The sequence below is a fragment of the Homo sapiens genome, chromosome 3 (assembly GCF_000001405.40).
Source record: "Homo sapiens chromosome 3, GRCh38.p14 Primary Assembly".
Lineage (NCBI taxonomy): Eukaryota > Metazoa > Chordata > Mammalia > Primates > Hominidae > Homo > Homo sapiens.
This window is the reverse complement of record NC_000003.12, coordinates 179,395,167-179,641,569: the sequence shown is the minus strand read 5'-3', so window position 1 is coordinate 179,641,569 and position 246,403 is coordinate 179,395,167. Positions and strand designations below refer to the sequence as shown.

Sequence of the window (246,403 nt, the reverse complement as noted above, 5' to 3'; positions counted from 1 at the left end):
CAAAGTGGGAGCAGGCATCTTACATGCAAAAGTGGGAGCAAGAAACAAGGTGGGGCTGGGCACGGCGGCTCATGCCTGCAATCCCAGCACTTTGGGAGGCCTAGGTGGGTGGATCACCTGAGATCAGGAGTTCGAGAACAGCCTGGCCAACATAGTGAAACCCCATTTCTACTAAAAATACAAAATTAGCCAGGCATGGTGGTGCATACCTGTAATCCCAGGTACTTGGGAGACTGAGCCAGGAGAATCGCTTGAACCCAGGAGGCGGAGGTTGCAGTGAGGCAAGATCGCGCCACTGCACTCCAGCCTGGGCAACAAGAGTGAAAACCCCATCTCAAAAAAAAAAAAAAAAAAAAAAAAAAGGAAGGGAAAGGAAGGGAAAGGAAAGGAGAAGGTGCTACACGGTTTTGAATGTCCAAATCTCACAAGAACGAATTCACTATCATGAGATCATGAGGACAGTACCAAGGAGGATGGTGCTAAGCCATTCATGAGAAATCTGCCCCCTCGGATCCAATCACCTCCCACCAGGCCCCACCTCCGATGCTGAGGATTACATATCAATACGAGGTTTGGGTGGTGAAACACATCCAAACCATATTAGTGACATAAATGAATAAATAAGATAAGACAGTATGGAATCAAGGCCCATGTGGTATATTACAGTGTTTATTCAAACTTACTTATTTCTGCCTGTCCCTTCTCAGGCTTACCTATGGGCCAAGTATTTTATCCACATCAGTATCATCAAAGGTTACTCTTCCAATCTGGATTCTTGGAAACAGAAGACACATGATACCAGCAGAGCCCAGGAGATCGAAAGCTAATTCTCAGCCCTTAAGACCAAGAAACAATTGTTCATTATTGAAGCCACTGAGATGTTGGGAGTGTTTGTTACCACAGCAGAAGCTGACTAATCCAGACTAAAATGGCATTCAGGTTTTCTGCTAAACTTCATTCCTTTTTCTGTTATTTCCCTGACAAAAAGCAGTATCTTTTAAACTATATTTAGACTGTCCCTGTTCTTTTTCTATTTTTGAAGAATATGAACAAAAAAGTTTTTGTAAACTGAACATTAGTTCACTCAAATATAACTAAATGACTCTCAAAATGTTCCACCACAGTAGTTTTAAAAACAGAAACAATAAGGCTGGGCGCGGTGGCAACGCCTGTAATCCCAGCACTTCGGGGGGTCGAGGCAGATGGATCACAAGGTCAGTAGTTCAAGACCAGCCTGGCCAACATGGTGAAACCCCATCTCTACTAAAACTACAAAAATTAGCTGGGCACAGTGGCAGGTGCCTGTAATCCCAGCTACTCGGGAGGCTGAGGCAGGAGAATCACTTGAACCCAGGTAGCAGACGTTGCAGTGAGTCGAGATTGTGCCACTGCACTCCAGCCTGGGCGACAGAGTGAGACTCCGTCTCAAAAAAAAACAGAAACAATATGAAAAAATCAAGTCATAACAAAAGTTACAATGAATAAATCATACCAATCATCCAAGATTTTTGTATTCAGAATTACCACTGTTAATAATCCATGAACAGCCAGGTATGGTTGTGTGCCTCTGTAGTCCCGGCTGCTTGGGAGGCTGAGGTGGGAGAATCTCTTGAGTCCAGTAGTTCTTGACTGTAGTGTGCTATGGTCACGCTACTGGACCATGGCATACTACACTCCAGCCTGAGCAACATATCAAGACCCCATCTCTAAAAAATAAAAATAAAAAATAAAAGTGAATACTACATGAACTTGATCCCGGATACAGTGTCTCTCTATGTGTATCTATGGATAGAAAGGTAGATGGATGGTTGGATGGCTAAAAAGAAATGGCAGCATGCAATACTTGAAGCCAGATTGATTTTTCTACCTTATAAACGATGTGATTTTTCTGCTTAGAAATTTTCCCCCTCATCCCCATTTTTAAGCTCTAAAATGCAATCATTTAACCAAGATATGTCTTAGTGTCTATTGTTTCAATATTTCTGGCTGGGTGCGGTGGCTCACGCCTGTAATCCCAGCACTTTGGGAGGCCAAGGTGGGCGGATCACGAGGTCAGGAGATCGAGACCATCATGGCTAACACGGTGAAACCCCGTCTCTACTAAAATACAAAAAATTAGCCGGGCATGTTGGCACGCGCCTGTAGTCCCAGCTACTCGGGAGGCTGAGGCAGGAGAATCGCTTGAACCCCTGAGGTGGAGGTTGCAGTGAGCCGAGATCACACCACCGCACTCCAGCCTGGATGACAGAGCGACACCCCGTCTCAAAAAAGAAAAAAGAAAGCCTGAGGCGCATGGGCCTGTTTAAAATTGGAGACAGTGTGGAATACAGCAAACCTATACTACTGAACATGTTGACTGCTGTCTCTATCTTCTTCAGTTCCATCACCTAAAAGGTGTTGGACAAAGGCTGTGTCTCCAACTGCAGAGTGCTTTAAAAAAAAGGTTTTGGGGGGCTGGGCACGGTGGCTCATGCTTGTAATCCTAGCACTTTGGGAGGCCAAGGTGGTCAGATCACTTGAGGTCAGGAGTTCAAGACCAGCCTGGCCAACATGGTGAAACCCCATCTCTACTAAAATACAAAAATTAGCTGGGCATGGTGGTGCATGCCTATAATCCCAGCTACTCAGGAGGCTGAGGCAGGAGAATCGCTTGAACCTGGGAGGTGGAGGTTGCAGTGAACCAATATCGTGCCACTGCACTCCAACCTGGGCAATAGAGCGAGACTCCGTCTCAAAAAAAAAAGGTTTTCTTGAGTCAGGATCTTGCTGTGTCACCAGGCTGGATGTCAATGGTGCAATCACAGCCCACTGCAGCCTCAGTCTTCCGAGCTCAAGCATTCCTCCCTTCTCAGCCTCCCAGGTAGCAGCTACCATGGCTGGCTAATTTTTTTTTTTTTTTTTTTGAGGTGCGGTCTCGAAATGTTGCCCAGGCTGGTCTCAAACTCCTGGGCTCAAGTGATCCTCCCGCCTTGACATTCTTGCTTGCTGTAGGGAATCCATGATGCTATGATTATCGTGTTTAAAGAAATCAAAGACAACTTCAAAATACCTAAAAGGGGCTGGGCTCAGTGGCTCATGCCTGTAATCCCAGCACTTTGGGAGGCCGAAGCGGGCAGATCACTTGAGGCCAGGAATTCGAGACCAGCCTGGCCAACATGGTGAAACCCCATCTCTACTAAAATACAAAAATGAGTTGGGCGTGGTGGTGCACACCTATAATCCCAGCTACTCAGGAGGCTGAAGTAGGGGAAACACTTGAACCTGGGAGGCGGAGGTTGCAGTGAACCAACATCATGCCATTGCACTCCAGTCTGGGCGACAGAGCGAGACTTTGTCTCAAAAAAAAAAAAGGAACTGAAGGCTACTTTCTGAATAATTTCGTATTGTTGGCATTAATTACCTTTTATTACAATTTAATGAGTACATCAAGCAATTTCATAAACAGAGTCAAATTGCCAAGATCTGGAATACTGAGCAAAGGTATAAGGTCTGTGCTGAATGGGAAATGCTTTTTGAGAATGGTATTGCTCAAAAGACTTTGAGGGTGTTGAAAGAAACTGTCATAAAATCCTACCGTCCGTCTGACAAGACAGGAAGTCTTTAAGACTTTAGGACTGGCCGGGCACAGTGGCTCACGCCTGTAATCCCAGCACTTTGAAAGGCCAAGGCAGGTGGATCACCTGAGGTCAGGAGTTTGAGACCAGCCTGGCCATCATGATGAAACCCCATCTCTACTGAAAATACAAAAAATTAGCCGGGCGTGGTGGCGCATGCCTGTAATCCCAGCTACTCGGGAGGCTGAGGCAGGAGAATTGCTTGAACCTAGGAGGCGGAGGTTGCAGTGAGCTGAGATGGCACCATTGCACTCCAGCCTGGGCAACTCCGTCACAAAAAAACAAACAAACAAACAACAACAACAACAAAAAACGACTTTAGGGCCTGAGAAAATCTAAGAAAATTGATGCCCTCTCATGCTGTCCAATGGGAGTGTGTATTGTTACAATGTTCCAGGAGGGCAACCTTGAAACATGTATCAACAGCCTAAAAACAGTCTTTGACTAAATGTTTTTCTTCTAGCAATTTATACTAAGGAACCAATAAGGATGCATACAAATATGTAGCTATGAGATTAGAAATAAAATAAATATCAGAAAAGGGGTGGAGGGGTGATTGTTAAAGAAATTATGTACTTCCAAAGGAAAGGAAGAAAGCACTGGGCACTTAGGGGACAGAGGTACCAAGTGAGAGTCACTTTACAACATGCCAAGGCCTAATTCTGTCACTTCTTTCCTAAGACTAATCAGCTTTTTATTTATTTTCTATTCATTTTAAAAATATGGGCTGGGCGCAGTGGCTCATGCCTGTAATCCCAACACTTTGGGAGGCTGAGGCAGGTGGATCACTTGAGCCCAGGAGTTTGAGACCAGCCTGGCCAACATGGTGAAACCCTGTCTCCACTAAAAATACAAAAAATTAGACGGGCATGGTGGCACTTGAGTAGCTCACCAGCTACTCAAGAGGCTAAGGCAGGAGAATCGCTTGAACCCAGGAGGCGGAGGTTGCAGTGAGCCGAGATCGTACCACTGCACTCCAGCCTGGGCAACAGAGCAAAAACTCTGTCTCAATAAATAAATAATAAATCATAAAAATATGGTATAACCTGTATTAGATGTAACTTTAGGGTACTTACTTTATTTAAACTTTCTGAGCATCAGTTTTCTTATTTAAGTGAGGATAGTGATATCTACACTGAAGCCTATTCTAAAGAAATAAATGGCCAGGCGTGGTGGCTCATGCCTGTAATCTCAGCACTTTGGGAGGCTGAGGCCGGCGTATCACGAGGTCAGGAGATCAAGACCATCCTGGCCAACATGTGAAACCCCATCTCTATCAAAAATACAAAAATCAGCTGGGCGTGGCAGTGCATGCCTGTAATCCCAGTTACTCGGGAGGCTGAGGCAGGAGAATCGCTTGAACCAGGGAGTCGGAGGTTACAGTGAGCTGAAATCGTGCCACTGCAATCCAGCCTGGCAACAGAGCAAGATTCTGTCTCAAAAATAAATAAATAAATAAATAAATAAGATAAAATATACAAAGTGTTTAGTTCATGTTTGCTGCATATTGGACTCAATAAACAATAGCTAGTTTTTATTTTTATTTTTTGAGGCAAGATTACGGCTCACTGCAACCTTAACCTCCTGGGCCCAAGGGGTCCTCCCACCTCAGCCTCTCAGGTAGCTGGAACTAAGTGTGAGCCACCACCCTGGGCTAAGTTTTCGGTTTGTATTTTTTATAGAGATAGGGTTTTGCCATGTTGCCCAGGCTGGTCTCAAAGACCTGGGCTCAATCAATTCACCCGCCTCAGCCTCCCAAAGTGCTGGGATTACAAGCATGAGCCACTGCGCCCAGCCTGATAGCTAGTTTTAATTTATTTAAAAAGCAATGTAGGCCGGGCACGCTGGCTCACGTCTGTAATCCCAGCACTTTGGGAGGCCAAGGGGGGTGGATCATGAGGTCAAGAGATCAAGACCATCCTGGCCAACATGGTGAAACCCCGTCTCTACTAAAAATACAAAAATTAGCTGGGCACGGTGGCGTGTGCCCGTAGTCCCAGCTACTCGGTAGGCTGAGGCAGGAGAATCGCTTGAACCTGGGAGGCGGAGCTTGCAGTGAGCCAAGATCCCGCCACTGCACTCCAGCCTGGCAACAGAGTGAGACTCCGTCTCAAAAAAAAAAAAAAAAAGCTATGTAAAAAGCAATAAAATAACATCACAGGATGTTGGATGTTTGAGGAAAAAAGAATTCCTCCTCCCTCAGGCAACCATTTTATCTTTTTGTTTCACTTTTAGGTTTTTTTCATGTTTGCAATTATGGTATACATATATTTATTTTTAATTATTAATGTATTTTTTAATGTTAAATAAGAATGTAATTTCAAACTTACAAAAAGTTGCAAAATAAAAATAGGACAATGGATACCTCCATGTCCTTTACCCAGATTATCTATAAACCTTTTACTTCATCTGCTTTTACTTGCATTCTGGGTGTGCGTGTGTGTGTGTGTGTGTGACTATATATTGTATATGCACCGTGTGTGTGTATAGTATTGGCCCGCCAGGGCTGCCCTAACAAAGTACCACAGACTGAATGGCTTAAACAGCAAAACTTATTTTCTCACAATTCTGGAGGCCAGAAGTCTAAGACCAAGGTGTCAAAAGGGTTGTTTTTTTCTGAGGCCTCTTTCCTTGGCTTGTAAATGCCTATCTTCTCCTTCTGTCTTCACAGGGTCTGTCCTCTTTGTGTGTCTGTTACCTCTTCATAAAAGGGGACCAGTCATAGTGGGTTGGATTAGGACCACCCTAATGATGTCATTTTAACCTAACTAACTCTTTAAAGATTCTACCTCCAAATACAGTCACATTCTAAGGTACTAGGGGTTAGAACTTCAACATATGATTTTTGAGGGGGACACGATTCAGCCCATAACACATTTATACATATGTATGCATGTGTGTGTATTTTTTAATATATATATGCATTAACACACCCATATATATGTATATAATATTTCTGAACCATTTTGAGGGTATCACATACATCATGACCCTTTAGCCCGAAATATATTTCAGTGTCTATTTTCTGAGAATAAGGATGTAAGGATATGCTTTTTTTTTTTTTTTTTTAGATGGAGTTTCACTCTTGTTGCCCAGGCTGGAGTGCAATGGCTTGATCTCAGCTCACTGCAACCTCTGCCTTCCAGGTTCAAGTGATTCTCCTGCCTCAGCCTCCCGAGTAGCTAGGATTATAGGCATATGACACCATGCCTGGCTAATTTTTGTATTTTTAGTAGAGATGGGGTTTCACCATGTTGGCCAGGCTGGTCTCGAACTCCGGACCTCAGGTGATCCCCCCATCTCGGCCTCCCAAATTGCTGGGATTAAAGGCGTGAGCCACCGCGCCAGGCCAGGATATTCTCTTATATAACCACAGTACACTATCAACTCCTACATTCACTCTGATATAATACTTTTATCTAACCCATCTTCCATACTCCACTTTTTGTCAGTTGATCTAATAATATCCTGTATAACATGTCTCTCACTCTACTACAAGATTCAGTGTAGTGTCAGGTGTTGCATTTACTTGCATGTCTTTTTATCCTCTTTTTATTTGGAAGATTTCCGCAGCCTTTCTTTGTCTTTCCTGATATTCACTTTTTTGTTTGTTTGTTTTTGAGATGGAGTCTCACTCTGTCACCCAGGCTGGAGTGCAGTGGCACGATCTCGGCTCACTGCAACCTCCGACTCCCTGGTTTAAGCGATTCTCCTACCTCAGCCTCCCAAATAGCTGGGACTACAGGTGCTCACCACCATGCCAGACTAATTTTTGTATTTTCAGTAGAGACTGAGTTTCACTATATTGGCCAGGCTGGTCTCGAACTCCTAACCTTGTGACCCCCCACCCCGTCGCCTCGGCCTCCCAAAGTGCTGAGATTACAGGTGTGAGCCACCGTGCCTGGCCTTCACTTTTTTTTTAAGAGGCAAGGTCTCGCTTTGTTACCCAGGCTGGAGTGCAGTGGCATGATTATAGCTCACTGAAGCCTCAAACTCCTGAAGTCAAGTGATCCTCCCCCTCAGCCTCCAGAGTAGCTAGTGATACAGAAGCTAAAAAGAAATTATTTAGGCAGATAGTGAAGGTAAGCGAGTTCTCAGCACGGCTTTCCTTTTAACAAAAAGCAGCCCCCAAATCATTTCTTTTCTAACAAAGAACAGCCTGTAAAATTGAGCTGCACACATGGATAAGCAAGCTGGAAGCAAGCTGGAAGTTTACACGGGTGAATGCCGGTAGCTGTGCCAATAGAAAAGGGCTACCTGGAAGTCAGGATGTTCCACATGGAGGCTCCGTCTTCCCTTTGCTTTGTCACCACATGTACAGTAAAGGAACAGTCAGCATGGCACCAGCCAGGTGGAGAATCCATATGCATAATAAAAGGTTATGGTGGGGTGGCCAGCTTCTTTGCGCTATGTAAATGGCACACCTGATCTGAGCAATCTTTTGGGCCCTATGTAAATCAGACACCACCTCCTCAAGCTAGTCTATAAAACCCTGTGCATTTCAACACAGACCCAGAAGATGTGCTCTTGGGAGCCCCTCTCTCTGCAGGAGAGCGCTTTTCTCTTTCTTTCACCTATTAAACCTCCACTCTTAACCTCATTCCTTGTGTGTCTGCATCCTTGATTTCCTTGGTGTGAGGCAACCTCAGACATTATCCCAGATGAACAACAACGCTTCACTAGGACCACAGGTGATAGTTTTTAAAATTCTTTTTGTAGGGATGGGGTCTTGCTCACTATGTTACCTAAGCTTGTCTTGAACTCCTGGCCTCAAGCAATCCTTCCACCTTTGCCTCCAAACTGCTGTCCTGGGATTACAGGCATGAGCCACCACACCTGGATTATATTCTTTTTTTTTTTTTTTTTTGACATGGAGTTTTGCTTTTCTTGCCCAGGCTGGAGTGCAATTGCACAATCTCAGCTCACTGCAACCTCCGCTTCCTGGGTTCAAGCGATTCTCCTGCCTCAGCCTCCCGACTAGCTGGAATTACAGTCATGTGCCACCACGCCTGGCTAATTTTGTATTTTTAGTAGAGACGGGGTTTCTCCATGTTGGTCAGGCTGGTCTCGAACTCCCTAACTCAGGTGATCTGTCCGCCTCGGTCTCCAAAGTGCTGGGATTATAGGTGTGAGCCCACGCCCAGCCTATATTCACATTTTTAATGAACACAGTCCACTCACTGTTTTCAAAATAAAGTGTTTATTTTTTGTTTGTTTGTTCAATGTTTCTTTGTGATTGGATTTAGTCTGAAGTCTGTTCAACTTACACCATGTCTTTTTATAATGCCGGGCTCCTGTAGAATTGCAGAAAAGAAAAAAGATTATTTAAAGATAACCCAAAACCTGGCTGGGCGCAGTGGCTCACGCCTGTAATCCCAGCACTTTGGGAGGTGGGCGGATCACCTGAGGTCAGGAGTTGGAAACCGGTCTGGACAACATGGCGAAACCCCATCTCTACTAAAAATACAAAAATTAAATGGGCCTGGTGGTACACGCTTGCAATCCCAGCTACTCCAGAGGCTGAGGCACGAAGATCACTTGAACCTGGGATGTGGAGGTTGCAGTAAGCCAAGATCATGCCACTGCACTCTGGTCTGGGTGACAGAGACTCTGTCTAAAAAATAAAAATAAAAAAGAATAAAGATAACCCCAAACCATGTTAATCCCATATATCATCCACTCAACAGATCTTTACTCAGTGTCTACTGTGTTCCAGAGGGTACGAAACGAGCTGGGGATAATAAGATGAATAAGCATGGCACCTTTTCTAAAGGAGCTGTCAGGTCAGTAAGACCTGATGATTTGTATACAGCCTAATACAATAGAAAATGTCATAACAATTTTTTAAAATGCCATCCTATGGAAGAATTCAGGATGGCACGCGTTCACCTTTGACTTCATAAAGGAGGTAGCTTCTGAGCTAAGACTTGAAGAATGAGAATATGATCAGTCATTCAAATGGCAGATGTGACAATGTGGCTTATTCTGGGAAGAGCAAGTTGCTTAGTAAGTTTATGGGCCAGAGTGATGTGAGAACTTGTAGGGGGTAAGATTAGACAGTGTTCAGCTGGGCGTGGTGGCTCACACCTGTAATCCCGTGCTTTGGGAGGCTGAGGCAGGTGGATCACCGGAGGTCAGGAGTTCAAGACCAGCCTGGCCAACATGACAAAACCCCATTTCTACTAAAAATACAAAAATTAGCCAGGCACGGTGGTGGGCACCTGTAGTCCCAGCTACTCAGGAGGCTGAGGCAGGAGAATCACTTGAACCCAGAAGGCAGAGGTTACGGTGAGCCGAGATCACGCCACGGCACTCCAGCCTGGGTGACAGAATGAGACTCCCATCTCAAAAAAAAAAAAAAAAAAGAAAGAAAGAAAAAAAGATTAGACAGTGTTTCAGGCCACTACCTGAAGGCTATTAAAGATCAGAGGGTGTGATTAGATTTAAAAATTAGAAAGATCACTTTGGGTAAGTATGGTGAAAGGTTTGCAGTAAGGGGAAACTGGAAGGAAGGATACCAATATAATTTAGTTGAGTAACAGGGATCTATACCAGATGAGCAAGGATATAAAGAGCTAATTAGAAGCAGAATGGAATGAGAGTCCGCTCTTTGAAGACAACTTCAAATCCTTCCAGCTTCCATGCTCAATTTTGCATAATACACCAGTTCTTCAATCTAAACGTCACACTTCCCCACTTCACTTCCTCCCCTAAGAAGATTATTTCCTGGTTCATTGTGTCAGACACTCTCCTTAATGCCATAGGTTTCCTTTCCCCATGGTCCTTCCATTGCTCCTGTCCAAGCAACCTTCATCCTCCAACATCTACCTTCCCTGCACATGCACTCAGGCTACTAAGTGCTGCCAAAAGAGGCCACCAACTTCACAGGTAGTGCCACAATGAATAAATGGTTGCCAATCTCAAATGGGCTCTCGATGATGCTTAGTCAAAAGACCACTTTCCCCATGTTATCTCACTCTCCTATTCTCTGCAACTACTTTCTTTTCTCAGTTTTCTCAAAATCCCACTTCCCCTTACCCTCTCAGCAGATGACCTTTCCTCTTGCACCAGCAAAAAAGAGAAATTATCAGGTAAGAACTATGCCAGCCTCCTACCACCAAACCTACTGCCTAATCTTTCCCTTCACCTCCCTAGGATCTCCTTTCCTCCTGCCTTCCCAGATATCTCAGCCCATCAAGTACTCCTTTTTTTAATCTCTATCTTCAACCTCTCCCTCTCTACTACCCTTTCTGCTCAGCATTTAATATATGGAAGCCTCTCCCCACAAATTGTCCATTGACTAGCTCCTCCATGTGCTGTTAAATTTACCTACCTCTTTTCTCCTCTGCACTGCCAAATGTCTTGAAGTTGCCTCCCTTCCATCACTCCCCGTCTTCCTCGGCCTAAACTGGCTTCTGTTCCACTCAACCATAGCATCTGTTTCCATTGAGGTCACGAATGGCCCCCGGGTTGCTAAATCAACTCTTTTAATCTTTTAGTCCTTACTTTTCCCTCTCAAAACACTTTCTTCTCTTAGCTTCTGTGACACCACCTTCTCATTTTCTTTTGCCATGAATATTACTGTCTCCCAGGACTCTGTCCTAGGTCCTTTTATCTCCCTACACTATATGGGAGAGAAGGTCTGCAGGGATCTGGAGCACCTCAAAATCAAGTCCAAAACTGAACTCGTCTTCTGTATCAAAACTGTTTCTCCTATCGATCCTCCCCATTTCAGCAAACAGCAGCAATACCCCATTGGTTAATCCAGAAATAGGATTTATGCTTCACTCCTTATTTCCATTTCCCAAAACACTCAGTTGATTCACCAAGTCTTGTTAATTCTATCACCTCAATATCATTCAATTTCTTACATTTGTTTTCATCCATCCCCATTGCTACTGGCCTCACCTTGTGATCACCATCTCTCACTTGGATGATCAGAACAACTTTCCAACTGGTTTTCCCTGCATTTATGTCAGTTTTTCTCAATCATTTTTTCCACTATCACCCCCTATGGAGCATGTTAGATTTTTTTCCCCAAATTGTTCCTTCCCCTACCATAAAATTTTAATACCACAAATGTACTATATATCTGCTCATGTATGTATAGCTATGCTTTGTACATAAAAAAGTAAGATCTTTTTATCCCCCAAGAACCAATTTTTGTCCCCTTTAAGGATAATATTGATTCCATTGAGAATGAATAATTTACACTCACTATCTTTAATTTGTTCTCCGCCATGTAGCCAGCGTGATCTTTAAAAAACAAATCCAATCATGTCATTTCCCCATTTAAAACACTTCAATGACATCTCATGGTCCTTAGGATGAGATCCAAATCTTCACCGAGAGCTGAAATAGTGCAAATAATCTCATCCGCACTCTCACCTCACTCACTTATGCCCTATATTTCAGGCTTCTCCAAACGGTTTTCATTTCAATTTTCTCTTGCCTCTTATTTTCTCTACTTGGAATATGGTATTCTTCCCCTCCCTCCACGCATCCTCGGGTTACAGCTCACAGTCATTCCAGTAACCCTTGGGCTACCTTGGGACCCCATAGCTTACTCCAAGTGCTTACTCCAAGTGCCTTTTTCTTTCCCTTGACCAATATTGAACACGTTTAACTATTTGAACTTTTAAAAAGTTAGCATAAGAATCAATATAAACACATATATTAGCTTTAATTGACACTTTTTTTTCCCAAGAAACACTTTACAACTTAAAAAAGAAAAAAAAGGTCAATCCCATTTTATTTTACTTTTTTTTTTTTTTTTTTTTTGAGACAGTCTCGCTCTGTCACTCAGGCTGCAGTTCAGTGGCATGATCTTGGCTTACTGCAACTTCTGCCTCCCAAGTTGAAGCGATTCTTTTGCCTCAGCCTCCTGAGTAGCTGGAATTACAGGTGTATGCTACTAGGTTCGGCTAATTTTTTGTATTTTTAGTAGAGACAGGGTTTCACCATGTTGGCCAGGCTGGCATTGAACTCCTGACCTCAAGCAATCCTCCTGCCTCATCCTCCCAAAGTACTGGGATTACAGGCGTGAGCCACGCACTCCACCACAAAAGCTGATCCCATTTTTTATACGTGATCCCAGCTGTGTTAAATAAAGCCTAGAGGAAACTTCTGAAATGTCTTTATGAACGTTAGGATTATCAGTATTTATTGTATATTTTCCATATTTTTTATTCTAAGCTTTTCTTACATTTATAATAGTAGAAAGGAGAAAATAAAGTAAAAACTACAACTGTCAAAAAACATCCTGTAGGTTATTTTTTTAAGGTGAATATATCAAAGCATATAAATCTAGGATCATTTACTATCACCATGTACGAGAGCTATCTGCTTCAATTCTCTTTATCCCTCTTCTACAAACTGGTTTGCATAAGCAGGGGCTTTAGAGAAAATATGCCCTTCTCCCAAATCCTTTGGCAGAATTATGAGGTGGTAATTAGATTGCATAGGGAAATCTAAAAACAAAACAAACTAACAACAACATAAACCTAGGAATGAATTTATCCAAAGAAGTGAAAGATCTCTACAAGGAACACTATACAACACTAATTAAAGAAATTGAAGAGGGCACCAAAAAATGGAAAGGTAGATATCCCATACTCGTGGATTGGAATAATCAACATTGTTAAAATGTCTGTACTACCCAAAGGAATCTACAGATTCAATACAATCCTTATCACAATACCAGTGACATTCTTCACAAAAATAGAAAAAAAAATTCTAAGATGTATATGGAACTACAAAAGATCCCACATAGCTGCCAGTGTCTTCAACAAATTGTGCTGGGAAAACCGGATATCCATATGCAGAAGAATGAAACTAGATCCCCATCTTTCACTATATATAAAAATCAACTCGAAATGGATTAAAGATTAAATGTAAGACCTGAAACTATAAAACTATTAAAAGAAAACATTGGGGAAATGATAGAGGACATCGGTCTGGGCAAAGATTTTTTTGGGTAAGATCTCAAAAGCACAGGCAACAAAAACATAGAAAGACAGATGGGATTATGTTGAGCTACAAAAGCTTCTGTAGAGCAAAGGAAGCAATTAAAAAAGTGAAGAGACAACCTACAGAGTAGGAGAAAATATCTGCAAACTATCCATATGACAGAGTTTGGATATTCGTCCCCCCAACTCTCATGTTGAAATGTGATTCCCAGTGTTGGACGTGGGGCCTGGTGGGAGGTGATTGGATCATAATGGCAAATTTCTCACGAATCGTTTAGCATCATCCTGTTGATGCTGTCCTCACAATGTTGCAGGATTTTTAAGGAATCAGAGAGACCGATGGGGTTCAGGAGAATATTTATTATTTAGGTGCTCCGGCCCAGTCAGATTAACATCCAAAGGACTGAGCCCTGAACAAAGAGTTAAGTTAGCTTTTAAGCATTTCGTGGGGCAGGGGGAGATCTGTGCAGGGGGAAGCATATTACAGAAGCAAGAAACAAAGACAGTTATTCAGTCAAGACATGCATTACATCATTTCTTACTTTTCAAGGAAAAACATGTTTTGCGACTTGAGTTTATCTGTCTAGTGACCTTGCAGCTGCACAGCTAGGGAAACAGGGTCTTCACAATGCCTGGGAAGGGAGGAGAGCTAACACTCACTAGCCACCAGAAAAACAGGCAGTGAATTTTTAAAGGACTCCAGCTCTTTCTCTTTCTCAGGGGGAATTGGGTTTTCTTACGTACAACTGAGTTTCTGCTTACACACTCTTTGATTTCTTTTAATTCCTTTTCTAACAACAATGAGTTCCTGAGAGATCTGGTTGTTTAAAACAGTGTGTGGCATCTCCTCCACCTCTCTCTCTTGCTCTCTTGCCATGTGATGTGCCTGCTCCTGCTTTGCTTTCTGCTATGAGTGAAAGTTCCTTGAGGCCTCCCCAGAAGCCAAGCAATGCTGGTGCCATGCTTCCTGTACAGTCTGCAGAACTATGAGCCATTTACACCTTTTTTCTTTATAAATTACCCAGACTCAGGATTTTCTTTATAGCAACACAAGAATGGCCTAACACACCATCTAACAAGGGATTCATAACCAGAATATATAAGGAACTCAAACAATTCAATAGCAAAAAACCCATAACCTGATTAAAAAATGGACAGGCTGGGCGCAGTGGCTCACACCTGTAATCCCAGCACTTTGGGAGACCAAGGTGGGTGGATCACAAGGTCAGAAGTTCAAGATCACCCTGGCCAACATGGTGACACCCCCTCTCTACTAAAAATACAAAAAAATTAGCTGGGTGTGGTGGTGCACACCTGTAATCCCAGCTACTCAGGAGGCTGAGGCAGGAGAATTGCTTGAACCTGGGAGGCGGAGGTTGCACTGAGTCGAGATCGCACCACTGCACTCCAGCCTGGGTGACACAGCAAGACTCCATCTCAAAAAAATAAAATGGACAAAAAGGCCAGGCACGCCTAAAGTACCTGCACTTTGAGAGGCCAAGGTGAGCGGATCACTTGAGCACAGGAGTTCAAGACCAGCCTGGGCAACATGGTGAAACCCAGTCGCTACAAAAAATACAAAAAAATTAGCTGAGCATGGTGGCACTCGCCTTTGGTCCTAGCTATTTGGGTCATCCTGAGGTGGAATGATCACTTGAGCCCAGGATGTGGAAGCCCAGATCACCTCCAGACTGGGTGACCCCAATTCAAAAAAAAAAAAAATTTAAAAAAAGGGCCAGAGATCTGTATAGACATTTCTCAAAGGAAGACATATGAATGGCCATTAGATATGTGAAAAAATGCTCAACCATAATTAGGGAAATGTAAACCAATACCACATTAAGATATCTCACCCCAGTTAAAATGTTCATTTGAAAAAAAAGAAAAAATAACAAATGCTTGTGAGGATGTGGAGAAAGGGGAACGCTCATCCACCATTGGTAGGAATGTACAGTAGTACAACCACTATGAAGAACACCATGAAGGTTCCTCAAGAAACTACACATAGAATTATCATACAATCCAGCAATCCCTTTGCAACCTGTGTCCATCAACAGATAAATGGATATAGAAAATGTGGTATGTATGGACAATATTATGAAAAAGAATGGGATTCTGTCATTTGTAGCAACATGGATGGAACTGGAGGTCATTAATGTAAGTGAAATAAGCCAAGCCTAGAAAGACAAATATTGAATGTTCTCACTCATATGTGGGAGATTAAAAAATGGGTCTCATGGAGGCAGAGTAGAAAGGTGGTTACAAGGCTGGGAAGGGAAGGGGAGAGTAGGAAATTCAGAAAAGTTAGTTAATGGTTACAAGAATACATTTAGATACAAGGAATAAGTTCTAGTATTTGATAGTACAGTAGGTAAATTATAGTTAACAATAACATATAATAATATACTTATATATACTTCTAACTTGCTATATCTTATTTTGAAATATATAACTATATTTTGAAATATATGTATATTCAAATACCCTGATTTGACCATTATACTTTGCATACATGTATCAAAATAGCACATTACAAGTACATTATCAATAAAAATAATAAAGTTATTTGTTGAATGAATGGCCTGTGGCTTTTCAATTCACTTGTGTGTTTAGGCAGCAAAAAATTATTTCTCCATTTGGCCTTAAGTGGAGACCCACTGGCCTGAATCTTAGGAAGCCTGGGTTCATTTTTATTTTTATGAAGAATGTAAAACATACTTCTAAGATGAGATGCATTGATAAGCTGTTACAGGTTTGAAAATCCTGAATGTTTATGGTAAAAAGCCATTTTGGAAGTTGAAGTGTAAATGTTTTAAATGTTTATTTTTGTAAATACTGAGTTTGTGTTTAACATCTGAGCCTCAGGTACTAAATACTACCTCTTGTCATTTTGAAAATAATGTTGGGTGCAGTGGCTCAGGCCTGTAATCAGCACTTTGGGAAGTGGAGACAGGCCAATCACCTGAGGTCAGAAGTTCAAGACCAGCCTGGCCAACACAGCGAAACAGTCTTTACTGAAAAATACAAAAATTAGCCGGGTGTGGTGGTGGGTGCCTGTAATCCCAGCTACTTGGGAGGCTGAGACAAGAATTGCTTGAACCCGGGAGGCGGAGGTTGCAGCCGAGATCACGGCACTGCACTCTAGCCTGGGTGACAGTGCAAGATTTCGTCAAAAAAAAAAAAAAAAAAAAAGAAAAGAAAATAATGTTAAAAAATGCAGTTATTTAATATAGTGTCTAGCAGACAATAAATGCTTAATAAATGAGTCATTTTTAGCTTTTACTCACATTTTATAATCTCTGCAGGAATCACATTACCTAGTGCAACTACTTCCCCAAAAAAGGACTCTAAGGGATCCCAGAGATTGCATCTAGGAAAAGAGCGTGTGTGTGTGTGTGTGTGTGTGTGTGTGTGTACGTGTCTGTGTGTCTGTGTGTAGTTTAAAAAAGAACAATACATGGCAAAAAAAAAAACCATGAAAGCATTATAAACTTTAAAATTTGTTTACTGAGAATCTGTTTATTAAGGAGTTAACATTTTAGAGTTGGTTCAATACTTTATGGAACTTAAAATCCTGAGTTGCCCCTCAATAATACAGACATCTACAGTACAGGCATTTGTACAAAATACTATAATTACTGGTGCTTAACATTATTAGACTTCTATAACTTCCATTTGTCAGGTAAATAAAACACTAACCTTTCAAAGTTGCTACAATTTTAGGAGTTCACAAATTCCTATTTCTCCAGTTTTTATTAGTACATTTTAAACCTTCTTTGGGGACTGGAAGCCAAACTCCTCAAACAAAAGCCTCAATCTGAACCAACACTGAGAGACAGTAATGTCAGAGGCTCTTTTGTTTTTCACGGAGAGCAAAAATACAGAATATATTTATTAATTTATTTTCCAATAAAGAGAATATACTTTGTATTTGGAGAAAAAAATGCTTAATTGTCAGGAGTTGCTTTCGGAGAATGATCAATAAGTTCCTTGTCAATTGTCTCATAGTAATACCAGGGTCCATCTCCTCTCACATGCATCAATTTTCGCACTTCCAGCTCCTTTACCCTGTAACAAATGGAACAGCAATATTGAGATTCCAGCACTTCCAATTATAAATTTAATGAGCCATTTCCATAAAGGACAATCACTGGAGTCTGCTTTTATGTAAAGTATAATGCTCCTCCACAGACCCTTATGTAGGCATACATCTGGTATATATCTATAACCAAAATTTGGGACTTATTTTTGACTTTTATTATGTTGCTTATATAGATAGCTATCAAACAGTTTTTTTGTTGTTTTTGTTTTTTTGAGACGGAGTCTTGCACGGTTGCCCAGGTCAGAGTGCTATGGCGCAGTCTCAGCTCACTGCAACTTCTACCTCCCAGGCTCAAGTGATCCTCCTGCCTCAGCCTCCCAAGTAGCTGGGACTACAGGGGCCCACCACCATGCCCAGCTAATTTTTGTATTTTTAGTGGAGACAGGGTTTTATCATGTTGGCCAGGCTGGTCTCTAACTCCTGACCTCGTCGTGATCTGCCTGCCTTGGCCTCCCAAAGTGCTGGGATTACAGGCGTGAGCCACCGCACCCGGCCTACCAAACAGTTTTTAACACCAAAACATTACTCAAATTGATAGCGAATTCTCTCCTTCAGTGTGCCTGCACAGATCACTTTCATCTGAATTGTTACAGTGCTTTTCCTATCTTCTCACCTTTTAGATGCTAGGAGAGTCATTTACAGAATGTCTACTACTATGGCCATATGCTGTGCCAGGTGTTAGGAATTAACAAATGAATAAGCTTTTTTGGAGTTTCACATCTTGTGTCTGCCTATCACCATTAGGACAGAAAACTTTTCGAGAGTAGAACTGGTTTTTTATTCACCAGCATTATACCAGGCCCGGTCAACATCAGATACTCAGTCAATATTTATACAAACATAAATAGAAAGCAAGAAAAATCAAGATTAAGAAAAATATTCTCCAACTCTAACATCTACTTACTTGTCCTTGTCCTTCTTCACAAATTGAATAATCTCTTATTTTATACAGGTGCTTTCCCTCTTCCATATCTAAGTCTTTGCACAAACAATCACACATTCCTGAAGTAGTCCCTTCTCCATCAAACCTTTTACTTTCTGTTTTTATAGAATACATAGTTTTTCATAGGACTAAAAATTTATCACAGTTAAATAAGTCACTTTATGAACCTCAACCAGCTCACTTACCCTATGGGAGATTATATGCCTTTGTGAGGTTATGTTTATTGATCTTTTTTGAAGGATTAAATAACGTTCTCTTTCTTGTCTACTCTTTAGAGTATAACTATCCAAACCGTAATTAAAATATTTATCAACATGAGACTAACTGGTTAAATTATGATTCATCCACATAATGGACTACTATGTACCTACTAAAAAGAATAAGGAGAATCTGTATGTAGTAACATGGGAGGAGATGCTACATATACTGTTATGTTTTTAAAAAGCAAGGTATAAAATAAGCATGTGTAGCACCTTCCTATTTCATTAAAAAATAGTAAGCTGGGAGCAGTGGCACGTCTGTAGTCCTAGCTACTCAGGAGCTGAGGTGGGAAGGTTGCTTGAGCTCAGGAGTTCAAGTCCAGCCTGGGCAACAGAGCAAGTCCCCATGTCAAATAAAAAAAAAACAAAAACAAAACAAAAGACAAAAACAGGCTGGGCAAGCTGACTCATGCCTGTAATCCCAGCACTATGGGAGGCCAAGGCAGGAAGACTGCTTGAGCCCAGGAGTTCGAGATCAGCCTGGCCAACAGAGCAAGATCCCATCTCTACCAAAACAAACAAACAAACAAAAAAACCCCCCTAAACAATTAGTTGGGCATGGTGGCCAGCACCTGTGGTCCCAGCTACTCAGGAGGCTGAGGCTGGAGGACTGCTTAAGCCCAGGAGGTCGGGGCTGCAGTGAGCCATGACTGCAACACTGCACTCCAGCTGAGGCAACAGAACGAGATCCTGTCTCAAAAAAAGAAAAGGAAGACATGGTGAATATTAAAAAAAATAATTTTGGAATTACATATTTACTGATTTAATTATCATCAGAGATCTCTGTATGACACAAAATCCCAAAAGCTAAAGACTGTCAAACCTGACAATAATTATAAATGAGTAAATACATAGAAAGTAATTAAAACACTGATATTAAATGTACTCAAAAATTTATTAGCGGCCAGGTATGGTGGCTCACGTATGTAATCCCAGCACTTTGGGAGGCTGAGGCAGGCAGATCACTTGAGGCCAGGAGTTCAAGACCAGCCTGGCAAAACCCGGTCTCTACTAAAAATACAAAAATTTGCGGGGTGTGGTGGCGGGCGCCTGTAATCCCAGCTACTCGGGAGGCTGAGGCAGAATCGCTTGAACCCGGAAAGCAGAGGTTGCAGTGTGCCGAGACCACGCCACTGTACTCCAGCCTGGGAGACAGAGCAAAACTGTCTCAAAAAAAAAAAAAAAAGAAAAAGAAAATATTATTAGTTACTATTACAGATTTGTTACCTGAAAATGTAAAAACACTTCTGTGTTGCAAAAATTTCTACACTGCCAAAAGACAATATATAGAGAAAGAAATACACATAGCCAGGTGCAGTGGCTCACGCCTGTAATCTCAGCATTTTGGGAGGCCCAGAGGGTGGATCGCTTGAACCCAGGTGTTTGAGAGCAGCCTAGGCAACACGGTGAAACTATGTCTTTACAAAAAATACAAAAATTAACTGGGCATGGTGTCATGCACCTGTAATCTTGGCTACTAGGGAGGCTTGGGTGGGAGGACAGCTTGAACCCAGGAGACCAAGGCTGCAGTGAGTCAAGATCATGCCACTGTACTCCAGCCTGGGCAACAGAGCAAGACTTTGTCTCGGGCGGGGGGAAGAAAGAAAAGAAATACACACAATTAATAGATATTAAAAAAACTACTCAACTTTACAAAGAAATATAAAATTGAAATGATGAGGTAACATTTTTCAATTACCCTATCAACAAAAATGTTTCACTTTGATAAATTCCATTACAGAGAAACATGGAAAACTGAAACATGGAAACTGATGAAGAAACAACTGGTGCAACTTTTTGGAGAAGAGTTTGGCAATATCTACCCAAAGTTTAAAAGCATGTGCTATTTGGCTTATTAATGCCACTTCCAGAAATTTATTTTCCAGATATGTTACATAAATATGCAAACAATATGGGGGAAAATTAAACACAGCAGTATGTACAATAGCAAAAAACTTGGAAAGAACCCAAGTACCAGCAATAGGGGACTGGTTAAAAAAACACAGGCACTCCAAGTCAATCCTAAGCCAAAAGAACAAAGCTGGAGGCATCACGCTACCTGACTTCAAACTATACTACAAGGCTACAGTAACCAAAACAGCATGGTACTGGTACCAAAACAGAGATATAGACTAATGGAACAGAACAGAGCCCTCAGAAATAATGCCGCATATCTACAACTATCTGATCTTTGACAAACTTGACGAAAACAAGAAATGGGGAAAGGATTCCCTATTTAATAAATGGTGCTGGGAAACTGGCTAGCCATATGTAGAAAGCTGAAACTGGATCCCTTCCTTACACCTTATACAAAAATTAATTCAAGATGGATTAAAGACCTAAATGTTAGACCTAAAACCATAAAAACCCCAGAAGAAAACCTAGGCAATACCATTCAGGATATAGGCATGGGCAAGGACTTCATGTCTAAAACACCAAAGGCAATGGCAACAAAAGCCAAAATTGACAAATGGGATCTAATTAAACTAAAGAGCTCTGCACAGCAAAAGAAACTACCATCAGAGTGAACAGGCAACCTACAGAATGGGAAAAAATTTTTGCAATATACTCATGTGACAAAGGGCTAATATCCAGAATCTACAATGAACTCAAACAAATTTACAAGAAAAAAACAAACAACCCCATCAAAAAGTGGGCAAAGGATATGAACAGACACTTCTCAAAAGAAGACATTTATGCAGCCAAAAGACACATGAAAAAATATTCATATCACTGGCCATCAGAGAAATGCAAATCAAAACCACAATGAGATACCATCTCACACCAGTTAGAATGGTGATCATTAAAAAGTCAGGAAACAACAGGTGCTGGAGAGGATGTGGAGAAATAGGAACACTTTTACACTGTTGGTGGGACTGTAAACTAGTTCAATCATTGTGGAAGTCAGTGTGGCGATTCCTCAGGGATCTAGAACTAGAAATACCATTTGACCCAGCAATCCCATTACTGGGTATATACCCAAAGGATTATAAATCATGCTGCTATAAAGACACATGCACACATATGTTTACTGTGGCACTATTCACAATAGCAAAGACTTGGACAAGCCAAATGTCCAACAGTGATAGACTGGATTAAGAAAATGTGGCACATACACACCATGGAATACTATGCAGCCATAAAAAATGATGAGTTCATGTCCTTTGTAGGGACATGGATGAAGCTGGAAACCATCATTCTTAGCAAACTATCGCAAGGACAAAAAACCAAACACTGCATGTTCTCAGTCATAGGTGGGAATTGAACAATGAGAACACATGGACACAGGAAGGGGAACATCACACACTGGGGCCTGTTGTGGGGTGGGTGGAGGGGGGAGGGATAGCATTAGGAGATATACCTAATGTTAAATAATGAGTTAATGGGTGCAGCACACCAACACGGCACATGTATACATAACTAACCTGCATGTTGTGCACATGTACCCTAAAACTTAAAGTATAATTAAAAAAAAAAAAAAAAAAACAGGCACTCAGCACCATAAGAGAGGGGAAAAAATATATGTGTCTAGCTTTTTAATATGTATATAAAATATAATGTATAAGAAAGAAAATCCACATAGCTTTCCATAACAGCATATATCCCTTTCTTTTTAATGGCCACATTATATATTTCACTGGATGGATATACCCATCCATCTGCTTCCCAGCTGGGGCAACAGAGCAAGACTTCCACTCTAAAAAAAAATTCAAAAATTTAAAAAAGAACTCTTTAATCTGACACATATCTCCTAATAGTCTCCTTGTCACCAGTTTATAGTTTTCACTCCAAACAAGCTAATTCTATCTTTATCCATTTTTTTTTTCCTTTGGAGACGGAGTCTCACACTGCCACCCAGGCTGCAGTGCAGTGGCATGGTCTTGGCTCACTGCAACCTCTGCCTCCTAGGTTGAAGTGATTCTTCTGCCTCAGCCTCTTGAGTAGCTGGGATTACAGGCACGTACCACCACGCCCGGCTAATTTCTGTAGCCTCCCAAAGTGCTGGGATTACAGGTGTGAGCCACTGCATCTGGACGTATCTTTATCCTTTTACATAAAGTATCCTATAGTGCTGAAATATTCATAGTTTTATTAATTTTTTCTGGTGGTTTGCTACCTTAGGAAGATTTTCTTTCCCACCTACCCCCTCGTTTTTCCTACCGTAATTCAGCCTTTTCAGCTTCAATCTGAAGGACGGCCATTGTTCTTTCATATATCTTTTCAGGACTATCATAGAAATTACGGGCAATCCATCTTGATATGGGATGCTACAAGAGAAAATTCGTTTAATATTAGTCCATTTCTGAATAATACTTTGCTTTTCTAGTTGACTATTCTTTAAAATGATCATTTCAGTTAGATAAACCAGTAACATCTACTATGTAACTAATATACCTATATATAAAATAATTTTAACAGATGAGGTGGATACTATTTTTGTCCGCATTTTAAAGATAAGTGAATTGCACAAAGTTACGTAGCTAATAAATGGCAGCACCTGGACTCAAACCAGGTCTGTCTGACTCCAAAGCTGTGTACTCTTTTCCATTACACTATGCTGAGTATCTTAGGTGGCAGATTCAGAAGACAAACCCAGGTTTTGGTAATTCAAAAATGGAGCTCTTTGCACCAGTTAGCATAAACAAACTAAGTGTAAGGTCTGCCTTAAGATTTAATGGTTTAAGATTTGTATTTAAAATATAATTCATTCAGATAATAAAACATGATGGGATATACTCCATTCAAGGCTCACAATAACACTTGTTAAAACAAGTAACAAAATTAATTTTGGATTTTGGTAGCAGTGGCAGTATGGTATAATGACCAACAGTTCAGGCTCTGGAGTCAAAGTTGCCCGGGTTGAAATAGTGACCCCATCTAGACAGGTCACTTAACTCTTTTAGCCTCACTTTCTTCATCTACAAAGAGGGAATAATAATAGTACATTTTACATGGGATGAAATAATAAATATTTGTAAAACACTCAGCACAGTACCTGTTACATAGTAGGTGCTCAATAAATGACAGCTAGCATTAACATTGGTGAAGTCTCTCCTAAGGCATTGAACTTAGGATAAATTATGTTACTCTGTTAGGCTGAGAACACACTGCAATCATTCTTTAAAAAATTGTAAAGCTTAAAATGATTTTTTTAAAAATGAAGTACCAAAATTCGTTGTTTATAAAAAGTATGCAAAAAAATGTATCTGCTTGATATAAAAAATGAAATATAAAACTCTATCATGGCTGGTCACAGTGGCTCACACATTTAATCCCAGGACTTTGGGAGGCTGAGGTGGGTGGATCACTTGAGGCCAGGAGTTCCAGAAAAGCCTGGCCAACATGGTGAAATCCTGTCTCTACTAAAAATACAAAAATTAGCCAGGAGTGGCAGCACACACCTGTGATCCCAGCGACGTGGGAGACTGAGGCATGAGAATCGCTTGAATGCGGGAGGCAGAAGTTGCAGTGAGCTGAAATCGCGCCACTGCACTCCAGCCTGGGCAACAGAGCGAGATGCTGTCTCAAAAAAAACAAAACAAAAAACCTGACTATATCATAATTGCTGAATTAAGACATTAACTAGTGCGTTGACAAGGCATGTAACAGTATGTAATTGTCAATGTCCTATACAAACCTTATAATATTCCCAGTGTTCTGGGACATAGCCTTCTGGAATTTCTGCTAGTTCAGCTTGACCTAATAAGAAAAAATGGTTATGTTTAACTTTAGCATGAGGAGTTTATAAAATTAATTATTCACCATTAAAGTAAGAAACCAACTTCTTGTGGTTTTAAAGGATTCTTTAAAAAATTTGTACCAATGAAGATATGTAGTATTTTTAATTCACTTTAATCTGGTTGAAAATCAATTCATTTGTTAGACATTTTTAGACATCTCTCTGTGTAAGGCATTATTTATAGGTATTCCATGAGTTTCTCATTTTGTTTTTCTATACTGTAACAAGATATAATAAAAGACATATTATTCCTTCTGGTCTTCCCTATACCTATGATACAAAACATTTTAGGATTCAAGGTGTTAGAAGTACTTTGAACAAAATTTCCCACGAAAATCTAATGTTTACTGTCATTGACACTTTCAGTCTTTGTAAGAGGATTATAGTTTTTTTTTGGGGGGGGGACAGAGTCTCACTCTGTTGCCCGGGCTGGAGTGCGATGGCGCCATCTCAGCTCACTGCAACCTCCACCTCCTGGGTTCAAGCCATTCTCCTGCCTCAGCCTCCCGAGTAGCTGGGATTACAGGCGCCTGCCACCACGCCCAGCTAGTTTTTTGTATTTTTAGTAGAGACGGGGTTTCACTATGTCAGCCAGGCTGGTCTCGAACCCCTGACCTCATGATCTGCCCGCCTCGGCCTCCCAAAGTGCTGGGATTACAGGCGTGAGCCACTGTGCCTGGCCGAGGATTATAGTTTTATATGTTCTAGGATGGATTAAAAAATTCTTAGTTCAGATTGAGATTTGGTTATTTTAAGATAAACTGCCATGCTTATGCTTAATTATTTAAAGAGCTTTTCATTACAATATCCATAATTTCTTTTTTATATTAATGTACATATGTTTAAAAATTTTTCCAATCTGGTGGTGCTGGCAGGGGATGGAAGTGACTTACCAATGAATACATTCACCAGAGTTATGAAAATTGCTACTGGAATCCCAGTCAATGCAATGTAGAATCTCTAAGATAAAAAAAAAAGTGTTTCTCATGACCATTTCGTAACTCTCCCCACACACAAATCATCCTCATGATATGATTTCCTCATATTTCTTATAAAATAAACTTGCCAAATTGGGCATACAGTACCAAATTATTGATTTCTGTGATTTTACTTTTTGGTAAAGCAATGCCATGAAAGAAAATAATATGTTAAGAACAAAAGTCTAAAAGCATCAGGGTGATTTCTACCACTAAATAGGATTTGAGCTGGTCATAACAAGAAAAGTAAGGGCTCAACCAAGGAGATGAAAAAGGTCATTAAACACAACGGAAGGGCAAGAGAAAGTTTTAAGGTCAGTACTCAAATGATGATTCAGAGCTTTATCTACCGTGGCAGATGGTCCAGACAATCTCCCATTTTCTAAGCCTCTACTTTGTTCGTATAGAGCCTTGAGACAGAAATATAGTCAGCATTCTAAATAAGCAATGTAATTATATTATTGCTAAATTAAGATTGCACTATAGATCCCTGTTACTCTCTGAAATAAATGTTCCTGAACAACATATAAATATAAAATCATATCCCAAAATAATGTAGCTCCTTTATTTAAGCAAGTCTTTCAACAAGTTCTTTGGTAATTTAAAGAATATTTTAGTTATAGGAACACAGATTCTATTTCGAAACGCCATAATCTTCAGAAGAAAGGAATGGTTCAAGTTTTACCTCCATTTAGTGTAAATCCTTTTGTGAAGAAGGAAAGCTTCACTAATTTAAAGAGAAATTCAATAACAAATCAGACTTTACAGTCTCAGTATCTTCTACAGAAAGAAATATAAATTTACAAAATAAAATATTTCATAAAATGAAAGATGTTTTCTAAAGAGGCAAAAATTTTTTCCCTGTTACATGCAAAGACTTTAATTCAACAAAAAATTTAAACTTACCAATAACTTCAAAAAACGCCTGTCATAGAATCTAGAAGGTCTGATGACAAATAGTCTTTTCCCATGGTCTCCACTGTGTCGAACAGGAGCTGGGAATATTGAATTACCCTGTTTTATACAAGGTTCATATGGGTATACTGTTATATTCTGAGTTAAAATCAGATTATAAAAAAATACAAGGATCCTTTTGTAGCTCATAAGCAGGATGACTGGGTTTTCACACTCAGGTGTGAGATGTGCCTCCCTCAAACCTTGTTATGAGGTAGGCACATTACCCATCTGACATGAAACAAAAAGAAAATATACATTCTTAGATGTTTAATATGAGTTAAGATTTTAAAATGTCTTATTTGAGTAATAAGGCCAGGTCAGATAGGGTATCTTTAAACAAAGATGGATCTACTGTTCTAAAGCATAACTTTCCTCATTTTAATTCAAAGTTAAAGTATCTAAATAATCATTTTAATTTGTTTCAATAGCAGGCAGGGAGGTTAGGTACTTAATGAGCTGCTCATCTGTGTCTCCTCTGCAACAAATATTTGCTAATGCTGCAAAAGAAATACATTTAATTTAAATTATTCCATTATGCCATTTCACATGACACATTATCTGTATTATATGTATTATTATGCTGCAAAATAGATGGAAAGGACCAGCCGTATTTACTCAACAAATCACCAGCAGGAATTAGAACTTGTTATCAAACTACACACTCTAAAATATCTTGATAAAATCACGTGGTAAACCATTGCTGATTAAGAATATCCTCTTCAAGTCTCCCCCTGACAGAATTTAATCAAGCCTTGCTGGAAGTAAACTGAGGCAAAATTTCACTTCTGGATCCTCTTTTTATATTCTTCCTCTTGAAGGTCTGCAAGGATCACTAGAGGCATTCCAAGCCCTTTCCACTGGGAACAGGAAAGGATCTAGCTGTTACTTAGAAACTGAAGGTTCCTATCTTTTCACTGTGTAACTACTCTCAAGGATATTTTGCATGTGAGTCACTGTAGAATAAAAAACTTTAATTTCCCATTAAAGGAATTTCAGTCATAATAGATGTCAGAAAGATCTGAATCTTTTGTTCATGTTTAATGTCTGGAATGCTGTCCCCTCTCCTGAAATCTATGTTAGGCCCAGATAACATCTTATCTTCCAAGATGCCAACATTTTTCCCAACCACACGAGATCTTTCCTACTGTTGAATTACTGTACGTTATTGTGACATGTATATTTGTGTTTACTGCTGCCACTTTTAAGTATAAATATCTTGAAAGCAGGAACTATCTTCTTAATTTTGGTAACATCTGCAGCAGCTTGCAGTGAGTTTGGGAGGTTGATTCACAAGAGAATTAGAAACTGGCATGAATTTACTACATATAATTCATACTACTAAGGCTTTTTAAATAACAAGATTAAGAGAATTTGACAAAGTAAGTATGGACTTCAGCAAATCATCTGAAACATACATAATTTTTTTTGTGGACTAGATGAAGAAAACGGGTTGGATGACAGTACAAAGTACTCATTAATTCAATACATATTTAATTGCATACTATGTGCAGATCCTATGCTAGAACTATATACGGTCTAAGAGGGATATAGATCTTGCTGGGAGAAATACACACTACACAAGTAATTACAAATCTGTAAGGGTAACAAGGGAAAGAAATAGGATACAGTGGCCCAGAAGAAAAGTTCCTATTTAGACAAGATGGGGGGGTTGGGAAGAGGGGACATTATAAGCTGAGAGAAAGAGGAAGTTAGAGAAATTTGTAATGGGTACTTGATTGACTGTAAGCAAAAGGTACTGATTAATTACTGCAGTAACCTGGCAAAGAGATCTCTCAAAAGCCCTGCAGCATCAAGGTTTTTATGAATGGCTTAGATGAGGTGGATACAGCATTCCTGACTTGTCGAGTCTTAGAAACACAAAGCTACTGCTACAAGAGTGGCCATGGGGTCCCAAAAGAGTCTTTACACACATTACAAAAGGCTAAATCTAAAAGGATTCAACATAATAAGGTAAGTGGAAGTTCCGCCTGGAACTCCCAGAAATTTAGTTGCTCACAAAAAAGCCAAAGGCCAATTCAGTCTTAATCTGATACACTAGAAGCACAGGGTCAAAACAGGATGATCTTCCCTGTCGCTTATCCCCTGACTACACCTGCAGAAATGTGTCCATTCAAGAGCATACTCTTTTAGAGGGACAATCTATTTTCAGCTTAGTATTAGTTTGGTGCAAAAGTAACTGCAGTTTTTGCAACTGAAAGTAATTGCGGTTTTTGGCTGAGCGCGGCGGCTCACGCCTGTAATCCCAGCACTTTGGGAGGCCGAGGCGGGCGGCTCACGAGATCAGGAGATTGAGACCAACCTGGCTAACACGGTGAAACCCCGTCTCTACTAAAAATACAAAAAAATAGCCGGGTGTGGTGGCAGGCGCCTGTAGTCCCAGCTACTCGGGAGGCCGCAGGAGAATGGCGTAAGTAAACCCAGGAGGCGGAGCTTGCAGTGAGCCTAGATCGCGCCACTGCACTCCAACCTGGGCGAGAGTGAGACTCTGTCTCAAAAAAAAAAAAAAAAAAAAGGTTTAATGCACTTAGTAATGTGAACTGCTTGCTCTTTCTTTACACATATTACCCAATTATTAAACAATTAGTCATGTCATTAAAGGTCCTAGATAACTTATTAATATTGTTTCAAAGTATATTTCATAGCATGTAACTTTTTTTTTTTTTTTCCAGAGACAAGGTTTTTTGCTATGTTACTCAAGCTGGTCTCAAACTCCTGGGATCGAGAGATCCTCCCACCTTCAGCTTGCGGAGTAACTGGGATTACATCACGCACCACCACAACCAACTTGCCTTTAACTCTTTTTAAATGTTTTGAGCCTTCAGGATTGTTGATGTAGTAGGGCCATCTGCTTAAATCTAAAAATATTAGTGTGTAACCAGGAATGGTGGTGCATGCTTGTACTCCCAGCTACTCGGGAGGCTGAGGCGGGAGGATCACTTGAGCCCAGGAGTTTGAGGTCAGCCTGAGCAACATAGCTAGACCCTTCCCCCTCAAAAAAAAATTAAATTATTAGGGTGAATATTGCTTACAATGAGGTGACTACCAGGATTTCTGGAACCCTGAACCTCCTGACACCAAAAATAAGCATCTTTCACTGCTCTCTAAAGCCTGAAATTTCTCCATTAAGTATTTATTAATTTCATAGGCCCAAGGCTTCAATGACTAATTTTTAAAAATGCACGTAGCCTCAGAAAAGTTATTAAGCCTTTGATGATTGCGATTTTTATAAGAATTGAATAAGATAATGTGGGAATGTGGGAACTTTTTGTGTGTCAAAGACAACAACTGGGCCGGGCACAGTGGCTCACACCTGTAATCCCAGCACTTTGGGAGGCTGAGGCGGGCGGATCACCTGAGGTCAGGAGTTCGAGACCAGCCTGGCCAACATGGTGAAACCCTGTCTCTACTAAAAATACAAAAAATTAGCCAGGCCTGTGATCCCAGCTACTCGGGAGGCTGAGGCAAGAGAATCGCTTGAATCCAGGAGGCGGAGACTGTGGTGAACCAAGATCGCGCCACTACACTCCAGCCTGGGTGACAGAGCGAGACTCCGTCTCAAGAAAAAAAAAAAAAAGACAACAACTGAAAATTGGTCATTTTCTTTCCCTCATTCCCAGTAAAGGGCACCACCATCTCAATTACCTTGGATAAAAATCTCAATCATCTTCCTTGCATCTATCCTTCATTCATCATTTGCCAAGGCCTCTTGATTCTAAGAGTTAAATTCTCCATTTCATTCCATGCCTTCTTTACTTTACTGACCTAGGTAATCAACATCCCCTATAAGCCATCCAATATTCAGAAGCATCTTCCTATAACACACTCCTGATATTGCTCTTCTGCTACAACACTCTGTTGCCTACAAAATCAAATGAAGATACGTTGGCTTTGTAGTCAGTCCCTCCCCTCCCCCAATTTGGTCCCAACTTTCCTTTATTTGCCTTTTCTCCCAACGCCTACCTACCCCAAGAGTCACATATCCAATAAAAAAAACTCAACCTTTACTTTTCTGCCAGTTCCACCTATTAAAACTATCCCTATACTTCAGTTAAAATGCCCCATCTATTCCATGTCTGGATTAACTCCACAGCACTCTGTTTATACATCCATATTAATACTCTTCACATTTTTAAAAACCATAATTTATGCATATCAGTCTTCAATTATAAATTAAATTTACCTGCAGCTGAGGGGAGAACTTAGCTCATTTCTGGAATTACACCATCTTTGATGTTTAATAAATAATTTAATTAAACAGAATAGCTTTATCTGCTAATTTTCTGAGAAAGGTTTACAGAGGGTGATGAAGAACATGACAGCACTAGATCTTTAGGAAGGATGAGGCTATAGGAATTTGTAGAAGGCTAATGCCAGGACTTCAAAGGCACAGGCAAAAAAAGAAAAACTAGACAAACTGGACTTCATGAAAATTTTAAAATTTTGTGTCTGAAAGGACGCTATCAGCAGAGTAAAAAGGCAACCCACAGAATGGGAGAAAATATATGTAAATCATATATCTGATAAGGGATTGATTTCAGAACACACAGAAAACTCAACAACAACAACAACAAACCAAACAATCCAATTTAAAAATAGGCTGGGCATGGTGGCTCATTCCTGTAATCCCAGCACTTTGGGAGGCTGAGGTGGGGAATTTCTTGAGCCCAGGAGTTTGAAACTAGCCTGGTCAACATAGCAAGATCTCATCTCTACAAAAAACTTAAAAAATTAGCCGGGTGTGGTGGTGTGCACCCGTCATCCCAGCTACTCAGGAGGCTGAGGCGAGAGGATCACCTGAGTCTAGGAGGTTGAGGCTACAGTGAGCTATGATTGCGCCACTGCACTTCAGCCTGGGTGACAGAGCAAGATCCTGTCAAAAATAAATAAACAAATAAATAAAATAGGCAAATAGCCTGGCAGAGTGGCATGTACCTGTAGTCCCAGCTACTTGAGAGGCTGAAGCAGGATTGCTTGAGTCCAGGCGTTCAAGTTCAGCATGGGCAACATTAGGGAGACCTCATACTCAAGTTAAAAAATAATAATATAATAAATAATAAGCAAAGGATTTGAACAGACATTTCTCTAAAGAAGATATATACACAAATGGTCAAGAAGCACACAAAAAGATGCTCAACAAAACTAATTAGAGAAATGCAAATCAAAACTACAATGATATCATCACATACCCATCAGAATAGCTACAATCAAAAAACCAGAAAATAACAAGTGTCAGTGACAATATGGAGGAAGTGGAATCTTTGTACACTGTTGGTAAACAAAGGAATGTAAAATGGTATTGTTGCTATGGAAAATAGCATGAGGGTTCCTCAAAAAATTAAAAACAGAATTACCATATTGTGGAATCCTAGTAAGATACATAAGCAACAAGGAAGGGGCCCCAGGTGGAGGAAAGCAATTCTGCTGAGACACGGCTAATCACAGGCAACCCACAGGCACAACATCCTGTTCCCAAATACCTCGTTCAACACATAGCCCCAGTAGAGTGACCTTATCTGCACATCTTCTCTGCTCATAGCCCCTTCAGTATGACCCTATAAAACTTCCCTCCAGTCCCTGACTCTGCAGATAGCCCCTTCTCTGCTGTGCTGCCCATTGTTCTCTTGCAACTCTATCTTCGTATTTTCTCTAATAAATCTGTCCTCTGTATCTATGACTGTCTTGGTAAATTCTTTCACCACCCACAATGCCAGTCCCAGCCAGTAACACCCATGACACACATGACCCAGCAATTACACTTCTGCAGATATACCCATAAGAATTGAAAGCAGGGTCTCAGAAGAGGTATTTGTATATCCATGTTCACAGAAACATTATTCACAACACAAGTCATACTCAATGTCACTGATGAGTTCTTGGAAACTGTGACTTTAAGTGAAACCACATACAGCAGGTCCTTAAACAACATCACTTCCTTCTTTATTATAGGTTCTGACGGTCGCAGTTTCAAGAGCCAATGATGTTAAGTGAAGCTTTACAGTAATTAAAATCTGCAAGTGCTTCGGTGTAGTGGCTCACAGCTGTAATCCCAACACTTTAAGAGGCCAAGACAGGTGGATCACTTGAGGACAGGAGTTCGAAAGAATTCTTAACAGAACCCATTTAGGATTAAACAAGTTTTTGTGGGTCTGAAGAAACTCCCCAGGCCTCCACAAACAAGTTGACTGGAGGTCTGAAGGAACTTCCCAAACCTCCGTGATTTAGCAGGAGATAAGATAAGGGTAATCACCCCAGCACCTGGATCCATTTAAATTAAGTAAATTTACTAAGGCTCCAGAGGAAGGTCCTCAGGACTCAGACCTTAATTATAGATTTTAAAAAGTTAGTCACTTTTGTCTTTAGATAAGTGCACACTTACATGTAGACATATAGCTTAAAAGGTCTACAAGCTCTGGAAAACTGTAATTTTAAGTTGGTCTGGCGATAATTTCCAGGACTTCTCCCTGTAACCAGTTACAGGAATAAAAACTCTCTTCTGGCAGGGCGCGGTGGCTCATGTCTATAATCCCAGCACTTTGGGAGGCCAAGGCGGGCGGATCACCTGAGGCCGGGAGTTCAAGACCAGCCTGGCCAACATGGTGAAAACCCATCTCTACTAAAAATACAAAAAATTAGCCGGGCATGGAGGTGTGCACCTGTAATCCCAGCTACTCAGGAGGCTGAGGCAGGAGAATCGCCTGAACCCAGGAGGCAGAGATGGCTGTGTGAGCCAAGATCGCGCCACTGCACTCCAGCCTGGGCAACAGAGTGAGACTCTGTTTCAAAAAAAAACAAAACAAAACAAAAAAAAAACTCTCTTCCTCCCCAGTTCATCTGCATCTCATTATTGGATGGCAAGAAATAGCAGCCTGACCTTCAGTTTGATATGAGAACACGGGAAGCCAGGGGTTGCAGTGAGTCAAGATGGTGCCACTGCACTCTAGCCTGGAAGACAGAGCAAGACTCTGTCTCAAAAACAAAACAAACAAACAAACAAACAAAACCTAGATGCAACCCAATTGACAGATGATGGATAAGCAAAATGGGGTAAATACATACAATGGACAACGGACAATTCAGCTTTAAAAAGGAAGGAAATTCTGACATATGCTACGACATAAATATGCCTTGGGGATATTATGCTAAGTGACAGACAAATATTATATGATTCTACTTACATGAGAAATAGAGTAGTCAAAATCATAAAGACAGCAGAATGGTGGTTACCAGGGGCTACGTGGAAGGGGAATGGAGAGTTATTGTTTAACGGATACAGAGTTTTAGTTTTACCATATGAAAAAAGTTCTGGAGTTGGATGATGGTGATGGTTGCATAGCATTAGGAATGTATTTAATACCACTGAACGGTGCACTTAAAAATGGTTAAAATAGTAAATGTTATGTGTACTTTACCACAATTTTTTTAAAGGCTACTGCTGCCAGGCACTGTTGATTTTTTCCACTCACTCTTCACAACTACCTTTTGAGGCAGGTTAAAATTCTCATCTTTTTTAAAGAGGAGGAAATGCAGGTTATGAGCAATTAGGTGTCTTCCACTTTAGCTTCCAAGATGTGATGATCACAGACATGGCTTCTGAATTCTAGAGCCAGAATTTGAAGATAGGCAGTCTATCTCCAGAAAAAACAAAACAAGACAGGCTCTCTACTACATTAGAGCTTACATTCTTGTAGGGACAGATATAAACAACCATGTAAGAGATTAAAAGCTTTCATATCACAGTGACAGATGCAAAATACCTTTGAAAGCAGGTACACAGCTGAAAACACAGTAACCTTTAGTAAACATAGCTATTAGAACCTTCCCTGCTCTGATTGGAAAGGGCGCAGAACACGGTAATGATCCTTTGAGAACCCCAAGAAAGGGCAATAATGTGGAAAGAGAAACTGGGGGTGAAATTTTGCTGCAGTTTATCTCCAGCTGGATTTGATTGAATACTACCAGAGCGAGTATTTGAAGGATTTGTATTTGGCTATATGAGAATATCTGTAATCAGAAATGGCTTATAAAGGGATTTTCATCAAGGAATGTAGTTTTGTAACAAGTTCAAATTCCTGCTGGAAATTTGTTAAATACCACTGGTTCTTTGCATCATGTTTCCAGCAAATCCCTATGTATATTGCCTCATCCTGTGGAGTGGCATAATTCAAATTAAACTGGGAGAATAGGGGTAAAAAGAGAACAAGATATTTTGAGGCTGGAGACAACTTTCTGACTTTAAGTGTTTCACTTCCTCTTTACCTGCTTCTATTGCACAGGGCAAATAGCTTACAGTATATATCTAATGAAGAGGATTAAATAAATTAATACTTTAAACCCTTAAAATGATGCTTGAGGTCAGGTGGGGTGGCTCACGCCTGTGATCTCAGCACTCTGGGAGGCCAAGGCAGGTGGATCACGAGGTCAGGAGTTCGAGACCAGCCTAGCCAACATGATGAAACCCCATCTCTACTAAAAACACATAAAATTAGCCGGGCATGGAGGCGTGCAACTGTAATCCCAGCTACTCAAGAGGCTGAGGCAGGAGAATCGCCTGAACGCAGGAGGCAGAGGTTGCAGTGACCCAAGATCACGCCATTGCACTCCAGCCTGGGCAACAGAGCAAGACTCCGTCTTGAAAAAAATAAAAATAAAAAAGGATGCTTGACACGTAACAGGTGCTCAGTAAATGTTGGCTATTATTTAGTGACACATTATTTAATAATTGAGTCAGTTTCCTCATCTGTAAAATGAAAATAACATTGTAATTTCTTTGCAGAGTCTCTGAGATAATAAAGTACACTGAATATCAAGCATTTGATCTTTGCTATGATTATTCACACCGCCATGATGCAACTCACTGTCTCCAAGGAGGTCCAAATAGCCCTATTAAGACTGTATTGGTCAGGTGCAGTGGCTTACGCCTATAATCCCAGCACTTTGGGAGGCTGAGGTGGGCGGATCATTTGAGGTGAGGAGTTCGAGACCAGCCTGGCCAACATGGTGAAACCCCATCTCTACTAAATATACAAAAATTAGCCAGGCGTGGTGGTGTGCACCTGTAGCCTCAGCTACTGGGGAGGCTGAGGCGGGAGAATCGCTTGAACCCGGGGGGTGGAGATTGCAGTGAGCCAAGATGGTGCCACTGCACTCCAGCCTGGGTGACAGAGTGAGACTGTCTCAAAAGAAAAAAAAAAAAAGACTGTATTATGACTTTCCTGAGACCTAGGCACTTTTGCCTTCAAGGGCCCCTTCGTCTAAGTTATTAAAAATAATATTTTATGACTGCATTGGTATAAAACGAACATAATACAGGCTGGATTCGTTATCATATTCATAAACATTATGGTTTTTTTAAAAAAGAAATTTAAATTAAAAGACTTTCGTAGACCCCTAAAACTATCATGGGTTCAGGCAGGAGAATCGCTTGAACCCAGGAGGCGGAGGTTGCAGTGAGCCAAGATCGCGCCACTGCACTCCAGCCTGGGCAACAGAGTGAGACTCTGTCTCAAAAAACAAACAAACAAAACAAAACAAAACAAAAACCTCTCTTCCTCCCCAGTTCATCTGCATCTCATTATTGGGCGGCACGGTACTTACTGTGCCTAAAGAATAAGTTGGCCCTGAGCCTCTTTACCTGTCTACATATTACCTGTCTTCATATTCCTTAGCATAGGTGGGCTTCTCGGCAAGATGACTTTGCATCTGTGGGACTAGAACCTAGCCTTTGGGCAGGTGGAACGCAACAATAAGCTTGTGCCCTAGAGATACAGATCTCAGCTCTATACCTTTCTAGACTCAGCTTCATCCGCAAATTAGCATTAATTGGGATGGTGAATAACAACGTTTTAGAAATGCTAATAATGTAAACACGATCTATCTGGCTACTTCAGGAAAACCCCTCATATAGCTCGTGCTCCGTCTCTCCTGTCAAGCCCCAAGCCCACAACTTGTCCCGGCTCCCTCCGGATCCCACCAAGGTCACCCTGGAAGCGTCCTCCCTTTTCTCGCCCCGCACCCGCTTCACGCCCGTTCTCCCTAGGCCAGCACCCACCAGCAGCCTTCGGAAAGCCACGAGTGAGGAAGCCCCCAAATCCGAGGCGAGTGCCAAGGGGCCGGCCAGACAGAGCTGCCACCGCAGTAACCGAAACCCGCCGCAACAAACTCATGGCCGCCATGGCTACTACGGGCAGGAGGAAGAAGGGAGGCGGGTCACGGAAGCTGAGAGAGCCAATTTACCAATGAGGACAAAGGCAGGATGTGGCCATCTTAAGTGAGGGCAAGTTTTCTATTCTCCTCACCGCCGGCTTGAGACGCCGGAAGTGACGCTATCGTTGGCGGAAACGCGTTTTGCCAGTTATGCGAAAACATGGCTGCGGCCGGTTTGGCCCTTCTTTGTAGGAGAGTTTCATCCGCCCTGAAATCTTCCCGATCGTTAATAACTCCTCAGGTCCCTGCCTGCACAGGGTAAGTGATGTATAAAGTAGGTTTGCCCACCTCTCCAACTTTGGATCTTGTTTGGTTGCCGAGATGCCGAGATGCCGAGAACAACTCAAGAATGGAACGGCCGCCTGGATGGCAGAGCCGGAGCCCACTTTGGTGAGGAGTGAGTGACCTTGGAGAAGTCGCTCACCTCCGACATTTCTATTCCTTCCTCATTTTGTTGCTGCCTGCTGTGGACAAGACAGTATATGGGGTTTGTAGATGTCCAGCATTTGTTGAAGTAAATACATCTATAAGTACAGAAGCATCCTCTTGGGCTGGGTGAGGTGCGAAAAACTTTACCGAAGATGTTTTTGTTGTGATACTCAAGTCTGTGTCAAGTTTGGATGGATTAAAAAAGAAGAGATATTTGTATTTACAGGATGTGTTACAATGAAAGTAACTGGTAACTTAGTAACTTCTTTTATTTATTTATTTTTCTTGGTCCTGGATCCAGTGAAGTATCCATTTATTACATTGGTTGCCATGACTCTTTAGTCTCTATCCGGAACAATTTCTTTTTTTTTTTTTTCTTAATGTTGTTGACATTTTGATGAGATTAGCTTTTTAAGAATCTTATTCATTTGGATTTGTCTGATTGTTTCCTCATTATAAGATTTAGGCTAAATATTTTTGGTAGGGATACAACACTTGTGATAAACTTCATTATTTAGTTTCAAATCATCTCAGGTCGTTAACTATTTTTTAAAAACAGGATTTTTGAATTACTGCATAATAATTTATCATCCAGATGCACAGTAATTTTTAAACCATTCTTAGCTGCGTATTTACATAATTAAAAACTTGACATCCTATATAGTGCTTTAATAAACATCTTAATTTATAAATTCCCATCTATAATAATTTTTTCAGTTGAAACTTCTAGATGCAGAATTACTGAATTAAAGGAGGAAGTATTTGAGGCTCCTGATACATGTTGCAAAATTGTGAGGTTTTTTTGTTTTTGTTTTTTGAGACAGGGACTGACTCTGTCGCCCAGGCTGGAGTGCAATGGTGTGATCTCAGCTCACTGAAACCTCTGCCTCCCAGGCTCAAAGCGTCCTCCCACCTCAGCCTCCCGAGTAGTTGGGACTATAAGGCACGTGCTACTATGCCTGGCTAATTTTTGTATTTTTGTTAAAGATGAGGTTTTGCCATCTTGCCCAGGCTGGTCTTGAGCTCCTGGGCTCAAAGTGATCCTCCCACCTCGGCCTTCCAAATTTCTGGGATAACAGGTGTGAGCCACCGTGCCCAGCCCACATGTTGCAAAATTGACTGCTCTTTTTACCTGCGCTTGCACCCATTAGCAATGTAAGAAGGACCCAAAAATGTTACCTTAAAATATAATTGTGTAACTATGTTACCTCTGAAATTATAAGGTAGCAGCTTCTATAATGCAGTATTAACAATACTTTCTAAAGCATTTTCAAAATTTATTGTGGCCAAGCATGGTGGCTCATCCCTGTAATTCCAGCACTTTGGGAGGCCAAGGTGGGAGGATCACTTGAGCCCAGGAGTTCGAGACCAGCCTGGACAACATAGTGAGACCCAGTCTCTAAATAAGAAAAAAAAATTAATTCTTGTGCAGAAACCCTGAGTAGCTTTTTAAAATGTTATCGATGACAAAATGATTATGTTTATTATGATAATGTTTATTGCTTATAAAATCCAGATATTATAAAACTTTTACTTGTTTATGTGTGTTCAATTGCAGGTTTTTTCTTAGTTTGTTGCCTAAGAGTACACCAAATGTGACATCCTTTCACCAATATAGATTACTTCATACCACATTGTCAAGGAAAGGACTAGAAGAATTTTTTGATGACCCAAAAAACTGGGGGCAAGAAAAAGTAAAATCTGGTGAGATACTTGGATTTGTCAACATTAGATATATTTATGGAACCCCCCCCCCCGCCCCGCCCAACCATCGTTCTAGGATTATATATCCAGTTTAGGAATTATTTAGATGTTTCCTTTTTCAGTTTTCTTTGAGACTGTCTACTAGAGAAAATTAAAGGGACAATATAATAGTAGAGTTAATTGTTCCTTGGCAGATTGGCAAGATGGTTAGATAAGGAATAGGCTGAAATTATTAACTAAAGTAAGGTTTAGGGCTTATTTTAGATTTTATTTTTTAATGATAATTTAAAGTTTGTTTATTTATTTAGAGATGGAGTTTTGCTCTTGTTGCCCAGACTGGGGTGCAGTGGCACAATCTCAGCTCACCGCAGCCTCTGCCTCTCGGATTCCAGTGATTCTCCTGCCTCAGCCTCCTGAGTAGCTGGGATTACAGGCACGTGCCACCACGCCCGGCTAATTTTGTATTTTAAGTAGAGACAGGATTTCGCCATCTTGGTTAGGCTGGTCTTGAACTCCCAAACTCAGGTGATGCCCGCCGTCTTGGCCTCCCAAAGCGTTGGGAATACAGGTGTGAACCACCGCCCCAGTTAATTTATAATGACAAAGTATTTTGTCATTAGGGTGTGAAAATACGTTCTGTACTAATGCTAACATTTTTTGAATGCTATTGCCAGTCATGTTAATAGTATTTTCGTATGTTACCTAATTTATCTCTAATTACACATTGTTATATACTATAAAAAAGCTGTTATATATTTTACAGATAAAGAAACAGGTTTAGACAGGTTTAGAGAGCTTAAATAATTTGCCAAAGGGCACATGGCTAGAAATGTTATTTCATGTTATGTATTATTTTAATAGGAGCAGCATGGACCTGTCAGCAACTAAGGAACAAAAGTAATGAAGATTTACACAAACTTTGGTAAGTATACTAAGTACATTAACATCTAGACGTTTGAAGCCGTTATAGTGTAACAATGAGGTGAAAACAATCTATCTGATATAAGAAATTGAGTAAAGCGATTTCTTTTGTAGTACTATGGATGATAAATCTGATGTTTAAGATCATGAAAGATTTTATATGACAGAGGTTAGATTATGACAAATGTCACAATTCTCAAGTAGTTGGGAATTCAGAAATTTTACTGTAATTTACATTGGTCCTACTAACATGTTTATACTAGCAATTTCAGTTAATTAATAAAATGAAACAGAGAATAGTTGGTGGCTTTTGTTTTTTTCTTTGAGACAAGGTCTCGCTCTGTTGCCCAGGCTGGAGTGCAGTGGTACAGTAACGGCTTACTGCAGCCTTGACCTCCTGGGCTCAAGTGATCCCCCACCTCAGCCTCCTGAGTATCTGGGACCACAGGTATGCACCACCACACCCAGCTAATTTTTTTGCGTTTTATGGAGAGGGAGTCTCCCTATGTTACCCAGGCTGCTCTCACTGGGGCTCAAGTGATCCTCCTACCTCAGCCTCCCAACATCCTGGGATTACAGGCATGAGCCACTGTGCCCAGCCATTGGTTATATTTAAAATTCTCTCCTTTTTATTACATTTTCATGATCTGTAATCTTTAGTGTATTTGCTTTGGAAAGGTGTGTTGGAGGATGCATTTAATTGAGAATTTAGGTAGATTTTTCTGGCAGGCTCTGATGAATTAGGGTTGAGAGGATTTAAGACAGGGTTGCATTTTTAATGTACTATATGTAGCCCAAAGATATGTTTTGTTTGGACTGTAATTGTTTTTTAAATTGGGAAGTTTCACACAGAAAATATTATTTTTGTCGGCTCTTGAATAATGAGACCTGTGATTTGGCAACACCGGCCCTGCATTCCTACATGGCAACAACTTGGCTGGTGTGTGGAGCAACTGCCCCTTCTAGATGGAGCAGGGACACACCACTTCTCGGCCACCCTGTGGTTCTTTCACTATGTCTACTTCCTTCATAATTGTTATCTGCCTAGGGACTCTAGTAGACATTTGCTTTTTTTTATTTTATCTTTTTGAGACACAGTCTCACTCTGTCACCCAGGCTGCAATTCAGTGGCGTGATCTTGGCTCACTGCAACCTCCACCTCCCAGGTTCAAGCAATTCTCATGCCTCAGCCTCTCAAGTAGCTGGGATTATAGGCTCATGCTGCCATGCCCAGCTAAATTTTTGTATTTTTAGTAGAGATGGGGTTTCACCACATTGGCCAGGCTAGTCTTGAATTCCTGACCTCAAGTGATCCGCCTGCCTTGGCCTCGCAAAGTGCTGGGATTATAGGCATGAGCCACCGTGCCCAGCCAACATTTATGTTTGTTGATGTAAAGCATTGTTTATCTTTCATGACAAATTAAAGAATTGTGAAGTGTTTATGAAAACCACTGATACTATGTTTATTCATTATAGAAAAATAAGTTGTATTAAAGCACTATTAGTTACTGTGGGTTATCAGTGAAAGGATAGTTAAGGCTATTTCAACATTCATCATGGCTGCAACCAACTAAAGTTATGCCATTTCTCTTTTTTGTTTTTTTTTTTTTGAGACAAAGTCTCGCTTTGTCGCCCAGGCCGGAGTGCAATGGCACGATCTCAGCCCACTGCAACCTCCGCCTTCCATTCCAGGTTCTCCTGCCTCAGCCTCCTGAGTAGCTGGGATTACAGGCACGCACCACCATGCCCAGCTAATTTTTGTATTTTAGTAGAGACGGGGTTTCACCATGTTGGCCAGGCTGGTCTCGAACTCCTGACCTCAAGTGATCCACCTGCCTCGGCCTCTGAAAGTGCTGGGATTACAGGTGTGAGCCACTGCACTTGGCCCCAACTCGTATTCCCAAATAGATGTATTCAGAAAATCTGCCTTCACTTTAGCTCTGCTGCTTCAGTACCTTTGATTATGTTTGCTCTGCTCTCCCTTCTATCATAAATTCCATCTCTATGACTCTTTCCCTGGTCATCTTAGCTAGAAGAGATGTTTCTCATCTCCCCCACTTAATTCTTCTGGTACTTATTGCCTGTCCCACTTATTATCCCACATCACATTACAGTTTCAGAAGCAGCGTGGTGGAGTTAAAATAGAATGGATTTTATACACAGAGATCAGGGATTTGAATCTTGAATTACCTGTATGACCCAGAATACCTTACTTCTCTCAGCCTTAGCTTCTTCGTTAAGTAAGTGGAAATAATACCAACCTCAGAAGGTGGTTGTGAAAACTAGATGAAATAAGTGTATATAAAATGTTTAACACATTGTCTGGCATATAATAGGTACTCAGTAAATGTTATTTATCTTCCATCTGCCTTCTCTACTCTCCACTCAGAATGTAAGGACTATGTTTTATGCCTCTTTGTAGCTCTCTTAGCACTTAATACATGTGGCAAATGGAAGGTTTATTGAACACATGGATAAGCAAAGATAGTTTATGTATAATGGATTATTCTTTGTAATCATATTCTATATATTGAGATTTCTAATATGTCTTTTTTTTTTTTTTGAAGCAAGATCTCACTTTATCCCCAGGCTGGAGTATAGTAGTGTGATCTTAGCCCACTATAGCCTCAAATTCCTAGGCTCAAGCAATCCTCCTGCCTTAGTCTCCCAAACAGCCGGGGCTACAGGTGTGTGCTGCCATGCCCGGCTAATTATATTTTTTATTTTTTGTAGTGATGTTTATTTTTTCTAGCTGTGTTGCCCAGGCTGGTATTGAACTCCCAAGGTCAAGCGATCCTCCTACCTCAGCCTCCCAAAGTGCTGGGATTACAGGTGTGAGCCACAGCACCTCGCCTCTAAGTGACTTTCAAGTACAGATAATTAATTTTGATGTCAGAAATCACAACTTTATTAACATAACCACAGAATAGCATCACAAGGTTTGTGTTCTTTTGTATAGGTATGTCTTACTGAAAGAAAGAAACATGCTTCTAACCCTAGAGCAGGAGGCCAAGCGGCAGAGATTGCCAATGCCAAGTCCAGAGCGGTTAGATAAGGTAAGGATTGGGAGAGGCTGGAGACTGGTATACATGATTACAGCTAAAAGGAGTGAGTATGTGGTTCCTGTATTTCTTGTCAAATAGATTTTTTTTTCTTATTCGTTTGATTTTTAGTAAATTTGAGTAGTGCAACCATCATAGCTCCTTTGGAAACATTTCCATCGCCCCTAAAAGAAATCTCATACTCACCTGCAGTCATTCCTCATTTCTACCTGCAACGTGTTTTTTGTTTTTTTTTTTTTGTTTGTGTGTGTGTGTGTGTGTGTGTGTGTGTCAGTGTGTCAGGTGGGTCTCACTCTGTCGCCCCCAGGCTGGAGTGCAGTGGTGTGATATCTTGGCTCACTGCAACCTCCACCTCCCAGGATCAAGCAATTCTCCTGCCTCAGCCTCCCAAGTTGCTGGGATTACAGGCACATACCACCATGCCAAGTTAATTTTTGTATCTTTGGTATAAATGTGGTTTCACCATGTTGGCCATGCTGGTCTCAAACTCTTAACCTCAAGTGACCTACTCACCTTGGCTTCCCAAACCTACCTGCAACTTCTAACATACATGTGGACAAATGTTTTTGAGTAGATACCTAGGAGTGAAATTGCTGGCTTATATGATAAATCTATATTTAGCATTTTAAGAAACCGCCAAACTGTATTCTAAAGTAGCTATACCACTTTACATTTGTAGTTCTGGTTTAACCATTTCCTTAGTAACTAGATCAGTTTTTTACTGCTTTTTAAAATAACTGTGGTAAAAATCACATAACATAAAATTTACTGTCTTGACCATTTTTAAGTGTAATAGTCAGTAGTGTTTAGTATATTTACAATATTGTGAGAAGTTGGTTACTTTTTTATTTTATTTTTTTGAGACGGAGTTTTGCTCTTGTTGTCCAGGCTGGAGTGCAATAGCACAGTCTCGGCTTGCTGCAACCTCCACCTCCCGGGTTCAAACGATTCTCCTGCCTCAGCCTCCCAAGTAGCTGAGACCACAGGCACACACCACCACTACTGGCTAATTTTTTGTATTTTTAATAGAGACGGGGTTTTACCATGTTGGCCAGGCTGGTCTTGAACTCCTGACCTCGTGATCTGCCCGCCTCAGCCTCCCAAAGTGCTGGGATTACAGGTGTGAGTCATCGTGCCTGGCCGAAGACTTAGGTTTTTATTTAGATGTATGTTTTTACTCGATGCTTTCAAGATCAACCCTTTATTGATTTTTTTCTGTGGCATAGTAAGTAGTGAGAACAGAACTCAGTTTTTATAATAGCATTAGTCCTGCTACCTAACCTTAGCTACTTTAGTTTCCTTTCCTCACACCAGTCGCAGCCATTTTTACCACACTGCCTTTAAGATGGAAGGACATAACGATCCCTGGAGAAAATCAAAGAAGGTATAAAATGAAACCTCATTGATTTACCCTAATTATGGAGAAGGTTATTCTGATGTAGTGAAAGTTGAGTTATATAACATTTTTTTCTTTTATCTTTATTTTGACATAATATTAGACTCACAGAAAAATTACAAGAATAGTAGAAGGAATTCTCATATACCCTCCAGATTGCTCTGTTTTACTGCATTTACCTTATCCTTCTATGCATCTATCAGTCCTCCATACACAGTATTTTTTCTCAAATGTTTGAGAGTAAGTTGTACACATGACATCCCTTTATCTATAAAAACTTCAGAAAAACCAGGATATTCCCTTATATAACCACTATGTAAATTTCAAAATCAGGAAATTAACATTGATACAGTTCTGTTAGCTGTAATCTACAGATCTTATTCAGAGTTTGTCAGTTATCCCAAGTGTCCTTTATGGCAAAAGAAAATTCTGCATCATGAATTTTCATGTGTCTCTTCAGTCTCCTTTAATCTGGAGACTCAGTCTTTGTGTTTCCTGACATTGAACTTTTTTAAAAGTATAGGGCCTGGGAGGTTGAGGCTGCAGTGAGCCACGATTGCACCACCAAACTCTAGGCTGGGTGACCGAGCAAGACCCTGTCTCAATAAATAAAAAATAAAAAGTGCATTGACAAGTAAGGATGCTTTATAAAGAACACGTTATTTGATGAAAAAGCTTTTGCTATAATGGTGCTGTTACAGAACTTTTGAACTTCAACCGTGGATTATCTGCTTTAAATATGTATTTCAGAGGTGAACTTCAGCCCAGTAGGTTATATGTACTGCACTTTCTCAATCAGTAGAACCCAAAATAATAAAAGTTTACTCCAGAGAAGCTGAAAGTGACCATAATTTTTTCAAACTTCATATACATCTGGTGTTTCCAGTGTTTTGTGACATACTACTAAGGAAACTTTATTAAGCAAAAATGTAAAAAAAATTCTCAATATAAGATAGAAACCGAAGATTTGGAACTGTTTAAGGAAGAGTAAAAGAGAAAAGAATTATAATTGGGATATAATTCTTATCACTGATGTGAGTTGATATCCAGTTGAAGCATATTACAGACAAATTTTACTTAGAGAATAATATAAAAATTAAGGGAGAAATTATATAATTCTGGCACAATAGTTAGCTATGATTGTAACTAAAGTATTAACTATCCATTTGAGATAAATGACCCTCACTATATGTGCTTCTCTTCAGAGTATTAGTATCTATTTATCACACAAATAAATGACATGTTAGTCCCCTTGTGTTTGAAATACAGAAACAAGGCAAATGTTGAAAGATTGATTATAATTTTGCAAGTGTATCTTTTTGTCTCTTTTAAAAACATGTGTTTCAAGGGCTACTCTGTAATGTTAATTCTTGGCTGTAAAGAGAAGTGTATACTCTTACCCTGGAACACAGTCCTATTTTATATTCTCTCAACTGACGCTCCTGGCACTGAGAAACTTATAGAAAAGAAGGCTCTTTGAGGTTGACTTGTTTTCAATAAGGTATATCTAAATAATACTTTTGATTTTCCTTCACATTTCTTGGCATGAACTTCTGAATGTTAATTCTGTGGACTTGGTAGCCATTTACTTTCTATCTTTGTGAGCTAACACTGGATTTCAGCTGGAAGCCTCAAGTCTTACCCTTGCTTAGGCAAACTCTTTAATGCAGTTAGTGAACAACCAGCTTTACTAAAAATTTCTAAAGATTAGAGAGTTTTATATAAAGCCCTTATCAATGTGGTCCCTTTACTCTCCTAAGTTTGCTTGTCTTCAAAATAGAATTTGTCTTAGTCATCATTTCTTTTTCAGGGATTTTGTAGAAAATAAAATAGTTAAGAGGAAGGCATGTGAATTCAGCTACTGTAAGGCATTTAGTGAAGTTGAGGATAGCAGAAGTGCTGAGTGTGAACTGAGCAGGTTATGGGCCAGGTGCAATGGCTCACGTCTGTAATCCCAGCACTTTGGGAGGCCAAGGCAAATAGATCACTTGAGCCCAAGGAGTTTGAGACCAGCCTGGGCTACATGGCAAAACCCTGTCTCTACCAAAAAAATACAAAAATTAGTCGGGTGTGGTGGTGCATGCCTGTAGTCCCAGCTACTTGGGAGGCTGAGGTGGGAGGATTGCTTGAGCCTGGGAGGCAGAGGTTGCAGTGAGCCAAGATCGTGCCACTGCACTCCAGCCTGGCTGACAGAGCTAGACCCTGTCTCAAAAAACAAAAACAAAACTGATTATGAAGTAATTTATCTAAATTTGTGGCTTTCATATCTTTTTCAGATCTCATAGCTACCTGGGGGATTATAATCTGTGCTTTTTTTGAGGATTCTTATGAGAAACAAATGTGCTTATGCAGTATTTGATATCTGTTGTGATGCTTAAGGGACATACACATAAAATGGCTCTCAGTATGTATTTAGGACTATGAAAAAGTTTGGCCCATCTCACATTACAATCCCCAACATATGAATATTTATATGTAAACAAATAGAAGGCCGGGTGCGGTTGCTCATGCCTGTAATCCCAGCACTTTGGGAGGCCAAGGTGGGCAGATCACCTGGGGCCAGGAGTTTGAGACCAGCCTGGCCAACATGGTGAAACCCCATCTCTAATAAAAATACAAAAAATTAGCCGGGTGTGGTGGCAGGTGCCTGTAATCCCAGCTGCTCAGGAGGCTGAGGCAGGAGAATTGCTTGAACCTGGAAGGTGGAGGTTGCAATGAGCCAAGATCACGCCACTGCGCTCTAGCCTGAGTGACAGAGCAAGACTCTGTCTAAAAAATATATATATGTATAAAACCCTGCCAATATATACATTATAAAACAATAGAAATCTTAAAGAGGTAAAAATAAATAGAAGTTTAATAGTATCATCTTGCATCTTGATAAATCTTTGGAGATTCATATCTGGATGGACTGCTATTCCTTTCCCTGTAGTAGCAACAGCTACCAAGCAGGCCACAATATCTGTGTCTGCATGTCAAGGACACAGTGATTAGTTGAGACCAGAACATGTCTTTTTTAATATAATGAAAATAGCAAATTATTATCACTTCTTATTAGCTCATTGAGTTTTGAAATAACATGAATCAAATTGGGTCTCCAAAAGGAATCTATGTAAGTGTATCTCACTCCAAACAAAACTAATGGAAATATATTTGTAGTTAAAACTGTAAGCTTTTTAAAAAATACAGAAAGTGGTAATCTAGACACCCATGTAGACATACTTGTGCCAAAAAGATTTTTAGGAAATACTTAACAGAGTGGTTCTTTGGCATAAATATTCATAAGTTTTCTGTAGCAGAAGTGTTTATACATTCTCTTTTTTGGGAATTTTGTAGTAGATGATTGTTGAAATTGTATCTTTCTATTCTCTTTTCAGGTAGTAGATTCCATGGATGCATTAGATAAAGTTGTCCAGGAAAGAGAAGATGCCCTAAGGCTTCTTCAGACTGGTCAAGAAAGAGCTAGACCTGGTGCTTGGAGAAGAGACATCTTTGGAAGAATCATCTGGTATGTAGTTAACACTGTGGCTCTTCTAAGATGAGAGTGGAAATCCATGCCTCATTCCCCTGCCCAATATCTTTTAAAAAAAAATTTGTACCATATGAGATAATATTAGAGATATGTCTAATAAAAGAAGAGGCCCCACACCCCTTTGGACTTTAATGAAGGAGGATATGAATGAAGGTAGCTTTATCTGGTAAAACCAGCCCAGACATCCCATTCCTATGATTCAGTTACCTATAAGTCTTTATTGTAGTGGTTCTTAGTCTTATATGAATCACAAGGCCTTTTGAGAATTTGATGAAAGTTAGGGATCGTTTCCTCAGAAAAATGTACATGTACACATATCACTTCAGAAGGTATAAAATCCATGAAGCTAACTTCAGGACACACACCTGCCCTCTTTGCACATTGAGAACCTGGAACTATTTTTTTTAAAGTCTCAGGGAATGTCACATGAACCAGTTTCAGTTTGCTCCCACTGCCATCAGGATAAGCCCTAGGGCAAATTATGAAGTAGTTTATTTTTTATACCTCCTTGTTTCTCCTACATTCAAATCCCAGAGTCTTGTCAGCCTTTGGGAAAGGATCTGGTAATCAGCCTTCATGCTGAGGTGTAAATAACTGAGAAGACCTGGTGTAAATAAACCTCCTTCGGTGGGGAGGCTGTTCAACCCAAAGGTAAATAAACCTCCCCTCAGAAAGAGGTTTATTTACCTTTGGGCTGAACAACCAAGATGAAATATCATTAGACTTTTAAACGTAGGCAGAATGGGGAAGGCATTTTGGTTAGAGACCTTCCCTGTACTCTTGACATTATACCACTTAACTCATAACTCATTCGGTAGGTTCTTTTAATGGGGTTTAAGTCCAACACAGAAAAGAGAAATTGCCAAAGCATCTCACTAAAAATGTTTATGTTTTATTTTCTACTAATTTTTATTTGGACTAACCCTTTTGAGGTAAATTAGGAAAGTGAAAATGTATTAAATGTTTTCTTTAAGGCAAATAACTTTTTGCTTTATTGGCAGGCACAAGTTCAAGCAGTGGGTTATACCTTGGCACCTAAATAAAAGATACAATAGGAAACGATTCTTTGCCTTGCCTTATGTGGACCATTTTCTCAGGTGAGCACAAGCACCTTTAATAAAACATATTATCTTTATACCAGATGACATATGGTCATATATCATACCAGATGACATAAAGAAAGCTTAAGCTGTCTTTAAATTTTAATTTCTGTTATTACATAAGTATTATAAAAAATAGGAAAGTCAGGCTGGGTGCGGTGGCTCACACCTGTAATCCCAGCACTTTGGGAGGCCGAGGTGGGTGGATCACGAGGTCAGGCGATCGAGACCATCCCGGCTAACATGGTGAAACCCCGTCTCTACTAAATATACAAAAAATTAGACGGACATGGTGGTGGGCACCTGTAGTCCCAGCTACTTGGGAGGCTGAGGCAGGAGAATGGCGTGAACCCGGGAGGCAGAGCTTGCAGTGAGCAGAGATCGCGCCACTGCACTCTAGCCTGGGTGACAGAGTGAGACTCCGTCTCAAAAACAAACAAACAAACAAAATAGGTAAAAAAGAAAATTGAAGTCATATATAAGCTCACCTTCAGAAATAGCCACAGTCAGCCAAGCGTGTTGGCTCATGCCTGTAATCCCAGCACTTTGGGAGGCCAAGGCAGGCAGATTACTTGAGGTCAGGAGTTTGAGAACAGCCCGGCCAAAGTGACAAAACCCCATCTCTACTAAAAATACAAAAATTAGCCGGCCATGGTAGCATGTGCCTGTAATCTCAACTACTTAGGAGGCTGAGGTACGAGAATTGATGGAACCTGGGAGGTGGAGGTTGCAGTGAGCTGAGATTGCACCACTGCACTCCAGCCTGGGCGACAGAGTGAGACTTCATCTCAAAAAACAGAAAAAAAAAAGAAATAGCCACTGTTAACATTGTAGTATGTATCCTTTCAAAAGTTTTATTGCCTTTCTATTCTTGTATCTATATGTAAATGGAAAAATTTCTACTGTTATGTTAAAATGAAGGTCCAAATAATTCAGTTGCATACAATGTGAGTTCATGTTATTGCAAGGCTGTTGAAAAGAAATGGCGCTAGGAAGAGAAGTCTGTTATATTATATCTAAACTCATGTTGTCCTGCAGAATGTTGATCTCCAAATATTTCCTTTAGCACATTTTTCCTGCATTAGGTTTATCATTGAACAGGGAGAACATAGGGCTTCTGTTATGATAGAGGAGTGCAGTGTTCCCATGAACCACTCACTGGTAACTATACAAACTTAAGATTTTTTTTTAAAGAGCTATTTTAAAACACTTGGGCCATATCCAAAAGGAGACAAAGCCAGAGGATATAGTTTAATCCCCAAAACTGCAATTAGAAGGGAAAAGTATTGCTAGTTTATGGTTTCCTGGGCCAAGGGTGCTATCCAACTCCCATTGCTGTGGCTCCAGAGAGAGACAGGGCAGAGGAACCGAAGGGCTCCTGGCTAAAGGTGCTAGAAATCAGAATTCAAGGCTGGGAAGGCAGCTGGAAAATTAAAGGGGAAATCATAGCAGCACGATAGCAGCACAAGAACCACAGCTTTTAACAACTCTTGAATAATACGTTCTACTTTTAGCAAGTTCCTCAGAAACCGATTTTCCCGCCCCGATTTTCATACCAAAACAAATTTTTAAAAACAATTTAAATAGGAATGGAATGTATCTTTAACCTTGGCTTTAAAGTGTTTAGTGTACTTTAGAATCACATTTAAAATTACTCATCTCCCTACTGAACCAGCTACCTCTCATTTTATCTGTAGTACATCCAGTCTACATTAGCCCTAAACCGTCAGTCATCTTTTTCATCACCATTGCTATATATTTAATCAGTCCTTGATTTAATTCTTGCTGCAGAATGTCTCCAGGATCTGTCTTTTCTTCTCCCATTGTCTTTGCCCTAGTGCAGTCTGTGTCTTCATCAAATTGAATTACCGAACTTCTTGACTCCAGTCCAATCAAGTATTGCTTCCTGGCTAATTTTCCTCAAGACTTTTTTTTTTTTTTTTTAATCACATCAGGCCTTTTCAGAAACATACAACAGCTTCTTGTCTACAGGACAAAATCTTAAACTCTTTTCCTCCCAGTATTCCTGCAAGTCTTAGCTACCTACCTTTCATCGAAGTCAGAACTCTTGCCTTGTTTCCTAAGTGTTCCTTGCTTATTTTCCACTGTTGCTTCTTCTGTTGCTACAGCTTTTAAATCTTTGCTATTCACATTTAAGACCTAGTTGAGATGCTAAGCAACTGAAGAAATCTGACCACTTTTTCTCTGAGATTGCTCCAAGCCCAGGGTTGTGCTGTTTGATCCTTTTGTCCCTTAGTCATACAGGGTGAAGTTATAAATCACTTTTTTTCTTTTTTTTTTTTGAGATGGAGTCTTGCTCTGTTGCCAGGCTAGAGTGCAGTGGTGCGATCTCGGCTCACTGCAACCTCCACCTCCCGGGTTCTAGCGATTCTCCTGCCTCAGCCTCCTGAGTAGCTGGGACTACAGGCATGTGCCACCACGCCTGGCTAATTTTTGTATTCTTAGCAGAGACAGGGTTTCACCATGTTGGCCAGGATGGTCTTGATCTCTTGACCTCGTGATCCTCTCACCTCGGCCTCCCTAAGTTGGGATTACAGGCGTGAGCCACTGCACCTGTCCATGACATAACTTTTAAAATAATGTATGAGAATGTATCAATCCAGTATCACTTTTACAGGTTTTATACATATTCTAATGATTTTGTTTTTGAAACTACCTTTTTAAGCCTCACCTTCAGAATGTAGCATCATCATCTTAATATTAAGAATAGCAAACCTTTATTCTTTCAGATGGGTCTTTGTTTTTGTAAATGGTCAAAATTTAGTTGGAGCAAAGACTGATGAATAGAATGGGTAATCTCATTTTGACTTTGTTCAGCCTTTATACTTTTTTTCCTATATATGTGCATATTTTTTACTTCATCCAGCTGTAATACGTGTTATCTCAATTTTCTATGACCTCTCCCATAGCACTGGCATATTGTATTGTCTTTTTTCCCCCCAAAACCTCATTTGTAATAACTTCAGCAGTACATCTTTATTGCTGTATTTTATATAAACTTATTTCTATTGACCAATATCCTGTAAGATATCAATTCAAATAGAGCTTGGTATGCAAGGATTTTTTTCATTTTCAATTTTTACAACTCCCAAGTTGACCCTACAGGTCAAGTAATTTATGTTGTAATTTATGCAGCAAATGTGTCATACCCTGGGATACTGATGTGTGGGAACAAACTCATTTAAAGAATAGTAAGTCTAGCCAGAGCCTAAGAATTTATTTTTGGCATCATGAGAGATATCCTGAGACTTATGGGAATTCCCTACTTTCAAATAGTACTCACTCTAGCTTATCATTTCCCCTATACACAGAATAACACTCTGCTAAGAGATGATGCTTAGTCATATGAGGATTGAACTTAAGGCCCAATTTGTTACAGGTTCATAATATCTGGACATTCTTTCTAGTCAGGAAATAGGGATAGTTGGTATAGGGTTTCAGATGCTCTTGACTTGTGTAGGTTTACAGTGATTACTATTCAAGTTTAATAATATATATAACACACCAAATACAGGGACTGGCATGTTTGAAGCTTTGATGTAATTGATTTATGCATATTTTGATAGTATTGAATAACAAGGAAATATTTTTGTATAAATTGCTGTTACGCTTTTTTTATTCTAGACTGGAACGTGAGAAACGAGCCCGCATCAAAGCACGGAAGGAAAATTTAGAGAGAAAGAAAGCAAAAATTCTTTTAAAAAAGTTTCCACATCTTGCTGAAGCCCAAAAGTCAAGTCTTGTCTAAGATGTCTGAACTATTAAATTTACCATTTTGTTTTTCTTGAATAGTCTGTGTACAGGAGTAAATATGTTAAGTGGTTTATAAAGAAATTCTGTTTTTAGTCAAGTGACTTTACTAATCAGTTGTTCTAAGTGTGAATATGGCATGCTAATTAGCTAATTTGGTAGAAGCTAATTTGCTTCTAAAAATCAGGTATAAAGTTCAGATGAGATTCCCACTTTATAAATTCTGACATTTAAGCAGGCTTTAAATGTCACCTGCTACCTTAGAGTGTGAAGGTGATGGTAACTGCCACAGCAAAGGCAATACCGTAGTTTTTGAATTTGAATAATAGTTTTACCTCTGTTGTTAATAGGCTATGAAGAGGATGTGGGTATTGCTGTTAATAAACGGAGGACTTTGATTCAAAATAATGAGAAATACATTTAGTCCTTAAAGTAGTAATCACAGTGCACAACAGTCCAAAATATATTTCTGGAATGGCTAATTTTTATTTAATTCTGTAAGCCTAAGGTAAAAAGCATAGGCAGTAACTTTTACTAGTCAATAAAAAGCAGTTCTACCAATCCACTGGTAATTAATACACTAAACAGAGTTGGAAAGCATTTTACTGAAAGCAAAATATTTAGAGAAAATAGACATTTATACAAAATTATAAAATGCTTGTAATAAGAATAAGTGCATTTCAAGGAAAGCACAAACTTAATTTATAGAGCCAGTTAAAGCTTTAAAAAATTTAAGTGGAAATTGAAATATGCAAAAATGTATAAACATTCTACAAAAGATGGTCATTCTTTTCCTGAGTATACTAAAGCTATGAAACGTAAGGTGACAAAAGGAAGGTAGAAGCTTGGGAACTCTTTCTCAAGGGCATTTTCTTTCTACACACTGCTTCCCTCCTTCTTCATATTCTTGCTTGGAAATCCACATCTGTTGAAAGGTACCCTGTAAAATGGAAAGAAATTTATATAATTATGCCTTACTTCTTACTAGAAATGGCTTAAAAAATTTTTTTTTTTTGAGAGAAGGTCTTGCTCTGTCAGCCAGGCTGGAGTGCAATGGCGTGATTGTAGCTTACAACCTCGAACTTCTTGGTTCAAGGGATGCTCCCACCTCAGCCTGGGACTCCAGGGGCATGCCACCTTGCCTAATTTTAATTGTTGTAGAGATGGGGTCTCACACTATGTTGCCCAGGCTGGTCTCATACTCCTGGGCACCTGTGATCCTCCTGCCTCAGCCTCCCAAAGTGCTGGAATTATAGGTGTGAGCCACTGCACCAGCGTTTTTTTTAATATCTTATTTTCGTAACTCCTAAACTTTGAATAATTCATTTAAGAGTCCCGTCCCCCAAAATAGTACTCGATTATTTCTGCCCTCCTCCAGAACCATCCAAACACACTATTTAGCCTTGCCTTTATGGTTAAAAAGAATACTAAGTCCTTCTGTATCTGTTACATTGTCAGGATTTAGAAAATATCTGGCAAGGAAGACTGAGGGTTTAGGTGTGATGGCTTGATGCCAACCTAAGGCAATAACAGAAACTGTCAGAAGGCTTGAATGAGTACTTAATGACATTTACTTTTGTTGCTCTGAGGTAAAGGGCATCCTCCCCCTTTATATACAGTATACATATATATGTATATAAACTGTATATATACAGTATATATGTATATACATAAGTAACTATATATACAGTATAGATATAAGTATATAAACTGTATATAAGGGGAGAAATGCTCTAAGTCCAGGATGCAGAAAAGTACAAGGACTTTTTGTCCTTATTCAAGGCAGATGGTAGTCCAAGCAACATCTTACACCCCGCACCATGACTTCACCATTTGCTCCAAGACCAATTCCTGACTTCCTAGACCTCACTGTAGATCTCACTGCAGACTGGGGAATGACCAGAACTTGAGAAGCAATGTTTTCATTTTAAATGCACTCCAGACAAGCCCTGACCAGTGCCAATGGGGGTATTATTAGAAAAGGCATGCATACATTAACATATTTCCACCTCTGTTTGAGAGGGGACATTGAAATTAGGCTGACAAATGTCCACTAATTAGGCAGAGGCATTTTGTTACATCAGAACACATAAAACTGGTTATTCCATTAGGTCTTCCACTCATTTGACAGTTATAAAATGCACAGACAAATGAAGCACTGGAATTATTTTTTGTATTTTTACTAAATTTAGTATAATTCAGTAAGAATATTTTTGCAAAGTAGCTCATCTACTAACCAAAGAGGCTAGAATGGAGCCGCCAATCCATGAGCTAAACCTCCGTTCCACTGTTGTATTATTTGCAATCAATTTCAACCGCATACTCTGAAATAGAAGAATATGCATTAGTACAATCAAATCTTGTGACTCAACTTAGAAAATTCTTTTTTTTTTTTTTTTTTTCAAATAGAGACAGGGTCTTCCTCGCCATATTGTCCAGGCTGGTCTTCACATTTGCACTCAAGCAATCGGCCCATCTCAGCCTCCCAAAGTGCTGGGATTACATGCATGAGCCACTTGCACCCAGCCAGGAAATTCAATTTTGACAGACTTCATAATGGCTCCCTGTGGTTCAAACACTGATTAAAATACGGTAATTTTGAAATAGCCAAGATAACAAGCATAGGTTAGACTAATGTACAGACTTTTAAAAGTACTTTGATTATGGCTTTTAACATGCGATTATATGATGAGAAAACATACAAACTTTAAAAAGCTGCATACTGAAGTATAGCATTCACAATTTCTATCCTAAAATAGCAAATCCACACCTAACACTATAAATCTGGTGCTGTGCTAAGTCTTTATTATTTCATTTCATCCAACACCAACCTAATTATCATCCCAATCTGTCTCCCTTTCTGTAGTCCTCCCCAACCTTCTAACTGCTTCCTTTCTAGGCTTTCATGCTATCCTAATCCCTCCTTAGTTCACCCCAACCCTTCTAAATAAAAACACAACCATCAGATATCAGGTTAGTTTTTTATTCATACTATTTCCTTCCAAATTAGTGCTTCTGTTCTGACTCTCATTTTCTCTTGATAACACAATTTTATTGCACAGTACTATCCCCTATATCTCACTTCCTATATGAAGAGGTTTTTTTCTTTCTCTTACCAAGGAATCTGCCTCTGGGGACAGTTCTCAAGTTGTTGACATCTTCCTATTATTCTATAAATGAACATATTTTTGGGGCTTTTCAAAGTGAAATAAGTATGTGTGCAGCAAGGGTGGGTAGAGTATGGGATATGGGTGGGTAGAAGGTACTGGGGATAGGGTAAACATGGGTTTTTGTAGGTAAGAAAGATTGGTAACTATTAAATAGAATTTTTTTCCTGTTCTTTCAGAGATTGTTATCACCTCCTAAAGGACAAGGATAGTTTCTAACTGGCCTTGACCACAGCTTGGGCCATGCTTATCTGTATTCATTATTCAGGGACTTTCTATGAAATCTAATCATTAGTATTATAGACCGGTGCAGTGGCTCACGCCTATAATCCCAGCACTTTGGGAGGCCGAGGCGGGTGGATCACCTGAGGTCGGGAGTTTGAGATCAGCCTGACCAGCACGGAGAAACTGCATCTCTACTAAAAATAAAAAATTAGCCGGGTGTGGTGGAACATGCCTGTAATCCCAGCTACTTGGGAAGCTGAGGTAGGAGAATCACTTGAACCCAGGAGGCGGAGGTTACAGTGAGCTGATATCGTGCCACTGCACTCCAGCCTAGGGGACAAGAGCAAGACTCCATCTCAAGTAAATAAATAAATAAATAAATCTCCAATCAATCAATCAATCTAATGATTAGTATTATAATTCAGGTATGCTCTAGATCTCCAAGAATTTAGAAAATACAAGGCAGATGTCAACTGTGTGCCTATATATTTAGATATCACTTTTAATAATAGAAATGTGGCACACGTAAAACATTATTTTATATGGGAAGCTAAAAGACTATTAAATATACAGATTTATAGATATTGTTAGGGCATATGTAACCACTAATAAGGTTTTTTAAATGTAATCTTCAGTGCAGAACACCTTACAAAAAAAGCACTTGAAGTTTTGTTGTTGTTGTTTTTTTTTCCTGAGCCAGAGTCTTGCTTTGTCACCCAGACTGGAATGCAGTGGCATGATCTCGGCTTACTGCAACCTCCGCCTCCTGGGTTCAAGCGATTCTGCTGTCTCAGCCTCCCAAGTAGCTGGGATTACAGGCACGTGCCACCGTGTCCGGCTAATTTTTGTTATTTTTTTTTTTTTTTGAGATGGAGTCTTGCTCTGTTGGAATGCAGTGGTGTGATCTCAGTTCACTGCAACCTCCACCTCCCGGGTTCAAGCAATTCTCCTGCCTCAGCCTCCCGAGTAGCTGGAATTAAGAGGCTCCCGCCACCAGGCCCAGCTAATTTTTGTATTCTTAGTAGAGATGGGGTTTCACCATGTTGGCCAGGCTGGTCTCCCTGACCTCATAATCCATCTGCCTCGGCCTCCCAAAGTGCTGGGATTATAGGCGTGAGCCACCACGCCCAGCTGATAGAAATTTTAAAGTTAAAAGATTATAACTGTCATTCTGTTACCGAAGTACTATATAAATTACCTTCTCAAACCGAGTTTTTCTATTCTTTTAAAAGTTATTATAATATACCCACTGATCTTTTTAAAACAAACATGAGCTCATCAGTCCACTGCTAGATTTTATCCTGTGAAGAAGGAGGTATTTTCCCCTAGAGATTCAGCATAGCTCCACTGACACCTTGAGGCTTCTAGCCTCAAGAACTATAAGACAACAAATTTCTGTTGTTTGAAGCCACTAACATGTACTTTGTTACGGCAGCTCTAGGAAACTAATCCATCTTTCTAGCCATATTGCTTTCCCCACTTACGTAAAGACTAGAAGCCAACTACTTTGAATTACTGGAACATACCTGTCTTCTCTTAGTATTTTTGTAAATGGTTTTATTCCCTCCATCTAGATATCCTTTCATAAATTAGCAATGAGTTGAACTATTCATTCAAACTATAGCTTCTTCAGGAGGCTATCCTCTGATACTCCTAGAGAGTTAAGTAGTGGCTTCTTGGTGTTCCCAACAGCACCTCGTTCATGACATACTGAATTGTTGAGCATGTTACAGTCATCATTTTCTGCATGTCTAACCATCCTAGTAGACTGAGCCCTTGGTGTGCAGGGACTAGTGCCTAGCAGACTATACATATTTAAATATTAATAAATGAGATTCAAATAATTTAAGAGAAACTAATAGATGTCAACTAGGAAAACGATTAAAGGATATTAACTTTAGTGATACTATACCAGGCACACACAAAATATCATGTATCTATTGAAAAATGGACGCTTATCTACAAAATTACACCATCAGTGAGGAAATATATGACTGAAGAATACCATTAAAGAACAAACAGAACTTACTGGAGGAGTTTTCTGAGACAGCTCTCTATTCAACCTGTCAGTAAAACTCTGTATTAGTGTGTTTCCTCCTGCCACTATTACACTGCCATAGAGACCCTAGGATAAAAATACAAGAAAAATCAATTAGTTCCATATGTTTCCAAAAGTTTTAAATACAACTACAAATATAACCATGTGCTCTACTACAATTTCCCTTTCGTTTTTTGGAAATGTTTTACTATTATATAGAACTAATAGCTTAATCCATCAATTCTCCATCCTGGCTGTACATTCAACTCATCTAAGGAGCTTTTAAAACACAAATTCCTAGGGGCAATTAAATAAAAATGTCTGGGGATGGGATCCAGGCAAGGTTACTTTTAGAGACGGGGTCTCGTTATATTGCCTACATTGGAATGCAGTGGCTATTCACGGGCACAGGCATAGCGTACCACAGCCTCAAACTCCTGGGTTCAAACAATCCTGCCTCAGGCTCCCAAGTAGCTGGGACTACATGCCACTGTACCTGGCAGGCATGGTTTTTAACTCCCAAGATTATTTTAATGTGTACAAAGTTTTAAGAACCACTAACTTAAAGGAATCATTCTAAAAATCATAATTTTTTTTTGGCAGATAGCTGCCAATATTTAATTAGAAGTACATTTTATAATGACTTTATCTTAGAATGCTCATCTGGAAATATTAATAGCAACCACCAGCCAAAAATTAAAATTACAAATATTTTGAAAAAGAATGCTTATCTGTAAGTTAGGATATTCAAAGAATGCTCATCTGGAAATATTAATTGCAACCACCAGCCAAAAATTAAAATTACAAATATTTTGAAAAAGAATGCTTATCTGTAAGTTAGGATATTCAAAATTAGACAATTATTTTATGATTATGACAGACAATGATAAACTCTGAACATATTCCTCGCCAAAATTATTGCTACTTTTCTCTTTTGCAGAGGTAAGCATCAGAAGCACATGGGAGCTTTTCCAAAACACATATGCTAAGCCCTTCCCAAATAAAAATAAATTACTACTTATAAGCAGTGTATTTACTTTGAATTTGCATGTATGCATCAGAAAGTTAAATGTCAAACTGTTTTAGTGGGTAAGTTCCTATTTTTAAAACATACTTCAAATGTCTAAATCATCTAAATTTTGAAGTAGAAAATGGAATGCAAAAGTATCTCATTAGTTAAAAGGAGAAACTTCACTAAAAACAGTTATCACTGTTGCAATAAATATACTTCAATTCAATTACCTTCCCCGAAAGGTGGAATTGTATTTGCGCTAAAAAAATCCCAAACTTATACTACTATTGTCCTAGAAACATCACATGCCTACTAGGTTACCAGGTGAAATAAAGGTAAAATAAAGTATGATTTTCATAGCCACTCAAAGCCTTTTTTGAATAACATAGTAGTTATTAGCACTATGCTTTAAGCAAATTAATTTACTCAAAATCTAGGCAGTATGTGGGTGATAAGCTGAATTGGGTTTAAATAAGATAAAGTAAGTCCTCATTTAATGTCATCAATATGACCTTGGAAACTGACTTTCAGCAAAATGTCATGTAACAAAACCAATTTTTTTCCTGAAACAATGTCCTTCAAGGACCTACTGTACATCGTTTCAGTTAAAGTTGCAGTCTCCAAGAACCTATCACTGATAATGAGTGAAGTATATAATATGGAGTTAGTATTTAAAACCTGACAAAGCACAAAAAATATGAAGAGCATTTAAAATAAACTTCATGTAAAAGTTACTCATATAATTTAAACCACGCCTTCCTGAAAAATAAAAGTAGAAGTTGTGCTATCTGTAAGAAAATCACCAACAATACATATTTTGGTTTGCCACATTTCAGGAAATCTCTAGCGCAGTCTACAATAACTTTCTGTGATGATGCAAATGTTCTATATCTGCGCTGTCTGATGCAGCCACTAGCCACATTTATAATGAGGCTACTACAACTGAAGAATTGAGTTTTATGTTTTTATCTATTTTAAATTTAAATTGCCACATGTGGCGGGTAGCTACAAAACTGGACACCATAGCTCTAGAGTTTCACATTTTTCCTTTTCTAGTACTTCATCTTTTTACATATACTGTTATAAAATGAACCTCAAAGTCAATGACACTGACAACCATTAGATCACTGTCAACCTAACAATGATTTGGGGACATTTCAGTCCCCTAAAAGATACCTTTAAACCGTAACAGGAGACTGGCACTTACTGGTCTGATGTCAATATCACACATCCCAACACTTGTGGTGACAACATGACTGACTCCTAACATTGTGTTTCCTGATAACCCCTACAACAAAAGAAAACAAGTAGTCACATGGAAGCTCTTCATACAGTAAAGCATATCCAAAACATTTTAGCCACAAAAGCTCTTTACCTATATAGGAAAAGCCAGGCTAATTATGAAATAAGCTTTTATACCTTTACATTGGAAGGGTCAAATAATCCTTCTGGAATCTTTAGCCGCTCTGCACCAAAATCACAATTGTAGCCATTGGGGAATTCATAATGAACAGTTGGCATCTGTGCAGCCACTCTGAAAACATATTAAACCGTATTACACAAAAGACAAAAAATAATTCTCTTCAAAATTATAAACTACTAGGGAATTATAAACTTGTAAAAAAAAAAAAGGGAGTGAGAATATTTTAAACATTATTCAATTAAGTATTTTTTAAACAAATCCTTTCCTCATTTATAAAGTATACATTTTAATAAGAAAACATACTGTTCATCATAAGTTGAATCTGACACTTGAAGTACCGAAGCTTGAAAATCCTGGATAACACACTGTGAGTAAAAGAAAAAAGTAACAAACAAGGTTGAGATTTATCTTTGTAATCTATACTTTTATAACATATTTTAAATACTTTTCTGAATGAAATTGGACCATGTTTCTAGATGGGTAAATCATTTCAAGAGTATAAATGTACCTAACAAGGATTCTGAGTATCAAGAAACCTAATTCTAATCATTTGCATTAGAAGTTAATTACACACATTTAAGTTACAACAGTTATGAAATGAGAGATAAATAACTGCAGGTGCAGGAACCCCTGCACCACAGTTCTGCATAACAAAACCAATTTCAGAACACCACTTTCTCCTTAAAAATAAGCTAGATTAGAAGCAAGATTTCATTACCTACATATACACATGTGCATGTACATCACATTTTATGCAACTTTTAATGACTGTACATAGTATAAAACAGTTTAATAAAATGTTGTGAACTAACACGACCTCTAGAAAAATCTTGTCTAATATCTAGGAAAAATGACTAATCATCCTAATTTTTCCTCGTATATTACATGTGCACACAGACAAAATCTTTATCTTTAGGTGCAAAAACTGTCAGAGCTGGATGCAGTGGCTCATACCTGTAATCTCAGCACTTTAAGAGGCCGAGACAGGAGGATCGCTTGAGGCCAGGAGTTCAAGACCAGCCTGGGCAACATAGCGAGACACTGTCTCTATAAAAATAAAAAATTAGCCAGGCATGGTGGCATGCACCTGTAGTCCTCCCTACTGAGGAGGCTGAGGCAGGGGGAGCCCAGGTGTTTGAGACTGCAGTGAACTACAACTGCACCACTGCACTCCAGCCTGGGTGACAGAGAGAGACCCTGTCTTTATTTATTTTTTGAGACAGAGTCTTGCTCTTGTCGTCCAGGCTGGAATGCAGTGGCACAATCTTGGCTCAATGCAACCTCCATCTCCCATGTTCAAGCAATTCTCCTGCCTCAGCCTCCCAAGTAGCTGGGATTACAGGTGCTCAGCACCAAACCCAGCTAATTTTTGTATTTTTAGTAGAGATGGGGTCTCACCATGTTGGCCAGGATAGTCTTGAACTCCTTGCCTCAAGTGATCCACTGCCTTGGCCTCCCAAAGTGCTGGCATTACAGGCATGAGCCACCGTGCCCAGCCAACCCTGTCTTTAAAATGTGTGTGTGTGTGTGTGTGTGTGTGTGTGTGTGTATATGATATAAATAAAATAATTTTTAAAAAACCTGTTAGATATGATCCCTCTCATAGTAAATTATGACTCATATAATTTTACTCTTAGTTTCTTTTGCTGGATACACATTAATTTCTATCAACAGAGTAAGCAAACAACCTACAGAATAGGAGAAAATATTTGCAAACTATGTATCTAACAAAGGTCTAATACCTAGCTTCTATAAGGAACAACAACAACAAAAAGCCTCATTAAAAAGTGGGCAAAGGACACTAATAGACACTTCAAAAGAAAACATACATGCGGCCAACAGCATATGAAAAAAAGCTCAATATCACTGACCATCAGATAAATGAAAATCAAAACCCCAATGATACACCATCTCACACCAGTCAGAATGGCTATTATTTATTATTAAAAAGTGAAAAAATAGGGCCGGGCACAGTGGCTCACGCCTGTAATCCCAGCACTTTGGGAGGCTGAGGCGGGTGGATCACAAGGTCAAGGGTTAGAGACCAGCCTGGCCAACTAAGAATACAAAAATTAGCCAGGTGTGGTGGCACACACCTGTAGTCCCAGCTACTCAGGAGGCTGAGGTAGGAGAATTGCTTGAACCCAGGAGATGGAGGTTGCAGTGAGCCGAGACTGCACCACTGCGCTCCAGCCTGGGTGACAAAGCAAGACTCTGTCTTGAAAAAATTAAATAAATAACAGATGCTGCTGACACGGCTGCAGAGAAAAGCGAACGTTTATTCACTTTTGGTGAGAATGTAAATTAGTTCAACCATTGTTGAAAGCCATGTGGCAATTCCTCAAAGAGCTAAAAACAGAACTACCATTTGTTTTTTTTTCTTTTTTGAGATGGGTTCTCACTCGTTACCCAGGCTAGAAGGCACTGGTACAATCACAGCTCACTGCAGCCTCGACCTCACAGGGCTCAGGTGATTCTCCCACCTCAGTCTCCCAAGTAGCTGGGACTAAAGGTGCACACCCCCACACTTAGCTAATTTTTCTTTTTCTTTGAAATGGAGTCTCACTCTGTCGCCCAGGCAGGAGCGCAGTGGCACCGTGTTGGCTCACTGCAACATCCATCTCCTGGGTTCAAGCAATTCTCCTGCCTCAGCCTCCCAAGTAGCTGGGATTACAGGCACCCACCACCACACCCAGCTAATTTTTTTATATTTTTAGAGACAGGGCTTCACCATGTTGGCCAGGCTGGTCTCCAACTCCTGACCTCAGGTGATCCACCCGCCTCGGCCTCCCCAAGTGCTGGGATTACAGGCGTGAGCCACTGCACCCGGCCCCACTTAGCTAATTTTTCTGTTTTTGTAGAGACAGGGTTTTGCCATGTTTCCCAGGCTGGTCTCTAACTCCTGAGCTCAAGGGATCCACCCACCTCAGCCTCTCAAATTACAGGCGTGAGCCACCATGCCTGGCCCAGAACTACCACTTGACCTGGCAATCTCATTACTGGGTATATACCCAAAGGAATATAAATCAGTTTATCATAAAGACACATGTATGTGTATGTACACTGCACCACTATTCACAATAGCAAAGACATGGAATCAACTTAAATGCCCGTCGGTGGAAGACTGGATTAAGAAAATGTGGTACATACAGACCACAGAATATTATGTAGTGAAAAAAAAAAAAAAAGAATGAGATCATGTCCTTTGAAGGAACAGGGATGGAGCTGGAGGCCATTATCCTCAGCAAACTAATGCAGGAACAGAAAACCAAATACAGCACGTTCTCACTTACAAGTGAGAGCTAGATGATGAGAACACATGGACACAAAGAAGGGAACAACAGACAGTTGGACCTCCCTGAGGGACGAGGGAATGGAGCAGAAAAAATAACTATTGGGTACTAGGCTTAGTACCTGGGGGACAATAATCTGTACAACAAACTTCCGTGACATGAGTTTACCCATTTAACAAACCTGCACATGTACCCCTGAACCTAAAGTAACAGTTTTTTTTTGTTTTTTTTTTAAGAAATTAAGGCGTATCTGTGGCATCAGGTTGTTTTACTAACCTCTTCCCCATCAGTAAGCCATATGTTCAGAGATGGGTTTTTAGTAAAGAGAATCTCTCATGGGTTCCTTGTTCTGAACAAAAACACATTTTTGATATTGCTGACTGATGCTGGGAAACAGAACATAACTGAGACATACTAGTAGGCCTCTACAAAACCTAAAACCATTTTCTCAGCCAAAAATGTTCAGAATAGCATAAAACCAAAATTCCTTCCAGGTCTCACCATAGTAATCCAAGTGAGTATGTAGTAATTTGTAGAGATTTGTTTGGCAAGTATGAAAAGCATGCCTCTCACAGAAAAGCTCTTTTGTTAGTAAAATATCATTAAAAATATAGAGTGTGACCCTGAGATCATGTTCTATTTAATCTTCAAAATGTATTTAGTAATAAAAAAAATAAAGAGCTTGAAAATATAAAGTGCCCATATTTTACTCAAGGATTTACAGCCTATATATAACTTTTTTTAATACTCATGCAAAAAGCCTGTAACATTTTTGTAAAGAGAATGAGGGTTACTTACATTACACATATAATTGTGCCAAGACCTCGTAACCTGAGGCAACTTCTCTTTTCTTTTCCAGTTTGCTGGAGATCCTTCACGAACAGCTTCCTGAGAGTACCAAGAGATGCTAGGTTAATGGAGTTCACTTCATAGGGGTGGGGGAGCTAGAAGTAAGTTCTACAAAGAAAATTCAATAATTACTTACTTTTGATGCAATCATATATGGAGGAACCAATTCAATATTCATTTCTTGGAAGAGTTCTCTGCACTGCATAGTAATAAAGTCTCCAGCAAGAGGGGATTTCACAATGCCTATGAAACAGATGAAACAAGGCTAAGAGGGCAGTAAGTCCAAACTTCCTTGAACGAATTTCCTCTGTGGGTGTATTTATGTGAATAACTTTTTCAGGTAGAATGAACTGAACTATCCTTCAACACATAAATAAAGCCATGCATCAGTTTTAAATATACATTATATACTAAAGATTTTTAACATACTTAAAAAAAATCTTATTCAGAAACTGATATGCTTTAATAGTGCTACTCATCATTTTATTTCATTATGTGCATCCTCATGGCATCTAAAATCATCTCAGTGTATCCTGGTTAAATACATTTACCTTGTTGAAGGACATAGCCATCGTGGACTGGAATTGCAGTGGTATGAGTGGCTCCACTGTCCAAAATCAGCCCAGTAGAACGACCATTAGCAAATCTAGTTTAAAACATTAAGGAAAAGAAAGTATCAAGGCCGCTAAAATAATGTTTATTGTAAAGGGCAGGCTCTTATAATGTTTCAGAAACTATTTCTTAAACATGTACCTTATAGTTAAAAATGTATTACAGTGAATCTAGGGATAAAAATTGGTATAAAATAATATTTCTGGCTTAAAAACAAATAGTAAGAGGCAGGAATTCCAGAATGGAGGTATCAGGCACTCAGGGAAACCTTTATCCTAGGAACAGCTACTATTAAGCTGGTCAAAATTAACACAATCACTAAAAGTCTCTGGAGACTGATCAAAGAGCTTACAACAAACTGAGATGCATTTATTTAACAAAATATACAGAAACTTGGTAAGAACAGTGGGAGGTTGTGATAATTGAGCTAGGGACTATAACCATTCTCACATAGCATTGAAAAAGAGCTGTTTCAGCAGTTTGGCAGCCATATGGCAGTTCCTATCTCCTCCAACTCAATGAGCGGGAAAACTATTCCAGGTGAATTCCACAGTTGGTAAATATTGGCAGATCCCATTTTCCACAGTTCTGTGCTGCAGATGGCCTATACTACCTGAATATACTAAACTGATGTTTAGGAGTAGGGACATTCACTCATTCATCAAATATTTACTGAGCATCTATTAGGTGTCTACTAAGTCTGGTGCTTAATAAGGAGGGAGGGAGGAAGGAGGGAGGCTGCTCACCTGGCACTAAAATTCCTTTAACACAGTAGACACACAATGGTGCACCAAAACTGCCTTTTCCCTGAAGGTTATCCTGTTTAGTGAAGTAGATGATGAATAAAGCTGTAAAAAGAAAAGCTCAGGATGTCCCAGGGAAGATGGTGATGTAAAAGGGAAACCTATTCCTGAGATATTCAATAGTAAAATCTGGGGAAGGGAATATGGGCAAGAGTAGGAGCATGTGGGAAGACCAAGAAGCAAGAGAACACAGCGAGGTCAGAGAACTGCAAGTACCTCAGCACGGTCTGAAAGTAAAATAAAGGAAGAAATGTAGAAGACGATTCTGGCTTAAAGCAGACTAGCACTTTAGAAAGATTATTAGAGGCTGGGCACGGTGGCTCATGCCTGTAATCCCAGCACTTTGGGAGACTGAGGCAAGCATATCGCTTGAGTCCAGGAGTTCGAGAGCAGCCTGGGCAACATGGCGAAACTCCATCTCTACCAAATAAATAAATAAATAAAAATAGAAAGATTATTAGAGCAACAGCGTAAAGAATGGGCAGACAAGAGGACGTGCTTCAGTAATCCTGGAAATAGCTTCCACCTAATGCTGTGGCAGTAGGACAGAGAGAAGCAAATAGCAGGGAAGAACAGGCAGGATTTGATGACTGACTAAATTTGAAGGAGAATGAATTTACAGCCAATTTCCAGTTTTCTATGATATTGGAAGGGAAGGAGATTTTAAAATGGCAATCTTTCAATTCACCTAAGCCAACTGGTTAAAACATTGCCTTCTATCCACATGCCCCTTCTTAAAAACAAAAACAAAAACGTCTTAACACTCAGAATTTGAGTGTTATTTTATTTCCCTCATACCTTCTGGTGTATCATCAGTTCTAACAAGAAATACTAAAAGATGAATAGCTAAAAAGCAAGAGAAAAGGGAAAAAAACAACTTCGGAACAAGCAATAATTGGCGTATGTCTTCTCCCAGAGTTATCATATTCATTAGTATCGTACATACTTCAAGAGGAAAGGTATTACTCTTTCAAGGATACGCTGTCAAAACTGCAGTTTTGCAAAGGAAGAAGGCAGGGATGTTGTAGTGTTCAAACATTAACTCTGTCAGTTTCTCTCTCTTTGCTCTAGTATTCCACTTGAGAAGAGGGGAAAAAGAAATGCAAGTTATTAAGAATTAAAAAGTTGATTTATCTCCAGATAAAATCTAGCACTATATTAACAAAGATATAAAACATTAAGAACAGAATAAAATACCATGGGAAATCATCTTTCATAATATCTCATAAAAATAAAAAAACCTCTATAATATTTATTTCTTTAGATGTAGATTAAATTTAATAAATCTATCAGAGAAGAATTAAAATTCTTTAATAATAAAATTGCTCCTGACTTTTCCACATATGAGGAAACCAGGATTCTTATAAACATATTATTAAATCTAAAGAGTAAATATGGTAATCCAAATCCTAAGTATGAATTTTAGACCACCAAATTCTCCCACTTATAGTTGGTATTCATAAAAGAATACTGTAAGTTAGTAACAATAAGATACTGATAATTTATGACCATTATGCTTGCTTTCTGGGACCTTTTTGTCTATGTACCAAATGTATTTCACAAGAGACTTTGGTCCAGAAATTTCCAGCCCTTGTTCAACATCTCAATTCTTTCTTGGAAACTTGAATAAAAGTAGATATACGCTGCCCTTGGGGCACAAGAAATGATTCATAATTCAAAATGGGAAGCAGTCCTAGGAAATAAAATGTTAAACAAATCCCTAGAAATACATAAATAACCACAAGAATCCATTAGGGTGTTTTGTTGTTCTCTGGATATTTTATTTATTGGAATAGTAAAATAAAAGTTATAATAGTGTTAAAAAATTAATCCTTTTCCCTAATTTTCAAATTCAAAATATGAATTTCTATGCCTCTTTAAAGAAAAATGTTCATCAAATGAGTAGAAAACTAAAGGAAAAAAAAAAGAAAAAAAAAAAACAACTAGAGAAACGTGAAAAAGAAAATCTTTATCTCACCGGTGCCTCTGACATGAGAACAGGATGGAGACTGGCTTCTGATTTGACATGCATTTTGTAGGTATGATCCAAAATAGCTTGGAAACTATCCCAGTCTTCAACTAGAATATAAGATTAGTAACTTGGAAATAATGCATAGTTGAAGATGAATATAGCATCTTTTGAGAAATTGTTTCTATGACTTAACAATTAATACTTTAGTATACAGAACCTACTGATTTTACAGATCAACTTCATACCACATTACTTTATATAGAGATTACCTTTGCCTTCTAGATATATAGAACTTCTTTTTGGTCCCTCCAGCCCCCAGACCTGTCCCAAATGTAATTAATCTAACAGACCTAAAATATGAAGTAAATGTTATTCAATTCAATAAATACTTATTAGAGGCCCAGAATGTGATCAGAATGATAATAGGAAGTACAGAAGAATTGTATGGCCTTCTGATGATACTACTGCTGGATTTATAAAAAAAAAAAAAAAAGAAAGAATTGTATGGTCTAGACCCGACACTCAAAAAAACTTACAATCTATTTGGAAAAAGACTAAAAGACATGTTAAAAATTCAAAGAAGAGCATCTGTCTTCAATTTGGCTTCCACCTAAACATTCCATTAAAACTACTGACATAAGTCACTAATGACCTTCTTTTTTCTTTTTTTTGAGATGGAGTCTCGTTCTGTCCCCCACACTGGAGTGCAATGGCACAATCTCAGCTCACTGCAACCTCCGCCTCCTGGGGTCAAGCAATTCTCCTCCCTCAGGCTCCCGAGTAGCTGGGATTACAGGTGCCCGCCACCGTACCCAACTAATTTTTGCATTTTTAGTAGAGACAGGGTTTCACCATGTTGGCCAGGCTGGTCTCGAACTCCTGACCTCAGGTGATCCACCCACCTCAGCCTCCAAAGTGCTGGGATTACAGGCGTGAGCCACCGCCCCCAGCCACTAATGACCTTCTACTAGGCAAATTCATGGATACTTAACATTTTTAATCTCATCTGACTTCTCTAAATTATGACAGTATTGCCTACACAAGAGTTTACAAACTTTTCTGTCACAGCCCAAAGAAAAAATGTCATTAATTATATATTTCCACAGGCCCACCTGGATTTTTTTAACTTCTTTCTTAGTGTAAAGCTTTCAATGTCACAGCAGAAAACACCGAGAATAACTGGAATTTTATGCTTCCAGAAACTTTTTCTTTTCTTGTTCTTCCCCTGCTTTTTTTCCTACATCCCTAATTGTTCCCTTTCTTTCTCCTTCAAGGGTACCTTTTATTCTCTATTGGTTAAAATATACAACAAGTTTTTGCTAGAACTCCATCTTCAATCCTCTTCTCATGTTCCAATTTTTTTCAGAGTAATAAAATGCAACTCCATGTCTTAAAATCTTTCTTATAACCTTTTATTCCCGTTTACTGAATTATCACCTGGATGTTCTAAGTACTTTGAACTCAGTGAACCCATTTACTTACTACACATGAAAGAGTTAACACTGCAAGCCTGAGAAAGGCCTGCTTGTAAGGCTGACTCTTAGCTGGTGTCTGGAAACATGACTGGCAAACAGTTCCCTATGTTCATATAAAACTTGTCCCTAAATGGTAAGGGTAGCTCGCTATACCTACACTGTTTATACAATGTGGTTTGTTCTGAACACTTGCTTTCCTTCTGAGAATCTAAAATTTTGTTACATGCCAGGTAGATGGTACCTACATAACCAGCCCTCTGTAAAATCCTTGGGTACTGAGCCTCAGAGTTCTCCTGGAAGGTAACACAGATCATAACTTGTTGCTGGAGGGATTAAGCACATCCTGTGTGACTCCACTGTGAGAAGACTCTCCAAAGCCTGTATCTGGACTTCATCATCCCCTGTCCCTTTTCCCTTTGTCGATTTTGTTTTGTATCTGAATCTTCAGTACAATAAATCTTAGCTGTGAATACAACCATATGCTGAGTCCTGTGAGTGAGTCTTGCTGGTGAATAATTGAACCTGAGAGTGATTTTGGCTATCCCTGATAAGCTTGTTTTTTTTTTTTGTTTTTTTTTTTGAGACAGAGTCTCACTCTGTCACCCAGGTTGGTGTGTAGTCATGAGATCTCAGCTGCAACCTCTGCATCCTGGGTTCAAGTGATTCTCATGCCTCAGCCTCCCAAGTAGCTGGAATTACAGGTGGTACGCATCACCACACCTGTCAAATTTTTGTATTTTTAGTAGAGATGGGGTTTCGCCATGTTGCCCAGGCTGGTCTCAAACTCCTAGACTCAAGCAATCCACCCACAGTCTCAGCCTCCCAAAGTGCTGGGATTATATAGGCGCGAGCCACCACGCATGGCCAACCATGCCTTTTAAAACCGTAACACTTGCTCCTTCCCTTTATATTCCTATCTCAATGCATGGTACTCTCTGTTCAGAGTTACCCCAACCAAAAATCTAGGAAACTTTCTCAACTTCTCTCTTGCTTTCACTCCCTCGATCATTTAGTACCATTTGTCTCCTGGTTACCCTGAAAGTCCCTTCAGAATCTCTACCAGCATTATATAATAGTTTAAACCTTTTTCATTTCTCATCTGGACTCTGACCATCACATCTGTTTAAATTCCTTTGGGGTTATCCTTCAGTCACTAGCTTAATACAACCCTGGGATGGTTTACAAGCCCTTTTATGACTGCTCCCTGCCTACCTTTCCTGCTACTGCTCTCTGCCTACCTTTCCTGCTACTGACCCTAATAAGCCCAATGCTGCAACCATACTTAATTGTATTACATTTTCAAGCACATAAGTTTCTTTCACAATTCCATCCCTTCACACATGCTGGTCCCTTTGCTTTACCCAGCTTTGTCAGCCAAGCTAATTCTTACTCATTGATCAAGATTCATCATGTTACCTCCTTTGTGAAAACCATCACTGACTCCCAACACTAGAGTCAAATACCTCTCCTCTCTAATCCCATTGCTCATTGCACATACCTATATTGTACCACTTATCCCACAGTGTACCATTATTTGTATATATACATCTATTTCCCCCAACTAACTGTAAGCTTTTAATGAAAAGGAACATTTCTTATGCATCTTTGTATTCTCAGTGTCTGGAAATCAGTTTGTGGAATAAAAAACAAAACAAAACAAAAAACCATGGTTGATGTTCAACTTATAGGAAGCTACTACTTTGTATCTAAAATATAACATGTACACTCCATAATCAATTCCATGGGGAAAACATCATACCCATCCCATTTTTTAGAGGTGAAATGGCCTCCATATTCTCCCTCGGAACACGCAGAGCATTAGTATCTATGTAGTAGGTGGGACCGCCTTGTTTGCCTTTATCGCCATCTATTTCCATTAATGTGCTTCCGTCATCTCTTTCTACCACCATACCAATAGCTGTAGGAAAATCCACCTGTAAGAGTCAGAAACATGACATACAAGTTTCACCTTTCATCAAGAAGGCATTTTTTCCCCAATTAATGTATTTTATTATATTTTGTTTTGAATCAGAATTTCTGCATAAATTTAATTTACATGAATGGCTTTACATATCCAATTAACTCTAACATTACACTTACCTTGGGGCAGTCCTCACCAGCATAACCAGCTCTCACAGTATAGGATCCAATGTCAAAAACAAGGGCTCCAACTTCATCTGAAAAGATTAAAGATAATTAGCATTAACAGCTTGCAAAAGTATCATATGAAAATCACAGCTCACTGCAGCCTCAACCTCCTAGGCTCAAGCAATCCTCCCGCCTCAGTCTTCCAAATAGCTGGGACTACAATGAATTTCTTAAATTTTTTGTAGACATAAGGTCTCACTATGTTGCCCAGGCTGGACTCAAACTCCAGGGCTCAAGCAATCCTCTGCCTCAGCATCCCAAAGTGCTGCAGGCATGAGCCACTGCACTCAGCCCAATTATATTCATATTATTACTCACTTGAACCTAGTTTCAAATACACCTTAAAGAATCATTTAATTAAAATATAACAAGGCATACACCGTATTTAAGTAGAGGTTCAATCAGTTAAGAAATGGTACACTAAAACTGGGTAATTTCAGTTTACTTATTAAAGGGAATTATTTGCAAAGATATAGGTGAAATACAGGACAACCAGAAGGGACAGTACAGTACCCCAGTACTATAATGATAACTAATAATAATGGATCCATTGCCATTCTTCAAACTGAAGAAACAAGAAGAAATAACTGTTATCAGAATCTGGAGAGAAAGTTGTATGGGGAGGGCTACCTGACAGGAGCTGTGACTTTTAGTAGAGGGGATGCAGTTAGCCATGGATTACCCTGAGGTGAATGAACCAGGCTAATAAATATACCAGCAACCTCCCTCCACCATCAACTAGGGTGATTCTATAATTTATTGTCCAAAGTGGGACAACCACTATGGGCAATTTAGTCATATCTATTAAAGTTGAAATTGTGCATACATAGAATTACACTTACTTATTCTGGAGACACTCTCTCATACAGGTTGCAAGGAGACATGCAAAAGAATGTTCAACAGCTACAAGAACTGAGCAATTTATTAACCTCTCTGCTTCAGTTTCCTAATATGTAAAATGTACATAATAGCTCTTATCTCACAGGATACTCTAATGATTAAACATGTTAAGTGCTTTCATGTATATGAAGTCTTAGAAAATACACATGCTAAGTGTAAGCTGCTATTATAATTGACACACTGCTTGCCATAGGAAAAGGCAGAAATAATCTAATGGTCTCTCAGCAGGGAAATAGATAAGCAATAATATATTCACACAATGGAATCCTGTACAGCAGTTCAAATGAACACTTTAGATCTACATATGTCAGCATCAATAAATCTAAAAGAATGCTTAGTTTTAAAAGCTAGTTATCAAAAAACCATATGTATACACATACATATATACACATATACACACACACACACGTCTCAAAAAAAAAAAAGAAAATATGCATGGGGTCTGGGAATGTTACATACCAACTTCAGTTCAGTGGTTACATGAACTGAAGAAGGGAGAGAGAGGAAATCTGTATCAATAACATTTTTATTCTTAAAATATCTGAGGTATTAATATGGCAAAATATGACATCTATTTAATCTCACTGGTGAATGCAGTATTGTATTACATACAAACTTACAGGTGATTACAGTAATATCACATACAAACTTACATATTTTTAATATGTTTAAAATATTTCAAAAACTTAAAATTTTTAAAATCAAACCCATTACTTTGCAAGTATCAGTTAAGAGACAGTAGCTTTGCAGAATGATCTCTTTTTTTTTTTTTTTTTTTGACACGGAGTCTTGCTGTATTGCTGCCCAGGCTGGAGTGCAGTGGCGTGATCTCGGCTCACTGCAACCTCTACCTCCCAGGTTCAACAGATTTTCCTGCCTCAGCCTCCTGAGCAGCTGGGACTACAGACGCGCACCACCATGCCCAGCTAATTTTTGTATTTTTAGTAGAGATGGGGTTTCACCATATTGGCCAGGCTGGTCTCAAACTCCTGACCTCGTGATCCACCCGCCTTGGCCTCTCAAAGTGCTGGGATTATAGGTGTTAGCCACCGCGCCCAGCCTCTCATTTTTATTCAAATAAAACAGAGACATATTTTAATTTCTAATATAAAAGAAAGTTTACGTATTTGTTACATTTCTCAAGATAATTAACCCTTCCCTGTGAAATTCTCTGGTCCAAATTATTTTGTCAGAAACTAGGGGGTCCTTAAAAGGAGAACACTGTATTTGTTTTCACCACAGCACCTAAACTTGAGTACAAATCGTAAGTATAGCAATGAATATGAGTTGGTAAAATTTAATACTTTTATTAACCAGAATGCTGGGTAAAGAGATATCCTAATTAAATGAATTAATTGTATAGTTAACCAAAAATTTCAACTTCTGTTCCTCAAGGATTTATCTTTTGCCCTGCGCCAGGAGCCCTTAACCTGTTCTGTGTTATGGACCCTTATGACAGTGTTGTGGACTGAATTGTGTCGCCCTAAAATTCATATGTCAAAATCCTAACCCCTAGTACCTCAGAATGTGACTGTACTTGAAACCAGAGTCTTTATTCTTTATTTATTTATTTATTTTTATGTTTTGAGACAGAGTTTCACTCCTGTCGCCCAGGCTGGGGTGCAATGGCACAATCTCAGCTCATTGCAACCTCCACCTCCGGGGTTCAAGTGATTCTTCTGCCTCAGCCTCCTGAGTAGCTGGGATTACATCTGCTGGCCACCAAGCCCGGCTAGGTTTTATATTTTTAGTAGACATGGGGTTTCACCATGTTGGCCAGGCTGGTCTCAAACTCCACACCTCAGGTGATCCACTCGCCTTGCCCTCCCAAAGTGCTAGGATTATAGACGTGAGCTACCATGCCCGGTGAAACCAGAATCTTTGAAGAAGTAATTAAGTTAAAATGAAATCATTAGATTGGGTCCTAATCCAGTATGAGTGATGTTTTTAAGAGAAAATTCAGGCAGGGCGCGCGGTGGCTCACACCTGTAAGCCCAACACTTTGGGAGGCAGAGGCGGGCAGATTACGAGGTCAGGAGATCAAGACCATCCTGGCCAACATGGTGAAACCCCAACTCTACCCAAAATACAAAAAATTAGCCGGGCGTGGCCGTATGCACCTGTAGTCCTAGCTACTCTGGAGGCCGAGGCAGGAGAATTGCTTGAACCCGGCAGGCGGAGGCTGCAACGAGCTGAGATCGTGCTACTGCACTCCAGCCTGGGTGACAGAGCAAGTCTCAGTCTCAAAAACAACAACAACAACAACAACAACAAAAAGAGAAAATTCAGACTTGGACTTGTACAGAGGGACGGCCATGTGAAGACAGAGGAGGAGATGGCCATCTACACACAGAGACAGACCTCAGAAGAAACCAACTCTGCTGACACTTAGATCTACCTCTATCCTCTAGAATTGTGAGAAAACTAATTTCTGTTGTTTAAGCCACACAGACTGTGGTACTTTATTATGGCAGCCCTACAAACTAATACAGTTTAGGAAATTATGAATCCCTTCTTAGAATGTTTTTAAATGTTTATAAAAGAAGCCAATTATAATAAAATATAGTTCTACCATGGAAACTTTGGGAAGGCCACAAACCCTATGTTAGGAGCTCCTTCCCTAATTTACCCTTTCCTGGGTAATATATTCTACTCCTATAGCTTCAACTTCTACCTAAATACTGATAATTCCAATTTCAAATCTCTCTCTCTCTCAAGCTCTAACCAGTGTCTACATCCATATCCTGAACTTTTCACTGTACATCAACATAATTGCATCTGATGCCTCATGGGTATCTCAAATTCAACACATCTGAAGCACTGCTGATCTCAGCATTGCCTAACACATTGCTGACCACCAGTCCACACTGGCAAAAATCTGAGAGTTTTTGTGAACACCTCCATCTTTCAAGTTCTGCCAAATATTTCTGCTAAGTATTTCTCAAATCCCCTCCTTTTTAATACCATTGCCACTGCCTTCAATCGAGCTCTTATCTCAACCGGGAAACTACAATTCCCTACAGATATTGTGCCTCCACCTCTTTGCCTCTTCAATCCACCCTTCCAACTGCTGCACTATGATCTTTCAATACTGTAACTGTCATTATTTTGGTACATAAATCCTTCAAAAAAAATTAGGGGGTGAATCATTCCGTGGTTTCTCATCACTGTATTTGATAAAATTTAAATCACTCTAGCCAGTTGAAATTCAAGGTGTAGCAAAATCTGGTAGCAGTCTCACTTCCTGCCTCATACACTAACTTACTGGGTAATATGTCATCTCCTGAACGCACCACATACTCTCACTCAGCTAACCTTTGCATATGCTGTCCCTTTCCACTCCTCCTCCATCATCCCCATTACCTCTATTGTAAAGTCCCTTGACTCCACCACACGGAATCAATAACTTTATTCTCTGAGCTACCTTTGCACTATATATATGTATATATAGGACATATATAACATATAATATATAATATATACAACATATATGTAATATATATAACATATATAACACACATATATATATGTTTGTTTTTGTTTTTTTTAGGATAGAGTCTCGCTCTGTCACCCAGGCTGGAGTGCAGTTCCAGGTTCGAGCGATTCTTGTGCCTCGGCCTCCCCAGCAGCTGGGACTCCAGGCATGCACCACCACGCCTGGCTAATTTTTGTATTTTTAGTAGAGACAGGGTTTTGTCATGTTGGCCAAGCTGGTCTTGAACTCCTGGCCTCAAGTGATCCGCCCGCCTCGGCCTCCCAAGGTGTTGGGATTACACCGCACCCGGCCCCTTCTACATATTGTTATCAATGAACATCTCTCATTGAATTACAGTTACCATTTCTGATCAATATAAGATGCTATCAACTACATGATGCACCACTATTTCCTGCATCACTAACAAAATAATATGGCAATTAAACTCTGCCACGCCAGCACTGTTAAGACATATTCTGACTGGGGGCAGTGGCTCAAACCTGTAATCCTAGCACTTTGGGAGGCTGAGGTGGGAAGACCGCCTGAGCTCAGGAGTTCAAGACCCATCTCTATTAAAAAAAAAAAAAAAAAAGACATATTCCAACTTCAGCTGTTTAAATGTGGGAAAAAATGTACAACGAAGAATCAGTGAAATACGGTGTCTATTTACCTAACAGACTCATCTACAAGACTGAGCTTCTTGATGACAAGAGCCTATACCTGCCACATAGCAAGTACTCAAAAAACATTTTTGTGAAATAGAAAAAATCCAACATATCAGCTCATTTTCCTGTCCTAATTAGTTTAGTAAACTGGATATGGTGGAATTTTAATTTAAGACTCTAAATTCTCAGAATTTTACATCTGTTCCTTTTCCAGGATGGGAGATACATCTAATTCCTGTACCCTGCTTCATTAAAAATCAAGCCCCATGAACCCAAAGTAGGAGAGTGGCCATGGGAGGCAGGAGGCTTAATAGAACCACAGAGTTCTGGATGTTTAAAACCTAGGATGCAATTTCTAGTCTATAAAAATCCTCAAGAATTGAACCTCTACTCTACTAAAAAGGCTTTTGTCTTTTTTGAGGATTTTAATGTTTTTCTCCTTCCAAGTTTAGGGGTGATGTGATTTTCTTGGGGAACATGAAGGAAAAATCTTATTTTTGTTGTTTCCTACCTGTAAAATGACATCCTTTATAGAAACAGCATCACTACTAGACACAGTAACAACAGCAATAGTCTGGATTTGTTTTCTGGGTCTCTAACTCATCAAACACAACCCAACACATGAATTATATGTATCAGTGTTTCGATTAACCTGCAGATCTTGCAAAAATGGAGGCTCTAAATCAGTAGATTCTGAATGACGCGTGAGATCCTGCATTTCTAACAGGCTTGCAGGTGATGCTGACACTGCTGGTCCATGGGCCAGACTTTAAGTGGCAAATGCAGCATTATTTCATTTAACCTTCATGCCCACCCCCATCGGCTAGGAATTATTCCATAAATGAGGCCTGAAGTTGGAAAGTTACATAAACTGCCCAAGACCAAAGCGCTTAATAAAGAGTGAGGTGGATATTTCAACCCAGGTCTGTAACCCCCGGCACCTGGTAATCTTCCTACCACACCACAGTCTAATCAAAGAAAGTGAAAAAATAACACGCCTAGGACCCCCAGCAAACTTTCTGGGCATCCTTAAATTACACGTGCTCCTGAATTGATCTCAAACAGACCCGCCCACGAGTCACTCTGGAGACTCCGCAGCCAAAAAACAGGCAAGAGTTACTGAAAGGTGAGGCAGCTCGCGCATGGGGCGCAGACGGGGAGGAGGCAGTACCCTAAGTGGCCGCCGCTTCCCTAGTCAGTTCTACGGCTTGAGGCTCGCTTTGCCACCTATGGGACACTCTGGGAACCCTCCGTCCACGCTTGCAAACCGCCGGGACCTTCCAAGTTTAGGCGGGCGCACACGCGTCCCGACACAGCTGAGTCCAGGAGGCACTCGGGGAGATGCGACCCTGGGGCGGTCACCCAAGCCGGGGCCCGGCGGCCGGCTAGACTGAGCCTCCCGCCCAGCCCCGAGGCTCCCTAGAGAACCGAGCGCGCACCCCAAAACCCTGCTCCTCCGGGGACAGAGGCAGGAAGAGGCCACAGAGAGCCGCCACTTCAGGGAGCCCGAGGAGCACGGCGAGCCGGGTGGGCTCCGGGGGCGGGCAGAGCGTGGGGCGGGGACGGGGCGGGGAGGCCGGGGTCCCGAGAGGGGGAGACCGGAAGGGAACGCCGGGGAGGGGAGGGCTGGGAGCGGCGGTTACAAACCCCACACGCCGAAAAGGCGCGCTCTCTCGTCCGGCCGCACTCACTCACCTCCCCCGTACACGCCGCCGCTCATGGCTGCTGCCGGCGCGACTCCTACCCTAAGGGCTAACTGGCGAAGTGACTGCAGTGGCCGCGACTGCGAGTCTCGAGGAGCGATAGCCCCTGACTCCCTTAACTTCCACCGCCACCCACCTCAGGCAACAAAGCGGCGTCCACACACCCCGGAGCTCAGCCACACTTGCTGGCTCCTCCTATCAGCCAATCACTAGGGTCCAGGCCTAAGTCTAGCCAATCAGAATGCGGCTGCGCCGCATCCCCGCCGCGGCCCAGCAGGTTTAGCCAATCGAAGGCAGCCATGGGGGCGGGAAAGAGGAAAGCGACAGCAGGACAGAAGGAGTTGGGTTGCGGAGCTGGAGGGGGCGGAGCTTCCCGGGTGGGCGAGGGAATGGGCGGAGGCAGTGGGAGAAGAAGGAGGAAGGCTGGAAGAAGCATGGGGGCGGGACTAGGAGGTGCGTCTGGGCGCTGAGGAGCGGCGGGAACCCGGGTAGGGGAAGGTAGACCCCTGGAAATTGAACGGGTGTCTCCACGCCGAGATTCCTGTCCAGTGACTGTGGGGAATGCGGATTTCTTTCTTTTTTTCTTCAGAAAAAGTATTTTAAACTAACTTTTATGTTGAAAAAGTAAAAATTTTGCGCTCCACTTTGGGATAGGGGAATCAGTAAATCAGACAAATTGATAGGATCTTGCAGTTTTTAAAATGGTTATTAATAAGTAAAAGAAGAATGAAATTATGCGGTATCCCAGCTAAACCTAGGTAGCGCTTTAAAAACTATTAAAAAACTTACTCATTTCTTTAAAAAAAAAAAAAAATTTCAGGCCGGGCGTGGTGGCTCATGCGTGTAATCCGAGCACTTTGGTAGGCCGAGGCGGGCAGATCACAAGGTCAGGAGTTCGAGACCAGCCTAGGCAACACAGTGAAACCCTGTGTCTACTAAAAATGAGAAAAGTAGCCGGGCCTGTAGTCCCAGCTACGCAGGAGGCTGAGGCAGGAGAGTCGCTTGAACCCGGGAGGCAGAGGTTGCAGTGAGCCGAGATTGCGCCACTGCACTCCAGCCTGGGCGACAGAGCAAGACTCTGTCTCAAAAAAAAAAAAAATCAATTTCTTTTATCCTGTGAGAGGTATTTAAAACAGCTAATCAATCTTCATTCAAGCAAGCACCCAATCCTAAATAGGCATCCCAAAAACAGCCTTAGTCCCCTATTTCTACCAGCCTAGTCCAGATCACCTTCCTTTATCCCCAGATTACTGCAACAACTTGTTGCTGTGTCCCTTTGCCACTCTTGATCAAGGGAGCTTCATCTGTGAAAACGCCCAAACCCGATCAGGACACTCCAGCGCTCAAACCCTTAAGATTGCTGCCTATCCTTGTAATTGATCCTTGTCTAGAGTCTAGACATGCAGTGCCTACTTTTAACCTTAGAAACGATTGACTAAAACCCCATCAGTCTCAGTGGCAGAGGGTGGCAGAAAGTGATGAGGCAGTAGGGTGGGAAAAAAGGCTAGCGGGAAAACTCTTTCCCATTCACTTGACAATATAATCACAGTGTATCTGACCATTTAGAAAAGCCCTATTAACCCAGTGAGATAATGCAGATGTGTGTCAGCACACTATGGCACTAGGGCCAAATCCAGTCTTTTGTGTGTGGGGTGGGGAGGGGAGGTGGGGAAAAGGGGAAGCAGGTGGGAAGACTGCCTTTTTTTTTTTTTTTTTTTGGCCTTGAGCTAAGAATGATTATTTCTGTTTTTAAATTATTATTTAAAATATTTTAAAGAATAATATGTGACAGGTTGGGCATGGTGGCTCACAGCTGTAATCCTAGCACTTTGGGAGGTCCAAGCAGGAGGATCGCTTGAGGCCAGGAGTTCAAGACCAGCCTGGGCAACACAGGGAGACCCCCGTCTCTACAAAAAATTTTAAAATTATCTGGGTATGGTGGTGCATGCCCCCTAGCTACTCTGGAGGCTAGGGTGAGAGGATTGCTTGAGCCTGGGAGTTCAAAGCTTCAGTGAGTCGTGATCTCCCCACTGCACTCCAGCCTGGGTGACAAAGCAAGTCCCTGAAAAAAAAAAAAAAAAAGAAAAAAAGAAAACAAAAGAAAGAAGGAGAGAGATGTGAAAACTATGTGAAATTCACACTTCAGTGACCTTAAACTAAGTTTTATTAGGACACAGCCCACACTTACTCATTTATGACTATTTTGCTCTGTAAGGGTAGAGTTGAGTAGTTGGGAGACAGAGACTATGTGTCCCACTCAGCTGGAGAATACATTTATTACTGGACCCTTTACAAGAAGAGTTTGCAGACCTGAGCTAACACATGTAATATAACCAGCATAGCGTGCATAAGTACCCTATGTTAACTGTTGTCCCCATTATTATAGCTGTCACTGTAGCTGCATATCAAATCCCCAAAATATTTCTTCTTCCAATCTATGTTTTTATGATGTCTTTGACTAGTAGCTGAAGAGTATAAAATATTGAGATGTTTTCTAATAATTAAATATTGAAGAGATGCTATTTGTGAGTTTATAATACACAGTTATCCATTTAAATCAATGTAGCATTTAAATGCCAAATAATTTATATACAGCAAATTAACTAGATTTTGATATCGCTGAACATTGATATCTCTCTTCAATACTATCTCCAACATCTCTCATGTTTGAAGATAATATATCCTAGAAGTAAAATACCTATCTAGTCTAAAAGAGAGTAAAATATTTGTTCCACTTGTTCAGCATTTATCTTAAAACAAAACAGTTCAAGAGGGTTGATGATGAGGACCACGCCCTCTAGCCTCTGGAAAGCCTGAGATGGGACTGTCTCCTCCCCAGATTTAAAACTGTCCTGCACCGTGTGCAGAGTAACCAAACTGTGCAGGAGAATTGTAAATCTGACAGCACAAAGAAGATGGAAGTGACACTCAGATGATTTTGCTTAAAGTCAGGTTTTGCTCCATTTGATAATTTGGAAAAATACTAGAAAACAGATCATTTGTTTGTTCATTCATTTGTAATATCAGGTTGGCTTGGAATCTCTTGATGTCCCATTGGAACCACGGCTTCATTTAATAATAAGCCATTGAAATGAATTTCAAAGGAAATAAACTTCACATTACATCTGATGTTTCAGGACAAATCACATGTTGACACAGATAAAAGTGCACACTTGTGAATCCTTTGATAAATTTTAATCAATAAAAAATGTAATAGGACACTAAGACTATTGGCCCTGAAATATTGAATTGCTGGAGCATGAGATTGTTCAGAAAGAAAACCTATTCAGCCTTCTAAAAGAACTATGTCGGTGGATGGGCATCCTCCATATTAATGACGTTATTTCCTTTGACTTAACAGTATGGCTGTTTTCTATTCTTTTTTTTTTTTTTTTTTTTTTTTTTTTTGTAAAACAGAGTCTCGCTCTATAGCCCAGGCTGGAGTGCAGTGGCATGGTCTTGGCTCACTGCAACCTCCATCTCCCAGGTTGAAGTGATTCTCCTGCCTCAGCCTCCCCAGTAGTTGGGACTACAGGCATGTGCCACCATGCCCAGCTAATTTTTGTATTTTTAGTAGAGAAGGAGTTTCACCATGTTGGCCAGGCTGGTCTTGAACTCCTGGCCTCAAGAGATCCACCTGCCTCGGCCTCCCAATCTTCAATTCTTAGGAAAACTAGTTGAAAGTACATTAAAACAAAAGTACTAACCCAGCAAAATCTGCTTTATGAAATATAAAATATATGAGGGTTGGGGTTTTTTGAGTAGTGATATTTCTCCCCTGTTGTCTAACATGTTTTCTCTAAAGTCTTGGCTCAGCCTATATTAATGTTGTCAATAACTAGTCAGATTAAACTGCAACAACTCAAGGTTATTGTCTGTTATTTCAGTTCTCAAAGGCACAGCATATCAAAACTATCAATGCTTGCAATTTTCCCCCTGAACCAATATATCAGGTATGTCAACCTAAAAACAAAAGATGTTGAAGTAACAGGTATATAAATTTATCTAGCCCAGAGTAGGTGCTCAGTGGTTGATTCCGAATCCAGTTTACAAAAATAAAGAGGCTTTCAAAAATCATTTGTAATATCCAAGCATCAAGAATTTCTTCTGTGGCCCCAGGTGCAACAATTGGCTTTGCCACATTGGGTCGCTGGTCGTCCATTCTTGTAATGATCCACCAGGACTTGTGATGCTGGATCCTCTCTACTTTCTTCACCAGCCCTGTCAGCACTCAGGTTATGGAATTTCAGCAGTCATTACAAAATGTTACATATCTTATCCTCTGTCTCAGCTTTTATTAAGTTCAGCATTGAAAAAAAAATGCAACTGCTGTTTATGCAAGCTAGGAAACAAATTCAGAAAATTATCATCCGTCAGGAAGAAATGACACAAAAATTTATGTACATTTAGAATTATTTTGTTTCATGCTGCAAAATATATAAAGTTGGCAGTAGTAAAAAGCAATTTTCAAAATAGACATTTTTGTGTGTATGAGGAGTCATTGTAAGCACCATCCTTTGCGTACTGAAGTTCCAAATGTATAACACTCATCCAAGCACTACTGAGATAAAAGATAAATACCTGGTATCATATATAGGGTTTTTCAACAATAGAAATATGATTGGTAAGATTCATACATGTTTGCCATCAGAATAGTAAGAGATCTATCCATTTCAATAATGTAACCTAGATCTATAAAGAAGCAAATAAAAGTATGTTTGGTCACAGCTGGTAACTTTATAACACACTAATAGGTTTGCTATGGTATTAACAATGGTCCTGAACAGACAAGAAAGTAAAGAAAAAAAGATGAGATGCTAAATTCTCGGTGAGTTGTACGAGTCTATATTGTTATTTCATTATCTTTAAAAAAAAAAAAAAACCTCTTCTTTGTTCATTCAATATAGCTTTTGGGGAAAATCACCATGTGAGTTAGCAATGCCAACATTTAATCAACTGGTGCTGTAAAGTGACACTGTGTCACTTGGGGCCACTTTTGGGCAAATCAGGGCTTCTCATTGATCTAGGTCAGTAGCAACACCATGTTGTAAGGCTGTTACACAGCTCGAGGAGCAATACTCTCCTGAGTCCAAGGTTCTTGCTAAGGATGGCTTCTTTGGAACACTTGAAACTGCTTTGGAATAGAAAGGATTTCATCGGCCACACGATAATAATGACCACAAATTACTGAACTTTATGTGCTATCATAGGAAAGACGCTTTATATACAATATTTTCCATTAATCGACTTATCCTTCTGAGGGTTTTGGCAGAAGAGGCCCAGAGATTTACCAGCTTGCCCAACATCACAAAGCTATTGAGAGTCAGGATTTGAAACTAGAGTTGTCTGAACCTACTGAGTATGCTGTTTCTACTTCAAGATAGCTTTCTCTTTCCACTTCCATGCTTCTAGTAAACTTGAAAAACAATCATTTCAATTATATATAATATATAATAATATAATCTGTATATATTATATATGTATATACACAGACATGTATGTAAATCTAAAGGTATAAAAAGATACAGAGAACTAAGTCTTCCCTTTTACCTGTATCCCTAGCCGTCTCCTCTTCAGGGTGGTTCTATGCTTATACAACTGATTATGTAGATATATTCCCCCTTCTCTATTTTTTCTGATCCAAATGTAACTCACAATACACTAGGGATCTTTAAGAAGCATTCTCGGGCCGGGCGCGGTGGCTCACGCCTGTAATCCCAGCAGTTTGGGAGGCCGAGGCGGGTGGATCACGAGGTCAGGAGATCGAGACCATCCTGGCTAACACGGTGAAACCCCGTCTCTACTAAAAATATAAAAAATTAGCCGGGCGTGGTGGCGGGCGCCTGTAGTCCCAGCTACGCGGGAGGCTGAGGCAGGAGAATGGCGTGAACCCGGGAGGCGGAGCTTGCACTGAGCCAAGATCACGCCACTGCACTCCAGCCTGGGCGACAGAGCAAGACTCCGTCTCAAAAAAAAAAAAAAAAAAGCATTCTCGGCTGGGCACAGTGACTCACACCTGTAATCCCAGCACTTTGGAAGGCCCTGGTGGGAGAACTGCTTGAGCCCAGGAGTTCAAGGCCAGCCTGGGCAGCACAGTGAGACCCCTGTCTCTACAAAAAGTAATAAAAAAAATTAGCCAGGCTGGTGGTGTATGCATGTAGTCCCAGCTATTTAAGAGGCTGAGGTGTGAGGATTACTTGAAGCTGGGAGGTCCAGGGTGCAGTGAGCCATGATCGCATCACTGCACTCCAGCCTAGGATACAGAGAGAAACGCTGTCTCAAAAAAAAAAAAAAAAAGCATTATTCTTTTTGGAAATCAATTTTAAAATATTTACTTTGGACATTTTTATTTTAATAATTTTAAATGGTATACATACGGCTAGAAACTGAAATGACACAACAGTGAAAAACAAAGCTCCCTTTCTCCTCTTTCAATCCTCCCAATTCCTCAGTTCCTCTCCCCAAATTGAACTACTGTTACCAGTTTCTTATGTAACCTTCCAGAGATAGTCTTTTCAAATAGAAACATATATTTATATTCCTTCCCCCCATTATTGTTATTTACATAACTGAACAAGTGATTTTGTACTTGACTTTGTTTACTTAACAGTATTATCTTGGAGGTCAGTCCATGTCAACCTGTATAATTCTTATTCCTTTTAACATCAGCACAGAATTCTATTACCTGTATATGCCATGATTTATTTCACCAGTTCTCTATTGAAGAGACATTTAAGTTGTTTCTAGTCTTTTACTATTACAAAGAATGCTGTAATGACTATTCTTTTCTTTGCGCATATATGAGAGTTTTTGTGCAGGATGAATTAGCAGAAGAGACTTTGCTGGGTCACAGGGTATATACATTTTTAATTGTAATGGTCATTGCCAAATTACACAGGACTTAAACAATTTACATTTCCCCAATAATATGTTTGGGAGTACACTTTTTCCTCCAACTCTCACCAACACAGAACTTTTTTAAACTTCTGTTAAGATGGAGCTTTTATATAAGATGTTTTGTTCATTCATTAGCTGTTTAGGTAGAGCCTGTGATTTACTGTTCGTACCAACAACAGTGCACCAGATCCAAGAGTGCATTTTGGGGGGCTCTAAGACTGGATGAAAAAAGAAGCAGAATAATTTACAAGCAAAACTTCTGATCTGCTAACTTTTTGACCTTCTGCTCTAAGCCTGGCACCAGGGAAACTAGGTGAAATAAGCCATGCTTTCACTCAAGGGCTATAACAGTTCTCCCATTAATGTGAAAGTGGCTGCTAGCACATTCCAGTTGCTACTTGAAGAATGGATCCCAAATATCCACTTAGGCTGAGGCTTCCACCAATGCTTGAGAAGATGTGGGTGGTGACTACACAATTCCTTCTTCCATTTAAAGTTGTTTCTCTCCACCCTGACACATGATTAAAACAATAGTAAACAAAAGAAAAGTCATTTGCCACACCTAACATGTAGTATGCGCTACATTTCTAACCAGGGATTGGTTATAGAGTTTGTTTTGTTTTGTTGGAATGAAGGAAAAAGGCATTTCTTTTGTTCTTTTGTTTTTTGTTTTTTTTTTTTTTGAGACGGAGTCTTGCTCTGTCGCTCAGGCTGGAGTGCAGTGGCGTGATCTCTGCTCACTGCAAGCTCTGCCTCCCGGGTTCACACCATTCTCCTGCCTCAGCCTCCCGAGTAGCTGGGACTACAGGCGCCCGCCACCACGCCTGGCTAATTTTTTGTATTTTTAGTAGAGACGAAGTTTCACCATGTTAGCCAGGATGGTCTCGATCTCCTGAACTTGTGATCCGCCCACCTCAGCCTCCCAGAGTGCTGGCATTACAGGCATGAGCCATCGCGCCCAGCCCTTATTTTTTTTAAGCAGGAGGTGGAGGGAGGTGGGAAAGTTTTTTTCTTTCTTTTTTTTTTTTTTTTTTTTAGGAAAAATCTATGAGAAGCAGGGAGATTATTATTTTTATTTTCCCCCTCTTACTAACCACTATACAAATGAGAAGGGATTAATTATTAGTTATGAAAATCATTGGTCTTTGCAAAATTATTCAAATAAATGCCAGTTACCAGCTCTACCTAAACTGACTGGACGAAAGCCTATATTTAAGCTTACTATTGTGTTTGTTAATTTCTAATAAAACCTGCTCCCCAAATGGTCATAATCCAGAAGGAAAAACTAAATTATTGAAGAATTTGAGCATTAAATTAGGCCATAATCAGCCTATCGTGCCTACTTGATATTACGAAGTTAGCATTGTTGAGTGCACACTCTCCTTGCCACTCCTCCCCTTACCTCATATAACCTAGAGAATCATGTTATGATACTCTAGGATCACTCACCTTGGATATCAACTGTCAGACTTTGATAAACTCCCACAGGGATTTAAAAGCCTCTGTACTATCTGTGGTATGCCAGATCCAGAAGCACATAGGGACTCTAGACTGGATGACAAAAGCAAGAAGAATAATTTACAAGTAGAACCTGTGATCATTCCATATACACTTGACCCTTGAACAACATGGATTTGAACTGTGCAGTTTCAAAATATGTGATTTTGTTTGTTTATTTGTTTTTTGCTTTTTTGAGACAGGGTCTCACTCTGTTGTCTAGGCTGGAGTGCAGTGGCGTGGTCTCTGCTCACTACAACCTCTGCCTCCCGAGTTCAAGTGATTCTCCTACCTCAGCCTCCCAAATAGCTGGGATTACAGGCGTGTGCCCTCACGTGCAGCTAATTTTTTTTTTGTATTTTTAGTAGGGACGGATTTTTGCTATGTTGACCAGGCTGGTCTTGAACTCCTGACCTCAAGTGATCCACCTGCCTCCGCCTTCCAATGTGCTGGGATTACAGGTGTGAGCCACCACACCTGGCCATGAATTTTTTTCAATAAATATATTGGAAAATTTTTATCAGTGACAGTTTCAAAAGACTGACAAATGAACTGCATAGCCTAGACATATCCAAAAAGTTAAGAAAAAGGCATGTCATCAATGCATAAGATATATGCAGTTACCAGCTATCATTCACTAACGTAATACACAAATCTATTATAAAAAGTTAAAATTTATAAGAACTTATTATACACACAAACAGATCTTACATGGGCCCCATTCACAGTCAAGAGAAATAAAACAAATGTAAAAATGCAGTATTAGGCTGGGCAATGTGGCTCACGCCGGTAATCCCAGCACTTTGGGAAGCTGAGGCGGGCAGATTGCCTGAGCTCAGGAATTCGTGACCAGCCTGGGCAACAAGGTGAAACCCCATCTCTACTAAAAATGCAAAAAAATTAGCTGGGTGTGGTGGCAGGCGCCTGTAGTCCCAGCTACTCCGGAGGCTGAGGCAGGAGAATCGCTTGAATCTGGGAGGTGGAGGTTGCAGTGAGCTGAGATTGCACTGCTGCACTCCAGTCTGGGCGACAGAAAGAGACTCCATCTCAAAAAAAACCCAAAAAACCAGATTGTGTATTTATAGAGTATGTTGTTATTTTATTAAAAGTTATGTGTAAAAATTATACAAATAAAACTGTGTGTAACTACATAATTATATATAATTATTATATATTATGTGTGTAACTACATGTAATTATATATTAAAATATAGTTATATATGTCTATATGTAAAATTATATCTATATCTTTATATAGATAAGCAGATAATATAAGCAAAGGAAAAAAGCCTGATGTAATATGTACCGAAATGTTAGCCTAAGGACTAAAACCTCAACCTGGGATTGTAAAAGCTTTTCTTAGTATAAAAGTTTAAATTTTTTTTTTTTTTTTTTTTTTTGAGACAGAGTCTCACTCTGTCACCCAGGCTGGAGTGCAGTGGTGCGATCCTGGCTAACTGCAACCTCTGCCTCCCAGGTTCAAGCAGTTCTCCTGCCTCAGCCTCCTGAGTAGCTGGGACTACAGATGCCTGCCACCATGCCCGGCTCATTTTTGTATTTTTAGTAGAGACAGGCAGGGTTTCACCATATTGGCCAGGCTGGTCTCGAACTCCTGACCTCAGGTGATCAGCCCACCTCGGCCTCCCAAAGTGCTGAGATTATAGGCGTGAGCCACCATGCCTGGCCTAAATGTTTTTTAAAAAGCAATCATCTTAAAACAAATTTATGGTACAAAATGAAACATTTTAAAATGTACATATTACTAGTTATATACAATCACTTTTGTCTCTTTCTTTTCAATGCTCGTCTGTACTTTATACTTGTCAAAATTTACATATTTTCCTAGTTTTCTTTGCTTTATTCCTGTTGTATGCTCAGGGTCAGCAGCTTGCAATAAACCACAGTTTAAAAAATAATATTAGGCTGGGCCGGGCGCGGTGGCTCACGCCTGTAATCCCAGCACTTTGGGAGGCCAAGGCGGGCGGATCACGAGGTCAGGAGATGGAGACCATCCTGGCTAACATGGAGAAACCCCGTCTTTACTAAAAATACAAAAAAAAATTAGCCGGGTGTGGTGGCGGGCGCCTGCAGTCCCAGCTACTCGGGAGGCTGAGGCAGGAGAATGGCGTGAACCCGGGAGTCGGAGCTTGCAGTGAGCCGAGATCGTGTCACTGTACTCCAGCGTGGGCGACACAGCGAGACTCCGTCTCAAAAAAAAAAAAAAAAGGCTGGGCACAGTGGCTCACGCCTGTAATCTCAGCACTTCTGGAGGCCAAGGTGGGCGGGTGATCACCTGAGGTTAGGAGTTCGAGAGCAGCCTGACCAACATGGTGAAACCCCATCTCTACTAAAAATACAAAAATTAGCCTTGTGTGGTGGCGGACGCCTGTAATCCCAGCTACTTGGGAGGCTGAGGTAGGAAAATCGCTTGAACCTGGGAGGCAGAGGTTGCAGTGAGCCAAGATCACACCATTGCACTCCAGCCTGGGTGACAGAGCAAGACTCTGTCTCAAAAAAAAAAAAAAATTAGATAAAAGTTGTGATTATGATCTTAGTGATAATAATGTAAAATAGAGCAAGTTTAGGTAAAATTTCTAAAAATAAGCTTTCTTGGGGAAAACCAACACACTCACAAATGTTACTCTCAAGTGTTACTCAAGAACCTTTCAGAAGGGATATCATGTGGAATCCTTCAGAATCTCTTTGTTTGTATGTCCCTGGAGACAGACACCAAAAACTTCCAGGAGCATTGCTACTCTGTGTTTCTTACTACAGCCCAATTGGCACAATGGGAACAACTCTGATGCTTTTAATAGCTGTAAGAACTACAGTTGACCCTTGAACAATGCAGGGGTTAGGGTTAGCCTAAGTTAACTACTAACAGCTTTCTGATGACTATTTATGGATAATGTAAATAGTTGATTAACACATATTTTATATGCTTGTACTGTATTCTTACAATAAATTAACCTAGAGAAAAGAAAATGTAATTAAAAAAATCTTAAGGAAGAGAAAAATACGTTTACAGTACTGTAAATGTATTTATAGACACTGTAGATTTATGTCATCTGTTTACAAGATGAATTGTATGCCTGAAATAGCGGGCAACTGCAGCTGCAGGCCTCAATCTCCAGTACATATCAAGTAATCCAACTTCTGCACTGCAGCCTGGGCGACAGAGGGAGGCTTCATCTCAAAAAAAAAAAAAAAAGGAATGGCTCACTTTTTTAAAATAGCCCCAGAACTCATAGGAACTGTTTTTTTGTTTTTGTTTTTTATTTCCAGAAAACCTAATATTCTTCTGACTTCTCTAGTACGTGGATGGGCCTGCTTGTTCTTTTTCCATCTATGTCAGGAAAACTGCTCAAAACCAAAGTAGAGTTGGGGGTAGCTGCTGCCTGGGACTTGGTCCCCTTACTCTGGTATGCTCCAGCTGCCTGGAACTGAGCTGAATTTCTCAGGCTCTGAGTTGAATTCTTTTATCTCCTTATTTGTTTCACGTTCTTCTTCTTTATTTATTTATTTTTTAAAATTGAGACAGGGTCTCGCTGTGTCACCCAGACTGGAGTGCAGTGGCATGATCACAGCTCACTGTGAACTACAGGCATGCACCACCACCACCACGCCCTGCTAATTTGTTATTGTTGTTGTTGTAGAGACAGGGTCTCTATATATTGCCCAGGTTGGTCTCACACTCCTGGGCTCAAGCAGTCCTCCTTCCTTGGCTTCCCAAAGTGCTAGGATTACAGGCATCAGCTACTGTGTCCTGCTATCTCCTCATGCTGACTAGCATACTAGAGGACCCTGCCTGGGGTCCTGCCTGGCCTGGCTCTCCCCACACAGCCTACCCATGGCTCCACCTGTGTCCCTGCCTTATTTGGATTTGATTTTTGTATATGGTGAGAGATACGGGTCTAGTTTCATTCTTCTATATATGGATATCCAGTTTTTCCAGCACTGTTTATTGAAGACACTGTCTTTTCCTCAATCTATGTTCTTGGCACTTTTGTTGAAAATGAGTTCACCATGGCTGTATGGATTTATTTCTGGATTCTCTATTCTGTTCCATTGATCTATGTGTCTATTTTATGGCAGTACCATGTTGTTTGTGTTACTATAGCTCTGAGGTATAATTTGAAACCAGGTAATGTGACTCCTCTAGTTTTATTCTTTTTGCTCAGGATAGATTTGTCTCTTCTTGGTCTTTTGTGGTTTCACATAAATTTTAAGATTGTCTTTTCTTTTCTTTTTTCTTTCTTTTTTTTTTTTTTTTGAGATGGAGTTTTGCTCTTATTGCCCAGGCTGTAGTGCAATGGCACGATCTCGGCTCACCACAACCTCTGCCTCCTGGGTTCAAGCAATTCTCCTGCCTCAGCCTCCTGAGTAGTGGGGATTACAGACATGGGCCACCATGCCTGGCTAATTTTGTATTTTTAGTGGAGATGGGTGTTTCCCCATGTTGGTCAGGCTGGTCTCGAACTCCCGACCTCAGGTGATCTGCGTGCCTCGGCCTCCCAAAGTGCTGGTATTACAGGCATGAGCCACCGCGCCCGGCCAGGATTGTCTTTTCTATGTCTGTGAAGAATATTGTTTGTATTTTGATAGGGATTGCATTGAATCTGTAGATTGCTTTTGGGTAGAATGGAATTTTAGCAAAATTGATTCTTCCAATTCATGAACATGGAATATCTTTCTATATTTTGTGTCCTCTTCAATTTCTTGCATAAATGTTTTATAGTTTTCATGGTAGAAATCTTTCATTTTGGTTAACTCCTGGGTATTTAATTTTATTTGTAGCTATTATAGATGGGATTACTTTTTAATTTCTTTTTCAGATCATTTGCTGTTGGCATATAGAAATGCTATGATTTTTATATGTTGATTTTATATCCTGAAACTTTACTGAATTTGTTTATCAGTTCACATAGTTTTTTGGTGGAGTCTTTAGATTTTTCCAAATATAAGATTATATCATCTGTAAACAAGGGTAATTTGACTTCTTTCATTCCCATTTGGATGCCTTTTATTTCTTTTTCTTGTCCAATGTTTCTATGTTGATTTTCTGTCTGGATGTTCTGTGCAATGATGCAAGAGGGATGCTGAAGTCTCCAGCTATTATTCTGTTGGGGTCTATCTCTCTCTTTTGCTCTAATAATGTTTGCTTTACATAATCTTGGTGCTCCACTGTTGGGTGCATATATATTTACATCTGTTATATCCTCTTGCTTAATTAACTCCTTTATAATTATATGATCACCTTCTTTGTCTCTTTTTATAGTTTTTGTCTTGAAATCTATTTTGTCTGCTACAGTGATTCTCACTCTTCTTTTGGTTTCCATTTGCATGGAATATTTTTTTCCATCCTTTATTTACAGTCTATGTGCATCTTTATAGGTGAAGTGTGTTTCTTGTAAACAGATCATGGGGTTTGCTTTTTTTAGAAAAATGCATTCAGTCACTCTATGTCTTTTGATTGGAGAGCTTATTCCATTTACATTCAGTTATTATTGATAAGTAAGGACTTACTCCTATAATTTTGGTATTTGTTTTCTGGTTGTTTTGTAGTTACTCTTCTTTTCTTCCTTCCTATTTTCCTTTTAGTGAAAGTGATTTTCTCTGATGACATATTTTAATTTTTTTTGCTTTTTATTTTTATGTGTTCATTGTATGTTTTGAGGTTACCATGAGGCTTGTAAATAGTATCTTATAACCCATTACTTTAAACTCATGATAACTTAACACTGATACCATAAACAAATTAACAATGAGCAAAAATAAAATTAATAAAATCTCTGTAGTTTAACTTTATCTCCCCACTTTTTAACTTTTTGTTGTTTCTGTTTATATTTTATTATACTATCTATGTCTTTAAAGTTGTTGCAGTTATTTTTGGTGGTTTCACCTTTTAGTCTTTCTACTTAAGATATGAGTAATTTACACATCACAATCACAATGTTATCATATTCTGTGTTTTTCTGTGTACTTACAATTACCAATGAGTTTTGTATCTTCAGATGATTTCTTATTGTTCATTAACATCATTTTCTTTCAGATTGAAGAACTCCCTTTAGCATTTCTTATAGGACAGGTCTGGTGTTGATGAAATCCCTCAGCTTTTGTTTGTCTGAGAAAGTCTTTATTTCTCTTTCATGTCTGAAAGCTATTTTCACCTGATCTACTATTCTAGGGTAAAAGTTTTTTTCCTTCAGCATGTTAAATATGTCATGTCACTCTCTCCTGGCCTATAAGGTTTCCACTGAAAAGTCAGCTGCCAGACGTATTAGAGCTCCATTGTGTGCTATTTGTTTCTTTTCACTTGCTGCTTTTAGGATCCTTTCTTTATCCTTGACCTTTGGGAGTTTGATTATTAAATGCTTTGACATAGTCTTCTTTGTGTTAAATCTTCTTGGTGTTCTACAACCTTCTTATACTTAAATACTGATATCTTTCTCTGGGTTTGGGATATCCTCTGCTATTATCCCTTTGAATAAACTTTCTACCCCTATCTCTCTCTCTATTTTCTCTTTAAGGCCAATAACTCTTAGAGTTGCCCTTTTGAGGTTATTTTCTAGCTGTTGTAGGCATGCTTCATTCTTTTTATTCTTTTTTCCTTTGTCTCCTCTGACTATATATGTTCAAATAGCCTATCTTCAAGCTCACTAATTATTTCCTCTGCTTGATTGATTCTGCTACTAAGAGACTCTGATGTATTCTTCAGTATGTCGATTGCATTTTTTCAATGCCAGATCTTCTGCTTGGTTCTTTTTTTTTTTTTTTGTGACAGGGTCTCACTCTGGAGTACAATGGCATGATCATGGCTCATTGCAGCCTTGACCTCCTGGGCTCAAGCAATCCTCCCACCTCAGCCTCCCAAGTAGCTGGGACTACGGGTCACTGTAGTGCATCACCATGCCCAGCTAATTTTTGTATTTTTTGTGAAGATGGGGTTTCACCATGTTGCCCAGGCTGGTCTTAAACTCCTGAGCTCAGGCAAGATCCACTCATCTTGGCCTCCCAAAGTGCTGGGATTACAGATGTGAGCCAGCATGCCTGGCTTTGATTCTTTTTAATTATTTCAATCTCTTTGTTAAATTTATCTGAGAGGATTCTGAATTCCTTCTATGTGTTATCTGGAATTTCTTTGAGTTTCCTCAAAACAGCTATTTTGAATTCTCTCTCTGAAAGGTCACATATCTCTGTCTCTTCAAGCTTGGCCCCTGGTGCCTTATTTAGTTTGTTTGGTGAGGTCATGTTTTCCTGGATAGTCCAAATGCTTGTGGATGTTCATTGGTGTCTGGGCATTGAAGAGTTAGGTATTTATTGTAGTCTTTGCAGTCTGGGCTTGTTTGTATTCCTCCTTCTTGGGAAGGCATTCCAGGTATTCAAAGAGACAGAGACTTGGGTGTTGTGATCTAAGTTTTTGCTTACTGCAGTTGTATATGCATTTGGGGCTCCAAGCCCATTAATGCTGTGGTTCTTAAAGAGTAGAGGTACTGCCTTCATGATCTTTGATAAGACCTGCAAGAATTCTCTGGATTACCAGGGAGAGACTTGTTCTCTTCCCTTACTTTCTCCCAAGCAAGTGGAGCTGCTCTCTGTGCAGACCTGCCTGGAGCTGGGGGAGGGGTGACACAAGGACACCTGTGGCCACCAGCACTGGGACTGTGCTGAGTCAGACCTGAAGCCGGCAAGCATGGGCCTCAACCAAGGTCCGCTGTAACCACTACCTGTCTACCCTGTTTGCTCAAGGCCCCAGGTCTCTGCAATCAGCAGATGGCAAAGCCAGCCAGGCTTGTGTCCATCCCTTAAGGGCAGCAAGTTCCCCTGGGCCCTGGGCAGGTCCAGAGATGTTGTCCAGGAGCCAGGGCCTAGAGCCAGAAATCTTAGAACTCTACCTGGTGCTCTATTGTACTGCAGCTGAGCTGGTACAGAAACCACAAGACAAAGTCCTTCCTATTCTTCCCTCCCCTTTCCCCAGGTGGAGGAATTTCTCCCCATGTCCACCACCACCACAGGCCCACAGGAAGTACTTCCAGGGTGTAGCTGATATTCACTTAAGGCCCAAGAGCTCTTCAGTTAGCTTGTGGTGGATGCTGCCAGGCATGGGACTCACCGCTGTGGACAGTGGGCTGTCCTCTGGCCCAGAGTAGGTACAGAAATGCCACCCAAAAGCCAAGGGCTGGAACTGGGGACCCCGAGAGCCTGTTTGATGCTTTTCCTCAGTGTGGCCAAGTTGGTACCTAAGCTCCAAGACAAAGTGCCCTTTCTTCTTCCCTCTTCTTTTCTCAAGCAGAAGGAGTCTATCCTTGTTGCCACCATAGCTGTGAATATGTTGGCTCACATCTGAAGCCAGTACATCTCAGTGTCTTACCCAAGGTCCATAGTGTGTACTACCTGGTTAATGCTGCTAATTATTTGGGGCCCAAAGACTCTTTAGTCTGCAGGTGATAAATCCTGCCACGACTGAGTCCTTCCCTTCAAGACTGTGGGTTCCCTTCTGGCCCAACATGTGTCTAGAAATGTTATCCAGGAGCTGGGATGAGGGAGGTGCGGTGTCAGCAATTCAAGACTCTTTCCTACCCTCTTCAGTAACTCTTTCAGTGATATGAATTTAAAACCAGGTACTGTGATTGCTCACATGATTTTTTGGTTCTTATGAAGGTGCTTTTATGTGTAGATAATTGTTCAATTTGGTGTTCCTGCAAGGAGGATAATCGGTGAAGGATTCTATTTGTCTATCTTGCTCCACTTTCCTCAATATTTTTTCATGTTCTGAAAACTTGTTATATGCCAGGTATACTATTCGGTGTTCTATATATGTAACTCCAGTATTAAGACACTTACTGTGGAGGAATAAGTCCATTTCAAATGATTTTACTCTTAGCCTATAAACCACACCCATGAAATTCTGAGAAATACGAATTTAGGACTTTTACTTAAGTTCAAGTATTATATTCTAACTCTCACAGAGTCCATAGAACTAAGAAATGAGTGCAAAGGTATCAGAAACTTGGAGGTAGCTTCTCTAGTCCTTTCAACTTATCTCTAGTTCTGTTCAGGGGACCTTTTATCCTGGACAGTGGGACCACATTACATGGTCACCTCCATGGCTGGCTAAGAGTATCTTCCAGGGTGCTGTCCACATTTGAGCTGTGTCCACTCCTTTTATCTCTTCACTCCCAAGCTCTTCACTCACCTCCTCTGCTGTCCAGCCACCAGCCTAGGAGCCAGACATTCTTTCTGGTTCCACTGCTGGAAGGAAGATGGGGGAGGAGACAAGTATCAGTAAGTCTTTGTGGCGGTCTGGTCTCAGGTTGGCACATCTGCAGGCAATCAGACTTTTTATATTTTAATGGTCAATACTCTCTTTGTTAATACTAAAAGAGAGTGTTTATATTCTTCCCAGTCTTAAGTCACATTACAAAAGGCTTTCATCATTATGGATGTGTCTGACTCACAGGAGTGTGGGAGAAAAAGAAAATCTGAATCCTCACATTAAATGCTCACACTGAATCTTCACAGAGCCCTTGAAAAAGAGGCACAGTTGATTCTCATTATTCATGGTAACCAGAAAGTCACCATGAACACAGACTGACTCAGTGAGTACTGAATCATTGTTTAGTATTGTTTAGTTCAGAATACTGAACCTAGGGACCACACAGGGTTAGGTTCCTCTAAGCTTCTGGTCACAATATGTTCATCAACCAATCAGTACAAAATATTGTTTTATGTTCGTTTTTGTTTGTTTTTGTTTAATGACATTGTCTTAGTTCATTTTCTGTTGCTTATAACAGAATTCTAAAATTGGATAACTTATTTTTAAAGGAGTTTCTTCTTTTTTTTTTCGAGATGGAGTCTCACTCTGTCACCCAGGCTGGACTGCAGTGGCGCAATCTCAGCTCACTGCAACCTCCACCTCCTGGGTTCAAGCGATTCTCCTGTCTCAGCCTCCCAAGTAGCTGGGACACAGGTGCACACCACCACGCCCAGCTAATTTTTGTATTTTTAGTAGAGACAGCGTTTCACCATATTGGTCAGGCTGGTCTCGAACTCCTGACCTCAGGTGATCCACCCACCTCGGCCTCCCAAAGTGCTGGGTTTACTGGCGTGAGCCACTGCATCAGGAGTTTATTTCTTATAATTATGGAGACTGACAAGTCCAAGGTCAAGAGGACACATTTGGTGAGGGCCTTCTTGCTGGTGGGGACTCTCTACAGAGTACCAAGGTGGCACAGGGCATCACATGGTGAGGGGGCTGAGTGGGCTAGCTCAGATCTCCCTTCCTCCTTTAAATCCCACTCTGTGACAACTAATTAATCAATTAACCCATTAATCCATAAATGGATAAATTCATAAGGACAGAGCCCTCATGTCCCAATTATGTCTTTTTTTTTTCTTTTCAAGACAAGGTCTTGCTCTGTCATCCAGACTGCAGTACAGTATATCATCTTGGCTCACTGCACCCTCAAACTCCTGGCCTCAAGAGATCCTCCCAGCTCAGCCTCCCAAGTAGCCAGGACTACATATGTCACCACGCCCAGCTAATTTTTGTATTTTTGGTAGAGACAGGGTCTCACTGTGTTGCCCAGGCTGGTCTCAAACTCCTAGCCTGAAGCAGTCCTCCCGCCTTGGCCTCCCAAAGTTCTGGGATTACAGACATGAGCCATTACACCCAGCCTCATTCACCTCTTAAGGTCCTACCTCTCAATACTACCACACTGGGGGTTGTTTCAACATGAGTTTTGGAGAGGACAAACATTCAAACCATAGCAGAATAATCATAGCATAAGTATTGTTGATTCATTAACATTGAACTCATGCCTGACAGCACTATACCTCATGCCTGAACAAAGCTTATGTAACACTTATCTGCACTCCCATGTCTTTTGCAGCACTATTCACAACAGTCAAAATATAGAATAAAACTAAGTGTCCATCGACAGATAAATGGATACAGAAAATGTGATATATATACATAATGGAATACTATTCAGACATTAAAAAGATGAAATTCTAGGCTGGGTGCAGTGGCTCACGCCTGTAATCCTAGCACTTTGGGAGGCCGAGGCAGGCAAATCACCTGAGGTCAGGAGTTCGAGACCAGCCTGACCAACATGGAGAAACCCTGTCTCTACTAAAAATACAAAATTAGCTGGGTGTTGTGGTGCATGCCTGTAATCCCAGCTACTTAGGAAGGCTGAGGCAGGAGAATTGCTTGAACCTGGGAGGCAGAGGTTACAGTGAGCCAAGATCGTGCCATTGCACTCTAGCCTGGGCAACAAGAGCGAAACTCCATCTCAAAAAAAAAAAAAAAAGATGAAATTCTGTCATTTATAGCAACATAGATGGAACTGGAGGTCATTATGTTGAGTGCAATAAGCCAGGCACAGAAAGACAAATATCACATGTTCTCACTCATATGTGGGAGCTTAAAAAGTTGATCTCATGGAGGTAGAGAGTAGATGATGGCTACCAGAGGTTGGGAAGGGTAGAGGGGAGGTGATGAAGAGAAGCTGCTTTCCCAGTACAATTTGAAGGATTCTGAAAGCTTGCTTGTCTCTAAATGTATCCTTTATTAGTACGATTTGGATATTTGTCCCTTCCAAATCTCATATTGAAATGTGATTCCCGTTTTGGAGGTGGGACCTGGCGGGAAGTGTTTGGATCATGAAGACTGGTCCCTCAAGGGCTTAGCGCTACCCTCTCAGTAGTGAGAATTCTCACTCTGTGTTCATGCAAGATCTGTTTTTATGTTGTTGTTTTTTTTTTAAGAGCGTGCCATCTCCCACATTACTTGCTCTTGCTCTCACCATGTGATACGCCTGCCACCTTCTTCCATAATTGTAAGGTTCTTAAGGCCTCACCAGGGATGCTGATGCCATGCTTCCTTACAGCCTGCAGAGCCGTGAACTAATTAAATATATTTTATTTATAAATTACCCAACCTCAGGTCCCTTCCCTTCCCTTCACTTTCCTTCCTTCCTTTTCCTTTCTTTTCCTCCCTCCCTTCTCTGCCTCTCTTTCTTTCTCTTTCTTTCTTTCTTTCCTCTTTCTCTCTTTCTTACTTTCTCCTTCTTTCCTCTCTCTTTCCTTCCTTCCTTCCTCTCTCCTTCTTTTCTCTTTTCTTTTCCTTTCCTTTCCTTTCTTTTTTTTCCTTCATTCCCTCCTTCCTTCCTTCCTTCTTTCCTTCCTCTCTCTCTTTCTTTTCTTTCCTTTTCTTTTTTTCCTCCCTCCCTCCCTTCCTTCCTTCCTTCCTTCTTTTCTTTCTTTCAAGAGGGTCTCACTTTATTGCCTTGGCTGGAGTACAGTGGCATGACCATGGCTCACAGCAGCCTCAACCTTCCAGGCTGAAGAGATCCTCCCATCTCAGCCTCCTGAGTAGCTGGGACAACAGGTGCACACCACCACACCCAGCTAATTTTTAAGTTTTTTGTAGAGACAAAGTCTTGCTATGTTTCCAGGGCTGGTCTCAAACTCTTGGGCTCAAGAGATCCTCCTGCCTCAGCCTCCCAAAGTGCTAGAATTACAGGTGTGAGCTACCGCACCCAGCCACGTATTCCATTATAGCAATGCAAACAGGATAACATATTCATCCATCTACATAATGCTTAAATGAAATCTCTTCTAAAATCCTACTATTTAAAAGCCTATCTCAGCAGGCATTGCCTGGAAATGGTAAAGAGGAGAGGCAAATATCTATGGTAAGAGTTGAATGGTGTTAGGAACTAGTCACTATGGTTTGGGTATTTGTCCCCTCCAAACCTCATGTTGAAATTGGATTCTCAATGTTGCAGTTGGGGCCTAATGGGAGGTGTTTGGGTCATGGTGGCAGATCCTTCATGAATAGATTAATGGCCTCCTTGGGAGTGGGAGGCTGTGAGTGAGTTCTCACTCTCTTAGTTCCCACAGGAGATCATTGTTAAAAAGAACTTGACACCTCCCACTCCCAACCCCCACACCTTTCCTACTCTCTTTCCACATGATCTCTGTACAGACTCTCCTTCACCTTCTGCCATGAGTGGAAGCAGCCTGATACCCTCACCAGAAGCCAAGCAGTTGCTGGTGCCATGCTTTTTGTAAGCCTGCAAAACTGCGAACCATTTTTTTTTTAAATAAATTACGCAGGCTTAGGTATTCCTTTATAGCAGCACAAAATAGACTAAAACACTGAGACAAGGACAAATATCTGAAGAATGAGCACTTTGGGGAAGAGCAGTCTTATACAACAATTCAAAAGCAGAATCAACAGGAGGAAGCTACACTTTGCCTCCTTCAAAGTTTTGCCAAAGACCAGTCCTACATCTTGATTAGGCTAGAAGCTGAGATGACCTCAGCTGTGAGCCCAGGTCTGATGGGCTTGTAGCACTTCTGAGAGTTCCTTAAGAGGCCTTAAGAGAGCTGGGCATCAGCAGCAGATCGCTGGAATGTTCTCTGTACTGACTTACTTACTCCCATTTCCTGTGCTCCTTAAGTCACTCCTGGGGTTTGAGCTCCTATGTCCAGTGCCAGCTTTATGCCCCTTGAGCTGCAGTGTATGTACTCCTGGGATACGACAAAGGAGGTGGCCAAAGAAAGGAGGTCCTCTAAGCTACAGCACATAACATGGCATATCTTCTTACAGAGCCTCTTTTTTGCTCAAAGACAGAAGAGAGGGGCATATGGAGAAAGGGAATTAACCTAATAGGAAAGTCAATGAAAACATTATTTAACCCATGTGTGGGTTAAAATACGAAAACTTTTTTTTTTTGCACTCCTGTTGCCCAGGCTGGAGAGCAATGGTGTGATCTCGGCTCACCACAACCTCTGCCTCCCCGGTTCAAGTGATTCTCCTGCCTCAGCCTTCTAGAATAGCTGGGATTACAGGTATGCACCACCACGCCCAGCTAATTTTGTATTTTTTAGTAGAGATGGGGTTTCTCCATGTTGGTCAGGCTGGTCTCGAACTCCCGACCTCTGGTAATCTGCCCACCTCAGCCTCCCAAAGTGCTGGTCTTACAGGCGTGAGCCACCGCACCCGGCCAAAACATTTTAATGTTAAAACAAACACTGATAAAGCACTGAGTAGAATGTAAAATTTAAATAATTTTTGGAAAAATCCCAAACTTTTTGCTTGCTGCAGGCCATTTCAAACTTTCTCCTCAGTGACCGTTGCCTCACCCCTCATGCTGGACACACATCCACACACATCTCTAGTTTGAGGAGAAGTGAAAGGAAAGTACTTTGGCGTAAAGATTCAGAAATTGTTACTAGTAGAATCAACCAAAAAAGAGAGTACAACCTACCCAAGCGTGGGACCAAACTAAATTTGGGGTCAGAGAATTAGGATGAATTAGGATGCAGGATCCGTTGTATCAGCAGTTGCATTTTTGCAACAGTTTGTTAACTAGCAATACAGATACTGGCAAGTCAAAACGGTAATAGCCAAATGACATTAAACGGTATCAAGAAGCAGTTTTCATAATGATGAAACTCGGCAAAATTTTTCTCTCACCTTATTTTCCCTTTTCCCATGGCAGTAACCACTGCCACTCTCCCATAGGTGACACTTGGCCTTCGCCTGTCCCTTTGTTGTCTAAAGCACTCTTACTGAGGAACACTATTTAGGTTTTATTTTTCTTTCTTTCTTTCTTTTTTTTTTTTTTTTTCCAGAGATAGACTCTCACTCTGTCATCCCAGGTAGAATGCAGTGGCATGATCATAGCTCACTGCAGCTTCAAATGTGTAGGACCAAGTGATCCTCTAGCCTCAGCCTCCCAAGTAGCTAGGACTATAGGTGTGAGTCACCATGCCTGACTGATTAAAAAAAAATTGGGGGTAGGTAGAGATGGGGTCTCATTATGTTGCCCAGGTTAGTCTTGAACTCCTGGCCTCAAGCAATTCTCCCAAAGTGCTGGGATTACAGGCATGAGCCACTGTGCCTGGCCAGGTTTTCATTCTACAGAGTTCTCCAAACTTTACGTGCTTCTAACAAAGGATCAGGTCACACGGCCTAACAAATATAGTAGAATTTTTAACAAGCCAAATAACAAGGGAAATTTTTAAAATAGAATTAGTCCTAAAAAAATATTGAACTCCTGGTTAAGTTAATCATACTGAGATACTACAGCCCTTGCATTCCTCCTAAGCAAAAATTTGAAGGCCCTCTATACTGGTTTCTGCTGAGCATTAAGAGCTAAGTATTTTGATTAGCTAATTACAAAACTTTACATGAAATGTAATGAACTCTTCCAGTTAACGATCTCAAGGGATGTTTGTGTTTTAAAATAGATGCCTGTGAATCCAAATGAATGAATCTCTACTTGGCTGAAAACATGGGGAAGATATTTTTCTTCTTCATTTTCTATTTTTAATTTGAATTTCTTTATACATATGCATATGTTATGTTGTAATTTTACATAGATGAATAAATGCTATCACATTATACATACTGGGTTTCCCAATGAAGTCTTTTAATGTTTTTCTTTTTTTTTTTTTGTATTGGTTCCCTAAACCCCACATCACCCCCTGTATCAGTTTCCTAGGGCTCTCACAACAAAATGTCACAAATGGAGTGGCTTCAAACAACTGTGAGAAATTCATTGTCTCACAGTTCTGGAGGCTAGAAGTCCAAGATCAAGGTGTTGGCAGGACCATGCTCCCTTGGAAGCCTCAGAGGAAGATCTTTCCTTTCCTCTTCCAGCTTCTGGCAGCCTCAGATGTTCCCTGGCTTCTGACAACCCAACTCCAATCTCTCTGCCTCCATCCCGTCACCACGTGGCCCCTCGCAGGGCTGTATTATCCCGTGTCTGCACTGCTTTCCCTCTGTGAGAGTCTGTCTCTATGTCCAAATGTTGCCCTCTAATAAGGATACCAGTCATGTTGAATTAATTGAATTAGTGTTCACCGTAATGACCTCGTCTTAATTTGAATACATCTGCAAAGACCCTATTTCCAAATAAGGACACATTCACAGTGATATAATTTAGATATTTGTCGCCGCCCAAATCTCATGTTGAATTTTAATCCCCAATGCTGGAAGTGAGGCCTGATGGGAGGTATTTGGATGATGGCGGATCCCTCATGGCTTGGTGCTATCTTCAAGATAGTAAGATCTCACAAGATCTGGTCACTTAAAAGTATGTGGCACCTTGCCCACCCATTCTCTTGCTCTTGCTCCCATTCTTACCCTGTGATAAGCCTGCTCCCCCTTTGCCTTCTGCCATGACTGTTAGTTTCCTGAGGCCTCCCAAGAAGCAGATGCTGCTGTGCTTCCTGGACAGCCTGCAGAACTGTGAGCCAGTTAAACCTCTTTTCTTATAAATTACGCAGTCTCAAGTATTTCTTTATTGCAGTGCAAGAATGGCCTAACAGACACAGGCAGTAGGGGTTACGGCCTTACCATATCTATTTGGGAGTGATATCACTCAACTCATGACACCTCCCAAACCCATGTTACCCAACCTAGTTTGCACCCTTCAGCACTTTCTCACTCGTTCTCCCAGTTTCCCATGCCTGCAGGGGGCCTTTCCATTTCCTCCCTTCTTCCATCCAGCTCTTTCCTACCAAGACAACTGGGTTAGCAGCCTAAAATCCCATTTCTAACCCAGCACTGGCCTTTGCTATAGTATCACAAAGGCAGGCAAGAGCAGCGATCACAGCATCAGAGCCACAGGGGCAGGAAAAAATTTCTGGGGCTCTTTTGGTGTCGGCTTTGCATTTGCTCAGTGCTCTAAAAACAACAGGCAAGGAGGGGTGGACTGGGATAGATCTGCTTATCTTGACCAAAAGCACATTTCCCAGGGAAGGGAAAGTTTAGGTACTTTTCCCTCCCCAGCACCCCTACCCCACCTCTGCCTTGAAGCTTAAGTCAGAGTCTTGCTCTGTAGCCTGGCAGCAGCATTTTGATTATAGAGTAAATAACTTTTGTACAGACTTCCTTCTGCTTTTCTAATAATGTGTCCACATTCTCTATTTTGATGAAAACCATTGAAAAATGCCTATGGTGTTTTAGAAAAGTTTAACAACTCAAACACCAACAAGCAAATGCCTCAGTCAACTCTCTCGGCATCTCTTTTCCCATCCCTCAAAACCCCTCAAATGCCAGTACTAATCCATTTGAGAGGACTGTGAGTAGGGAAGGCATTTTTATTTTATTTTATTTTATTATTATTATACTTTAAGTTTTAGGGTACATGTGCACAATGTGCAGGTTAGTTACATATGTATACATGTGCCATGCTGGTGTGCTGCACCCATTAACTCGTCATTTAGCATTAAGTATATCTCCTAATGCTATCCCTCCCGGGAAGGCATTTTTGAGCAACTGAGAATTGGGGTCAGTCCTCATCCAAGACAACTTATAAATCAGGGCAGTTCAAGGAGGCTGGCTGGTCCAATTCAGGAGTCTGAGCTTTGTGGAGGTCACCCGTTACTGTCTGCCCAGCACTTCCCTCCTCTCCTGAAGAACAGCTCCTGTCCTTACTCCAACTAGTTGGTTCTAGACAAATACTGATCTCAGGGCTAGGCAAGTAACCCAAGCATGGATCTTCAAAGTCCTCATTCAGGAGTTGTAAAATTGGAACAAAAACATCAGGGACTGTCCCATGTGTGATGAAGTTGAAATGGTGAGCCTGGAAGGAGCTTCGGGCCTCTCCATCACTGTGCAGTCTGAGAAAGGGGCAGGGACAGGTAATCCTAATGGCATTTGACTTCCTGCTTCCAGGCATCCCTGGAAGCCCACTTGTGCCCTGCCCTTTCCTCAGTTTATGAGAACCAAAAATTCCCGCTTTCGCTTATTCTATTTTGGCTTCATTTCTGTCATTTGCAACCAAAAGAGTCCTGACTAGTACAACACTTCCTGTCTATGGGGAAGTTCAGCAATCACTTTGTCCCCTCACCCAGAGCCTAATCCAGCCAAAGCTGAGATACTGAGACCCATATTTATCCTTGGTCAACCAGTTAAATGAGGAATGCCACAGCTACTTGAATGGAATGGTTGCGCCTGCTATCCTCGGTCTTCCTCCTAAAACAAACAAAACCCCCCCAAAACCAACAGTGTTGTGCTGAATGTGAAATTTCATTTTATAAATGAATAAATAAATATATATATTTTCTAGGAATCCTGTAGAAGAGACAGATTTTTGTCAGCTAAACTGAGTCAGGAAAGGATCAAGAGAGTTGAGGAAATCAGTCAAACACATTAACATGGAGGCTGCAAATAGAGAAAAGTCTTTGCAAAAACTTGTCAGTTATATAAAGCATGCTTTCTGGGAATGGCACCAAGATATTAGTGAATAACAGTGTCACATTTTAAAATAAAGAAAACTGTTGGTAGTGCAGTACTAATATATTTTATCTGATGGCCTCAGAGTCCAAGTGACCTAAATTCACAGCCTTTGTTTCTGCAGAGTTTATGTTACCATCTCCTCAATACAATTGTTTTTTTAAAAAAAGTACATTCACACCCAGGTAATTTGTAACATTTAAAAGCATAATCAGAGATGTATAATACTAGGGCAATTCAAGGAATTAGTTGTCAAGTCTGTAAAGGTGACTTCATGCACCAAAAGCATAGTATAATTATATTACCATATGTCATTTTTTTAAAAAAAGTATTTATTGAAAAAAATTGTATCAAGCTGCAACTGTGAAGTGGGTGTTAGGTTCTGAACATCGATGTGAATATGAAATAGTTCCTGCTTTCATCATATTCACAGCATAGTACCCGAGAGATATTTAAAAATAATTGTCTGGCCGGGTGCAGTGGCTCACACCTATAATCCCAGCACTTTGGGAGGCCGAGGTGGGTGGATCACCTGAGGTCAGGAGTTCGAGACCAGCCTGGCCAACATGGTGAAACCCCGTCTCTACTAAAAATACAAAAATTAGCTGGGCGTGGTGGCACTCACCTGTAGTCCCAGCTACTTGGGAGGCTGAGGCAGGAGAATCGCTTGAACCTGGGAGACGGAGTTGCAGTGAGCCAAGATCATGCCACTGCACTCCAGCTGGGTGACAGAGTGAGATTCCGTCGCAAAAAAAAAAAAAAAAATTGTGTATATTTCCTGGTGGTTTCTCCCTGTTTCCCTCTCCTTCCCATACCTGATGCATCTATAGATATGCACAGCTACTGAGAGCCTCTGACCAGAGCTCAAACCATCACCCCCCTTGAGGTCCGACACAACATATCAGCATATCTGGAGTGTCTAAAGCTTAATTGCAAAGCAAGTACCACAACCCTGAGAGAAGAAAAGTCAAGAATGATGAGGGAGAACAAAAAGGGTCCTGAGAGTTTCAGGAAAATAGTAGCTTAGGACACTCTAGGAGAACTAAGCTTCTTTTGTTTGTTTGTTGACACAGTTTCCCTCTGTTGCTGAGGCTGGAATACAGTGGTGCCATCTTGGCTCACTGCAACCTCGGCCTCCCGGGTTCAAGCGATTCTCCTGCCTCAGCCTCCCGAGTAGCTGGGATTACAGGCGCACCACCACGCCTGGCTAATTTTTGTATTTTTGGTAGAGTCAGCATTTCACCATGTTGGCCAGGCTGGTCTCGAACTCCTGACCTCAAGTGATCCAACTGCCTCAGCCTCCCAAAGTGATGGGATTACAGGTGTGAGCTACTGTGCTCGGCCAGGAGAACTGTCTCTTGAAGAACGCTACCTTCACTGAGCCTCTACCCAGACACCACATGTTCCTGTTTTTCTTCTGCCACACAGACTCCCCTTTGGCAGAGCCCGCCTCTTCTTTCTGGCCTCTAAATATTACAGTGTCCTAGGAGGCAGTCCTCAAAGCTCTTCTTTTCTATCTATTCACACTCCCTAAGTGATCTCATCCAACCTCATTCAATCAGGAGCAGTGACTGCACCTAGAGAGGAACAGCTGTGGGGAGGTCTGTGTGATGGGAGCTGTGGCTTTGATCAAGGGACTCAGGCAATCTTCAGCGAGGGAGCTGGGGGAATACACCACCTCACTTGCTCTTTTTTTCGGATCTGCCCCAAGGCTGGCTGAATCCAGCTGGAAACCAGGGGTTGGAGTTCATTGACTTAATCCATGCAGGTCAGGCTGTGTGAAGGTAAACAGCAGAGTGGAGAGGCATGGAGTGAGAATAAGGAAGGCTGCAAAGACATGCAGCACACTTTCGATATGCTGAAGACTCCCTCATTTGTGTATTTCCAGCCCTAACCTTTCCGGTGGAATCCCAATGGCCTGCTTGGCCATCTCCTCCTGAATATTCACTTGATTGTCCCATCCCCCAGCCTGGTCCGCCTCCCCTTCCTTCCACACTCTCCTCCCAATTTCACCACCATTCACACAGTTGTTTAGGCCCAAACCTACCTTCCATCCCCGAATCCTTTCTCTTATAACCAACCCATGAGCAAGTTATGCCAGTGCCACTTTTAAGAAATGTCCAGAATCTGGATATTTCTCACCACACCCACTGCTTCCACCCTAGTCCATGCCCACATTGTCTCTTGCTTGTATGAGGGCAGTAACTTCCTAACTCCCACTTCTACCCTTGCCCCCAGTATGGTCTATTCTACCTTGGCCCCATGAGGTCTACACAGCAGCCAGAGTGATCCTTCTCCAGCTACTCTTTAACCCCTTACCTTGTTTTAATTTTCTTTCCAGCAAGTAACTCCACGTAAATACCTATTATATGTTTATTCATGTATTTGTTTATTGTTGTTTCTTCCATTAAAATGTAGGTTCCATGATGGCAGGAATCTTCTTTTCTACCAAGTTTTCCCCTCAGTTGAACAGACTAATTGTTTAATGGAAAATGAATATAACTTTTTAAAACACACTGTCAAGAGGATGAGAAGACAAGCTTCAGACTGGTAGAAAATATTTGCAATAGATATATGTGATAAAGGACTATTAACTAAAATACAAAGAACTCTTAAAACTCAATAATAAGAAAACAAATAACCTGATTAAAAAATGGCAAGAGACCTGAACAGATACCTCACCAAAGAAGATATACAGAGGCAAGTAAGTATATGGAAAGGAGCTCAATATCATATGTCATTAGAGAAATGCAAATTAAAACAACAATGATGAGATTCTACCACACAGCTATTGGAATGGCCAAAATCCAAAACACTGACATCTCCAAAGGCTGACAAGGATGTGGAACAACAGGAGCTCTCATTCATTGTTGGCGGGAATGAAAAATGGTACAGCTACTTTGGAAGAGCGTTTGGCAACTTCTTACAAAACTAAACCTACTGTTACCATATAATCCAGCAATCATGTTCCTTGGTATTTACTCAAATGAGTTGAAACCTTACGTCCACATAAAAACCTGCACATGAATGTTTATAGCAGCTTTATTCACAATTGCCAAAAATTGGAAGCAATCAAGATGTCCTTCAGTAGCTGAATAAATAAACTGTAGGACGTCCAGATAAGGGGATGCTAAAAAGAAATGCAAAAAAGTGCTACAAAGAAATGAGCTATCAAACCATGAAAAACATGGGAAAAGCTTTAAATGCCTATTGCTAAGTGAAAGAAGTCAATCTGAAAACCTATATCACAGGTTCAATTCTGTGATATAAAGCAACACATCACAAAGCGTTTTTACAGATAGCTTGTTTCTAGTTTTTAGGGCTGGATATTCATATTTTCTTATAAAAGGTCAATAGGTTCGGAAACGTCACTTCTTAGATTCTAAAAAAAGAGTGTTCCGAACTTGTTAAATGCAAATTCAACTACGATTTCAACTATGTGATCTCTGGAAAAGGTAAAACTATTGAGACAATAAAAAGATCAGTGGTTCCCAGGGGAAGGTTTGATTTCAACTATATGATCTCTAGAAAAGGTAAAACTATTGAGACAGTAAAGATCAGTGGTTACCAGGGGAAGGAGGGATGAATGGCAAAGCACTGAGAATTTTAAGGCAATGAAACTTCTGTAGGATTCTACCATGGTGGATGTATATCATTATATATTTGTTCAAACCCATAGCATGTAAAACACCAAGACTGAACACTAATGTAAGCTATGGACTATATCAATGTAGGTTCAGTGGTTGTAACAAATATACCACTCTGGTGTGGGATGTTGACAGTGGGGGAGGCTGTACATGGTGTTGGTGCAGGGGGCGTATGGGAATTCTATGTACTTTCTGTTCAGTTTTGCTATGAACCTAAAACACCTCTAGAAAGTAAACTCCCTTTCAAAAAAGAAAAAGATAATATGTGTGGAGACCCTAGAGAAAAAAAAGGACCATAAATCTAGAAAAACTAGCCCACTACACTCTGAGACTAACCATTTGTCAAAACAGCAAATGTACACTTAAGATTTGTACATTTCATTGTAGATGTTATATGTAGATGTTATAACAAAAGAAAACCTATAAACAAATACTGAATTCTAGTTGTGATATGCATGCTGAAATATTTACAGGGGAAGTGAACTCATGTCTGCAATTTATTTGAAATGCATCAAAAGTGGATGGATTAAGATATAGATAAAAGAATAGATGGATGGATGGATGGATGCATGGTAGACAGACAGACATATGATAAGGCCAGTTGAGTATATTGAAAATAGAAGAATCTGGGTGATGAGTATATTGGTTGTTCACTGTAAAATTCTTTCAACTTGCTATCTGTCTGAATTTTTTCATAATAAAATATTGGGATAAACTATATTCAAAACAAGGGTGCAGCTTCCACTTGTTTTTGAGATATATTAGTGCCAAACATTTTAATGACCTTGGCAGTTATGGTGGGACAGAACACTTAAGCTAATAACTGAATCGTCACCTTGCTTAAATTAAAAACTCAAAGAAGTTTTTTCAGACCTCCAAGTCCTTAAACAGTTTATGAAGAATGTTTGTGAAATGGAAGATTGCTTATGCTCATCTTAAAGCCACTTAGTGCTGGCACAAGCCTCAGTCCTCAGAATCATCTATAATGCATGCACCGTGTGCCCTCAGCAGTGTTTTTTCTCTTTTCTTGACGTCAGTTGCCATTTGTAAGGGTTTCCAAGGTAGTGACCAGACACATCTAAAGGCAAGCCTACAAGAAAGAACAACATACTTATTTTTCCCTTTTAGCCTCAAATATATTTAAAATGCATAACACATTCAGTTTGATGAAATTCTACTTCAGAGAGAACCAAACTTCACAGTACAGAAAAGAGCTCCCTACTCTTGTCTCTGCAGCTCCGCTTTTAATGACTGGATTTGTTTAAAAAAAAAAAAAACTATGTAGACTTCTCTTTACACCACAGTTTCCCTCTGCCCCCAGGGAAAAAATGTGAGAAGGTGCTAGGTATATTTTAAAAATAATTTTGGTAAAGTCAGTAGAAAGACCTAGTTTACCTCAAAAGTCAGCATGGGAAAAATTTGGATCTGTTCAAAATAGGAATATATCATGTTCCTTGGAAAGTATGTGATTTTTAAAAATTAATTAAGACATAATACTTAGGCCTATCAATCGGTATGGTTAATTGACATATTTCTACCTGGACAGATGTTACATTGTATGAGTTGTATATTTTATATAAATAAAAGGTAAGTTTGGCTAGGTGTGGTGGCCCGTGCCTGTAATCCTAACACTTTGGGAGGCTAAGGCAGGAGGATCTTTTGAGCCCAGGAGTTCAAGACTAATCTGGGCAACATAGGGAGACCCCCATCTCTACAAAAAAATTAAAAATAAAAAAATTAGCCAGACCTGGTGGTGCATACCTGTAGTCCCAGCTACTGTGGTGGGAGGATCACCTGAGTCCAGGGGGTTCAAAGCTTCAGTGAGCCATGATTGCGTCACTGCACTCCAGCCTGGGCAACAGAGTAAGACTCTGTCTTAAAGATAGATAAATAAATAAATAAGGGTAAGTTTTATAACTGTACACATTTAACATGTATGTTTTTATTTGTGGCAGCAATAAATAAACCATTATGGATCAAGGAGGAACCCCATCACAGTTTTTAAACCTACACTCAAGCCAGGTTGAGTAATGTGGTGCTTACAGTCCCAGTTACTTGGGAGGCCGAGGTGGGAGGATTGCTTGAGAACAGGAGTTGGAGGCCAGCCTGGGCAACATAGCAAGACTCTGTACTTTTCTGTTTATTTATTTATTTATTTTAGAAATGGGATCTGCTATCTTGTTGTTTAAAAACAACAACACAACAACAAGGAAATAAATTCATTTGGCCCATCGCCATCCTATTTAAGCTTCTGATTTTTTTTTTCTTTTAAGAGACAAGGTTGGAGTGCAGTGGTGTATCACAGCTCACTGCAACCTCAAACTTCTGGGCTCAAGAAATCCTCTTGCTTCTGCCTTCCAAGTATTTGGGACTACAGGCGTGCACCACCATGCCCAGCTAATTTGTTTTTTTACTTTTAGTAGAAACAAGATCTTGCTATGTTGCCCAGGCTGGTCTTTAACTTCTGGCCTCAAGCAATCCTCCCCTGTTGGCTTCCCAAAGTGCTGGAATTAAAGGTGGGAGCCACTGAGGCCGGCCAGTTTCTGATTTTTTTAAAAAACTTTCAATTGATTAATTTATTTTGGGGGGAAATCTCACTGTGTTGCTCAAGCTGGTCTGAACTCCTGGGCTCAAGGAATCCTCCTGCCTCAGGCTCCCAAGGAGCTGGAATTACAGGTGTAGCCGCTATGCCTGGTTTAAGCTTCTAATTTTCATGCGCACTCATTTAACTAAGATATATTAAATGCTTTCTGTTTTTCAGGTGTTATGCTGACAATAGGTAGCTGAGTATGTGCCTCTTCTCCAGGGACTTGCAATCTAGTTGGAAAGACGGCATGTAAATAACTTTTTAGGGATATGTGACAAGCAGTCCATTTGGGCTGCTGTAATAAAATACCTTAGATTGGGTGATTTATAAATAACAGAAATTTTCTTCTCACAGCATTGAACATTGAACGGGCCATACTAACAAGTGCTGCGAGAAGCCTTTGATTCTGCCTGGAAAGATCTGGAAAGGCCAAACCCCTGTCCTCAGTTCCTTGTAGAGACAACAGGGTAATCTTTTTTTTTTTTTTTTTTTTTGAGACAGAGTTTTGCTCTCATCACCCAGGCTAGAGTGCAATGGTGCAATCTCGGCTCACTGCAACTTCTGCCTCCCGGGTTCAAGCGATTCTCCTGCCTCAGCCTCCCAAGTAGCTGGGATTACAGGCACGTGCCACCATGCCCGGCTAATTTTGTATTTTTAGTAGAGATGGGGTTTCTCCATGTTGGTCAGGCTGGTCTCAAGCTCCTGACCTCAGGTGATTTGCCCGCCTCGGCCTCCCAAAGTGCTGGGATTATAGGTGTGAGCCACCGCGTCTGGCCTAGCAGCAGGGTAATCTTTGTACCGGGGTTGGAAACTGGTAGCCTACGGACTATATCAGGATTCAAAACTCATTTTGTTTGGTCTACATAGGATTTTGAAAATCCGAGAATATCTTATATAAAAATTCAGATTTGTGGAGTTTTCTGAAAAGTTGCAAGATCTGGCAATTCTGGGCTACAATCAACTGGATCTAGACAAGCTGCTTTCAGTTTGTTTTATAACCAAACTGCATGACCACTGACTAATTATATTGCCTTTCAGCAGTTGACCTTCTGTCCCGTTAAGTGGGATTGATAATACCACGTTTGCGTTTTTTGAAAGTGGATTCTGTAAGAGCAGGGAGTGGAGCAGTATTTCTCAAAATGTGGTCTACAGCTACCTTTGTCAGTATCATGTACAACAGTTCTTCCCAACATTTACTGTGGGTATGAATCACCTGGCTATTCTGCAGACTGTGCTCTTTCAAAGTCATACAGTGCATCATTCAACAAAGGAGTCACTAGTCACATGTGACTACTTCAGTTTAAATTAATTCACATTCAACTCCTCAGCATACTAGTCACATTTCAAATGCTCAACAGCTACATGTTCCTGTGGCTACATCACTGGACAGTGCAATAGAACATTTCCATCATCACAGAAAGCTTCATTCGATAGTGCTGTACACAACATTGTCTCAGTCCTTAATGCCTGCCATCACAAAATACCTTAGACTGAGTAACTTATAAACAACAAAAATGTATTTCTCACAGTTCTATAGGCTGGAAAGTCCAAGATCAAGGCACTGGCAGATTCAGTATCTAGAAGACACCTGCTCAGAGTATCCTTACAGGGTGGAAGGGGAAAAGCAGCTCCCTGGGACCCTCTTTTATAAACGTACTAATCCCATTCATGATGGCTTTCCCCTGGTGACCTAATCACCTCCCAAAGACTTTATCTCCTAATAACCATCACATTGGTGATTTCAAAACAAGAATTTTGAGGGGATGACATTCAGGCCATAGCAAACATTGTCTAAGTCCACCTGAAACCACTCATCACCTAGGGATGTCATTTTGTTTGATCTACTATGCTTTATTGATTAGGGTTGATTGTCTTTAAAATTAGATGTGGACATTTAGAAAATTAATCAGTCACAATTGGTTTTTTGTCATATAGAGAGTCAAATGCTTTATGTCCAATAAAAAAGAATCTTAAAGGTTTTTGTTTGTTTTTTTGTTTTTTGTTTTTTTGAGATGGAGTCTCACTCTGTTGCCCAGGCTGGAGTGCAGTGGCACGATCTCGGCTCACCACAAGCTCCGCCTCCTGGGTTCACGCCATTCTCCTGCCTCAGCCTCCTGAGTAGCTGGGACTACAGGTGCGTGTCACCATGCCTGGCTAATTTTTTGTATTTTTAGTAGAGACGGGGTTTCACCATGTTAGCCAGGATGGTCTCGATCGCCTGACCTCATGATCCACCTGCCTCAGCCTCCCAAAGTGCTGGGATTACGGGTGTGAGCCACTGCGCCTGGCCAAGATTTCGATTTTATTGCTCTGTGGGACATTAGTCAGTTCTCTGTTCTCTATATAACTCTGCAATTTTATCTAGCATTCTTTTCTTCTACTGGTGACATGTACACACACACACACACACACACACACACACACACACATACATACACACACGCACTTATCAGCAATCTTCTATCCTCCTCTTTAAACCAGCTGGTTTTGTCACAAATGAAGTAGGTAAGTCTTAGACTATATATTTGTATGAAAATCATGTTTTAACTTTTTGAAATTTGTATTTTGATAGGAGCAAACTATTTGAATTTATACTTTGGGAAACCTATTTAACTTTGTAAAGCCTCAAGTTTGCTCATTTGTAAAGTGAGGAATAGTTTCTAAAACAGAGAGTTTTCTCATTGGATTCTTGAAAATTAAATGGGATAATGAATATAAAACATTTAGTGCAGCTCTTGGCATGTAAAATTGCTAAATAAATATCATTATTATTTAAGAAAGCTTTCTCAACTGTATTTCTGGATGTCTAAGCATCTCAATTCCTACTTTTGTGTTGCTCCATTCAAATGCTGGAAGTTCCAACTGTATTCTGGGCACAACGCCTGCATCTCCCAACTTTGGCTTCACTCTGTCTGCACTCAGCACCTTTTTCATCCTTTCTGTAGCAATGGGAGTTTTCTGGCCAATATCTGGCTTCAAATTGAGAGAGAACGTCTTCCAGGCTGAGAACAACTAAGAATCCTCCTTCCCGGCATCCTGCTTTTCTTTCCCTCCCCCTTCCCCTCCACCCCTTCCTGCCAGCAGAAGTCATTGACTCCATACTTCCTGCCTTGCACTATAAACACTCTCTCCAGCTGTGGCCTGCTTTCACTGGAGGTTTAACTATTTAATTGCTAAAGACCCTTTTCCCAGAACAATGCACAGTCTTATCCTGGGGTTGGGGAGCAGTTCACAGAATGTTCTCTCTGCTCTCTTAAGCCTCCTAATGCATTCTACAATGTCCATTTGTACCGTTCATATATAAAATTAATTTTTGTTGCTGTTAATTTTGGGAATGGTGCCAAAAAGAATTTTCCTATAGCTCAGAACTGTTTATTGAGGATCTCCTAGGTGTGTAATACTGAAATTTATTTTTCATCTAAGGAGCTAGCTGATGAGAAAAAGAGAGAGGAAAATTTTGTTCTGCTTTCCAGAGTTTATACAACCAGACTAAGAAAACTCAATCTAGATTATAACTTGACAGAGCCTTGGCATGGAAGCACGGTTCAGATATTATGCAATAAAGATAACAAAGACAGTGTTGAGTTAGAGAGAGAATAAAATAGAGACATACAGGAGAGAGGTAAGCAGACCACTCAGGGTGGCCTTCCAGGGTCCAAAGTGTGGCCCTCAGCTTTATTGGCCCAGAAACTCCTATTTTCATTTAGACATCAGAATCTTCTGAGGGATATTTGATCATATCTCTGCAAATTGAAGTGCAGTATGTTTTATCTTCAGTGACAGTGGGGTAGAGAAAGGCAACAATCCCAGTTCTGCATTTTCTAGCTATACAATCTGGGGCAAATGATTTTACATTCTTGTGCCTGGTGTCTGTCAGGCCTCTGAGCTCAAGCTAAGCCATCATATCCCCTGTGACCTGCACATATATATCCAGATGGCCTGAAGCAAGTGAAGAATCACAAAAGAAGTGGAAATGGCTGGTTCCTGACTTAACTGATGACATTACCTTGTGAAATTCCTTCTCCTGGCTCAGCTACTCCTCCACTGAGCACCTTGTGACCCCCGCCCCTGCCCGCCAGAGAACAACCCCCTTTTGACTGTAATTTTCCTTTACCTACCCAAATCTTATAAAACGGCCCCACCCTATCTCCCTTTGCTGACTCTCTTTTCGGACTCAGCCTGCCTGCACCCAGGTGAAATAAACAGCCTTGTTGCTCACACAAAGCCTGTTGGTGGTCTCTTCACACAGACGCGTGTGACATTTGGTGCCGAAACCCAGGACAGGAGGACTCCTTCGGGAGACCGGTCCCCTGTCCTCACCCTCACTCCATGAGGAGATCCACCTGTGAACTGGGGTCGTCAGACCAAACAACCCAAGGAACATCTCACCAATTTCAAATCAGGTAAGTGGTCTTTTCACTCTCTTCTCCAGCCTCTCTCGCTACCCTTCAATCTCCCTGTCCTTCCAATTCCAGTTCTTTTTCCTCTCTAGTAGAGACAAAGGAGACACATTTTATCCGTGGACCCAAAACTCCGGCGCTGGTCATGGACTCGGGAAGACAGTCTTCCCTTGGTGTTTAATCCCTGCGGGGACGCCTGCCTGATTATTCACCCACATTTCACTGGTGTCTGATCACCACGGGGACACCTCCTTGGTCATTCACCCACATTCCCTTGGTGGCAAGTCAATTGCGGGGTTGCCTGCTTTGGCTGCTCACCCACACTGCAGCCCAGGGCTGCTCACCACCCCCTTCTCCGTGTCTCTACCCTCTCTTTTCTCTGGGCTTGCCTCCTTCACTATGGGCAACCTTCCACCCTCCATTCCCCCTTCTTCTCCCTTAGCCTGTGTTCTCAGAAACTTAAAACCTCTTCAACTCTCACCTGACCTAAAACCTAAGCATCTTATTTTCTTCTGCAACACCGCTTGGGCCCCAATACAAACTCGATAATGGTTCTAAATTGCCAGAAAATAGCACTTTTGATTTCTCCATTTTACAAGACCTGGATGAATTTTGTCAAAAAATGGGCGAATGGGTCTGAGGTGCTCGACGTCCAGGCATTCTTTTACACATTGGTCCCTCCCTAGTCTCTGCTCCTAATGCGACTCACCCGATATCCTTCTTCTTTCTCTCCTGTCTGTTCCTTAAGTCTGCATCCCAAGCTCTGAGTCCTTTGAATCCTCCTTTTCTACAGACCCATCTGACCTCTCCCCTCCTCCCCAGGCTGTTCCTCGCCAGGCCGAGCCAGGTCCCAATTCTTCCTCAGCCTCCACTCCCATACCCTATAATCCTTCTGTCCCCTCCCCTGCTCACACCTGGTCCAGCTTACAGTTTCATTCCGAAACTAGCCCTCCCCCACCTGCCCAATAATTTCCTCTTAAAGAGATGGCTGGAGCTGTAGGCATAGTCAAGGTTAATGCTCCTTTTTCTTTATCTGACCTCTCCCAAATCAGTTAGCGTTTAGGCTCTTTTTCATCAAATATAAAAACCCAGCCCAGTTCATGGCTCATTTGGCAGCAACCCTGAGACACTTTACAGCCCTAGGCCCTGAAAGGTCAGAAGGCCGTCTTATTCTCAATGTGCATTTTATTACCCAATCAGCTCCCGACATTTAAAAAAAGCTCAAAAAATTAGATCCTGGCCCTCAAACCCCACAACAGGACTTAATTCACCTCGCCTTCAAGGTGTACAATAATAGAGAAGAGTTACAATTACTTGACTCTGTTGTGAGACAAAACCCAGCCACATCTCCAGCACACAAAAACTTCAAAATGCCTAAGCCACAGTGGTCAAGCATTCCTACAGGACCTCCTCCATCAGGATCTTGCTTCAAGTGCCAGAAATCTGGCCACTGGGCCAAGGAATGCCCACAGCCCAGGATTCCTCCCAAGCCATGTGCCATCTGTGTGGGACCCCACTGGAAATCAGACTGGCCAACTCACCCGGCAGCCACTCCCAGAGCCCCTGGAACCCTGGCCCAAGGCCCTCTGACTGACTCCTTCCCAGATCTCCTTGGCTTAGTGGCTAAAGACTGATGCTGCCCAATCACCTCAGAAGCCTCGTGGACCATCACAGATACTTTGGATAACTCTTATAGTGGAGGGTAAGTCCGTCCCCTTCTTAATTAAAATATGGAGGCTACCCACTCCACATTACTTTCTTTTCAAGGGCATGTTTCCTTTGCCTCCATAACTGTTGTGGGTATTGATGGCCAGGCTTCTAAACCTCTTAAAACTCCCCAACTCTGATGCCAACTTGGACAACATTCTTTTATGCACTCCTTTTTAGTTATCCCCACCTGCCCAGCTCCCTTATTAGGTTGAGACACTTTAACTAAATTATCTGCTTCCCTGACTATTCCTAGGCTATAGCCACACCTCATTGCCGCCCTTTTCCCTAGTTCAAAGCCTCCTTTGCATCCTCCTCTCATATCCCCCCCACCTTAACCCACAAGTATGGGACCCCTCTACTCCCTCCGTGGCAACCAATCACACGCCCATTACTATCCCATTAAAACCTAATCACCCTTACCCTGCTCAACACCAATATCCCATCCCACAGCACACTTTACAAGGATTAAAACTCATTATCACTCACCTGTTACAGCATGGCCTTTTAAAGCCTATAAACTCTCCTTACCATTTCCTATTTTACCTGTCCAAAAACCAGACAAGTCTTACAAGTTAGTTCAGGATCCACACTTTATCAACCAAATTGTTTTATCTATCCACCCCGTGGTGCCAAACCCACATACTCTCCTATCCTCAATACCTCCCTCCACAATCCCTCCACAACCCATTATTCTGTTCTGGATCTCAAACATGCTTTCTTTACTATTCCTTTGCACCCTTCATCCCAGCCTCTCTTCGCTTTCACTTAGACTGACCCTGACACCCATCAGGCTCAGCAAATTACCTGGGCTGTACTGCCGCAAGGCTTCATGGACAGCCCCCATTACTTCAATCAAGCCCAAATTTCTTCCTCATCCCTTACCTATCTCGGTATAATTCTTCATGAAAACACACGTGCTCTCCCTGCTGATAGTGTCCGGCTAATCTCCCAAGCCCCAACCCCTTCTACGAAACAGCTCCTTTCCTTCCTAGGCATGGTTAGGTACTTCCACATTTGGATACCTAGTTTTACCATCCTGACTAAACCATTATATGAACTCACAAAAGCAAACCTAGCTGACCCCATAGATCCTAAATCCTTTCACCACTCCTCTTTCCCTTCCTTAAAAACAGCCCTAAAAGCTACTCTCACACTAGCTCTCCCTAACTCATCCCAACCCTTTTCATTACACACAGCCAAAATACAGAGCTGTGTGGTCAAAATTCCTACACAACAGCCAGGACCATGCCCTGTACTCTTTCTGTCCAAACAACTTGCCCTTACTGTTTTAGGCTGGCCCCTACATTATTCCTGATACCACACCTGACCCCCATGACTGTATCTCTCTGATCCACCTGACATTCACTCCATTTCCCCATATTTCCTTCTTTTCTGTTCCTCACCCTGATCACACTTGGTTTATTGATGGCAATTCCACCAGGCCTAATCGCCACTCACCAGCAAAGGCAGGCTATGCTATAGTATCTTCCACATCTATTATTGAGGCTATTGCTCTTCCCCGCTCCACTATCTCTCAGCAAGCCGAACTCATTGCCTTAACTCAGGCCCTCACTCTTGCAAAAGGAGTACGTGTCAATATTTATACTGACTGTAAATATGCCTTCTTTCACTCGCGTCCGTGCGAAGAGACCACCAAACAGGCTTTGTGTGAGCAATAAAACTTTTTAATCAACTGGGTGCAGGCGGGCTGAGTCCTAAAAGAGAATCAGCGAAGGGAGATAGGGGTGTGGCCGTTTTATAAGATTTGGGTAGGTGAAGGAAAATTACAGTCAAAAGGGGGTTGTTCTCTGGTGGGCAGGGGCGGGGGTTCACAAGGTGCTCAGTGGGGGAGCTTTTGAGCCAGGAGAAGGAATTTCACAAGGTAATGTCATCAGTTAAGGCAGGAACAGGCCATTTTAACTTCTTTTGTGGTGGAATGTCATCAGTTAAGGCAGGAACTGGCTATCTGGATGTGTACATGCAGGTCACAGGGGATATGATGGCTTAGCTTGGGCTCAGAGGCCTGACATTCCTGTCTTCTTATATTAATAAGAAAAATAAGGCAAAATAGTGTTGAAGTGTTGGGGCGGCGAAAATTTTTGGGGGTGGTATGGAGAGAGAATGGGCGATGTTTCTCAGGGCTGCTTCGAGTGGGATTAGGGGCAGCTTGGGAACCTAGAGTAGGAGAGATTAAGCTGAAGGAAGATTTTGTGGTAAGGGGTGATATTGCGGGGTTGTTAGAAGAAACATTTGTCATATAGAATGATTGGTGATGGCCTGGATATGGTTTTGTATGAATTAAAAAAGAATGGAATGAGACAAAGAGAAAAACAGGTATTAAAGGACTAAGAATTGAGAGGACTCAGGGCATCCAATTAGAGAGTGCCTAAGTAGGTTCAGCATAGCCCTGCCAGCAAAGATTATTTATTTACTTTAAGAGGGAGTTAGGAGTGACGGTTTGGGGATAGCACCAAGAGATATCAGCTGTGATGGCTTGGAGAAACAGTGTAAACTGGCAGCGTAAACAAGAGCAGGGCATTTATGAGTAGTTGAGAATGGTGAATAGGAGTATGACTAGACAGAAGATAGTAGGGATGACAAGTTTTTTTGGGGTGCAGTCCAAGTTGGTCTGGTGTCTGGAATGAGACTGGGGCCTAATAAAAAGGAGCATCTATACAGGAGCTCAAATGGGCTGTACCCTGTAGCATTCCGAGGACAGGCCTGAATTCTGAGAAGAGAAAGTGGTAAAAGTATTGTCCAGTCCTTTTTAAGTTGGTGGCTGAGGTTGGTGAGGTGAGTTTTTAAAAGACCATGAGTTCGCTGAATACCAAGAGCTAGAGAAATTGCCTGGGTGATTTGACTAATAAAGGCTGGTCCGTTATCAGACTGTATAGAGGTGGGAAGGCCAAACCGAGGAATTATGTCTGACAGAAGGGAAGAAATGACCACGGTCGCCTTCTTAGACCCTGTGTCTACCAAGACTAAGAGGTATTTTAGTTTTCTGACTTGGGGCATGTGAGTAATATCAATTTGCCAGTCCTGGGTGGGGCAAATCCCCGAGTTTGATGTGTAGGGAAGGGAGGGGGCCTGAACAATCTCTGAGGGGTAGTAGAATAGCAGATGGAACACTGAGAAGTGATTTCCTTGAGGATAGATTTCCACGATGGAAAGGAAATGAGAGGTTCTAAGAGGCGGGCTAGTGGCTTGTACTATAGCATAGCCTGCCTTTGCTGGTGTGTGGTGATTAGGCCTGGTGGAACTGCCATCAATAAACCAAGTGTGATCAGGGTGAGGAACAGGAAAGAAGGAAATTTGGGGAAATGGAGTGAATGTCAGGTGGATCAGAGAGGTACAATCATGGGGGTCAGGTGTGGTATCAGGAATAATGTGGGAGGCCGGATTGAAGTCTGGGCCAGGAACAATGGTAACTGTGGGAGACTCAACAAAGAGTGAGTACAGCTGAAGGAGCCGGGGAGCAGAAAGTATATGCGTCAGGTGGGAGGAAGAAAATAGATTCTGGAAGTTATGAGAACTGTAGAGAGTGAGTTGAGCATAGTTTGTGATTTTGAGGGCCTCTAAAAGTATTAGGGCGGCGGCAGCCACCGCACACTGACGTGAGGGCTAGGCTAAAACAGTAAGGTCAAGTTATTTGGATAAAAAAGCTATAGGGCACGGTCCCAGCTCTTGTGTAAGAATTCTGACTGCACTAACCATGCCTAGGAAGGAAAGGAGTTGTTGTTTTGTAGAAGGGATTGGGGTTTTGGAGATTAGCTGGACATGATCAGCAGGGAGAGCACGTGTGTTTTTATGAGAATTATGCCGAGATAGGTAACAGCTGAGGAAGAAATTTGGGCTCGACTGAAGTAATGCGGGCTGTCTGTGAAGCCTTGCGGCAGTACAGCCCAGGTGATTTGCTGAGCCTGATGGGTGTCAGGGTCAGTCTAAGTGAAAGCAGAGAGGCTGGGATGAAGGGTGCAAAGGAATAGTAAAGAAAGCATGTTTGAGATCCAGAACAGAATAATGGGTTGTGAAGGGAGGCATTGAGGTTAGGAGAGTATATGGGTGTGCCACCACGGGGTGGATAGGCAAAAAACAATTTGGTTGATAAGGCGCAGATCCTGAACTAACCTGTAAGGCTTTCCGGTTTTTGGACAGACAAAATGGGGGAACTGTAAAGGGAGTTTATAGGCTTTAAAAGACCATGCTGTAGCAGGCGAGTGATAACAGACTTTAATCCTTTTAAAACATGCTGTGGGATGGGATATTGGCATTGAGCAGGGTAAGGGTGATTAGATTTTAATGGGATGGTGAGGGGTGCATGATCGGTTGCCGAGGAGGGAGTAGAGGTGTCCTATACTTGTGGTTTAAATGGGGAGATACAACAGGAGGATGTGAAGGAGGCTTCGAACTGGGAGAAAAGGCAGCAACGAGGTGTGGCTGTAGCCTAGGAATAGTTAGGGAAGCAGATCATTTAGTTAAAATGTCTCGGCCTAATAAGGGAGGTGGGCAGGTGGGGATAACTAAAAAAGAGTGCATAAAAGAGTGTTGTCCAAGTTGGCACCAGAGTTGGGGAGTTTTAAGAGGTTTAGAAGCCTGGCCATCAATACAACAGTTATGGAGGCAAGGGAAACAGGCCCTTGAAAAGAAGGTAATGTGGAGTGGGTAGCCTCTGTATTGATTAAAAAGGGGATGGACTTACCCTCCACTGTGAGAGTTACCTGAAGCTTGGTGTCTGTTATGGTCTAGAGGGCTTTTGAGGTGATTGGGCAGTGTCAGTCTTCAGCCGCTAAACCAAGAAGATCTGGGATGGAGTCAGAGAGCTTTGGGCCAGAGTTTTAGGGGCTCTGGAAGTGGCTACCGGGTGAGTTGAACAGTCTGATTTCCAGTGGGGTCCCACACAGATGGCACATGGCTTGGGAGGAATCCCAGGCTGTGGGCATTCCTTGACCCAGTGGCCATATTTCTGGCACTTGTAGCAAGCTCCTGGGAGAGGCAGGCCTGGAGGAATGCCTGGCCACTGCGGTTTAGGTGTTTGGAAGTTCTTGTGTGCTGGAGATGTGGCTGGGGTTTGTCTCACAGTGGGGGCAAGGAATTGCAACTCAGAAATATGTTGCTACTTGGCTGCCTCTACTCTTTTATTGTACACCTTGAAGGCGAGGTTAATTAAGTCCTGTTGCAGGGTTTGAGGGCCGGAATTTAATTTTTGGAGCTTTATTTAATGTTGGGAGCAGATTAGGTAATAAAGTAAAATGCATATTGAGAATAAGATGGCCTTCTGACCTTTCAGGGTCTAGGGCTGTAAAGCATCTCAGGGTTGCTGCCAAATGAGCCATGAACTGGGCTGGTTTTTTATATTTGATGAAAAAGAGTCTAAATGCTATCTGATTTGGGATGAAGAAAAAGGAGCATTAACCTTGACTATGCCTTTAGCTCCAGCCACCTTTTTAAGAGGAAATTGCTTGGGGGAGGGCTAGTCACAGAATGAAACTGTTAGCCGGACCGAGTGTGAAGAGGGGAGGTGATAAAAGGACTATAGGGTGGGCGAGTGGAGGCTGAGGAAAAATTGAGACCTAGCTTGGCCTGGCAATGAGCAGCCTGGGGAGGAGGGGAGAGGTCAGACGGGTCTGTAGAAAAGGAAGATTCAAAAGAAGAAAGACTCAGCGACACTTGTGGTTGGGGCTGAGGGGACAGGCGGGAGGGAAAGAAGGAAGATTTGGGACGAGTTGCATTGGGAACAGAGACTAAGGAGGGAACCATGTGTAAAAGAATGCCTGAATATCAGGCACCTCAGACTGTTTGTCCATTTTATGACAGGAATTATTTAGATCTTGTAGCATGGAAAAATCAAAACTGCCATTTTCTGGCTATTTGGAACTACTGTCGAGTTTGTATTGGGGTCAAGCAGCATTGCAGAAGAAAATAAGGCACTTAGGTTTTAGGTCAGGTGTGAGTTAAAGAGGTTTTAAGTTTCTGAGAACACAGGCTAAGGGAGAAGAGGGAGGAATGGAGGGTGGAAGGTTGCCCATAGTGAAGGAGGCAAGTCCAGAGAAAAGAGAGAGTAGAGACATGAAGAGAAGGGATGGGGGGTGCTTGCCCCCCAGGAAAGTGGAGAAGGGGTAGAGACACGGAGAGAAGGGGTCAGAGGGTTCTTGCCCCCCAGAAAAGCGGTACTTGCCACTAAGGGTGAAGGACCAAGGCAGGCGTCCCCACATGGTCAGACACCTCTGAAACGTGGGTGAATAATCAGGCAGGCGTCCCTGCGTGATTAAACACCAAGGGAAGACTGTCTTCCCGAGTCCGTTACCGGTGCCAGAGTTTTGGGTTCACGGATAAAACGTGTCTCCTTGGTCTCTACCAGAAAAGGAAAGGAACTGAAATTAAGATAAAGGAGAGATTGAAGTGTGGCACCAAGATTGAAAGGAGAAAGAGGTTGAGGGATAGCAAGAGAGGTTGGAGAAGAGAGTAAAGAGAGGCCGCTTACCCAATTTAAAATTGGTGAGATGTTCCTTGGGCTGGTTGGTCTGAGGACCAGAGGTCATAGGTGGATCTTTCTCATGGAGCAAAGAGCAGGAGGACAGGAGATTGATCTCCCAAAGGAGGTCCCCCGATCCGAGTCACGGCACCAAAATTTCACTCATGTCCATGTGAAGAGACCACCAAACAGGCTTTGTGTGAGCAATAAAGCTTTTTAATCACCTGGGTGCAGGCGGGCTGAGTCCGAAAAGACAGTCAGCGAAGGGAGATAGGGGTGGGGCCGTTTTATAAGATTTGGGTAGGTAAAGGAAAATTACAGTCAAAGGGGGGTTGTTCTCTGGTAGGCAGGGGTGGGGGTCACAAGGTGCTCAGCAGGGGAGCTTTTGAGCCAGGATGAGCCAGGAGAAGGAATTTCACAAGGTAATATCATCAGTTAAGGCAGGAACAGGCCATTTTCACTTCTTTTGTGGTGGAATGTCATCAGTTAAGGCAGGAACCGGCCATCTGGATGTGTATGTGCAGGTCACGGGGAATATGATGGCTTAGCTTGGGCTCTGAGGCCTGACACCTTCCATATCCTGCACCACCATGCTGTTATATGGACTGAAAGAGGTTTCCTCACTATGCGAGGATCCTCCATCATTAATGCCTCTTTAATAAAAACTCTTCTCAAGGCCGCTTTACTTCCAAAGGAAGCTGGAGTCATTCACTGCAAGGGCCATCAAAAGGCATCAGATCCCATCACTCAGCGCAATGGTTATGCTGATAAGGTAGCTAAAGAAGCAGCTAGCATTCCAACTTCTGTCCCTCACAGCCAGTTTTTCTCCTTCTCATCGGTCACTCCCACCTACTCCCCCACTGAAACTTCCACCTATCAATCTCTTCCCACACAAGGCGAATGGTTCTTAGACTAAGAAAAATATCTCCTTCCAGCCTCACAGGCCCATTCTATTCTGTTATTGTTTCATAACCTCTTCCATGTAGGTTACAAGCCGCTAGCCCGCCTCTTAAAACCTCTCATTTCCTTTCCATTGTGGAAATCTGTCCTCAAGGAAATCACTTCTCAGTGTTCCATCTGCTATTCTACTACTGCTCAGGGATTGTTCAGGCCCCCTCCCTTCCCTACACATCAAGCTTGGGGATTTGCCCCCACCCAGGACTGGCAAGTTGACTTTATTCACATTCCCTGAGTCAGAAAACTAAAATACCTCTTAGTCTGGGTAGACACTTTCACTGGATGGGTAGAGGCCTTTCCCACAGAGTCTGAAAAGGCCACCATGGTCATTTCTTCCCTTCTGTAAGACAAAATTCTTAGGTTTGGCCTTCCCACCTCTGTACAGTCCAAAAATGAACTGGCCTTTATTAGTCAAATCACCCAAGCAGTTTCTCAGGCTCTTGGTATTTGGTAAAACCTTCATACCCCTTACTGTCCTCAATCTTCAGGAAAGGTAAAATGGACTAATGGTCTTTTAAAAACAGGCAGCCTCCAACTTAAAAAAGAGGACTCTCTCAAGAATAGAGCCCAAAAACTCACCAATCAAGCAAGTAATTGCACTGAACTCCCTTGGGCACTCTCTAATTGGATGTCCTGGGTCTTCCCAATTTTTAGTCCTTTAATACCTGTTTTTCTCCTTCTCTTATTCAGACCCTGTGTCTTGCATTTAGTTTCTCAATTCATACAAAACTGTATCCAGGCCATCACCAACCATTCTATACAACAAATGTTTCTTCTAACAACCCCACAATATCACCCCTTATCACAAAATATTCCTTCAGCTTAATCTCTCCCACTCTAGGTTCCCATGCTGACCCTAATCCCTCTCGAAGCAGCCCTGAGAAACATCACCCATTATCTCTCCATACCACCCCCCGAAAATTTTTGCTGCCCCAACACTTCAACACTATTTTACGTTATTTTTCTTATTAATACAAGAAGATAGGAATGTCAGGCCTCTGAGCCCAAGCTAATCCATCATATCCCCTGTGACCTGCATGTATACATCCAGATGGCCTGAAGCAAGTGAAGAATCACAAAAGAAGTAGAAATGGCTGGTTCCCACCTTTACTGATGACATTACCTTGTGAAATTCCTTCTCCTGGCTCAGAAGCTCCCCCACTGAGCACCTTGTGACCCCCGCCCCTGCCCACCAGAGAATAACCCCCTTTGACTGTAATTTTCTACTACCTACCCAAATCCTATAACACAGCCCCACCCCTATCTCCCTTCACTGACTCTTTTTGGACTTAGCCTGCCTGCACCCAGGTGAAATAAACAGCCTTGTTGCTCACACAAAGCCTGTTGGTGGTCTCTTCACGTGGACGTGCATGACAGCTTCCTAATCTGTAAAATGGGGTAATAATAGTAACTACCAGACAGGCTTGTTGTGAGGATTAAATGAATCAATATACAAAAAGCACTTAGAATACTATCTGACACATTGTAAACACCCAGTGCTAGTAGCTGTGTTAACTTTATTGTTATTTTTATTAAGCCGTATTACTGAAATCGCTCAGGTTGCTAAGACTGTGACTTTTGGATATTTGTAGAGAAGTTAGCATACTGTAAATATTAATGGGTTTTCAATATCAGGCTCTCACATTAAATGATGATAAAACACAGCAATAAAGTCAATCTCACTTATTTAACTGGAGAAGGAAAGAACACAAAGGATAAAAGTAATTCCATCATTTTAAGATGTGGCCATTCTAAAGCCTATTCTTTAGTAAGAACCAAGAAATGTTCTAAACCAAAAGTAAGTTGTGTATTAGTCTTCCAGGGCTGCCATAACAAAATGCCACAGACTGGGCAGCTTAAACAACAGATATTATAATTTTTCACAGTTTTGGAAGCTGGAGCTCCAAGATGAAGGTGCTGGCAGGGTTGGTTTCTGGTGAAGCCTCTCTCCTTGGCTTGCAGGTGGCCACCTTTTTACAGTGTCCCCACACAAGCTTTTCTTTGCCCAATCACACCCCTATTGTCTCTTCTTCTTCGTATAGGACACCCAGTCCTATTAGATTAGGGCACCACTCTTATGACCTCATTTAACCTTAATTTCCTCCAGAAAGGCTCTATCTCCAAATACGGGTACATTGGAGATTAGGGATTCAACATATGAATTTGCTGGGGGACATAATTCAGCCCCTAACACTCTGTCAGCTTCACACCCTTGCCCTGTAAACTTGAAGTTCTTCTCATTGCCCTCAGAGAAGGTGCAACCTAAGTCAGGATGACTAAAGGCAACTTCCCACCATGCTTTTCCATGGGCTGCTTCTGTGTCTTAAACAAAATTCATCAAGCGTTGTTTGCTTTGGGTATATTCCTTCTTGGATTCATTCTGTTCCTTGACTCTAGAATGCCTTTCCCCATCTTTCCATGTCCACATCATACCTATATCTCTGACCCAGCCTAAATGCAGCTTCTTCTGGGACACCTGTCCTAGTCCGCCCTGATGGAAACCCTCTCTTCTCAGCTGAGCTCCATGGCACAGTGTGCTCCTTTCAGCACATTTCATTTTCTCAATTTTATATCAGCTCATGCCTCAACTCTGCTATGCATTCCTGAGGTATCAACTAGTTCTGATTCATCCTTGTCATCACTGTAATCCTTCTGCAGCACAGTGTCTCATTCTACATTTAATCTTAAAAAATGTGTTGAATGAGTAAATGAAATGTCGATTGCCTGCCAATGACTACCAGGTAGGGGTTGAGGGATCAGGAAGGATAAGCATCAAACTTTGTGGTTATCCATGGGAAAGTGAGATTTCAGAGGGCTTTTATTTTATATTTTCTATATTTCTGAATTATTTTAATTTTATGATATGTATCCATAAGTTTAAAATTTTTACCCCACTCCTGTTGAATGCAATAACTTTTTAAATAAAAAACAGTATCAAAGATTTCAAAAAATTTTTAAAAGGGGTAGGTGGGAGAGAGAACATTGATGTTATGAAGCATGGCTATTATACTTCAAATGCATTGTCCATGTGAACAAGAAAATAAAAAAGGAGGGCTTTGCAGGTACCTATGGAAGTATTTACATATGCAGAAGCACTCATCCTAAAAAATAATTATAAGGTTTATAGAATTATTTGACCATTTAAACTATGTACATGTACAGCTGATAAAAATGAAAACTTAAAAAAAAATGTTGTAGGCCAGATGCAGTGGCTCATGCCTGTAATCCCAACATTCTGGGAAGCCAAGGCAAGAGGATCACTTGAGCCCAGGAGGTTGAGACCAGCCTGGGCAATATGGAGAAACCTCACCTCTACTAAAAAGTACAAAAATTAACCGAGGTGGCGGCACACATCTGTAGTCCTGGCTACTTGGGAGGCTGAGGTGGGAGGCTTGCTTAAGCCCAGGAGGTCAAGGCTAGAGTGAGCAGTGATCACACTACCAGCCTGGTGACAGAACAAGAACCTGTCTCAAAAAAAAAAAAAAAAAAAATTGCTGCACATGAGAAATGCCTTATCCTTTCTTTAGTATTGAAAAAATTTTAAGTATATGTAATACAACCCATCTTGAAATACAACCTTTTCCCCATATTGAGCCTGCAACTTACATCTCTTATTTTCATCTTCTGGTCTTTACCACCAGTTAGAAAGCCATCCCCGAGTTCCACGAGATATAAAAAAAAATAGAGACTATTTTTAAAATTAAAAAGCATGAAACTTTTCAGTGACAATTAGGAGAAGATAAATTTTAGTAGACTAAATGGTAACACGTTTGGAAAAAAAGAAGGTAAAATCTATTTCAGAACATACTTTCAGGCTTTTATAGATACCTTTAGGATTATCTACGCAAAGCTGAATTCACACACACACGTACATGCACGCACACATGCACATACACACACACTCCTACTAAAAGCTATAGATATTTATGCTCATTACACTTCACAATGCATATGTGTGGAACATAAAACTATTGTTAGTTTTTTTACTCTGCTCTGAGCACAAAGCAGAAATGAATGCAGAGAAAAAATGAAGTGTGCTTTCCCAGAGTCCAACCCTGCCATGGAACACAGTGAATGTTGTCCTCTGGGAGAGAAGCAAGCCATTTAAATTCAGGGAACAGATTCTCAACACTGGCAAGCTATTTTTAGCTCAAGCTGTAGCTTAATTTGGAAACCAAGCAGTTGAGGTCTTGCCTTTTTCTTGGATTGACTTTTTTTTAATGGCAGTAGAAAGCTATGCATATGGAAAAGTTGTTCTCTAAATGTAGCATTTGAAGCATTCTTGAAGAATATATAATTCTAAAGCTGGTTGAAAAAAATGTTCATGCTAGAGCTTTGAAAGTCTTGTTTATCTATAGACTGTTGTTGTTTTAAAATTCATCATGTATGGTCCTGGAAAAAAAGGAAGATGCTCTTAATGGGTTTATTTAGCCACAGTTTTGGGGGATATGCCAACCTGTACAGCAACCTGATAGAACAGCAACCTCACTTTGATGTCAGGTGCCTGGCCTGGGAGGTCTGGCCAAAATAAAGATGTGGAGAGTCTCTGGGCTTCCAGAACACTGTAATGTTCATGCTCAAAAGGATCCTCCAGAGTTTTAGGGCAGTAGGACATGTATTCTATCAGCCATGATGACTTAGCTGTTACAACGACCCTGTCTATTAGGATAGTTTAATTCAAATTAAAGGTTAGTTAAAGCAAACAAATTAAAAATTAATTTCTTTAGTCATGCTAGCCTCATTTCAAGTACTCAGCCGCGTGGGGCCAGTGGGCTACCATATTGGACAGTGTAGAGCCTTTCTATTTTCATGAAAAATTCTACTGGACAGCACTACTGTATACCAATGCCAAAATAACATTAGGCAGTTTTGTGAAAAGCACCAGATGAGGTGTTAAGAGGCATAGAATTTGGTCCTATCCTAGCCTCTTTTTTTCTTTTTTTTTGACAAACACAAACATTTAAAATAGTACTATTTTAAGCACTTTATAAAGTGCTTATTAACATCATTTAATCCTCATAATAACCTTATGAGCCACTACAGTTATTTCACTTTTCTAGATAAGGAGACTGAGGTACAAAGATGTTAAGTGCTTACTGAGTCAGTAAGTGGTAGAGCTAAGATACGAACCCAGGCACTTTGCCTTCAGAGTCTTTGGTCTTAACCACTACTTAATGCTGCCTCTCTGAAAATCCACGTGATTTGGGAACATTTCTTCACCACTGTATTCATCTGTCAAATAAAGAAAGCAACCAGATTTCATCTAAGGTCCTTGCCACTGTGAATGCTCTGAAATCAATTATCTTATACAGTTGTTACTGAGTGCCTGCTCTGGGTAGGGAGTATATCAGATGCTGGATATAAATAGATGAACAAAACACACATGGTGCCCTTATAGTGAGAGAAGGAGACATTAACCAAACATATAATATGTGGAAAATGGCAATGGGGAGCCGTGTGGCAAAGGATGAGTTCTGGATACTGTAAATGTTCAGTGAGATTTGGCCCAGAGAGATCAACCACGGCTCTTTTGAGCAGGTGGAACATGGTGATGTGGCCAACACTGAGAGGAGGGGAGCTCTTGGGAGCCTCCACCGTCCCAACTGCTGCCACCCAGGGATGGTCAGCCATACCCACACACCTCCCATGGCAGTGGGTTTATCACGCATCTGTGTAGGTGGGGGGTGGGAGTCAGAGCATGGAGTTGGAGGCTGCTAGTGAGCAGGACCCCAGAGAAACAAAATTCGCCAAACTTCAGGCGTGCCCAGATTCATATCTCATGGGCAACCACTGGATGTGTCTATGTCAGAGTTAAAAAAGGCTAACATCTGTAATGGGGATCAGAAATAATTTGGGTTCCAGCCTATACATAATTCATACAAAGGGGATTGCTTCACACATGCTTATGTCAGGAATGTCAGCCTATAACAAGGCAAACGTGTGCAAAGACTCAGCTAGTGAATCCAGGCAGGAAGCTTCACATTGGAGATTTGCCTCAGGGATTCTGGCTACGGAGATTTTGTTCCAGAAAAGGGACTGATTCTCAAGTCTGTACATGAGAAATGTAAAAAAAAAAAAAAGAGCAAATAGGAAGCCCATTCTGGGGAGGCATCTTTTCCCCCCTCTGCTTTTCTGCTGTGGGCTTTCCTCAAGGCTCAGGCCTTGCTTTCTTTCTCTTTGGCAAAGTTCTTCTATGGCATGGCTTTAACTAGTTCATCACTAAATGGTGCCAATGCAGACAGGAAGCCAGCAGGGAGATATCCTAGTCAAGCCTTGAACCTGAGTACTATTAATAAGAAGAAAGATTTTCTTCTGATAGTTCACTACTGAATGAGGGCAGTGGCTCAGCAGAGGGACTGATCCTACAGAAGAATCTTAAAGCCAGGATTGCAAATTCAGTACTGACAGTGGCAAGACAAGTGATAGAAATGAGTGAGCTGGGCAGGGCGGGTCCATGGTAAACTGGGGATTTTGGATAGCTTCTACTTCTCCAACTACTTGTGGCTCAATTTGTTTTCCTATTTTTTTCTCTTTTTGTAAAAAAAAAAGAAGCCTGGGCACTGTGGCTCACACCTGTAATCCCAGCACTTTGGGAGGCCGAAGCAGGAGGATTGCTTGAGCTCAGGCATTTGAGACCAGCCTGGGCATCATAGTGAGACCCTGTCTTAAAAAAATAAAATAAAATAAAAATTAGCTGGGCGTGACAGTGCACACTTGGCGTCCAAGCTACTTGGGAGGCTGAGGTGGGAGGATCACTTGTTCCCAGGAGGTCAAAGCTGAGGTTGCAGTGAGCCATGATTGCATCACTGCACTCCAGCCTGGCTGACAGAGCGAGGCCCTGTCTCTGAAGTCAGAATTCTGTATTTGTATGTGAAATGTGGACAACCAATATTGTATGCCAAGTGGTACAAAAACACATCTGCAGGGACAGATGTGATCTTTTGCTTGCTAAGGCTTGATAGTCTTAATATATCTAAAGAAAGAGGCTGCCAGTGGGGAGGAGGGTGGCCAGAAAAAAAAAAAAAAAGAGGGAAGGGAGGGCCAAAGGGTGAATGGAGGCCAAGGGTCTATAACACTGCAAACCCAGGTGGGACAGGGCAACAGTCCGCTCCATGGAGTAGTTGCATATTGAGTTGTCTACGTGGAGACTGCGTGGGATGACCATGACTTGAGAACGTCAACCCCTAGGGCTACCACCTAACTCTCTTCACTCGGGTTTGGCGCTCAGAAGCTACTTCTGCTTATAATTTGGCTTCCCAAGATCTGCCCACAGACAGAGAATGCCAGTGTGAATATCTAGTTTATTTCGTAGTGTTATTTCACTACCTAAAATAATAAATGGGCATTCTGATTTTACAAATTAATCTCTTTGGGTTAAATTAAATGTTCTCCAGATCTCCACCACCTAAGACAAGGATGATTCAATTTCTACATGATCATCTTATCAATATCAATGAAAAAGGCAAGGTGCCGTATATGTGTGTGTGTGTGTGTGTGTGTGTGTGTGTGTGTATGTATATATATGCATAGACCTGGAATCCTCCATTTCTCCAAGGAAACTTGGTTTGTTGAGTGGGAAATGATATTTAAAGGCCACAAGCTGTGCTGTCATCACTTCTAGGACTTCTCAGTGGACAGAGCTAGGAAATACATATTTCTGGAAATTTTTTAAAAATCACAGGCTCATACTGATATTTCCAATTCAAATTTAACATTACAGGGACTATATATATATATATATATATATACACATGCTGAAAGAGAGGTTTTGATTCCCAACAATATTAACATAGTTATTGCTTTCTTCTGCAACATATAAAACAGTTTTGAAATAATACTGATATTACTATTAACAATAAGTATCTAATGCATGAATTTTACGATTTCTTTGCAGCTCTATTTGTCCTTAGAATATATTCCATTGAGCAAATATATCAAAATGCTGTGTTAATGACTTCAAGTAATTATTTTCTATGTAGTTATGTCACTAACTTGATATAGAGTTAAAAACAATAAAATATGTATTTCAATTTTTTTAAATTAGGGATTATCTTTCCTTTTTGATTGAATTTTATCTTTTGGATATGTGAAATATTAACAAGATGCTAAAACTGTATAAAGTATACTCGCAGAAGAATAACTTCCATCTGCATTTTTATTGGTTTTGGTTTATCTTTTCAGTTTCTTTTCGCAAATGTAAGCAGATAGCTATCTATTTTAACCCTATCAGCATCTTGTACAGCGCTTGCGAGGCTGAGAGATCATGGGAGCCTCATGCTGCCCCAGCTGCTGCCTCTCCAGTGAGGGGTCTGCTGTGCCCATGTGTCATCCATGGTGGTGTGTTTGCCATGGATCTGTGTGGGTGGGGGCACTGTGGATCTACAAGAAAATGTCAGCCAGCCATGGTGGCTCACACCTGTAATCCCAGCACTTTAGGAGGCTGAGGCAGGCAAATTGCTTGAGGCCAGCAGTTCGAGACCAGCCTGGACAACATAATGAGAAACTGTCTCTATTTTTAAAAAGTTAATAAAAAATAAAATGTCCATATTTGTCATTTCCATTTGGATACTTTCAGTTAAAATTCATGATGTATAAAGACAAAGCATCAGTCTTCTCCTTGAACTAACTCTGCCTCCAAACTTCCGTTTCTGTTCTCAGTGCTTCAACTCTCCCAACCTCTCAGTATCAAAATTGGTCAACTTAGACTTCTCCATTTTGTTTAGTCCTCACAGTCTATCAATCACCAGAACATGTGGTTATTCATTCAGTTAACATCAACGTTTTTTGTGCATTAACTATGTGCCAATCATATGATGAACAAGACATGATCTGTGATTCCAAGGAACAAACATTGCAGTGGAGAAGACGCGAGAATAATTAAATGATACCAAGATTGTACAAAGTGCTGTTGAAGTAAACACGAGATGGCTTGGGAGAACAAAGGGAGTAGAGAAAACCCTCATCAAGGGGGACTTCACCGAGGAGGTAATGTCTGAGCTGAGTTTGGGGATGGGGAGAGTGGGAATAAGATTTAATCACAAGAACAACAGGATGAAGATGGGAGAAGAGCACTCCAGGCAGAGGGAGCTGGAGGCAAATGAGAGCAGGATGTGTTCCAACAACTACGGATTTTTCAATATGCCTGGAGTGTCACAGTTTGGCAGATAAAGAGACAGAGACCTGATGACAATGAATTTTGTCTACTCACCATGCTATGCTACAAGCCTTTCTTTTCTTTTCTCCTTCCTTCCTTCCTTCCTCCTTCTTCCCTTCCTTCCTTCCTTCCTTCCTACCTTCCTGTCTTTTTCTTTCTCCCTTTCAGTGAACCCTCTGGGAACACTTCAAAGGATTTATTAATAAAACTGTGTGATAATATCATCGGAATCTCATTTTGAAAAGATCAGCCTGGACATTGGTCAAAGAATGGAAGAGCTGAAGGAAGAAAAAAGCAGAGGCAAGACTAGTGCAATAATTTAGGGGAGCAATGAGGAAAGTCTAAACTAGGGTAGTGGCAGAAAGGATAAAGGGAAGAAAACTTATTTACGATGCATGAAGGAAACAGAACTAATAAGACTTGGCAGATGGATGGCGACTCTACAGTACTCTCAGATTTCTAGTTTTAGTTTGGTCCGCTGGGTGGGTGTTGGTACTATTTCCTCAGAATGGGAACACAGAAGGAGAAGCAACAGGTTGGAGGCTGAGGAGCTATGAGGAGGGAATCAGGTGGAGTTACACTACAGAGAAGCATTCATTCAACAAATATCTGTTCAGCATCATTAACTACAAGGTGCTATGTTCTTTAGGGAGTGAGCAACAGATTGTAAGATAAGGGGAAGGAAATCCAAGAGCTTATTTAAATAGAGAATTACAGAGGGTAATATAGAAAAAAATGAGAGAGAGAATAACAAAGGAATGAGTATTAATGAGGATGAGAGTATGGAACTAGGATTTGAGAAGCATGAAGAAAGTAACTGACTTCAATAATCTAAACAGTTTGTTGACTGAAAATTGCTTCAGTGTGAATGAATTCTGAAGCCCCAGAGAGTTTCAGGGGCTAGTGAACTAAGTTCGTTCAAGTTTTCTTTTATAAAGCCTCTTGTGCCATCCTTTCTTTTTCATTGTCATTGCTATCACCAAAACTTGTTTTCTTCCTGTTCCTTTAATTTATGTGTATTTCTCCTCCCTTTTGTTTGTATTTTTTATTTTAAAATATTTTTTCCCTCTCTGTATCAGATAAGCAAAAGAACACATTTTAAACATCACTCACAATCCCATCACTCAAAGATAAATACTGCTAGTGTTTTAGAGTAATTTTCCTTTTTTTCCTTTCTTTTCTTTTTTTGGAGACAGGGTCTCACTTCATCGCCCAGGCTGGAGTGCAGTGGCACAATCTCAGCTCATTGCAGCCTCCACTTCTTGGGCTCAGGTGATCCTCCCACCTCAGCCTCCCAAGTAGCAGGGACTACAGGCATGTACCACCATGCCTGGCTAATTTTTTTATATTGACACAGGGTTTTACCATGTTACCCAGGCTGGTTTCAAATGCCTAAGCTCAAGCGATCCTCCTGCCTCGGCCTCCCAAAGTGCTGAGATTAAAGGCGTGAGCCACCGCGCCCGGCAGCTTGTGATATTTCTATACTGCTATTCAACTTTTTAATAAACCTGTATCTTAATTTTGCCAAATATTGCTTATGTAAATCAGCTTAGGTTAGCTGTGCAGCAGTAACAAACACCCTCGAAATCTCAGTGGCTTACAAACACAGCAACAACAAAGACTTATTTCTCACTCATATTTCATGTTGGCTGTAGGTTAGCTGTGGATCAGCTTCATGTGCTCTTCACTTTGGGACGTAGTTTGAAGGATCAGCCTCTGTCTGGGACATGCTATTCTTTTAGTAGGGAGAAAAGAGCAATGATGAAGTCATATGATGACTCTTAAAGCTTTTGCTGGAACGTGTCGTCCAGCACTCCACTCATTATATAGACACATACTACTGAAGCAAATAACAGAATCAAGTTGTCATGTCAGTGGGTAAATAAGTATAATTCTTTCACATGGAGAGACACCGACTCATTGAGAGCAGGAATAAAATCCACCTCAGCTCTAAATTCCTGTGGATATGTATATTTTGTATGCTCTTTATATATCATCATTATAAGCCAGCTGAATTTCGTAAGGTAAAATTATTAAATAGACATATTTTTCTCACTGTCTTTCAAATCTACATGAATGTTATTCCCTTCTTCCCTTCTCTGACTCTGGATATTATCTGATGCAGATCTAAAAGTTTTTCTTTAAATTCCGAGGTACTATCTGTCACACAGTTTCATCTTCATGACTTAAGAAGCTCAATTTTATCAAAATCCAAGCTTTAATCTCTCATTCAGTTTAAAGCTCCTTCTCTCTTCCATAGCTCTCAATCAGATCTACGTTTGGAGCTTTGCGATGAGAGGGTCTGCTTTCCTCTACTTGTTCTACATCTTCCTCCAGTTGCTCTGTTTACTGATGCCGTATTGGTATAGGCCTGTAACAGGTGCTGGCTCCTTCTCTCCTAGACTGTTGCTGTTCACTGCAGGTTAGCTGTGGATCAGCTTCATGTGCTCTTGACTTTGGGACCTAGGTTGAAGGATCAGCCTCTTCTGGGACACACTATTCTTTTGGTAGGGAGGAAAGAGCAATGGTTTGAAGCAATGGTTTTAGTTGTTTGAAGACTCCCTGCCAGAATCTCCCACTACACAATTCCTTGATGTGGGCAAGCATCCTCCAGCTGACCCCACAACTGTTCCCAGAGCTCCTGCTTCTGGCTCTACACCCCAGAGCCAGTTTCTCTTAGGGTCATCTTGTCAGGCAGACAGACCTCTAGAATGAAGATGCCTTAAGAAAGCTCACACAGGCCACCTACTGCAGTGTCCGGTCTGGTCCACTAGAAATACTCAGACTTTTACCACCACTGAATTCTGAAAATGCTTGCTCTTTCCACTATAGCCTTCACTCCTCACTCTATTATCAGGGGCAGCTCTTATCTTTAGTCTTATCTGGGAGCAAGTTAGTCTCTGTGTCCTCCAAATACCTGCAGAGATATGGCAAGCTCTCTGAAATGGTCTGTTAGAGCTCCTTATCTCACTAAAGCTGGGGGTGGGATAGAAAGATTTCAATGCATGGTGTTCTAATAACTATTTCCAAAAGTGATTCTTATCCCCAACATTCCTCATCTTATCTATAGGCTGGAGGTGGGAGATGGGCTTAGAGTCACAAAGAGTTTCACAACCTTTTAGCAGGTCCTAAACACTGGATCAGCATGTCCTTTTGTTTACAACTTCAGAGAAGTAGCCAAAAGTAAGACAAAAGAAAATCATATATATTCAGAATATATATTTTCTGCCCATGACATATTTTACACAGTATCAGGCCTGTGGGAGAGATGGGAGAAGGTGATATATAGTTATTTTTATAAAACTTTACCTTTTTCTCCTATGTGAGATAGCTGCAGAAAATAATCCATTTTTTAAAAAAAGCAGACTCACGAAAAAGCAAGCTGTACTAGAAAATTCAGAATTTTGATTTGAGAAGAATGAAAAAGATTATAATACTAAAGGAAAGCAGTTATAAAAACTTGACTGTCCCACTCATCCCTGGAAACTGACTATGATGACATGGGGAAAAAGTCTGCTTGGAACGATCTGGGAGTTCAGAACTCAGAGCCATTCCCCTGTTTAGTTCAACCTAGCTTTATCTATTATCCATCTTACAAGCAAAAGAAAGCAATGCAGAGGCTCAGGAGTAGTATTTTGAATCTTGGCTTTGAGCAAATGGAAAACAGATCAAACAAGTTTGGCTTGTGATTCATTCCACAATTTAAGGCCACTGCCCTTTAATTTAATCCTTTGAATGCAACCATGTAGGTTTGCAACCTTGTATTTGAATAATAAGCCAACCCACCATGAAGGCTGAAGCCTATGTTTGGGACTACTTGCTGGCACTAGATAACACTGGGAGCTGTGACATCATGCTTCCAACAGTCTTAATTATAAGGGTCTTGGAATAGAAACAAATGGAACAGAAAATCAAAGCTGTTCTTAATTCACCGCTAGAGAACAAATGGCTGGCCACATCTCAGTATGACAGAGGCTGTCTTTGTTGGAGATAAAGCCATGGACATAACGACCAGCTATTGAAGACCAGCATACTTTAATGGATGATGTAGTTAATAATTGGAATTTTTTTCTAATATTTTATCGTGAAAGTTTAAACATTCCAAAAAGTAGATCAAATTTAGTGACTATTCATATATTCGCCACCTAGATTCTATAATGAATATTTTGCTGTATCTGCATTATTACATACTACTCATCTGTTTATCCTTCTGTCCATCCATTGATCCATCTTATTTTTTTGTACTTCAAAGTAAGTTTCAGAAATCAGTATGTTTTACCACTATACCTCTAAATACTTCAGCATGCTTATCATTCTTTGTTCAATATTTATGGGTTTTTTTAGGTAAAATATACATACAGTGGAATGTACAAATCTTAAATGCACCATTTGATAAATTCAGGCTGGGCACAGGGGCTCACCCCCATAATCTCAGAACCTTTGGGTGGGAGGATCACTTGAGGACAGGCGTTTGAGAGCAGTCTAGGCAACAGAGCAACCCATCTGTACAATAAGAAGAAATTAACCAGCATCTTGGCATGTGCCTATAGTCCTAGCTACTTGGGAGGCTGAAGTGGGAGGACGGCTTGAACCCAGGGGTTTGAGGTTACAGTAAGCTATGATCATACCACTGCACTCTAGCCTGGATGACAGAGCAAGGCTCTATCTCTAAAAAAGTAAATTAAAAATGAAAATAAAAACAAATGCATATACATGGGACTCTGAGTTTTAATCTCTGATTTAAATGACTATATTTTATTCTGAGGTCTACATATACCACCTAATCAGAAGATTTTACTGATGTTCAGGGTATTTTTTTCCAAAGGCTTAAATATCAAAGACCACCAGAAAGATAGACTACAGGCTACCATTGCCTACTCAATTATCCCCTTTATTCATTAAGTAAACATAGCAGCAATAGCACACTAGAAAATATGATGATGAAGATGATGTTGTTCACGGTGGCAACCAAAACATAAAAGTAGCTCAGAACAGGCCAGGCGCAGTGACTCATGCCTGTAATCCCAACACTTTGGGAGGCTGAGGTGGGCAGATCACTTGAGGTCAGGAGTTCGAGAGCAGCGTGGCCAACATAGTGAAACCTTGTCTCTACTAAAATACAAAAATTAGCCAGGCATGGTGGCGGGTGCCTGTAATGCCAGTTAATTGGGAGGCTGAGGCAGGAGAATCGCTTGAACTCAGGAGGTGGAGGTTGCAGTGAGCCGAGATGGTGACACTGCACTCCAGCCTGGGCGACAGAGCAAAACTCCCTCTCAAAAAAAAAAAAAAAAAAAAAAAGAAAAGAAAAAATAGCTCAGAATAAGTTTACAAGAGAAACATGTGGCATAAAGAAAATTATACATTTACTTCATGATAAAAGAAGGTTTTAATAATATGAAAACAATACCATATTCCTCAGTAGAAAGTTTAATTGTAACAATACCAGTTCTCTTTAACTTAGGCTTAAGATCATTCCCACTGAAATATCAATGACGTATACTAATGGGGATTTTTCTTTAAAATATGACAAAATGGTTATGAAATTTATGACAGAAAGACCTAAAATAGAATAATAATAGAAGGCCTAACCCCTATTAAATAAGCACATGTGCAATAATCACAGCAAGAGATGATAGTGCTTGGAATAAAGAGGGAATAATGGAAGTGGCGAGAAGAGGTCAGATGCTAAACTTCTTAAAGATAGAGAAAACAGAGTCTCATGAAGGATTGAATACACAACATGAGAAAAGAAATAACTCAAGGGTGATATCAAGTTTTTGACCTGAGATATTTACTGAGATGTGGAAGACAGAGGAAGAGTTTACCAGGAGTTCAATTTTGTTCATTTTAAATTTCAGTTGCCCCTTAAATGTCCAAGAGGAAATAAGAAATAGGCAATTGGGACCAGACATGGTGGCTCATGCCTGTAATCCCAGCACTTTGGGAGGCCAAGGCGGGTGGATCACTTAAGGTCAGGAGTTCAAGACCACTCTGGGCAACACGACAAAATGCCATCTCTACCAAAAAAAAAAAAAATCCAAACCAAAACAAACCCCAAAAATTAGCCAGGTGTGGTGGCACATGCCTGTGGTCCCAACTACTCAAGAGGCTGAGGTGGGAGAATCACTTGAAGCTAAGAGACAGAGGTTGCTGTGAGCTGAGATAGCACCACTGCACTCCAGCCTGGGTGACAGAGTTAGAGACTGTCTCAAAAAAAAAAAAAAAAAATGTAGGCAATTGGATGAGTATCTGGATCTGGAATTCAGAGGACTGACAAGGCCCAGGTCTAGGCTAGATTTATAAATACAAAATAAGATCACCTAGGGAGTAACTGTAAAGAAAGAGAAGAGATCTGGAAGCTGACAGCATGGTAGACAAAGAGGGGTGTTGCACAGATTCCCCTTCAAGGAATAGCTTTTTACTCCTCCCTGTAGGCTGCCTCCAGCTATCTGCTACTTCCAGAGCTTACTCAACTGAGAGAGTCACTTCATCCAAGGTTTCACCCTTTCTGACATGATTGTATATTTAGAAAACCCCATCATCTCAGCCCAAAATCTCCTTAAGCTGATAAGCAATTTCAGCAAAGTCTCAGGATACAAAATCAATGTGCAAAAATCACAAGCATTCCTGTACACCAATAACAGACAGAGAGCCAAATCATGAGTGAACTCCCATTCACAATTGCTACAAAGAGAATAAAATACCTAGGAATCCAACTTACAAGGGATGTGAAGGACCTCTTCAAGGAGAACTACAAACCACTGCTCAAAGAAATAAGAGAGGACACAAACAAATGGAAAAACATTCCATCCTCATGGATATGAAGAATCAATATTGTGAAAATGGCCATACTGCCCAAAGTAATTTATAGATTCAATGCTATCCCCATCAAGCTATCCTTGACTTTCATCACAGAATTGGAAAAGACTACTTTAAATTTCATATGGAACCAAAAAAGAGCCTGCATAGCCAAGACAATCCTAAGCAAAAAGAACAAAGCTGGAGGCATCACGCTACCTGACTTCAAACTATACTACAAGGCTACAGTAACAAAAACAGCATGGTACTGGTACCAAAACAGATATATAGACCAATGGAACAGAACGGAGGGCTGAGAAATAACGCCACACATCTACAACCATCTGATCTTTGACAAACCTGACAAAAACAAGAAATGGGGAAAGGATTCCCTATTTAATAAATGGTATTGGGAAAACTGGCTAGCCATATGCAGAAATCTGAAACTGGATCCCTTCCTTACACCTTATACAAAAATTAACTCAAGATGGATTAAAGACTTAAATGTAAGACCTAAAAACATAAAAACCCTAGAAGAAAACCTAGGCAATACCATTCAGGACATTGGCATGGGCAAAGACTTCATGACTAAAACACCAAAAGCAATGGCAACAAAAGCCAAAATTGACAAATAGGATCTAATTAAACTAAAGAGCTTCTGCACAGCAAAAGAAACTATCAACAGAGTGAACAGAAAACATACAGAATGGGAGAAAATTTTTTTGCAATCTATTCATGTGACAAAGGGCTAATATCCAGAATCTACAAAGAACTTAAACAAATTTACAAGAAAGAAACAAACAACCCCATCAAATGTGGGCAAAGGATATGAACAGACACTTCTCAGAAGAAGACATTTATGCAGCCAACAAACATGTGAAAAAAAGCTCATCATCACTAGTCATTAGAGAAATGCAAATCAAAACCACATCTCACACCAGTTAGAATGGTGATCATTAAAAAGTCAGGAGACAACAGATGCTGGAGAGGATGTGGAGAAATGGGAATGCTTTTACACTGTTGGTGGGAGTGTAAATTAGTTCGACCATTGTGGAAGACAGTGTGGCAATTCCTCAAGGATCTAGAACTAGAAATACCATTTGACCCAGCAATCCCATTACTGGGTATATACCCAAAGGATTATAAATCATTCTACTATAAAGACACATGTACACGTATGTTTATTGCAGCACTGTTCACAATAGCAAAGACTTAGAACCAGCCCAAATGCCCATGAATGATAGACTGGATTAAGAAAATGTGGCACATTGGCCAGGCGTGGTGGCTCAAGCCTGTAATCCCGGCACTTTGGGAGGCCAAGGCGGGTGGATCACAAGGTCAGGAGATGGAGACCATCCCGGCTAACACGGTGAAACCCTGTCTCTACTAAAAATACAAAAAGAACTAGCCTGGCATGGTGGCAGGCGCCTGTAGTCCCAGCTGCTCGGGAGGCTGAGGCAGGAGAATGGCGTGAACCTGGGAGGCGGAGCTTGCAGTGAGCTGAGATCGCGCCACTGCACTCTAGCCTGGGTGACAGAGCAAGACTCCGTCTCAAAAAAAAAAAAAAAAAAAAGAAAATGTGGCACATATACACCTATACACCATGGAATACTATGCAGCCATAAAAAAGGATGAGTTAATGTCCTTTGTAGGGACACGGATGACGCTGGAAACCATCATTCTCAGCAAACTAACAAGAACAGAAAACCAAACACTGCATATTCTCACTGATAAGCGGGAGTTGAACAATGAGAACCCATGGAAACAGGGAGGGGAACATCACACACCAGGGCCTGTTGAAGAGTTGGGGGCTAGGGGAGGGATAGCATTAGGAGAAATGCCTAATATAGATGACGGGTTGATGGGTGCAGCAAACAACCATGGCACATGTGTACTTATGTAACAAACCTGCACGTTCTGCACATGTACACCACAACTTAAAATATAATAAAGAAAGAGGCAAAAAAAAAAAAAAAAAACCAAACCTCAACCAACTGGCCAGACACGGTGGCTCACGCCTGTAATCCCAGCATTTTGGGAGGCCAAGGCAGGCAGACCATGAGCTCAGGAGTTCCAGACCAGCCTGACCAACATGGTGAAACCCTGGCTCCACTAAAAATACAAAAATTAGCTGGGCATGGTGGCGCATGCCTGTAATCCTAGCTACTCAGAGCTGAGGCAAGAGAATCGCTTGAACCCAGAAGGTGGAGGTTGCAGTGAGCCGAGATCGCGCCACTGCACTCCAGCCTGGGCAACAAAGCAAGACTCTGTCTCAAAAACAAACAAACAAAAAAACAAAACTCAACCAACTATTTTTGCCCAGTTCCACTCCCATCAATGGTATGTGTTCCAGAGTACCCACTGGGTAGAGCATAGCTTTGTTGGGCTGTCTTGCAGTTTAACTTCTCCCTCTGACCATTCCTGCTCTCACTCTTGCTTTCATAGCTATGATGTCTGATACATCTTGTACCCTAAACTCTGTCTCAGCATCTGCTTCCTGAGAACTAAACCTGTAACATATAACATGGGGTATACATGTATATGAATGTCACATTTTCTTTATCCTTTCATCCATCAGCCAATACTTAGGTTGTTTACACAAGTTAGCCATTGTGAATAAAGCTGCAACGAACATGGGTCAGTACATATCTTTTTGAGATACTGATTTTATTTTCTGTGGATATATTCCCAGAAGTGGGACTGCTGGATCATAAGGTAGTTCTCTTTTTAATTTGTGGGAAACCTCCATACTGTCTTTCATAATGGCTGTGACAATTTACAATCCTATCAACGGCACATAAGATTCTCTTTTCTCCACATCTTTGCCAACACTTGTTTTTTTGCTTTTTGATAATAGCCATACTACTGAGTGTGAGATGATATCTTATTGTGGTTTTGCTTTGCATTTTCCTGATGATTAGTGATGTTGAGAATCTTTTCATATATCTGTTGGCCATTTGTATGTTTTCTTTGGAAAAATGTCCATTCAGGTGCTTTGCTCGTTTTTTTCATCTTTTTTAAATTTTTTTTAAACTACTGAGTTGTATGCTCAGTAATTGCTCTGGCTAGGACTTTTAGAGTTATGTATGAGTTCCTTATATATTTTGAAAGTTAGCTCCCTATTAGATACATGGTTTGCAAATTTTTCTCCCATCCGATAGGTTGCCTTTTCATTTTATTAATTGCTTCTTTTGCTGTGAAGAAACTTTCTAGTTTGACATAGTTTCATTAATTTATTTCTGCTTTTGTTGCCTATGCTTTTGGTGTTATATTCAAGAAATCATTGTCAAGACCGATGTGAAGAAGCTTTTCTTCTATGTTTTCATGTATGATTTTTATGGTTTCAAGTCTTATGATTAAGTTTTTAATTCATTTTGAATAGATTTTGTGTATGGTGTAATATAAAGGTCTGTTTCCTTCTTTTCATGTAGATATCTAGTTTTTCCAATATAATTTACTAAAGATTCTATCCTTTCTCCATTATATATTCCTGGTGCCTTTTTGAAAGACTAGATGACGATGTAAGAGTGAGTTTACTTCTGGACTCACTATTCCTTTCCCTTGGCTTATGTGTCTGTTTTTACACCAGTGCTATAATGTTTTGATTACTGTAGCCTTGTACTATAATTTGAAATCAATCTAAAATAAATAACCTCACTTTACAATTCAAGCAACTAAAAAAAGAAAAAATTAATCCCAAATTTCACAGAAAGAAAGAAATAATAAAAATCATGTCTTTTAGGTCCTTCTAGTCTAATGTGTAGTACAAGTCTAAGGTTTCCTTATGTTTCTATCATATGATAGAATGATTGTTGAAAGTGGAATATTGGATACCCCTACTATTCTTGTATTGCTGTTTATTTCTCTCTTAGTTCTTTAACATTTGCTTTATAAATTGAGGCATTCTGATGTTGAGTGCATATATATTTATAATTGCTATATCCTTTTGATAAATTGATCCCTTTATCATTACATAAAGACCTTCTTTGTCTCCCGTTACAGTTTTGACTTTATGTATATTTTGTCTCCTATAAGTATAGCTACCCCTGCTCTCTTTTGGTTTCTGCTTTCATGAAATATCTTTTTCCATTCTTTTATTTTCAGCCTATGTGTCCTTACAGCTAAAGTGAGTTTCTCATAGGCAGCATATAGTTGGGTCTTATTTTTAATCAGTTCGGCCACTTTATGTCTTCTGATTAGATAATTTAATCCATTTACATTTAAAATAATTGTTGATGAGTAAGTGCATACTATTGCCGTCTTGTTTGTTGTCTTCTGACTGTCTTGTAGTTATTTTGTTTCTTCCTCTTTTGCTATTTTCCTTTGTGATTTGATTGGTTGTTTTTTTGGCTTGTTTTCGTTTTGTTTTTTCTAGTGATATGCTCTGATTTCATTCCCTTTATGTCTTAGGTATCTACTATAGGCTTTTGCTTTATTGTTACCATAAGGCTTACAGGAAACATAGTTATAACAGTCTATTTTAAGTTAATAAAAACTTAACTTCAATTACATATAAAGACTCTACTCTTTATTCCCTCATTTTATGTTTTTGATGTTATAATTTACTTTTCATATTGCGAATCTGTTAAAAAAATTGTAGATATCATTATTTCTAAATACTTTTGTCTTTGTACTACTGTTAAAAAGGATTTACATACCACCATTACAGTTTTACAGTATTCCAAATGTGACTATATATTATCTTTGCCAGTGAATTTTACACTTCCATATATTTTCATATTGCTAATTAGTTTCCTTTTGTTTCAGCCTGAAGAACTCCTTTTATAAGGCAAGTCTAGTGGTAATGAGCTCCCTCAGCTTTTGTTTTTCTAAAAAAGACTTTATCCCTCCTTCATTTCTGAAGAACAGTTTGGCTAGATAAGTATTCTTGGTTGAAATTTTATCTTTTAACACTTCAAATATATTATTCCACTCTCCTGGCCTGCAAGGTTTCTGCTGAGAAATCCACTGATAGCCTTATGTGGGTTCCTCTGTATTTAAAGAGTCACTTTTCTCTCTTTCCAAAATTTTCTTTCTTTTCCTTCTTTCCTTCTTTCCTTCCCTTCCTTCCTTCCTTCCCTCCCTCCCTGCCTCCCTGCCTCCTTTCTTTCTTTCTTCCTTCCCTCCCTCCCTGACTCCCTGCTTCCTTTCTTTCTTTCTCTTTCTTTCTTTTCTTTTCTTTTATTTTCTCCTCTTGTTTTTTCTTTTCCTTTCCTTTCCTTTCTTTTCTTTCTTTCTTTACTTCTTTCTTTCATGATGGGGTCTCACTCTGTTACCCAAGTTGCAGTACAGTGGCATGACCTTGGCTCACTGCAACCTCTGCCTCCTGGCTCAAGCAATCCACCCACCTCAGCCCCCCAAGTAGGTGGAACCACATGTACATGCCACCATACCTGGCTAATTTTTTGTATTTTTGGTAGAGTTGGGATTTTGCCATGTTGCCCAGGCTGGTCCTGAACTCCTGAGCTCAGGCAATCCACCCACCTCAGCCTCTCTTTTTTTCCTTTGAGACAGAGTCTCGCTATCTTGCCCATACTGGTCTCTAACTCCTAAGCTCAAGTGATCCTCCTGCCTCAGCCTCCCATGTAGTTATGACTATGGACACACGCCATCATGCCCAGCTAGCTTTCAATTCTTTTGTTTCCCTTCAGCTTTTGACAATTTAAGTAGTGTGTCTTGGTGAAGTTCTCTTTGAGTTATACCTGAATGGGAACCTTTGAGCTTCATGGCTGTGGATATCCATATCTCTCCAAAGATTTAGGAAGTTTTCAGTGATTTTTTTTCCTTCCTTCCTTCCTTTTTTTTTTTTTTTTTTTTTTTTGAGACAGAGTCTCACTCTGTTGCCCAGGCTGGAGTGCAGTGGCGCAATCTCGGCTCACTGCAAGCTCCGCCTCCCGGGTTCATGCCATTCTCCTGCCTCAGCCTCCCGAGTAGCTGGGACTACAGGCACCCACCACCACGCCCAGCTAATTTTTGTATTTTTAGTAGAGACGGGGTTTCACCGTGTTAGCCAGGATGGTCTTGATCTCCTGACCTCGTGATCTGCCCGCCTCGGCCTCCCAAAGTGCTGGGATTACAGGCGTGAGCCACTGCGCCTGGCCCCTTCCTTCCTTCTTTTCTTCCTTCCTTCTTTCCTTCCTTCCCTCGCTCCCTCCCTCCTTCCTTCCTTTCTCTCTCTCTCTTTCTTTTGTTCATTTGTTCATTCATTTTTTTTCTTTTTTTGATATGGGGTCTTGTAATGTTGCCCAGGGTGGTCTCAGCCTCCTGGCCTCAAGCAATCCTCCCACCCCATACTCCTGAGCAGCTGGGATTACAGGCATGTGCCACAACACCCAGCTAGTGATTTTTTCTCCCTCCCTTCTTCCCTCCCTCTCTTTTTCTTTCCTTTTTTCTTTTCTTTCTCTTTCTTTCTTTCCTTCCTTCCTTCCTCTCTCTTTCTTTCTTTCTTTCTCTTTCTTTCTTTCTTCCTTTCTTCTTTCTTTCTTCTTCAGCTAAGACAGCAGAAGAAGTGATTTATTGTATGCTTGTTACACTTGGCCACAAGGGAACACAGAAATAGTTCAGAATGCCACAGGTCCAGGGAAAAGGATCAATATGGACTGTTTTGGTTATGAGCTAGGTGGGTCTCCAAGGTAGTTTTGGTGATCACATGGCAATGGAAGTTCTAGATCCATTGAGACAAGCTCTAGACAGTAGCATGAAGTCCAACAACTTGTACTAGCATCCCCAGCCTCTAGCATTCCATGTTTCTGTTCCTGTGGCCTCCATGGGTGCACAAGCTAGTGGATTACTTGGACCTCTTGTAGGGAAAAGAAAGAGAGATCAAAATAGAATTTCTTATGTCTTCCTTTTCTACATAGACTTCTACATAGATCAGACTGTTACTGTGTGTATGTAGAAAAGGAAGACATAAGAAACTCCATTTTTATCTCTTTCTTTTCCCTACACCTCTGCCTCATCTTTCTTCTTTTGCACTTCAGCCTGTGCATTCACTTCTTCCTCCACTTGGTTTTCATGGCACAGAGGTTTCCAAGATGATAGTGTTAAGGCTGGGAGCTGCCGATTATTTCTTTAAATAAGCTTTTCCTCCTTTCCTCTCTCTTCTCATTCTGGGACCCCTATAATTCATATATTATTTTGCTTAATGGAGTCCCATAAGTCCTAAAGACTTTCTTCACTTTTTTATTCTTTTTTTTTTTTTTTGAGACTGGATAATTTCAAAAGACTTGTGCTTGAGTTCATAGATTCTTCTGTTTGATCAAGTCTGCTGTTGAAGCTCTTTATTGCATTTTTTATTTCAATCATTGTATTCCTCAGTTCTAGGATTCCTGTTTGGTTCTTTTTTTATGATTTTCATCTCTCTGTTGAACTAATTTTGTTATGGTATTGTTTTCCTCAATTTCACTTAGTTGTCTATCTGTGTTCTCTTATATCTTGTTGAGCTTCCTTAAAAATAATTAACCTAAATTCCTTTTCAGGTACTTTGTAGCTCTTCATTTCTTTGGAGTTGGTTACTAGAAATTTTTTGTGTTCCTTTGGTGGCATCATGTTCCCTTGTCTTTTTGAGTTTCTTGAGGCCTTGTATTGATGTGTGCACAGTTGAGGGAGCCATCACTTCTTCTAGGCTTTATAGACTGTTTTCAGTGGAAACAGTCTTTTAACTGTGGGTGAATGTGAGAGCATCAGCTGGATGAGGTGTGGCAGCTATCATTCTGGGGAGGACACAGTGGCATAGTCTCCCCAAAACTCCATAAGCTGAAGTCTCTGTTGGCAAAGATATTAAGAGTTCTCAGCAGCCTAGGCTGCAGGTATCTGCAGTGGTGACAGTAGCCCCAGCTGTGGCAGCAAAGGATGTTGTGGACTTCAGTGTCAAAAGCTGCTGGGGTCCCTTTGGTTTCTTTTTACCTTGAGGGGGCAAAGACCTAACTGAAGGGATCTTTCTTGACATCAGGTTTGGCATGCAGGCACATAGGCAGCCACAGCAACACTGGGTTTCAGGGCAGAGGTGCTCAGAATGGCTGCGGAGACAGGGTTCTGGGCACAAGGGCATGTGGAATTAACATGGAGCCTAGGTCCTGGGGCATGGACATGCTTGCTACAGTGATGGTGCTGGTGTACTAGGCTTGGGTATGTACCAGTTGCCCATACTGCTAGGTTCCAGGTCTCTGGGGTACACTGCAGCTTCTTGGGCTCCAGGGTATGTGACACAGTGGCAACTCAGGTCTCAAGGAGGTACCAGGGCTGCTCGGGCCCTGGGGAAACGGCACAGCAGCAGCATGACTCTGGGGGTGGTGGAGCATACTGGCAAGTCTGGCACTGGCACTAGGGTTTGGCATGCAGCACAGCAGCAGCTCCAGCCTCATGGGTGGTGTAGTATCACAGTAGCTCAGATCTTGGGGTGGGGATGCAGTGGTTGCTCCTTTCCTAGGGGAAGCACAGTGGCATGGACTTTGGGCAGCTTGATCAAGTGGGTTCAGCATCTGTGAAGACTGTGAGGTCCTTCCTGGTGAAGGCTACAGGTGTCTGCAATGGTAATGAGGGCTGCTAGAGTTTTCTTGCTCTCCTTTTTCCCACAAAGGGAAGAGATAAATCTCTCAGAGAGTATCACTCTTGGTGCCTCAAAACTCTGGGAGATGAGAGCCCAGGTAAAATATTTTCTTACACTTTTCTACTTTGTGCTTCACATGGTTTCTGCTATTTCTTCATTGTACTCCAAAGTTCTCCTAGAACTATTTTAATTAGAGTGTAGATGTTTATTTCTTTATTTGTTATTTTTGCTGTTTCCATGGGGCAGACAGGTATGGAAACCTTCTAATTCTCTATCTTGATGTCACTTCAGATCTCCTAGATATTACATTGATACCTAGCTGTTTGAATAAACATGACATTTCACAATTTCTCTTAAAGTTAGGAATGGTGATGTAACCAATTTCTGCCCAATAATATGCCAGCAACTGCTTCAGAGAACCTTCCTTTACAAAAATAGCTTGGTAAAATCTTTGCCCCTTCCTGTCCCTTCCTTCCTGCAGCTTGAAACATGTCTGGGATGGCTACAACTCCATTTTGGACCAGGAAGACAAGGGACCTAACTTAGAAATGGTGGAGGAGAAAGCTTCAGTCAGCTTGGGGTCCAGAGGATGGTATGGCCTCTATACCAGCTCCGGAATGCTTCCATATGGACTTTTACAAGAAAGAAAAATAACTGTCACTAATTTTTGTGTCTTTGTCATTCCTGGGACAACCTAATGCTAAATAATATATCTACCCTAAGCCTTCTCTACTCCCCTAGGTTTGACCATTTCCTCTTTGTGATCCTTCTGCTCTTTGTTCATGATTCTATCATAGCACCTTCCATAATGTATTGTCATAACTTATGCACCTCACATGTAGGCACATAATTTGACTGACTTTGTTGAAACCTGTGAATAGATTTCAGCCTGTTAATTTGAACCTCTATTCTCTTATGTATTATTGTAATTTAAAAATTTTTTATTCTTCTAATTAGATTGCAAGCTCTTTGAGCACAGGAACCTTTTCTTATTCATCTTTGTAAAATGTCCCTTTCGTTCTTCCTTATATTCTCTATTTCTATGCTGAGAATTTCTGTCTATTTGTTTCAAGAGTGTTTACCCTTGCTTCTTAGAGAATTTTTATAATAGCTGCTTTAAAAACTGTCAGATAATTCTAACGTATGTGTTATTCTGTTGTTGGCATCCATTGATCGTCTTTTTTCATACGAGTTGAGATTGTACTTATTCTTCCAATGCTGTTATTTTGGGTTGTGCCTGGACATTTTGAATATCATAAGGCTCTTAGCCTGTGATGGTTAATTTTAGGTGTCAGTTTAACTGGTTTAAGGGATACCTAGAGAAGTGATAAAGCATTATTTTTCGGTGTGTCTGTGAGGGTGTTTCCAAAGGAGATTGGCATGTGCATCTGAGTGGACTCAGTGGGGAAGATCCACCCTCAAAGTAGGTAGGCACCATGCAATTGGCCGGGGGCTTAGCTAGAACAAAAACAAAGGAAAGGCAGGTTGGTCTCTCTCTCCCTCTCCCTCAGAACCGGGATACACTCTTTTTCTCTTTGGACATCAGAAATTCAGTTTTTTTGGCCTTTGGACAACAGGACTTATACCAGTAGCCCTCCAGGTTCTCAAGATTTTAGATTTGTACTGAGTCATGCTACTGACATTCCAGGGTCTCCAGCTTGCAGACGGCCTGTCATGGAATTTCTTGGCCTCTATAATCACATAAGCCAACTCCCCTAATGAATCCCCTCTCATATATGTCTCTATCTATCGATCTACCTACCTACGTACCTATCTGTCTATTTTCTATCGCTTCTATCTCTCTGAAGAATCCTAACTACCACAGGGCCTTTTTGAAATCCTATGAAGGAAGCTGATATTTTTGTTTGAACAGACAATTGACCTGGCTGCATGTTTTGATTGTACTTCTGAGTTTGGCACTGTCTTGAGTTCAGGTTAGGGGATATTGGAGGGAAAAAATATGAAAGTCATTGCCAGTTTAAAGATACTTCAAATTCTAATCTTCTCCAGTACATCTGCTATCTTTATTTTTCAGAGTCTGAAAATAGCTGTTCCACGCATTCTGTCTAGGTTTTATACTTACATTCAGTGGGTGAAATAGAATGAATTTTGCTTACTCCATCTTACCCAGAACTAAAACTTACTAAGTCATTTTTAAAAACATATGTCCTCAATTTCTGTAGAGGTTAAAAAGAAGAAATGGCCATACAAATAATGATTCTGAGTTTCTAGTACAGTCCTTAAGATGTATCTTGATACATTATAGGGTTTAAAGTGTTGTACGCAAAGCAGTTGGGAAATGTGGAAAGTGCATAAACCTTGGAATTAGACAGTCCTAGCTACATTTCATAGAAATAGAAAATAGATTAATATGATACACTCTGAGAGAATTAAATCATATCATGTATGACAATTCTCCAGCATACATAAGGTAGAAAATAAATGTTAATTTCACCTCCTTTTAGAATTTAGTATCAGGAAAAGATTGCCTGCAGAAATAGCATATTTCTTTTAATTTTTTTAATTAAACATTTTTTTTAGAGATAGGGTCTCACTTTGTCACCCAGGCTAGAATAGAGTGGCAGAATCATAGCTCACTGTAGCCTCAGACTCCTGCGCTCAAGTGATCCTTCCACTTCAGCCCCCTGAGCAGCTGAGACTATAGACATGTACAACCATGCCCAGCTAATTTTTTATTTTTGTTTTTGTAGAGACGGGGTCTTGCTTTGTTGCCCAGGCTGGTCTTGAACTCCCCTGGCTTCAAACAATCCTCCTCCTCAGTCTCCCAAAATGCTGAGACCATTGCATTGATGTTATAGTAAGAATTATGCAACTTGTATTTCTTTGTGTGTGTTAGTTGACTGGAGGCTCAGAGATAAGCGTAATGAGAAACCAGTATGTGTTTCATTTGTGGAATTGATATATTTTATTCTATTCTACATAGCATTTTATTTTCCATTTTTTATTTTGATAAACAAATTGTATAACATGACATTTGTGGTAAAACTATGCCTTTTAATTGATATGGTATTTATAAAAGTTTTATGTTTCTGAACTGAAAATTCATAGTGATTTTCTGATAAAATAAATAATTTCAAATTAAAATAGAGGTAGTTATTTTATTACATATATATTATATATATATATATATATATATATATTTTTTTTTTTTTTTTTTTTTTTTTTTTTTTTTTTTGGATACAGGATCTCACTGTGTCACCCAGGCTGGAGTGCAGTGATGCCATCTTGGCTTACTGCAGTCTCAACCTCCCAGATTCAAGCGATCCTCCTGCGTCAGTCGCCCAAGTAGCTGGGACTACAGACACGCACCACCATGCCTGGCAAATGTTTTGTATTTTTGGTAGAGATGGGGTTTCACCATATTGCCCAGGCTGGTCTCGAACTCCTGAGCTCAAGCGATCTGGCCCTCAGCCTCCCAAAGTGCTAAGATTACAGGCCTGAACCGCCATGCATGGCCAAGACAGGTATTTTAGAGTCACGAACACTTGGTCATAAAGTAATCACCTCTTATAACTGAAACCTATACTTTATAGTTAGAGCATTTTCGATTTCAAATCTAGCATTGTTCCTATTGTCAACTTCAAAATCACACAGTGTATAAATTTTAAAAGGAGAGCTTTATATCTTAAGAAGGGGATCACAACCTATAGGCAGGAAGTGTAAGCCTCTGGTTGAAGCTGGAAGCAGGTACTTCCAAGGAGGAGGGATTGGAATAGGAACTTATGCTGAAAGAGTTGGCTAAGCATACATATTCAACAGGTTACAGCAGGAGCTATGAATATTCATGAAGGGGGTCCTAAACATGCATACTGAAAAAACACACATGTTACTTGCATCCCATGTTCACTGTGGGGTGGAGGACTTAACATTTAAATGCATTACAGTTAGGTCCTGTATGTCAAAAGATGAAGCAGGGACTCAAAGGCTCACAAATGTGCAGCCTCTCTAAATTTATCAGAACCAGTCCATGGTCGGTAGTCTTATCAGGAGAAGGTTACGGAAATCACTCTTTTGTCCAATCAAAGCTGTAGTGATGGCTTTTGGAACAGGAGGATCAGTTCTTCAGTGTCTGTCAGTGGATGAGCTGCAAGTGGATTTTTTTTTTTTTTGAGACAGAGTCCTACTCTGTTGCCCAGGTTGGAGCACAGTGGTGTGATCTCTGCTCACTGCAACCTCTGCCTCCTGAGTTCAAGCCATTCTCCCACCTCAGCCTCCTGAGTAACTGGGACTACAGGCATGCGCTACCACACCCAGCTAATTTTTGTATTTTTTGGTAGAGATGGGGTTTCACCATGTTGGGCAGGCTGGTCTCAAATCCTGACCTCAAGTGATCTGCCCGCCTTGGCCTCCCAAAGTGCTGGGATTACAGGTGTGAGCCAACGCACCTGGCCAAGCTGCAAGTGTTTTAATATTGCTGATCTTGAGGCCAGTGCTTGTTTAGCTGCTAGAGAAAAACAAACAAACAAACAAACAAAAAACCTTGTGGCAGTTAGAACATAGTTTATTTTTTAAGTATAGGAGTGCATGTTTAACCTTTGCTTGGCATGGTTTTAGGTCTTATTTATAATTTCGTATCTTATTGCTACTGTTTTGTCAGTCTTATGATCTCTATTTTAACATTAATGTTGGTCAGTTGTTGGATCTAAAGTGCAAAAGGGAGGGGGTCTGACCTGCCATGCTGTCATGGCTGGGAACTCAGTTTTTAAGGTTTCTCCGGGGTTCCCTTCGCCAAGAGGGAGTCTGTTTAGTCAGTTGAAGGACTTAGGATTTTATTTTTAGTTCTCACCATGTATGACCCACTTTAAAACATTCAATTTTGGGGGCTTATAACACTTGAAGAAGATTTCTCTAACAAAATAAGATGATATGATAAGACTATGATTGTATAATCTTTCTTCCTCCAAATTTTATTGGCATATTCATTGCAGTGAACAGTATGCCTTTCTTTGTTAAACACTGGTAGGAACTGGCTTATTAAATATTCTATATTTTGCTTTCCAAGTCTAAAGACATTCATAGTAAGCACATTTTGCACTAAATGACTCTTATTTAAAATGGACTTGGTTAGATTTTGAAATAATGAAATGTCCCATGCTTTGGATGAAAGCTTTCTCTGTCTGAAATTTTCCTTAGAAGAGGCATTTTTGAATAGAAGTGTTGTCTAATTACAGGCCCAATTTCTCCAGCTTGGTTTATGCCAATATGTTTTTGAAAGAAGTTTACGATTATTTTGTGAGGCCCGATGTTTAAACAGTTTTGGTTTTATTCTTCTAATTTGCAAGCACAGGCTCACCATTCACAGGGCAAGACAACTTTGTAATTATTGATTTAAAGCTGTTTCTTAAGCGTTAGGTTTTCCCTAGTAATGCAGCTCACACCAGTGCAGCAGTTTGTGTGTCTACTCAGCTTGCTGGATTTGGGGCAAAACTTTTGTTTTTAAAAATGGGCTGGCCAGTGTCAACCTCCTCAGATTCTCTCTTTGGGCTTCACTGTGCTTGCACTCTGTCACATCAGTGAAACAGGATCAAAACTTGTCCTATGTCACCAGGAGCTCCTCTTGAAATTCCTTTGGAATCCTATGGTGGCTCATTGGTTTACTATAAGAGATGTCAGGGATATTCTTGTTTTCTTTTTGTATTTGCATATTCTTATTTAGCTGAAAGATAAATAAGACTGCAACTTTAGGCACAGGTGAATGATAATAGCTAGAAATTGGAAAAGCTAGGTTAAGAGCTCCTGAAATAAATATCACAATAGTAAGCTGGAGAACAATGCAAAATCAGCAAAGAAATGTCCACATAATACGGGATTTATTAAGCAAATAAACTCATGATTATTTTTAAAATTTTAACAGAAGAATGACTTGAAGAATATTTACAATTACTGGAGGAAAGGCAAATTACAGAACATGCATCTTTTACTTTTTTTTTTTTTTTTTTGAGACAGAGTCTCATCCTGTCGCCCAAGCTGGAGTGCAGTGGCACTATCTCGGCTCACTGCAACCTCTGCCTCCCACGTCAAGCAGTTCTCTGCCTCAGCCTCCCGAGTAGCTGGGGTTATAGGCACATGCCACCACAACTGTCTAATTTTTGTATTTTCAGTAGAGACAGGGTTTCACCATCTTGGCCAGGCTGGTCTTGAACTACTGACCTCGTGATTCACCTGCCTCGGCCTCCCAAAGTGCTGGGATACTGAGTTTTTGTTGTTGTTTTGTTTTGTTTTGAGACAGAGTCTCACTGTCACTCAGGCTGGAGTGCAGTGGCACATTCTTGGCTCACTGCAACCTTCACCTCCTGGGTTCAAATGATTCTCCTGCCTCAGCCTCCTGAGTAGCTGCGACTACAGGGGCCTGCCACCATGCCTGGCTAATTTTGTATTTTTAGTAGAGATGGAGTTTCACCATGTTGGTCAGGCTGGTCTTGAACTCCTGAGCTCAAGTAAGCCACCCACCTCGGCCTCCCAAAGTGCTGGGATTCCAGGCATGAGCAATCGTGCCCAGCTGACACTGAGTTTTATGTATTGCAAGACAGTGCAATTCGGAGGTTAAGAGGAGAAAAATACACTCCACCTAGTACTGGTCAAAGTATTACCAGAGAAGTATATCCTGCTTTATGTTTCATAACTTAAGGCGTTTACATGTCCAGGCATTTTACAAAGCTAATTAAATATTGCCAGATATATTACCCAAATGGAAATAGGCAAAAGAAATACTGGGTTGACATACAGTACAGGGCTAGTCTTGACTTTCTATTTACAAGCTATTTCTTAATTCTGTAGGGGCAGAGACTAACTTATAGGTACAATTGAGTTCATTATTCATAGTAGTTATGTTCTATAAAGTTGCCATGGGCCGGGCGCAGTGGCTCACACCTATAATCCCAGCACTTTGGGAGGCCGAGGCGGGCGGATCACGAGGTCAGGAGATGGAGACCATCCTGGCTAACACGGTGAAACCCCGTCTCTACTAAAAATACAAAAAGAACTAGCCGGGTGTGGTGGCAGGTGGCTGTAGTCCCAGCGACTTGGGAGGGTGAGGCAGGAGAATGGCGTGATCCTGGGAGGCGGAGCTTGCAGTGAGCAGAGATTGTTCCACTGCACTCCAGCCTGGGCAACACAGCGAGACTCCGTCTCAAAAAAAAAAAAAAAAAAAAAAACAAAACGAAAAAAGTTGCCATGAACACTGAATTAGCAAATACCGAATCATTTCTTCTATGGCAAATATAAGTCTCAAGATACAAAATTTTTGTCAACTGATCAACACATAACCTTGTTTAATGTGTGTTTCTGTTTGAAGACACACACACACACACACACACACACACATATATATAGCTATATATATTAGATATAGTTGATATAGTTGATTGATTAACATTGAACTCATGACCAGCAGTACTATAACTAATGTCGGAAGAAAATTTATCTAACACACATATTTTCTTTTGAATGCACATCACAGATTTCCTGCACTTAGGAACCCTAAACAACCCTTCAGCACTATGCCTAAGGGCCATTTAAAAACAATGAAATCACCAACAAAAAGCACAAAAATGCAAAAAAAAAAAATGGCACTATACAGATGGCAAAGGGACATTTGGTTACGGTATGAGAGCTGAAACAGGAAGGTAGTGTCACCTCTTTGAAACTCAATTATGAATTGGCACATCAGGCAATTCAATTTTTTCACTGCTGTGCGCATGGCCTCAAAGGAGCACGAAAGTGTCTTGAGTATTAATTTGGGGGTTACAAATAAACTGTAGTGAATAAGCAAATTCACAGATATGGGATCTGTAAATAATAAGAATTGACTGCATTTGTCCAGTAGGGATACAAATAATTTTTATCTGGAGGAACAGAACCCGAAGGGTCATATATTTGGCCCTGCTAGAGGGTTAACCAATTCTAAATCTTAGGTTGAAATCAATTTGTTTGCCTATATAAGTCTAGTTTCTCAACTACTCTGAACTGGTTTTAACATCTCACAGATTCCCTCATTAATTGAAGAATACTATTGATACGTACTCATTTTATATTTTTCTGAGAGTCATGTTTTTCACAATTTGAAATGTGTACTTTATAAATTTTCAGAGATCAAGACGCTGAGACAACGTGCCCATAACTACTAAATGAGGAGGTTGAACTAAAAAAGTTCTAATGTCCTTTTTTGAGCTCTAGATTCTGCAATTGTAGGAGACTAAACAGCTTTGAGAGGGAATGGGTAGAGGATGATTCAAAATTATTTAAACTATATTGATTGTAATAAAATTTGTCAAATATTTTGACTTTAATTAATTAACATATTCTAGCCTCAATCTATCTAGCCTGATACTACTATTAGGATAGTATCAGAAAAGAAAAAACTCTCTTAAAATCAAAATGGAAATAAGCCATCTAAATAATCTACAGAGAGTAAAACAAGATTATTTAAATCATTATCTGGTAAGAGATAAAAATTTTGTCCAGTCTTAACAGTGGTTATATTTAGAATCAAGAGAAACAACTGTCTTTTTGTCACAGATTTTTTTGCCTTTTGTGATTTCAATGATTGCTTCATCAAGTAAATCTACTATATAGTCCCCCACTGAATTGAAGAAGGGAAATGAAATTAGGCTGATGGTTTCTTTCTTTCTTTCTTTTAAGCTTTTATTGCCAGGCAACTTAGAGTGAAATTTGAGGCTCAGCTATAATAACTATATTACACAGTTTTTCAAGACCTGTGCCTTTATGGGCCTTTCCCCTGTCCTGATCTTATTATTGATACTATTTATTTATAATATAAACTGAGTGATATAAATTTATTCATAAAATAGTATATATATAGTTTAATTATAAGTTCACTATGATTTTTAAATAATTTTCTCAGCCCTGGGTTTTAAATTCCTATTTCTATTTTACTCTTTTACTATACATGTCTTTTGTGGTCAGCTATGTAAGTCAAGCATTAGAAGGGAAAAAATATTCTACTCCTTTGTGGAAGGAGGCAGGGTATACACAGGAAAAACAGACAAATAAAGGAAATAAAGAAAAAAATAATTAAATTGTCCTTTAGATAGAAAGGAAATGAGCCATTGTTGTCCGGAAGGCAGAACAAAATGACTACGACTTCTTACATATGAGGCCATCATGGTTTTATTATCATAAATCAGAGCGACCTCAGACAACTGGTGCAATGGATTATTGCTAGAAGAAAGGCTTCAGGCCAACAATTTCTCATACCCATCATGATGAAGGAGAGAAATTGTAAAAGTTCCCACTAACTTTTATGGGGAGAAAAGTAAAACACCCTATTTCTCAGGGCTAACTTCATATTCTGAGACCAGAAAAGTCATACCAAAAAATTAAGACTTTTCCACCTGCCATAAGTGACCCATACCACCTCCCTCACCTCAAAAGAGAGAGTCATGAAAAGCCTTGGAATAATGCCAAAATTATTCAAAGCTATAAATTATTTTAATTTTGAACTGCAGTAGTGAAGATTAACTGCAGTGTGATGACAGGCAGTAGAGGTGGCTCTACCCTTCAAAACAGTGGGAATAATTAGCGTCTTAGTAGAGAGGAACTACAGCCTCAATGTCTCAAGGCATTAGTGGGGGCAGGGAGTTATGAGATGGAAGGAAAGAGGGATTCTATCTTTTACAAAATAAATGTTTTATACAAAATGAAATCATGTTTTCATATTTCAAAAGCAGAATTGCTATTTTTTAGAAAATTTTGAAAAATTTAACAAAGTTCACAGATGAAAATAATAACCGCTTGCGTCATCACCACTCAAGAGAGAACCCACCCTAATATTTTACTCTAAGTACTTTATGAGCCTCTAGTCTTCTAATCTTCGCTGATGTATGCCTATCTTCCCTCTCTAAGGATCTATGGCATTGCAAAAAGGTCATTTAAATAGGGAACCATAATTTCACAGAAAACAATGAGTAAACATTTGATTGAAACTTGATTTTTAAAAGAAGCAGGCCAGGTGTGGTGGTTCACGCCTGTAATGCCAAGCACTTTGGGAAACTGAGGTGAAAGGATTACTTGAGTTCAAGACCAGCCTGGACAACATGGCCAAACCCCGTCTCTACAAAAAACACAAAAATTAGCCAGGTGTGGTGGTGCACACCTGTTGTCCCAGCTACTGGGGAGGCTGAGCCGGGAGGATTGTTTGAGCCAGGGAGGTAGATGCTATATTGAGCTGTGATTGTGTCACTGCACTCCAGCCTAGGTGATAGAGCGAGACCCTGTCTCAGCAAAATGAAAAAAATTAAATATAAATAAATAAAATAAGAAACTTACAAAAATAAATTTATTTCATGTTGTGTTGAGCAAAATTTAGGTTGTAGTTGAAACTATGCACTCTCAGAGTGAATCACGTCGACTTTGTTTTGGAGCAGTTGATTGAGCAAAATATATTTGACATTTAAACAGTGTGATAGAAAAGACAGTGCATCAATTTATTAATTAAATCATTCTTTTTAAAACTACCTATTATTTTATGATTTTCATCTAATTTCTTTTATTTAGTTTGGGGCTCAGCACAGTGGATCACCCCTATAATGCTAGCACTTTGGGAGGCTGAGGCAGGAGGATCACTTGAGCTTAGGAATTCAAGACCCACCTGGGCAATATAGTGAGACCTTGTCTCTAAAACAATTAAAAAATTGAAACAAAAGTTTTTTATAAAAGAAGCTTAGCTATGGGCATGGTGGCTCATGTCTGTAATCTCAGCACTTTGGGAGGCTGAGGCAGAAGGATTGCTTGAGTCCAGGAGGTAGAGGCTGAAGTGAGCTCTGATCACAATGCTGCACTCTAGCCTGGGTGACAGTGACCCTGTCTCAAAAAGAAAAAAAGTTTAACTTTGCCAGGCGCTCATTAGCAATGACTTTGGCTGTCTTTGAAAAACTAGGAGGAAGATAAGATACTTTCTTTCTCAGGATTAATTTTATTTACATCCATGGAGCTCATGGAATTCTGGTGTCTTTCAGAAGATCTACAACTTTAGTTTGAAATCAGTTTGCGGCCGGGCGCAGTGGCTCACGCCTGTAATCCCAGCACTTTGGGAGGCCGAGGCGGGCGGATCACGAGGTCAGGAGATTGAGACCATTCTGGCTAACACGGTGAAACCCCGTCTCTACTAAAAATACAAAAAAATTAGCCGGGCGTGGTGGCGGGCGCCTGTAATCCCAGCTACTGGGGAGGCTGAGGCAGCAGAATGGGTGAACCCGGGAGGCGGAGCTTGCAGTGAGCCGAGATCGCGCCACTGCACTCCAGCCTGGGTGACAGAGCAAGACTCCGTCTCAAAAAAAAAAAAAAAGAAAAAAAAAAAATGAAATCAGTTTGCATTGAGTCCTAATTATTTTAGCAAATGCTTACTGTGTCTGAAAATCAGGTAGAGACTGACTGACCAGGAGATAAATTCTATGGGCAAGAAAAGGCCAGTGTTAAATCTGTGGGAGTTTTGTAACAATGAATTTTGCTTCTTTACACACTATCTTATCAATGTGGACATGGATAAGAAACAAAAACCCCTCTGTAGTTGATGACAGTATCAAGTAGTTGGTAGATGGGGTTGGGGGGTGAAGTGCATCCTATGACATAAGAGCTGTGCAGGATCCTCCGAGAGGATCCTTATTTCCAGGATCCTCCTAGAAAAAGCCAGGACCTTGAGAATGATGGCAGCTAATTTATGATGGAGAGAAGGAGAAGTAAAGACTGAGCTAAAGAGAGACAGTATATGGAAAAGTGTTCAGAGCTATGCACTTGTAAGTTGTTATTGCCATTATTACAGGGGTCAGAATATCTGGACTAAGTCACCAGATGTATCTTATGCCTTTAAGAGTCATTTCCATTGGGAACACCATTGATTTGTAAAATAAAGGGTTGCTGTCTTTGTCTGTTTTCTGTTGCTATAGGAGAATACCACAGACTGGGTAATTTATAAAGAAAAGAAGCTTCACTCACAGTTCTGGATGCTGGTAAGTCCAAGAGCATGGCACTGTCATCTGGCGAGGCCTTTCTTGCTGTGTTGTAACTGCAGAAAACATCACATAATGAGAGGGCAAGAGCAAAAGAGTCACAAACCTTGCTTTTTTAACAAAGCCACTCCTGCAGTAACAAACCTATTCTTGTGATAGTGACATCAATCCATTCATGAGAGTCGATCTCTCATTAATTCATTAATCCATTCACAAGGAAGAGCTGACATTAATCCATTCACGTGGGCAGAGGGATTCGTTTTCCAAAACATGAACTTTTGGGAAATACATTCAAACCATAGCAATTGGTATACACTTATGTTTTTAAAGTTCTGTAATTCTATGACCTGAGAATGTGCAATATTTCTAAGAGATGCTGGAGCACTTAAGAACATTTGAAAAATATAATTCTGATATTTGCTATTTAAGAAGAGTTTATAGCAATTTGAGTTTTTTTTAACAGATGCTCTTACACGTTTGCACTTACATGTTTCTTTTGCTTTTAGTTGAACTAACCAATTGGCTCACAGGACGACCTTAGTGAATCAGGAAAATGCTTCTCCATTCGCTTGGCAAAATGACTGTGTGTGTGTGTACATGTGTTTTCTCTTTGCAATTAAGGCATTGCTTCCATTGTATAGATAAAATCAAATTATTCTTGTTTGGGCTCTTGATCTGATAAGTGGAGGTGCTATAGTCAGTAATATTATTTGATTTTCTCCCAAATAGTTTTCAACTTCTACCTGAAGTGAACATAAAAATGTTAAATTGTTTAAATGGCTGTAAGAGATAAATACAAGTATGAAGAAAAGTAGATTTCAGGGGCAGACAGAAAGTTTGGTCAATTTCTGGGAAAACATGTTGGGAGAAGATTATTTCAACTATTTAAAATAAAATGGGCACCAAGGATTGTATAGAATCACTTGTTAGAGGTGTGTCTTGGTGTCTTGTATATTCGACAATATCCTAGTACATACGCAACTTGATACTGATTTTAAAGATTTCTTGAATAAGATGACTAGTATAGGCAAGACAGTGACCCCATTTCTACAGAAAATAGAAAAGTTAGTTGGGTGTATTAGTCTATTCTCGCACTGCTATAAAGAAATACCTGAGACTGGGTAATTTATAAATAAAAGAGGTTTAATTGGCTCATGGTTCTGCAGGCACTACAGGAAGCATAGTGGCTTTTGCTTCTAGGGAGGCCTCAGGAAACTTACAATCATGGCAGAAGGCAAAGGGGAAGCAGGCGTCTTCACATGGCTGGAGCTGGAAGAAGAGAGAGAGGTGGGAGGTGCTACACACTTCTAAACAACCAGATATCATGAGAACTCTATGATGAGAACATCACTAGGATGATGGTGCTAAACCATTCATGAGAACTCTGCCCCATGATCCAATCACCTCCCTCTAGGCCCCACCTACAACATTGGGGATTACAATTTGACATGAGATTTGGGTGGGGACACAGATCCAAACCATATCAGTGGGTGTGGTGGTGCACATCTGTAGTCCTAGCTACTCAGGAGGCTGAAGTTGGAGGACTGCTTGAGTTCAGGAGGTTGAGGCTGTAAGTGAGCCATGATAATGCCACTGCACTCCAGCCTGGGTGACAGAGCGAGGCCCTAATTGCAAAAAACAAAACAAAACAAAACAAAAACCCAAAAAACAAAACAAAACAAACAACAACAGCAAAACCTTAGTAAAATGGATAGGAATCTCAAAGGATGTGAGTTAACTATTTGTAATTGCCACAATAGGAATGTTTACTAATATTTCCTAACTGTTCCCTATGGATCAGGCAGATGAAATGTTTTGTAATAGGAAGTTGCTCAGGACTATACAACTCATAAATGGCAGAATCACTGCTATGATTTGAATGTCTCCTCCAAAACTCATTTTGAAATTTAGTTGTCATTATGATGGTATTAAGAGGTGAGACCATTAAGAGGTGATTAAGTCATGAGGGGTTATCCCTCATGAATAGTTTAATGTTGCCATCATGAGAGTTGGTTTGTTATCATGAAAGTGGATTGTTCTAGAAGTGAGTTTGGTCCTCTCTGTCTCTCACTCTCATCTTCGCTTGCCCTTCTGTCTTCTTCCAGAAAATATCACAGCATGAAGGCCCTCACAAGATGTGAGCCCCTTGATCTTGGACTCCCCAGCCCCCAGAACTATAAGAAATATATTTCTTTCCTTTATAAATTACCCTGTCTATGGTATTCTGTTACAGCAACACAAAACAGACTAAGAAGGAAAATTGGTACTGAGAGTGGGACTGTTGCTAAAACAAATACTTGAAACTATAGAAGAGACTTTGGAACTGGGTAATGGACAGAGCTTGGAAGAATTTAGAGGAGCAGGATAGAAAAAAACCTAGAGTGTCGTGAATGGAACAGTAAGAACAATTCTAGTGAGGGCTCAGAGGAAGACCCCAGAAATAGGGATAGCCTAAATCTTTTTTTTCATTTTTTACATTAAAAAAATAGAGATAGGGTCTCGCTTTATTGACCAGGCTGGTCTTGAACTCCTGGCCTTAAGTGACCCTCCCCTCTTGGCCTCCCAAAATGCTGGGATTACAGGCATGAGCCACAATGCCCAGTGTAATCTTCTTAAGTGGTTGTGATAAGAGAGTGGGTAGAAGTATGGATAGAAAGGTCATTCTGATAAGGTCTCATGTGAAAATGAGGAGCAAGATATTGGAAACTGGAGCAAAGGCCATTCTTATTAGACAGTTGCAAAGAAATTGGTGGAATTTTGTCCAACCTGAGGGCTTTATGGAAAACATAATTTAAGAACAATAACCTGTGATATCTGGTGGAAGAAATTCCTAAGCAAAATATTGAAGGAGCTGTGTGGCTACCCTTAACTGCATACAGTAAGATGCAAGAGGAAAGAAAAGACTAAAAGATGAGATTTATAATTAAAAGATAATCAGAACTAAAATATTTTTTTAAAACTTCAGGCTGACCTTGTAAAGAATTTAAAAAGTGTGTTCAGGAGAGTAAACCAAGGATTTGGCAAGTAACTGTTTGCTAAGGTGATTAGTACATACAGAAGGGATCATTAAGACAGTGAGAGAATGACTCCAAAGGCACTTCAGATATCTTTAAGGCTGCCCCTACCATCACAGGCTCAGAGCTCTAGAAGGGCAGACTGTCTTCAGGGTATAGTTTCAGAGCACCTTCTATTGGCTTGCTGCCCAGAGCCACCTTGGGTCTGTACTCCCCACATTCTTCAAGAGGGAGTAGAAAAGACTTAAGGTGCAAGAGAAGAGAAAAGACTTAAAGATGAGATTTATAATTAAAAGAGAATTAGAACTAAAAGATTTTTTAGAAACTTCAGGCTGACCTTGTAAAGCTGCTCCACAGCTGCCCTGGCTGTAACTCAAGCAGGCCCAGGTGAGGTTCAATCCATGGCTACAAAAGGTACAAGCTGTAAACACTTTGGTGGTATTTACGTGGTGCTAATTCTGCAGGTGCACAGAATGCAACAGCTGCAGGGACATGGCTTTCTCCACCTATGTTTCAAAGCACATTGCAGACAACCTGGGAGGCCAGGCAGAGGCTTGTCACAAGGGTAGCACCATCTCAGAGAGCCCCTACTAGGGCAATACTGAATGAACAGAAATGTGGAGTTAGAGTTACAAGAGGGTCCCCCCTAGAGCAATTCCGAGTGGATCCATGGGAGTGGAGCCACTCCTGAGGCCCCAGAACTGTAGAGCTACCAGCTTGCAACACTAGCCTGGGAGAGCTGCAGGAACAAGACTCCAACACTAGAGAGCTGTAGCACAGGCTGAGCCCAGCAAAGCCATGGGGTGGGGCTGCCCAAGACACTGGGAGGCCTAACCTCAACCCCGTTGTGCCCAGGTTGCAGGATATAGGGTCAAATAAAATTATTCTCCAGCTTTAAGACTTAATGTTGTTTTCACTGTTAAGTTTTAGATTTTCTGTGGACCAGTTACCCCTTTCTTGCCCATTTCCTCCTTTTGGAAAAGGAACGTCTATTCTATGCCTGTCCCAACATTGCATTTTGGAAGCATGTAACTTACTGATTTCATAGGCTCACAGATGGAGAGGAATTTGCCTCAGGATGAATTGTGCTTTGACTGTCACCCATATCTGATTTTGATGAGACTCTGGATTTTGAACTTTTGAGCTGGTACTAGAACAAGTTAAAACCTTTTGGGGCTATTGGGATGGAGTGAAGGTATATTGTATGAGTTTTGGTGGACCAGAGGCAGTTTGGATGTCCTCTCCAAAATCATGTTGAAATGTAATTGCCACTGTGACAGTATTAAGAGGTGGGACAAGTAACAGTTGATTAGGCCATGAGGGCTCTGCCCTCATAAATGGGTTAATGTCATTATTGCAGGAGTGTGTTCATTATCACTTGTGCAGACTGTTAGAAAAGCGAGTTCAGGGCCAGGCATGGTGGCTCATGCCTGTAATCCCAGCAATTTGCGAGGCTGAGGCGGGCAGATCACGAGGTCAAGAGATTGAGACCATCCTGGCCAACATGGTGAAACCCTGTCTTTACTAAAAATACAAAAAATTAGCCGGGTGTGGTGGCATGCACCTGTAGTCCCAGCTACTCAGGAGGCTGAGGCAGGAGAATCACTTGAACCCAGGAGGCAGAGATTGCAGTGAGCCGAGATCTCGCCATTGCATTCCAGCCTGGTGAGAGACTGAGACTCTGTCTCAAAAAAGTAAATAAACAAATAAAAAATAAATGAAATAAAATAAAATAAAAATGAAAATAAAAAAGCGAGTTTGGGCCAGGTGTGGTGGCTCACGCCTGTAATCCCAGCACTTTGGGAGGCCGAGGCGGGCAGATCACAAGGTCAGGAGATCAAGACTTTCCTGGCTAACATGGTGAAACCTGTCTGCAATTATAAAAATACAAAAAATTAGCCAGGCATGGTGGCACGTGCATGTAGTCCCAGCTACTTGGGAGGCTGAAGTTGGAGAACTGCTTGAACCCGGGAGGTGGAGGTTGCAGCGAGCTGAGATTGTGCCACTGCACTCAAGCCTGGGACAGAGCAAGACTCTGTCTCCAAAAAAATAAATAAATAATAAAAATAAAAATAAAATAAAGCGAGTTTGGCCCTCTCTGTCTCTGTCTCTTGCTCTCACCCTTGCTTGCCCTTCCACCTCCTGCCATTGGATGACACAGCTTGAAGGCCTTTGCCAAATTCAGGCCCCCTCGACCTTGAACTTCCCAGCATCCAGAATGATAAGGAATCGATTTTTTTTCTTTATACGGTACCCAGTCTTGAACCAAGTACAGTGGCTCATGCCTGTAATTCCAGCACTTTGGGAGGGCAAGGTGGAAGGATCACTTGAGCCTTGGAGTTTGAGGCTGCAGTGAGCTGTGATCACATCACTGCACTCCAGTGGGGATGACATATTGAGAACCTGTCTAAAAAAAGCAAAAAAAAAAAAAAAAAAAAAAAAGGACCCAGTCTGGGATTCTGTTACAGCAACACAAAACAGACTAAGACAGCTGTGGGCAACATGACTCCAGGTCACAGTACTCTAATGTGATACTTAACTGTAGACTCTTGCTACTTCAGTGCTGCAGTGCTTTCACTTTAGCAACTTAGCAAAAAATGTATTGTTTTCTCTATTTAAATCAGGTGTAAATCTCATCATCAAGAATTTGTGACTTGGCTGGGTGCAGTGGCTCTTGCCTGTAATCCCAGCACTTTGGGAGGCCAAGGCAGGCAGATCACTCAAGGGCAGGAGTTCAAGACCAGCCTGGCCAACATGGTAAAACCTCATCTCTACTAAAAATACAATAATTAGCCAGGCATGGTGGCGTGTGCCTGTAGTCCCAGCTACTGAGGAGGCTGAGGTAGGAGAATCGCTTGAACCCGGGAGGAGGAGGTTGCAGTGAGCTGAGACGTGCTACTGCACTCTAGCCTGGGAGACAGAGCAAGACTCCAACTAAAAAAAAAAGAATATGTGACTTAATTGAATATTATTATTATTATTTATCTTTTAGAGACAAGGTCTCACTCTGTCGCCTAGGGTGGAGTACAGTAGCACAATCATAGCTCACTAAGCCTTGAATTCCTGGGCTTGAGTGATCCTCCCACCTTGACCTCCCAAAGTGTTGGGATTACAGGCATGAGCCAATGCAGACTGGCCAATTATTACTTTTTTAAGCCTCAGTGTTGCAAACTGACGAAGCCAAACAAATCAAAAAGGACAGGGAAGAAGTCTTAATTTATATCAACCAAAAATCATCTTTTCTACCCTCTTTCTTCTCATCCTTTATACCCTCCAAGCCAAAGACAGTAATTGCCAGTGCTGGGTAATTTCATATAATAGAGAAGTGTAGCACAATTGCACTCTTGAACCGAAACTACAACCAAGTGGTTACATTTACATATTGATATTGCAGTAGAACTTATATAACAGGCTGGAATTTCTTTTCAAACATCTGTGACTCAGGGTAAACTACGGGAAGTTAGAAAAAAGTTATTTCCGTGTTTTCAAAATAGAGAAACAGAACGGTCTGTTGGATTTGCCTTTAGAATTGACACCACTTCCCAGCACTAATCTCAACTATAAGAGAAAAAACAAATTGGCTAGACATGGTAGCTCATTCCTGTAATCCCAGCACTTTGGGAGGCTGAGGTGGGAAGTTTGCTTGAGCCCAGGAGGTCAAGCCTTCATTGAGCTATTATCATGAAACTGCACTCCAGCCTGGGTGACAAAGTGAGACCTTGTCTCTAAAAAAAAATTAAATAAAAATAAAATAAAATAAATGAAATAATTCATAATTAAAAGTTGCTTCAGGAGGAAATTGGGTGAAGGGTACAAAGGACCGCTCTGTATTATCTTTGCAACTTCCTGTGAATCTATAATTATTCCAAAATCAAAAGTTTAAAAAAAAATTCCTTCAGTAAGAGAAATGGGCTTTTGACCTTGGAAAGAATTACCATTGTATGCTAGAATTTACTAGAAGAATAAGGGAAGGGATGTCTGTAGTCAGACTTTTGTCATTTTCTTTCAGTTTTTTTTGAGACAGAGTCTCACTCTGTTGCCCAGGCTGGAGTGCAGTGGCAGGATCTCGGCTCACTGCAACCTCCACCTCCTGGGTTCAAGCGATTCTCCTGCCTCAGCCTCCCGAGTAGCTGGGACTACAGGCGTGTGCCACCATGGCTGGCTAACTTTTTGTATTTTTAGTAGAGAAGGGGTTTCACTGTGTTAGCCAGGATGGTCTCGATCTCCTAACCTCGTGATCTGCCCGCCTTGGCCTCCCAAAGTGCTGGGATTACAGGCGTGAGCCACCGCGCCCGGCCAACTTTTGTCATTTTCAAAGAGTGAATTTGGTGTCCTTGGAGGGTCACTTAAATCAGTGGCAGTGAGTAGGAAAAAAGTGTTAGAATGCTCCATCAAAAGTATGCTCCCTTTTCCAACTCAAGACATAAAATCAGAAGCAATAATCAAGGAGTACCAACTATATATTTTGGTGTTACTTAAACGTTTTCTTTTAGTAATAGAAATAATAGCTGTTCATGGCCTGGTGTGGTGACTGAAGCCTGTAATCCCAGTACTTTGGGAGGCTGGTGCAGGCAGATCCCTTGAGTCCAGGAGTTTGAGACCAGCCTTAGCAAAATGGCAGAACCCTGTCTCTACAAAAAACTTGCCAGGTATAGTGACACACACCTATAGTCCCAGGTGCTCAGGAGGCTGAGATGGGAGGATCATTTGAGCCTGGGAGGTTGAGGCTGCAGTGAGCTGAGATCACACCACTGCATTCCAGCCTGGACAACAGAGCAAGACCCTGTCTCTTAAAAAAAAAAAAAAAAAGAAAGAAAGAAAAGGAAAGGAAAGGAAAGAAAAAGAAAAAGAAAAAATATGTGTTAATTATAAGAAAATTTGGTGAATATTGAAAATTATAAATTAATCCAATTTATCCATAATTTGAAACTGAGCAAAAACTAATGTTGATATTTTGGTATATTTTTTCAGTTATTATTGCTATATACATGTTTTTGTATAAAATTGGCATTAAAACTTTTTTCTTTACCTCTCTTTGAAAGGCACATACTTCATTTTCATTTTGTGAGTTTACCTTTACGTTTAGTGAGTTTTTCCCAAATAAAAAATAATATTTGTGACTGATTATGCCTCTATTATGTGGCTATATCATAATTTAATTAATCATATAATTATTGTATTTATAAATTTTCCCTAATATAAATAATTGGTACATACAAAATTTTCATTCATTAATCATTGTGTGCATCTTTAGGATCTAAGTCAAAGAGTTTTAATGCTCTTAGTACACACTGACAATTTGTCTTGCAGAAAGGGTGTACTAACCAAATATCTACTTTATTTAAAATTTAAAATTCTGCTACCTAAGTTCTCTCCATTTTGCCTCCTCAAAGTATATTTTTACATGCGCATCCCATAGCTCTTTTATATGAGAGGAATACTACTCACCTCAAAAAGTCAACTATGGGTGACTAGAAAATAACTTCTAATTACACTCATGCATTGCTTAACGATAGGGATACATTCTGAGAAATGCATCCTTAGATGATTTTGTCATTTTGCAAACATCATAGAAAGTACTTACACAAACCTAGATGGAGTAGCTTAGTACAACCTAGGCTGTAAGGTATGGCCTATTGCTCCTAGGCTACAAGCCTATACTGCATGGCACTGTACTAAATACTGTAGGCAATTATAACATAATGGTAAGTACGTGTGTATCTAAACATAGAAAAAGTACAATAAAAATACAGTATAAAATATTTAAAAATGGTATACATGTATAAGGCACTTACCATGAATGGGGCTTGCGGGACTGAAAGTTGCTCTGCTCTGGGTGAGTCAGTGAGTGGTGAGTGAATGTGAAAGCCTAGGACATTACTGTGCACTACTACAGACTTATAAACACTATACACTTAGGCTACGCTAAATTTATAAAAGTATTTCTTATTTCAATAATAAATTAAGCTTAGCTTGCTGATACTTTTTTTTTTTTTTTTTTGAGACGGAGTCTCGCTCTGTTGCCCAGGTTGGAGTGCAGTGGCGCGATCTCAACTCACTGCAAGCTCCGCCTCCTGGGTTCACTCCATTCTCCTGCCTCAGCCTGCCGAGTAGCTGGGACTACAGGCACCCACCACAACGCCCGGCTAATTTTATGTATTTTTGGTAGAGAGGGGGTTTCACAATGTTAGCCAGGATGGTCTCAATCTCCTGACCTCGTGATCCGCCCTCCTCAGTCTCCCAAAGTGCTGGGATTACAGGCGTAAGCCACGGCGCCCGGCCTACTGTAACTTTTTTACTTTGTATACTTTTAAATTATTTTTAAACTTTTTGACTCTTTTGTAGTAACACTTAGCTTAAAACGCAGACACACTGTACAGCTATATAAAAATATTTTCTTGCGGGCACGGTGATCGAGACCATCCTGGCTAACACGATAAAACCCCGTCTCTACTAAAACTACAAAAAATTAGCTGGAGCGGTGGCACGTGCCTGTAGTCCCAGCTACTTGGGAGGTTGAGGCAGGAGAATTGCTTGAACCCAGGAGGCAGAGGTTGCAGTGAGCAGAGATCGCGCCATTGCACTCCAGCCTAGGTGACAGAGTGAGGCTCCATTAAAAAAATTATATATATATATTTTTTTCTTTAATATATATATATTTTTTTCTTTCTCTATATCTTCATTCTCAAAGCTTCTTTCAATTAATTTTTTTTTAACTTTGTAAATTTTTGTTAAAAACTTAGACACAAACACAAACAATAGCCTAGGCCTACACAGGGTTGGGGTCATCAATATCACTGTCTCCCTCCTCCACATCTTGCCATCTATACTGGAAGGCTTCAGGGGCAATAACACACAAGGAGCTGTCACTTCCTATGATAACCATGCTTTCTTCTGGAATACCTCCTGAAAGACCTGGCTGGGGCTGTTTTACAGTTAACTTTTTTCTTTTTATAAGTTGTAGGAGTATACTCTAAAATAACAATAAAAAGTATAGTGTAGCAAATATATAAACCAGCCACAAAGTTGCTTATTATCATTGTCAAATATTGTATATTGCATGTACCTAATTGTATTGCTATACTTTTATACAACAGTGTTTGTTTACACCAGCATCACCACAAACACAGCACTTCATTGTTACCATGTCACTGGGTGATAGGAGTTTTCAGCTTCCTTGTAATCTATGGGATCACTGTGAAATATCTAGTTCATAGTTGATTGAAACATTGTTATGTGACACATGGCTGCGTAAGACTGAGTTCCTTGGCCTCAGTATAAGGAAGGCAGAGAAGATGCCGTCCGTCACTTTCAGAACTTTCTTGTAACCATCTTAACATTAGTATGTTTTTGCATTTTCTAAAACTGCATTAGCCTAATACACTAGCACTGTATTACTAGGTGCTAGAGAAATTCAAATGAGTAACACTGTGGTGGAAAGAGAGAGGAAAGAATGGTTTCCTAAGGTTTAAGACCTTAGACTCCTCATGGAAAGGACCATATTCCTCAGTGTTTCTCAAGCTTTAATGTGCTTATAAATTACATAGGACCTTTTAATTTTTTTTACTATTGCTATTTTATGGTGTGATTAACATTTGTATACTGAACTTAGTCTGCATCTTATTTTTTCACTCAATAACGTGTCATGCAGAACTTGACACAACTATCTATTTCTGTACCAATACAATAATAATCTTAGAATATGTTTTCATAGTTTGTTGTGCAGGCCCCTCCTATTTTTGTTCAATTAAAAAAGTATTTGTTCTACTTGTGCTTTACTCTTTCATATGTGATTTATCTCATTTTTTCAGCTTTATTGTGGTATAATTGACAAATAAAATTGTATATATTTAAGGTATAACCCAAAAAGTAACTGAGACAAGTGTCAATCAGTTTAGAAGTTTATTTTGCAAAGGTTAAGGACATGGCCATGACATAGTCTCAAGAGATCCTGAGAACATCTTCCCAAGGTGGCCAGGCTACAGCTTGGTTTCATGCATTTTAGAAAGATATAGGACATCAATCAATACGTGTTAGCTGCGCACTGGTTTGGGCCAGAAAGGATACAACTCCAAGAGAAGGGGAGCAGAGTGCCTTCCAGTTCATAGGTGGATTCAAAGATTTTCTGATTGGCAATTGGTTAAAGGGTTTATCTAAAAGACCTAGAATCCATAGAAGAAAGGGTCTGGGTTAAGATAAGGTGCTGTGGAAACCAAGATTCTTATTATGCAGACGAAGCCCCCAGGTAGCAGGCTTCAGAGAGAATAGATTGTAAATGTTTCCTATCAGACATCAAAAGGTGCCAGACTCTTAGTTATTAATAATTCTCTCCTGTATCAGGAAAAAGACCCAGAAAGAGAAAAGGATTCTTTATAGAATGTAAATTTTTTCCCACGAGAGACAGCTTTGCAGGGCCATTTCAAAATATGTCAAAGAAAGATATTTTAGGACAAAATACTTTGAGATCTTTCAGGGCCTGCTATATGTCATGTTGGTATCTTACTGCTACAAAGAATCTGCTTTGTCCATCTTAAGGTTTCTGTTTTAATGTTAGTGCTGGTCAGTTGTGCCTGAATTCCAAAGAGTGGAGGCTATGATGCATGTCCGACTACCCACTCCCATCATGGCTTGAATTAGTGTTTCAGGCTACCTTTGTTTTTTGTTTTTTGTTTTTTTTTTTTCTTGAGACAGAGTTTTGCTCTTCTTGCCCGGTCTGGAGTGCAATGGTATGATCTCGGCTTACCGCAACCTCTTCCTCCCGGGTTCAAGCGATTCTCCTGCCTCAGCCTCCCGAGCAGCTGGGATTATAGGCAAGCGCCACCACGCCTGGCTAATTTTGTATTTGTAGTAGAGATGGGGTTTCTCCATGTTAGTCAGGATGGTCTCGAACTCCTGACCTCAGGTGATCCACCCACCTCAGCCTCCCAAAGTGCTGGGATTACAGGCATGAGCCACTGCGCCAGGTCTTGTTTTTGTTTTTTAGAGACAAGGTCTTGCTCTGATGCCCAGGCTGGAGTGCAGTGGCACAATTATAGCTCCCTGCAGCCTCCAACTCCTGCACTCAAGGAATCCTCCCACCTCAGCCTCCCGGGTAGCTGGGACTGCAGGCATGTGCCACCACACCTGTTCTATATATATATATATTTTTATCAACAAAATGATCCTTTAAATTATCACTGGTTTTTCATACTTGGAATCACATTTCATTATACATTTGGGTGGGTCCTTCCTGCAAATTTTCAATGTTTATTCCCAAAGTCAAACTCCCATTCACATGAACAATACAGGTTCGACAGAGGTAATATCACATTTTACATCATAACTTTGCAGTATTAATCAACCTACCACTTTAAATGAATGATTGAAAACTATTTGGGAAGATAAAAACCAGTTTCATGAAGCAAACCTATTCCTCACAAAACTTAAGATCAGTCATTTTACCTTCAATCCACATTCAGTGAACACCAACCATGTTTATTTAATGCCTACTATGTGCCTGACAGCCACAGTGCATCTGACACTTACTTTCTCCAAAACAACTATGACTTGAACCTTGAGTAAATCACTTTGGTTAGAGTTACTATATTTGCTCAAGATGAAAAATGCAGGTGCTTTCTTTTTTAAAGAAAAATGACACTAGATCATTAACACCTTGAGTACCAGGACAGGTAATTGCCTCTGTAATCCCCAGAGTCTAGTGTAGTGCCTGGTCCATAGAAAGCTCTCAGTAAGTGTTTGATTACATTTAATCTCAGAACTCCCTTCCAAGGTATACTTCCAAGAGGTAAAACTCTAAACCTCTACTCCTACTGATAGCAGAATTTCTTAACTAATCCAGAAACATCTCCTATGCCTAAGTATAAATTCTTGCCAGGCACAGTGGCTCACACCTGTAATCCCGCTACTTGGGAGGCTGAAGTGGGGGGAATTATAGAGCTCAGGAGGTCAAGACCAGCCTGGGCAACATAGTGAGCCCATCTCTAAACAAATGTTTAAAACTTAGCCAGGCATGCTGGCACACACCTGTAGTCCAAGCCATTTCGGAGGCTGAGGCAGGAGGATAGTTTAAGCCCAGGAGTTCAAGGCTGCAGTGAGCTATGATCAGACCACTGCACTCCAGCCAGGGAGACAGCTGGAACCCATGTCTTATAAACAATAATACTTAATTTTTTAAAAAAGTATTTATCATCATCCACACCATTCCTGGGGGAGCTAAAAATCCACCCTTAACATTTCAGTTTTAAAACCTGGCTGATTAGGGATAGAACTTTGTCCAAATTAAATTGTAGAAATGCTATGGATTCAAGAGTAAACCTGCTTGATTAATCAAACAAGCTGGAAAACTACTCTGTTAATTTCTTTGTTGTAAATTGATCACTGTAATTTTACCTTACATGTCATGTATATTTTGTATATACACAAACATTTTAATTTCCATAGCTTTTAACAGGTTGACATAATACTTCTCCATGCAGGAAGTCAGTCATTTTTTCCACTTACAACTGTAATTCAATAAAATTTTGGTCACCTTGGTCATCTTGCTCCATGTTTAATAATCTAGGTAAGTAAGCAGGCATGACTTATAGACATGAGCTATACCTCACTCACAAAAACATCTCCAGCAAACTCTCTAAATTTCTTTCAACTCCAGAGAACTATCAAAAGAATAACACCAGCTGGCAGAAGAACAAGGAGGGAGGTAGGTCAATTCAACTGTTCTTTCTCTTTCTGCCTCAAGCTGCCTAGAGCAGGAGCTACTTCTGCTTAGCCCAAAGCCAAAATAGACAAGGAACCTATCCCTGCCTCAAGTATTTTACAGATTAAGCTCCTAGCTTGGCACAACCTGTTGGGATATAAGACTGTAGGACTGGCCAGGTGCGGTGGCTCATGCCTGTAATCCTAGCATTTTGGGAGGCCGAGGTAGGTGGATCACTTGAGGTTAGGAGTTTGAGACCAGTCCGGCCAACTTGATGAAACCCTATCTCTACTAAAAACACAAAAATCAGCCAGGCATGGTGGCATGCACCTGTAATCCCAGCTGCTCAGGAGGCTGAGGCACAAGAATTGTTCGAACCCGAGAGGCAGAGGTTGCAGTGACCCGAGATCACGCCACTGCACTCCAGCCTGGGCAACAGAGCGAGACTCAATCTCAAAAAAAAAAAAAAAAAAAAACGACTAGAGGATGAGGCTGGTTTCTCCAATGCTCTTTAAACCTCTGTTTGGGCGTGGGTGGCCCATGCCTGTAATCCCAGCCCTCTGGGAGGCTGAGGCAAGAGGATTGATTGCTAGAGGCCAGGAGTTCAATACCAGCCCAGGCAACATAGCAAGACCCCCATCTCTACAAAAAAAAAAAAAAGAAGAAGAAGAAGAAGAAGAAGAAGAAAAAAATTATCTATTTAAGGCTATAGAAGTAAGTGTTACTGAATATAGGAATATCTACATTGATTAAATAAGAAAAAAACTCAGGTTAGGTCACAACTAGGAGTCATAGGAAGACAGAATTTCAGAAATTCATATCACACCAGACAGATGTGTTTTATTAAAAAAGAAAAAAAGACCTTTAATCAGAAAGTCTGCTTAAATTCAATATTAACTCAAACTCTTAAAAAATTTCTGGAAAAAACAGAGCCCTTGGCTCTGCCTCCTGGGTTCATGTCATTCTCCTGCCTCAGCCTCCCAAGTAGCTGGGACTACAGGCACCTGCCACCACGCCCGGCTAATTTTTTTTTTTGTATTTTTAGTAGAGACGGGGGTTTCACCATGTTAGCCAGGATGGTCTCCGTTTCCTGATCTCGTGATTCGCCCGCCTCGGCCTCCCAAAGTGCTGGGATTACAGGTGTGAGCCACCGCGCCCGGCCATAATGGTATTCTTCATTAGCATTGCCACTGTCATGGGGCCAACACCTCCAGGAACTGGAGTGATATAACCGGCTTTTTGTCTGACTCCTTCAAAATCCACATCTCCAACCAACTTCAGTTTGGCAGTTACAGGATCATGAACTCTATTTATTCCCATATCAGTGACTGCTGCTTCTTCCTTGATCATATCTGCTGTGATCAGATTTGGAATACCTGCAGCAGATATTACAATATCTGCAAGAATTGTATGTTTCTTCAACTGCTCTTTGGAAGTATATCGATAAGATATTGTAACAGTGGCATCACCTCCGGGACGTTCATGCACCCCATCTGTGTGCAGTAACATTGCAATGGGCATTTCAACACTTTTTGACCTTCCAGCCACAACCACATTCTTCCCTAGGGTTGGAATGTCAGTTCGCTTAATTATTTCCCACACACCGCATGGGGTAGCCGGTAACATGGAATACTGGTCCAAACACATTCGCCCTGCATTAATTACATGAAAGCCATCAGCATCCTTGTCTGGAGAAACAGCATTGCAGATCCTTCTCTCATCAATATGTCTGGAAGAGGCAGCTGAACAAGGAGGCCATCTACATTATCATAATTATTCAGTTTGCTGATTAAATTCAACAATTCTTCCTCTGAAATTGAAGCTGGTTTCACAATTGTCTCACTGTTGATTCCCACATCTGCAGCTGCCCTGGTTTTGTTGAGGACGTAGGAGTGACTTGCAGAACTCTCGCCAACCAGGATCATGCTCAGGTGTGGCCGTTTGTCGCCTGAGGCCACCCACTCTTCTACCTCCTGCCGCACTTCCTGCTTGATCTGCTGGGCCAGTTTCCTTCCAGAAATTACAACAGCTTCATCTGTAACTGCCGTGAGGTGGAAGGGGCGAGGGCAGAGGGAGCAGCTGTGCACGGGCTGCAGCAGCCAGGCAGCCAACCTGGACATGAGGGAAGTCGCAGCCATAGCCTGTGCCGGTGACTGCGCCGGGACCTGTTTAATATTTTTAATTTTTAGTAGAGATGGAGTCTCTCTATGTTGCCTAGGCAGCTCTTGATTCCCTGGCCTCAAGTGATCTTCCCTCCTCAGCCTCCTAAAACGTTGGGATTATAGATGTGAGCCACTGCACCCAGCCCCAGGTTAACTTTGGAATGCCCTTGGCCCAGAGGAGGGGTCCATTCCATTGGTTGGGGGGCTTAGAATTTTATTTTTGGTTTACAAAGGTATACAATGTATTTGATATACATATATATGTGAAATGGTTACCACAATCAAGTGAAGTAACACATTGATTGTCTGTCATAGCTACCCACCCCCTTCTTTTTAGTGAGAATATTTAAGATCTATTCCTTTAGCAAATATTAAGTATATAATACAGTATTGGCCAGGGGCTTTGAGTCTGCCTTTCTGACAAGCTTTGTGGAGTACTCTGAGTAGCAGGGTTATTTGACTATTAGGAGACAACAGTTGGAGGTAACAATAATTTAAGAGACTCTATGAAGGGCTGAAAGAGACCATGAAGGTAACTAGCATTTGCCCAGGAAGGGCTGCCTGATTCTCCAGCAATTTTGCTAATGGAAATCTGCATTTTCTTGGTCTGGATAGTCAGCTGCAGCTCCTCACTAGTTTATAATAGCATACTATCTTGCTAAGAGGGAATATGATGGAGTAAAAACATCACAAGTTTTAGGATCCAACACGTGGGTACAAATCTTAGTGCTCTTGGGCAAGATCTTTTAACTTCTTCAGTTTCTTCATCTGTGGGGTGAATAAAATAAAGTCTTCCATACAGGGCTACTGAGAAGATTACACAAGCACTTGGCAGAGTGCCTGGCTCATAATAAATACAAATACAAAGGTCTAGAGTTGTTATATTTACTATTATTAACATAGTAAATATAACATTAGTTATTTCCCTCTCTTGTGGAAACAATGGCAAATTTATTTCAGAAAGTTGTTCTTAAACAATATGAGAAATACCTTCTGTTTGGGGAGACAAGATAGTAAATTTCCCAACATATGCTGGATGGTCCTTTTTCTTTTCAATGTCTTATTTCTAAAAGACGTAGTAGGGGAGGGGCAGACTCAGAGAGAAGTGTGTTGACTTATTGACTCTCAGGAGCTTTGTTTCGAGTGACTACGGACATTGCTTCCTGACCCAGCGAATGTACAGACCATTGATACAACTCCTTCCAGTAATTGAACCCCAAACAAACAATACTATTCTTCCACTTTCTTTTCTCAGCTAAACACCTCTGACATATACTGGTCATTTTTCTTTAAACCTTCCTAGATTTTCAGTTCAATCTTTCCTTTTTTTCTTCATTAGCTCTTGTTTACTCCCTTCTGTCTTTGTTGCTTTTTGCTATTCACAAATGAGGTTGGGTTGGGTGGTAAGAATCTTTTTACTTAAAATGATTTTATGATAACTCCAAATATGAGAGAACAGGAAAGTGAACCAATAATTTTTTTTTGGGGACGGAGTTTCACTCTGTTACCCAGGCTAGAATGCAATGGTGTGATCTTGGCTCACTGCAACCTTGCCTCCTGGGTTCAAGTGATTCTCCTGTCTCAGCCTCCCGAGTAGCTGGGATTACAGGGGTGCGCCACCACACCCAGCTAATTTTGTATTTTTAGTAGAGACGGGATTTCACCATATTGGCCAGGCTGGTCTCCAACTTCTGACCTCAAGTGATTTGCCCGCCTCGGCCTCCCAAAGTGCTAGGATTACAGGTGTAAACCACCATGCCCGGCCAACCAATTATTTTTAATAGATTTTAAAAAAGAAGTTCAGAAAAGTATGCTACTTATCTGAAGTCACACAGCTCATAAGTGACAGAGGCAAGATATGAACTTAGGTTTTTCTAACCTCATAGCTCATGTTCTTTCAAGTATGCCATGCTTATTGTCAAATCTGGGAGATAAAACAAGCACACAGACTATTATCATTCAAGCTAAAGTGGGTTATAGTGACTTAAGTACACAAGAGTAGTTTAGACCAAGTACTGCAAAGATCAGAAACAAGAAGGGATGTGTTCTATGGGCAAACCAGACATGGCTTTGTGGACTTGATTTGAGATTGGTCTCTGTATGAGACACTGCAGTTCATGAGAATAGCACACACACACACACACACATGTGCACACACACAGACATACACAAAGGAAAATCCCAGCACCTCTTCTCAGAATTAGGAAGAGCCAAGTTTCAGTGGAAAATACCATAGAGATAAAGCTAGAAAGGACAGGTTGGGGCCAGATTATAGAAGGCTATGCCAGGTGAGCAGGAACATATAATTCAGTAAACAACTAGAAACTGTTGTAAGTGCTTAGCCAACAAGTAACTTAATCAGAGCTAAATTTTAGGAAAATGAATTCAACAATAATATATCGGATGGATTAGGGCAGGGAAAAGCAGAAAGCTCTATTTGGTGCCATGAAGGATACACAGATGCATCACCCTTGTGTTCTATGTTTAAGATTCTCATTACACAGTAACTTTTTACACACAAAGAAAACTTCAATGAAAGGTAGAATTTAATAAATGTCATTGAAATATACAAAATGTCATAGTAGTTGAAGGTTGAGGTGGCAAAAAAAAATTTGTTTTTAGTTAGTGTAGAAGGATAGATTTATTAGACAATCATTGTCAATGTGAAAATTTTGAAAAGCTAGGTCTGATTTCATGGACATTTAAACTTCCTTGAAATTTATATTTCAGCTCATATGTAGACCCAAACAATTAGCTCACCATCTCTCCAACCTAGGAATTCCTTCCAAATACTAATGCCTAAAATCATTTTTTTTTTTTTTTTTGAGACGGAGTCTCGCTCTGTCGCCCAGGCTGGAGTGCAGTGGCGCAATCTCGGCTCACTGCAAGCTCCGCCTCCCGGGTTCACGCCATTCTCCTGCCTCAGCCTCCCGAGTAGCTGGGACTACAAGTGCCCGCTACCACACCTGGCTAATTTTTTGTATTTTTAGTAGAGACGGGGTTTCACTGTGTTAGCCAGGATGGTCTCGATCTCCTGACCTCGTGATCCGCCTGCCTCTACCTCCCAAAATAAAATCATTTTTAAAAATTATATATTAGGATTTCCAGTGGCAGGGTCTGGGGAAGGGGCGGCAGTTGCCATGTCCAGTCGCTAAGGTGGCAAGAAGCCCTTGAAACAGCCCAAGACGCAGGCCAAGGAGATGGACGAGGAAGATAAGGCTTTTAAGCAGAAACAAAAAGAGGAGCAGAAGGAACTCGAGGAGCTGAAAGTGAAGGCCAGAAAGAAGGGGCCCCTGGACACAGGTGGAATTAAGAAATCTGGCAAAAAGTAAGCTGTTCCTTGTGCCTGAGTCGATGGTGACCATTGATTTCATTCGTATTTAAACATCTGTATTTCCTGCCATAATGTCTTTTGCCACCTACAGCTGGAATGAAGTGTTGTCTTGGAGCCTGTTGTACATTTAAGAATAAGCTTTTGTAAAAATAAAAAATAAAAGATAAAAAATTATATATTACTATAGAAGAGCTTGGTGGCCATGCCTGTAATCCCAGCTACTTGGGAGGCTGAGGCAGGAGGATCGCTTGAGTCCAGGAATTTGAGTCCAGTGTGAGCAACATAGTGAGACTCTATCTTTAAAAATAAAATTAAAAAAAAGGTTGATTTAGGTATGCAAAAAGGCAAAGTTAAGAGTAAGAGTTTGGTTTTTAAAATAAAAGAAAAAAGAGCAAATCTACAGTAAGTTTTATTTTTAGAGCTGCTGCTTTATCAACTAAACCAAGATGAAACACTTATTCATAAGATGACAAACTTTTTTTTCTTCTTAAATTCATTTCTGAGTTAATACATATCTGACTCATTGTCACTAAAGAGGAACCTCCTTGCAGAGATTTGTGCAGCTGCCCTAGGGTCAGTCTCTACAGAAAATACACTTACCTTCATGCAATGCTAATAATGTAAATGTTAGTTGAAATCTGATTTTGATTATAAATAAGATTTTATAAAAATTGACAAGTGGACTAGAATTTTCTTTGCCAAAGTGAGATTTTTAACAATGAGGTTTCCAGTTTCTTGAGAAAATACAAACTCCCTAACACAGACTCATTTGCAATGAGAACGTCCATGAAACTCAGAAAGTAAGATGGAGCAGTGCAAATATCTGTAACAAGCAATAAGGCCACAATGCAGAAAAAGCAGGATTAATGTCATTCTGATTCAAAGCTTTTAAGCTTGGAAATCCATCTGACAGAAAGGATGAGAACTCAAGTTTATTTCAGTTGAAGCAAAACAGGAAGAACAATAAGTAGCTAATCCTGATAATGGGAAAAGAGGGGAAAAGATTAGCTGAGCAACTGATGTTTCCAGATTGAATGAATTGGTGAAGTCTCTGGGATTTGGGTTAAATGTTGGGGCAAATTGGGTGAGGATGGGATGGTTAAATTCACCTACTTGATTTTTGTTTATGAGATCCAACTGGTGAGACAGAGAAACTTCTGAGGCATTCATTTACTGGAGACTCTGCTCTGATTTATTTAGCAGGAAATAAAATATTCGTAATGAAACCTAAATGAAAGCAGTTGTGGAGCTGTTGGAAGGTAGGCTTCTTTTTTTTTTCTTGCTTTTTTTTTTCTTTTTTTTGTTAAGATGGAGATTTACTCTTGTTGCCCAGGCTGGAGTGCAATGGCACGATCTCGGCTCACCGCATCCTCTGCCTCCCAGGTTCAAGCGATTCTCCTGCCTCAGCCTCCCGAGTAGCTGGGATTACAGGCATGTATCACCAAGCCCGGCTAATTTTGTATTTTTAGTGCAGACAGGGTTTCACTGTGTTGCCCAGGCTGATCTCGAACTCCTGACCTCAGATAATCCGCCCACCTTGGCCTCCCAAAGTGCTGGGATTACAGGCGTGAGGCACTGCGCCCGGCCGGAAGGTAGGCTTCTAAGAGCAGGAATAGGAACACACCCAAGCATCAGGTCAGAAAGTTCTGGCTCCATATGTCTGTGCCACCATTTACCAGCTGTTTGATTGAATATAGGAGAGTCGCAGGGGCTGCAGTGTTGCTGAAGCTTCTGGAGTTTCATTTGCACAGTGAGCACACTCTTTCCTTAGGTTGTCTAGCTACTGTGGTAGCTTGGAGGACTTGAAGATGGGGGGTTGGGAAGAGTAAGGAGGACCTGACCTCCCCACGCCTACCCCTGGCACTGCCTCAAGACCTTGAGCAAGATGCTCAATTCTCTGAGCCTAAATCTCCCCTTTGCACAACGGGAATAATAATATTCCCTTACAAATCTGTTGTATGTAGTAAATGAGGTTAATTAATGTGAAGTTCTGTCTCCTAAATGCTCTATAAATGTATGTTAAATGTAAAAGATATCAAAGGGGAAATACTAAAGTAGGAAATTTGTTTAAAAGCAGATTGTTTCTGTTAAAAAATTCTCAATTCTGCACTGTTCCTAGATGAGTTTTGATATCTATTTTCAGATATAGTTAGCCTTCCATATCTTCTGCATCCTTAGATTCAATCACCCTCGGGACAAAAATATTTGAAAAAAATTAAAAATAATAATAGAACAATAAAAAGAATATAAAAATTTAAAAACACAGCCTAGCAACTATTTACACAGCATTTATATTGTATCACAGGTATTATAAGTAATTTAGAGATGATTTAAAGTATACAGGAGGATATGTGTAGGATATGCAAATACCATGCCATTTTATATCAGGTACATGAGCATCCTCAGATTTTGGTATCCGCGGGGGTCCTGGAACCAATATGCCAAGGATACAGAGGGACGAATATATTTAGCCCTAATAGTTAATAATAGTTTTTTGTTTTTGCTTTTGCCAAAGACATTTTAAAGAAGAGAAAAGCAGTTCTTGTTTAAATCATCATTACCCTGCCAATACTGTGGCTCCAATTCAAAGGGCTGTGTTTTCCCAAAGAACACTTAAAAACTGCGGACTTTATCACACTATGAGAGCAGAAGCTGGTTTCTCTCACTCCTGGTCCCTGAGGAGAGTGAATTGCTCCAGAAGCCCTTATTTGCTGCTGTCATTTGGATGGTGAAGTGGTAGAGCAACTCCCCTGCCCCTCCCCACATCACATTAAGAACTAAAATGGGCTGGGCGCGGTGGCTCACGCCTGTAATCCCAGCACTTTGGGAGACCGAGGCGGGTGGATCACGAGATCAGCAGTTCAAGACCAGCCTGGTCAATATGGTGAAACCCCGTCTGTACTGAAAATACAAAAATTACCTGAGCGTGGTGGCAGGCACCTGTAATTCCAGCTACTCAGGAGGCTGAGGCAGGAGAATTGCTTGAACCTGGGAGGCGGAGGTTGCAGTGAGCCGAGATTGCGCCACTGCACTCCAGCCTGGGTGACAGAGCAAGACTCTGTCTTTAAAAAAAAAAAAAAAAAGAACTAAAATGACAGCACAAGGAAACATGAAGCTGTAAAGGTAGCTCAGTGCTCAAATGTTACTACCTCGAAGTGAAAGGAAAATTGTAAAAACCGTCCCAAGTCTTGGAACTCATGTTCCACTTCCACCCCACGTTGACTATCTCACCTGCCAGGAAAAGATTCCACTCCTAGAAGCATTAATGTTGAACCAAGCATTTTGTTAGCCTGACTCTATTTGTTCTTAAATAGATACGAAGATACCTTTTTATCTGAGAGCACATTAACTACTTACAGAAGAATGAATGAATGGAGCTCCCAGAGACTGTCCCTTAGAGTTCTGCATTCATTTGCTCCCTCATTAATTGAAGAAAATTGGTGGGTGCATGTGCTGTGCTAAGACTGTGGCTAGAATGTGATAAGAAATGAGTGAGACCCCAGAGAGAGAGTTTGGCATAAAATAGTCATCCAATTATAAACCTCTGAATCATACAAAGTACTGTATTACATTCTAGGCACTACAAAATGAGCATAATTATACAAAGGGGAAAACCAGTGGAATGTAGCTTTAATACATCACACACTCTACCTGAACTGAATTTGCTATCATTAACAATTTCACTTGACTTTCTTAGAATTTAAATGGGCTTTTGAAAACATGATTTGGATATCCTGGTCCATTTAGAGGAAATGGCTAAAGGAAGTCTGAATTCATGAATCCTTTTTCTCTTAAATATTCCTTGGGGTAAGAAGAGGCATTCAAAATTATTCTCTTGATCTTAGAGTTTTTTTCTAAAGAGCAGGTTCTTTAATTTTTTGTTTGTTTGTTTATGATACTGAGATGGGCATTTCTACCAACAAATAAACATGTTTAGAGTAAGAGTTGGTCCGCAGGGCTCCTTTTCATCTTTTCTTACCTCCTAAGTAGAGTCTGAAGTCTGGTCTATGTGGCTTGGTATCAGTTCAAAGCAATCGTTTCCATCAGAAAACTATTTGCCAAATGGATAAACCAACTGTGGTACTTCCATACCATGGAATGCTGCGCAGCAATAAGAAAACCAAAGTGTTATGCTAAGTGAGAAAAGACAGTCTCGAAAGGTACATACTGTATGGTTCCACTTATATGATAATCTCAAAAAGACAGAACTCTAGGGTCAGAGGACAAATCAATGATTGCCAAGAGTCATGGTAGGGAAGAGAGGTGACTATAATTAAGGCTGTAAATGGATAGTATGAGGGAGATTTGGGGAGTGATGGAACTGTTCTGATTATAATGATAATTACATGAATCTGTACATGTGTTCAAAATCACAGTACTGCACACTAAAAGAAAAAAAGGTCAATTTTACAGTATAAGTTTTAAAATCAAAGCAAAGCCAAAACAAATTTGTAAGGAAAACAAGATGTTTTCCATTGTTTGAAATATCTAACAGAACATATTAGCGTAAATGAAATCAATACTCTATGGGAGGAAGGAATGGAAAGACAGAATCTTAGATTGTTGGATTCTCATAGATTATTAATCCAGGGTTAGCAAATGTGCTTGTGGCAGATTATATTTCTGAAGTTAGCTGCAATGATATGTGGCATTCAACATGTTCCTCTAGATAAGTCTATCCAGCCTGGGGAACATGGTGAAACCCCGCCTCTACAAAAATACAAAAAAATTAGCTGTATGTGGTGGCACATGCCTATAATCCCACCTACTCAGGAGGCTCGAGAATCACCTGAGGTTGCAATGAGCTGAGATTGCGCCACTGCGCTCCACCCTCAGTGACGGAGCGAGATCTTGTCTAAAAAAAAAAAAAAAAAAAAAAAGTCTATGTCCCTATTACATGAATTTGTGACTGCCTAGACCAAGTGAGGATAGTGGAAGCAACACTATGTGATTGCTGAGGCTAAGTCATAAAAATGCTATGCATTTCCTCCTTGTTCTCTTGGAACACTTGCTCTTAGAACCCAGCCACTCTAATGCAAGGAATTCCAAGTAGCCCGTGGAAAGCCCTACGTGAAAAGGAACTGAAGTTTCTGCCCACACACCTGGCTGATCTTCCAGCTAGCAGCCAGCACCAACTTGCCAGCCATGTGAGAGTGCCATCTTAATAAGAGTCAAACTATCTGAGCCAGCATGGAACAGAGAACACGTCTGCCAAGCCCTGCCCATGTTGGAAATTCATGAACAAATTAAATAATTGTTGTTGTCCTAATCCACTAAGTTTGGTGACTTGAATAGAGCAATAGATAACTAATATGTCATCTCATTTTTAAACTCATGTTTTTACTCACTTAACAGAAACAGATCAGAGTTCCTTTTGAAAATGTGGTGTTCAGAAGAGTTCTTGGGATGAAATGAAGCTTACAGGGCAAGAGTCCACGATTGATTAGTGAAGTCATCCCCGGACATAGTCTGAGAGATGGCACCAGTGTTGTCTATTTGTCAATCGTATTAGAATTCAGCACCTTCATTTTATATAATTAAGACAGAATGCTGGCAGGGTAAGATCTGCTTAAGATCACACAGACATTTAATACCAGAGCCAAAGCTCTAAATCAAGTCTTCTGATGTGCAGTTTAGTGTTTTTTCACTTTGACATGTCCCTTTCCGGGGACCTGAATTCCCTGATTTCCCTGAATTCCCTGATTCCAGGGACCTGAATGACAGGACATAGAGCAGCAGATATATGCCTGCATGCTTCTAGTTCCCTCTCCCATGCCTGTGACAGATATCATTGACCCTCTCTTAAGGTCACTGGGATGCACTTGGATGACAGATTCCAAATTCCCATGGTTAACGAGAACCTGAGTGGAAATAAACAAAAGCTATAACTGATTTGTACCACCAGTGTCAGAGGAGTACAGCAAAGGTGACTCAAAGTACAAACTGTACTTTGATATGGAAAATGCATTGTGTGTGAGCAAGAGGGAAGGCTTTAGGCATGACTACTCTGTATCAAGGATGTCTGTCTGAAACCACACATAGACTGACTTCTTACAGAATCTACTAGGGAATTGCTTCTCATGTCCTTGGGAAACTGTGCTGTAGATCCTGTTAGATAATTTCCATTTAATATTTTATAACTTATTTTGTTGTGGGTGAAATAAAATCTGTTACGGTAGTTGTGATGTTGTATGTATATAATTTGGCCTCATTTCAAACACAATAGAATTGGAATGCATACAACACATACAGGGCGGTACTGAAATATTGTACACTTTAATAGCTGTGTTCTTCACGGTGTGCTTGGCATCGTCTGAGAGCAAGGTAGGCTCAGAAAAAAATATAGACCATTTCTAGGGTAAAACTTAAAAGCAGGATATACAAACCTATGGCACTATGGATTACAGGGTAGCTCACTGAGTACAGCATTCAGATTCATCCAATGTAGGACCAAGAGCAGAGCTTCTCTGAACTTGATCATAGTGAAGCAAAACACCCTGCAAAAGAAACTGTAACTAAACTCCTAGAAAAGCAATGACCACTTTCTCCTCTCCTATGATTCTGACTAGCGTGTGGGATGGGGTGAGGTATGCAGGTTATTTGCATAAAACAAGCAGCCAAGTGCATTCACTCATTTATTTGTTCGTGGAGTACCTAGCAAATGCAAGGTGCTCTGTTAAACACTATGGCAGACACAAAGATGAAACGGACAAGGATTTTGTCTTCAAAGGTTCTCTAGTAGGGACCCCACTATGCTCTCTTAATAGAGTAGGATTTGAGAACATGGGCCTAATGAGTTAGAAATCTAATTATCAGCCAGTGGCACCCAAACAAAAGATCATGGGGCTTAATCCTCAGAAGTAGGATACATCTCTACAATTGTCTACACAAACCAGCAGGCATCAGAAATGTTAATAGCATACCCCTTCACCTTTCTCTCTGCCTCCCTTCCCAGTCTCTCTCTTTTGTTCTTCGTGGATTTCATTATCATTGGAAAAATCATGAATTGCTGGATCACTTAGATGCATTAGTGTGCTCTTATGAAATCATTCCTGATGACAAAATTCTTTTAATCAGCTCCACTTTCAGATTTTCAGTATAGGCTTGTCCTTTAACAAGTAAGTTTTTTTTTTTTTTTCCAGAACAATATGGAGCAGGTATGGCAAAACAGAAATACAATATTCTTGGAAGTAGATTCGTTTGGATAATAATTAAACTTTCCTTTTTCTGTACTTGGACTTTATTCTTCTAGTAATTTCTTTGTCTACATTAAATTTTCAGGAAGATTGACGATATCATTCTTTTAAACTCTTTAAAAGACAGTCAAATTCTTGTTACATCTTTTCAGGTTTTGTATTTTATGTTTAGGAGCTGTTCATTTATATTTCCCCTCATCTTTTCTGGAATAGACTATCTCATTGCTTCCCACTGTGTTTTCCTAAATACCAGCAACTTGTTTTTCAACAAATAATCTTAACCCAACAACCAGCTCTCAAAGCTTTATAACATCTGGTAAATGCTAGTGCACAGGAACAAGGCAGAAAAGAATCTAAAGAAAGAATATGGGGCCGGGATCGGTGGCTCACGCCTGTAATTCCAGCACTTTGGGAGGCCGAGGTGGGCGGATCACCTGAGGTCAGCAGATTGAGACCAGCCTGGTCAACACGGTGAAACCCCGTGTCTACTAAAAATACAAAAAATCAGCCGGGCGTGGTGGCTTGTGCCTGTAATCCCAGACTTGGGAGGCTGAGACACGAGAATCGCTTGAATCCTGGAGGTGGAGGTTGCAGTGAGCTGACATCACATCACTGCACAGTGACTCCGTCTCAAAACAAAAAAACAAACAAAAAAAAGAAAGAATGTGGGCTTTGGAGTTGATCCAATCTGATGTCATGCAGGGCTCTACCAATACCTTCGTGACTCCGATAAATTAATCTTACCAGGGCATCAGTTTGCTTATCTGTAAAATGGGGATAAAATTCACACTTCAAGGTAATTATGAGGATTAAGTACAGTATAAGAAAGCAGAGAGCATGGTCCGTAATAGGCACTCTTTAACAATTTCCCTTTGCTTCCTCCGAAAAACGACAATCATAAAACTCAGGATTTAATCATTAAAACATAAATAGTTACAGATGCAAAACACTCATGTCCCAACGAGCTCTTCTGACACTTTGATATGCAGAATATTTGGCATTTCTTTCTTCTTAATGGAAAAATGCTCCTAATATTAGTAAAAATGAAAATTTTGGGGGAAAAATTATCCACAGTTTCTTTATCTGTGGATAAAGAAAATAGAAACAGCTGCTTCTATTTTTGTCACGGCCTGGCTTTTATACAAAACGGTCACATTTTCCCCACAGTCACAAACAGGGTGTGTTTATCATGGCATCACCTCTTTCAAGGGACTAATAGATTTATTCCAGGTGATAGTGGGAAGCAGCTACAGAAGGAGGATTGGAAGGCTGAGGGGTTGTTAAAGTTATCTGATGATATTGTTCGAACATTTCTCCGGCACAGAAACTCCACAAAGAACTCCTCTGCAGTTTTCGCTACCCAGGGCTGTTTCTTTAAATTGTTTGACGTCAGAGAAGGAATGCTATAGCAACAGTCTGTCAAACTGGAATTAACTCAGAAGAAAAATGGGGGTGGGGAGAGGAAAAATGCTCCCAGGCGGTACTGACTTCAGAGGAAGCAAATTGGATAGATGCATTTATTTTATGACATTTTAAACATAAAACACCCAGATAAATGTGAAAAAAAAAAAAACTCGATTGAGATGCATGTGGTGTTTAACTCATGCAGAGAAGAGCGACTTGGCAGGGATATCTGGAAGGCCTTCCAGTTTTATCAATGACAATAGGAACAATAACTTCCAAGTATTGGCCATTTATTTGGAGGCAGGCTTCGTGCAAACATCACTTCATTTAATATGCTTAGCACCTTTATGAGGCAGGTATCAGTATCTTTATTTTGGCGATGACGAAACTTAGGCCCGAGACGGTACACGGTCCTACAACTAGTGATGGAAGAGCGGGGACTGCAACGCAAGGTTGTGCAACTCTGGGCTTCAGTTTACTTTCTGACATTTAGAATTCCAGAATGGGAAACCTAAATGGGGCCTTTGGGGTCTTCTAGCTCTGCCCTTCGATCCTGCTAACAAGCAAACTGGCGCCTGTCAGCGCCGGAAAGGAAACTGGCCACGCCACTTAGACGGGCGCTACTTAGCAGCGTGCCCCGGCGCCACACCAACAAGAAAACGAAACTGCCCGGGAATGAATGTTTTTCTTCTCCTTCTGGCAGGAAACGAGAGAGAAAATAGGAAGCAGAAGCTGCGCGCGGCGCCCGCTCCCTTCGCCCCCCGCCCGGGCTGCGCGCGCTCCGAGGGTCTGCGCGTCCCCGGCACGTCCCCGCCGGGCCCGCGCGCCTCGTGCCTCGCGCCTCGCGCCTCCAGCCACGTCCCCGCCCCGGCTCCGGCGCGCCGCGGAGTTGGCTGCTGGGAGGTGCGGGACTGGGTGTGGCCGGCGGCTCTGGTCTCGGCTGTGAGCTGCGCTCTCCACGCCGGCTCCGCGCTCCAGGGGCTGCTGAGCGCCCAGCGGACACCGGCAGCGCGCGGTCGACGCGGGCCTGAGCTCCCTCCAGGTAGGCGGCGAGCTCGCGAGCGGCGGCTCGTCGGTGCGCCCCGCGAAGCGATCCCGGGCTTCTCGCAGGGACGTGGGGCGCCGCGAGCCACCCCTGCGGAACGGGGCCCGGGTGACGGCGCGGGGCGGGGCGGGTCTCCCCGGGCTCGGGCGGCCGACGCTGCCCGGGAGGGACGAGGAGGGCGCGCCTGTGTCGCGCCCAGCTGCCACGCGGGAACTGGCCCCACGACCGCCGGCGCAGGCACTTCCCGGGCGGTCCAGACCGCTCGCCCCGGGGAGCGAGGAACGGTCGGCGGTCCAAGTCCTGCAGACCCCCCTGGTTTCTCGTCACTCCCCGAGGCCTCCTTCCAGGAACTCAGAGCACGAGCCCGTGCGTGCCCCCAAAATAACGGGTATTCGGGACTGCCCAGCAGGGCTGTTGGGTGGAGAGTGCTTGGAAGACTCATAAAAGTTCTACGCTGAGTCCAAAATTAGTCCAATGGTTTTGTTTCAGATTTATTTTGGAAATGATATAATGTCCAGAGTTTGGGGATGGGAGGGGATTGATGAATTTTGAATACTTGTGAGTTCAGTACAATAAAAAGTGTTTTGCTTTTCTCTCCACCTTTTTCTGCTTCAGAACACAGATGATTGCCATATACTTTGATATGTATTGCTATTCGCTAAGGGAACGTTGAATTTTCAAAAGTTTGAAACCAGGCTTTCATTTGTTTATACAAGCAATACTTTGTTATTTTTCGTCTCCTTGTGTTCCCTTTTCTCCCACTCCTTCCCTTTCTCTTTCCATAAAGGATAAGGATGCATCTTTCTCCCTCTCAGCCACCGACAAAGTAGCTTGGCGTGTGGCTTAGCGGGAAGTTTTCTTAAAACGTTCAAAATTTAATTGTTGATTAGAACTTTTATTATGAGTCCGTCTCAGTGTTGCAAACAGAGTTTATGACCATTAAGTACATCTTCTAGGACAGAGACAGAACACACGCTACTTAATTTAAGATGGGAGGGAAGTTATTTCTAGTCGGAGAGGAGGACGGCTGATTAGGTGCATTCAAAATTGTGTGCTTCGAGTCTCTGCCATTGTTCATTTTAATACTCTTCAGTTTGGGGCTTTTGGTTTACTACTGATCCTAGGCTCTGAAAATTTACTGTATATTTCAGTATGTGGCTTAAAGACATTTTAAGATTTTCCATGTTGCATTTTGGTTTGTAGATGAATTTGAAACTGAAATAGAAACTTTTAAAATATCATCTTATTGAACGTTGTCAACCCTCTGTATATACATTTATAAAACTGATTGATACAGCTTGTGATATTTTAGGTTGGTTCAACTCTTTGTGGGCCCATAAACATTATTTAGGAAGTTATTCCGAGTCTTTGGCCTTTGTTAACCTGTAGAATTGTTTCTTTTAAACAATTGGCATGTAAGTATGTCAGCACATACTTTTACACTTTAAAAATAGACTCTGGGGCAATTTGAAAATTAAGAATTGGAACTAAGTGTTGGACATTCTTCTGGCCTTACCAAATACTGCCTGAGATGGTGTGATTTCTCTTAGGCATGTTATTGAAGTCAGCTGGCTGTATCATCAGTTTCTTTACCTTGCTGACTATTTTAATCTGCGTCTGTTATGGACTTATTTATTAAAATATCTCTTCTGGGCTGGGGCAGTGCTGTAAGTTATTCTACTTATATCTCACAGTAACACCATTATCTACTTCCACAGGTAAGGAAATTGTCTGTGAGGTTTTAAGTAACTTGGCAGTGGTCATGTAGGTGTTAGGTAACTCAACTGGGATTCGAAGCAAGACCCCTCTGTTTCCAAAGTCCATGTTCTTTCCCCTGAGCCATATTAACTTAGTTCGAGGGCATGAGGAGTGACCCTCAATTACTCATTAGCATGTGTGTAAAATATCCAAGACATGCCAGAAGCATGTTTGTTTTTCCAGCATGATCATTATTGTCTGTCCCATGTTTTTATACAGCTTCTCACATCAGCCATTCTCTTCTCACCACTCTACTCCTAGTTAAATGTCTTGTTCCAAGTTCAAAACCTCCCTTTTGCCAGGGCACAGTGTATCCTATTGATATTAATAGGTAGTGATGGCTTAATTATCTTGATAAAACAGTAACTCCATTTTAATGTGGGTTCTCTAGAGATAGAGTTATAACTAATTTGGAAGGTTACAAACAGGATTGCGGTCAATTTTGGGATATGAGAACCCTTTGATATCCCTCAAATTAAACTAGAGGATATTTTGATGGATATTTCCCTCTGCAATTTATCATACTCTCTCCTGCACCTTCAATTTGTCAGTTACTACAGAATCATTTACATTATTGTACAGTCTGCCATTTTAAAATAAAATGGTTTCTTGATCCAGTGTTCTGCTTCAGTGACTGCCTCATTTCTTTTTATTTATTTATTTTTATAAATAGAAGCGGGATCTCGCTGTGTTGCCCAGGCTGGTCTTGAACTCTTGGGCTCAAGCAGTCCACCCACCTCAGCCTCCCAAAGTGTTAGGATTACAGGCGTGAGCCACGGCGTCTGGCCCTGCCTCATTTCTCTACCTCACCTTGAGGAAGCGTAGTTTTTTGACAGAACAAAAAATAAATACAGGAGTGAGAACCAGAAACTAATTAGTTACCTACAGGCACCGGGTAGGAACTGAGTAAATGGGAACAACAGAAGGAATGGCCTTGTTCTGAATGTACTTTTTTGCATAGTTTTGAGTTTTGGAAACTGTTAGTCTTTTTTATGTTCAAAAATAAAATTAACAAGATGTGGAGAGTGGGACTCCAAAACAATACAAACAGCAACAACAAACCGTGTATTTATGTGAATAATATAAACTCCCAGAAGAAAAAAAAAAAAACCAAGTAAGTTTTGAGCACAGGATTAAAGATTAAAGAACTGAAAAAATAATCTTGAACTCTGTGTAGTAGGCTATTATTTGTATGGTAGAGGTGTAGCAATTCTGAAACTATTTTGTGTGCATTATAGGATTGAGCAAATGAGTAAATTCATTGATATTTTGGGAACTAGGGTTTCCAACGTGGAAGAAGAGAAATGAAAACATGAAACAGGCCAGGCGCGGTGGCTCACACCTGTAATCCCAGCACTGGGAGAAATGAAAAGTTAAAAATAAAACTTCAAACAATAACAATGCAGCTTTGCTTCAAAAAGAAAATCTTTGAAGGGACTCCATGTAGGCTGTCTCTACTCCTTATCTGCCATCTTCTTCTGAACCCGCTTCAGAGACACATTATCCCTCCTACTCCATGAAACAATTCTTCTCCAGGTCACCAGGGATGTCAGTCTTGCCAAACTGGATCTTCAGCCACATTTGACACAGGCAACAGATAACTCCTTCCCTATCAAAATGTCGTTTCCCCTTGGCTTCTGGGACACCGCTCTTTCTGATTTTCATCCTGCCTCATTGGCTACAGTTTCTCATTCTTCTCCATCTCAGTCAATGGTACCACCATCCACCAGTTGCTGAGGCTAAAAATTCTAATTCCCCATTTCACTCATTCTAAATCTATTCCTTCAACAGCAAGTATTATGGGCTCTACCTTCAAAATCACTGCAGATTGGACCATCTTTTTTAAAAAGTTAATTTGACCATTCCTATCACCTGCACTGCCACCACCACCACCCTGGTGTCAAACTGTATTCTTCCCTGGCCTGGATGACTGCAGGAGCCCCCCAACTGGTTTGTCAGCTTCCACTCTCTGTCTCCCACCAGCCAGCATGAACTTTAAAAGAGGTAAATCAAAGCAGGTTATATCTCAGTCGTCAGAACCCATTATTGTTAGATAAAATAAAAACGTTTTAGCCAGGCGTGGTGGTGCATATCTGTGGTCTCAGCTACATGGGAGTCTGAGGCGGGAGGATTGCTTGAGTCCAGGAGGTCAAAGTTGCAGTGAGCCATGTTTGTGCCTGGGCAATAGAGTGAGACCCCATCTGAAAAAAAATCAGGATTTTTTTTTTTTTTTTTTTTAATACCATGATCAAGAGACGGTGACTGGGCTCTGGCACACCCTTCTAGTCTCATCTGCTGCTCTCTGCCCTGCTCACTCTCTTCCAGCCTCGCCATCGTCACTGCTGTAGGTCCAGCATGTCAGGTTAGTTTCTGCCTGGGCCTTTGCTTGCTGTTCTGCCTGTAATGCTTTCTCCCAATGAAGACATAGCTCATCCTCTCATTTCATTCAGTCCTTACTTAATTTATTTGAAAATAGCCTTCCTCGTCACCCTCTAACCTCTTGAAGTTCTTGCAGTTTTTTTCTTGCATACGACTTATCTGTACTTAAAATTATGTTATTGATGTGCTGTATTATTTATCTCCTAGACAGATACAGAACAAAGCACTGTGGCAATAGGAAGTTTTGTTTTGTTTACTACCGAATCTCTAGAGCCTAGAATATGTTTGGCACATGGTCGGGACTCAGATATTTGTTGAATGAAGGAATGAATGCATGAATTAATATTTGTTGTATCTTAGCTAATGCCGTTTCAAATGGAGAAGACGGTTTCCAGAGAATCTTACAGCGTTAGTGCTACGTAAGGTGTTTGGTGATGCTGCTACAGCTTCTCTGAAAGCTAACAAGTTACCAACTTTGAGTGTTTTCACGTTATCACCTTTCTTTTGTATGCCCTCTGGTGGAGTGATGATAATAAGCGGCAAGTGAGTAGAATAGGTCAAGAAGAAACTAAAATACAAGAACCTAGATCACAAACTGGATAATTAACTTAAAAAAAATAGATTTGAAAATTTTAACTTTAGTTAAGCCTCCTGAATAATTACAATACGATTAGAAAGAATGAAAAGAAAATGAGCCACAGATTTGAAGAGAGATCTGGCTTAGGATGAAAAAATAACCTATTGAGCACACCCAAAATGTTTGGATCTCTTAAAAGAATTCCTGCTTAAATATACTTCTGTCCCTTGAAGTATTTTAATATTTTTCCATCTTTAGTTCAAAGACCTCTTTCTCTCAACTGTAGTAATAATTTCAGTGAACCTTTATTGACTACCATGTGTCGGTTAACGTACACAAGTGGTGAAGCCAGTGTTCAAACTCCAGCAGTGGAGGACCAGAGTCAGTGCCCTAAATCTTCATGCTTCACTACCACCTTTGTGCCAAGGTCGTGTGGATGGTACAGGGACCGGAGAATTTCCTTTGGAGCAATAGTTATGGACAGAAAAATGCTTGGTAAGTTCACAGTGTGTGTTCCTCAGTTCCATTTTCCAGTATGTTTATAGAGAGCCTTTTCTTCCAGAATTGCTGAAAGATGTGTTATTTTATCTTTTTTGAAATAGAAATCACATGAAATGTTTCTACACTCAGATGCTACTGACTTGCTGAAATAATATAAAGTTTCTCTTAGTGTCTATATTTCATATTTATGGCAGTAACAGCTTAATTGTTCCTCCACTTTTGGCTTTAGCAGGGTTTGTTCATATACTGTGTAGTTATTACAAAAGAAATGTAGTATACCTTACTGGGTAAGGACAAACTCCCACTGAGATGCTTGTCTTACTTGCAGTAGGAACCCTCTAAAAAAGAATTCGCTCAGAAGATATCATTATTCTTAGTATCTCTGCAAGTCAGAGCGCTGTCTTCTTAATAGCTGCATAATATTTCACTGTATGAATGCATCATAACTACTCTCCTATTTATATTTTTAATTTGTTGTCATATATACAATTGGTTAATGAATATCCTTAAACATTAATTCTTACCTATTATGCAAAAGTGTTGGCCAGTTGCAGTGGCTCATGCCTGTAATCCCAGTACTTTGGGAGGCTGAGGCAGGCAGATTGCTTGAGCCTAGGAGTTTAAGACCAGCCTGGGCAACATGGTGAAACCCCATCTCTACAAAAAAATACAAAAATTAGCCAAGCGTGGTGGTGTACGCCTGTAGTTCCAGCTACTCGGAAGGCTAGGGTAGGAAGATTGATTGAGCGCAAGAGGCAGAGGTTGCAGTGAACTATGATCATGCCACTGCACTCCAGCCTGGGTGACAGAGGAGACCCTGTCTTAAAAAAAGAAAGAAAGGAAAAAAAAGTATAAAGTACTCTTTTTAGAGGCCTTACTGTTTCTACTCTCTTACTTTTAGCTTGTCATGAATTTTCAGCTGTGGAGAAATTAATGAAATCTACTTTCTCTATGGAACAGATTCTATCAATTTCTCTATAGCTGAAGAAAGAGAGAATACTACTTTGGGAGGGACAAGATGAGGACAATGGCCTCTATGCTCAAAGAACTAATAATTGCTAGGCTCTTATATAGGATTTTTAATTTTTTTTTTTAATGGCAACACTTAGCAATGGCTTGACTCATTTTTTTTCTCCTTATTTTTATATTCAGTTTTTCAACTAAACACCTTTACCCAGAGATTGTTTAAAATATGAAAATTTGTCATTAACTACTTGGTAAGTGAAATTAAAAACCCAGTAAGGCAGCTTAAGCTGAATGAGGTTTTATGTCTAATTGGCATGTGACGTAAATTATATACATTATGTTTAGGATAGTTAAAAAGGCTTACCGTGGCTAGTTTTTATAAGGAAATAATTTAAGACATTCTAGAATTCTGCAAATTAAATTATATATGTATGCATGTATATACTTTTTGAGACAGAGTCTCTCTCTGTCACACAGACTGGAGTGCAGTGGTACGATCATGGCTTACTACAGCCTTGACTTCCCAGGCTCAAGCAATCCTCACATCTCAGCCTCTTAAGTATCTGGGACTATAGGTGCATGCCACCGTGCCGATGAAACTGTGTATTTAAATGGAACATGGTAGGCAGTTAAGTACTTGAGGAAATTGAAATTTGTCAACAAGGGATCTTAGTTATCTGTATTACGTATTAAAAGGGCTCTAGGGAAGCGGTTGAGAGGTTAAAAAAAAAAAAAAAACACCCTGAAAAATGTGATCTCCTTGCCGTGTGGTCTAAAAAACAAAAAACTTAGTAATTAAAAATTTTAAACTTAGATATTAGTTTTCATGGTTTGTGTTAACCTTACTATGGGAATTAAAATTTATGAACAGGAGATTTCATTTGGTTCATTAATTATTGAATATATCACCAGGGAAACTCTTTGGGGGGAAAAAAATGAAAAAACCACAGACTCCTCCTGGCTGTAAGACATAAAGAAAATAGAGATAGGTTAGTATGTAAATTTCATTCATGTTTATGTGTTGACTCACCTTTTAATGCAAAAAAATCTTTGCAAAGGTTTTAGAAATGATGAGACAGATTATGAGAGGATGCTGAAGAATCGGGGGGATTGTGTGTTCCCTTAAGGCATTGAAGAGCAGTCTTGGTATATGTGATAGAGAGTGTTGTAGGATAAAAACGTGAATAGGAAAATCAGCAGTAGAACAAAACTAAATGGGACTAAATGTAACTAAAAATGAATATTCTATTCGAACTGCATGGTAGAGATAAGACCCTTTGAATGATAGATTCCGAGAACATTAGTGGTGGGGTAGAGAATTGGGGATGGGATAGAATCCCAAATAACTTCAGTTATTAATTAGCTGCTAATCTAAACCTGAGACAGTAATTGTATAGTATTTTTGTAAATGAAGTGTCATCCTGAGGTAGCAGAGATGGATATCTGCTCATCTCAGAACAGTATCACCATAAGTACACTTGCTTGTTAACTAAAACCTCTAAAATTTTATCTTATAGGTAGGCATTATGGCTTTGTTAAGAAAAATGAAATCTACAGTGAAAGACACTGGATGCTGTATTCTATTTCTACTTATTGGTAACTTTAAGATATTTTACCTGTTTTTTTGAGACGTCTCACTCAGTCACCCAGGCTGGAGTACAGTGGTGAGATCTCGGCTCACTGCAACCTCTTTCTCCCAGGCTCAAAAGATTCTCATGCCTCAGCCTCGCAAGTAGCTGGCATTACAGGCATGCACCACCACACCTGGCTAATTTTTGTATTTTTAGTAGAGATGGGGTTTCACCATGTTGGCCAGGCTGGTCTCGAACTCCTGACCTCAGGTGATCCAACTGCCTCAGCCTCTCAAAGTGCTGGGATTACAGGCATGAGCCACTGTGCCCAGCCATAAGATATTTTACTTTTATTAAAGCTGTGAACATAAGAAATTGTAGCTACTTTTCCGTGACTATGGTAATTGCACATGTTAACATTTTGTCCTATGAAGCGGAGTTAGCAAATAAGCTAGATGGTAATGCTTGTGAGGCACTCATAAACATTTGTTGGATGAAATTCTGATATCCCCAGTTGTCATATTCTAACCCTTTAATGGTGGGATTGATTTTTAAAATTTTTGTATGTAACCAAAAATAATATATAACCAAGTCTGGTAAATTTAAAGGGTTGTTTCTGGTAAAACAAAAGCAAGTTATGTGACTTTAAGTGATACAAAACTGCCGGGTATGGTGGATCACACCTTTCATCCCAGCTACTCAGGAGGCTGAGATGGGAAGACAGTCTGAGCTCAGGATGTCAAGACAGGCCTAGGCAACATAGTAAGGACCCCACCTCTAAAATTTTTTTTTTTTAATTAGCTTGGCATGGTGGTGCATACCTGTAGTTCCAGCAACTTGGTAGGCTGAGGTCGGAGATCGTTTGAGCCACTGGGTTCAAGGCTGCAGTGGTGAGCAAGGATGGCAGTGCCACTGTGCTTTAACCTGGGCGACAGAACAAGACCCCATCTCTTAAAAAAAAAAGTGACATAGGACTGTGGCTTGGTAACACAGAGATAACTACATGTGGTCGTATAAAAAAAAATCCAAGAGATAATAATGCTTGAGTGGGTCATGTAAGAAAAGACAGGCTAAGTGTATGATTTTAAATTTACATAATCATAATTTATGTTTCTAATGTTTAGTTCACAAAATCTTAGAGTACTAAAACCAAGAGGCTCCTCTTAGAGAAGGTAGTTTTAGGACTAAGTAAAAGGAAATGCCCTGCTATTTTACAGAGCTGACGTAAATTGACAGAACTTGTTACTTTTAAGAAGTAGTACAGGTGAAAATATAAGCATACTAAAAATGGGTTCAATGAATTCATGGACAATAGTTTCAAAACGTATTGTGTAAAATTTAAGAGAAATCCTTAGTATGTTGAGTTCAGCCACATTCTCATAAACATTTGGTTTCAATGACGTAATACTTTAAATACAAGTTCTGTCATAGCATTTACACTGTAATATGATTATAGTGATGAGCCCCATAACGATATTTCAGTCGGCCGGGCTTGGTGGCTCACGCCTGTAATCCCAGCACTTTGGGAGGCCGAGACATGTGGATCACCTGAGGTCAGGAGTTTGAGATCAGCCTGACCAACATGGTGAAACCCTGTCTTTACTAAAATACAAAAATTAGCCAGGCGTGGTGGCGGGCACCTGTAATCTCAGCTACTCGGAAGGCTGAGGCAGGAGAATTGCTTGAACCCAGGAGGCGGAGTTTGCAGTGAGCCGAGATCGTGTGCCACTGCACTCCAGCCTGGGCAACAAGAGTGAAACTCCGTCTCAAAAAAATGATGTTTCAGTCAGTGAGTTGACTGTATATAGGGTGATGGTCCCAATTTTTTTTTTTTTTTTTGAGATGGAGTCTCACTCTATCACCCAGTCTGGAGTGCAGTAGTGTGATTTTGGCTCACTGCAACCTCTGCCTCCCGGGTTCAAACGATTCTCCTGCCTCAGTCTCCCAAGTAGCTGGGATTACAGGCGCCGGCCACCCAGCCTGGCTAATTTTTGTTTGTTTGTTTGTTTTTGTATTTTTAGTAAACACAGGGTTTCACCATGTTGGCCAGGCTGGTCTTGAACTCCTGACCTCAGGTGGTCCACCTGCCTTGGCCTCCAAAATTGCTAGAATTACAGGCATGAGCCACCATGCCTGGCTTTACCATGTTTTTACTGTCTTTTCTATATTTAGATATGTTTAGATACACAAATATTTACCATGGTGTTAAAATTGCCTGCAGTGTTGAGTATGCAGTACGGGTTAGTAGCCCAGGAGCAATAGGCTATATGCTATAGAGCCTAGGTGTATGGTAGGCAATACCATCTAGGTGTGTGTAAGGACACCCTATGATGTTTGCACAGTGATGAAATTGCCTAAGGACGTGTTTCTCAGAGCATATTCCCATCGTTAAGTGATGCATGGCTGTATAGTTACTTACCTGTTTTTCCAATGGATGAATGTTTCTGATGGGGTGGGTTTCTGTGCCTAGCACAGGGTAGGTGTCAAATACGTGTTTGTTGAGTGGAAGAAGGAATCACATGATGATTTAGATTGACAGTAGGTCAAAATAATACTCATTTCTTATGTACTTTTAGGAGTATAGGTGAAAATAATAGGAACAATGCAGAAGAAAATCCTTTTGAAAACCTTCCCAAAATGTTGACTGGAAAAGAGTTTAAACTTACTCATTTCAAGCTGCTATTGTATCTCTCTCTCTCTCTCTCTCTCTATCTATCTATATATATAGGAATTTTTAAAAAATACACCGAAAGAATAGAAACATATCAACACTATACTTAACACATGTACTCTGCATTAGGTTTTAATTCCATGAATTCCTATTCATTTTTTATTTTTATGCATGAAAGTTTACTGGGTAATGGAATTTACCATCCCTGTTTAGATTCTGCATTGATGACATATCCTGTTCAATGTCATAACCCCTAATTATTAACCGTGTTCACCCCAAATGGATCCATTTATGATACATGGAGAAATAACTTGTTTTTCTTCTTGGTCAATTTGTGCCTATATCGACTGATGACATTGTGCCTTGTTCAGAAAACGTAATCACAAGTTCTTGAAAAAAATAATAAAACATGTAAAAGTCAGCTGGCATTTCAGAATCTAAGTCCCTTTTTAATTCCCAAAATACATGAAACACTATTTTCTTGGTATTTTCTCATGTACTTTGCTACTTTAACAAAGATTAATTCATTTAAGTCTTAATTTTTTAAAAAATGTCTCAAGTGTCTCTTTTTTCAGGTAGCATGAATATTTCAAGATAAAAGAAGACAGCTTGGTTCCTAACTAAGCCTGTCCTTCCTGACCTGGGTATTTATTTCATTCTTATATTTCTTCAAGAGTAAAGTAAGACCAAAGGAGGTATAGCTGCCCCCCAAAAATCATAGTTCTGTTTGAGGAATTGTTTCCCTCAAGGAAAGAGAAGATAACACCTGAAATATGTCAAGGAATTAATTGTTAATGATTTCTGTGTACAAATATTTTAAGTTGGGAGTGTTGAGAAAATTGCAATTTATATAGGAACTTCTTTGCCCTTTCTGAAGCCATTCTTTAGAAAAAAATTCAAAATCTTATCACAGTTCACATATGGGAAGTTATTTTGCTTTAAAATGAATTAAGAACAAGAATAATGTTTTAAAATCTATATTCCTTTTAATGTGTAAATCAAAGAAAATATCTGAGGCAAGTCTCAATTATTTCGTGAGGTTTATTTGCCAAAGTTAAGGATATGTGCCTGGGAGGCAGGTCTATGCCTTTCTCTGAAGATGATTTTGAGGGCTTCAGTATTTAAAGGAGAAAGGGCAGGATATTGGGAAATACACAATTTTCATATGAGAAATCGGTAGGGGAAAACATTCATGCCTTTGTCTGAATCAGCGAATCTGTATTTTTACATAAGACAACATAGACAAATACAGCAGAAGAAGCAGTGAGATATACATTTGTCTCAGGTGAGTGGAGGGATGATTTTGAGTCCTGTCCTATGTCCCCACGCCTGTGAAGATAAGCTATCAATTCACATTGCCTTGGTGACCTTCAACAGAACTGCTTTAGGGTAGAGATCTCGGGGCCCACAAGGATTTCTTCAGGGGCCAAGTGTGAGGGAGGTGTGTAGCTTTTCATCTTTGTAGCCATCTTATCTAGGAACCATAATGGGAGGCAGGTTTGCATGACCCAGCTTGACTTTTCCTTTAGGCTTAGTGAGTCTGGGGTTCCAAGATTTATTTTCCTTTCACAGATGTCTTTATGTGTAAGGATTTAGATGTTTTATCTGATCAGGAAGATTATAAAAGTGCCAGTTTAGTGATTTTTAGGAAGTGATTACTGCATGAACACACGTTCTTGAACTTTCCTCCAATCACACGATGTTAAACTGCTTGTGTAAATAAGAGCTTAGACCAGTGGATCTCAAACTCTAGAGAGCTTCAGACTCACCGTGAAGACTTGCTAAAACACAGATTGCTGGGCTCTACCCTCAAGGTTTCCGAGTCTGTAGTCCTGGGAAGGGATTTATAAATTTGCATTTCTAACAGGTTTCTACGTGATGCTGATGCTGCTGGTCCCCACACTCTGAGAACCACAGATTGAAACTGTTTGGTTAAATTAGTGGTTATCAACCCTGGTTCCGCCCTTACACACTTGAAGAGTCAAGGCCTTAGGGTGGGGGATGGGCCACAGAGTCAGGTGCTGCTAATGAGGTGGGGCAAGTATTTAAATCTTCAGGATGTGGATGTAGTTTGAGAAAGCCCTTCAAATAACTGGTTGTTTTCTTCTATTCTCTCTCCCCCTTTGAAACCACTCTCCTCTACCCCTCAATAGGAGAGTCCTGGTGCAAATGAAACAGTGCTCATGGATTGTTTTAGTCCTCTCCCAGAAAATAAAACACAGCCTTTACCAACAGTTGCCCCAATGCTTCTTAAGGAGTTCAGTAGAGGAAGAAGTAGTTAAATTGCAGCATAAGGCCAAGAAAGGCCTTCCTTCTGGTCATTTCTTTTTCCATTTTTGTTTAGAGCACTGTACTATTAGATCTGTCAATTAATCACTGTAGATATTAGCCTGAGTAGTGTTCATGGCTATAGCTTCTTCATATATTTCCCTTGCTGGGCCAAATTGACTTAAATTTCCCAAGACATTAAAAAATGTGTATTATTTAATTCCCAAAACAATCCCATAGGGGTAGAGATCCCCACTGCACAGATGAAGGAATGGAGACTTAGAGTAGTTAAAGAATTTCCGGGGTCACACTGTAAGTAGTCATCTCTGGCTCCATTAGGTTGTGTGAACTTGGCTAAGGTCCATAACCTCCATGTGTAAAGTTTCCTCGTCTGTGGAATGAGAATGATACTGGTACCTACCTTCTGAGGTTGTTTTGAGAACTAAATAAAGAGTTACTACACAGAGTTGTGTACATACACGTAATAAATGCTCAGTAAATGTTATCTCTTAGTTGGCTAACTCCTAGTTGGTACTTTTTAAGTTCGGGGTAATCCTGCCTTTTCTTTTTCTTTTTTTTTGAGATGAGGTCTCACTCTGTCGCCCAGGCTAGAGTGCAGTGGCACAATCGTAGCTCACTGCAGCCTCGACCTCCAGGGCTCGAGTGATCTTCCTGCCTCGACCTCCCAAAGCACTGGGATTGCAGGCAAATGCCACCACACCTGGGTAATTTTTTAATTTTTTTTTTTGTAGAGATGGATACCTGCCATGTAGCCCAGGCTGGTCTTGAACTCCTGGCCTCAAGTGATCTGCCCACCTCAGCCTCCCAAAGTGCTGGGATTATGGGCATGAGCCACTGCGCCTGGCCTATCCTGCCTTTGTGCCAGGCAGTCCTCCTCATGTGTATTACAGGTCAGTCTCTTAACAATTTAGAAATACCAAATACTCTTGAAAACTACAGGTTTTTTTTTCCTTTTCACAAATAATTTAGTGGCAAAACCTTATATGACCTGAACTCATTTGGTGGCACAGTGTGACCTGAACTATAACAACATGAAGCTATTGCTTAGTCTGTTTTTGTTTTTTTTTTGAGATAGACTTGCTCTTTTGCCAGTCAGGAGTGCAGTTGTGCAATCTTCCGCTCACTGCAACCTACGCCTCCCATGTTCAAGCGATTCTTATGCCTCAGCTTCCCAAGTAGCTGGGACTACAGGCTCACACCACCATGCCCGGCTGATTTTTGTATTTTTAGTAGAGATGGGGTTTCACCATGTTGGCCAGGCTGGTCTCGAACTCCTGGCCTCAAGTGATCCGCCTGCCTCGGCCTCCCAAAGTGCTGGGGTTATAGGTTCTTAGTCTCTTTTTTTCCTACCTCATATGAACATGCTTTACATTTTGCTTCAGAAATTTTAATTCTTGACTCTGTGGGTGCTGCTCTGGGGTCTGGTTTTGGTGTTATGCCAATACAATGAATGTACCTTTCTAAAACCTGGAAACTTCCAAATTCTGAAATATATCTGGCCCTAGGGTTTAGGGTAATGGATTATGGGCCTGTGTGTGTGTATTTTTATGTCTGTCTTCCCTTTTAGACTGTAAACTCCTTGAGACCTGGGCCTAAGTTTTATTCATATGTAACCCCAGTTCCTGGCACATTCAGTAAATATTTGATGAGAGAATAAACCCTACCAGGACATAACAGTTAGGTGAAGGGAAATAGACTGGAGAGCAGTGCCTTATTTATTTCCTGGAACACAAAACAGCCTACCTTCAGTTCACAAGGGGTTGAATTGTTTTACTTTAAGGGTACTGAAAAATGCTCAATATAATGAGTAACTTGGTAGCAAAACAAAAAACAAGATAAAAAACCAAAAGTTAATGCCGTATGCTACAATTTCAGCATCTGCAACTTCTGTTTTCCTCTCTTATCCACTTGCCCCATGCAGCTGTACGGTTTTGACTAACTTCCTGAGAAAGAAAGCCACGTGGAGATGTCTTTGTATGGAACACTTGGGGTGGGTGGGCATGTGTGTTTTAAAATTTCTTAGTTAAAAAAAAATCATAAAAGCTTTAAATATTGTACCTGATTCATTATGGTTGTTAAAAATTATGGAGTGTAAGAAATATAAATTTGTATTGCAAAAAGAAAAGAATACTAGAAAATTTACACCAAATTAAAAATTATGAATAGACTTTTAGAGAAGCAAAAGTAGTTTATACTTACATTTTTATTTTATTTTATTTTATTTCATTTTATTTTATTTTGAGATGGAGTTTCACTCTCATTGCCCAGGCGGGAGTGCAATGGCATGATCTCGGCTCACCGCAACCTCTGCCTCCTGGATTCAAGCGATTCTCCTGCCTCAGCCTCTGGAGTAGCTGGGATTATAGGCATGCGCCTGGCTAATTTTGTATTTTTAGTAGAGACAGGGTTTCTCCATGTTGGTCAGGCTGGTCTCGAACTCCCTGCCTCAGGCGATCTACCTGCCTTGGCCTCCCAAAGTGCTGGGATTACTGGTGTGAGCCACTGCAGATCCGGCCTATCCTTACATTTTTAAAGTGCAATTTAAAATAACATTTTTTATGGCTTATATGAGCTTTCATGATTGGTATGAAACTTAGTAGCTAAGAAATACTTGTATTTTTTTGTCTTGCACAGATTAAAATGTGTTCACTAACACAGCAGTATAATTGTACAGCCTGCATAATGCCTTGCTTCAGTAAAAGTTCTGTGGACATTCTAAGACATGGAGTGAGAAGGCCATTCGAATTATGCAAGTGTATTTTTTTCCATTTTATTTAACAAATTGGCTTGGATACAGTGGCTCATTAGTATCTTTTGATATTTGTAACTGGTACAGCTGAACTCTTAAAAGATAACTCATATGCTGCTTTCTGCTCAACAATGCTTTCACTATGTGATAGTTATTTAAAATGTGTTAAATGAACCAAATATTCATGTTGAAACAGTGCTTAGTCAAGAAGTTACGGTAACAAAATAAGAGCACTGTGTTTATGAAACAATTTCTATTTAATTATTAGTTTAAAATTGCCTTAGCGATGTTAATGCCACTTTGAAGATTGTGATAGGCAGCTCCAATGTGATCTTGAGCAAAAATTACTATTGGTTGAAATTGCTTGGCGATTACATTGTCCCCTTCTGATTTTTTTTTTTTTTTTTTTTTGTAAAAGAAAGGAATGGTGTGTGTATCTCATATTCCTCTTTAGCTTTGCTTCCTCCCAAGAGGGCAGTTTCTTAACTAGCTTGATGAAGATAGAACCCTGGGACACATAAATCAATATTTAAATGAATGGAGGAGAAGGACCCACAAAGGTAAAAAGAAGGAATAATTAAGTACAAGGATAATCAGAGAAGTATGGGTTCATGAAAGCCTTAGGAATGAAGTTTCAATAAGAAGGGAGGATCATTAGATTGAGCAAAGAGGTCTTAAGATGCCCTTTGAAAAGAGGCCGTATGGCAGAGTGGTAAACAGCCTGGGTTTCAGAGTCATATGCCTGGATTCAAATCTGAACTCTATTCTTAAGCAAGTTATTTAACCTGCCTAAGCTTCATTTTCTTTTTTCTTTATTTTTATTTTATTCCATTTCATTTATTTTATTGTTCCCAGTGGACTTCAGGTACAAGAGTTGGATAAATTATAAATATACTCACCTTTGATTCCTGTAGCACTCACTTTTATATATTTGTGTTTGCTTGCTTATTTTATTTATTTATTTTTAAGAGACAGGGTGTCATTCTGCTGCCCAGGCTGGAGTACAGTGGTGCAGGCATAGCTCACTGCAGCCTTGAACTCCTGGGTTCAAGCGATCCTCTTTCCTCAGCCGTTGGAGTTGCTGGAACTATAGGCGTCCACCACTCCACTGCATCCAGCTTGTGTGCATTCTTTTTTTCTTCTTTCTTTTTTTTTTTTAATGAGACAGAGTTTTGCTCTGTTGCCCAGGCTGGAGTGGAGGGGTGTGATCTCAGCTCACTGCAACCTCTGCCTCCGAGGTTCAAGCAATTCTCATGCCTCAGCCTCCTGAGTGTCTGGTACTACAGGCACACACCACGACATCTGGCTCATTTTTGTATTTTTAGTAGAGACAGGGTTTCCCCACATTGGCCAGGTTGGTCTCAAACTCCTGGCCTCAAGTGATCTTCCCACCTCAGCCTCTCAAAGCTCTGAGATTACAGGTGTGAGCCACTGCGCCTGGCCCATTGTGTGCATTGTTAAGCAATGTATCATTTAGTTGTAGTTGTTTTTTGAGTTTTATAAAAGGGATATGATGCCAATGTGTGTCTCCTGGAATTTGCTTTTTTTTCCTCCCAATATTATTTTAAAGATTTATCTATGTTGCATGTAACTAGTTCATTTGTTTTCACTGCTGTATGATAATTCACTGTGAAAACACTACAGTGATCAGTTCTCCTGTCAGTGGGCATTGGTGTTGCAGTTTATTGTTATTATAAGTAGTGCTGTATGAACACTGTTCAATCCTGTGCACATGTACTATAGATTCCTTAGGGCTTATATATCCAGAAGCAGAATTGAATTGTCAGGTTGAAAGATACGTGTCGTCACCTTTGTTAGATGTTGCCAAATTGCTTCCCCAAGAGTTGTCCCATTGAATATGTCCCATTTCTACAACTTTGCTAACCATTGGTTGAGACATAAAATGTTATTAATCTAATAGGCATGACATTCTATCTTATTTTAATTTGCATTTCCCTGATTCCTGAGGTTGAGTGTCTTTTCATTTGTATGTGGTCCTCTGAAGCTTTTCCTGCTGTGGTTTGCCAGTTCATATCTTTGCACATTTTCCTGTTGGATTGTTAGTCTTTTTAATGATTCATTTGAAGTAATTACTTTAAAAATTCTAGATGCTAATTCATTATTTGAATTTTAGCTTACAACTATCTTTTCTCAGTCTGTGACTTGTTTTTTTTTTTGGTGTTTTGTTCTTTTGAGGTATCTATGTTCTCATCATAGATACCTTGTGTTTACCCAACTGAAGCTGCTTGCTTTTTTTTTTTTTCCACCGTTAGAGACAGGGTCTCTTTTTAAAATGTTTCCCAGGTTTGAGTGCAGTGGTGTGATTGTAGCTTACTGCAGCTTCAAATTCCTGTGCTTAAGCGATCCCCCCACTCAGCCTCCTGAGTGGCTGAGACTAGAAGCGTGGACCACCATGCCCAGCTGGAAGCTGCTAGCTCTTATAGTTGATCTTTTCTCATCTCCCCAGTTTTCTCATATATAGGAATAATTATAAAAATTGTCAGCAGTGGATGTGTCTGTGTGGTGGGGGTGGAGGGTACAGCTGGTCATTGAACTGTTGGTAAGCCTTTGGGGAGATTCTGCTCCCCTATGTTGAAAGTTTTTGGGTTTTGTTTTTTTTTAAATAGCATGCTTGATGCCTGTTTGTCTTCATCTTTGGGGTTCATTTATCAGATCTGTGTTATTGGGAGAAGTCCCACTCAATTTTCTGTTTTGCCTATAACTAGTGTAGATGGAAAACTTTCTGTCTGTAATCACTTCGTGTTTTTATCATTATTTCAGGAAAAGTCTGATCAGTGAGAAATGATTTTTTTGGTTTACTGCCTTCTCAGATTGGGCTCTTGATTATTTTAAACTTTAAGGAACACTGAATTAATTGATGCTGCAGTTAGTCCGCCTGGCTAAGACCCAATGGAGGATTTCTTCAGTAGTGGGTGACTGTCTTGCCAATTTCCACCCCCCCTCCACTTTCCATATTTTTCTTTTCCTCACATCACAAAGCTTCAGACATCCTTTTGCCACTTCCCTGATTTCTGTTTCTTATTAAACTATGGATGTAAAGGAACTGCAGGAGGGCAAGTGGTTAGATGACTTTCTCTTCTGCTGTCAAAATGTGTCCTTAAAAACCTGCCCTTCCCTGAATTTACGCATGCTTCTGATAAACAGCCTGAGGGAGCTACTTACTAAACTATACCTGATGTAATAGTATTGTTTCCAAGAATTAAAAATTTTTATAGTCATATTGTGTACACACATGTCAATACAGTTTGGCCACTTTGGATCCTTACCTTCAAAACATATTTACTAGGACTTGCCATATTAGGCTTCACCTGGGGCATCCTATGGCCTTTTTTTACCCTAGTCAGCCTTTAGGTTTGTCTTAGAGTAGTTTATAATCTATTGGTCTGTGCTAGATTCATGCTTTATTGGTATTCTCAGGAATCCAACAGTTGTTGGCTGAGAAGAAAAGATCACCCAAAAATCTGTGTAATCAGAATGTTCTCTCTCCCAAGTGACAAAATGAATCAGTTGTGTTTTTTTTTAAAGAGTGAAAAGTTAGTTCCTCTTTTTAGCAGCAAAAAGGAAAGGGGAAAAAAGGGCAGCTTTGACATTTCTTTTTAGACATCCAAAGAAAGGTTGCGGTTGTCTGGCACAGGCATCACAAGGGTTCTGATTTTGCAGCTTAGCAACATTTCTCAGCCCCTTGCCTCATAACTACGCTCCCTTTCCATCATGCCTGCCCAAACATAGCCGGAGCCTGCTGGACATGAGGTTTGAGAACTGAGAATTTCATGTGAGAAAGTGGGGTCATGTGTAGGCAGTTCTCTTTAAAAGTCCTTGGTGAAGGGAAGAAAAAGGACTGTAAGTGATGGTGCAATGTGGAGTCAAGGAATTTTTTCTTTTTTCTTTTTCTTTTTAAGGGAGGGACTTGGGCCTATTTAGCTGCTGGTGGAAAAGACCCACTTGAAACTGAAAGGTTCTCCACAGATTGTTTGCTGGATGAGAGTGAGGGATTATAACTCCACAGTGGACAAATTAAGCTGTTAACAGCTGAACACACTGAGGAATCTTAGCTTCACTGATAGTAGCACAAAGAAACATTAAGTTCATCCTGATGTGCTACAGTATGAAGTCCACAGCATCACCTGGAAGGATTCTTGCCAAATATATTGAACCTGAATATAATCTAGCCGGTAGATCTAACTTCCTTCCAGTTTACAAGCAATCAGTATAGAAGATAAACAAGTTAAACAGTACCATAAGAAGTAAACAGATTGGGGTACATTGTGTAGGACAAGTGATTTAGTCTTTTTTTTTTTTTTTTGAGACAGAGTCTCACTCTTCACCCAGGCTGGAGTGCAGTGGCGCAATCTCAGCTCACTGCAGCCTCTGCATCCTGGGTTCAAGCGATTCTCCTGCCTCAATTTCCCGAGAAGCTGAGATTACAGGCGTTTGCCAAGATGCCTGGCTAATTTTTTTGTATTTTTAGTAGAGATGGGGTTTCGCCATATTGGTCAGGCTGGTCTCGAACTCCTGGCCTCAAGTGATCCACCCGCCTCGGCCTCTCAAAGAGCTGGGATTACAGGTATGAGCAACTGCACCTGGCTGATGATTTAGTTTCTCTAATAAGTCAATGTCAGAAAGTGCAAAAGAGCAGGCAGGAGATGGATACTTCTAGATGGTGGGACAAGAGACATAGCTAAATGTATTATATAGTTCTTAATTGGATCTGGATTTGCACAAATCAGATGTAAAAAGACATTGGTGGAAGAGTTGGGAAAATTTGAAAATCTACTGGGTTTTAGATATTAAATAATTTCTGTTAATTTTGGTAGTTATGATAATAGTATTGTGGTTTGGTAGATATTGAAGTATTTAGGGCTGAAATGTCTTGATGTCTGTAACTGACTTTAAAATACTTCAGCAAAAACAAAAGATAAAGCAAATACAGCAAAAAAAATTAATACTTTGTGAAGCTATGATGAATATTAGGGTTGTTCAGTCTTTCTCTGTGTTAGAACATTTTATAAATAAAAAGACTAAAAATAGAGAAAAGTGTAAGAGATTGAATATACTGGAAGTATAAGATTACTTAAAAGGTGAGAGTTTAAATCACTGGTGGAGGGGCTGGGCATGGTGGCTCATGCCTGTAATTTTAGCACTTTGGGAGGCCAAAGTGGGAGGACCAGTTGAGGCCAGGAGGTCAAGACCAGCCTGGGCAACATAGCAAGACACTATTTCTCAAAAAAAAAAAAAAAAAATTAGCCAGGCATGATAATGCATGCCTGTAGTCCCAGCTACTGGGGGAGGCTGAGGTGGAAGAATTGGGTGAGCTCAGGAGTTTGAGGTTACAGTGAGCTGTGATTGTGCTGCTGCACTCCAGCCTGGTTGACAGAGTGACACCCTGTCTCAGAATGAATGAATGAATCACCAGTGGAGGAATTGGCCCAAACAGGAAAGAAGTCAGCTATTCTATTATAAGAGAAAGGAAGGGCCAGGTACAGTGACTTATGCCTATAATCCCAGCACTTTGAAAAGCTCAGGTGGGGGGGATCGCTTGAGCCCAGGAGTTTGAGACAAGCCTGGGCAACATGGCGACCCTGTCTCTACCAAAAAAGAAAAAAGAAAATTAGCTTGACGTGGTAGTGCCCACCTGTGGGCTCAGCTACTTGGGAGGCTGAGGCTGGAGGATTGCTTGAGCCTGGGAGGTTGAAGCTGCAGTTAACCACCACTGCACTCCAGCCTGGGCAGCAGAGTGAGGCCTTTGTCTGTCTGTCTGTCTGTCTGTCTGTCTGTCTGTCTGTCTGTCTCTCTCTCAGTCACACACACACACAAGGAAGATGAGGAATATGAGTCAGTTATGTATGTATAGCTTTGTATATCTAGTAGTGGAAGATTGAAAAAGTTCATGTTTGATGGCTTCTACTTTATGATATAGATGGCAAGGTCATCTGCTGCAAGAGGGCTTGTGAGAAGGTCAAAATTTTGAAAAGATTGCAAAGGAATTTAAATATTTGATAGCAAAAGCAGAAGCAGTGCATACAAAGCTGTGCAGGGTTGCCAGGTAGTTTTGAGGGCCCAGTTGAGATTGGTGATGTGAATTTGTAGTAGAACTGATATGCCCCATTGTTTGACTTTCTCAATCAATGTTTGGCCACTTGAGTGCTGGCTGAAAGAAAGTAGGTAGCTGCTTTCATCCAGGGTTTTGCTTTTGCTGTTGAGTGTGACAAGATGGAAGGGCAGGCAGGCTAGGGTACTGTGAAAAGGCTTGAAGTTCTGGACCTAGAATGCCTGATGAAGTACTGGATGAAGCCTGGTTAAGAAGGGATGAGCCACAAACTCACTATTTTCCACATTGGACCCCTCATCTTTTTTCTTCTGAACCCTATATCCATGACTGTAAAGGACCTGGGATCTTTACCTACTTACAAGCGAATAAATGAGTCTGTTACTGTTTGATGAAACTCCTTGGTCAGAGACAAAAGATTTTATTACTCAACGGTGAGTAGCATGGTGTGATGATGCTTTGTGTTGATTCCCGGTGTTCCCCAGTGCCCACAGGGTGACACAGGTAGGCCCAGATGGATGCTGCACGTGCACTGGATTTCATCACAGCCTAGAGACACTGAGCTTGGGGGTTTTACCCCTTTTACAGTAAATAGAAGCCATTCTGCTCTTCATCTCATGAGGAGACATTGTCTTATTCCTTGAGGTTGCATGTTGCAAAACAACCCTGAGAGATGGCCCAAGTAACAGCCACTAGGGACTTGTGTTCTTGGCATTCCCAGCCAGAATGTGCAGGAAGGGCCCGGGTCTGGGACAGATTGCCTCACCCGTCATCCCATCGGTGCCCCATCCACGGAGTGATGGTGGTGAGGGAACTGCTTTTTCTTTGTTTCCCATTTCTATTCATGGTACCTCCATCCTTAGGGGCACTCAGCCTGGAAATTCTCATTCATTTGGTACAGATCATAGTTTATCCCAAGTAACTCTTATTACAGGTAACTCCTGCTTTAGAAGGTCACTGGTATGTGTGTGTGGCTTTGGGGGAAGGACAGCAGTAGGATGGGTTACAGGTAATTTTTAATAAGCTTAAAAGTTCTGAGACCCAGCCTGGGCTCAGCGACTCATGCCTTTGGTCCTAGTGCTTTGGCAGGGCAATATAGCTAGAACCCCATCTCTACAAATAATAACCATAATAGTAATAATAATAACTGCAAATTTTTAAAAAGTCCCGAGGCCCTTTAGGGTCCCTCGATAGTTCTTTCTAGTGTTTTAGTTAGTAGGAGGGATGTAAACTAGTTGTGCTTACCCAAAATGTTTTGGGACCCTAAAAATAAAGAGGTATCAAAATAATGAGAGTTTCTAGGACTGTGGGGCCAGGGATATCTCAGGAATGGTCAGCAAGGGCAGCTAAGGTTGCGGCTTTAAAGAGCCCGCATGCTGCTTGTCTTCACTTCAGCGGAATGGGATTCCAGACCGGCTGTAATCTGTCCAGTCTGGCCCTCTCTGAGATGCATACTAAATTGTTAAACAATCAAACTTTATCAGGGAATGGTTAAGACTCATAAATAAAGATGGAAAATTTGGATAAACAGAGAAATATGCCACAATATTAAATTGGAAATGGAATATTAGAATGATTTTAGTTCTTCTGGAACTGTTTTATATACCTTAATGCCATTCCAGTCAATCCCAATACATTTATTTTTTAATTGGACAAAATAAATACAAAGTGAATTCTGAAAGAATAAATAGATACTGGTTTTTCTTTTCTTTTTGTCTGAACATAATAAACAGATATTTGTACCATAGTTGATGCGATTGTAGCATAGACATCAAAACCAAATTCTCTCTCATGAGGGGAATCAATCTTTTATAGGAATTTGGACTTAGGACAGTCATTTCGGGCTACAATCTTGACCTAAAAAGTTATAGGCTTGGGTTTTGTACTTAGGGGAGCAGAAAAAGTCATTCTGTAGAAAGAAAAAAACCAAGGAAGATAAGAAGAGAAAAGAGACCAGGACAGGTAGAGAAAGAATACTCCCAGTTTCTAGCCTCTAGTGTCTTTTTGAGGTAGTAATATTCCTGTCTTTTGGTTCTGTGATTCATCCTAAATCCTTAGAATGAATATTCCTTTATTTGTTAAGCTATTTCAGGTTGCTTTATTTACTGGAGACCAAAGTATCTTAAGTGATGGGGATACAACAAAGAATAAAGCAAACAGAGACCCTACCTGAAGGAACTTTACATCTTTTTTTTTTTTTTTTTTTTTTAAAGCCAGAGTCTCACTCTGTCACCCAGGCTGGAGTGCAGTGGTGTGACCTCGGCTCACTGCAGCCTCCTCCTCCCAGATTCAAGCAATTCTTTTGCCTCAGCTTCCCAAATAGCTGGGATTGCAGTCATGTGCCACCACACCCAGCTAATTTTTGTAATTTTGGTAGAGATGAGGTTTCGCCATGTTGCCCAGGCTGGTCTTGAACTCCTGGCCTCAAGCGATGCACCCACCTCAGCCTCCCAAAGTGATGGGATTACAGGCGTGAGCCACCACACCAGACCCTTTACATCTTATCAGAAGGAAAGAGATCACAAGTAAGTAAATACATGCTGATGGTGTTGAGTCTCATAGTGAAAAACAAGACAGGGTAAGAGGAGCATGTTTGGGTGCACATGTGCTATCAGCAAAGGTCCCACTGAGAAGATCACATTTGGGCAGATTTAGTAAGGGAGCAAGGGATTATAAAATCAGAGACAGGAGCTATCCAAGCAGAGGCAGGAGCAAATGCAAAGACACTGAGACTGGGGCCTGCTTAGCATGTTCAGGGAACATCAGAGAAGTCTTTGAACAACTGGAACAGAGTGAGTGTGAGAGTGATACATGAGGTCAGAGGGGGGTGTGTGTGTGTAATGATACAGGGTCTGTGGGTCAAGATAGAGTTTAGTGGAGTGGAAAACCATTGGAGGATTTAAAGTGACTTGTATTTTAAATGGATCTCTAGTTGCTCTAATTAGACCAGAGAGTGGTCGAGGGCAGCAGAAAGGAGACCAGGTGAGAGATGGTCATGGTGATGTGGACCCAGACAGTAGAAGTGGAGGAAATCAGAATTAGAACCTGGATAATTTCTTAAGGAATAACTGACATGATTTGCAAATGGATTCGATGGGGAGGCTATGATTAAAACAGGACTGCTCCCACATTTTTAGCTTAAACAATTGTAAGTAAGGATGGTCTTGCCGTTTCCTGAGATGGGGAAGGCTTGGGGGTGGGGTGGGGTTCAGTTTTGAGGTACTGTGTTAGGTGCCAATCCAGACATCCAAGTGGGGAAGTCTCTTGGTGTCCTCTGAACTGTTGTAAAATATTTCTCACCAGACTCCATTCTGGTACTAATTCCCCATAATTCAGCCTTGAATACTACAACTTGGAATTTCTCCTCCATCCTCTGATCATGTTCTTGTATACAACCCTTCAGTAAATAACCTCATTCTATATTTACTAAGCATCTTTAAATTCCTTTAATAATTGACTACCTCCATTGAATTTCAGTAGGTCCAAAAAGAAGTTATATGTCAGTATTGTAAAACCAGATTAAGATGTAAGTAGAGAACTGAATCTTTCTCTTGCTCTCTGTTTTTTAACAGCTGTTTTCACTCATTAGCTCCTGAGGTAAACAAATTGAAAAAATGAGCGAACTGGAACAGTTGAGGCAAGAAGCAGAACAACTGCGGAATCAGATTCAGGTAAAACCTTTTCATTTCAAAATGTTAGCACTTATTTAGTACCAGGAATCTACAAAATTTGCCTATTAGTTTATCAGTCTATATTAAATGATTTCTAAGGCTAGAAATGGTCTTTTTTTCTCTCACATGGCGAAGTAAGAACTGAGGTCTATTTGTGTTTACCATGTCTCGAAAGAACTCTTCAAAATTCATTGCGAACAAGTACCTATGTAGAAGAATGGCCTCTATGAAAGACAGACATAATTCTCTTTTTATTTACATGCCTAGAATCATAGATTTTTGGTACAAAACCATAATGTAGATAGTGTCACAATATAATGTCACACTAGGGAAATATTAATCTATACATTAATTAGGTTGCAGAAAATCATTAGGGTGGGCACAGTGGCTCATGCCTGTAATCCCAGCACTTTGGGAGGCTGAGGCAGGTGGATCACCTGAGGTCAGGAGTTCAAGACCAGCCTGGCCAACATGGTGAAACTCTGTCTCTACTAAAAATAGAAAAATTAGCCAGGCGTGGTGGTGCACACCTGTAATCCCAGCTACTTGGGAGGCTGAGGCAGGAGAATGGCTTGATCCCTGGAGACGGAGGTTGCAACGAGCTGAACTCACGCCACTGCACTCCAGCCTGGGTGACAGAGCGAGACTCTGTCTCAGAAAAACAAAACAAAACTATCAGTGGCAGAATCAAAACATGTCTGACACCTTTTACTCTTGGAATCAACTCAAAACAGTAAGGATAAGAAACAACTACAAACTCCATCTTTAACAAAATTAACAGACACTAGAACTTCAAAGCGTAATGGATGGAGAGGAGTTGCCAAATGCAGTGAAGCAGCAGCACGTGGGGAGGCTCTGAGAGGAGGCGTCTGCGTGGGGAGCACTCTCTAAGAGACAGCACCACGGTCCCTTCTTTGGAACAATGGGAACAGATGCTTCCTTGGACTTCATTAGCACTGAGAAATATCAAGGAAGGCAGAGCTAAAAATGAAAGGATATAGACATGCCATCTTGTAGGAAGCCTGGCGGTAAGCAGGGTGGAGGAAAGAGGCTTTGAGTTGTGAGTAGCCTGGCAGCTGCCTACTTCTTTTCCCAGAGAAAAGTAAAGGCTAAAGCAACGTACAAGGGTAAGCAGGGAGAATCTCATAACTTGGAACACAGCTGCTGCTTTTCCCAGTTTGAACCTCTCACAATAGCTGTTTCTGAAGAATTTGTCTAATTTAAAAGTGAAGAGTAGGCTGGGGGCAGTGGCTCACGCCTGTAATCCCAGCATTTTGGAAGGCTGAGGCGGGAGGATTGCTTGAGACAGGAATTCAAGACCAGCCTGGGCAACATAGGGAGATCCGTCTCTACAAAAACAAACAAAAAAACGTTAGCCGGGTGTGGTGGCTTGTGCCTGTAGTCCCAGCTACTCGGGAGGCTGAGGTGGGAGGATTGCTTGAGTCCAGGAGTTCGAGGCTGCAGTGAACCATGATCACACCACTGCATTCTAACTGGACAAAAGAGCAAGACCCTGTCTCCAAAAATAAAATCTCTACAAAGATGATACAAGAAAAGAGAAGAAAAGATTAGTAAAAACAGGGATGGATGAAGAACATTCACCAGAAAAGTGTTGATTCTGAGTGAAGTCATAACCAGACAGACTTATTGCCAGGAATTCAAGGAAGGTAACTATTTAGATGTGAATAAGAATTATGAGTTGAAATCTTAGGTATCTCAACAAAGCTTTCAGAACAAAGGAGAGATGTATTTTGCCTGGGATAATCACAGAAGGCTTCGCAGACTCATCTCTGAATTCGATGTTACTGCACCCACTAGAAGGAATTTCTGCCCTCTCTACTTTGTGTCACTTACTCCAGATGCTGAGCAGGAGCAGCTGATTGGCTAAACCATGTGGCCACATGCCTATCTCATTTAATCCTCACACCGACTCTGTGAAGTCGATGGTGTTACTTCATTTAATAGTTGAGGAAGCTGAGGCTCAGTGAGATTAAATAAGTTGCCAAGGTAACAGATCCAGGATTCAGACCAGGTGTGTTCTGCTATAACTTAAAGTTGGTTCTCCCAACCTTAGTTACTAATGTCCTTTCCTGCGACTTGTGCTGTAGCCATACTAGTCTGGTTCCCTGAACACGCATTACTCTTTCTCATCTCCTTTCCTGCGACTTGTGCTGTAGCCATACTAGTTTGGTTCCCTGAACACGCATTACTCTTTCTCATCTGTTACCTTTTATCAAATTGTTCCCTTGGCCTGGAATTATACGACTTCTGAGCCAATTTTGCTCTTTGGAAATCCTATCTGTTGAGTCCTAATCCTCCAAGAGCCCTCCACTTGGATTTATCTTTTTTTTTTTTTTAAATCAGAGTGAGACGGAGTCTCAGTCGCCCAGGCTGGAGTGCAGTGGTGCGATCTCTTCTCACTGCAACCTCTGCCTCCCAGGTTCAAGTGATTCTCCTGCCTCAGCGTCCTGAGAAGCTGGGTCTATAGGCACACACCACCACGCCCAGCTAATTTTGTATTTTTAGTAGACACGGGGTTTCACCATGTTGGCCAGGGTGGTCTTGATCGCTTGACCTCATGATCCACCTGCCTCGGCCTCCCAAAGTGCTGGGATTACAGGCGTAAGCCACCACGCCCAGTCAAGTTTCTTAACTTCATTGATGATCAGTATCTTTGCTGTGAAGCAAGAGTACCAGTACCCCACTTTATATGTTTCTGCAGAGGATTAAGTGAAATAACACATAGAGGACTTAGTCTGCTGCCAGCAAGTGGCAGATTTTTACTTGTACAGCATGTTGGACTTCTGTTATAGAGCTGATCACGGTCTGCCTTGTGTTGTAGTTCTTGTGCATATTTGCCCCTACTGTTTGTACCTAGATGGATAATTTTGTGTCTTAATCATCTCCGTATCTCACTAGCATCCCAAGCACAATGTCGTGGGCGCAGGTGCTCACCAAATCATCTCCTCCCATGATTTGAAGTAACCACATATATGTAAAATACTATGTACTTTTCTTAGTTTAATTGTCACACTATATTTAAAAATCTTTCTGGCTGGGCACGGTGGCTCACACCTGTAATCCCAGCACTTTGGGAGGCTGAGGCGGGTGGATCACGAGGTCAGGAGATCGAAACCATCCTGGCTAACATGGTGAAACCCCATCTCTACTAAAAATACAAAAAAAAGCTGGGCGTGGTGGTGGGTACCTATAGTCCCAGCTACTCGGGAGGCTGAGGCAGGAGAATGGCATGAACCTGAGAGGCAGAGCTTGCAGTGAGCCAAGATGGCGCCAGTGCACTCCAGCCTGGGCGACAGAGCAAGACTCTGTCTCAAAAAAAATCTTTCCTTCCTTCCTCCTCCCATCTGGAAATATAATCTAACTATATTTTTACCTTACTATAGTGTAAATACATGATATAATAGAAATGTATGCTATGTATTATAATAGATGATTTGTTTTAAATTTTAAAAAATGCAAATAGAGAAAATAGATTTTGTTTTCTTGTGTAATTGTTATGTCTTTGATTTGCAAAAAAGTATGTATCATCTTTCTTTTGCACAAATATCTTACCAGATTTTTTATTTCTTGTGGTGCTGGACAGTATGGAATTCAGCCTTTAATTGGGAATATTTTTTATATTCTGTTCTTTTTTTTGTTTTGTTTTGCTTTTTTTTTTTCCAGAGACAGGGTCTCACTGTTTTGCCCAGGCTTATCTAAAACTCCTGGGCTCGAGCGATCCTTCCTCCTCGGCCTCCCAAAGTGCTGGGATTATAGGCATGAGCCATCACGCCTGGCCTTATATTCTGTTTTATAATGGATAATAGTGTTCATAAGAGAGAGTTCTCAGTGTAAATAGAATCTTTGCATAATGTAATTTTGCACATAACTGCTGCTAACATATTTGTAGAATTCTTGTATTCCAACATAATATTTTAATTTTTGTTACCAATTTTCAGCGTAGTTCAATAATTTCCATTTGCAATTTTTAAATTGTGTTACTAATATTAATGTAAGCTCAATGAGGGCAGAGATTTTTGACGCCTATTGGTGCCTAGAATAGTGCCTGACACATAGTGTTCAACCCAGTTTTTTTAACAACTAACTAAATTAAAAAAGATAGTCTAAACAATGATGGTTCATTTTCATAAAGCTTGAAGTCAAAGAACCTTTTTTAAGAATTTGGTCTTTAACTCTACCATTTTTGGAACATGGTTCAGGCCCATCACTGTCATTTCTGGAAACTCTTCATTATAGGAAAGTGGGCTACATTATTCCTTACCAGATGAGGTCTTTAAACCCACAATTTGGCTAAGAATGAAATAATCAAATCACATGTTTAGTGCAACTACTTGTGAACACCCTTACTTAGAAATATTCTGAGTGGTTATAAATAGGTTGAAAGGGCAGCCAGAAAGATCATGTCTGCCATCCAGTGTTTGCTGGGAGCTGAAGCAGGCATTTTTCCCTCGGCTGACTGGAACAAGTTGTCCATTTGGGACATTTATTCAGCAAACATCTTGTGCGTTCTCCTTGCCCAGGACTATGCAAGTACTTAAACACTGTATAGAAAAAACAAAATTGAAGAGGATACTACTATAACCTTTGTGGAAAAAAGTTTAAGCCTAGCAGGAAGGATTTAATTTCATTTCTTATTTTTCTATGTATATAAATCCTCTAAATTTGTTAACTGATAAATTTGAAAAAAACTGATGTTTGGTGTAAAACTTTTTTTATTAAATATGTTCTTTGCAGTCTTTAATTTTTTGTTAATTTCTGCTTCACCGTCTTCCTTTTGATAATCCTTTTCAGTTTGTATAAAAATTTGAGGTCTCTCAAATTTTTATTGACATCTCTCAAATTTTGTTCAGAAGAGGCAAATCCATAGAGAAAGAAAGTAAATTAGTGACTGTTAAGGGCTGTGAGAGAAAAAGGAATTAGGAGATATGGGGTTTCTTTTTTGGGGTGATGTAAATGTTCTGTAATTAGTGGTGATGGTCACACAACATTGTGATACTAAAAACTACTGGATTACATGCCTTAAAATGGTTAAAATGGTTTGATTTAGGTTATGTGATTTTTATATCAATTAAAAAAATTTTTAAAGATGTGGTACAGTGAGAAGTAAATTCACAAATCTACGTTTTCAATAAAAGTATCACTTTAGTCATTCCACAGGTTGCTAAATGCATTATAATCATATTTTTTTACTTCAGGATGCTCGGAAAGCATGTAATGATGCAACGCTTGTTCAGGTAAAGTTTTGTTTTTCTTTATTTCATTTTGGTAACTCATAAAATAATTTGACATAGAGGCAAATGACATTCAGATTCTTGTATTAGTGCTTAATTGAAAAAAGTTAAATGAAATCTCTGTGTAAAAGCACTTCGTAATTTGTCAAATGCTATACAGTGCGAGTGCTTTTTAAAATATATTGTTAAAATAGACATCTATGGAAAAATAAATGCTATAAAAATATACCAGCTATACCAACATGGTAAAACCTCATCTCTACTAAAAATAAAAAAAATTAGCTGGGCATAATCCCAGCTAGTCGGGAGGTTGAGGCAGGAGAATTACTTGAACCCAGGAGGCAGAGGTTGCAGTGAGCTGAGATCGCACCATTGTACTCCAGCCTGGGCGAGAAGAGTGAGACGCCGTCTCAAAAAAAAATATATATATATATATGTATATATATTTTCAAGGCCAAGCATGGTGGCTCATGTCTGTAATCCCAGTACTTTGGGAGGCCGAGGTGGGAGGATCACTTGAGGTCAAGAGTTTGAGGCCAGCCTGGCCAACATGGTGAAACCCTGTCTCTACTAGAAAAAAAAAAAAAACATGAAAGTTAGCTGGTCATGGTGGTGCCTGCCTGTAATCCCAGCTACTTGGTAGGCTGAGGCAGGATAATCGCTTGAACCTGGGAGGCAGATATTGCAATGAGCCGAGATCCCTACTGCATTCCAGCCCAGGAGACAAAGTGAGACTCTGTCTCGAAAAAAAAAAAATTATATATATTTATGTATGTATATATATATGTATGTATAGATTCATATAGTTTATGCTTCTTTTTAAATAGTTTCTGATTCTTTTTGGTATACCCTGATTAAGTGTTTTTTTCCTTATGAAAACTCTTAGGTTGGGAATGAGATAGTAAGAGGGGTCAAGAAGACTAATATTTTTAAAAAATCTTGGGAAGGCTTCATGTTTAATTAATATTGATCATTATTATTAAGGAAGTATTTTATGTGCTCTACAAATATAAAATTGGCTTTCTTACAGTTAAAATTGTAAATGTTTACTGTGATCATTTGCCTCTAGATTTTTATTTGTGGCTGGTTTTTTACTAAAGCATAGAGGTATATCTATTCTTTTTAGTTAATAGTCTGCAGAAGGCATTCTTATTATACATTTATGTATATTATTTATAACAGCACATAGGATTATTTTAAACTAATCATAATTTTCAGGAACATATTGATCCCATAACGGCTCTGTGGAATTATATACATTAAATTACCTTCAGTTACTATAAATGTACTTTATGTTTGCTTTTTTAACTCCTCACTGTTTCTAGTTCAAGTTATCTCATGAACTATGATTAAGGTAAAGAATAACATTTTTGTTGCTTTCAAAAGATTACATCAAATATGGACTCTGTGGGTCGAATACAAATGCGAACAAGACGTACACTGAGGGGCCACCTAGCTAAAATCTATGCTATGCATTGGGGATACGATTCCAGGTTTGTACCTGTCATTACCTGTCATTTTTAAACTGTTGCAGAATTATTTTCATTAAGAACCATCATTTGCATTTTCTTTGTTTAAAAACAGAATATATTCATGAAGCGTTTGCAGAAAATGCATCTCAGATGAACATGCTGCTTTCAATAAGAATATTAATTGACTCTTTAAAAGTATAAACATTTTTAATATGGAATCCAGGACAACTGTTCAGAAGAGGATTCCTTTTCTTTGCAGTGGAACATTGCAGACATTCTTTGTTTTTTAAATAGGCACAAAGCGTTTTTACTGTATATGAAGCTTGAAATTTCAGTTCATAAGCAAATACGTATTGAACACCTATGTGCAAGTTTTTGGATATTGCTATAGTTTGTTATTACATAAATTCGCAAATAATGGAAATTACATGAAACAAAGGTGTTTGTACTGAATACATCTTTTACTCCCTCGACTGCATCACAGAAAGGTGTGTGCTTGAATGTGCAAGCTGACCATCTGCAGGTGCACAGGCACACGCACAGCTGCTACGTGGCCTACAGTTAGATAGATTGCTCATCACTGTCATTCACTATGTGTATAAGGCTACAGCACAGCCTATGTTTTTCCATTGTCTGGCAATAGCAGATGTGTCTGCTATCACAGTGGTTTACTTGTTCCTTTGATTTGGTTAATCTTAATGGGAAATGCCTAAACCAAGAAACTTCTATGTTTTAATAGAAGTTGCACATTTATTCTCTTCTCCCAGGAGACACTAAAATTATAAAGTAGAAGAAGCCTCAATTGTTGCTCTAATTGGGATACTTGACCACAATAATATAGAACATGTGCCTCTTACGAAGGGATACATAAAATTATATAATTGGCAACTGACATAATGTCTTAATCTTTTTCTTTTTCTTTTCTTTTTTCTTTTTTTTTTTTTTTTTTGAGACAGAGTTTCACTCTTGTTGCCCAGGCTGGAGTACAATGGTGTGGTATCGGCTCACTGCAACCTCTGCCTCCCAGGTTCAAGGGATTTTCCTGCTTCAGCCTCCCAAGTAGCTGGGATTACAGACATCCACAACCACGCCTGACTAATTTTTGTATTTTTAGTAGAGAGGGGGTTTCACCATGTTAGCCAGCCTGGTCTTGAACTCCTGACCTCAGGTGATCCAACCGCCTCAGCCTCCCAAAGTGCTGGGATTAATCAGGTGTGAGCCACCGCGCCTGGCCGAATGTCTTATTCTTTTTCTTAAAGGAGTTGAAGATAAAAATAATTTACCTGTTGATAAAGCAAAATTTTAACTTAAAATATAGTAACTTGAAACAATGTTTATGGTTCTTGCTTTCCTTAAACGTTTTCTGAAGACTGTTAATCTTCATAGAAAAATGAAACCATCATCCAGGAACCTATCTCACATAGTCTTCCCACCCATCCGTGTTATCAATCCATTACTTAATGTTCTCCTCAACTCTTATGCTGATGATGCCAATTGATTTCTAAAGAATTTTCTTTAGATGCCATCCTATACCCCACTATCAGATAGATCTTCCCTTTTGTAAAACCTTGTAGTGATTGCTACCCAAGAATCTGATAATGTTATTTACCTCTAGGGAAAGGAACTGGGTGGCTGATGATAGGCCCAGGAAGGTGCTTTTTAAATTTTCTTCTGTATATCCTTTTTTATTTTTTGAATTTTACACCATGGTGAAAAGTAAAAATTCCAAACAAGGCTGGGCATGGTGGCTCATGCCTGTAATCCCAGAACTTTGGGAGGCCAAGCGAGTGGATCACTTGAGGTCAAGAGTTCAAGACCAGCCTGACCAACATGTTGAGATCCCATCTTACCAGTCGTGGTGGTGCACACCTGTTATGCCAGCTATTCGGGAGGCTGAGGCAGGAGAATCACTTGAACCTGAGAGGCGGAGGTTGCAGTGGGCTGAGATCGTGCCATTGCACTCTAACCTGGGTGTCACAGTGAGTGTCTGTCTCAAAAAAAAAAAAAAAATCCAAACAAAACAAAAAATTTAGTGGCTAAAATTACTTAGGAGTTCATACTCTTTAGTTTAACAAAGCTTTCTGCAGTTTAAGCCCAGTCTGCTTTTCTCAACTTATTTTTCCATTTTCTCACAAACTGTACTACTGGAAGACCCACAATTCCTGAAACAACACTCAGTGTATTTTTCTACCTGTCATTGATCTTACATAGCTTTCTCCTAAAATACAGCCTTTTCTGTATCTTTAGCTCTCAACATTTTCTTTCAAGACTCATTCTCTTGTGATTAACTCATCTAGCCATTGTTCCTCCTTTACTCTCCTGTGGCATTTATTTTATACCCCTCTTCTGACAGTTTTTACTTACTTGATTTAATATAAATATGAGTAAATGTCTTATCTTCACCAGATGGTAGAGGCCTCAAGAGCAGGCGATGTATCCTGCGTTGTACCTCTAGTATTGTCATATTCTCAGGCTCTCAATTGGTGTTTTTAGATTGGATGAAATATGGTTGTTAGGCTTCTATGTACATTCTTGTCATGAAATTTAAGTAAGTCAGTAAGTACTAAACCAGTCAGCTAATATCCACCCAAATCTTGTATAACTAAGATGTTGTTACCACAAAAATGTTTAATCATAGCCAGACATTTTTAGTCAGTTGCTAAATTTTATTTTATGAAATATGTTCAAGATTTTTGGCATGCAGCATAAATTTTTTAAAAGTTGGAAGAACATTTTTTGGTATCAAGTTTTTAGTTGGAAAAATTGTATTTTTCTGAATTATTCTACATTAATGCAATGCATAACCAATTTAAGCTATTTTTTCCCTCTAAGTGTCAAATTATTTTTGTGTTTGTTCCTCTAGGCTGCTAGTCAGTGCTTCTCAAGATGGAAAATTAATTATTTGGGATAGCTATACAACAAATAAGGTAGAATTTCTTCATAATTCTTTTAAATAACCTTATATTTGTTTGGCTGTTCACCAGTTCTTTCCTTTATTCTTTTACCTCAAACTTAAATTGCTTTCTGAGATAAATTTATTGTTTATTTTAATCTAGTTCTTCTCTTTTGTCTTAGTGTTTACTTTTAATGTTTAACCCTTTTTCATTTCCAAAGATGACTCTATGTTTTACTAGAGGGCTCATATTTAATATATGAATATTAGAAGAGTACCATTTTACATATACTAATAAATGATTTTTAAAAATTCCCATTTCCTAATATGACAAAGACCTTGAGATTTTTATTTCTAGTTTTGGATAAGTTAGATGGCTAGTGGGAAGCTCTTCTTTGGCCCGCTCCAGGCACTGATTTGTGCTTCTGGACTTTTTAGAAGATACAGTAGATTGGAGGTAAATGACAACTTACGTAGATCTCTTGGTGGTAAAAGACTGTGGATGGTCCTAATACATCCACTGGAAGGAATCCCCAGTTTAAAATAGTTGAGTGGTGAAAAAGCTTCAGGAATACTTTGATAAGCTAATACCTTTATACTCTGTGTATACATATTAGTATTTTTATTAAACATTTGAAAATACCATTTTGTGAAATAATAATTTCAACCTGATTGAGATTTTAAAGCTAGCTAAGACAATTTTGTAATATAATAGTTTTTCTTTATTAATCATCATTAAGCACATTATCTTTCAACTATATTTTCATAAAACAAAAAAAATGTATTTTAAGCGTATTATTTTAGGTTAAGTGAGAGCATAGTAGTAATCCTGCCACGTGTTGATTCCCTGTATGGACTGTTTAGCCGTGGTATTCTCATACACCTTTTTTCCATCTGACCTTCAAATGATTGGTGTTAGGGTAACAAGGCAGCAGACAGTGTTGTTTCTAGAGCAATAAAAAACTATCACCATTGTTTGAATGAGATCCCAGAATAAGGGCCTATTAATAGAGGGATGCCAGTGTTGTCTTTTCATGGAAGACTCATGTAATCGACTCTGATACTTGCTAATTATTTCCCTAGTTCTTGTTCAGAGTTATGTTGGAGGAAATTTCTCTTCTGAGCACTATTACAAAAGTGAAAATTCTATTAAAACCTCTAACATTTTACACTTAATTTTTCAAATGGCAGTATATTAACCTTGGAACATCTTTATGTTCATTATTTTATTAAGAGAATTATTTCCAAAAAGAGCACTTTTTGACTCAAATGATTTGATAATACAAAACAATAGGCATTTTAATGTGCGTTAGTGTTGTATTTTTCATGGTTCACTTTCTCAAGCCATTACATTATTTTATTTGACTTATCTTTCTTAGATGTGTTTAATTTTTAATAATATTTACTTCATTGTAAATGGGTTTATGCAATAGATGACTGTTTTTGTAATCTGAGTGATGTGTGGTGTGTGCCCTACAGATGCATGCTATTCCTTTGAGGTCCTCCTGGGTGATGACCTGTGCTTATGCTCCCTCTGGTAATTATGTTGCCTGTGGAGGCTTGGACAACATCTGCTCTATATATAACTTAAAGACCAGAGAGGGAAATGTGAGAGTAAGCCGAGAGTTGCCAGGTCACACAGGTGAGCTTCCCTAAATATTCTTTCCCACCACACGATTCCTTGTGTGGAATGTGCTGATCAAGGACAAATGACAGATTGTGCTCGGCTGGCTAAAGGATGAGGATTAATCGGGTGGGAATGAAATTATTATGAACAAAGGAAACATTAACTTTTTATAGTCATACAAACGTTGATCATAATTTTATTTTTCAAAAATAGCTGTATTGTTTTTGTAAAAAATGATAAATTTACTGCACAAAATTCAAACTCATGAAAAATAAAGCAAATAAAATGTTCTCCATTTTCTGCTGCCATATAACAATTATGGGATTGTGGCATCTGTACTCAATTACATAATTGAAAGTATGCATTAAGGTACATTAGTGAAGTGCTTTTCACCATGATAGTGTATTGCTTTGTTTGCCAGTGTGCCCATCATAGTTCAATAGTGTAGTATTGGGTTAGTGGTGTTAATCAGGAATTTATTGCCACTTATCTGGTATCTATCCATCTGAATTTTTAGCCATACTATTTGACCATGCTTTTACAAAATCTCTAGAATGGTGTTTTTCTGACATTTCCATATTTTGAAACACTGATGAATGCTAAGCATTCAAATGCCACATCTTTCATAAAGTCTTCACTGTTGTTCTTCTGATTTCTTACAATATTTTATTTTTTTAATATTTTTTATTTGAAAAAAAAATTTTTTTAACTGCTCCTTGCAGAGAAGGGCTAACTCATAGGCGGTGCACCCAGAGGCATCCTCTCACAGTATTTTAAAACTATTTCTCCAGGGTGCTTAACACAGTCGGCCATAGATTATAGTTCTTCCCAAGGTAATTGTCTTAGGTGGCAGGGGCTGTGTCTTATTCAATTTGGTAACTTTCAGAGTACCCAGCACAATGTCATTAACATAGTTAATGCCTAAGAATGGTTTGTGGATAAAATTTGGTTTATAGACAATGTAGGATTTGAAGTAACTAAAAGTAGAACTATAGACTATATTGACAAACACTTGTTGCCCAAGTATTCTATTTTTAAAAATATATATTGCTATTTCACATGGTAACTGAGTTATTCAATCAGTGATAACCTAAAATTTGCTACTCTTTATGCTGTAGGGTACTTGTCCTGCTGTCGTTTTTTAGATGACAGCCAAATTGTTACAAGTTCAGGAGATACAACTTGGTAAGTTTATTCCAGAAGCACACTGATTATGGGTTTGAGGGTGGTAGCAGGAACTGACATAAGAAGAAGTAATTGTCATGAAATTTTGTTTTTAATTACAGTGCTTTATGGGACATCGAAACTGCCCAGCAGACCACCACATTCACTGGGCATTCTGGAGATGTGATGAGTCTTTCTTTGAGTCCTGACATGAGGACTTTTGTTTCTGGTGCTTGTGATGCCTCTTCCAAATTATGGGATATTCGAGATGGAATGTGTAGACAGTCTTTCACGGGACATGTCTCAGATATCAATGCTGTCAGTGTAAGTGAATAGCATTTCTAGAGAAAATTTATTATGCATTTAAAGTGTTGAGCTCTATGGCATGATTTTAACAACAAATTGCCTTCAAGGATTCTTACAAGTAATGTGCTCTTATAACTTTGAATCTCCAAGTCATAAGGGTTTTTGATTTTTTAAAAAAGAAAGCTTCAATTCATAGTCCTAGATCTTTTTTGTTATTGTTGGATTTTTTTTTGTTGTTATTTTTTTGTTTTTTTGAGACAGTCTTGCTCTGTCGTCCAGGCTGGAGTGCAGCGGTGCAGTCACGGCTCACTGCAGCCTCGACCTCCTGGGCTCAAGCGATCCTCCCACCTCAGTCTCCTGGTAGCTAGGATTACAGGTACACACCACCATGCATGGCCAATTTTGTATTTTTTATAGAGATGGGGTTTTGCCATGTTGTCCAGGCTGGTCTCGAACTCCTGAGCTGAAGCAATCTTCCTGCCTCGGCCTCCCAAAGTGTTGGGATTACAGGCATGAGCCACTGTTCCTGGCAACCTAGGTTTTTAATTGCTGGTGAATATCACTTTTTTTTTTTTTTTCCAAAGTGGAGGGATTATCATGAGTAAACAAGCAGATCGTGGATGTTCTACCAGTGAATTCAGATGAGAAAAAAGTCTCGTCTTTCTGGGACCAAAGTGAACAACCCAAAGAGAGAACAATAAGGATGAAAAAAGCAGCTGATTAGTGTGGAGTATAGCTTTTGAAGTCAGTGCAACCCGGGACCTAATCTTAGTTCTGCTGCCATTAAGCACCTGTGTGAAACTAGTCATGCTGCTTCATCTTCGTGAACCTCAGATTCTTCAGTTTTTAAAATAGGGATAATACCACCTACATCAGAGAATGGTGTGGAGACTAAATGAAACTAGGTATTAGATGCTCAGTAAATGGTATAAATTATTATTATTATTATTTAGAGACAGGGTCTCATTCCGTTGCCCAGGCTGGAGTACAATGGCATGATCATAGCTCACAGCAGCCTTGAACTCCTGGGCTCAAGTGATCTTCCTGCCTCAGCCTCAGGAGTACTGTGACTACAGGCATACACCACCACACCTGGCTAGTGTTTGTTTGTTTTTTTTAATCTTTGGTAGAGGCAGAGTCTCACTATGTTGCCCAGGCTGCTCTTGAACTCCTGGGCTCAGCGATCCTCCCACCTCAGTCTTCCAAAGTGCTGGGATTACAAGGAGTGAGCTACCATGCCTTGCTGTATCAGTTATTTATAAGCTACTTCGTATTTAAAAAAACTACCTAAACAGAAAACCATAAATAGATTAAGCCAGGTAAAAAGTACTCAGTATATAGGAGGATAAGCTAGTCATAGATATCTGTAAATTAGGGTAAAGTGAAAATAACATTTTGAATGACAATCAAAATGATTATCAAATGGTCAGAATTGAGGGGGAGGGGTGTTAAAAGAAGGTAGGATACTGCTTGAGTTAGGTTACCTAAGCAGATCAGATGCCAAACAGTACAGATATGACTAGAATGTCCAAAAGTACCATAATTGCCAAGGATTTTAATGTTTGAGAAACATTCTAATTTTATAACAAGACATTTTTGGGGAAAAATTAGTAAGCTTTTCTTTATCATACACTTATTGAAAGTCACTTTTTTTACATGATTTTATAGAAAACATCAGAGAAAGTAAATGCTGTGCTAACCCCATCCCCACCTCTTTGCCGTAGGCCAACCTGGTTAGAATAATAGAGTTTTAGAGCAGGCAAAGTTAACCCTCTCTATCTCTCAGCCCATTACTTTTATCAAGTTGAGATGTTCTCTCATAATTTGCTAAAGTCTTTATGAGGAATGAGTGTTGAATTTTTGTCAAATACTTTTTGTCCGTCTGTTGAGATGTTCGTGTGGTTTTTTTTCAGCCACTTAAAATGGTGTGTTTACATTGATTTTCTCCTGTTTTTTTTTTTTTGTCAAAACATTAGTACCATCTTTTACAAATATAAGTAAATATAGAGGCTTCCTTTTGGAATAAAATGATTCAAACAAAGATACTGTATATATAACAGTTTTCCTTTTTTCAGATGAAATTATGACCAACTTCATTATATTTTTATAATATTTTGAAATTCAGTGATGATTTTAACAGTGACATTTCTCACACTGTTTAGAATGTTAGGCTTAGAAATGAAACTATAATAGTTTCATTTGTGGCTGAGCCCCATATATTCACTGAGTGAGTTGCTGAAATTTTCCATTTGGCTCTATATTTGTGGGGCCTCTAGGTGTCTCTCAGCAGTAAAGACACTTAATAATTGTAAACTGTGATTATTAATTTCATTAACTCAGTGCCAGATTCAGTTATTTCTATCATAGATCAAGGCTTTTTTCCTCCCCAGCCCCTACTTTATTAAGGTATAATTGACAAATTGTATATATTTACAGTGTATAATGTGATGTCGTATTAGATATGGGGCTATTTAGGTTATCCATTTCTTTTTGAGTGAACTTTCAAAGATTTTATCTATATCATCTACATTGTCATATTTATTGGCTTACAGCTATTTATTATACTCTCAATTTTTTTGATATCTATAGAGTTTACAGGATATCCTGCTCTCATTTATGATGTTGGTAATTTCTGTTTTACTTTTTTCCTGATAGTCTGGGACTGTGGGTTGAATTGTGCCCATCTAAAATTTATATGTTGAAGTCTTAAAGCCCAGGACCTCAGACCGTGACCTTATTTGAAAATAAGGTTGGTCCAGATATAATTGGTTAAAATGAGGTCATAATGGATTGGGTGACACTAATCCAGCGTGGCTATTGTCCTTATAAAAGGGGGAAGTTTGGAGACAGGCAAGCATAGAGGGAAGATGATGTGAAGAGACACAGGAGAAGACAGTCATCTACAGGACAGTGAGAAGATTACACATCTTTCTGTCACAGTCCTCAGATATCTTGGTTTCAAGTTTCTAGCCTCCAGAACTGTGAGACAATACATTCCTTTTGTTTAAGCCACCCAGCTTGTGGTGCTTTGTTATGGCAGCCTTAGCAATGAACATATCTATCTATCTATCTATCAATCAATAAATAAATCAACTATCTCCTCAGAGAACCAGCTTTTGTTCTGAGTGATACTCTGTTGTTTTTCTGTTTCATTGATCTTTCACTCTCATCTTTATTATTTCTTTTCTACTGCTTACTTGGTGTATTAGTTCGTTCTCACACTGCTATGAAGAAATACCTGATACTGGGTAATTTATAAAGAGAAGAGGTTTAATAGACTCACAGTTCTGCATGGCTGGGGAGGCCTCAGGAAACTTACAATCATGGTGGAAGGCACCTCTCCATAGGGCAGCAGGAGAGAGAATGAGTGCCGAGCGAAGGGGGAAGCCCCTTATAAACCATCAGATCTCGTGAGAACTCACTGTCACAAGAACAGCCTGCAGGGAGACCACTCCCATGATTCAGTTACCTTCCACCGGCTCCCTCACAACACGTGGGGATTTGGGGATTACAATGCAAGATGAGATTTGGGTGGGGAAACAAAGCCAAACTGATCACTCGGATTCACTGGCTTTTCTTTTTCTAGTTTTTTTTTTGTTTTGTTTTTTTGTTTTTTTTTTTGAGACAGAGTCTTGCTCTGTTGCGAGGCTGGAGTGTAGTGGTGCGATCTCGGCTCACTGCAACCTCTGCCTCCCAGTTTCAAGCAATTCTCCTGCCTCAGCCTTCGAAGTAACTGAGACTACAGGCGCACACCACCACGCCCAGCTAATTTTTGAATTTTTAGTAGAGAAGGGGTTTCACCATGTTGGCCAGGATGGTCTCGATCTCTTGACCTCGTGATCTGCCTGCCTCGGCCTCCCAAAGTGCTGGGATTACAGGCGTGAGTCACAGCCCCTGGCCTTTTTTTTTTTGTTTTTGAGATGGAGTTTCTCCCTTGTTGCCCAGGCTGGAGTGCAATGGCGTGATGTTGGCTCACCACAATCTCTGCCTCCCAGGTTCAAGTGATTCTCCTGCCTCAGCCTCCCGAGTACCTGGGATTACAGGCATGAGCCAACACACCCGGCTGATTTTTTTGTATTTTTAGTGGAGACGAGGTTTCTCCATGTGGTCAGGCTGGTCTCGAACTCCCGACCTCAGGTGATCCACCCACCTCGGCCTCCCAAAGTGCTGGGATTACAGGCATGAGCCACTGTGCACAGCCTTTTTTCTAGTTTTTTTAAGATAGAAGCTGATGTCATTGATTTGGAACTTTTTAAAATTTCTAATACTGGAACTTAAAGCCATAATTTTTTTTTTTTTTTTTTACTGGGTTTCACTGTCACCCAGGCTGGAGTGCAGTGGTGCAGTCATGGCTCACTGCAGCCTCGACTTCCCTGGGCCCAAGTAGCTGGGTATACAGGTGCGTGCCACCATGCCTGGCTATTTTGTGTGCGTGTGTGTATTTTTTGCAGAGATAGGGTCTTGCCATGTTGCCCAGGCTGGTCTCGAACTCCTGGGCTGAAGTGATCTTTTGTCTTAGCCTCCCAGAGTGCTCGGATTTCAGGAGTGAGCCACCATGCCTGGCCCTTCTTCATGTTTCTTGTGTTTGGATCTATGAGTTTCTTTTTTTTTTTGAGTTTCTTTCTTTTTCTTTTTTTTGATACTGACTCTCGCTCTGTCACCCAGGCTGGAGTGCAGTTGCATGATCTCGGCTCACTGCAACCTCCACCTCCCGGGTTCAAGCAATTCTCTTGCCTCAGCCTCCTGAGTAGCTGGGACTACAGGTGCACACTACCATGCCCGGCTAATTGTTTGTATTTTTAGTAGAGGCGGGGTTTTATTACATTGGCCAGGCTGGTCTTGAACTCCTGACCTCAGGTGATCTGTCTGCCTCGGCCTCCCAAAATGCTGGGATTAAAGGCGTGAGCCACCGCACCGAGCCCCTAATCAGATTTTTTTTTCTGTCTCCTCTCTTCCTTCCTTTGGAGACTTTAAGTTACATAGACATTAAACCACTTGAAGTTTTCCCAGAGCTCACTCATGTTCTGTTCATCTTATTGTTCAGGATATTTTTCTTTCTGTATTTTACTTTGGATGGGTCCTATTGCTTTGCCTTCATATGTCTTTTCTGTTGTATCTAATCGGCCGTGAACCCATCCAGTGCACTTTTCATCCCAGACGTTGTTGTCCTTGTCTGTTAATTTTATCTTCTGTGACTTTTTCTGTTTTTTTCAACTGATTAATTTTTCTCCTAATTATAGGTCATATTTTCTTGCTTTTTTGCATGTCTGGTGAATTTTTATTAGATACCAGACATTGTGAATTTTACCTTGTTGGATGCTAGATAATTTTATATTCATAAAAATATTATTTAGATTTGCTCTGGGGCATAGCTAAAATCAGACTGGCCAAGTTAAGTTACTTGGAAACTATTTGATCATTATAGGGTTTGCATGTAAGTTTTGTTAGATGGGACCAGAGTCACACCGTGTGTGCTTAATTTTGCCCCACTGGTGAGGCAAAAGACTTAAAACCCCTCTTCTCAAGAAATTACGAGGTTTTTCCGGTGTATAATGAGGTTATTATGAGGTTTTCCCTCTGTCTGGAGGGGATAGGCATTATTTTTGTCCTATGTACACACCAGGGTTTGTTTCCTGTAATCTTTTTGGGTGTCTTTTGCAGCTTGATTAGTTTTCTCACACGGCTCTGCTGATCGGTACTCAGTTGACTACCTAAAGGATGTCCTCAGCATGCCTCTGGAGTTTTCTCTTTGCCAAGCATTGTCCTCTCTGACACTCTCTGTGAACTCTAGCTGCTGTGGACTTCTTGGATTCCCAGTGCTTTCTCCTCAACTCAGGGAGGCCAGTGGGCTCCAGCTGCGTTTCTCTTCCCTTCACCATGACCTTTATAAACTTTCATAGTAAGATGGTAGTAAGGTAGTAAGATGGAGCAGCTGTAGGAATGATCTTATTTATTTATTTACTTACTTATTTTGAGACAGTCTCATTCTGTCACCCAGGCTGGAGTGCAGTGGCATGATCTCGGCTCACTGCAACCTCAGCCTTCTGGGTTCAAGTGATTCTCCTGCCTCAGCCTCCCAGGTAGCTGGGACTACAGGCACCCGCCAACACGCTGTGCTAATTTTTGTATTTTTGGTAGAGACGGGGTTTCACTATGTTGGGCAGGCTGGTCTTGAACTCCTGACCTCAGGTGATCTGCCCACCTCAGTCTCCCAAAGTGCTCGATTACAGGTGTGAGCCACCGTGCCTGGCCTGTTTTATTTATTGTTTCTCAGAGGCACGCTCCTTCGTTGACTGATATCCAATGTTTTTAGAACCATGTTTTATATATTTTTGTCCAGTTGTTTTTAGTTTTTTAAGGCATGGAGCAAATCCAATCACTGTTGCTCCATTTTGGCTGGAAGCAGAAGGATAGCCAAGAAGTAAATTTTTAAAAAATATCTTAGTTGAAGAAAAACATTGAGTAGAAGGTCCAAGGGTCTTATGAAGTACTTTTTAAAAAGTAATTAAAAGAGGGGCCAGGCGCTGTGGCTTATGCCCGTAATCTCAGTACTTTGGGAGGCTGAGGCAGGCAGATCACTTGAGGCCAGGAGTTTGAGACCACCCTGGCCAACATAATGAAACCCCGTCTCTACTAAAAATGCAAAAAAATTAGCCAGGCGTTGTGGTGCATGCCTGTAATCCCAGCTACTGAGGAGACTGAGGCAGGAGAAGCACTTGAACCCAGGAGGCAGAAGTTGTAGTGAGCTGAGATTGTACCACTGCACTCCAGCCTGGGTGACAGAGCAAGACTCTGTCTCAAAAATAACAAAAAAAAGTAATTAAAAGAAACCAACACATCCTGTTGAATTTAAGAGTATCAAAAGATGGGAGAAAATTCAAGATGAAAACGCAGATTACCTAGATATAAAAGATTAAAAACCAAGCTAACCTCACACTTTTTCACAATAGACACTGCTGAAAGGCTCCTGAACAGTATCTGCCAAGTGTTAAGGGAGAAATACTGTGACCCAATAATTTTAAGTATCAGAGATCATAGTCATGATGTGGGGAGGAAATACACTACATATAATACAGGATAAGAGATTAAGACCAAGAATAATCACTTAAGGCATTACACGTAAATGATTACTGCTATTAAAAGATACAGAATAAACTGAACTATAATGTTGTATGCAAGAAACACACCTAAAACAAAATGACCCAGGAAGGCTAAATGTAACAGTAAGAGAGTGGGTAAGTCATAAACTGGAAGGAAATCTGTAGTAATATTACTATATTACTATTAACCGAAGTAGAATTGGAGCAAAAACTATAAGATGAGAGAAGTTTTATCTTAATGAAAGGGACAGTAGTGATGCTATAACATTGAAATTCATAAAACAAAAGCCATTAAAAATTCAAGGACCCAAAACACCATTGTGTAGGAGACTTTAGTAGACAACTTGGAAATACTGATATCTTAAGAAGGCACGAAATAAGATGCTGAGGATTTGAATAGTGTTATTTAATAATGTTGACTTGAGAGTATATTGTAAATTGCACCATATTTGGGTTTTACCAAATACACAGTATATTACCTTTCTAAAATCTGAAAAATTCTGAATTCTGAAAAAGAACTGTCCCGAGGGGTCCTTATAACCCTATAAGGATTGTGGACCTTTTATCTCCTTGCCATTCGTTCTACAACAGCCACACACACACACATATATATTCTATAAATATTAGTACTTGCTTTAAATGTTTCAACATGACATATGGAGAACCAGAGCCAGTATTTGTTGAATACTTGCTGTGTTCTGAACAATGGGCTGTGTACTTTGCATATGTTATTTAATTCAGTCTTAATCACCACTTTGAAATGGAATCTGAGGCTCAAAATATTTAAGAATCTTTAGTGCCCAACATCGCTCACCTGGTAGGTAGCCAAGTTGGAATATTAATCTAGATTTGTCTATTATTACATTGCCTCCTATGATTGTGCATACATCTGTAGAATAAATGTTTGTTACTTTCCTGTCTAGTTTTTCCCAAATGGATATGCCTTCGCCACTGGCTCTGATGATGCCACTTGCCGGCTCTTTGACCTTCGTGCAGATCAAGAGTTATTATTGTATTCTCATGACAATATCATCTGTGGAATCACTTCTGTAGCCTTCTCAAAAAGTGGGCGTCTCTTGTTGGCTGGTTACGATGACTTTAATTGTAATGTATGGGACACGCTAAAAGGAGATCGTGCAGGTTAGTAAATAAGTCCACATTAGGTTCTGATTTTCAGGAAGCGTGAAGAGGTTCCCATCAGTTGTGTTCTAGGCCTCCATGGACATCTTGGAGTTGTGGAAAGTGGTAACCCGATGGTTCTCATCATGTTCTTTGTTGTTACCTTTTGTTTGTGGTTATAATCCATAAGCCATATTTACACTTTTGCTTTCTGAAGAATCACACTGAGGTCTGTAATATTTTCTTATTTGGTAGACTTCAGAATTAAAGATGGATAGTGAATGTGATTCAGTGTGGTCTTTTAGAAATCACACTTTTCTTATCACCTGACAGGAAACATTGTAACTGCTGGTTTTCTTCCTTCTGAAGCAGATCTTGTATGGGACAGGACATAGACCTGTCGCTTCCCTTAGCCCCATACCCTGAGTCCTCCTCTGCAGCTTCTACAAGATGACAATACACATTAAGCCATACTGGGGACTGTCATTAATAACAAGTCATACAGAGTAATTTTTAGCTATTTTTAAAAATCAAAATTATACTTAAAGGAATCCAGTTGTCCTATATAGCTTGTTACCAAAACACAGCAGTTGCTTCATCCCCAACCCATAGTTTCTGCTCCCCAAAGTAACTACATTTAGTAATTTACCTACCCCTCCTCTCTCCCCGCCCCCTTTGTTTTGTTTTGTTGGGACAGGGTCTCTTTATGTTGCTAAGGTTGGTTTCTTCCCGCCTCAGCCTCTGGAGTAGCTGGGATTACAGGCTTGAATCACCTCACCTGGCTTACTTACATATCTCTAAATAACATGCCTGTATTGCTGTTACTTGTTTAAAAAAATAAAAATTCAGGTGTTATCTGTTGTTGACCTATTATCATGGATGAGAAGGGTTGGGTTTTAAGCTGCTCCTGCCGTAGCCATGTTCTTCCCAACCAGTTTTTCCCATATGATAGATTTTGTTTAGAACCACATTCACTGTTTACATAATTCCGACTTTTTAAAAAGTCATTTGCTGCTGAGCCATGAGATGTGTTATGACTTCTTTTGCCATGCAGCTTTTTTGTATTTTCTAGAGTTAATTTTTTGGTTTATATTCTTAGTTTCTATGTGCTTCTCACTAATGAATCTTCACACTTTATGCCAGTTTTGATGTGTCTCGGAGCGGATCCATTTTCGTTCATTGTGCTGGGTATTTAGTGAGCCTTTTTGATCCGGAAACTCATTACCCTATAGAACAGGGACATTTGGGGGTGGGGGCTTGTTGAATTTTATTTCTTCTCTATTATCATCATTCCCTTTTTCTAGATCTCCCATTATGTTGAAAATGGGCTTCCTGGACTGATCCTTTTGACTTTTTTTGTTTTTTAAGAATTTTTATTTTACTTAACTTTATTTTATTTTATTTTATTTTTTTGAGACGGAGTCTTGCTCTGTTGCCCAGGCTGGAGTGCAGTGGCATGATCTTGGCTCACTGCAGCCTCTGCCTCCCAGGTTCCAGCGATTCTCCTGCCTCAGCCTCCCGAGTAGACTAGCTGGGATTACAAGTGCACACCACCACGCCCAGCTAATTTTTGTATTTTCAGTAGAGGTGGAGTTTCACCATGTTGGTCAGGCTGGTCTCGAACTCCTGACCTCAGGTGATCTGCCCACCTCAGCCTCCCAAAGTGCTGGGATTACAGGCGTGAGCCACTGCGCCCGGCCTGACTTTTTAATTATATTTTTTATTTTCCATCTTTTTTGCTTTATCTTCTGGGAGGAAACCTCACCTCAGGTTTCCACCCTTCTGTTAAGTTTTGGTTTTCATTTTCGCTACCATCTTTTTAACTTAAGAGCTATTATTAGTGAAAGAATTTTTTTTTTAAGTTTCTTCTTCAAGCATCATCTTTTGTGTTTCCAAGTTTTTTTTTTCTTCATTTTTGGGGTTTCCTGTCTTTATTTTTAGAATATTTCCTTAAAAGTGTTAATTCTTATTCATACTTAAGAGCGAGGCACTAAAACCATTTGAAGCTCTGGGCACGTGGCTGGTGTGCTGACTCGGCCTCCATTTACTCTAGGCTGGCCGTTCACTGAGGAAGCTTTGCTGTGTCTGCCTTTCTGCCTTTCTTCCTTTTTCCATCTTCCACTTTCCTCCATGAAGTGTATAAACTGGCTGCCAGTTTGAGGGCTGATTTCAAGAGAAAACCTGAGGGACCACAACATTTAGCTAGTAAACTTTATTCCCCATTTCAGCACAGTTTTATCAATCGCATCTGTGCCTGTTTTCTTCCAGTCAGGAGACCCTGTTTTACCCTTTCCTCTGAGTGAGTCTCTGGCCTTACGCCACAGCGCAGGATGATCTGTCACCTGACTGCAGAGTGGAGGAAGGGGACACCTGGGGGCTCTTACTGATTGATGAACACTTTCCAGCACAATCTTATTTTACTCTGCCTTTGCCCCTACCTGTTCCAGAGATACCTGGTTCTACCTAGTAGGGACACTTTTGGAGAATCTGCAGTGTAATTTTGTTACTTGGCTTACTATTCATTTTGAACTCAGTATTTTGGGGTTCATTAACACAGTTGCCACCATCCAGCTTACGAAAGTTCGTTGCCATTGCCTGCTCTCATCTCACTGTCCTTGTGGATTTATGTCCTTACCCTTTTAACCCCCGCTATGCAGTTGTTGGGGTTCCTGAGGGAGCAGAGGCAGTGTAAGTTTTTTCCAGGAATAATTTTCTACAACCTCTTTCAAGAGACTGCATGGTTTGCAGTTTTACACTTTGCAAGTAGATTCCTGGAAGTATTCCGTTGCTTAAGGCCAATTACCTTTTAAAGATATTTGGTGTTTTGCCTGGATTGAAACAATTAGTATCCATAACAAAATAAAAATGTGCTTGTTGTCCACACTTATATGCTTGAGGTTTAGTTTTGCTTTGCCTACAAGCTGGTTTCAGGTTGGCTCAACTGGAACTTTGAACTTAAAATTGGATCCTGACTTGTGAATTGCTAATTCATTTCCCTCTCCAGTGTGACTTAAAGTATTTAGCCACAATGTTCATTTTTTTTGTTATTTCAACTCATAATGGTAAATTTTCCCATTGCCAAACATGGCCATACTGGAGATACTATAGAGAATATTAAGAGTTACAAGATGAACTTCTGTTCCTGATTGATCGAAAATGATATGCTTAAGAATAGAGAGAGAGAATGCAAATTCAAACACTGTATTTAAAAATTTTGAGCATTTGATGTATTCTAATTTTTCTTATTAATCTTACTGTATTTCTTGTTTTCTTCCAAAATACTGGAAATACATCAAATGAGTTTAATGTGTGAAAGAAATGAAAACTAGATGAGTTTCATGGTTTCAGAAAGTTATAACCAATAACATTCCAGAGTTTGGTGATTAGCATAAGAAAGTAAATGAATTATGTTGGTATTCTTGGAAGCAGTGATGTGAGGCAGCTTTGTTCTTACGTTTTTGTCGTTCCTGTGGTGAAGGGCTCCTTCAGTGAACTTCATTGAAAATCTTGTTTTTGTTGAGAATAGCATACATAGCTCAGTAGCAAAATTTGGAATATCGAGAACTTATTAGAGATGTGGAATAATTGTCTGCATATGTTTTCCTAGATATAAGTTGAATTATAAGATGATTTTTCAAAAATTAAAACCACAAATTGATGCATGTCAAAATTCAAATAATCCAAATTTATAAATACATCCAGCTTACTCCTAACTTGTCTTCTTACTCAGAGAAATTTGTTGTTTTCTTTTAAATTATTATTATTTTTTAACTGATGAACTTTCAAGAAAACTGGACTGATAGTTTATAAGCACCCTTTTAAATCTCTGCATATACTTGTTTAATTCTAAAACCCTACAATTGCCAATTTTTTACTGAATTTTTTTTTCAGGTGTCCTTGCTGGTCATGACAACCGTGTGAGCTGCTTAGGTGTAACTGATGATGGCATGGCTGTGGCAACAGGCTCTTGGGACAGTTTTCTTAGAATCTGGAATTAACAGTGTCATACATATTTGTTCTCCATTGATATATCTGGAGAAATCAATGCTACAGCCTATAGCTGTGAAAAAATTCTACCTTATATTTGCAGGTGAAGATTTTTCTATTAGATTATCTACAAAAACAAGCTTTCAGTAAACTACCAAAAAAAAAGTGGGGGTGGAGGAAAAAAGGCAAAGGCGCCTTCTGAGATCAAAAGGACCAGTGTATTAATTTGAGGGGTTGGGTTATTTTAACCTTGGTGAATTGTTGTGTGTACTCAGAGTGTATTTTCTTTGTGTAGAACAGAATGTACACATTATAGCAGCTCGCCATTGTGTTTGCATTTTTTAAGAAGTACATTTTTAACTTTGTATACACAAGAAATGTCATATTTTTGAGTTTTGTAATGGAAGAACCAGGCACAGAAACAGACAGAAATGATACTGTATGTGTGTGTATTTATGTCTGAAGAAAGTCCCCTTGAATTCTGATATCTCTTTGAATCTAAGAGATCCTGATAGCTTCATGTTTAAGAGCATTGACAGGTGGGGCACCTCTGAGGGGAGTTCATTGTTTCTCATGCATCATTTGCCATATACTATTAATCAAAGTGCTTGCTTTCAGTCCTTTGAGGGGACAGATAATCTGAAGGCCAGAGATTAGAGATTTCACTGATATTTTGGACATACATAAGAAACATCATTATAATTAATAAAAAGTAGGTAATAGCATATAAATGGTTCTTGACATTTTAAAAGCCTGGTTATGATCAGTTGACACTTTGAGTACCCCCCTAAATAGCTGGACTTTCCTTTTCATTTCATATTTGGAACTAAGTTTGTAGCGTATACTCATCTTTCAGAAGTTTGGTAAACATTGGGATTGTCCCTGCATCTGAACATCTTTCCCAGTGCTATCAGTATACATCTAGAGAGGAAATGCAATGTGACAGTGTTACATTTGGAGAGAAGTGTGAAATCTAACCAATCGCTAGCACATATTTGTTGTAATACGGTGGTTTATTTCATGTTTGCATACTATAAAATCTGAATTGATGTGAAATATCTGTGCCTTTAAATTTCTTAAACCTTTAAGCTTTTTGTTCTGTTTTGCAACATTTTGTAGTATTTCTTCCCTTCCTTAGCACAAAATACTGGTTTCTAAGTGGTTTTGCTTCAAAGGATGTCTAGATGTAAGTGATTCCACTTAAAGCCAAAATAAAAATTCCTAAAGCAGTTCTTAAAGGAGTTAGAGAGCTATATTAAACAGTTTTTCTGTGGTATAATAATGTGTCTCTTACTAGAAGTCCCCCACGACCAAGTTAAAGATACTTTTCCTGTTGGATTCTCTTTTACAAATAAGTCTAAATGACTGATAATAGAAGATTGTTAGTCTTGCTTGATGGTAAAGTCTTGGATTATTCTGATATATAGACGTGCATTGTTTTGTAACTTAGTTACTTTTCAGATAGGTCTGTGTTAACTTTTGAACATGTGTAACTTAACCTAAATACTCCCAAACTTTACCTCTAAATTTTTGTTTTTATGTTGTGAATGTGCTAATATGTGCATCAACTGTAAAGATGTATCAGTTTTATTAAAATCAGTTGACAATTAGAATAATAAAGTGGATAAAGGCAAATTAAGATATAGGACCAAAACAGAATATTGTAGATGGCAGTTATGAATGTATATTTATATTTTGATTAAGATTTCTATTAACTTTTTGGCTGGGCAGAGTGGCTTACACCTATAATCCCAGCAATTTGGGAGGCCAAGGTGGGCAGATCACTTGAGGTCAGGAGTTCGCGACCAGCCTACCCAACATGGTGAAACCCCATCTCTTCTAAAAATACAAACATTAGCCGGGCGTGGTGGCACATTCCTGTAATCCCAGCTACTCGGGAGGCTGAGGCAGGAGATTCGCCTGAACCCGGGAGGCAGAGGTTGCAGTGAGCCGAGATTGTGCCACTGCACTCCAGCCTAGGCGACAGAGTGAGACTCCATCTCAAATTGGAAAAAAAAAAAATTATATGAACTTTTGCTATTAATGTTTATTTGTAGGCTATTTATATCACTTCATAAAGAACAGTTCTTTGAGAAAAGAATAAAGGAATGTATTCATTTCCAGAAAAAGAGGGTTGGGGAAAGTTTGCCATGTAGGTTAGTCAGAAGAAAGCAATTCTATTATGCATAAAAATAACCTTAAATATGTAAGAGAGTATCTCCTCTACTTAAAAGTTATTATAGTAGTCACAGGCATACAGACCACAGGAATTCTATGGTCTTAACATATTTTAAAATTACATTTATTTTAATGTTCTTAAAGTTTATGAAGAGGAGTTTAAAGCAATTCCCATAATTAAATATTTACTCGGCAACTAAAAACTATTTAACACTTGTGGTTAATTATACACATAAACAAATGGCGACAGAGTAGCCTCACTACCACAATTACTTCATGGTTACACCTTTGCTTTCTAATAATAGGGGCTCCAGTTGCTAAATATATTTGTTTACTTACAGTTTAAGTTGAGCTGATTGTTGAATTCTGTTATTGTTCCTGAATTCAATGAGTATATAATTTGTAGAGATGTTGAATAGTTTGGATCTTAGTTTTTAAGGCTGAAAAATCTGGCTGGATTTAGTTTTTAAAAATTTGCATCATCAAGAATATTGCAGTTAATGTTCCTTTTTTTTTTTTTTTAAAGACAGAGTCTCACTCTGTCACCCAGGCTGGAGTGTACAGTGGTGTGATTTTGGCTCATTGCAACCTCAACCTCTGCCTCCTGGGTTCAAGCAATTCTTGTGCCTCAGCCTCCCAAGTAGCTGGGACTATAGGCATGTGCCACCATGCCCGGCTAATTTTTGTATTTTTAGTAGAGATGGGGTTTCACCATCTTGGCCAGTCTGATCTCGTACTCCTGGCCTCAAGTGATCCACCAGCCTCAGCCTCCCAAAGTGCTGGGATTACAGACGTGAGCCACCGTGCCCAGCCAGGTTTCCTTCTTTACCTTCTAAGAAACATTTAAACATAATGTGCCTGAGAAGGTTAATTTGTTGACTCTGTAGCATGTCAAGAAGAGTAGTTTTTTGAGATCTGGCAAGAATATTTTAGAGATACATATTCTTTTCTAAGTATGTTATCACCCTGTGGTGTTGAGCATATCGTCCCAAAAACCTGCTTCAGCAAGCAGTTCTTGGCCAGGCATGGTGGCTCACACCTGTAATCCCAGCACTTTGGGAGGCCGAGGCAGGTGGATCACGAGGTCAGGAGTTCAAGACCAGCCTGGCCAAGATGGTGAAACCCCATCTCTACTAAAAATACAAAAATTAGCCGGGCGTGGAGGTGGGCGCCTGTCAGCTACTCGTGAGGCTGAGGCAGAGAATTACTTGAACTCAGGAGGTGGAGGTTTTGGTGAGCTGAGATGGCGCCACTGCACTCCAACCCGAGCGACAGAGCAAGATTCCGTCCCAAAAAGAAAAAGCAGTTTTTGCCATCAGCAAGGATATCTCCTCCACTTTAATGGACAGGCCTCATTTTTGGCAGCTATGCTGTTTGAGATGTAGACTGAATATCCAAGGTTCCTCCCTAGCTCAAGTTTTTACTTGTGATTACACACACCACATTGAATTCCGTCTTCAGAGGCAAAGATTTGGGCTTCATATCTCAACAGCAAAAGGGCCTGTTCAGCAATTCCCTTCATTTTAGACTCATATGACCTCAGCGATTGCATGATAGTAGTAAACTAGTCTCCTGGAAATAATGGATGTAGGTGCTTCTAGAATATGTTACAGAATTTCAGACTTAACCTATTAATAGATAAATGGATCTTGACTTAAGGTGACAAAATGAAACTTTTATTATTGCTTAAAAATGCTGTGCCAATATTGTATAACTAGCTCCTCTAATACTTTTGGTATTTTGGATTTAATAATAAGACCTTAAGCATTTTAAATGTGAACATGTTCAGGGAAGTATGCTTTGATGTAAATGTCTCAGATCTAAGTTGTAACACAATTGAATACTTGTGGCTTATTCTTGGTTTAACTTAGGAAAACTGGTTAAACAATCCCCCATTTGGGCCTGTCATCATTTTAATAGTGACGATGTTCTTTCTGAAATCTTCAGGGTCGGAGTCAGGCTGAATTTTTTTAAAAATTAAATATTATGTTCAAATTCTTTCCTTTTTGCCATTGTGAAAAAGCAAAATTTTAAATGATTTCTCCTGTTAGAATTTTTAAAAATACCCACAGGTTGGACCATCTTTCTTATGGGTTGCACAATGAATTTATATTTTAAATTAGATTAAGTAGAATGTGAAGTACATTTCAGATTTACTAGTTTTCTTTCCATTGTTCATTTTGGGTTGCCTCAGATTCAGTGTATATTTTAAAATATTGGTTACATAATAGGTACTCAATGAAATGGTTTATAGTAGAATATCTAAGCTAGCACTTTATTTTAAAAAGTAACTTATTAATTAATCACACATTGATGGTACACCTTGTATTTAGCAAATGTTTGCATGTTGATAAAATCTCCTATGTCTTCTTTCTTAAATCCAGTTGCTGATTTTGTAAAATACAGTTGTGATAAAGCAGCATTACGGGGGGGAAAAAGCTATATTCCAACTGGTGTTAAATGTATTCAACAAAATCTTACATCATACAGTATTTATTTCTTAATTAATAGAACTTCAGTGATATACTTGGTAGATATCTCAAGCCTTTTGTCTTTTACACAATGGTGCTCTATCCTATTGTTTTCTTTTCAAAGAAGCATCTGAACACTTGCATTTCTATTTTCCTATCCAAAGGCATCCACATCTAAGTGTGTTTTTAAAGTTGATTAAAATTATTTTTCTGTTAAAGCATTCTGAAAGTGTTTGTCTTTACCTAGAATGATTTGTACACACTCGTGGTCAACTGAACATGAATGTCAGTAGTAGTCTAATTATGGGAAGGGTAAACGTGTTAGATTAAGGCTCTTAAAGCTCTAAACCATATAAACTATGGACTTGTATCATGATTTAACTGTTCTTAGATCTTTCTTACACAGTGATTCATTCCTCTATTTGTACAGTGGCTTTATGAAATGTTGTGAATTGATACTGTAATCAATAAAGTGCTTTTAACCAGATTTCATTGTATTTTTTTATGCCACAATTTTTTTTTTTTTTTGAGAGTGTTACTCTCTTGCCCAGGCTGGAGTACAGTGGTGTCGTCATGGTTTACTGCAACCTCAGCCTCCCGTGCTCAAGTGATCATCCCACTTCAGCCTCTGGAGTAGATGGGACTATGGGTACGTGCATGCCACTATGCCCAGTTAATTTTTATATTTTTTGTAGAGACAGGGTCTATGTTGCCCAGGCTGGTCTTGAACTCCTGGGCTCAAGAGATCTGCCTGCCCCAGCCTCCTAAAGTGCTGGGATTATAGGCGTGAACTACCATGCCCAGCCAATTTTTTATAAAAAGTTTTTATTGAGACAGGGGTCTTGCTTTGTTGCCCAGGCATGTCTCGAACTCCTGGCTTTAAGGGACCATCCCACCCTGATCTCCCAAACTGCTGGGATTGCAGGCTTGAGCCAACAAGCCTGGCCTCTGTAATTTTTAAATAAGCGATGCTGCCTATGGTGTTGATTAATTAATTATCTTATCTTTACTACTTTCTTTCACCACCACACCCTTGGGGGAGGATGAGGGTGGAAATTAAGATAAAAAGATGTTATATAATATTAATTATTTACAGATTATCATCTTAAATTTACTTCAAAATGTGGGAGATGATAAAACACCTTTAGCCATGAGTTGGTAATTCTTGAAGCTGGGCAATGGAGTAATGAAGGTTTATTATGCTTTCCTGGTTATCTCTGTCCTTGTTTAATATTATTCTATAATAAAATGTTTCTTTCCCTTAAACTTATGAGTCCGTGGAGGGGCACATAGCACTACAGGTTGAAGCAGAGGGCAAGAATAAACTCCCCTTTGACACTAAATTAGTTCTATTGTCCAGTGAAGAGTACTAAGTAAGTACCTGTAAATTGTTATGTTTAAGGTAGAA

The 246,403-nt window shown here is 40.3% G+C and overlaps 4 protein-coding genes, 1 long non-coding RNA gene, 1 other non-coding gene and 3 pseudogenes across 15 annotated transcripts, besides 15 other annotated features; 6 read left to right on the top strand and 3 right to left on the bottom strand.

The window, feature by feature from the left end:
* Positions 1 to 13,922: 13,922 nt before the first annotated feature.
* Positions 13,923 to 36,776, bottom strand: NDUFB5 (NADH:ubiquinone oxidoreductase subunit B5). Of its 3 annotated transcripts, NM_002492.4 has the most exons (6): positions 36,631 to 36,776; positions 26,511 to 26,599; positions 25,521 to 25,587; positions 24,526 to 24,587; positions 23,049 to 23,155; positions 13,923 to 17,650 (listed from the first exon to the last, which is right to left on the bottom strand). In NM_002492.4, exons 1-6 carry the CDS (start codon positions 36,752 to 36,754, stop codon positions 17,530 to 17,532), a joined length of 570 nt encoding a protein of 189 aa, NP_002483.1. In that variant the 5' UTR covers positions 36,755 to 36,776; the 3' UTR covers positions 13,923 to 17,529. The 3 variants fall into 3 exon arrangements, with proteins under 3 accessions (NP_002483.1, NP_001186887.1, NP_001186886.1); NM_001199958.2 differs by lacking the exon at positions 23,049 to 23,155; NM_001199957.2 differs by lacking the exons at positions 25,521 to 25,587; positions 26,511 to 26,599.
* On the top strand, positions 26,692 to 26,795 carry LOC124906348 (small nucleolar RNA U13). Its single transcript, XR_007096315.1, has one exon. It is a non-coding gene; the product is annotated as a small nucleolar RNA U13 (small nucleolar RNA).
* Positions 35,909 to 36,775: an enhancer, noted in NCBI's record as "H3K27ac hESC enhancer chr3:179322583-179323449 (GRCh37/hg19 assembly coordinates)". NCBI's record gives its function as "activates a minimal SCP1, AML or CMV promoter by ChIP-STARR-seq in primed H9 embryonic stem cells {active_cell/tissue: H9 hESC(primed)}" and the evidence as "EXISTENCE:reporter gene assay evidence [ECO:0000049][PMID:30033119]".
* Positions 35,909 to 36,850: a biological region, named in NCBI's record as "H3K27ac hESC enhancer GRCh37_chr3:179322583-179323449".
* Positions 36,191 to 36,280: an enhancer, noted in NCBI's record as "active region_20870". NCBI's record gives its function as "activates an Ori minimal core promoter by ATAC-STARR-seq in GM12878 lymphoblastoid cells {active_cell/tissue: GM12878}" and the evidence as "EXISTENCE:reporter gene assay evidence [ECO:0000049][PMID:35858748]".
* Positions 36,311 to 36,470: an enhancer, noted in NCBI's record as "active region_20869". NCBI's record gives its function as "activates an Ori minimal core promoter by ATAC-STARR-seq in GM12878 lymphoblastoid cells {active_cell/tissue: GM12878}" and the evidence as "EXISTENCE:reporter gene assay evidence [ECO:0000049][PMID:35858748]".
* Positions 36,651 to 36,850: an enhancer, noted in NCBI's record as "active region_20868". NCBI's record gives its function as "activates an Ori minimal core promoter by ATAC-STARR-seq in GM12878 lymphoblastoid cells {active_cell/tissue: GM12878}" and the evidence as "EXISTENCE:reporter gene assay evidence [ECO:0000049][PMID:35858748]".
* Positions 36,776 to 37,642: an enhancer, noted in NCBI's record as "H3K27ac hESC enhancer chr3:179321716-179322582 (GRCh37/hg19 assembly coordinates)". NCBI's record gives its function as "activates a minimal SCP1, AML or CMV promoter by ChIP-STARR-seq in naive and primed H9 embryonic stem cells {active_cell/tissue: H9 hESC(naive and primed)}" and the evidence as "EXISTENCE:reporter gene assay evidence [ECO:0000049][PMID:30033119]".
* MRPL47 (mitochondrial ribosomal protein L47) lies at positions 36,924 to 53,285 on the top strand. Of its 2 annotated transcripts, NM_020409.3 has the most exons (7): positions 36,932 to 37,043; positions 38,773 to 38,918; positions 39,780 to 39,840; positions 42,799 to 42,895; positions 47,675 to 47,805; positions 48,831 to 48,926; positions 52,575 to 53,285. In NM_020409.3, exons 1-7 carry the CDS (start codon positions 36,946 to 36,948, stop codon positions 52,696 to 52,698), a joined length of 753 nt encoding a protein of 250 aa, NP_065142.2. In that variant the 5' UTR covers positions 36,932 to 36,945; the 3' UTR covers positions 52,699 to 53,285. The 2 variants fall into 2 exon arrangements, with proteins under 2 accessions (NP_817125.1, NP_065142.2); NM_177988.1 differs by lacking the exon at positions 38,773 to 38,918 and having other exon boundaries at positions 36,924 to 37,043; positions 52,575 to 53,105.
* Positions 53,163 to 78,644, bottom strand: ACTL6A (actin like 6A). Of its 3 annotated transcripts, none has more exons than NM_178042.4 (14): positions 78,405 to 78,644; positions 71,670 to 71,746; positions 71,329 to 71,503; positions 68,101 to 68,201; positions 67,103 to 67,200; positions 65,259 to 65,353; positions 64,844 to 64,950; positions 64,657 to 64,746; positions 60,869 to 60,930; positions 60,562 to 60,676; positions 60,350 to 60,430; positions 58,122 to 58,217; positions 54,938 to 55,024; positions 53,163 to 53,640 (listed from the first exon to the last, which is right to left on the bottom strand). In NM_178042.4, the coding sequence occupies exons 3-14, from the start codon at positions 71,477 to 71,479 to the stop codon at positions 53,560 to 53,562; spliced, it is 1,164 nt and encodes a 387-aa protein (NP_829888.1). In that variant the 5' UTR covers positions 71,480 to 71,503; positions 71,670 to 71,746; positions 78,405 to 78,644; the 3' UTR covers positions 53,163 to 53,559. The 3 variants fall into 3 exon arrangements, with proteins under 3 accessions (NP_829888.1, NP_004292.1, NP_817126.1); NM_004301.5 differs by having other exon boundaries at positions 78,453 to 78,644; NM_177989.4 differs by having other exon boundaries at positions 78,597 to 78,644.
* Positions 64,724 to 70,047, top strand: LOC124909462 (uncharacterized). Its single transcript, XR_007096181.1, has 2 exons — positions 64,724 to 64,808; positions 69,800 to 70,047. It is a non-coding gene; the product is annotated as an uncharacterized LOC124909462 (long non-coding RNA).
* Positions 75,764 to 75,823: a silencer, noted in NCBI's record as "silent region_14921". NCBI's record gives its function as "represses an Ori minimal core promoter by ATAC-STARR-seq in GM12878 lymphoblastoid cells {active_cell/tissue: GM12878}" and the evidence as "EXISTENCE:reporter gene assay evidence [ECO:0000049][PMID:35858748]".
* Positions 78,553 to 78,782: a silencer, noted in NCBI's record as "silent region_14920". NCBI's record gives its function as "represses an Ori minimal core promoter by ATAC-STARR-seq in GM12878 lymphoblastoid cells {active_cell/tissue: GM12878}" and the evidence as "EXISTENCE:reporter gene assay evidence [ECO:0000049][PMID:35858748]".
* Positions 82,475 to 82,769: a silencer, noted in NCBI's record as "tiled region #7561; K562 Repressive DNase unmatched - State 12:CtcfO". NCBI's record gives its function as "represses a minimal TATA promoter and a strong SV40 promoter by Sharpr-MPRA in K562 cells {active_cell/tissue: K562}" and the evidence as "EXISTENCE:reporter gene assay evidence [ECO:0000049][PMID:27701403]".
* Positions 113,772 to 245,482, top strand: GNB4 (G protein subunit beta 4). Of its 5 annotated transcripts, none has more exons than XM_047448654.1 (11): positions 113,772 to 113,851; positions 115,600 to 115,753; positions 215,328 to 215,426; positions 220,643 to 220,681; positions 222,065 to 222,171; positions 225,014 to 225,077; positions 226,523 to 226,685; positions 227,789 to 227,855; positions 227,957 to 228,158; positions 236,164 to 236,380; positions 240,251 to 245,482. In XM_047448654.1, the coding sequence occupies exons 3-11, from the start codon at positions 215,370 to 215,372 to the stop codon at positions 240,355 to 240,357; spliced, it is 1,023 nt and encodes a 340-aa protein (XP_047304610.1). In that variant the 5' UTR covers positions 113,772 to 113,851; positions 115,600 to 115,753; positions 215,328 to 215,369; the 3' UTR covers positions 240,358 to 245,482. The 5 variants fall into 5 exon arrangements, with proteins under 5 accessions (XP_047304610.1, XP_047304609.1, NP_067642.1 ...); XM_047448653.1 differs by having other exon boundaries at positions 113,776 to 113,855; NM_021629.4 differs by lacking the exons at positions 113,772 to 113,851; positions 115,600 to 115,753 and adding an exon at positions 190,100 to 190,224.
* Positions 114,197 to 114,747: an enhancer, noted in NCBI's record as "OCT4-NANOG hESC enhancer chr3:179244611-179245161 (GRCh37/hg19 assembly coordinates)". NCBI's record gives its function as "activates a minimal SCP1, AML or CMV promoter by ChIP-STARR-seq in primed H9 embryonic stem cells {active_cell/tissue: H9 hESC(primed)}" and the evidence as "EXISTENCE:reporter gene assay evidence [ECO:0000049][PMID:30033119]".
* MTHFD2P7 (methylenetetrahydrofolate dehydrogenase (NADP+ dependent) 2, methenyltetrahydrofolate cyclohydrolase pseudogene 7) lies at positions 176,244 to 177,250 on the bottom strand (annotated as a pseudogene).
* Positions 180,389 to 180,773, top strand: LOC112268451 (translation machinery-associated protein 7-like; annotated as a pseudogene).
* Positions 180,752 to 180,953: a silencer, noted in NCBI's record as "fragment chr3:179178405-179178606 (GRCh37/hg19 assembly coordinates)". NCBI's record gives its function as "represses an EF-1alpha promoter that drives an FKBP-Casp9 reporter gene in an ReSE screen in K562 erythroleukemia cells {active_cell/tissue: K562}" and the evidence as "EXISTENCE:reporter gene assay evidence [ECO:0000049][PMID:32094911]".
* Positions 189,151 to 189,175, top strand: RPL29P34 (ribosomal protein L29 pseudogene 34; annotated as a pseudogene).
* Positions 189,930 to 190,079: a silencer, noted in NCBI's record as "silent region_14919". NCBI's record gives its function as "represses an Ori minimal core promoter by ATAC-STARR-seq in GM12878 lymphoblastoid cells {active_cell/tissue: GM12878}" and the evidence as "EXISTENCE:reporter gene assay evidence [ECO:0000049][PMID:35858748]".
* Positions 190,120 to 190,529: a silencer, noted in NCBI's record as "silent region_14918". NCBI's record gives its function as "represses an Ori minimal core promoter by ATAC-STARR-seq in GM12878 lymphoblastoid cells {active_cell/tissue: GM12878}" and the evidence as "EXISTENCE:reporter gene assay evidence [ECO:0000049][PMID:35858748]".
* Positions 198,213 to 198,364: a silencer, noted in NCBI's record as "fragment chr3:179160994-179161145 (GRCh37/hg19 assembly coordinates)". NCBI's record gives its function as "represses an EF-1alpha promoter that drives an FKBP-Casp9 reporter gene in an ReSE screen in phorbol 12-myristate 13-acetate-treated (for megakaryocytic differentiation) K562 erythroleukemia cells {active_cell/tissue: K562(+PMA)}" and the evidence as "EXISTENCE:reporter gene assay evidence [ECO:0000049][PMID:32094911]".
* Positions 209,244 to 209,303: an enhancer, noted in NCBI's record as "active region_20867". NCBI's record gives its function as "activates an Ori minimal core promoter by ATAC-STARR-seq in GM12878 lymphoblastoid cells {active_cell/tissue: GM12878}" and the evidence as "EXISTENCE:reporter gene assay evidence [ECO:0000049][PMID:35858748]".

Bases quoted from the DNA above. Each gene is read 5' to 3' on its own strand.
- NDUFB5 (NM_002492.4), bottom strand. From the start codon at position 36,754: ATGGCGGCCATGAGTTTGTTGCGGCGGGTTTCGGTTACTGCGGTGGCA. The intron at 26,600-36,630 runs GTGGGTGCTGGC...CAATATTCCCAG, and splicing joins TGGCTTTCCGAAGGCTGCTG to CTCCTGTTCGACACAGTGGA. The intron at 25,588-26,510 runs GTAAGTTTAAAT...TTTTTATCTTAG, and splicing joins GGCGTTTTTTGAAGTTATTG to AGATTCTACATTGCATTGAC.
- MRPL47 (NM_020409.3), top strand. From the start codon at position 36,946: ATGGCTGCGGCCGGTTTGGCCCTTCTTTGTAGGAGAGTTTCATCCGCC. The intron at 47,806-48,830 runs GTATGTAGTTAA...CTTTATTGGCAG, and splicing joins ATCTTTGGAAGAATCATCTG to GCACAAGTTCAAGCAGTGGG. The intron at 48,927-52,574 runs GTGAGCACAAGC...TTTTTATTCTAG, and splicing joins TATGTGGACCATTTTCTCAG to ACTGGAACGTGAGAAACGAG.
- ACTL6A (NM_004301.5), bottom strand. From the start codon at position 78,477: ATGAGCGGCGGCGTGTACGGGGGAG. The intron at 64,951-65,258 runs GTAAATGTATTT...TCTGTTTCATAG, and splicing joins TGGCTATGTCCTTCAACAAG to GCATTGTGAAATCCCCTCTT. The intron at 55,025-58,121 runs GTAAGTTCTGTT...CTTCTATTTCAG, and splicing joins TGTCTCAGAAAACTCCTCCA to AGTATGCGGTTGAAATTGAT.
- GNB4 (XM_047448654.1), top strand. From the start codon at position 215,370: ATGAGCGAACTGGAACAGTTGAGGCAAGAAGCAGAACAACTGCGGAAT. The intron at 220,682-222,064 runs GTAAAGTTTTGT...TGCTTTCAAAAG, and splicing joins ATGATGCAACGCTTGTTCAG to ATTACATCAAATATGGACTC. The intron at 228,159-236,163 runs GTAAGTGAATAG...TTTCCTGTCTAG, and splicing joins CAGATATCAATGCTGTCAGT to TTTTTCCCAAATGGATATGC.